Below are 243,793 nucleotides of genomic sequence, written 5' to 3' on the forward strand. Positions count from 1 at the left end.
AGGATCTGTAAGATAACATCTATATGGAAACCTCTGGAACAAGGTAATCTCTATTCTATAGACCTCATTTGCTAGAATATTTCTCCCCTTGCGTTTGTGGGACAATCCCTAGCAAATCTGGCCCTGTGATGTAAAGAGACAATAAAAATTATTTAATTGATATTTATTTTTATATTTAAAATATTTAATAACTCTTAGTTCTAGGCTCTACTTGGCTGCATAGAATGAGCACATCACAGTTTGACCATTTAACAATATAGTAACATTAGTGATATCCTTCTAACTCCATTCTAACTCCATTTCTGCCCACGAAAAAGCACAATTGGCATGTCTCTTGGATCTGTACATTTTCCTAGCTCACGTAGGTCATATCAGGTAGAATTATGTAACTGGATTCCTCCGTGCTATTTAATATGTTAAACTAATGTGGATTGGTTTAATTTTTCCCTCTGAAATATCAGTATGTAAATATACAGCTGTTTTTTTTTTTTTACCAGTGTTGAGTGCAGAAATAGGTTGCATTATAATGTTCTATTAGGTATTGTGTTGACATTGTAAGTAGTATATAATGTTCTATTAGGTATTGTGTTGACATTGTAAGTAGTATACCATGCCATACTTTGTATTGTTGTTTGAAGATTTTACTGCTGTAATTGCCTATTGCTCATGTTTGATCTATTCTTATTGTACACCGCCTTGCGTGAATATTTTCAAAAAGGTGATAAATAAATCCTACTAAAATAAAAAATAAAAAAATACTAAGAAATTAGAGTATGAATATTCTATCACTGGGTTTTTTGTCATTGTTATCATTTTATCCTTCATTTATTCTCTATTCTCTTTGGTTTACTTTTTATTTTCCTAATCATGTCATTGTTCATGCTCAATATTCATCATATATGTTATTATTGAATTGACATGGTTAATTGTCATTTACAGGACGGTAATTATTGTTATTGTTCTGATCATATTGGCTAATCCAGTCACTGTTTTATCTATGTGAAAATTCAATAAAAATTGTTTGAACTAAAAAAATTATGCCAGCAAGGACTCATGGAGTCCTTGAAACAGGGTGGTGATTATAGCGATGACTACATACATACCTCTTACAAGAAAAAGGTTGCAAATATAAAACAGAGGAATCATAACACCAAGGGAGGAACCACCGGAGACAAGCAGAGATGCCAAATTACCCAGTTCCAGGCTTGAAACCTTTTTGCAAGTCATGGTTTTGAACTTACATCCCAAAGCAATGTGGGATTTGGAATGTCTGATCTGTCCATTGAAATCAGTGCTGCAAGTCCCATAATGCAACAGGATGGAGTGGTCATAAATCCAGGAGTGCAACTAAATCTCCAACCTGGAACTGGGTATCTTGGCATCTCTGGACAAGATCCTGAGTGATCCAGAAAGCCCCAGCACAGAAACAGAGGCAGACTTCCCAGTTATATTAGTTTGAGGAGAGCAATTATTTCTGCTTTTGAAAAACACTAATGAATGAAACATTCATTTCTTTTACAAAGCATATTTTAGGAGTGTGCAACTCTAGTCTTCCAAGGCTGCAAGGAGAGGGATAGGAGTTTGAGGCTCTGCAAGTGCTACTAGCTCCAGTCATTCAGACTCTGCAGAAAGCCCAGACAAGCATTGCTTTGTAATTAACTAGAGAGGCTTTGGCAATGCTCCCACTGTTTTTATATGCAGGTTGTCTTTCCAGGCAGCTGTCTTGCCAAAGAGCTGCTGCAAAGCTGTGGAAATGCAAGGTTCTCCTTGAGAGGTCCTTAGAAACAGATTAGGATTCAGACCCTGTATTACTACTGCTGCTGCTAGAGGTGTCCCATCAACCTGCTTTTCTCTTCCCACTTTCAGATATGCTATGTTACCCAGTTTCAGGCTGGAGACTTTGTGGCCAGTCCTGGTTTTGAACTTACACCCCAAAGCAATATGGGATTTGTAGTGCCTGATCCTGTCCATTGAAATCAGTGCTGCAAGTGTGGTCAGAAATCCTGACTGTCCTGCATGGAACTGGGTAATTTGGCATCTCTTAATGTTCAACAATGTAATAGCATTATTGATGTTTATTCTGAAATTGTCTTTCGCTTCCCTTTTTCTTATAGCTCCTTGACCCCGAGCTTGGGTCTCTCAATTTTCCTTGCAGTTGAGTACTGGGCCAGGACCTAGAAACACATTGCAAAGGATATCTAATTATCCAATGCGTCACATCCCAGACCGGTGATGTCAAAAATTCACTGATACCCCAAAGGCTCTTCAAATCCTTATGGCTGCAAAAGATGAGCCTTCTTTACTATACCAAGGCAGGAAAATACTTATTTTGCCAGATTTATCAAAAACTATCACTATGAAAAACAAAGCTTTTCTTGCTCTTATACAAGATTTGAAAGACCTAGGAGACCACTTTGGCTTGATGTGTCCTGCAAGAATGAAAAGTACTTACAACAATCGTACCACCAACTACAATGATCTTGAAGTTCTCCGTGAATAGATCATCATTCCAACAAAAACAGGGTGAATACTTATATATAAATAATCTGGTTGTTATCTCCTTACATGACATGAGATTTTATATTCTCTCCCTTGCATCAAATGTGAGAACTACATTCATTTTCACGGTAACCAGTATGTGATATTCTTAATTTACAAATGACATCTTATTCAATTCCTTAGGCTGATGTTTATATGATACCTCTTATAGTACTTTACTATCTGAAGGGGTCTTTTATTAAAGTGCGGTAGCATTTTTAGTATGCGCTAATGATTAGCACGTGCTAAACACTAGAGATGCCCCATATATTTCTGTGGGAATCTCTAGTGTTTAGTGCATGCTAATCATTAGTGTGTACTATAAATGCTACTGCGGCTTAGTAAAAGACCCCTGAGTTATTTAAAATGTCTTCTGCGATACGTTTTAATCTATTTTTCTGCTGCATAATACACATTTTCTTTAATTCACATTTTCCCTCGTATATGGGTTGACAGGTGAAATTAACTTATATATATATATATATATTTTTTGGAGCACCAGAAATGGCACATGACACACACCAGAACTACCACTGGGCTCCTGTGGTACAGCCAATTTGCCTCGTGCCATTGCAGCAGTAGCCCTACCGCAGCCTTATAAAAGGGCCACTAAATCTTTAATAACATATCATTCATATAATAATTAATCCAATTATAATCACTGATTATGCAATAATACATATTAAGATGCAACTAGATTATAGTGGACCGAAAACGTATGGAGATCCATTAATGAATTGCTTCAAGATATGGATTTCACCCAGAAAACTGAAAACTTCATTACGAACTTCTTTACATGGCACAATAATATAGATCTTCCACCTTCTACTACTTGGGAAGCCTTCAAAACTTGTTTAAGACCTGAAATAAGCTTTGCTGCTTTGAAGAAAAAACAAGAATCTAAACATGTACTTCAATTAGAAAATAAAATTAAACATATGGAACAACTATATATCAAAACCAGACATTATGATCTTCTTATGTCTCTGATTCAACTTAAATATGAATAGAATAAAATATGCAGCTCACAAGCCAATCAAAATTTGGCTGTATATAAAACTGGACATTATGGGTAAAACGTATGTATGGTGCAAAAAAGATCAGCACTGAAAAAAATGCTATTCTATAAGCCACGCTTAAAGTTAGGAGTGGTTTTTAGAATAGCACTTATGTCTGGGAATCACTTAACTTTAGGTGCTGCTATTTGCACCAGCTGAAATGTACTGCAAATGGACATGCCCACGTTACACACATATCCCCATTATTCTATAACAATGTGTTAATTGTAGGAACACCCCCGTTATGCCCATGACCCTCCCATTTCCGCACTCCTTTTTTCATATCATGCATAAATTTTAGGCACTGATCCCGCTCCTAAATTTACATGTATAAATGCCAATTAAATCTAATTAGTGCCAATAATTGCTTGTTAAAAAGCCAATTATTGGTGCTAATTAGCTCATTATTCAATAATTGCACATGTATATTGGGCACATGACAAAATTTTCATTCACAATTTTTGGCAACTTTTATAGAATTAGGGGGTATACTTCTGCCAATAAAGCTGGCAGATTACTTGCCAGATACATAGCTATAAGACAACAAAGGCATCATATATCATCTATACAATTGGATCACAATCAGTTAGTTACTACTGATATAGATATTTCCAAAGTTTTTGTTACCTACTACCAATGCTTATTCAGTACTTCTTGCTCAAACCCAACAGATGCCATGAACAGCTTCTTAGAAAATTTTCCACATCTGACATTGTCTTCTGCACAAAAGGATTTTCTTGGTGCTACAATTAATTTAGAAGAAATAACCTCTTCCTTTAAATCTCTAGCCAATAACAAAGCATCTGGAGTTGATGGGTACAAGGCAGAATTTTACAGTATTTTCTCCCATTCTGCACTCCTTATATCACTTCCTATGGAAACATCCTACATGCAAAGTCAATTTGCCTAAACATAAGTTGTTATTTTACCTAAACCTGGAAGAGACATAACCAAAGTTTAAAATTTACGCCCTACATCTTTATTTAATTTAGACTGTAAAATTATGGCAAAAGTACTAGCTTCAGGACTAGAGATTATACTTGGCTCTTTAATTTACACCAATCAAGTTGGAATTAATGTCTGGAAGATTTATTGGAGACAACCTAGAACATTTCTTGACATTTTGAATTTTATGAATACCAACCTCTCTTCTTCCACTTTGTCTCTTTCTTTGGATGCAGAAAAAGCCTTTGACATGGTCAAATCACCTTATTTATTTAAAATTCTTGATAGGTTTGGATGTGGTTCTGATTTTGTTGAATGAGTACAAGTATTATATACTAAACCATGTTCTAGAATCCAGATAAATGGTGACTTTTCTGATAACGTCACTTTTGCTAACAGAACCCATCAGGGATGCCCATTGTCCCCTATCTTGTTCAAATTAGCTTTGGAACCCCTATTGATTGCCATTAGAAATGAATTTAATATATCTGGTATTGTTATTGATAGGTATGAATACAAACTGCTGGCACATGCTGATGACCTCATGAATTTTTTTACCAGATCCCCTGACGTCAATCACATCTCTCTTAAACCTCGTTAATTGCTTTTCTACATTCCATGGATAAATCCAAGCCATGCCTATGAATGTTCATAAAACACAGACAGATATGGGTTCTACTAATTTGTGTTGGTCTCTGTTATGCATTAATTATTTTGGCATACTCTTTCCTAGACAGTGGAGCCCTTTTACTAAGACTCGTATGCACCTACTCGCGTCCAATGTGCATCAAATTGGAACTACCGCCTAGCTACCACATGCCCCGGGTGGTAATTCCATTTTTGACATGCATCAAAAACACGTGGTAGAAAATATTTTCTATTTTCTACCACTTGGCACTTGCCCGGCGATAATTGGCAGTTTACGCTAAGTCAAGGAGTGGCGGTAAGGTCTCAGGTCGAAAATGGATGTGTGCTGGTTTTAATTTTGCCACGTCCATTTTCAGCCAGAGAGGTTTTGGTGGGTCCTCTTAAAGATTTGTTTAATATATCCTTGCAGACGGGAAATGTTCCGAGGGATTGGAGAACGGCGGAGGTGGTCCCTCTTCATAAAAGTGGTGATAGGGAAGAAGCTGTAAACTACAGGCCGGTAAGCCTCACTTCGGTTATTGGAAAAGTAATGGAAGCGATGCTGAAGGAAAGGATAGTGAATTTTCTGGAAGCCAATAAGTTGCAAGATCCGAGACAACATGGTTTTACCAAAGGGAAATCGTGCCAAACGAATCTCATTGAGTTCTTTGATTGGGTAACAGGAGAATTGAATCAGGGACGAGCTATGGACATAATCTACTTAGATTTCAGCAAAGCTTTTGACACGGTTCCCACAGGAGGCTCGTAAATAAACTGGAGGGGCTGAAGATAGGACCTGAAGTGGTAACTGGATTAGGAACTGGTTGACGGACAGACGCCAGAGGGTGGTGGTGAATGGAATTCGCTCGGAGGAAGGAAAGGTGAGTAGTGGAGTGCCTCAGGGATCGGTGCTGGGGCCGATTCTGTTCAATATATTTGTGAGTGACATTGCCGAAGGGTTAGAAGGTAAAGTTTGCCTATTTGCGGATGATACTAAGATCTGTAACAGAGTGGACACCCGGGAGGGAGTGGAAAACATGAAAAAGGATCTGAGGAAGCTAGAAGAATGTTCTAAGGTTTGGCAATTAAAATTCAATGCGAAGGGAGCGACTTCCGGTTGGGGAATGGAGTAGAGGCGGAAGGTGAAGCTACTCCGGGACACGAAGTGATCCGCACTCGAAATCAGCGTCCAAAAAGAAATTAAAACGCTAATCTGGAAGCGGGAAGGCGTCCTGCACAGACGAGAATCAAACAGCCGAGAACCGGGAGCCATGGCGGCGAAATTAGGGCGGAAAGAACCTAAAGACCGAGCGCGCCCCGGAGAAAACAAAATGGCGGATAAAGGAGCGCCAGACTCGCCCTCGCCTAGCTCACTTTGGGCCGCGGAGATCACTGAAGAAGTGAAGGCGGCAGTGGAGCAGACGATCGATCATAAAATGCAGTTGATCATAGATAAGTTGGATGGCATGGACGAGAGGCAAACCACGCTGATGACTGAATTGCACGAGGTGCAGCAGCGAGTGGGGCAAGCAGAGGAGGAGATCCGGAAAGTAGCAGAGGAGCACCCGAAAATGACCCGTAGGTTGGGAGAGCTAGAGTCGAGGTTGGAGGATCTCGAGAACCGCTCGAGGAGGAATAACTTGAGACTGGTGGGACTCCCAGAGAGTGCAGGGGAAAAAAATCTGGGTGCCTTTCTTGAAAAATGGCTACCGGGAGCATTGGAACAGCCAGGTCTTGAAGGAAAGCTAAGAATTGAACGGGCACACCGGCTGGGACCCCGACGTGACAACACGGAGAGACCACGGGTGACTATATTAAAGATCCTGAACTATGCTCACAAGATGGAGATTCTGCAGAGCCTGAGAGCAGGAAAGAAGTTGGATTACCAGGGAAAGAAAATTCTATGTTTCCAAGACTACTCACAGAAGGTATCTGCAGCCAGAAGGGACTTTGCCCCCATCTGCACAGCTTTATTTGAGCTCAAATATAAGTTTAGCCTCCTGTACCCAGCAAGACTGAAGGTGATAAATAATGGTCAAGCAGTCTTCTTTGACACAGTGAGGGAGGCTAAAGAATTCGTGGGTAAGCTGAAAGGAGTAGACGGCGGAGCACATGGAGAGAATAATGGGTGAAGTGCACTCTGAACTGCGGACCAGGACGAAAGGGCGACAGAGCGATGGGGGTTAAAGCCAGCAGAATATGGAGGAGACTTTGTGTTGATTGACAAACATGTAGAAGATGGCCCGTTGTTGCGAGCCAAAAAGGTTTCAGGTTGTGGATGAGCGCAGATTTTTCACTGGACAAGGACATCAGAGGGTCATAGCCCTCAGAACAATAAGAAAGTGTCCTAATCCTGGGGACACGGAAGCTCACTTGCCTTCGGGCATGTTGGGGGTAAAGTATTTTGGGGGGGGAGTGGGGGGGAGGGGACTAAGGGGAAGAGGGGAGGGAGGGCTAGGGCTCGAGGGGTAGGCCATAGAAAGGTTAATAAAGAGGGGCGAATGTGGATGTATGAGATGTGTGGAAGAGAGATGTGGATGTCTGATAATAGTGGTGGGCGACATGCGGACAAAGAACTGTACCCGGGAGGTGGAGGCTGGGACATCTCCGGGGTGTATATAAAGTGGAAGGCAGAAATGGAGTCACACATCAGTAAGCAGGGATGACAAACTTAAAGATAGTAACCTGGAATGTGGGGGGTATTCACTCTCCAATAAAGAGGCAAAAAATCTTGAAGGTCCTTAATGACCAGAAAACGACAATAGCTCTCCTGCAAGAAACGCACCTGACACACATAGAACATGAGAAGCTAAAGAGATGGTGGGTAGGTGAGGTCATAGATTCCCCGGCAGTAGGAGGGAAAGGAGGAGTGATAATACTGATTCGTAAGGGGCTGCATGTGAAAATACGGAAAATAGTAAAGGATAACAGAGGGCGGTATGTCCTGGTGGCCCTTGAGATAGAGAGGCAATCAATGCTGTTATGTAATATATATGCACCCAATAATTATGAGAAGGTGTTTTATAAGACGCTTTTGCGCAGAGTGCAGGACATGGGGGAAAGTCTTGTGGTGATGGGTGGCGATTTTAACGAGGTCCGAGACCCGCAACTAGACAGGTCTAGGCCGACGGAGAGGGAGCTGTCCAGGGGCCAGAGGGGGTTGGGGTTGCTAGAGGAGGCATTGGATGTGATAGATGTCTGGAGAACCTTGCACCCGTTGGAAAAAGATTACACGCACCTGTCCAGAGCTCACTCCACACTGTCCCGTATTGATTATATATGGATTACAAGGGAATTGTTAACACAAGTACATGGGGCGGCGATGGGACCAATAGTTGTGTCTGATCATGCCTGGGTTTCGATGGAGATGCGACTGGATAATAATGCGCAGAGAACCTTTTCTTGGCGTTTCCCGACATACCTCTATCGAGATAGGCAATTTCAGTTACAATTAAAGGCTAGATGGGAACAGTATCAAGGGGAAAATGAGGCTCACAGGCAGGATCCGGTGCTTTTTTGGGAAGCCGCGAAAGCGGTTCTCCGAGGTGAGACAATAGCATATAATAGTTTCCAAAGAAAGGTGCGGAAGCGAGAAATACTGAGATGGGAGAAGAGGGTAACAACCTGTATAATTATACTACAGCAAGAGGCTCTTACTGGATGCCCACCGGAAGGGTGGAAGGCCAGATTTTAGGACTCAGGCTGTAAAAATACCAGCTAGGTTTAAAAATCTATGACTGGCTGAGCAAGGACTTGCTTTTCCTGCAAGTTAATATGTGTTCTAGCTTGAGACCTACCCACTGGAATAGTGGTGGGCCAAGCTACATAGCTTTAAACAGCTGAAGAGCACTGACTAGGCCTCATTAGAATTTAGTGTGACATTCAAAAGCAGTGCAAAAGCCAAGATCAAGGAATTGATGGCTAAAATCCTAAGTCAGATCACAAGATGATATAAGACAGAGATGTCCATGTTTGGATGTTTGGATGTCCGTATCTAGGGAAGTGTTTACAAAAAGGGAGCTGTCCAAGAGAGGAGGGAGACTTTCCTGTGAGCAGGGTCTTGCTTAAGAAGCGAGCTAAAGACAAAACCATGTTAGCAAGATAGAAGCTACTCATTAGCATGAGCCAATCAGTGACAACCATGACATTAGCATAGATCCAATCAGGTATATCTACTGTCATATTATCCATATCCTGAAGGCACTTATAAAAATCAGGGTATTTCCTGGTTTGAGTTAGAGAGACAAGGGTTGGCACTCTCTCTCCAAGGGAAACCAATGTGTCCAACAAAATTGACAAATTTCCTAGTTGCTTTCCCTTGTAAAACCTCCAATTGGTAAAAGAAATTATAAAACATTAGCAAATAATTAACACCTGTTTGTAGCTTATTATATTCCTATAATTAATTGATTGTACATGCCTGTTGTCAATTTTGTTGGACACATTGGTTTCCCTTGGAGAATTCTAAAATAATAGCAACCTGAATTTCTTTAGTTCGGATTTACCAGTTAGTTATGTTATGCAAGGGTTAATCTCTAAACCCTATTGAGAAGCAAAAATGCTGGAACCCTATACAATAAAACTATAAATCTTTAAGAGGCAGGGAAGGAAGTTTGAAAGTTGTAGATAAGACGTGAAAAGAAAAATTAAAACAGTTAATTTATTCTTACGGAACACATCCCCAATAGAGAGCCAGGAAGTGAACATCAGCACTAGTTATTGTAAACATCGTCACAAATAAATAGTGTTTTAGATGGTATATAATATGGAACCTCTTATAGTAAATATCTGGAATAATTATGTAATTTTCAAAGAACACATACACATACAAATTAAAACTAAAAAGTGCATGCATTTCTAGTGAAAGCAATTTACCAGAAATCAAAAACAATCAGGTATTTAACATCTCATCACAAATCAAACAAACTTTGCTTAAATGAAATAATATACAATCCTGAAAAAAAACAAAAACACTCCTTTGAGATTTACTACCACTGCAGTTGATAGGCAATCTCTCAGAGTAACCTTAAAGCACTAATTTAAAACTAAAGAAATGATTCCTTAATAACTAGCTGGTTTAATTTATGCTATTTATCACAGGACACACAGCAACATATAGACATAAAATTAAAACAGTAACCTAATCCTGATAAGTAGAAAACTTAATGTAGTTCAAAACCTAGCATTGGAATTTTGCACGGTTGAGGAGTTGTTTAGGGTTCTCCGAGGTGAGACAATAGCATATAATAGTTTCCAAAGAAAGGTGCGGAAGCGAGAAATACTGAGATGGGAGAAGAGGGTAACAACCTTAAGGAGAGAATATGGCCAGGCACACACACCAGAAGCGCGAGCCCGGTTATTAGAGGCGCAGCAAACCTTAAATGAACTGCTGCAACAGACAGCGCAAAAATCCGCAATGTATTACAAATATCGATTGTATAAATTTGCTAATAAAGGAGGGAAATTTCTGGCTAGACTACTGAAAAGGCAGGAGGGGTCCAGAAAAGTGCTCACACTAGCTAATAGCCAAAAAGAGCTGAAACACACGGACAGGGCGATAGCTGAGATCTTTAGACACTTTTATGAACAACTGTATAAACTGCAATCAGAGGTGGTAACTCCGAGTGAAGCATATCTTGGCAGTGTGGACCTACCACAGTTGGAAACTGCAGACTTAAAGATCTTAAATGCAGAAATATCAGAGGATGAAGTAGATTGGGTAGTACAGCAGAGCTCCCTGGGGAAGGCACCTGGGCCGGATGGCCTTAATAACGAATTTTATAAATTACTTAGGCCTGGAATTGGACGACAATTAGCAGAGGTATTCAATGAGGTGATCAGGAGGGGACAGATGCCTGAACACATGAATAAGGCTAATATTACGGTAATACTGAAACCACATAAGCAGGCACACTTACCGGAATCTTACAGACCTATATCTTTGCTGAATTCGGAGACGAAATTTTTAGCTAAGATTCTGGCGAATAGACTGGCACGGTTTCTGCCGACATTGCTGGAAGAATCACAGGTGGGTTTCGTGCAAGGTCGAAAAGTGGTTAGGAATCTGAGACGAATACTTGGGGCACTGGAGCGAGTGAGGGACGCAGGCTTGCAAGCCATGTTAATAAGCTTTGACGCCGAAAAGGCCTTTGATAGAGTGGACTGGGGCTTTATGTTTGAGACCTTAAAGGCCTATGGCATAAAAGGCTTTTTTGGAAAAGCTGTAAAGACGTTATATACAAATCCTAAGGCGCGAATTAGTGTCAATGGGTTATTCTCCGACTGGTTTGATATAGGGAGGGGCACCCGGCAGGGATGCCCGCTCTCGCCGCTCCTATTTGTACTGACACTGGACCCGCTATTGCGGGAAATTAACAACAACGTAGAAATTAAAGGTGTTCGGATCCTAGATCAGGAATTTAAAACTGCAGCATTTGCAGACGATTTACTGGCACTGATAACGGAACCGCAGAAATCGTTGATCCGGTTGTTGGAAAGTATGAAGGAATACGGGGAATTTGCGGGCCTTAAACTGAATCTAGAGAAGTCAGAAGCCCTAGTTAGTGCTGGGGTAGACCCAGAGATATGGAGTCGGTCACAGATCCGCCAAGCACATACGGAATTTAAGTACTTGGGAGTGCAACTGTCAATGGACCCGGCACAAATATATAGAATTAATGTCCCTCGTTTAATTGGGGAAACTAAAATACAACTGACAGCTTGGGTTTCTCTGCCGCTGTCTTTTCTAGGTAGAATTCATTTATATCGCATGGTCATATTCCCGAAATGGCTGTACATGTTGCAAATCTTACCTGTCAGGCTGTTGGTCAGAGATTTGAAAACTCTGCAGAGGCACATAGCATGGTTCTGCTGGGCGGGGAAAAAATCGAAAATGAAGTGGAAATATGTGTTTGGGGCTCAGCGTGAGGGTGGGTTGGGCATGCCTGATTTAAAAGAGTATAACTGGGCTTGTATGGCCAGACATTTACGAGACTGGGTCATGCATTCGACAACATACACTGACATAGGATGGGAACAAGCTTTGTTTCGACCATGGTCTTTAAATTGCTTATTACACATTAGGAAAGTGAAGATACCAACTCCTTTCCAAGATAGTGTACTTTTACAACCTCTACGTTACGCCTGGAGGTTGCTGTTGGGTATCTGGGGGCAAGACCCGGAGGCCAGTGTGCTGCTAACGTTAGTGGGGAATGTAGATTTCCAGGCGGGCAGGGAGAACCGAATTTTTAAAGATATGGAACGACAGGGAGTGACACTATTGGAGAATTTTCTTCAGATGGATGGGTCGCTACTGCCCTATAGGGAATTTGAAAGGAGGTGTGCGGGAGGTCCACTGGCGAGATTGGCCTATTTACAATTGGAACACTATTTCAGAAGCTTGCCCAGATCTGCACTCACATTGGAGTTTGGGAAGAAAGTTCGGGATTTTCTGAAAGGGGGTGAAGTAGAACAGACATCAATCTCCTGGTTTCACAAGGCGCTGAGGGATTTAAAACCCCCCAAAGATGTCACAGAGGTAGTGGGGAGATGGGAGCAAGAGCTGGGAAGTTCCTTTGAAATAGAGAGGGTGATGACAGCACTAAAAGGGATGACAGGGGTAGTGCATAGTGCAGAACTGCAAGAATGTCATTTTAGAACAATACATAGAGCATACTTCTCGGGCAAGCAAGCATGGCATGCAGGGATAGTGGAGGCTGATAGATGCCGGAAGTGTGGAGTGGGCATGCCTTCTTTGGCACATGGCTTATGGCAGTGTCAGCGAATTCGGGGTTTCTGGACAGCTCTCGCCCGGTTTGTATCAAGGATCTTGGGGTTTAACCTACAGTTCACTTTTGAGCGAGTCATGTTTAGCTCGCCAAGAGTGTGGACACGGGGAACAAAAGAAGAGAAGCTATTCCTGAGTAAGTCTTGCATTCTGGGGAAGAAATGCATAATGAATCATTGGTTAATGGACATACCGCCCTCCTACTGGTACTGGAGGAACAAATTGCATGCGCTTATGTTGTGGGAGGCCAGAGGTGCTCGTTTCACCCCCAAAAGGAGGAAACATTTTATAAAAATTTGGACAGCATATTTGAATGTAATAGCGCCCAGAGTTAGAAGTCAGGTGTTGAATGAGTTGGAGTGAATGGGGATGACTGTGGAGATAGAGCGAAAGATGAGGTAGGAAGAAGTACTGGGGGGGGGGGGGGGGGGAGGGTGAAGAGGGAGGGAAGAGGATGGGGGATAATCCTGCGACAAATACCCCCGACAACTGATTATAGGGAAAATGTTTTAGTTTTTATGGGTGCTGATGTCGAAATAAAGTTGAATGGCTCATGTATGAGGCGGAGAGGCTAGATGAAGGGTTATAAGAAACAAGGCCCTGTGCGGCAGATCTTGCCATTAATCTACTGTCTCATGATGAAGAGTATTTCTGTTATCAATACCCTGAACAGTATACCCTATGGGTGGTAGCAATGTATGAAGTTGATGTCGTGCATAACTCGAGGGGGGAGGGGGGTGGGGAGAGGGGATGGGAAGAGGGATAAAGTTAAAAAGTTAATAAGCTGATTTGAATTATCACGTTGATATTTGGATGTACTTACTTTCAGTGTAAAATGCACATGTTTCGTTGTTCTCAATAAAAAAAAGATTTAAACATAAAATTCAATGCGAAGAAATGCAAAGTGATGCACTTAGGGAATAGAAATCCATGGGAGACGTATGTGTTAGGCGGGGAGAGTCTGATAGGTACGGGCGGAGATAGGGATCTTGGGGTGATAGTATCTGAGGATTTGAAGGCGACGAAACAGTGTGACAAGGCGGTGGCCGTAGCTAGAAGGTTGTTAGGCTGTATAGAGAGAGGTGTGACCAGCAGAAGAAAGGGGGTGTTCATGCCCCTGTATAAGTCGTTGGTGAGGCCCCACCTGGAGTATTGTGTTCAGTTTTGGAGGCCGTATCTTGTTAAGGATGTAAAAAGAATTGAAGCGGTGCAAAGAAAAGCTACGAGAATGGTATGGGATTTGCGTTACAAGACGTATGAGGAGAGACTTGCTGAACTAAACATGTATACTCTGGAGGAAAGGAGAAACAGGGTGATATGATACAGACGTTCAAATATTTGAAAGGTATTAATCCGCAAACGAACCTTTTCCGGAGATGGGAAGGTGGTAGAACGAGAGGACATGAAATGAGATTGAAGGGGGGCAGACTCAAGAAAAATGTCAGGAAGTATTTTTTCACGGAGAGAGTAGTGGATGCTTGGAATGCCCTCCTGCGGGAGGTGGTGGAAATGAAAACGGTAACGGAATTCAAACATGAGTGGGATAAGCATAAAGGAATCCTGTGCCGAAGGAATGGATCCTCAGGAGCTTAGTCAAGATCGGGAGGCGGGGCTGGTGGTTGGGAGGCGGGGATAGTGCTGGGCAGACTTATACGGTCTGTGCCAGAGTCGGTGGTGGGCAGCGGGACTGGTGGTTGGGAGGCGGGGATAGTGCTGGACAGACTTGTACGGTCTGTGCCAGAGCCGGTGGTTGGGAGGCAGGGCTGGTGGTTGGGAGGTGAGGATAGTGCTGGGCAGACTTATACGGTCTGTGCCCTGAAGAGCACAGGTACAAATCAAAGTAGGGTATACACAAAAAGCAGCAAATATGAGTTATCTTGTTGGGCAGACTGGATGGACCGTGCAGGTCTTTTTCTGCCGTCATCTACTATGTTACTATGTTATGTTACTATGTTACTATGTAAAAAAGGGCCCCATAGAGAGCAATTGATGAATAAGGATAACATCTTTTTAAAAAATAGGTACCTTACTTCAGAGATGGACCCAATTAACTCTCTCGTGGTGGGGTCAACTTGAAGCCATAAAAATGACTCTTATGCCTGTCATTAACTACTATATTAGTATACTTCCTATGTTAGCTCCTTCCTCTTTTTATAAAAATATAGATTTAAAAAATTGCTAAATATTTATAGAATGATAGCCCAGAATCGCACTGAAAACACTTAAAATTTCCAAAGAAGATGAGCAAGTTGGATTCTCAGATTTCTATACCTATCACCTTGCTCACCTTCTATGATGTGGAGCCCAATGGATTTCTAACAACAATGACCAAATCCATAGACCTGACAGGCTTCTAATAGAAAAGGTACTTTTACTTACCGTGTCTCTTAAACGTCTACCATATAATAGACTCTCAACCCTTCCCCCTGATAAGGAACCTGCAAGACCTATACTTACAGCTTTATATATATTACATAAGATTTTACCTTGTTCTTGCTGGCAATCTTTGACTGCACCCATTTGGTGTAATGCAAAGATACTGATAGACAATAAAAATCTATATTCACATTCTTGGTTCACAAAATTAAATCTATATTCACATTCTTGGTTCACAAAATTATCTACGGTGAAGCCCCAAGATACATGACAGACCTCATTGACATACCAATCAGAAACATATCCAAATCAACACGAACATATCTAAACCTGCACTACCCAAACTGCAAAGGACTTAAATACAAATCAACTTACGCATCCAGTTTTTCTTACATAAGCACACAACTGTGGAACGCATTACCAAAAGCCTTGAAAACAACATATGGCCACCTAAAATTCCGGAAATCACTAAACTAACCTGTTTGAAAAGGCGACTAACCTGTTCGAAAAGGCATATCCCGCAGACCCAACTTAAATGCCTGAACTCTGCAATACAACATAAGTAAAGTACGGAATGGACATACACAACTCTTCCGTTAGCTGTGCCACATGATCTTTGTCTTACCACAACATCACATTGTATTTGTTCTCACCGGAGTTGCGAACGCCTCTCTGGTACCATGTAAGCCACATTGAGCCTGCAAATAGGTGGGAAAAAGTGGGATACAAATGTAACAAATAAATAAAATTCTTGGTGTACGCATGGACTATGGTTGCTAAATCATGTCATAATTGAGAATTTTATAAACGAGTGCAATTACAACATAGCATTAAAAAAGGTTTCCCTAATAATATAAGAAACGTAAATTGATTTCAGATCTAGAAAAAGATTGTAACCTAGCTATTGTATGAGGCCATACTACCTCTTTTTTCTACAAGAAAATGAGAACTAAACTATTTCCCCTCAGCTCATCATTAAGAACAACTTGGGAAACAGACTCTAGTTGGAATGGGACTGAAGTAGAATAGCACACTTATTTTCACTCTTTCCACTAGCCTTACCCAAACATTATATTTTTTAAGCCACAGAGCACAATGGACTCCCCATAAAGGGCTAGATTTATATATGGTACCAAAAAAATCAGCGCCGAAAAAGCGCTATTCTATAAGCTGTGCTTAAAGTTGTGTGGTTTATTGAATAGCGCTTATGCCCAAGAATCGTGCCTAACTTTAGGCGCAGCTATTTGCACCAACTAAAACGTGGTGCAAATGTACACACCTACATTAGGTGCGTATCCCCATTATTCTATAACAATGCACATTAATTTTAAGAATACCCTGTTACACTCATGGCCCTTCCATTTCCGCGCCCCCTTTTTCAGATCACACATAAATTTTAGGTGCAGATCCCGTGGCTATATTTATGCACGTAAATGCCAATTAAATCTAATTATTGCCAATAATTGCTTGTTAAAAAGCCATCTCCCAATTACCCTTGTGTCAGGCATCTCCCCATCTCCCTATTCTCCTCTGTGTCCAGGAAGCATATCACCCATTTCCCTATTCTCCCTCATGTCCAGGTGGCATGTCCCCATCTCTCTATTTCCATACTGCCATCCAGCATGTCACCTATCTCTTTATTCCCACCCCCATTCAGCTTCTCCCGCCATCTAACATCTCCAATTAATTCCTCCCCTCCCCTAGCCCCTTGACTGTCACTTGGTTGAGTCAACTGCTCACTTCATTCATTCACAGCAACATTAGACCTAATCCATCCAGGTCAAGTTTGGTTGGGCTGTGCCAGGCTCAAGTTGCTCTGTTGCTGAGTACAGGTGGTGGTGCGCCACAACAGCAGTATGAACAGGCCTTGAATGAATTGACAGTGTGTGAGTCAGGTCAGATGACACTGTTGGATGAATGCTTGGGTATGTCTGCAACCTCTTGAGATGTAGTCTTGACTTATGTCAGATGCCATATCAAATTTAGAGTCCTATAGCAGAGAGAGTGAGTTGCAGAACCCAGAGAACAGCACTGACTGCTCCAAACTCCTTCCTCCTTCACTCTGCCACTCAGACACCAGCTGCCTCACATTTTGTTCCTTGCATGTGGATTTGGGGGGGCGGGGATAGGAGGGCATGAGGGGTAAGTGACTTGCCCAAGGCCACAAGGTGCCACTGTAGGGTTTGAACCTGGGCTGCTCTGACCATTAGGCTACTCCTCTGTTCCAGTAACCCTAATAAATATATAAATTTCACAAGTTGAAAGCCAGCCCTGCTACAATTCACAGAAGAAAGATGCAGAATTATTAAGGAATGAACATTATGTTGAAAAGATTTTTCCATTTAGTCATATATATCCACTGGGCAATGGTTCTCAGTCCAGTCCTTGGGGCACTTACAATGGTCACCAATAAACCAAATAAAAGTTAAAACATTTTATATATCTATATCTATCTATCTATCTATCTATCTATCTATCTATCTATCTATCTCTCTCACACACACAAGGAGTGACTCGGGCTGCACATACTGCAGCAGGACATGTTTATTCACTCCTACCCTAGCTGAGATAATATTTAACCATCTCTCTTTGACCTCATGTACAACTTTCTTTAAATCAGTCACCTTACTTTCTAACTCTTCTTACTCTCTTACCTATCTATATGTTACATCTTTGCTTTACCCCTATCAATTAAAATGTTCTATTACGTATTGTGTTGACATTGTAAGTAGTATACTATGCCATACTTTGTATTGTTATTTGAATATTTTTACTGCTGTAATTGCCTATTGCTCATGCTTGATCTATTCTTACTGTAGATCTCCTTGAGTGAATTCCTTCAAAAAGGCGGTAAATAAATCCTAATACATATATATATATATATATACAGTGCAATCCGCTTAAGTGCAAGGGTCTGGAACCAAAAGAAATGCATGCAATTAACCGGAGCATGCACTTAACTGTTGTGACACAAAAAAGAAGTTTGACATCTGATAAACATATGTACAGTACTGTTTATTATACGTACAGTGTATAATCTCCGTTAACTGACATTAGGCTAACTTGAAGTAATCAGTCATAGTCCTCTGTACACTCTTGTGTCTGTGAGTTCCATAGACTATGTCTGCCAGACGGTAAAAACTGTTGTAGCACTGACATCCAGTGGCCTACAGATAGGCCCGCACGGTGTTGAGACTCTCCAGCGCTCTTGCAAAAGTGACAGGAGGTTGTTGAATTTCGTCAGCATGTGCCTCACTGCTCATTTCATCATCTGTTTCATCATCAGCCGTTGCCTGTATGTAGGCGCATATCTGGACATCAGTGCTGTCGCCAGCTGTTTATAGATTGTAATCAACAGCTACATAGTGATGAAACTCCTCTTCAGTAACACCGGCTGGGATGTCAATAGCCTGTTCATCTGACATGTTTGCAACAGCTGCATCTGTTTCGTCCCTCTCCACATCCCTAACAAAGCTTGCCCGCTTGTAGCAGTTCACAATGGTTGCCTATGTAACATGATTCCAGGCTTCTTTCTGCATATGTAGGGAATCCAACAGTGAAAGATTACGAGCCAGTTCAACAGCACGTTTATCCTTGCCAGTCTGGTCATCCATAACGCTCATCAGACGACGTAGCTCAAGAGCCTGATAATGTTGTTTGAAATTGGCTATTATGCCCTGATCCAGAGGTTGGATCAGAGAGGTAGTGTTTGGTGGCAGGAAGACCACTTTGACATTAGACAGCCTGACATCATCATTGTGTGCAGCACAATTATCACAAAGCAACAAAATCTGACGTTTTTGTGCCCGCATTCTAGTGTCTAATTTCTTTAGCCACTGCTTCCAAATTTCCCCAGTCATCCATGAATTTGCGTTAGCCTCATATGACACAGGAAGTCGCTTAACATTCTTGAACCAACGGAGCTGTTTGCTCTTTCCAATGACGAGTGGTTCCAACTTCTCACTCCCATCCATATTGCAGCAAAGAAGGATTGTCAGTCGGTCCTTCGACGTTTTACTTCCTGTAGTTTCAGCTTGTTTGAATGCAAGTGTTCCATCAGGAATCGCTCGCCAGTAGAGTCCATTTTCGTCAGCATTGAAAATGTCACGAGATACAAACTTGTTCAAGATGGTAGGAAGAACTGAAACAACCCAATTTTCAGCACCAAAGTCATCAGCGTCTTGTTTTTCACCATGCTGTTTCTTGAATTTTATGTTGTTCCTCTCCTTCCATCTTTCCAACCATCCAACAGTGGCTTTGAATTCAGTTAGTCCAAGAAGCAGTGGACCACTGACAGGAAACTGTCTGCTCCTGACTTGAGAAAACCACCGAAGAAGAACATCTTCTACCTCCTCAGCTTTTCCCGCCCGTTTTCATTTCCGATGTAGATTTGTTTTGTTTTGCCAGTCTTCCAGAAGCTGGTCTTTCTGCTTCAAGATACGTGAAATTTGACTGGGATTAACACCATATTCTTTAGCAATAGATACTTGACTTTGTTTGTTTTCTAATTTTTTAAGAACTTCTATTCGTTCAGCCAGTGTTAAAGTCTTACAGTTGCGCGACGATGATGACTCCAGTGTACACTCTAACAACATTATTTTGCTTATTCTGCCTGTGGCAGTTAACCAACAAGATTTCAAATTTACCGCCCCTTTATCACACGCCAATTGGCTTCCATATTCCGTGCGTGCGCTTATGCGGAGTCTTTCCTGCAGAGGAGCGGTCTTAAACCATGCATATAAGCGAATCTTGCACTTATCAGTGGTGCGCTAAACCGAAGTTTGTCCCCATAGAAATTGATGGAGCCAAAAACGGGACCAAAGTACAAAATGCAGTTAAACAGAGCACGCGCTTATCCGACGTGCACGTAAATGGAGTGAACTGTATATATATATATATATATATATATACACACATACATACATGTGTGTCTGTCTCTCTCTATATATATATATATTTATATACACACACATATATACATATGTGTGTGTATGTGTGTATCTCTCTGTCTCTGTCTCTCTCTCTCTCTCTCTCTCTCTCTATATATATATATGTGTGTGTGTGTGTGTGTGTGTGTAAGAAATCAATAACAAAATAATTTTCTAGCTGTAATAGTTCTAACAGCTGTGCAGTGAAGGTACAGATTAACTGCAGAGTTGGTTGACCAATGGCATCACTCGTTCAGTCTGTTTATGAAGAATCTTGACTTCTTAGGGCTCTTAAGCCTTTTTTCTGGCACAGGAACAGAGCAATGCAACATCACCAGAAGCCAATCAGCAGTGACTGATATCACAAAGGCAATGGCTAAGGACAAGAACTTTCACAGAACTCAATGACATCACAAGGGCACTCACATAACTGCAGTCAATGCAGAATGCCTGAAACAGACATAACCACTGGTCGATGGATGAAATATAATTGCCAGCATGATAATATCTATCTTGGCACAAACCTTGTCAGAATACATAACAGAAACATTTATTTTCCCAGCTTATTCACTGAGAAGGGGAAGTCATAGCTATCTTAAGATTATCATCAATCTGTTTGTTATTTAGGAAACAGCTGAAGTCATGGGGGTTTTTTTCCCTGTATAGCTGGCTAGTCATGTGATTCCTGATGAAACCCTAATTTAATAGCTGAAAATTCATGATACACCAGATGATAACCAAAGTAAATTATTACTCAAACATAATAAGCAGCACATTTACCGTATTCCTAGTTTCAATAACATGTAAATATGTAAACCTGTGGGGGATGGGGTTTAAAGTATTTCTGATATACTAACCATGTTTGATACTCAGACATGAATCACAGGAAACAGCCTTCAACTACACAAAATATTACCTCTGACAGCAAACCAAAAAAACCTATCCTGAAGGCACAGCTTACCTATAAAGGAGGAAAAGACCTCAGTAGTCTGTGGCACACAAAACAATTGTCACCACCTGATAATATGTGACTGACTGCAATTGTTGCCAACCAGACTCCTATTTCATTAATTGGTCAAAAACCTCCCATTTCTTTTTATATTACTTGTTCACTAGTACTTTAATATCTATATGCAATATATATTGATCAGAACAATCTTGATACATTGCTAATAATATGAAAAACTTACAGTGGTGGAAATAAGTATTTGATCCCTTGCTGATTTTGTAAGTTTGCCCACTGACAAAGACATGAGCAGCCCATAATTGAAGGGTAGGTTATTGGTAACAGTGAGAGATAGCACATCACAAATTAAATCCGGAAAATCACATTGTGGAAAGTATATGAATTTATTTGCATTCTGCAGAGGGAAATAAGTATTTGATCCCCCACCAACCAGTAAGAGATCTGGCCCCTACAGACCAGGTAGATGCTCCAAATCAACTCGTTACCTGCATGACAGACAGCTGTCGGCAATGGTCACCTGTATGAAAGACACCTGTCCACAGACTCAGTGAATCAGTCAGACTCTAACCTCTACAAAATGGCCAAGAGCAAGGAGCTGTCTAAGGATGTCAGGGACAAGATCATACACCTGCACAAGGCTGGAATGGGCTACAAAACCATCAGTAAGACGCTGGGCGAGAAGGAGACAACTGTTGGTGCCATAGTAAGAAAATGGAAGAAGTACAAAATGACTGTCAATCGACAAAGATCTGGGGCTCCACGCAAAATCTCACCTCGTGGGGTATCCTTGATCATGAGGAAGGTTAGAAATCAGCCTACAACTACAAGGGGAGAACTTGTCAATGATCTCAAGGCAGCTGGGACCACTGTCACCACGAAAACCATTGGTAACACATTACGACATAACGGATTGCAATCCTGCAGTGCCCGCAAGGTCCCCCTGCTCCGGAAGGCACATGTGACGGCCCGTCTGAAGTTTGCCAGTGAACACCTGGATGATGCCGAGAGTGATTGGGAGAAGGTGCTGTGGTCAGATGAGACAAAAATTGAGCTCTTTGGCATGAACTCAACTCGCCGTGTTTGGAGGAAGAGAAATGCTGCCTATGACCCAAAAAACACCGTCCCCACTGTCAAGCATGGAGGTGGAAATGTTATGTTTTGGGGGGTGTTTCTCTGCTAAGGGCACAGGACTACTTCACCGCATCAATGGGAGAATGGATGGGGCCATGTACCGTACAATTCTGAGTGACAACCTCCTTCCCTCCGCCAGGGCCTTAAAAATGGGTCGTGGCTGGGTCTTCCAGCACGACAATGACCCAAAACATACAGCCAAGGCAACAAAGGAGTGGCTCAGGAAGAAGCACATTAGGGTCATGGAGTGGCCTAGCCAGTCACCAGACCTTAATCCCATTGAAAACTTATGGAGGGAGCTGAAGCTGCGAGTTGCCAAGCGACAGCCCAGAACTCTTAATGATTTAGAGATGATCTGCAAAGAGGAGTGGACCAAAATTCCTCCTGACATGTGTGCAAACCTCATCATCAACTACAGAAGACGTCTGACCGCTGTGCTTGCCAACAAGGGTTTTGCCACCAAGTATTAGGTCTTGTTTGCCAGAGGGATTAAATACTTATTTCCCTCTGCAGAATGGAAATAAATTCATATACTTTCCACAATGTGATTTTCCGGATTTAATTTGTGATGTGCTATCTCTCACTGTTACCAATAACCTACCCTTCAATTATGGGCTGCTCATGTCTTTGTCAGTGGGCAAACTTACAAAATCAGCAAGGGATCAAATACTTATTTCCACCACTGTATCTACAGACCATAGTCCACATATTGATGAACTGTTAATAATACAGAAAACGTATCAAAAGAAGAGAGAGTTTCTTTAGAAAATGTAAAGGCAAACACTAATAAAGTAATCAAAAAAGCTGATAGAGGAAGTGCTGTTATTATACAAGATATGGAGGGGCATTTTCAGCATTTATTTATTATTTATTAGGATTTATTTGCCTCCTTTTTGAAGGAATTCATTCAAGGCAGTGTACAGCAAGAATAAATCAAACGTAAGCAATAGACAATTACAGCAGTAAAAATATTCAAACAATACAAAGTATGCCATCAAATGCTACATTACAATGTCAACACAATATGTAAGATGGCGGAGCGAGGAGGCCACTACAGACCATGATACCGCACTACCTCCCAAGATATACTAACTCAGCCATTCATCTCTATTCGCCCCTTCATGTACTCCTGAACTGTTTTGGCATACCTGAGTTGTACATCTGATTTGTGCATCTGACCTCTGTTTGTATATCTGAGTGAACTTAATGTAAGCCACACAAAACTGAGTCCCTGTGTGTGGGGAATAAATCCAATAAAGTAAAGTAAAGTAAAAGTAAGTAATAAAACATTTTCATAGACAATCTGGAGTATAAGCAAAGATGGAACATATAGATAGATAAGATAGAGTAACAAGAGTAAGAAAATAAGGGGATTAATTTAAAGAAAGTTGCAAATTAGGTCAGAAAGGTGTGCTTGAACATTATCTTAGCTAGAGTAGGAGTGGGTAAACATATCCTGCTATAGTATGTGCAGCCAGTGTCATTTACTTCTTCCATTAAAGGACTGGTTGAATAGTCTAAGTCAAAGTTTGGACGTTTTGTGCTAAACATCTCAAATCTGAATAAGAAATATAGCATTTTCGAAACAGCAAAACGTCTACCTTTTTTTTTTTAATGGCTACTTGCAAGATATTTTCATGCTATGTGTGCTTATCTTTTTGGGCCATTTTCAGAAAAATAAAGCCCAAGTGAAAAACATAGAAAATCAAGCTATTGGAATGTAGGAGGAGCCAGCATTCTTAGTAGACTGGCCACATAGACATCCCAGGCGATCAATGGGGCACCCTAAGGGGCACTCCAGCGGACTTCATATAAAGCTCCCAGGTACTCATCTCACCATTATCCCCTTCTACTGTATGCTGAGACCCCCAAAATCCACCAAAAACCTGCTGTACCCAACTGAACACCACTACAACAGCCCTTATGGGAAAAGGGGTTACCTATATGTGGGTATAGTAGGTTTTTGGGAAGTGTGGGAGGGCTCATACTTTCTATCACAAGTGTAGCAGGTAGAGTGGGATATGGGCCTGGGTCCTCTCTACAGTGCACTTCATTGACCACTACAGTACTCCAGGGACCTGCTTGCTGCTCTAATAGACCTGGCTATAACATCTGAAGCTGTCATATAAGCTGGTAAGTAATATATTTTTTTTATTTTGCAAAACAAATATTTAAATTACAACCAATTTGTATGAATGAAAACATGCAAAGGAATTTTTAAAAATACAAAGAAATAATATAATTTAGGAATTAAAGCATTCCTACTTGAAAAGATTAGACCACACTGGAGGGAAAACAAGATCAATATACCAAAGGGAGTTGGTCTAAATACAAAGAATAACTAACAAAATATTATGAGTAGCCCCATCTGAAAAAACCTTATTAAGGTCCAGTAAAACTAAGGCTTCGATATTCCAACAGCATCAGCCCCCTTACCCTGAAAAAAAAGAAAAGAAGCTGTGAAGGATCATAAAACACATATTTAGTATTATCTAAGAAAACAATAGATTTACAGGGAAAATGTAGTTGAAACTTTACTCCCAAGGAAAGGACTTGGGGCAGTGACAGAAATCTTGCTCTCCTGGTCTGAGTTCATCTACAAACATTTTGATCTTCCCACCCATAAAGTCATATCCACCAACATGAAAGAATAGTCGAAGTAGGGCTTCTTTGTCTTGCATAAAAACAAAGAGACAATCAGAGTAGATATCTCAACGGGTTCTTCAACTGAGCTCTCCAATACAGCAGAAACATTAAGACTATCTGATGAAACATTCTCCAACTCACGTGCCACTCCTTGACATTTTACAGGAACAAAATATATCTTATGGAGAGGTAGATAAGCAGATTCAGAATATTTCAAGCAATCTTTGAGGAACTGATAAAACAAGTCCTTAGGAGGACCTGTTAAAATTTTAGGAAAGTTCAAAATGCTCACATTTAATTGGCAAGCATAATTATCAGAGTTTTCACATTTCCTCTGGAACATCAATCTATCCTGTTGAACAAATGACTGAGACTGCTTTAATTGATTCACTTGAGAAGAAACAACTTCAATCTTAACATTAGTTTGAGCTAGAGAACACCCCAACTTCGATATATTCTCCATGTTATTTTGCACTGAAGGACTTAAACCAGCACAAATCTTATATGTAGAATCTAGTGCGGCCCATATCACTTCCAAGGTTATATGAGCAGGTCCTTCCAACGGGGGTAGGGACAATGCCTCATTCTGCTGATTTGGTAGCTCCTTTGCTGCCTGAGACTTTCTGCGAAAGCAGAGAGTCAGATGCCACTGTTCTTCCCAATACAAGCTCCAGAGGCTGGGCTCTGCCCGCAGGCGTAAATGACAATTCTTCAGTTACGTCACTCCACTGTGCCTCAGCTCCTCTGCTGCTCAGCACAGGAGGTGGAACTGGACCAACTGGGCTAAGCAATATATGGCTCCCAAAGTCAGGGCTCTTCCTTATGCCCTGACCAGCCAGTTCGCCCATAGCAGCTGAGAGAAAGCTAGTAATCTCCATCTGGCAAAATGAACCCACAGCCTGAGAACCGGCATGAATTCACAGTTTCGTGGCCTTCCTCTTAGGCATCAAAGAAACAGGCGCAAGACAAAGGTAAAAGGAAAGTTTCCCAGAGCTGCCAGGAGAGAAATAGTGGCGCAACCTACTCGGCAGCCATCTTGTTTTCCCCTGGTAATATTTTTAATCACACCTTTGGGGGTGGGTGGGAATTAGTGGCCACTGGTGGAGTAAGGGAGGTCATCCCTGATTCCCTCCAGTTGTCATGTGGTCATTTAGGGCACCTTTATGTGCCTTATTCATTCTAAAAATAGGTTTAGACCAAAACATTGAAGTTTCAGCACTAGACATTTTTGTTTTGTTCCATTATGGCTGTAAAATGTCCAAGTGATAGGAATGCCCTAAGCTTGCCGCTGAAATACCCCCTTATGATTTGGATACACTGCAAACAAATTGCAAAATAGGTTTTGAAAATACCAATTTGGACACTTTATGACACTTTTTGGACATTTTTCTTGTTCAAAAATGAGCCCCAAAATGGATTTTATTCCAGAAATTCAAGGTCAGTTACAGGACACCTATACTTATAAAAACGTAATTTTTGACCCCACAAAAACATTAAAATGTCAAGGGTTGATATTCAGCTGGCAGCAACGGACATTTTATTAGCTGGCAGTGGCGTTATTTCCAGATATTCAATACCAGGTCATGTCCGGGCACTGGCATTGAATATCTGGGTTTATGCAGCTGGCTGCCTCTTATGCAAATAAAATATTCAGCATGTAACCACATAAAGATAGGATTGACTTTTATAGGGTCCGATTTAATTGCTACACTTAGGCGGAAAAGGCTGAATATCGGCACTTAACTGTAAAAGTGCCGACTCCACTCTCGGACCGCCCACAGAACAGCCGACTTTGAGTTTATCAGTCTGTGGTGATATTCAGTGGTACTAATCAGTTAAATGCCACTGAATATAGCCCTGAACAAACAATTTAATTGGCCAGGAGCCATTTCTGACCTGTTAAATCATCTTGAATATCATAAGAACATAAGCGTTGCCATACTGGGGCAGACTGAAGATTCATCAAGCCCAGTATCTTGTTTCCAACTGTGGCCAATCCAGGTCACGAGTACCTGGCAAGATCCCAAAAGAGTAAAACAGATTTTATGCTGCTTATCCTAGAAATAAGAAGTGGATTTTCTCAAGTCCATCTTAATAATGGCTTATGGACTTTTCTTTTAGGAAATTATAGAAATTTTTTATAAACTCTGCTAAGCTAACTGCTTTTACCATATTCTCTGGCAACGAATTTCAGAGTTTAAGTACTCATTGAATGAAGAAATATTTTCTCCTGTTTGTTTTAAATTTACTACTTAGTAGCTTCATTGCATGCCCCCTAGCCCTAGTACTTCTGTAAAGGGTAAACAAGCAATTCACTTCTACTTGATCCACTCCATTATGTATTTTGTAGATCTCTATCATATCTCCCCTCAGCCATCTCTTCTCCAAGCTGAAGAGCCCTATCTACTTTAGCCTTTCCTCATAGGGAAGTTGTCCCATCCCCTTTATCATTTTTGCCACCCTTCTCTGTACCTTTTCTAATACCGTTTTATCTTTTTTGAGATGAGGTGACCAGAATTGCACACAGTATTCAAGGTGCGGTCGCACCATGAAGCGAAACAAAGGTATTAAAACATTCTAATTTTTGTTTTCCATTCCCGTCCTAATTATTCCTCACATTCTGTTTGCTTTCTTAGCCGCTGCTGCACATTGAGCAGAGGGTTTCAATGTATCATCAACGATGACACCTAGATCTTTTTCCTGGGCGATGATTCCTAATGTGGAACCTTGCATCACATAGCTATTGTTTGGGTTTCTCTTTCCCGTATGCATCACTTTCCATAGTTAAAGGAGCCCCGGTGCACGGCAAATCCACACACTGAGGACATCACTGAACCTCTTTTACTGCAGCATAGTGAAAGGGCCCCTAAATGTCTTCTGCCATTTGGATGCCTAGTCTCCAGTTTCGTAAGATCTTCTTGCAATTTTTCATAATCTTCTTATGATTTAATAACTTTGTGTCATCAGCAAATTTAATTACCTCACTAATTATTCCCATCTCTAGATCATTTATAAATATGCTCTGTGGTTTCTTTCTTTCGTGTTCCCATTGGTTTTCTACTACTTTAAAATATTTTTTAAAATTCTAAAAAAGTCACTCTGGACATAGAACAAATCTACCATGCCAGTGCTAATTTCCAAAATTCATACAACAAGGACCATAGCTAGTACCCTAAGAACTGTACTAAGTCATAAAACACCAATATGTCTGTTAAGAAAACTGAACAAGCTGGCTTACTACAGATCACTACATCGAAAATCCATGCTAGCAGAATACATGGCTTTGGTCACACCCATAGACATGCTTACCCACAGAGAACAGATAGACTGATTTTGGGGGGACCCCAGAAGTGGCCGGGGGGGCAACGTATTCCTTTCCTCCTCCCACTACTGCTGCAGCAGTGTTAAAATCAGTAACTTTGCAGGTGGTGATGCTGAAGCCCCGCCGGCCAAAGAAATTCCCTGCCAAGCTGCTCCCCTCCTCCTTGCGCTGCTGCAGTAACCTGGAAGTCAGTGAGGTGCCTCCAGCTGCCAAGACTCCCTGACCATGCTCAATTCTTGTCCAAACTGAGCATGCGCAAGGAATCCTGGCACTTCCAGGTTAAAGCAGCAGTGTGAGGAGGAGGGGAGTGGCTCAACAGGGACCTTCTTTGGCTGGCAGGGTTTTGGTATCCCTGCCAGCCATTTAATGAGTACAGTACAGGTTTAGAGGGGGCCTGAGCCCCCTGTGTCTACCATCAATGTTGTTTAAAGTACTAGGTCAAAGTACTTATATATATATTTTAACATGTGTGCTTCTGTGTCACAAATCCAGCACAACTAAAAAGTGTTCAACAACTGCACTAGCAGAAAGTGGATTATTCAGTCTGATGGAAAAAAGTTCCTTCAAATCAGGCCAGGTCACAATATCGCTACGGTCTTCTGACTGGGTCTGCAGATTTTGGTCAAGGAATTCTCTAAAACACTTGACTTCCTTATAGCAAAGAATACTTTATCAATTTTATTGTCAATATCATCTGCATTAGAAGAAGTGCTGTTGAATTCATCACTTTCATCTTTATCTTCGATATCATCATCATCCTCTCCAATCACAAAGAAGGCTTTCATAAAATTGGAATCATAGTCTGTTGTTGTTGTTGTTGTTCTAACAATTTTTCATCTGATGGCAAACTCTGTTTGAATATCTTTGAGAACTGATGCAAGAATGTCAAATGTGTGGGAACCCTTCAGCCTTAAGGCCAGACAAGCAGACATCCTTTCCAAAGGCTCTCAATCCAGTGGACAGTCACCCAATTATGTAAAATTTTTCATGGGATGACCAGCAGTCTGTTGTGGTAGAGAAATATGTCTGTTCACGAAGAATTAGAACCAGCTTCAGCTCCATCTCCATCTCCACTTCAAAGTGACCCAACTCATCACTATTCTGTTTGGCTGGAGACCAGTAACCAGTAACCAGTGTTTGATAGGCTATATTCACTGAACAGCAAAATTTAGGATGAGATGAGATGATCCACTGTGACAAGGCTTGCAATAGGTTTGCTGTTTCATTTGGTTTACTGAAGAATTGTCATTTCCATCTCACTTCCGCTTTTACTTTTTACATTTAACTGCAAGCATCAGATGTAACTGAGTAAAAGTAGTGAAAATGGTGAAATTATTACTTTAGTAAAAGTGGAAGTAACAAATGTTTTCCTGTACTTCTTTACAAGTAAAAGTGACAATTTTTTTTTACTTAAGTATAGTAACTAATTACATTTACTTAGTTACTATTCAACACTGTCTACCACCTTCACTCTGTGTCCTCCCCTGTGTCTGGCATCTCCCCTCTCTGTCTTTGTCTCTATCCCTATGTTCCCCCCAAGTCATTCATCTCCATCTTTGTCGCTTCTCTGTCCAAAGTCTTCCTATCCCTCCATGTCTACCATCTCCCTTCTGTCCATAGCCCTACCCCCCTCACGTCCAGCATTTCCCCTCTGCATCCCTGTTCCCTATTCCCAATATATTGTCTGTGTCCCTGTCCCTATCCTCCCCTCATGTCAAGCATCTCCTCCATCCTCCATCTAGTTTCTCTTCCTTCCTATCCATCATCTCCCTTCTCTTTTTTCCTCCTCCATCCAGTGTCTTCCTAGCTATCCATGTCCAACAACTTCTCTCTGTATTCCTATCCCTATCCTCCCCATGTCCAATATTTTCACTCTGCATCCCTATCTCCCTGTGCTCAGTATTTCCCATCTGTGTCCCTGTCTGTATCCCCCCATGTCAAACATCTTCCCTGTGTCCCATCCCTATCCTCTCCCTGTGTTCAGCATCTTCCTGTGGTTCAGTGTCTGCCCTTTGCATTCTTATAACTCCATATCCAGGATCTCCCTTTTCTATTCTTGCCCCTCTCCAGTAGTCCAGCATCTCCCCATTCACCACTATCCCATCCCACTTTCTACACCCTCGCAACCAAACCATGTCCAGACAGCACCTCAGATTCAGTGGTTATGGCATCAGAACATATGAACAGCCATACTGGATCAGACCAATGGTCCATCTAGCCCAATATTCTGCTTCCAACAGTGGCCAATCCAGGTCACAAGTATCTGGCAGGAACCCAATTAGTAGCAACATTCCATGCTACCAATCCCGGGGCAAGCAGTGGATTCCCTCATGTCCATCTCAATAACAGATTACGGAATTTTCCTCTAGGAACTTGTCAAAACCTTTCTTAAACCCAGATATGCTAACCACTGTTACCATATCCTCCGGCAGTGAGTTCCAGAGCTTAACTATTCTTTGATTGAAAAAATATTTCTTCCTATTTGTTTTAAAAGTATTTCAATGTAATTTCATTGCATGTTCCTTGGTCTTTGTACTTTTTGAAAGAGTGAAAAATCATTTCACTTCTACCCATTCTACGCCACTCAAGATTTCGTAGACCTCAGTCATATCCCTCCTCACCCATCTCTTTTCCAAGCTGAAGAGCCCTAACCTCTTTAGCCTTTCCTAACCACTAGGCTATTCCTCTGTGTGGGAATAGCCTAGTGGTTAGTGCAGTGGACTTTGATCCTACTGAACTGGGTTTGATGCCTACTGCAGCTTCTTGTGAAAATGGGCAAGTCACTTAACCCTCCATTGCCCCAGGTACAAATAAGTACCTGTATATACTATATAAACCACTTTTAATGTGGTTGCAAAAACTACAGAAAGGCAGTATATCAAGTCCCATCCAAATAAGAGGAGTTCCATCCCCTTTCTCATTTTGATCGCTCTTCTTTGAACCCTTTCTAATTCCATTAAATCTTTTTTTAACAGAAACGGCGACCAGAACTGATTGCAATTCTCAAGGTAAGGTCGCACCACGGAGGCATTATAATATTCTTGTTCTCATTTTGCATCCTTTTCCTATTAATTCCTAGCATCCTGTTTGCTTTTTTTGGCTGCCGACACGCAGCATCTCCACAAAAAAACTGCAAGAGAGTTTGGTGCTTGTCCTGCCAATGCACATGCAGAGGCAGCTCCGCTGCATCCTGCCTCCTCCGATGTCAGGAACATCGCAGGGGGTGGAACATGGCAGATCACTTGCAGTGTTTTCTGCCAGTACTGCTGTCACAGGTGGTGACAGGCATAGGAGCCAACTCTGTGGGTGCTATAGGTGCTTGAGCACCCCTAATATTGAGAAAATTCCTTATATGTGTCCGGGGAGGGGTAATTTCCATTGGGCTTAGCACCACCAATAATTTTCAAAAGTTAGCTCCTATGGTGACAGGTGATGTCCCACTGAGGTTTTTGCAGTAGCAGCCATGGCAGAACTTATAAGTGCTGGTTTTCTGCCAACTAATGATCATTCCCAATTCCTTTCCTTCTCTTCCCTTACCGCTGTTATCCTCCCCCCCCCCCTTCCTATCTGCCGCCTCTTATCCTCATTGTCAAACTTACCCTTCGATTCCCTCAGGCTCATCTCCTCTCTCTGGCCCTTGCATCACAGACTCTTGGCTTGACCCCCCTCCCCCCACTTGCTCACCCTCTCTTCCTGAGAGATCCAGGTTAATTTTCTCAGATCCATGTGTATGAGATCATTAACTATGCTCTTGCTAACAGGCCTGCTTCCAAGGATTTGGTAAATTATAGACCAGGCACTTAAAAGACCCTGCAAGGATACATAAAGAGTAACTGGTATGTGTTATACATACAATACCATATCTTAAAATGTGACTGAAAAACAAGAACAGCTCTTTTCTTCCTGTCTTACTCAATTGTCCATTTTTTCTAGACACAATTACTTGCTCATGGACTATGTACTTCCTTTGCTTGTATTGCTTCTTTTGTGTTAGAAGAAATGTGTGTTCAGCACATTAACAGATTATTTTATAACAGCAATATTGAACCCTACCTGTCAAGGACAGTCTCTCAGTGGAATAGTTAATGCCAGATGAGAAGATCACATCCTTCTTCAGGCATTTCTAGCTCCTACAGTATGTATTTTATTGCACTCTAATAATGCTATTGTCATAAATACGAGATCTCACCTACAGTTCTGGATCTGTTCTAAGCACTGTATCCAGTGGCGTAGCCACAGGTGGGCCTGGGTGGGCCAGGGCCCATCCACTTAGGGCTGAGGCCCACCCAACAGCAGCACACGTTTAACGGTAGCTGGTGGAGATCCCAAGCTCTACCAGCTGAAGACTTGCCCCTGATGGTAATGAAAACGCTACTCTCCACAATACTGGCACCTATGCATGTTCAGTTTTCAGCGCATGCCTGCTGCAGACTGCCAAGGTGGAAAGAAGCATTTTTCTTCCAGCTGAGATGTCTTTTTTTGTGGTGGTGGGGGAGAACATTTGGTGCCCACCCACTTCTTGCCTAGGCCCACCCAAAATCTGTTGCCTGGCTATGCCCCTGACTGTATCTCCAAGCACTTATGCGCCAAGGTTTTGGAAACTTGGAATACTGGTGATTACGCTGCATTTAGGTGTGAGCATTTTTGCTTTCCATAGAGCTAGTGTAAGTCTTTATGCCTAACGTTGCATGCATAAATGCAGACTTATGCTAGTGTTCTATCATGTGAATTACATGCTTAATTACTGTTACAGAAGTCATGCATAACACACACACTTTAGGTGCCTAAATTGAGACAATCTGTTCAGAATTACCCCCTGTGAGGGGATTCTATATATGGCACCTAAACTATCAGTGCGGAAAACATTTTCACCTAAGGTTAGAGAGTTGTGCGTGTAAATTCTAATTATTGCCAATTAGTGCTCATTATTGCTTGTTAAGTGCTGTTATCAATGTTGATTGGCTTGTTAAGACAAGTAAGTTATGCATGTTTGTTACAGAATATGCTTGGATTTCAGCACAGATCACTAGGCACACTACATAGAATCCAGGGATATATGGCCAGACTTCCCGAACCCATCCTGGTGACTCTATATAGCCAACTGGATTTTAAGGATATCCACGAAGTGTACTGAAGATGAATATGCATAGACTGGGTCTCTAGTGCACACATACGTTACGGCTGCATACTTGCAAATTGTGCCTGTGAAGAAGTTTGTAGATACATAGCCTTCAAATATATACAGACTAGTTGGAAGCACAGCTCCTAAAATGTTGAAAAGTAATTTTAGGTTTTGACAAAGGTACAGCAGAGATGACACAAGAGAGAATTTGGCCACCCTTGTTTTTGAATGCTTTTACCCCTCCCCCATCCACTATACCATCTGCTTGATCACAAATTAAAGAAACTTAAGATGGGCACTGACCTCTTCATCAAACAATTACAGGGGTTTTAAAACATGCGTCCAAATGCCTCTCTTCTATTCAGCCAAGGATACAGTATATTGTAAATATATATACTTACGGTCAGGCAGTTCAAATTCAATTTAACTGCTATTCCGTTTAATCAGGCATGAAGGATTTAGGTAGGTTAACTTTAATTTTACCTGAGTGAAAACGCTCACAAGTCTTTGACAATGCACACTTATATACTCAGTCTGCTATGACAATTAAGCCTGTAGCATCCTGATTTACTTAGGGGCACTTTTACTAAGCTATGTTAGCTGCTAACATGGTTGAAAATGGTATTCTGCAGGCCATGCTCAGGCGTCCTGTGGTAACTGTCAAATCTGTGTGCACTAAAAATATTTTTATTTTTTTGGAGAAGGTATGTAGGGGGGAAAAGTGAGCATTCCTGCGCTAACCAATTAGTGCAGCTACATTAACACACTGATACCGCAAAAGCCCTGATCACCTATAAAATGGGGGGCAGTAAGTGCTCACATGGTAATATTTTTTAATGGTCGCATGCTAACAGCAACATAAGCACATGGCCATTAATACAAAAAATACATAAAAATACAAAAAGGTCGTTTTTACGGCTACAGAAAAAAATAACCATAGTGCATGAGAAAAACCCATGTAGGGAAGCGCCAAGGTCTTTTTAAATTTTTTTTTTTTGCAGCCTCTTGGGCTGATAGTGACTCAAGTAGCTATGAGGGTGATGTTTTCTGAAATCTAACTTACTTCCTTGTTCTCCGGTATGAGATACAACTTACATATACAAAGGGAAGTTGTAATGGTTGCATTTGGTTCAACCACAGGTGCAATTGTGTAAAAAAAAAAAGATGCGTGGTAACACTGCTTTACGTGTGGGCTAAGATACCCTTCACTGAAGCAACATGAGAAGAAACTTAATATGTTGTAGTGCAAGGGAGTGGATCTTGGTGGGCCAATAGGACCAAGTCCCAACTACAATTTTGCTTTCCACTGAATCAGCAACTAGGGAATCTTTGAGGTAGGTTTTATTTAGGATTTATTTATTTGGATTTTTGCTCACACCTTTTTCAGTAGTAGCTCAAGGTGAATTACATTCAGGTACACTGGGTATTTCTCTGCCTCTGGAGGGCTTACAATCTAATTTTGTACCTAAGGGTTGGGTGATTTGCCCAAGATCTCAAGGAGCAGCAGTGGGATTTAAACCAGCCACCTCTAGATGTCAAGACTGGTGCTCTAACCACTAGGCCACTCCCTCCCCCAAAAAAGTGTTCCACTGCCTGGCCTTTTATCTCAAAAACCTAGATTTTAAATGTGACTCTTCAAGCATGCACAAGCCTTGAACTCTGGTCTTCCTCAGCCCTGAGACAAAAGACACTGTAATGGACCTCCAGAAAGAAAAAGAAAACAATGTCTCCCTGTAATTACATTTTTATTGATGGAGCAGTCACAGAGCCTCAGGGCTAATGTCTCCAAATGGGTTAGTACTATGACAGTAATGAACCTCACTCCTAAACCTGGGTATATTGGGTATGGTTTCAGCCTCATGCTTACATGCTTCTGAAATCTGCACTTCCTCTTCAAGCACAGACTGCATACAGCATACACTGAACACGGAGTAACAGGCAGAAAGACAAGTGAACTAGCACTAGGCTTTAACTCTTGTTATCATTCATTTGTTCACCTCCGATGGTCCAGCAGGTTTAGCTCCCAAACACAGGATTAATGGTTTGGAGAGATGTTTTCAAAGGTGAGGTGCCTCTTTTCTCTCTCTCTCTCTCTCTTTTTCTTTATTTCAAGAGTCTACTTGAGGAGGAGGAATAGCTATAATATACAAATCTGAGTTTAACATCACAAACAATGCTGAATCCATAATGCCACAACTAGAAATCGCCTCCATAAGAATCAGTCACCCAAAATAGCAGGAACACCTTAACGCAGTCATATTTTACAGACCACCAAGCAACTGGCGAGACTGCCAAACACACTTCATGGACTTTATCTCGAACACCTGTATCTCTTCCTCTAACCTCATCATAATAGGAGATATTAACCTACACATGGAAGATCTCATCAAAACAAGCACCCAAGACTGCAAAGAGTTCTTACAACTATGGGATTTACAAGGACCAAATACGCAACCAACACAAAAAAAAGGACATACATTAACCAGGAGGAGTGGACTAGTGGTTAGAGTGGTGGACTTTGGTCCTGGGGAACTGAGGAACTGAGTTCGATTCCCACTTCAGGCACAGGCAGCTCCTTGTGACTCTGGGCAAGTCACTTAACCCTCCATTGCCCCATGTAAGCCGCATTGAACCTGCCATGAGTGGGAAAGCGCGGGGTACAAATGTAACAAAAAAAAATCATAACACACAAATTTGACCACGACGCAAACCTTAAATTAACATACACTAAATGGTCACCTATACTGTGGTCAGACCATTACAAAGCACATATTACCCTCCAATGGAGAATGAAAGACTCACCTAACAAACAATTACGAAAGACTTACACCACAAGAGGAAAACTCGATCCGGTTAAATTCTGGCAACAGATCTACAATGACGAATGGACAATAGAAACAGACACAATCCAATTCCTCTCAATATGGGATAACAGATGTAAATTAATACTAGATAACATTGCCCCAATCCAAACCAGAACCTCGCACAGAAAGAACTCAATACCAAGGTTCAACGAAGAACTGAAAAAACTCAAAACACAAGTCAGGAAACTAGAACATGCGTGGAACAAAAAGAAAGACGAGCCCACACTTAACGCTTGGAAGCAACTCCGAAGGAAATATAAATATACCATAAGACAAACCAAAAGACAATACTACAAAACTGAAATTGGACCAAATTACAAAGACACACACAAACTCTTCCAACTCGTGAATAAACTTCTGGACACCACTCCAGTCACCAACAACAGCAAAGACACACCAGGAGCTGATGACTTGGCGAAGTACTTCAAGGAGAAAATCATACAACTACGACTCAAAATACCTGCCAGCCCCATCGAATACACCATAATCCTAGACTGCCTAGACCCAGACCCTGGAATTTATCCAGTTGACAGGATCTGGACCGAATTCACAATTCTACCGGAAGTTCTCATCTCACAAACACTTAAAAGATTCGCCAAATCTCACTGCAAATTAGACATATGCCCAAACAACCTCATGAAGTCGGCCCCTCAACAATTTATAACGGACCTAACAAACCACGTGAACTTTATGCTACAAAATGGACTCTTCCCAAGAGAGAAAAGTAATATTTTACTCCCCCTTATACCCAAGGATGCAAAGAAAAATGCTAATGAACTAACGAACTATAGACCAGTAGCATCTATTCCCTTAATTACCAAAATAACAGAAGGCTTGGTAACCAATCAACTTACGGATTATGTAGACAAGTTCTCAATTTTACACGACTCCCAGTCAGGATTTCGCTCTAATCAAAGCACCGAAACCGTACTAGTCATGCTCATGACCAAACTCAAACAACTGATAGCAAACGGCAATAATATTCTACTGTTACAATTCGACATGTCAAGCGCATTTGACATGGTTGACCATGGAATTTTACTACACATCCTCGAATACTTCGGAATCGGAGGTAACATTCTCAATTGGTTCAAGGGGTTCCTAACCTCACGCTCATATCAAGTGACATCAAATTCGACCACATCAGCTACATGGACACCTGAATGCGGAGTTCCACAGGGATCCCCCCTCTCACCAACCATATTCAACCTAATGATGACACCCTTGGCCAAACTACTATCGAATCAGAACCTAAACCCATATATACAGTGGTGGAAATAAGTATTTGATCCCTTGCTGATTTTGTAAGTTTGCCCACTGACAAAGACATGAGCAGCCCATAATTGAAGGGTAGGTTATTGGTAACAGTGAGAGATAGCACATCACAAATTAAATCCGGAAAATCACATTGTGGAAAGTATATGAATTTATTTGCATTCTGCAGAGGGAAATAAGTATTTAATCCCTCTGGCAAACAAGACCTAATACTTGGTGGCAAAACCCTTGTTGGCAAGCACAGCGGTCAGACGTCTTCTGTAGTTGATGATGAGGTTTGCACACATGTCAGGAGGAATTTTGGTCCACTCCTCTTTGCAGATCATCTCTAAATCATTAAGAGTTCTGGGCTGTCGCTTGGCAACTCGCAGCTTCAGCTCCCTCCATAAGTTTTCAATGGGATTAAGGTCTGGTGACTGGCTAGGCCACTCCATGACCCTAATGTGCTTCTTCCTGAGCCACTCCTTTGTTGCCTTGGCTGTATGTTTTGGGTCATTGTCGTGCTGGAAGACCCAGCCACGACTCATTTTTAAGGCCCTGGCGGAGGGAAGGAGGTTGTCACTCAGAATTGTACGGTACATGGCCCCATCCATTCTCCCATTGATGCGGTGAAGTAGTCCTGTGCCCTTAGCAGAGAAACACCCCCAAAACATAACATTTCCACCTCCATGCTTGACAGTGGGGACGGTGTTCTTTGGGTCATAGGCAGCATTTCTCTTCCTCCAAACACGGCGAGTTGAGTTCATGCCAAAGAGCTCAATTTTTGTCTCATCTGACCACAGCACCTTCTCCCAATCACTCTCGGCATCATCCAGGTGTTCACTGGCAAACTTCAGACGGGCCGTCACATGTGCCTTCCGGAGCAGGGGGACCTTGCGGGCACTGCAGCATTGCAATCCGTTATGTCGTAATGTGTTACCAATGGTTTTCGTGGTGACAGTGGTCCCAGCTGCCTTGAGATCATTGACAAGTTCCCCCCTTGTAGTTGTAGGCTGATTTCTAACCTTCCTCATGATCAAGGATACCCCACGAGGTGAGATTTTGCGTGGAGCCCCAGATCTTTGTCGATTGACAGTCATTTTGTACTTCTTCCATTTTCTTACTATGGCACCAACAGTTGTCTCCTTCTCGCCCAGCGTCTTACTGATGGTTTTGTAGCCCATTCCAGCCTTGTGCAGGTGTATGATCTTGTCCCTGACATCCTTAGACAGCTCCTTGCTCTTGGCCATTTTGTAGAGGTTAGAGTCTGACTGATTCACTGAGTCTGTGGACAGGTGTCTTTCATACAGGTGACCATTGCCGACAGCTGTCTGTCATGCAGGTAACGAGTTGATTTGGAGCATCTACCTGGTCTGTAGGGGCCAGATCTCTTACTGGTTGGTGGGGGATCAAATACTTATTTCCCTCTGCAGAATGCAAATAAATTCATATACTTTCCACAATGTGATTTTCCGGATTTAATTTGTGATGTGCTATCTCTCACTGTTACCAATAACCTACCCTTCAATTATGGGCTGCTCATGTCTTTGTCAGTGGGCAAACTTACAAAATCAGCAAGGGATCAAATACTTATTTCCACCACTGTATATGCTGATGATGTAACGATCTTCATCCCATTCAAACAGGATCTAAGAGAAATCTCCAATGAAATCACGCAAAGCCTGCACATCATGAATTCCTTGGCAGATGCATTTCAGTTTAAACTTAATGCAGAGAAAACCCAATGTCTAGTACTCACCTCGCAATACAATAAGAATAAATTTACTACTATTAACATACCGAAACTAAATCTACCAGTTTTGGACACCCTAAAAATTCTTGGAGTCACCATTGATCGACACCTAACACTTGAGAATCATGCAAAAAACATAACTAAAAAGATGTTTCATTCAATGTGGAAACTAAAAAGAGTTAGAGCATTTTTTCCAAGGACTGTCTTCCGTAATCTGGTACAATCATTGGTACTCAGTCATCTGGACTACTGTAACTCACTCTACGCCGGTTGCAAAGAGCAAATACTTAAAAAACTCCAAACGGCCCAGAACACGGCAGCCAGACTAATATTCGGCTCATCAAAATACGAAAGCGCGAAACCCCTACGAGAAAAACTACACTGGCTTCCACTAAAAAAACGCATCACATTCAAACTCTGCACCCTAGTCCATAAAATAATCCATGGTAACGCCCCAGCCTACATGTCAAACCTAATAGAATTACCACCAAGGAACGCAAAAAAATCTTCTCGCACTTTCCTTAATCTTCATCCTCCCAAGTGTAAAGGTCTGAAATACAAATTGATGCACGTATCTACCTTTTCCTATACAAGCACGCAGCTCTGGAACGTGTTGCCATGGAACCTGAAAACGACTTATGAACTGACCAATTTCCGAAAACTACTGAAAACCTATCTCTTCAACAAGATATATCACAAAGATCAACATGTGTAACTGTATAATCTTTAAAACGTCCAGTATTGTCTTATAATGTCTGCTGCTTTAGTACTATTATGTATTTCACCACCATTTAACACATAACCCTCTGTAAACCAAATGTATATTCTCTTCTACTTCCAGTATCCATGATGAATTGTAAGCCACATTGAGCCTGCAAAGAGGTGGGATAATGTGGGATACAAATGCAATAAATAAATAAATACTTTAGAACAAAGAGCCTCAGACTGCAGTTTGTTTTCTCTTATTGCTTTATCTCCCAAGGTTCTGTCCTCTTCCCGCTTCTCTTCAACATTTTCTTGAGCCCACTAGCCACTCTTCTCCAAGACTGTAGCATTTGCTTCTTCTTTTACACTGATGACATTCTGCTTATTTATCCCACCACTTTCTATGCCCCTGATCTTGGTCTTTTGCACACTACTCTGAATGCCCTTTCTGATTTGCTCCTTAACCACAGGCTTATCCTTAATGCTAGTAAGAGCACTCTTTCTGGATTAAAGGTCCACACTTCACTTCTTCTATTCCTGTCTCGTTCTTTAACCGCCTTGTTACACCAGTCTCTTTCTTCTAATATATGGGAGTTATTTTCAACTCTCATCTTTCATTTGAACATCAGGTTTCTCGCGTGGTTAAGTTAGGTTTCTTCTGGTTATGTCGTCTGTGTTCAATACACAAACTCCTTGACTTTCCGGTAACGCATACTTTATTCCTTGCTTTCATTATATCCTGCCTATACTACTGCAATCCTGCATATGCCAGCATTACTCAGACTCATCAATGCCATCTCCGAGCCCTTCAGAACTCTTCTGCCTGTCTTCTACTACATGCTAAAAGTTATGATCATGTCTTTCCCCTGTTCCTCCAGTTACACTTGCTTCCTACCTTCTTCAGGTCCTAGTTCAAGATCTTTGTTCTCACCCACAAAGTTCTTCACTCTGGTTCTCCCCTTATTTTTGTCTGTCATTATTCCCTACACCTCAGCCCATTCCATAGATGGGCACCACCTAGTCCTACCCTCCCCCAGTTTGCCCACTATGAATCGACTAGGACCACTGCCTTCTTCTTTTTGGCCCCCAAACTTTGAAATGACCTCCCACTCTTCCCTGAGATCTGAACTTTCCCTCTCTAGCGCCATGGTCTTACTGTGACTTCACCCTGACCCCAGCATAATCCAGTCGTGGCTTCTTTCTGCACCTGTGCACGACCTCCTTCTGGGGCACACGCCACGGCTCAGATCTAGGCTGACATTGGGGAAGGGCATGCCTGAGTGTCATTGGGGCCTGAGCACTTTTAAAGAAGCTCAGCCCCACTTTTCAATGCCTTTGCAACATGTTAGCCTTGTTCCTGTTAGCCTCATTCCTGCCAATCCCTGCTCCTGGTTCCGGCCAAGCTGTGCTCCTAGTTACTGCCAAGCTGCACTCCCAGTTCCTGCCAAGCTGCGCTCCTGCTTCCTGCCAAGCCTTGCTTCTGGTTCCTGTCAAGCTGTGTTCCTGGTTCCTGATAAAACCAAACCTTGCTTCTGGTTCCTGTTTAAGCCCTGGTTCCTGCTAAAATCAAGCCTTGTTCCTGATTCCTGTCAAACTGAGCCTTGTTCCTGGTTCCTGCCTAAGCCTTGTGCCCACTGAAGTCCTGCTCCTGAGTTCCTGCCTGGCCTAGCCCCAGAATTCCAGCCATACCAGCTTCCTGCTTTCATCTCTCTGTGTAGGCCTTGGAGGTGATCTGTCTGCCACAGTTGGCCCTGCCATCATGGCCCAAGGGGTTCACTACCCTGAAACATGATACCTAGGTTTAAAGCTTCTCTCAAAGCTCATTTCTTTAGTCTGGCCTATGGCACCACCTCTAGACTAACAAGACCAGCACTGACTATGAGAGGAACAGTATTTCTTTTTAATTTTACTCTTGAAAAAACTTTTTTTGTGAAGCGCTGCGTACGACTGGTAATGCTATAGAAATGATTTGTAGTAGTAGTAGTAGTATGGTGTATGTTTTACATCTCTGTTATGCTTGCCCTCTTTCTTTTTATTTATGGGGGTTTTGCCCCCTTTTTTTATTAATGTAAAGGCAGTATATCAAGTAAAGAAATAAACATAAATATTTGGAAGATGGATGTGGGGGGCTGAATTGTTTCCAAGAGGCACACAACTGGATACCAGGGAGTTTGAAGCTTTGAGAAGGTGTTCAAGCTCATGTTTCAAATCTGTGCTAATCCCATGCTTTCCTGCAAACTCAGTAATGAAACACAGTAAAATCTTTCACTACTGCTCTTCTACGTCAGAATGAGGGCTGAAGCTACATATTAACCTCAATTATTTCCAAAGACAGTAACCAGTAACCAAAGGAGATGAATTTTACACTACTAGAGGAAAACAGGTTGAGTTTTTATGTCAGTGAGCAGTTAAAAAGTTGCAGTATTGGCATACATTCTGTCACATGGTAATATTACAAACTTTTTCCTTCACTTTCTATCTTATGTAAAATGGTACTTCCAATCCATGCCAATGTCTGTTTTGTTCTTTGAACTGTTACTATAATTATTTTATCAGGCTTTACACAAAACACCACCTGACTTGGAAAGTGGAAGGCTTTATGTTTAAATGTAGCTAATTATTATTGTGCCTGGAGAGGAAGCTGCTTTCACAGACTCAATACCTGGTGTGCTGGAACATTTCAACACCCTAGACCCCTTCCACTGTTCCTGAGGAAACAACATTGCATCACAGTGTTTGAGTTGTGCCATCTTGGTTTTGTTAAATTTAAGCATCTGTTCACAGCAAGATTTAAAAAAAAAAAAAAAATATTGGACAAGGCCTGCACCAGTACAGTTTTAAGACCCTATAGGCCCTGTTTACTAAGCCACGCTGGTGTTTCTAGCGTGCGCTAAATGCTAGTCACCCATATTCTATGGGTGACTTGGAGGGGCATTTTCGAATGGGGACGCCCATCTCTAATGGTGCCCATCTCTGAAGACGTCCCCGCGAAGGTGCGGGGCATCCTGTATTATCAAAACAAGATGGGCGTCCATCTTTTGTTTCAATAATATGGTCGGGGACGCCCAAATCTCAACATTTAGGTCCACCTTAGAGATGGTCGACCTAAATGTTGAGATGGTCAACCTTAGAGATGGGCGATCTCGGTTTTCGCCAATAATGGAAACTGAGGACGCCCATCTCAAAAACAACCAAATGTAAGCCATTTGGTCGTGTGAGGAGCCAGCATTCATAGTGCACTGATCCCCCTCACATGCCAGGACACCAACTGGGCACCCTAGGGGGCACTGCAGTGTACTTCACAAATTGCTCCCAGGTGCATACCTCCCTTACCTTGGGTGCTGAGCCCCCCAACCCCCCCCAAAACCCACTCCCCACAACTGTACAGCACTACCATAGCTCTAAGGGGTGAAGGTGGGCACCTACATGTGGGTACAGTGGGTTTCAGGTGGGTTTTGGAGGGCTCACATTTACCACCACAAGTGTAACAGGTAGGGGGGTTGGGCCTGGGTCCGCCTGCCTGAAGTACACTGCACCCACTACAACTGCTCCAGGGACCTGCAGACTGCTGTGATGGAGCTGGGTATGACATTTGTGGCTGACATAGAGGCTGGAAAAAATGTTTTTTAATGTTTTTTTGGGGGGTGGGAGGGGGTTGGTGACCACTGGGGGAGTAAGGGGAGGTCATTCCCGATTTCCTCCGGTGGTCATCTGGTCAGTTCGGGCACCTTTTCGAGGCATGGTCATGAAAAAAATTGGACCAAGTCGGCCAAATGCTCGTCAGGGACACCCTTCTTTTTTCCATTATCGGCCGAGGACGCCCATCTCTTAAGCTCGTCTCCGTCCCACCTTCGGTACACTGCCGACATGCTCCCGTGAACTTTGGTGGTCCCCGCGACGGAAAGCAGTTAAGGATGCCCAAATTCGGCTTTCGATTATGCCGATTTGGGCGACCCTGAAAGAAGGATGCCCATCTCCCGATTTGTGTTGGAAGATGGGCGTCCTTCTCTTTCGATTATGCCCCTGTTAGTGTTTAACGCGTGCTAATCATTAGCATGTGTAAAAAATGCTAACGCACCCTTAGCGCTGCTTAGTAAACAGGACCCTTACTGTTTTGTCCATGCTATATCAGTAATTTAAAAAAGGTATCATGTTCCCCAGGAAGCCACTGCAAAATCTTGTGCAAAATATGCTGTGGAACATTTGCCTCTGAAAGGCTACATTTAAGAATTCAGTAAAAGATCTACAGGACAGTTTGTGTGAAGCAGTCCCCCTCCCTCCCCCCCCCCCCCCCCCCCCCCCCCCCCCCCCCCCCCCCCCCCCCCCAGGGAAGTTCTCTCATTTTAAACTCAAGGGCAACTTAAAGCTTCAATTCGCCCAAATGCCTTTTGGTATGAGGAGGATGAATACTAGGAAATATTTGGGGTTTGCCAAATAGGAACTACTGTAAAGAAAAGAAAGGGACTTTCAGAAAAACAACTACAAAGCAAAAGCTTGGAAATATTTGTTATGACCTAACAAGAGATACTGGAATGAAGCACACTGGAGTTGCCACCTGAGAGACTTGGTTAGTCACTCAGGGATCCTTTTACTAAAGCTTAGCTTACAGACAGCTGAGGGGAGATATGATAGAGGTCTATAAAATACTGAATGAAGTGGATCAAGTAGACGTGAATCGCTTGATTACTCTCTCCAAAAATACTAGGACTAGGGGGCATGCAATGAAGCTACTAAGTAGTAAATTTAAAACAAACCAGAGAAAATATTTCTTCAATCAATGTGGGTTCTGGAACTCATTGACAGAGAATGTGGTAAACGCAGTTAGCTTAACGGGTTTTAAAAACAGGTTTGGCTAATTTCCTAAAAGAAAAGCCCATAATCCATTACTAAGATGGACTTGGGAAAATCACTGCTTATTTCTAGGATAAACAGCATAAAATCTGTTTTACGTTTCTTGGATCTTGCCAGGTATTTGTGACCTGGATTGGCCACTGTTGGAAACAGGATACTGGGTTTGATGGACCTTTGGCCTGTCCCAGTATGACAACGCTTATGCTCTTATGATTTTGGGATTTACACTTGCTACCTAGGTTGTCTAGATTTCAGAAAAAGTGCTCATAGTTGACCAACATTCTACTACAGGGATTAGGGGATGAAACCCCTCCCCTTGATACCCAAACTGGCAAGGGATACAGGTTGTGTGACAGCTGTAGGAAAAATAAAAATTTATTTGATTTGATTTATTTATCAAGCTTGTTATATTGCAAGGTGGCTGGCAAGGGCAGCTATGCGGTTTACAGCATTAAAAAGTTAGGAAGCTCTTTTATTAAATCAGATAAAATTTGTAGTTACCATGGTTTAATGCAAGACTATGCTGTGAGGTAACTGCAAATTTTACACAGCACCCAGAGGTAATCGGCGTGCGGAACCTGGTCACAGTTAACATGGGAGCACTTACCACCTCCTTTTAGCAGGCACTAAGTGCTCCTGCAGTAACTTTCATTAGCCAGTTAGCATGCAGTAACTGTAATGCGCTCAGGGCCACCAAGAGAGGCCAAAGGCTGGACCTCCAAGGAAGGCCCAGCGCCGGCCATAAAAACCTAGACGTGTCCTTCTCAGTCTGATATCACTGTTGTCCGTCTCTCCTCCCCTTCAACAGTCCTCCATCATTTCTGTGGGCTGCTGGCAATGTTAATAAGGAGAGCAAGCTGCCTCTGGCTGGCCCTGGAAGTATTCCCTCTGCTGTGTCCTGCCTCCTCTGACATAACTTCCTGTGTCCGCATAGGTAAGACACAGCAGAGGGAACACTTCCAGGGCCATCCAGAGGCAACTTGCTCTCCTTACTGACACTGCCAGCAGCCCGCAGAAACAATGGAGGACCACCGAAGGGGAGGAGGGAAGGATGACAGCGATACCAGTCCGCAGGGGGGGGGAGGGTAAAGGATGCCAGCCTGTGCAGTGAGGGAGATGCCAGTAAGCAGGCAAGGGGGAGAGGGACAGAGATGGCAGACCACAGAGGTGGGGGCAAGGGTGACAGCAGGGCCCTTAAGATTGTTTGCCCTAGGCCCAACTTTTTCTCTTGGTGGCCCTGAATGCACTAATGTTTGCAGCATATGTGGAAACAGGCAAACTACCACAAAAGCCAAAACAAACAGTGGATCCAAAAGAGTCCTCTCACAAGTGGTGTTTCCTTAAACAAGGTCTTTATTTCAAATCAATAAAAACAACCAGACACGAATCGTGTTTCAGCCGTAAAGGCCTGCGTCAGGGGTCTATTGATTTCCAATACAGAAAATGATCGTGTAGATCAAATTGACAAACAGTTAACATCCTGCTAACTGAACTAATCACATACAGGGTGCTGCTGCACAACCTTCCCTGTCAAACCGGGTATACCAAAATGGATAACCGAAAAACTACCACAAAACCCATTTACAGGATCAAAGAGTAGCTTCTTTCTGAGCATTGGCCATGCATGATGCCCTTTATTAGTAAATTGGTTAAGATAATCAATATGTTCTGGCACGTAAACATTTATATGTCCATTTTGACTCTTGGATGTTTTATTTCTAAAATAGATGTTTATGCCTCATGCAACCAACATGTCCATTTCTCTATGTATCTTAGAACATGTTTTACACTAGTAGATCCTGTTCTAAAATACTAGTGGAACTTGAGATGTCCAGATCTGGACCTCTAAATAAACAATTTGAGTGTCATTTCTAAAATGGTGCACATCATCACCAGTGGCATAACTAGGACTGAATGGGTCTGGGCAAAAAAATTGAGATGGACCCCCTATAACACCATTGTTCCCAAGGTAATGGGGACAAGGGGAGGAGAGGGAGGATACACATTTCCCAAATCTGACATATTACAATTAATAAATTCAGAATAAAATACTTTTCTTCTACTTTTGTTGACTTAGCATTGCTTTGGTTCTAGTATCTTTGTTCTGCTTTTCTTCAATGTCTCCTGTTCCTTTGATATTTCTTCTTTCAATGTCTAGCATTTATCTTTTCTGTGTGTCTCTATCCATCACGTCCAGTGTCACCCCCTCTGTATCCCTGTCCCTATCCTCCCCTCATGTTCAGTATCTCTTCTCTGTATCCCTATCCCTTGCCTTGTGTCCAGTATTGCCCCTCTGTGTCCCTGTCCCTATGTCTATGTTCTCTCTAGGGCTAGCATCTCTTCTGTGTCCCTATCCCTCTCATGTCCAGCTTCCCTTCATCCTGCACTCCCTGACCCTCCGTAGTCTGGCATCTCTCTGTCCCTCCCTTTGTGGGTTCAGCATCTGTCCCCCTCTCTCCCTCTGCTCCCTCCCCAGCACCACAGTCTAGCATCTGCAGCTTCTCTTCCCCTGTTCCTATGTTCCCTTTAGGGTCAGCACCTCTTCTGTGTCCCTGTCCCTCCCCATGTCCAGTTTCCCTTCTTTCTGTACCACCTGACCCCCTATGGTCTAAAGTTTCACTCTCCCCCCCTCTCTCTCTGTTCCCCACCCCCACTGCAGTCCAGCACCTGTCCCCGCTCTTCCCCCTCCCCTTTGCTCCAGATCTCTCCCTGCTCCACCCCCACCGACAGGTTTGGCATCTCTCCATCCCTGCTGCTCCTCGCCCATGCCCTAGTCCAGCATATTTCCCTTCCTGTCCCCCCTCTCCTCCCTCCCACAGCCATGAGGGTACAGCATTGCACCAGCTCTCTCCTGCCACCAATCCTCTGCATACAGCAAAGAGAGCTTTGAAACCTGCCTCTCTGACCAGTGGGGCCTTTCCTGTGCACATCCTTCCACAGGAAGTTTCATCAGAGAGGTGGAAAATGCTTAGGATAGGTCCCACTGGCCAGAGAAGCAGGTTTCAGTGCTCTCTCTGCCACATGTGGCGGACTGGCCACAGTGGAAAGCTAGTGCAATGTCAGACCAGAGTGCAGGCGGGGGAGGAGGTGTAACTTCAGGTAGCCCCTATTGGGCAGCCCTGAGCATTTTGCCAGTCATACTGTGAACTTAATGCTAGCTATGCTCCTGCTCATCACCAAACCCTATGAGCCTATGACTTCAGCATCCCTTAGAGTCCAGTATATCTACTCCTCTACCAGGCTGGTATAAGCACCCTTTTAAACTATATGATAGCTTTCCCTGCAGTGTTACACTGCAGAGGAGTATCTGGGGGCATTTCATACTGGATGACAGTACTTAAGAGATACATTTCTAGCATAAAAGTTTTCAAGAATTATAAAGAGAATACCCAAGGATTCAGGATGCTTCTGGCATGGGAATTTAGGAAAATCTGGGATAACCATAGAGGATCCTTTGCTGTCAAGGGAGTAAAGCAGTGATTCCCAACCAGTTCTGGGGGAACCTCAGCCAGTCAGATTTTCACGATGTCCACAATGAATATTCATGAGATTGATTTGCATGCACTACCTCCTTGATATGCAAATCTATCACAGGCATATTCCTAGTGGACAGATTTGTGAACCCCAGGAGTAAGGACTAAAGCCTGAGATAATCATAGAGGATCATTAGCACTGAGGAAAATGAAGCCTATACTGAAAACTGGGTAGGGAAGGTCTGCAGGATTGCAGTAGGAAAGGGACATAGATAGACAAGATAGATAGCGACAGCCAGGCCTGTTTCTTTGCTTACCTCTTTGTGAATCCTTGTAGAACTTAGACTCAATGGCCTAAATAATGTGTCTTGTTAATCAATACTTTTGCTATTCCAATTTTATTTTTATGGAGCACTATTTGTATATGCAGTATTGTGCTGGTGTAAGAAACGTGGGAAGATACAAGCGTTATAAAAAGTAAACATGATGTAGAACATCTGTAGGAGGCTTCATTTTGAAGGAAGTACAAAATTATTTGTGTGTGCAAAACACTTGGAAATTACCACTGTAGTTTATTTTTTTTTTTTTTATCTGTCCCTTAGAATGTATGGCTCAATTCAGATCCTAAATATAATTTCACCAAAAGAAACAAAAATTCCACTACATACAGCTGTTTCAAGTAAATATTGTTAGGAAAGCCTGTCTGGTTTTGAAGGGTGAAACTTGAGGCAGCCACAAAGAGGGATACAAGATCATCAACTGTAGTTGGAGTGTTGAAGAGCTGAACTGCCCCCTCCAATCTGTCTCAGATGGGTGTGTCCAATATTGTGAGTAGTTTTGATGAAATGAATGGGAACATTATTCACACTAAGGCAATAAATCCCCATAGGTGTCCAGCCTGAGTCATGGAAAGATAATTGGATGGCAGTGAGGATGGGCTTGTGGCTCTGGCTTAGATCCATGTTGACCCATGGAAAAACATTATCCTGTTTACTAAAGTTGACATTCACCAGACTACTCCATGAAGCTAAAACAAGACTGCCCTAAATTCTTATCCCAGAGTAGCCTGAGATTTGTAATCTTTTAATAGCTAAATAGCACATATCAAAAATGTCTAGGATTGAAGGTAATAAAACTTGACATGGTGTGAGATCTTCCAATGGAAGAAGTAATACATCAATGATTTTAGGAGCCCTTTTACAATGCCTTCGTAGAGCAACCGTGGCATTGTCACCCACCAAATTGGGAATACCGTCGGAGAGGTTTAATGTATTTCTATAGACTTACAGCAATTTTCTGGCTGGCTCACGTTGTTTGACAGACCAGTGACATCACTGGAATGCACGTGGTAGAAAGAGATTCACTACTGGACCCCAGCCCATGCTGTCTGAGCAGCAGGAAGTCAGCAGGGTGCTCAAGCTGCTGATGATGGCATTTCCACGCATGCTGAGTTCATAACTGAGCATGCAAGTGTCCGCATCAGAGGCTAGAGCACTCACCAGCTTTCTCACTGTTCAAGCAGCACAGGTGGGGACCTCAATGGTGAATTTCAACTGGCAGGGTTTGAGCATTCCCATCAGCAAAGGTATGATGCAGCAGCAGCAGTGGCTAGGGGGGGGGGGGGGGGGGAGAGAGAGAGAAAATGCTTGCCCCCCCAGTCCACCCTTGGGCCCCCCCCAAATCAAGTTTTGGCTATGCCCTTGATTTATATGTTCATCTTCCCTGACCTGAAGGGAACCAGAGAGGAAGATAACTGGGCAAACTGCAGGGCCCTTTTACTAAGTGGCAATAAGCCCACCACGGGCTCACCGCATGGCAATCCGGAAATACCACAGGCCCAACGCGGGCACTGGTGGTAGTTCCACCCCCTGCACGCGTCATTTCCGGCGCTAGCATAAATATTTGAAAAATATTTCCACATGGGGTTACCCGGCAGTAATTGCTGGCTGGTTACCACCAGGTTAGCACGAGCCCTTACCAAATAGGTGGCGGTGCTTCCCTCCCCCCATGGCATTGCAGTAAGTGCAATCTTACCACATGGCCATTTCTTTTTTTGGCCTTTTTACCCACTGCAGTAACAAGGGCCTCAGCACAGCAATAACAGCCGCCACCACTGGCGCAGGGTCCCTTTTACTGCAGCTTAGTCAAAGGGCCCCTGGGTGAACCAATCAGTCTTTAACCAGATATTGGGCTGCTGAATATCAGCCCCATAGCAAACCATAGAAGGTAAAGTTAGCTGGATTAAGTTATCTAGTTAACTTGAATTAGATACTCAGCAGACTTATTTGGTTATGTTGGTCTGCTGAATATATTTACCTAAGTTTATCTGGACAACTACTTGTGTGGCCTGATTTAACTGGATAGCTTTTAACTGCTTCCCTAGCACACCTATGTACTTATGTACCTCCAGCTCTACCCAGGCTTAACTAGATAAATTCTGTCCTGCCAACTTGTTGGTCAGTCTGCAGGGAAGAATTTTTAAGCTGAAAGATTTGTATGGCTCCTGAAGTTACTAGTAGGCTCATTTTCAAAAGAGAAAAATGTCCAAAAAGTGACATAAGTCTGCATTTGGACATTTTTCTCACAAAAACGTCAAAATCAGTATTTTCAAAAACTCTTTTTAGACGTTTTTCTCTGAAATCCTTCAGAAGTGCATCTAAATTTCAAGTGGGTGTGCCAGGGGCGTGTTTAAGGTGGGAGTTGGGCATTCCTAAGAATTAGATGTTTTTCAACCATAATGGAACAAAAACAAAAACTTCATCCAGGACTAAAATGTAGACGATTTGAGCTAGACCTATTTTTTAATTGCTGCAGTGGGAATTGAACCCACTACCCCAGGATCAAAGTCTGCTGCACTAACCACTAGGCTATTCCTCCATTCCACACAAAAAGGTGCCCTTACTCCCCCAGTGGTCACTAACCCCCCTCCCACCCCCAAAAATGTGATTAAAAATATTACTGCCAGCCTCTGATGTTATAACTCAGGTCCATTAGAATAGCATGCAGGTCCCTGGAGTACTCTAATAGTGGTGCAGTGCACTGCAGACAGGTGGACCCAGGCTTCTACCTCTCCCTACCTGTTACACTTGTGGAAGAAACTGTGAGTCCTCCAAAACCCACCAGAAACCCACTGTACCCACATATTAATGCTCCCTTCACCTGTAAGGGCTATGGTAGTGGTGTACAGTTGGGGAGGGTGGGGGGGGGGGGGGTGGAGAGCTCAGCAGACAAGGTAAGGGAGCAATGGTGAGATGTGTACCTGGGAGTATTTTATAAAGTCCACTGCAGTGCCCCCAAGGATGCCCTACTGCTTTCCTGGGATGTCACTTTTCCAGTATTCTACCTGATGCCAAGCTTTCTATTTTTTTTAATAACATCTGAGCCTAGGGTCTATTGTTTATCAGTAGATTTGGGCTTTGAATTCAGATCTATAGATGAAAAGGAGGTCTCATTACATATATCTAAATACCAGAGTGTTATTTTTCCATACTTCATAGCAAGAGTGTACATTCCCTAATTACCTGTCCCAATACAACTGAAGCTTTTATCTTCTCAGTGCATGTAAATGGTTTCATCCCTGTGTGGGTTTTCTGATGCTGTGTGAGGCTTTCTTTCCAACCAAAGCTTTTACCACACTCAGAACATCTAAATGGTTTTACTCCTGTGTGTATTCTCTGGTGCATTGTAAGGTTTACCTTGTCACCAAAGCTTTTAGCACACTCTATACATGCAAATGGTTTCTCTCCTGTGTGGACTCTGTGATGCACTTTGAGATTTACACTACAACAAAGCTTTTACCATACTTAGAAAATGTGAATGGTTTCACTCTATTATGAATTTTCTGTGTATTTTGTGCGTTTTGCATTTGGACGTTTTTTGTTCGAAAATGGCCCAAAAAATAATCATCCAAATCACAAAATGTTTTTCCAGACAGTATTTTCAAAAGGAAAGGATAGACATTTTTGTTGTTGTTGAAAATGACCTTTTCTGATCAGATTTTGGATGTTTTTGTAAAATGTCCAAATTCAGACAGACGTCATATTGAAAATGCCCCTCTAGGTCTCCTGATTCCCAGTCCACTGCTCTATCACCAGTCTTCTCTCTCTGATTTGGTCAGATTAGGTAAATTTATACTCACCAGTATTAGTTAACAATTGAGTGGCACTAGGGTTATATGATACTGCTTTCCAGTAACGCTTTCCCCCTATGTATTTAGCTGAGCCATCAGTGAACCAGGCATGTTTCTTGTCCTCTGGATAGAGTTCTTCATTTGCTACTCCCCATTTAACCGATGATTCCTCTTACAGGGATTCAGGATTAAGCCCTGTAATAAAAATGAATTTTAAAGATTGTTTTTCATCTCTGTCTTGACCGACCAGTGCACTCGCGGTCTGTATTGTTGATGAGAAGGATTTCTGTTTAAAAATGATTGTTTAACTTTGATTGTGTGAAAACAAGTTGGAATGCAGAAGATAAGACACAGCTCTAATTAATTTGGTATGTGAAGAGGGGGATGGTGCTTGTTTTTGGAGTTCAGCCTGGCCACCTGGACTTGGAAAACATGTGACCACGTTCCCACAGTACCTTAGCTCTGAACATGAGTTCTGAGCCTAATAAAAAGGGGAGTTTCTTTCAGTGAAATTGGGGGCTCATCTGTGGGTAGACGTACCACGCAGAGGACTTGTCCCTGGTCAAAGCTCCTTGCTCTCGCTGTGAACTGCCCCCCCAGCTGATGTTCAGAACCTGGATGATGTAAGGACCAGTGATGTTGTATGTATAGTGTATTATTGCTTCTTTTCCTGGTCTAAGAACTCTTAGCATTGCTTAGATGTAGAGACCAGTGATGTAATGATTGTTTATATAGCTAGCTAATCATTGTGTGTATTTAGCTAACCATTGTATATATCTTAATCATTGTAGATTTTAGCACCTCTAATAAAAGGTCTCATTTACCTAAGACAAATCCAAAAGAATCCACGGTAATTATTGAGTAGTCTGTGTCAGTGAGACAGGCTGTAAATCCATAGCAGTACATTTTGGCAATGAGGGTGGGATTCATACAAAGAATGACACCTTTTTAAGAGGAATGCAGGGGAGAGTTGAATTCCAAGGCTGGAATGAGGTACTATATGTTATTATAGCCACTGAGTGGTCATAATGGGAGGAATAGGATTCCGGTTTAAAGGAATCATTGCCTTTTGTTGTGGTTTGCTGCAGGCAAAAAGTTAAAACAGAAAGGGAGAAGGAATGGTTTCACATACTATCTTGTTGGGTAGACTGGATGGACCGTTTAGATCTTTATCTGCTGTCATTTACTATGTTACTATGTAACCGTATTGCTTTTCTGAAAATCCGTTAGAGCCGGGATAAACAGCATAGGAAAAGTACAGAATTGGAATGATGTGTGTGATTTACAGTTAAAATGAGATGCTTGCCAGAATACTTTACTAAATGAATAATTAAGCGTGCCGTTGTAAGAGTGACACAGTTGGAATGATGTGTGATTTACGCAGTTAAAATGATAACTGAGCTTGCCGTTGTAAGAGTGACGCATTATAAATATAAGAAAGGAGAGAAAATTAACAAAAAGAAAGTACATTGATATCATGATTTAAAATTATGTTTATACTCATTTGGAGTCATTAATTGCACATATAAAGGAAAGGGATGGGAGATAAATCTTATAAGATACAAGGACCGTCTCAGGCAGGGAAACTTTTAAACTTTTAGGCATAGGAATGTGTTAACTGCAAGCAGCACATAAGTAAAATGCTGGCACTGGCTAATCAGGAAAAAAAATATGACCTTGAGTGAAGGGAAAAGAGCAACAGGTTTTTTTTTTAAATAGGCTTTTGAGCAGACAACACAGATTGCTTTGGATCTAGAAGTAGAATTACGTGTCTCAGGGAATAAAAATTATGCTAATTAGAGCCTTTGGCAAAAACAAAGGAATCGGGTAACACTGGGGTTTTAGAGCCATAGGTTTTTTAGAACTAGAAAAGAAAATATAAAAAAATAAATCAGGGATTGGGGGAATTCCCTTGCTGCATGAAAAAGTGTCAGCCCTTCCAGAAACAGGACAAACTGGGCTAGAACCCCTGGAGCAGGTGGAGAGCCCAGTTAGGGGGCTAATGAGGAGCAGCAACATGCATGGCTTACAGATGGTTCTGTTAAGTATGCTGGAGAAAAGAGAATGTGGAAAGATATGCAAAGTTATATGCTGCCTATATGGTTTTGAAAACTGAGAATTTGGGATAATGCTATGTATATATCAACTCACAATCCGTGGCAAATGAATTAGCCACATGGCTACCTACGTGGTACAAAAATAACTGGAAAATTAATACCAATGATTTGTGGAGCAGAGAATTGTGGCAAGAGATGTAAAATACTAATGTTATTGTTTTTTATGTAGATACTCATTGCAAGGGTGATACTCTAGAACGTCTCTACAGTGCAGTGGCTGATGAATAAAGTAAAATCACACCCCTCGAGGTGGAAAACTGTTGAAGAGCCAGATAATTGCTCAGGTTTGGCGAAATGGGCGCACAAAAAATGTGAACATCTGGGAAGAAAGGCCATTTACAGGTGGGCAACAGATCGTGGTATTAGTTTAATTATGCCTTATGCCTGGAACAGACTTCCCGAGCCCATACGCCATGCGCCCTCCCTGCCCATTTTCAAGTCCTTACTCAAAGCCCATCTCTTCTCCCTTGCTTTTGGCGCCTAACCACCTTCCCCATTCATGATACCTACACTGACTACATAGTTTGTTACCTTTAGATTGTAAGCTCTCTTGAACAGGGACTGTCCTTCCCCATGTTTAAACTTGTACAGTGCTGCGTAACCCTGGCAGCGCTATAGAAATGCTAAGTAGTAGTAGTAGTAGTTATGGATGTTATTAAAACTGTTATTGTTGAATGTCTGGTCTGTTAATACCAGACTAGGTGATTTGTTCTCCACATGTCTAAGGGGTAATTAAAAAGGAGAAAATTATCTGAACAAATTTGGTAGATGGATTATATAGGACCTTTACCTAATTTACAAGGATGTAAATATGTGTGCACAGCAGTAGATAATTATTCTAGATATGTTATTGCACATCCTTGCAGGAAACACTATTAAAATTTTAGAATTGATAATGGTTCCCATTTTGAAGGCTAATTAGTATAACAATGTGCCTTAAGTCATAATATAACCTTGTCTTGATCCTCTGATCTGGGCAAGAATGGACTTATGTCCCAGCAAATAAGTTATAGAGAATAACTGATCTGTATATGCTTTATTCATAGATCCTGTTCTGTTTCTGTTGTGTTTCTGTTGGTGAGCCCTTAGGTTCCCTAAGGCCCCGCAAGGCCCCAGAGGACAGCCGAGCACCCCGAATCTTCACCCGCGGCGACCGCCGTTCACCGAGGGTTGAGCCCTCAGCTGCAGGCGGCCAGCAGGACTGCTGGAACCGCGGGGTGACGGCTGACCTGGCTGGTAGTCAGAACGCAGTCTTTAAGGGAGGACTAGCAGGGGCGGCTAGCACTCCGAGAGGGAACAGCACTGTCTCAGAATGAGGGCGAGCGGACGGCTAGCCCCCGCACAGTCTCTGGAGGATAGCTGGCAAGGGCGGCCAGCAAGTAGCACAGTCTCTGGAGGATAGCTGGCAAGGGCGGCCAGCACGTAGCACAGTCTATGGAAGAGGGCTAGCAGGACGGCTAGCAAGAGCACAAACTCTGAAGGAGAGGCTAGCAGGACGGCTAGCAAAAGCACAAACTCTGAAGGAGAGGCTAGCAGGACGGCTAGCCAAAAGTCACAGTCTCTGAAGGAGGGCTAGCAGGACGGCTAGCAGAAGGCACAGTCTCCGAGGGGGCTAGCAGGACGGCTAGCAGAAGGCACAACTCTGACGGAGAGGCTAGCAGGACGGCCATCAGAAAGTACAGTCTCTGTAGGAGGGCTAGCAGGACGGCTAGCAGAAGGAACAGTCTCCGAGGGGGCTAGCAGGACGGCTAGCAGAAGGCACACCTCTGACGGAGAGGCTAGCAGAAAGTACAGTCTCTGTAGGAGGTTAGCAAGTAAACACAGGGAAACCCACTGTGACGGCTTCAGTAACCAACGAACCGGAAGCAGTGAGTTTCCCTATTTCCAGGTTTAAATATCGCGCCGTCCCGCCCCCTCCCCGAGAGAGGAACCAACCAACCTGACCCCAGGAGGCAATGGGCCTCGGGATTGGTCGGCCCGCTCTCCAGGCGGGGCCTCGGGACCGGCGCACCAATCCCGGGAGCGATGGGCGGAGCCTGTGCGCTGGTCCGCCCTTGGAGGCGTCGATGCAGGCGCCGCCATCTTCGTTGGCGCAACGCCCCGTTCCCTGAGGTCGGCGCTCGCCCGAGCGGGTCGCCGGTCCCCGCGACCGCGTCGGTCTTCCCGGAGGTCCCCCTTCGCCACCCCGGGCGTCGCGGGGGTCGCTGAACCGCGCCCCCTCCACCTGGAGCACAGGTAGGACCGGGGAACGGGACAGATCCTTCTTCAGTGTAATCCTTCTTACGGTGTCTTTGGGTATGGTTATTACCCCCGGTGAACACTTATGACTCACAGCCGAGAGTCAGGTCAAGCTGATTGGGAGATGGAGGAATCAAAGTGAAATCCGACAACAAGATAATTACATATGTTCAGTTAACTAGATGTGTCCTGTGGCAACTGTCAACAACACTCAAATATGGAAAGAAGTCCTGTCACACGAATGATTGTTTAATATGACTAGCACAAGTCAGAGACAGACAATATAGCATCGATGACCCAAGAATGCGGACATTGTTGATATTTACACCATCAATGTGTTATTAGCAAATGTTTATATTCTTCTTGTGTGAACACTACACCTATGAAGACCTGTGTAAATATTGCAGTAACCTTAATTGCCTTAATTATAGAGTAAAATGAGCTTGGTATGATACATTGTTAGGAGCTTTTAGTATAAGTGTAGAGATAATAAAGACTATTGATGCTGAAACTTTAGACAAAACAAAATGTATTAGAACTGACATTAACCAGCTTATTATTTTGCAATATGATAAAGGTTTTTTTTTTAAATTATACTCAGTTTATTATACTCAGATAGTTTACAAGAAGAAATTAATATAGCATAATTTACTACTTGCATGGTGTAACATTTATTTGCCCTTATACAAAGGAATAAGGCTCAAGATGACTAACTCTGAACACTTGTGGAGGAGAATTTCACCGGTGGGTTCCTTCCACAATCTGATAAATTGTGGCAGATTGTAGGGCTATGCAAATATCCCTGGAGCAACCTGGTAAAGGTATATCCTCCCCCCCCCCCCCCCCCAGGAAAAAGCAAATTGATCCTGATTTTAGGGCCCCTTTTACTGCAGCTTTGTAAAATGGGCCTGCACTAGAGCAGAGTGAGTTTTTGCCCTGCGCAGAGTCCCCTTTTACTGCAGCAGATAAAAAGGTGGAAAAAAAGAAATGGCCGTACGGTAAGTTTGCACTTGCCATGCAGCCATTTCGGGGGGGGGGGGGGGGGGGGGAATCACTGCCACCATTGAGGTGGCAGTAAGGTCTCCCATGCTAACCCAGCAGTAACTGGTCAGCAATTACTGCTGGGTAACCCCCTGCACTGGTAATTTTAGAAATTCCTGCAGCGCTGGAAATGCCACACGCTGGGAGTGGAACTACCACCGGCATCCACGTTGGGCAGCAGCAACCCTTTAGTAAAAGAGCCTTTAGTTTTTAATCGATATAGTTAAAAAGGCATTAGCCCAATGAATTACTGCGTACCATTTCCTACCACGTGTTTGAATTTGTTCTATCTGGTACAGCAGCAGTCAAAGGAGGAGTGTACTTGTTCAATTCTCTATAATCTACAGTCATGCAACATCTCCCATCTGATTTTCTCACTGACCAGACTAGATTATTATATGGGGAAGTAACATATCTTAATACACAAGCTTCCAATAAATCTCAAATAGTATTCTGTATTTCATTCATGTCCCCCTTGTATTCTATATTGTCTCATCTGAATAACTTTGGTTACATCTGGCAACTGAACTGGAGGCATTTATAACTTACCCACTATTATGGGTCAAGCATGTATATGCAATGGCCTCCCAAATGAATATTGCACATCCCTTAAATTTAAAATCAACTCCTTTAAAATGTCAATGCCAAATATATATTCTTTGATAGATACAATTAAAACAGAATATTCCCTCATGGGCAATCTGCATAAGTAGTTTACTGCAAACTGCTGGTGTTACTTTTTCCCCAAACCACCTATGCCCTTTAAATTTCTGCAGATTCCCATATATTCAAACCTTTTCCTCATCTTCTACGATATTTGTACTGAGTCATTCTAACTGCAGCTCTTTCTGCCACCTGCTGATATATTTTCAGCTTTATCAAAAAGTAATTTATTCTGACATTGTAATAATATTATTTGGCTATTCAATTCATATTGCTGCTTTTCCAGTTTCCTAATTTGCTTAAGCTGTTCCTCTTTTCCCTCCCAGACTTTCTTGTAAGCTGTCAACAGAGTCCATCCTCAATGACAAACACATTCTAACTACTTCCCCTTTCCAATTAGGATTCTTTTTTAAATATTGAGACACATATTGGTTCCCCATTTCCTACAGAATCTTTCCAAACCTCACTCAACCCGCCATTTTCTGCCCATGGAATAATTTTTGTTTTAACGTCCACCCCCTTAGGAGGCATTTCAATGGTTTGTGGTTTTCCCCTTCTAAACATTGCATCTTATCTGTGGTGCCAAATGTTTCAGCCTGAAACGATGCCCATAAAAGAGGAAAGAGCATACAAAACTTTCCCAAAGATAAATGCAGTTTACTTGCATTTAGAACCAAGCCTTTAAAAGCAAATGTAATAAATTGCTAATATTAATAATATATCACCGCAACAAATGACAACATCCTGGTTCAGTCACTTCATTCAACTTAGGCTTGGAAAGTCCTTCTGACCAACAGACAAAGTCAGGAGTGATGTTATAGGAATTCTCCGACAGCTCGTCAACTCCATAAGAATATAAGCATTGCCAAACTGGAACAGACCAAAGTGTCCATCAAGCCTAGCATCCTGTTTCCAACAGTGGCCAATCCAGGTTACAAGTACATGGCAAGATCCCAAAACAGTAAAATACATTTTATGCTGCTTATCCATGAAATAAGCAGTGGATTTTCTGCAAATCCATCTTAATAATGGCTTATGGACTTTTCTTTTAGGAAGTTATCCAAACCTTCTTTGAACCCCACTAAGCTAACTGCTTTTACCACATTCTCTGGAAATGAATTCTACAGAGTTTAATTACACGTTGAGTGAAGAAATATTTTCTCCGATTTGTTTTAAATTTACTACTTTGTAGCTCCACTGCGTGCCCCCTAGTTCTAGTATTTTTGGAAAGAATAAACATGCGATTCACATCTACCTGTTCCACTCCACTCGCCTGGACCAGATGATATTCATCCCAACCATTTGGTCCAGGTGAGTTGCTACTCTTCAATTTGTCAAATTGCCCCATTACATCTTCCAGGTTTATTCTATTCTATAATTATGAAGCAGCATTGGCAGATGATGACTACTTTACCTGCATTTAAGAACTGTCAGCTAACAGTGGCTTTCAGCCGGGGGTGAAATTTCAAGAAAATTCTATGTCCATCAGACATTCATAGAGATGCTATAGTCTTGAATGAATTACCCAGGGGCCATACTGCCTGTATGTCATGCATTATATGTGATGTTACATTAAATGCAACTGAATTTAGGAATCCTGTTGATGGTAAAATCTATAAATTAAATTCTAGAATTCTAGTACCATTTGTAGGCACACAAGACGAAGGTAAAATGGAGAAACAGAGCAAGGCAGCCTAAGGGATCCGTTCCCTATGAAGCATTCTGCGAAACAGGAGCTCGCTGTCGGGCGTTACCCATTAGTCCAAACCGCATAACAGATAAGTGCCAAAGCATCATTAAAAAAGCAGATATATGCATGAAAAAAAGTTAAAATAACATATAGACAGGAGAGGTTTTTTGAGACTCGTGAGGATGCTCGCCAGTTAGTTTACATAAAGAAAATTCATTTTCAAAAGTAAACGCTGAGCAGCACGATACCTACTACAAAATATGTAGTTGAGATATCGAGCGTCTGAAGTCTTTTCCTCTCGTTAATTATAAAATTGGAGTTAGATAAGAAGACTTTTGTGTAAACAGTGAATTGTGATTGTAGATAATATGCAATTCTGCTCAGTGTGCAGTGGTGGCCAAAAAAGCAAACAGGATGCTAGGAATTATTAGGAAACTGATGGTGAATAAGACCGAAAATACTATAATGCAGGGGCGTAGCCAGACTTCGGTGGGAGGGGGGTCCAGAGCCCGAGGTGAGGGGGCACATTTTACCCCCCCCCCCCGGCGCCACTGCCCCCCGCCTGCCATTGCCGACCTCCCCATTGCCAACCCGCCGCCACTTTTCACAACCTCCCGCCCTCTCGACCCCCCCCCCCGAACCCTCCCCCGCCGTCACCTACCTTCGGTTTTGCTGGCGGGGACCCCAATCCCCGCCAGCCGACGTCCTCTTCGTCCTGCAGTCAAAAAAGTCTTCGTTCTGTTGCATGCTGATGTCCTGCACGTTGTACGTGCAGGATGTCAGACTCAGAGAACAGCAGACTCAGAGAACAGAATGACGTCAGCATGCAATAGAACGAAGACTTTTTTGACTGCAGGACGAAGAGGACGTCGGCTGGCGGGGATTGGGGTCCCCCGCCAGCAAAACCGAAGGTAGGCGACGGCGGGGGAGGGTTCGCAGGGGGGGGGGGGGTCCAGGAGGAAATCTACGGGGCCCAGGCCCCACGTAGCTATGCCACTGCTATAATGCCTCTGTATCGCTCCATGATGTGACCACACCTTGAGTATTGTGTCCAGTTCTGGTTGCCGTATCTCAAAAAAGATATAACGGAATTAGAAAACATTCAAAGAAGAGCAACCAAAATCAGAAAGGGGATGGAACTCCTCTTGTATAAGGAAAGGCTAAAGCGGTTAGGGGCTCTTCAGCTTGGAAAAGAGAAGGATGAGGGGAGATATGATTGAGGTCTACAAAATCCTGAGTGGTGTAGAACAAGTAAAAGTAAATCAATTTTTTACTCGTTCCAAAAGTACAAAGACTAGTGGACACTCAAAGAAGTTACATGGAAATACTTTTAAAACAAATAAGAGGAAATATTTTTTCACTCACTGAACAGTTAAGCTCTGGAACTCTTTGCCGGAGAATGTGGTAACAGCGGTTACCATATCTGGGTTTTAAAAAGGTTTGGACAAATTCCTGGAGGAAAAGTCCACAGTCTGCTATTCAGACAGACACGGGGAAGCAACTGCTTGCCCCAAGATTGGTAGCAAGGAATGTTGCTGCTAATTGGGTTTCTGCCAGGTACTTGTGACCTGGCTTGGCCACTGTTTGGAAACAGGATACTGGGCTAGATGGACCATTGGTCTGACACAGTATGGCTACTCTTATGTTCTTATGGATTCCACCGGGTAGAAGAGGTGGAAATAGGAGGATGCAGCTGTTACAAGCTGAACAAAGTTGAATTTTCCATTTTAAAATCACTTGAACCTATAGGAATAAACGGCAAGATTGAATGGCATCATTTTTTAAAAAACCTATTGGTTCTAATGGTGAACTTTTTCTGATTGGTGCTTCTGCAAATTGGCGTCTTGTTTAAAAAAATAGAGTTGTTATTTTGTATTTATTAGCCTGCAGATCGCTGAAGAAATATGTTAAACTGATTTGAACTTCTAGATTTAAAGTGTAGTTTTGTTTTTCTTTATTTTTTAAGAACTCCACAAATCCCTGATGCAGTAACAAAACGCTGACCATTGTTGGATGGTTGCAGTATCATAGAAAATGGAGTTGCTAGATTTGGGCAGAAGCATGAAAGTTTTTCTACAAGCATAGTACCTTTACATTTAAAAATACAAAAATGTTAAAAGTTCTAAAAATTGTTTTTGTGGGAGGTTTTTTTTTTTTTGCCAAAGATTGCACCAAAGTCGTATTTTGGCTGAATATAGTAAGTCTGGCTTACTGAGGCTTTTTCCTCCCTAGACTATAAGCTTTCTTTTTTATTTTGTAATAGTGGATTGGTGTTGATTTTGAAGTGGCCACTTTGTCAGTGGCGTGGGGATCATCAGAGTCCAGACCTCACGTGACTAGGCAGAGGAGAACATGTAACTTGTCACTGGAAAAAGAGATGGCTCAGAGTGTGGTTATAGTCAGTTGGTTGGTATATGAGGCAGATGCTACCATTGTTATGGGGGCTGGGAGAGGAAGGGGGGTTAGTTGGGGGAGAGGGGAGAAAATGGTTGAAATTACTTAGAAGGTTGACGGTGTTAAGTTACATACATACAATATAATTAGTTAGAACATTTATAGCATGTAATGTATGGTATATGGGCGGGAGTTTTAATAAAAACCGTTTACATATATACATATTAGGCTCCAAACCCAGCTTCAAAGGGCACAGTGACACACTGAGAAAACCGCATAGCTTGTGCGGACGGGTTCGACTGGTAGCCCCAGTCTGGGTCCTGCTATGCAAAACCAATCAGGTCACTGAAGGGGTTATCAGATAGACACATTGATGTGGGGGTTTGGTGAGGAAGGGGAGAGGGAGGGCTGCACATGTTGAACATGATTGGTTGATGAAGTTATTCAGTGAAATACATGGATGTATATTGTTGGAGTTTCAATAAAAACCGTTTAAACATAATATTTTCTACTCCACTTCCTTCGACTATATTTGATAGTGTAAACTGAGGTAATACCTCCCATATTCCAGGAGTTGATCTTACACACAGTAGCTGCCAACACCGCTGCCAACAAAGAGATCCAAAGAAAGTGCAAGCATGGAAAGGAAAACACCAGGGGCACCCAGCCTCGCCACCAGAAAGAATACGATTGGGAGTCCAGCATCCACACCTGTCAGCTAATCAACACTCCAAGAAAAGAAAATTAAGAAAATCTCTCTCTCCAACATGCACACCATCCAATCTACTTGTCTATCCCCCTCCCTGTAACAACCTTTCCCACCCCCAATCATGCTGCCACCCTCTCCTATCCTCCCTACAAACCCTCACCCCTCCCTTCCAACCTTCCCCCTCCCATCCCAACCAACCCCCAGTAATCACAAGAATCTCCACCACATGAACATACAGTTCAGTTTCAGAGACCACCTGAGTTGCAATGGGGTCCCACGCTCCCTCTCATCAAAGATTAATGGAACATCCCACTTGTAAAGAACATCCCAGTGTAGAACAAGGCAGAAATGCAAAATGCACAATAGCAAAAAAAAAAGTACAGAAGTAACAGCTCTGGGAGTATATATAAGAAGATCCCACACAGGTAACTGACCAGGAAAAAAACTTTTATTGGCACCAAAGTGGACCCGACACGGGACTGTGTTTCGACGGGACAACCCGCCTGCCTCAGGGATCATAGAAACATTTGCAGGTATAGGATATGGTACAAGCATATCATCCTGGAGTGAAAGACACATGTGAATGTGGACGAATGTAGCTCACAAAATGGTGCAGAGAATGGCAAAGCTTAAAAAGCCGTAGTAAACAATGAAGGCACCACAGGACACCGCAGTTAAAACCAACAAGAAGCACAATAAACATACAGAATAAGAACCTGCACCAAGCTCCCTTTCTCCAGCTGGAAGTAAGGAAAATGTTACCTGCCCTCAAGGGTGTATACATAGTGGCAAGAATAGGAGCAGGTCAAGTGGCAGCCACAGTTGGTGCTTGAAGATGATTAACATAGTCCTGTGCTGCCTCAAAAGTGTCATAAGCTTGCCACCAGCCATTAACAAAGATATTTAAAGTGGCCGGGTAAAGGAGCATAAACCGGATGTTTTTCTCATAGAGAGCTGCACACAATGGCGTAAATTTGCAAAGCTGCTCTTGGAGAGACATAGAATAGTCCTGAAAAATGTTTATGGGTTCCCTCTCGTATTGTAAAGTGTCCTGTTTCTATGTCCTTGAAGTATCTCCACTTTATGGATGTAGTTGTGGACATTCAGAATCACCACTCTTGACCTCTGCCTCCCATTCTATGGTAACCCAACACAATTAGCTCTCTCAAGGTACAACGGGCCCATACTATCAGATAGCGCAAATTCAGAAAAGAGCCAGTGCTCCAACACCATGGGCAGGGACCATTCTGCAATGCTTTCCTGCAATCCAATGAGCTGCAAATTGCTGGGGTGCGACATGTTCTCTAGGTTATCAATCTTATCAGACTACTACATAAGTACATAAGTACATAAGTAGTGCCATACTGGGAAAGACCAAAGGTCCATCTAGCCCAGCATCCTGTCACCGACAGTGGCCAATCCAGGTCAAGGGCACCTGGCACGCTCCCCAAACGTAAAAACATTCCAGACAAGTTATACCTAAAAATGCGGAATTTTTCCAAGTCCATTTAATAGCGGTCTATGGACTTGTCCTTTAGGAATCTATCTAACCCCTTTTTAAACTCCGTCAAGCTAACCGCCCGTACCACGTTCTCCGGCAACGAATTCCAGAGTCTAATTACACGTTGGGTGAAGAAAAATTTTCTCCGATTCGTTTTAAATTTACCACACTGTAGCTTCAACTCATGCCCTCTAGTCCTAGTATTTTTGGATAGCGTGAACAGTCGCTTCACATCCACCCGATCCATTCCACTCATTATTTTATACACTTCTATCATATCTCCCCTCAGCCGTCTCTTCTCCAAGCTGAAAAGCCCTAGCCTTCTCAGCCTCTCTTCATAGGAAAGTCGTCCCATCCCCACTATCATTTTCGTCGCCCTTCGCTGTACCTTTTCCAATTCTACTATATCTTTTTTGAGATACGGAGACCAGTACTGAACACAATACTCCAGGTGCGGTCGCATGGAGCGATACAACGCTCCATGTCCTAAGGCTATTCTTTAAGAGCTGAGATTACAGCTTCGGTGAAAGGGGTCACGTGTTCCAGAGACAGGTAGTAACGAAGTACTGTACTTCATTACAGTACTTAAGTACAATTGTCAGTACTTTTTACTTGTAACGGGTTACATTTTTTCCAGTACTTTTACTTGTACCTCATTACAAGTAAAAGCATTTTGTACTTAGTAACGAAGTACAAGTTAAGAAAAAATATATATTTTTAAGTATTCTTCCTTACCTCTGCTTCTCCCCCTCAGAGCTTGCAGCTGATTGGGCCTGAACTTACAGTCCCAAAAACAGCTGGCCTGGGACTGGAAGTTTGGGCCCAATCAGATGCAGCATCTGATGTCACATCACCTTCCAGGAAAACTGCGTAGGGCATGGGAACCTCCCAGCTAGCTACCAGGTGACAAACACTAGTTGCTTTCCCTTCTCTAGTCTATCATTCCAACCCTCGACTGACGGACCCACCAAACGCTGCTGGGTCTGTGTGGTGTGGAGTTTAAAGGCCCCCCCTTCAGTCTCAATCAGCTTAGAGCCCCCCCCTCGAAAAATCTTCCTCTGACTCCAAAGCCTAACAGGCTGAGAAGCAAGGACAGCTATGAAAAAAACAGCTAAAATAAAAAAAACAACGTGGAGCTGAGCTGGGAGGAGGAAGGTCTGACTGTGGAAAAAGAAAAGAAGGCTGAGAAGCAGGGAGAGCTGTAAAAAACAAACTAAACTAAAAAATAAAAAAAAAAAGTGCAGCTGAGCTGGAAGGAGGGAGGGCTGTGAAAAAATAAAGGCTGAACAAAAAAAATGTGGCAGCCCAGCTCAGAGCTGGGAGAAGGGTAGATCGGGGGACATGCTGGGAATGGAGGAAGATGAGAAGTGAAATTAGAAGAACACCCTGGGCAAGGAAGATGGGAATGGGAGATCAGGGTGAGACATTCTGGATACAGAGGAAGGTGGGAGGAGAGATTGGGGAGAAGGAAGGTGAGAATGGAGATTGGGGGAACATGCTAGATATGGTGGAAGCGGAGTTTGAGGGTATGCTGGACACAGAGGAATTGGGGAGGAGAGATTGGGGAACAGTCTGAGTATGGAGGGTAGAAAGGGAGATCGGGGGGGGGGGGGACATGGTGGAAGGTGAGATTGTGGGACGTACTTGGCATAGAGGAATGTGGGAGGGGAAATGGGGGGGTCATGCTGAGCATGGAGGAAGGTGGAAAGGGAGATTAGAGTGACATGCTGGGCACAGAGGAGTGAAGGTGGAAGGAAAGATCAGGGGGGTGATGCTAGAGAGCAGGGAAGGTGGAAAGAGTTATCGGGGAGATGCTGGTTAGGAAGCGCGGGGTACAAATGTAACAAAAAAAAAAGACAGGAAAGATGCATGGCATTCGATGGAAAAGATAGAGAAGAGAGGGGAGATGTTAGAAATGGGTGGGGAAAAGAGAAGGAGAGCCAGATAGAAGCAGTAAAAAGAGGAATCTGGAAGACTGGATGATGAGAAAGAGGGATAAAATTTGAGAGGCAAAAAAAATGTATTGGGGGAAGCTGAGCATGAACAAAATTAATGTCTGAGTGGAAGAAATTAAGAAGATAGGAAGAGAGGAACACATGGCAAATGGACAGGAGGTCATGGATAGCGAATAGATAAGAAGGAGCAGAGACTGGGACCACTATGCTTAGAAAAATAAAATTACCAGGCACAAAAGTAGAAAAATAATTTTATTTTCCATTTATTGATTGCAATGTGTCAGTTTTGGGAATTAACATCTGCTATCTGTATATTTTGCACTGTACACAAGGAAATGCAATCTTTTCTATTTCTCTGGTGTTGTGCTGCATAGAGTGTGGCTTCTTGAGCTTTCAAGCAAATTGGTTACATATTTCTACTCTTAGGGGCCCTTTTACTAAAGCTTAGCATGTGCTAATGGGAACTAGCATGTGTAAAGTGCCCTGTGGCCCATAGGTATAAAATAGGACGTGCAGCATTTAGCGCATGCTAATTCCATTAGCATTCGCAAAGCTTTAGTGAAAGGGCCCCTTAGTTTGTGATCACTTACCTGTATTTGTGTTTGAATACATAATTTGAACTAGTGCTTTTGGAGAGAATTAAAGTTTGTTTAAATGCTCTACGATGATGTATACATCTAGTCACTTCTTGAAAGCACTCATCAATTTATATTAACTTATCTGAGTATAACGCTGCACAAATAATGTTCTTGCTGCCATTGTTATAAACTGTGGTGCTTTCTAGAGACTGTGCATATTCCTTCACTGTGTAGGAATCTATAAAAGTCCAGTAGTAAGTATATTGTTGCTCTAGAGCCCAGTGTAATATTTATTTTATAAAACTGTCTTTTCATAGATGTTAGGGCTGTTATGGTGTGATAAGTTTCTTATATAGGTTTTGAGTGTCTTTTCAGGATCTTGTATTAATTTGCAAAGTGTCTGGGCCTTTCTGAAAACAAGCTGCTTTAAAGAAAAGACTTTCAATCCATTCTACAGTTTGTTTAGAGTTGCTGGACAGTTTAGTCCAAAAAGAGGTACTGTTGGGCCTTAACTCAGCAATTGATAAAACATCAAATAAGAAAGACTAAAATAATGATGTGTCTGACTTGTTCAATAACCTCAACAGACATCACACTTCATGGGGGCAGGGAAAGAGAAGAATGACAGATTGTTGACCAGCTTGTTAAAAGCTATTAAACTTGTAATTGTATTGTTTCTGTTCTATTGTACCCTCAGAGATCTAGACAGATCACAAGTTGATATGTACTGTCCTGTTTCTGCTATAGGTGAGCCCTTAGGTTCCCTGAGGCCCCGCAAGACCTCAGAGGACAGCCGCGCACCCCGAATCTTCACCCGCGACGACCGCCGTTCACCAAGGGTTGAGCCCCCAGCTGCAGGCAGCCAGCAAGACTGCTGGAACCGCGGGGTGACGGCCGGCCTGGCTGGTAGTCAGCAACTCAGTCTCTGAAGGGCAGCTAGCAAGGACGGCTAGCACTGAAGATGGACTCAGTCTCTGAAGGTGGCTAGCAAGGACGGCTAGCACTGAAAAGGAGCACAGTCTCTGAAGGTGGCTAGCAAGGACGGCTAGCACTGAAAGGGAGCACAGTCTCTGAAGGTGGCTAGCAAGGACGGCTAGCACTGAAGATGAACTCAGTCTCTGAAGGTGGCTAGCAAGGACGGCTAGCACTGAAGATGGACTCAGTCTCTGAAGGTGGCTAGCAAGGACGGCTAGCACTGAAGATGGACTCAGTCTCTGAAGGAGGCTAGCAAGGACGGCTAGCACTGTAGATGAACACAGTCTCTGAAGAGCAACACTCCGAGATCCACTGTGTCGGCTTCTGACATCTGAAACGGAAGCACTGGACCCTTCCCGTTCCGTAGTTTAAATCTCCCGCCAGTCCATCCCCTCCCTAGAAGAGGAACCAATCCCCTCGGCCCTGGCAGGCAATGAGCGCCTGGATTGGCCAGCCCACCTTGCAGGCGGAGTCTTCAGCTGTAATGCGCCAATCCGGCGCGAGTAGGCGGAGCTTGATCGCTGGTCTGCGCTGAGCCAGGGAGACGACGACGCCGGCGCCGCCATCTTGGCCGGCGTGCTCCCTTCTCCGAGGCCGGCGTTCGCTTCAGCGGTTCGCCGGCCTCGGGCCGACCCGCGGCAGCGCCGGCCCCGTCGGCGGCTCGTCTCCGCCGCCCTGGGCACCGCGAGCCCCGCCGACCATCGCTCCCCCCCGAGGGAGCACAGGTAAGGGCCCGGGACGGGACATGTACACATTCTCAATACAGTACTGCTGCTTGTAAACATACTAAATTCTGTGGTCCAATTTGTTAAGAATACTTTTTACTTTGTAGTAAAAAAAAGTCATTTTAAGGGCTGTACTTTATTATTTTTACTTGCGTATTTATTTTGAATAAGACTTTCTACTTTTACTTCACTACTTTTGAAGCCAATACTTTTAGTTTTTACTTAAGTACTTTTAAAAAGTAACAGGCCCATCACTGATAGAGACCCAGCATTTCAGCTCACATGTCCGCCTAGTTGTGTCCACAGAAAGCGTCTTCGAAACTGGACAGCTGCTCAGATAATTGCCCAAGTTTAGGCTCCAATGCCTGTCCAACAGTGGTGGTAAGTTGCTGCATTTGTTCTGTTGTAAACACGGGGCCCGTCGAAAGCATGGTATCCTACATCTTGTTGTCAGCTGACCGCGTTTTGTCTTTGTGCGCTGCCCTTTGCCAGACATCTCACCTCCCGGAATACTCAAATATTTGTCTATGTGTGCTCAGCCATGGGTAGGTGAAACAGAATTCCCCTGCAAGGATGAAAGTCAGTAGAAATTGTGTTGAAAGCACACGGGGTCCCCAGACAGGAAGAGACACATCTTGTTCCGCTCACTGCATCACATGACCTCTCCAGTTTTTGAATTTTATTATTTATTCTGGTATCTATAATGTTCACATATTTTGTATTTGATCATTATTATTTATTCTGGTATCTATTATATTTTAATTTAGATGTTCAAACGTTTGCATTTTTCAGTATGTGTCTACCCTTCAGCTTTTATTATGTGTTTTTTATTCATTTGGATTTATCTTTTATTTATTCAGATGCATTTATTGTAATTGTTTGACTGATGAATTATTATTTTTTTATCTTGCATTTCAAGTATTTAAGTATTTAGTTATTTTAATTGTGTGTTTTGTTGCTGTTTTATATTTATGTAAGGAATCTTTATGTATATTTAGAGCTTATCGACCCCTAACCCAGGCATCACTTTTGCTGAAACACGGCTGTATCGGGTCATCTTGCTTGAACCATTTTATGCTGGTTGGAATAAAGATTGCTTGATTCTGGAAGTAGACTGCATCTTCTCACTGCATTTTTCTTCAAATGTAAGTAAATCATATCTAAGCACATACTCTTCATAGCTGGTGGGGGGGGGGGGGGGGGGGGGGTTGAACAGAGGAAAAGGGGGAATTGTACCACAATCCATGACAGGCTGCCAGGGATCAGCTGGAAATGTCTGAGGAAAATTCTGATGGGTATTATCTGATTTTGCCAGACTCTCAGGTACTGAATCCTCTACAGATGTCAGGAACTCAAGGATAGTCTGGAATCGTGAGCCCTTGGGCTGCTGTCGAGGAGCGGCAGCAGCAGGCAAAACCCTCCAACCCGGACTGGATCAACAGGACTGGAGTAGAAGCGGTAGACAGGTGAGGCAGGAATAAGCAGAACCGGAATGGACTTGGCTTAGCAGGGACCAGAATCAGGAAACACAAGCAAGATTCAGGAACTAGCGTGACTGGAACAATACTTCACCTGCGCTTGACCGCCGTTCCCTAGGGGTTGAGCCCATAGGTGCAGGCAGCCGGCAGGACTTACTGGATGGAATGGATCAAGACAAACTTGACTAAACAGGATACAGGGTCTCAAACAGGCAGGAAACAAACACAAGCTTGGCTAGATCAGGGTTCAAGGTACAGGGTCTCAAACAGGCAAGAAACATACACAAGCTTGGCTAGAACAGGGTTCAAGGTACAGGTCTCAAACAGGCAGAAATACAAGGTTCACAACCAGAAGGGGAAGGAAGCCAAAAGCAAACAAGGAAGGAGCAATCAGGGCTGGATACAAGACAGGATTCAGGAGACTCAAACAGGCAAGAAACACAGACTAGGAACACTAACTAAGAGACAAGGCAGATGTGCTAACTGCACAAACACCAACCTGGACCTTTGGCGTAGCAAAGGCCAAGCAGAAAGCTTCCAGGTGGTTAATAAAGCTCATCAGCAGCTGAGGCTCAAGCTGCAGCAATCTCAAGGCAGCTAAGGGTGAGGCTAGCTGCCAAACTTCAAACCAAGTCTGGAGGGCTAGAATATCTGGACTGGACTGGAAAGAAAGTCTGGAATGTATAGGGAGACAGCAAGACAGTCTATGGCAGCCACCGGTTCTGGCCACCAGAGGGCGAGGCGAGCACAGCCAAGGAAAACAGTCACAATCGTGACAACAGAATAACATTTGTTCATTTAGAAGAGCAGCAAAATCTGGCACAGAGGGTCAAAATGTAGAAAACAAATTTAGGGGGTCTTTTACAAAGGTGCGCTAACATTTTTAGTGCACACTAAATGCTAGAGACGCCCACAGAGACCAGAGAAAGTATCAGAAAAGGAAGACATCAGATGATGAAGAGAAGGTGGAAGAATCCAGGGAGAAGGCGTGCAATAGAGAAGTTGTGGAGAAAGCTAGTAAGGGGAGGAGAAGGGCAAATGAAAACAGGGCTTCTTGCATCACTTACTTTGTGACCCATCATCTTCTATAGAAGGCTCCCTCCAGACCACTGTAACATAGGATCCTAAATCTGTAGCATCTCTAGATCTGGTTGTCCCAGGAATGCAAGATATAACTAGGAACTGAATTCAATTCCTCTGCATGGCACTGCACAATTCCATAAAACTGCTGACCTGGATATGCAACATTTTTAATTACTTTTATTAACTGGCTTTTATTGACTAGGAGTTCTGACAACAACATGAAGGAAGTCTTGCCAGTTCAGCTTCACAGGGTGAGACTTGTTTTTATAAAACAGATTAACCATGAGCTCCTGGGGGCTTCCTCCGGCACATCACTGAGTTTTCACCATAGGCAAAGAACAGGAAAAAGCATTACCAAATAAAGCCTTCACAAGAATAAGAGCAATCTGCATTATTACAAATACATCCCTTATTATCTGCTTCATTGTAAAAGCTAATGCAGAAATATTTTATTTAAACAGTAACTGTGAATCAAAAGCAAGCTGATTTTCCCAGTTATTCAGTATCCTGAAGACATTTCTAGTCTGCGTCAGATTTCTCATCAAAACTACTATATATGTCAGCTGAGAATACTCAAGCATCACAATTTTCCCAATATCAACTTATTTCAGCATCACCTACAAAACACCTGGGACATGTCAAAGGGCACTGTTTACTAAGGTGCACTAACGTTTTTAGCATGTGCACAAAATTAGCGCGCGCTGTGTAGGCACCCATAGGAATATTGTGGGCACCTACTCAGTTAAAGCATGCTAATGGTTAGCACAAGCAAAAAGCACTAACTCACCTCTAGCGCAGCTTAGTAAACTGGGCCCAAAATGTTTTAAGGCTCAGTGTGATAATGTACTGCACTATCCTTTTTTTGGTTGGTCATTTAAAATATATTACAGTCTACAAAGATTGGAGGAGTGGCCTAGTGGTTAGGGTGGTGGACTTTGGTCCTGAGGAACTGAGTTTGATTCCCGGCACAGGCAGCTCCTTGTGACTCTGGGCAAGTCACTTAACCCTCTATTGCCTGACGCATAGAGCCTGCCATGAGTGGGAAAGTGCGGGGTACAAATGTAACAAAAATAAAAAATACATCTTTTTCCAAGGCCAGTAGAGCTGTTACAGCTGTAGTACACAATGTTTGTCCTCCTTGTATGTAGATAGATATGCACAGATATATAGTTAGGGCATCTGATTTCAGGTTTTAAACTATAAACCCTGATGTAAAAACACAAACAAACAAAAAAAACCTAAAACAACTGTTTATTAGATAAACAGCATAAAGCTACAACTTCCCTTAGTACTCAGTATCTTGCCTTCCTCTGACATTATTTCCTGTTTCCGCGAGGGCGAGACACTGAGAGGGAATGAACTAACGAAGGAAGGCTGGAGGAGGCGAGCCTGGACCTTTCAACGCTGCCGCCAGCGCTTTGACTTCAGGTAAAAAATAATAAAATAAAAGATTTAAACACGTCGCGGGGCGCAGGAACAGAAAGCAGGGCTGTCGGGGAGCTAAGGATGGGAAGGTAGGGCTGGGGTTGGTACTGAAACTCAACGGGGGCTTAAAAGGGGGGCAGGTGGAGGCTGGGGCAGGTTATTGGACATGGAGGGGAGGATAAAGGAGAATCGCTGGATATGGATGGAAGGACAGGGGAGAGTGGGGAAATTGCTGGACATAGATGGGAGGGGAGGGCAGAGGAGAATCGCTGGACATGGAGGGCAGTGGAGAGAGGAGAAATGCTGAACATGGATGGAAGGGGAGAGGAAAAATGCTGGACATGGATGGAAAGAGGAAAGAGATGCATACTGACGAGATGAGGGAAAGGGAAAAGAGGAGAAAAACGGAACATGGATGAATAAAATAGGCAAAAGCTGGATCCACTCTATACCTCCTCCAATCAAGTCTGCGGAGGACCCAGCTTTTACCTATGGATGTAGGGTAAGAAATAAAGAAGAAAGGAGGAAAGCAAAGAAATAAATGGAAAGGAAGCCCTGGAAATGGAGTTAAGGGAACAGAAAGAGAGCAGCAGAATCAGAGACTTGGACCAATATGATCAGAAAAACAAAGTCACCATACAGCAAAGGTAGAAAAAAATCATTTTGTTTTAATTTTAGTGTTTGGAAGATGTCCAATTTGAGAATTTATATCTGCTGTCTTATTTTGCAGTGGGTATACTAGAGCTGTAACAGCTTATAGACATTTATAATGAAAAAAAATCCCGTTATTTTTTTCTCTTATACTGGTATAGTATTTTCAATGATACCGCTTATATGTGCCACAGCTGGTATAAGGGGTGTGGCTACCATAGGGGCAGAGCCATAGATGGTGACCCCGCCCATAATGAGTGTCGGTACCTTTTTTTCATACAAAAAAAGCACTGCCTAGAGGCAAGAAGTATCCTAGAGACTCCTTCAAGAAGGTTTAAGGAATGTAAATTTATGTCGTCAGGAACCAAGCTGTCAGGGCTAGAGAGTGAGAGTCTGGATGGAGGGACCCCTTGTTCTGTGTTATTAGGGTTGGAAAAGGATCTAATCTCAATGGTTCTTTGGACGATAACTCTAGAATAAGAGGGAACCAGATTTGACACGGCCAGCATGGAGGGATTAGAATCATGGTTCCCTGGTCTCGACGCAGTTTGAGAAGTTTTCCCTATGAGAGGTAATAGGGGAAAGGCATAAAGGTCTGTTCCCCAGTTGAGTAAGAAGGCATGTGGGGCTGCTTGGTTGAAAGCATATATCCTGGAACAAAAGCGGGGAAGCTTGCTGTTCCGAGAAGTGAACAGGTCTATGGCTAGGGTTCCCTAGTGTTGGGACTATTCAACTGAATACAGAAATGCTGAGGGACCATTCATGAGGCTGAAGTACTCTGCTCAGTTTGTTTGCTACAGCATTTTGTTTGCCACCTAGACAAACAGCCCTTATCAAGATGTTTCAAGAAGATGCCCAACTTCATATCTGTAGTGCTTGCCGACAGAGGTGGTAAGAACCCATCTAGTTGTCTGTGCATATAAGTATTACCTGATTGAGAATGTGGTCCTGGATGGTTTTGAGAGCATTCCAGACTGCTTACAATTCTAGAAGGTTAATATGATTCTTCCATGGAGCTCAAGAACCGTGTGTGTGGAGACCATTGAGGTGAGCACCCCAACCTACCAAAGAGGCATCTATAGTGAGGTGATGCGGAGGGGACTGAAACGGAAGACCTCGGGCGAGATTCTGGGCCACCACCTACTACTGTAGAGAGTTGCACAGCTGTGGAGTGACTCAAATATAGGCCAAGAGTAAGCCTGTGGCTTGGGACCACTGAGAGGAGAGCATCTACTGAGAAATGTGGAAGTGGAGATAAGCCAATGGTGTTACATGGACTGTTGAGGCCATGCTACTAGTAGGCAGAGCATCTGACGAACGATATGTGGGTGGATTTGAACATCTGAGTAATGAAAGATATAGTATGTTATTTACTCTTGGTAAAGGAAGGAAGGCTCAGCCCTCAGTTGTATCGAGGTGGGCCCCTATGAATTAGAAGGTCTGAACCGGTTGAAGATATGATTTGGGATAACTGATCACAAACCAGAGGAGTTCTAGGAGCCTGATGGTGGATAGAATGGAGGTGAATGTCGAATCCTGGGAGGATGTCTTCACTAACCAATCATCTAGGTAGGGAAAGACGTGTATGCCCCATTTGTAAAGCATTGCAGCTATCAGGCACTTTGTGAAGACTCGAGGAGCTGAAGCCAAGTCAAATAGTAAGATCTTGTATTGATAATGCAGAGTACCACAGTGGAAGCAGAAGAACTTTCTGTGGCCAGGGAGGATAGGTATCTGTATGCCTCCTTGGGATCTAGAGAGCAAAAAGAGTCACTGAGTTCTATCATGAGAAGTAGTGATCGAAGGGAAACTATGCAAAGTTTTTCTTTGAGTAAAAACTTGTTTAGATCGAGAATTGGTCATACCCCCCCCCCCCCCCCCCAACAATCTTTTGTGGTATGAGAAAGTATCTTGAATAGAACCCTCGACCCCTGTCGGGTGGAGGAACTAGTTGTATTGCATTCTACCGGAGGGCTGAGAGCTCCTCTCGAAGTAGTGTCATTTGGAGGCAGTTGAAATGAGACTCTCTTGGTGGATGATTGGAGGTGTTTTTTCTCAATACAGAGTGCAACTGTGCTGTATGGTGCGTATCACCCAAAGGTCAGAGGTTACGAGAGGCCACTTCTGTTGAAAGAGGGCACTGACCGGCCGCAGGGGAGCAGGGTTGCCAGATGGGCGGTTTTCCCGCCCAATTGGGCGGTTTTCCACAACCCGCCGCGGGAAATATTTGCCCGCGGCGGGTTGCGGTTTTTTGGGCTGCTTTTTGGGCTTCAGGGCGGTTTTTTGGGCGGCTTTTTCGGCCGCGGGGGGGCGGGGTTAGTGACGTGTTTGGGCGGGGTTAGTGACGTTTTGGGCGGGGTTAGTGACGTGGGAGGCGGGGCCGGTGACGGCGGAGGCGGGGTTGATGACAGCGGAGGCGGGGTGGGGTGTCAGGGGCGGGGTTTGAGTTTGGGCGGGTTTTGGGCGGGTTTTATGCCAGATTGGGTGGGAAAAAAATTTTCCACCTGGCAACACTGAGGGGAGGTGTGGGCAGAGGGCCTGGAGGGAGAACGATAGTGATGCTTCTTAGGCTGTAGGTCCCTCAATGCACACAGCACTGGCTTCTGCCAGTTACCTGTGACCTGGATTGGCCACTGTTGGAAACAGGATACTGGGGTAGATGGACCTTTGGGGTGACCCAATATGGCTATTATCTTTTTCACACTAGACTCTGCAGGCTTTACAGGTCCTTGCTTGCATATGTGGGCAGAGGCTACATTGCATATCCCAGTGCTCTGGACCCAAGCACTGAACACACCAGTTATCGGGGTCTGTGCCTGAAATAATCCTATTGCATTGAGAACACTTCTTAAAGCCACTCGATACCCTTGTTGACAAATGTCAGACGCTATGTCAAATGGTTTTATGGTCAAGGGAGCTCGAGTAGTCAACGTGAAATTGGTTGATATTTTCTGGGCAAAAGAAGGGCCCACAGGCCACAAAGGCAGAAAAATGAAAAATAATTGAAAACATGAATAAATTGAACAAATTAACACAAAAATATCACAAGAGAAGGCACCAAAAAGGTAAACGTTTGAAGCACTGAAAGATGAAAACAAGCAACTTCTCTGCTCTTCTGAAAACGATAGACTGCTCGTCCCATGTTAAACTCTGTGTGTGCGTGGGGGGGGGGTGGAGCACCTGTGCATGCACAGTGAGGACACTGTCTCACACACTTATGTGTGTGAACGTTTCATGTAATATGCCCAATGCAAAGTCGATACTATAGTTTTAAAGCTAACAATTGTCTCTTACTAAAACGACGACAAACATGCACAGCAGTGCAACTTTGTGCACACAGCTGGCTCTTACATACACAGGATGTGCGATGCTGCTGCAAAGGCTGAGGTCACAGAGGCCAGCTAGAGGCGGTTTGGAAAAATGTTTTTTAGCAACCAATTCATCGACACACAGGAATAAACAAACCAGCTCCCCCCTCCCTCCATTCCCCACCTTGAGCCGGAACCACAGCCGCAGCCTCACGTGGGAGATGCAGGTAGGCGGTACCAGAACCAACCAGCCACCCATTGACGAATTTTGAAGGCAAAGAAAGATAGCTACCGGATGGATCCCATTTCTAGCCAATCAATGCGTAATCACGCTGCAACGGCGTGGAGGAGGCAAAGGGACAAAAGATGGGGGTTGGGAACCTAGAAGGGTCTGGGTCTGTGGAAGCGTAAGCTTTCCCCCACCCAGTAAATCAAATAAAAAGTATATGATGCACACGCATATCTGAAATGATATACAATTTGTGCATTGCGCTTTCTTATTTTAAAGCGGCTTATCTTTTTCTTCTAAAAAGGATACAAAGGAAGTAAATAGAAAAAAAAGACGTTTTCTAATTAGCTGCACATAGACAAAGGTCCAAAGGTTGACCTGAATCCCACTCCCAGTCTGGCGAGACCATCCTCTTTCTGATTGCAGAACTGTCACGTGGTGTTGAAACTAATATAAGCCAGCAGCAGCAGCTTTTTTTTCTCAGATCATGGTTTCCGCTGCGCGTGCGCTTTTATTTTCTATAATAGTCTTCTGTCAGGGTTAAGAATAAAATCGTGAAATTAGGCACTTCGTTTAACGTTTTTTAAATTTTTAATTCAAGAACGGGAAATTTTGTATTATTTTTATTTTTTACATTTTTGTAAGTAAGGTAGCTATATTACTAGTAATAGCGATGTTTAAGGGTGATTAATTTAGTGTTTTTCGCTGTTTCCCCCTCTGTTGGAGTGTGCGCGGGCGCGCGCGCTGTCCGTTTTTTTCCGGCGACTTCGCCCGCGCGCGCCTTTTTTTTTATTTTAATTATTTAATTTCTAGCCGGATCCGGTTTATTGACGACGGCAAGTGTGTGTGGTGAGAGACGGGTTATACTGACTTTCATTGAATATTTGGTAAGTGAAATATTTTGAGATTATTTCAAAGCAGTTTAGCGCGTCGTGTTGTTAAGAAAAAAAAGCACGATACTTGCGGATATTCTCTGGTTTCGCTTCAGCGTTTTTCGTCTTGTGTATTTTTTTTTTTTTGGGGGGGGGGGGGGTTGTAAACAAATTCTTGTGTGTACATAGGATATGGTAATTAGTCTTGTCTATATAAAACTAAGCACTGGGCGCTAAGAATGTCGGCGCCTCTGCGATTTTTGTTTCCTTCCCACGTGGACCGTTCCTATTTATGGTCTAATTTTATCTTTAGGTAAGCTAGGTTTAATTGTAAAATGAATAAACTAAACGGCGAATTATTGATTATGCCTTGTGGTAGTTTGAAAAGTTGATTTTTATGTAGACTCTTCGTTTCTTTTATATGAAAAAAAAAGTGGTTGCTGTAACGAGTCATATCTGCTTTTTGCATATATACACACCACTCTTCATATAGAGGTGAGAGAAAATGGGTCACTTCTGTTGCATAAGTGTCAACACAAGCAAGATATAAACTGTTTTAATAATTTATTTCTTAATAGAAAATATTCAGAATTGATTCCTCCTTTCTACTTGTAGGAAGTAAGGGTAGCCGTAATTTGTTGCTCTTAATTTGCAGATAGACACGAGGATGGTTAGCTAAATGTATAAGAATATATTTGGCTGGAAGAAATAAGTACAGGACAGAATATTGCTTTACAGCAGTGACTGGCGGATGCTGATGATAGGCAGCTATCCAAGCGCAAGTCCGCTGTTTGTTAGTGAAAGCCTGGATAAATCAATGTATCTAAGGGCAATGCAAAGTTTAACTAATATCCGTTGACCCCAGCCCAGCCTCCAGTGAAAGCCCGGATAAATCAATCTAACTAAGGGCAATGCAATTATGCAAAGTTTAACTAATATCCGTTGACCCCAGCCCAGCCTCCAGTTTGACGATGTCTAGTCTGGGTCATCACACATTCCCGGCAAATCCATTCCAAACGATTGTTATGTTCTCCCTATACAGAGTATCTTAGCCACACAAATAAAGTGACTCCCGTGACGTCACTGACCCGCACCAATACCAAAGCATTAAACTGAAAAAGCTATCGCAATATGCGCGCATGTAGATTACCGTTTTAGTGCACACTATATACCATCAGGCAAGAGCCACCCCCCACCCCTTTTCAGTTTCTTTCTTTATTAGGATTTATCGCCTTTTTGAAGGAATTCACTCAAGGTGTACAGTAGATCAAACATGAGCAATAGGCAATTAGAGCAGTAAAAATATTAGAACAATACAAAGTATGGCATGGTATACTACTTGCAATGACAACACAATATGTACTAGAACATTATAATTGGTAGTGAAGGGTAAGGCAAAGTTGTAACATATAGATGAGTAAGAAAGTAGGAAGAATTAGAAAGTAAGGTGATTGATTTGAAGAAAGTTGCACATGAGGTCAGTGAGATGATTAAATATTCTCAGCTAGGGTAGGCGTGGATAAATATGTCCCGCTGCAGTATGTGCAGCCCGAGGCAATCCTTGTGTGTGTGCGAGACTAACAAGTTAGTTACTTCTTTCATTAAAGGCTTGGTTGAAGAGCCAAGCTTTCACCTGCTTCCTGAAGTAGAGGTAGTCTTGTGTTAAGCGGAGCCTTTCAGGCAATGCATTCCAGAGAGTGGGGGCTACTCCGGAGAAGTCTTGCTTGCGGCTATCACATCGTGTAATGTCTTTTGGAGAGGGTGTTAGTGAAAGTCCTTGGGAGGACCTTAGTGTTCTTGGCTGTATGTAGAGGATCATCCTATTCTTCAGATACTCTGGGCCATTTCTTTTCAGGGCTTTGAAGATGAGACATAGTTTTAAATTGTGCCCTGCATTGTACTGGTAGCCAATGAAGTTTTTGCAAAAATGGTGTGATGTGGTCACGTCGCTTGCAACCTCTAGAAAAGACTTCACTCTGAAATCTTAAACAGCAAAATGGAAGCATTTCTCTAGCTGGTGTTTCCGTTATCGTCTCCATCCTGACACTGCTCTATCTCGTGTCTTAGATTATCTTCTCCATCTTTCGAAATCAGGGTTATCATACTTGTCGATAAGACTTAATTTGTCAGCTCTCTGTGTTCCATGACCCGGTGGACGATTTGACCCTCATGCAACATCCTGTTTCAAAAAGATTCCTTAAAGGTTTCATGCACTTTTACCCTCCCATTGTTCCACCAACTATCCACCAACTCCAGCATGGGACCTTAATTTAGTGCTGAATGTGCTTATGACTTCTCCTTTCGAGCCACTTCACAACACGGAACTCAGATATCTTACTTGGAAAACACTGTTTTTAAGTAACTTTGACTTCAGCACGCCGTATTGGTGAGATCCAGGCTCTCGTCCACTATCCACCGTATACTCAGTTACTCCATGATAAGGCCGTGCTTCGCACTCACCCGAAGTTCTTGCCTAAGGTAGTCTCATCTTCTCACGTAAATCAAGTAATAGTACTTCCAACTTTTTATCCTCACATGATTCTGAGGATCATAAGAGGTTTCATACTCTGGACTGTCTGAGGGCTCTAACCATTTATCTGGATAGAACCAAGTCCAATAGACCTTCTCAATTATTTCTTTCACTTCGGTCTACTCTTCAACTGCAACCAGTGATGAAAGGAACTCTAGCTCGGTGGATTGCAAAGTGTATCACCGTATGTTACCAACTTACACAGCCATCTAATCCCTCAAATTCCTCATGTCACAGCTCATAATCTCAGGGCCATGGCGGCCACAAGGTCTCACTTGCAAAGAACTTCCTTACAAGACATTTGTAGAGCAGCTATGTGGTCAATGGTGCACACTTTTATGAAACATTATTGCATCGATACTTCATCTACTGATGCAGTTTTTGGTCATGCTGTCCTTCTATACTCTGAGGTGTCAACTATCACCTCCTCCTCACACAGGTACCAGTTATTTTTTCTAGAGACATATGTATGTTTCTTAATCTGTTACCTGTGTAGCTTGGGAGTCTTCATTTGTGTGGCTGCAAGATACTCTGTCCAGGGAGAAATAGAAGTTGCCTACGTGTAACGGTAGTTCTCCTTGGACAGATGATCTTGCAGCCACACAATCCTTCCCAACCCTCACTGGAGGAGTAGCGCAGTGGTTAGTGCAGTGGATTTTGATCCTGGGGAACTGAGTTCGATTCCCACTGCAGCTCCTTGTGACTCTGGGCAAGTCACTTAACCCTCCATTGCCCCTGGTACAAAATAAGTACCTGAATATATGTAAACCGCTTTGAACGTAGTTTCAAAAACCTCAGAAAGGCAGTATATCAAGTCCCATTTCCCCTTAAGTTGCCGATAGCTATTATATCAAACCGAAAAGGGGCAGTTCTTGCCTGATGGTATATAGTGTGGACTAGAGCGGGAATCTGCACGCGCGCACATTGCAGTAGCTTTTTAAGCTTAATGCTTTGGTATTGGTCCGGGTCAGTGACATCACGGGAGAGTCATTTCATTTGTGTGGTTGCAAGATCATCTGTCCATGGAGAACTACTGTTACAGGTAGGCAACTTTTATTTCTCGTATCTCGTTCCAAGGGATCTTTCGCATTTCCTGCGATGGTATTGAACCTGATAGAAAAGGACTGTCTCCCAAACATGTAAGACAACACAACCGATTAAAGCGGTGGTTGTCAACCGTTTTTTTTTTCTCTTGACATGCAAAATTAAAATTCACAGTACAGTCCATCCATTCTACCCAACATGATACTTATTATATGGTTTGTGATACTTCCTAAGTATATCTGGTCTTGATTTATTCTTGCCATTTTCAGGGCATATACCATAGAAGTCTGCTCAGCACTGTCTTTCTTCAAAAATTTCTGAAGTTAACGTCAAAGCCCCTGAACAGCCCCACTTCATCCCATCCAAATCTGTTCAGCCACGATCAGGGCACATCAAGTAGTAGTAGTATTTTAGAAGTCTGCCCAGCGCTGGCCTTTGTTCTCCAACTTCTGAAACTGAATCTGTCTAACCATGATCAGAGCACAGGCCATAGAAGTCTGCCCAGTACTGGCTTTTCTGTTACTTTTTTCATCTCCACCACCTCCCGCGGGAAGGCATTCCAGGTATCTACCACACTCACTGAAAAAAATACTTCCTGACATTATTCCTGAGTCTGCCCCCTTTCAACCTCGGTTCATGTCCTCTTGTTCTAGTGCCTTCCCCTCTGGAAAAGTTTTATTTGTGGATTAATACCTTTCAAATATTAGTATGTCTATTATGTATTGCCCCTGTTTCTCTCTTCCTCCAGGGTATATATGTTCAGGTCTGTAAGTCTCTCCTGCAGCACAAATTCCATACAATTTCTGTTGCTTTTCTCTAAACCGCTTCAGAGTCTTTTTACATCCTTAGCAACATACAGCCTCCAAAACAGAACACAATACTCTAAGTGGGGCCTCACCAACGATTTGAACAGGGGCATCAGCACCTCTTTTCTTCTGGTTATACCACTCTATGCAGTCTAGAATTCTTTTGGCAACAGCCACTGCCTTGTCACATTGTTTCATCACCTTCAGATCCTCGGACACCATCACCCCAAGCACCCTCTCCCCTCCTATCCGGTATATCTGTTTTGGATTTCTGCACCCCAAATACATCGCTCTGCACTTCTTGGCATTACATTTTAATTTCTAGACCCTTGATCATTTTAATGTTTGGAGATCCCTTCTCATGGTATCCACTCTATTGGCTAACTGCATCATCTGCAAAAAGGCAAACTTTTCCTTCTAGTCCTTCAACAACGTCTCTCACAAATATATTAAACAGAATCGGTCTCAGCACTGACATATGAGGCACTCCACTGCTCTTTTTTTTTTTTTTTTAACCCTTTTTTTAGGACAGGATTTTCCAAACGGGGTGAGTGGTGACCAGTAAGTGACTTTTTTTTTTTCCTTTCGTTGAGTAATGGTTAAATCATCGTTAATTCTATTTCTACATTGCATGTGTAGGAAAGCAGTAATAGGATATTGATTTAGATTTTGGAGAGCATTTGTTTTTCTGGTGGACTTTACAATTTTTTGGCCTAGCTGGATGAAAGGTCTAGATTGGATTAATTTGAAAACTACTGCAGATTCAGTGTGAGCTGTACTATCCTTAAACCTAAGTATGCTATAGTCAATATAGTATGATTTCTCAGTGTCAAGTCATGTGAAGGAAGGACTACAATGTAAGTTACAAATCCTGTGTACTGCTGTTTTTCACCTAATGCTTTTTAATTTTTTCTGTATCTACCTATCTTCCTGCAACCAAAATTCACACAAAATTCATATTCCTTAGCCTCAGCAGCAGATGAATCCAGGAGCTGGTGGTGGGTTGCATCCACCTACCAGCAGGTGGAGATAGCGCACACTGAAGAACACGCAGTGATCCTGGACGTCCAGCTCCTTGTCTCAGTATATCTCTATCTCCAGCAGGTGGTGGGCGGATTCCTTCCATCTCCTGGATTCTTGGGGGGGGGGGGGGGGGGGGCTCATGGGCTTTCTGCCAGTAGAGCTTGGGGGCGTCTGAGACATATTTGTTTTGCAGGTCCCTGTCCTACCCAGTTATCCCTCTGCTCTCTGTGAGCTCCCTTTCCTAGCTGCTTAAAAAAAAAAAAAAGAAAACTCACAACGGTGCAGCTTGCAGCTGGCAAAACAAACAAACAAAAAAGTAGACAAGCTGTCAGATTAAAGGAAGTCTCTAGCACTCGAGTTATGGGGGGGGGGGGGGGAGTTCCCTTCTGGGCTCCCTCTGAGAGCTACCGCCGCCTTTCCTGATTTCAGGCTGCTCCGGTGAGTAATTTATTTCTGTGCCTTTGAGCCCGGTGGTCCGAATCGTATGATGGCGGCGGAAGTGGTCAAACGATGTTCCTGTTGCAGCTCCCGGCACTCCGCAGTGGGTGTCTGTGTAGCTCGCTGTTCCGACGTGCTTTCCGGTATCGACGGTCAAAGGGAGTTTGAGGGGGACACTTCCTGTGCGGCGGAGAGTGCTCTTGGCAGTGTTATGGCAACTCCTGACCAGGTTAGTGAGCCCATGTCTTTTTCCTCTTAGGAACGTTCCTGCCATTTTTCTGTTTCAGGCGCAAGTGCTAGCATCGCGGGGGCAGCCTCTAGCCCTGTTGTGGAGTGTGCTAACATGTCCATGTCAGGCGCAGATTTTTCCCATGGATTTTATATTACTTACTCATCAAGCTTATTTATTGGATTTACTTCTAGTCCTCCTCCCTTCCCTCAATCAGTCTTAGAAGGCAGGGCTGTGCCTGCTAGTCAGCCTGAATTAGGACCTTCTCTTTTAGTAGAGGACCCAGCTGTGAAACGCAGGCGTCTAGCTGCCTTGCCAGACAAAGGGTCTATGGCACCTCATTCTCCCCCTTCATACTTATTTGCAGGGTCTAGGGTGTCTACACAACCTTCTAAAGCTGAAGAATTTGAAGATGGAGGTCTTTTACCAGGGGAACTAAATGATCCCTCTGCAGTTCAGATTTTTCACCGTGATGAGCTCCCTACTTTAATTTCTGAAGCTTTAGCAGCTCTGAATCTTGCTGATCCAGAGGAGCAATCTGCAACTTCTCTCAATGTTAAGATGGAAGCACGCGGAAGCCTTCTAAGGCTTTTCCCATGCACGAATCCATTCAAGAGTTAATCTCTGCTCAGTGGGCTGATCCTGAGAGTGCCTTGAAAGTTTCAAGGGCTATGGCGCGGCTCTATCCTGTGGCCGCTTCTACTCTAGACTCCTTCGCTTTGCTCAACGTAGACGCTTTAGTCGCTGCCGTCACTAAGAAAACCACGCTTCCGGTGAAAGGAGCAGTGGCGCTTAAGGACATGCAGGATAGACGTCTCGAGGTGTTCCTTTGAGGTCGCGGCATTGGCATTACAAGCTTCTATCTGCACCTCCTATGCAGCCAGAGCTTGTCTTCCCTAGGCCTCGTTTTCGTGATATCTGCCGGTATCGTCCGGGATGTAATACTTTCTTTCAGCGTCCGAGATACCAGCAGAAATCCTCCTTTTGCAATGACAAGCGAGTATCTGCATCTGGAGCCAGATCTCAGCCTTCAGGACGTCCTGCCCAATGATGTGATGTGGGTCCACTCTTCGAGGATTCCCATAGGAGGTTGTCTAACCCTCTTTTTCGAAGAGTGGGCCAAAATTACTTCGGACCTGTGGGTTTTAGATCTCATCAGAGGTGGCTACAGGCTAGAATTTGCTGTGCCTGTCAGACTTCTTTTTGGAATTTTGTGCTTCCTTGTCATCAAGCAGATGAAGCCATTACGTATGGGTTGTGTCCATCAACCAGCAGGGGGAGATAGAGAGCACTCAACTTTTCACAGTGCCTCATGGCCAGCCAGCTCCACTGCCTCTTCAGTATTCTCTATCTCCCCAAGCAGGGTGGCTGCAGCTTCTTCAAGCTCCATCAAAAATCTGCCTGGGGGTGGCTCCTGGCTTGCCAGTTGTTAGCCGGGGTGTTAGAGGCTATAGCAGCTTCACTTTGAAGGCACATAGATTAGCCCTTTCCCTGCCTTACCCATGCCCCCGTGGATGTGGAGATATTAGCTTGCTTTTCCCTGTCCTTTACCACTTAGTGGATGCAGGCACATTGATTTGCCTTTCCCTGCCTTTCCCACTCATCTGAGCCTCCGGAGTTCTTATTACCTCTGCTTTCCTCACAGCGTTAAAAAAAAAAAAAAAAATGGAACAGAGGTTTTCCTTTGATTCTTCTATGGGACCGGAGCTGTGATTCTTGGTCCGGTGAGGTAAGAGTGTTTTCTAACTCCTCCGGGGTGGGCCCGCGATCGGGGCGTTTTTGGCGCCAAAACGCCATTTTGAATTTTCCCGCTGTTTTCGGCGATGGCTGCAGAGAATGTAAAGTGCTGTTCCTGGTGTGGCAAGCGCAAATCAGCAGCGGGGCTCTGTAAATCATGCTGTACAGGTGTAAGAGCCGGCCCGAGCATGGCGAGCGATGATTGTTCCCGCCCAGAGCTGGCAGCGGACGCCATTTTGAATTTTCCGCATGGCGTGGCCTCCGTAGAGACGGAGAGCCCTGGGGGGGGGGGGGGGGGGGACCTCGAATTGAGGCTATTCAGGGAGCTGCTAGCCCCGGACGGGATCTGGGTGCCCAGGGTGAGTTTTTCTCCCCTGATTTTGTTGTTATTGCATAAAGCATACATGCTGAAAAGAGCTCTCCCTCAAGGGTCGACTGAGGCCCTTTCTATTGTACCCCCCCCCGGTGGATTCTGGCCTGGGACTGCCCGCTGAGGCTATTTTCCCTGATAATTGGCATAAAGAAAAGCGCAGAAGGGCTAATTCCCTTTCAGATTGTGGTGCACCTTCTTCCCCCCACCCCTGTGGTCGGGCTGTGAGGATTCGGAGAGTTCTGGCAGGCCTTCGTGGTCTGAGGAGCCAGAGTCAGGTGCAGAATTACCACAGGATCTGGATGATCCCTCCGCGGGGAGGATTTTCCACCGTGATGAGCTGCCAGCGCTTATTTCAGATGCCCTACAGGCCCTTTCTATTGAAGAGCCTGACAGTGGCACGGCCTCCTCTGTGAATCCTAGGATGGCTAGTACCAAAAAGCCTGCTCGAGCCTTTCCTTTGCATGTCTCCATCCAAGAGCTTATTTCCGCTCAGTGGGCTGACCCCGAGGGACCTTTGAAAGTTTCCAGGGCTATGGGGCAATTATACCCTCTGCGTGAGGAGCATTTGGCTCGCTTTGCAAGGCCTAAAGTAGATGCCCTAGTCACTGCGGTGACAAAGAGAACTAGCCTCCCTGTGGAAGGAGGAGTTGCCCTGAAGGATATACAAGACTGTAGGCTGGAAGCAGCACTTAAACGGTCCTTTGAAATTGCAGGTCTTACTGTTCGGGCGTCTGCATGCAGTCGTTATGCTGCTAGAGCCTGCCTGGCATGGTTGCAACAGGCAGCGGAACAGCCCGGAGATGGCGCGGAGCCCTTCTCGGATGTGGCTCCGCGGCTGGAGTCTGCCTTGTTCTTTTTGGCTGATGCCCTTTATGATATTGTCAGAGCTTCGGATAAACAAATGGCAGTAGCAGTGGCGGCTCGCTGTCTTATTTCGCTACGACATTGGGCAGCGGACATGGCCTCTAAGCAAAGGTTGGTGAAGTTGCCCTTTCAAGGTCTTCTCCTATTTGGTGAGGAGTTGGAAAAAAAATTGTTAAAGGCCTGGGAGATCCTAAACCCCAGCGCTTGCCCGAAGATAGGCCGAGGCCTTCCTCCAAGGGCCAGGTGGTCCACTCCTCTTATAGACCTCGCTTCCGTGAAGCTAGAAGGTATCGCCCAGGGCGTTCTGCTGGGTTCACTTCTCATGCCCGTTTTTCAGCAGAGGAGCTCCTTTCGCTCGGACAAGCGTTCTGCAGCCACCGGCTCTAGGCCTGGAGTTCAGGGACGACCCTCTCAATGATGGGTGCACCGGCCCCCTCCTCGCTTCCTGTCATCGGAGGACGTCTTTCTCTCTTTGCCGAGGAGTGAGCCAATATTTCCTCAGATCAGTGGGTTCTGGACCTGATCAGAGATGGCTACAGAATAGAATTCAACGCCCCAGTAAGAGACTTGTTTGTGGAGTCCCGATGTGGTTCTGCTGCCAAACGGGCGGCGGTAGAGGAGACTTTGCAAGGTCTGATTCAGTTAGGGGCCGTGTCCCCGGTACCGCCTGCTGAACACGGCTACGGCCGATACTCCATCTACTTTGTGGTGCCGCAAAAAGGTGGGTCTTTTCGCCCTATTCTGGACTTAAAACAATTAAGTCCCTGAGAGTGTGGCATTTCCACATGGAAACCCTGCGCTCCGTCATTGCTGCGGTACAGCCAGGAGAGTTTCTGAAAGAAGCGTACTTGCACATACAATTTGGCCCCTGCCCCAGGAGTTTGAGTTTGATGTGTTGGGAAAATATTTCCAGGTCCGGGCCTTGCTTTTTTGGCCATCTTCGGCGAGATGGGTGTCAGAGCTCCAGGCGCTGTCCTGTAGAGACCCATTTCTGCAATTCTCAGAGTCCGGGGTTACGGTTCAGACCGTGCCTTCCTTCATGCCTAAGGTGGTTTCAGCGTTTCACCTAAACCAGCCTATTTTCTTGCCCTCCTTTGATAAGGAGGAGTTTCCAGAATCTTTTGGGCAGGGCAGTTGCACCTGTTGTGCGCAGGACTCTGCTGCAGTATTTGCGAGTTACTATCTCTTTCAGGATCTATGATCATCTGTTTGTTTTGCTATCAGGTCATCGCAGAGGGTCTCCAGCGTCTAAAGCCACTATTGCCCGCTGGCTCAAAGAAACTATCTTTTCAGCTTATCTGCTTGCCGGCCGGTCTCCGCCTGTAGCCTTTAAGGCGCATTCTACCAGAGCGATTTCTTCCTCTTGGGCTGAAACTGGAGCACTCTCTCGTCAAGAGATATGCAGTGCAGCAACATGGGCTTCTAAGCTCTCTTTTGCCCGACATTACAGGCTGGATGTGGCTGCTAGGAGGGATGCGCGTTTTGGAGCACAAGTGCTAGCGCGTGGTGTGACCTGTACCCACCCTATATAGGGATTGCTTTGTTACATCCCATACGTAATGGCTTCATCTGCTTGATGACAAGGAAGGGAAAATTAGGTTCTTACCTTGGTAATTTTCTTTCCTTTAGTCATAGCAGATGAAGCCATGAGCCCTCCCTGTATGATAGTCTGTATGCTTTGAATCTGTTTCAGGTTCTGTTCTTGTTTCCTGAAGTTCCTTCCTTGGGAGAAAGTTGGAAAGCAGTCTTCAGGATTCATGTTCACTTATAGGAGGATGAGTCCATTCCCTCCAGTTTGTTTTGGGAGGATGAGTTTATTCCCTTCAGGAGGATGTGTTCATTCCCTCCTCTTGAGTTCATGCCCTTAAGGGGCCATCGTTCGCTGTGAGGAAAGTTCATGTTATTCCCATTGGTTTGCCATACTGCTTTGGAAGCTTCAAATACTGAAGAGGCAGTGGAGCTGGCTGGCCGTGAGGCACTGTGAAAAGTTGAGTGCTCTCTATCTCCCCCTGCTGGTTGATGGACACAACCCATACGTAATGGCTTCATCTGCTATGACTAAAGGAAAGAAAATTACCAAGGTAAGAACCTAATTTTCCCATCTCAGTTCAGGACAGTATAAGCAAAAGAAGACAACAAGAATATGTTCTGTTTCCTGTTTCTCTTGCTAGTTTTATCTAATGGACATTAGAAATGAGCTGGAAGGCCAACAATTTTAAAGTTTGCAGCTAATCAGATAATAAAGGGGACTAGGAAATGTTTTGGTGTTTTAATAGGCAAGCCATCTGTACTGCACTGATAAAAGGCAAGACTGGCTGTCTCCTTTCCCCACCATAAAATAACAAACATGGTTATCTAATACACTAAGCATATATGAAAGCGTGGTAATTTTTCTGTTTTTGACACTTCATACTTAGTTTTGTGGTAATATCATCAGTGGTATGCTAGGCTGAACTGAAGGGTCAAAGGCCCCCCTTTTTTATATAAAGTCTAGTGCTGATTTATCTGAGGGGTTAGGGATATACATTGTAGATCCATTTGGAGTCAATCCAGCTATTTGGTACATAGATCACAATGATATATGAAGTATTACTGAAGTACTGATTGTATTGGCAAAATTGACTAAGGGACTAAAACTTTAGAGCAAAAAGGAATTATTCTCTGACCTGCTAAATGCTCCATAGGAGTAAAATTAGAGCTCATTTTTGTTTTCAGGTCAGTGGGTGCAAAATAAACTGATACGTTTTAAAAAAACAAACCCCAAAACATTTTCTCAGCTATTGTCAGATTAGCTAGGTGCATTATGAATAATTTCCTTATTCATATCAGATGACCATGTTATGTCCTGCTACCAGCTAGAACCAGAGAAAAACAGCTCAAAGCTGACTGTTCTCCTCCAGGTTAGTGCTTCCTTTAGTTCCTCAGTTTTTCTGTGGCTCCAGCTCATGGTGCAGACTGGAAAGGATCCATAGAGTTGAATTGGTATAGTATGTTCAAGTAGTTTGAATAGGAGAAGGGTGATGGGTTGTGAGGAGCATGTTTAAAAACAACAGGAATGATTGTAGTGAAACGGGATGGATTGATGATGGGACACAAAAGGGAATGACTGTAGATATGAGAGAGAACATATAGTGAATATTATGAACAGTTACTGAGCTGATCTCAAAGAGCAACAGGATGATGAGCTTAAGAGAAGGTTCACTGAAATGAAGCTGGGGGAACTGGGGGTTGGGTATAAAGAAGCAAATGGAGCAGGAAGTAGAGAAATTTGCATTAGCACCTTAACTGCTATACAGATGACACCCAAATCCCAAGTAGTTTAGCTCGCTGCTTCCCAAGGCTGACAAACCCAGTGTCCAGAGGTTTGGTGAGGGACAGTGAGACCCACACATAGTGGAGTTGTCTGTGTGCAGTACTCTATGGTTAAACGCATGATTGGCATAGAAATCCTGTGGAACCAGGCATTTACCAGTTTATTAGCCGTTCCTTTCTATTAGAGGTCTGCATTGGGTCCTAGTTAGTACTAGAGCCCAGCAGGGGAAGGATATTTGGATTCTGGTTGGTGGGGAAGAAGTGCTTGTGCTGGAAGAAAAGATGTACTAACTTATACTGGAGGTCAACAAAACATTAGGAATTACAATATAAAGTCAGCAATTCACAATCTTGCAGCTGCATGGAAGGATGTGAAGTCACAACTTTAGCAAACTGCTAGAAAAAGTTATTGATTGAAGATTTTGAGGCAACTGATTTTCATCATATGCTCTGACAGGGAGGGGTGAGTTCAGAGTAGGAAACGGCTCAGCTGACAAGCTGGGCGGAGTCATATCTGAAGGCCTTCTCGGCGGCTCATGTAGTGGGAGTGGAAAATGTTCAGGTGGACTTCCTCAGTCGCACCACTGTGGATCCCGGGGAGTGGGCTGTCAGCGACAATGCGTTTCAGATAGTAGTGGATAATTGGGGGCTTCCGGTCATGGACCTCTTTGCCTCGGTGTCCAACGTGAAAGTCCCACAGTTTTTCAGCTGCCGAAAGGATCCAAAAGCACATTGTAGATACGCTTCTACAGCCATGGCTGTTGGATCTTCTGTATGCTTTTCCTCCATGGCCCCTGATAGGTCGTCTGCTTCAGAGGATGGAGTTGCATCTGGGTCGCATGATCTTGTTGGTGCCAGATTGGCCTCGCAGTCCCTTGTATGCTGGCATCTGCTCATCGAGCCTCCTCTCAAGCTTCCTGGAGATCCTGTCCTGCTGGTCCGGTGGTTCACCCAGACCCGGCTCGATTTTTGTCTTGTGGCTTGTCTCTTGAGCGGGCGCGGCTAGTTAAGAAAAGTTATTTGGTGAGTGTTGTCTCCACTATGATTCGCTTGAGACGTCTTTACACTTCTCTTATCTATATCAGGATGTGGAGACTGAAGTGTGGTGTGCCGACTTGGATATCTCTCCCTTTCGGGCTACAGTGGCTCAGATCCTAGAGTTTTTTTTGCAGTGGGGTTTGCTAAAGATCAAGTGATTTTATGGCTGTTCCCTTCCTTTCCTGCCAGCTGTGTCGTGCTTTCATGTGTCTATCTGGTTTTGCCAGTCCTAGGCTCTTCCAGCTCAGGAGCAGTGGCGTCTGAAGTGTCTGGATAGCAAGAGTTCTCATGCTTTACTTGACGATTACAGATGAGTTCCGTCAGACAGACAGTCTGTGTTGATTGGGGGGAGGTTGCAGGGGGTTAGCAGCTTCTAAACCTACTCTGTCAAGGTGGTTTAAGGAGATGATTCATTCTGCTTACCTCCTGGCAAGCAGGTCGGTCCCCAGCGGCGTGAGAGCTCCCTCTTCTAGGGGCCAGGCCGCTCGGAGATCTGTAGGGCAGCAACCTGGTCCTCTTTGCATTTCTTCTCTAAGCATTACCAGTTGGATATACAAAGTTGTCAGGATTCAGTTGGAGCGCAAGTTCTCACAGCAGGTTTGCTGGGGTCTGGCCATAAATTCTACTGCTTTACTTCACAATCTGGGCCAGTCCGGTGGGGCGCTAAGGAAGGAGAAATTAGGCCTTACCTGCTTTCCTTTAGTCCCTCCGGACCAGCTCAGAACCCTCCCATTCCTGTTTGCTGTTGTAGTTCCGACAAGTTTTGGTCTATCTTGCTAAGGAGAGTCCTATTGTTCGTCTACTGTTCTTTGATATTATTATAAAAAAGTCAAAATAAGAGCATTGGATTCCTGGCCAGGTTCCTGCAGTGCTGTTAGTGCCTTTCTGAGGGTGGGCACAATCAGTATATGGCACAGGCTCGGTGGTAGTCTGTTGCTGGTGGCTGCTCAGTTTCCCAGGTGCACAGAACGTGTCTGTCTTTCTCCTGCTTTGGTACAATATACTGGATCTTTCTATTCCTAGCGAGGGCTCTTGGCTCACTGTTCAGTCAGCATTCTCAGTCTCCACCTGCTGGAAGGCGTGCACAACCCATCAGTCACAATTTGGGCTGGTCCGGAAGGACTAAAGGAAAGCAAATTAGCAGGTAATACCTAATTTCTCCTTATTCGGGACAGTATGGACTGACTAAAGGAAAGGAACATTTTCAGGTATGACATAATCTCACTTTAACTTATTTTTCTGGCTGGCATCCCTCCCTGTCTTTGCATCCCTGGTTACATCCTACATTCCAAATACCTCTTTCAAAAGGTTTTTGATGGGGCATTCAGTTGGCTGCTTGTTCTGTTTCCTTCTAATGCCTTTCCCTTTTTTTCTTTTATTCTGGCTGTATCAATTTATGGAGTTCCTTTCTCTCTGATTCTAGACTGTAAGTTACCTTGTGTGTTCACTCTGTAGGAGGGATATCTTATTTATACTTGCTATACTGCCTTTACTAACATAGTTCAAAACGATGTACAAAAAAACATACAACACGTAGAAGCGGAACTACAATTAAGCACTGAAACATAAAATGTGTCCAGGGCCTGTGTGCGCAGGATTAAAGCAGCTCCTGTCAGGGTCTTAGGATGGGATAATGGGTCCCAAGAAGACTGTGTAACGCTGGGGTGGTTTGTGGTAGATATAATCTCTTGTCTTACTAGGATGTTCATCTGTGTTTTGAATGGCTTATGTAGAATTTGGTATGCAGATGCTACTGTGAAGACTTGCCTGAGCAGAATCCCTTGTTGGGGTAAACTTCTGCCAGGGCAGTAATCGGCACCCTCTTGGTCAAGGCAGTTGAGGATGCAGGACATAAGGTGTAACCACCTGGGGTAAGGGGTGTTGCCTCTGGTCCTGTTTTCTCAAGTTTAGTCCTTTCGAGGCAGCACGAAAGTCTATTGCGAGTGGTCCCATGAGCACAGAGGGGCCTAAAGATGATTGTCTGGAGAAATAGATTGATGGTTAACTAGATCGGGGGGGGGGGGGGGGGGGGGGGGGGGGGGGGGGGGAGGGGGAGGGGGAATCCAGATTTATTGGCTCAGGAAAATTGCATATAGTGGCATATAACAATCGGCTATCAAAGATGCAGCGAGTGAGCCCCATGCTTTATGCACCCTGTAGCTCCTGGGTAACATGACCTTGTTATGTTTCCCTCCAAAACAGGAAGATACCCTGCCTCAAAAGTGATATGCAGGCCCAACTTCATGACCCTGCATAGTTCGCATAAACCAACCTTGAACCTGTGACCTTCAGATTGAAAGCTAGCCAACTTCCAGAAAAAAACTATTTGGAAGTAAACTCTGCACCCGGAGAAATGCCACCATGTCAGTAAAGAGGTGACAGGATTACCATGGAGACCATAAGTACATAAGTATTGCCATACTGGGAAAGACCAAAGGTCCGTCAAGCCCAGCATCCTGTTTCCAACAGTGGCCAATCCAGGTCACAAATACCTGGCAAGATCCCCAAAAAGTACAAAACATTTTATAATGCTTATCCTAGAAATAGTGGATTTCCCCCAAGTCCATTTAATAACAGTCTATGAACTTTTCCCCTTTAGGAAGCCGGCCAAAACTTTTTAAAACTCTGCTAAGCTAACCGCCTTTACCACATTCTCTGGCAACAAATTCCAGAGTTTATTTACATGTTGATTGAAGAATTTTCTACGATTCGTTTTAAATTTACTACATTGTAGCTTCATCGCATGCTCCCTTCTCCTAGTATTTTTGGAAAGTGTTAACAGATGCTTCACGTCTACCCGTTCAACTCACTCATTATTTTATAGACCTCTATCATATCTCCCCTCAGCCGCCTTTTCTCCAAGCTGAAGAGCCCTAGCCGCTTTAGCCTTCCCTCCTAGGGAAGTCTTCCCATCCCGTTTATCATTTTCGTCGCCCTTCTCTGCACCTTTTCTAATTCCACTATATGTTTTTTGAGATGCGGCGACCAGAATTGAACACATTCTCCGAGGACAAGCAGGCTGCTTGTTCTCACGACTGGGTTGACGTCCACAGCAGCCCCCACCAACCGGAAAAACACTTCGCGGGCGGTCCCGCACGCCCATCACGCATGCACGGCCATCTTCCCGCCTGTGTGCAACCGTTCCCGCTCAGTTTTTTCCTTTCCGCGCTGGAGAGAGACGTGTTCACGTCCCTCTCTTAGTCAGCCCCGGAAACCGGATTGCGGCCTAGCCCGCGGGTTTTCTTCTTCAGTATACACGTTCGCGTTATTTTTTCTTTAAAAAAAAAAAAAGTCTTCCTCGTCGTTCCTAGTCGCAAGGGCGCGTCGTCGCGGCCTTCTGGCTGCACGGTTGTTTCTTTCTTTTTCGGGTGTGCTTTTCACCGCCACCATCGACGATTTTGACTTCGCCGACGTGATTTTTCCGTCGATGTCCTCGAAGGTCCCGAGCAGATTCAAAAAGTGTGGTTGGTGCGGCCGGCAGATCTCACAGACCGATACGCTCGGTGTCTCCAGTGCCTCGGCCCGGAGCATAATTCCAAGACGTGCACCTTGTGTCTCAGCTTAAGGAAGCGGACGCAGGTGGCGAGGCAACTTCTCCGGGACCGTCTTTTTGGCACTTATGCCGGCCCTTCGACGTCGACCTCGACGGCCAGGTCTTTGGTGCCGATACTGATGTCGATGGCGTCGGCGCCGACTATGGCATCGACACCAGGAGCACAGGTACCTTTGGCCCGCCGGCGATGGTGGTGGTGAGCGGCCGTGCGGGCAGTCTGCCCCAGCCAATCCCGCTGCTCAGGGCCATCGGGACCGAACCCTGTCAGATCCAATACCTCGAGGCCGGGCCGATGACTGGCATCGAAAGAAAGCCAAGAAGCACAGTCATCGGTCGCCCACGACGCACGGGACTGGCAGTTCCGGGACATCGAGAGACGACTCGACACCCAGGAAGCGGCAGTGCCAGGAGGAGCGTTCCTCCTCGGTTGAAGAGGTGTCGCTGCGCCAGTCCGCGGGTATCTCGGTACCGTCTCCTGGACCCGTGCAGCTTCCAGCACCGACACCCACACCGGACCCCCCCCCCCCCCGCCTTTCCCGACAGCGGGCCTCGACGAGTGCCTCCGAGCCATCCTTCCAGGGGATCCTGGAAGGGCTGATGTGCCAGGTTCTACCGGCACCGGGGGTGCTTGCGCCCCCGGCGCCGTTGATGGAGGCGCTGGTGGGCTCTGGCCCGATGCTGTCGACCGTCACTCAGGTGGAGTCGATGGAGGGAGCTTCGTCCCCGCCGACGCGGGAGTCCACCACTCGACGCCATCATCGAGGACGTGGTTCCTCGCAGTCGAGACTGGCCCGGTTGCGGTCTGAGCTGAGAGAGCTCATGTCCGACACCGAGGAGGAGGCCTCGTGGGGGGAGGAGGAGGACCCCAGATATTTCTCCTCAGAGGAGTCTGTGGGCCTTCCCTCTGACCCCACTCCTTCACTGGAGAGGAAGCTCTCGCCTCCTGAGAGCCTCTCCTTTGCCTCTTTTGTCAGGGATATGTCTATCAGCATTCCCTTCCCCGTGGTTACTGTGGATGAGCCGAGGGCGGAGATGCTCGAAGTCCTCGACTATCCATCACCACCTAGAGAGTCTTCTAAGGTGCCGTTGCACAATGTCCTTAAGAAGACACTGCTTCGGAACTGGTTGAAGCCACTATCTAATCCCACCATCACCAAGAAAGCAGAGTCCCAATACAGAATCCACTCAGACCCAGAGTTGATGCAGCCTCAATTGCCTCATGACTCGGCGGTCGTGTACTCTGCTCTCAAGAGAGCATGGAGTTCGAGGGATACCGCCTCGGCGCCCCCTGGGCGGGAGTCTCGCACTCTGGACTTGTTTGGGAGGAAGGCCTACCAATCTTCCATGCTCGTGACCCGCATCCATATGCGGAATAATGTGCGGCAACTGGCGGACCTGGTTGACAAGCTCCCTCCGGAGCAGTCCAGGCCATTTCAGGAGGTGGTCAGGCAGCTGAAGGCGTGCAGAAAGTTTCTGTCCAGGGGTATCTATGACACCTGTGATGTGGCATCTCGAGCTGCGGCCCAAGGTATAGTGATGCGCAGACTATCCTTGCTGCGTGCCTCTGACCTGGACAACCGTACCCAGCAGCGACTGGCAGATGTCCCTTGCCGGGGGGATAACATTTTCAGCAAGAAGGTCGAGCAGTTGGTAGACCAACTGCATCAGCGGGAAACCGCTCTCGACAAGCTCTCCCACCGGGCGCCTTTAGCATCCACCTCACCAGGTGGATGCTTTTCCCGGGCCCGGCAGGCTGCACCCTACGCCTACAGCAAGCGTAGGTACACCCAGCCAGCCCGAAGGCCACAGGGACAGTCCCAGCGCGCTCGTTCCCCTCAACAGCGTGCGCCTAAGCAGCCCCCTGCGCCTCCACAGCAAAAGCAGGGGACGGGCTTTTGACTGGATTTATGGGAACATAGCCGCCATCAAAGTATCCGTGCCGGATGGCCTGCTGGTCGGAGGGAGGTTGAAAGTTTTTCACCAAAGGTAGCCTCTTATAACCTTCGACCAGTGGGTTCTCCAAATAGTGCTGTGCGGATACACCCTGAATTTGGTCTCCACCAAATTGCCCACTGGGAGCCCAATCCTTCAGCTCCCATCACAAGCAGGTACTTGCAGAGGAACTCTCCGTCCTTCTCAGCGCCAATGCGGTTGAGCCTGTGCCACCCGGGCAGGAAGGGCAGGGATTCTATTCCAGGTACTTCCTTGTGGAAAAGAAAACAGGGTGGATGCGCCCCATCCTAGACCTGAGAGGCCTGAACAAGTATCTGGTGCGAGAAAAGTTCAGGATGCTTTCCTTGGGCACCCTTCTTCCCATGATTCAGAAAGACAATTGGCTTTGTTCCCTGGATTTAAAGGACGCTTATACTCTCATCCCGATACTGCCAACCCACAGACAGTATCTCCGATTCCATCTGGGAACACGTCACTTTCAGTATTGTGTGCTACCCTTTGGGCTCGCCTCTGCACCACGGGTGTTCACGAAGTGTCTCTTGGTGGTTGCGGCGTACCTGCGCAAGCTGGGGGTGCACATGTTCCCGTATCTCGACGATTGGCTGGTGAAGAGCACCTCCGAGGCAGGAGCTCTTCGGTCCATGCAGTGTACTATTCACCTTCTGGTGCTGCTGGGGTTTGTGATAAATTACCCGAAGTCCCATCTCCAGCCAGTTCAATCTCTGGAATTCATAGGAGCTCTGCTGAATTCACAGACGGCTGAGGCCTATCTTCCCGAGGCGAGGGCGCAGAATCTCCTGTCCCTCGCTTCTCAGACCAGAGCGTCTCAGCAGATCACAGCTCGGCAGATGTTGAGACTCCTGGGCCATATGGCCTCCACGGTCCATGTGACTCCCATGGCTCGTCTTCACATGAGATCTGCTCAATGGATCCTAGCTTCCCAGTGATGCCAAGCCACCGGGAATCTAGAAGATGTCATCCACCTGTCTATCAGTTGCCGCGCTTCGCTGCACTGGTGGACAAATCGGACCAATTTGACCCTGGGACGTCCATTCCAAATTCCGCAGCCCACGAAGGTGCTGACGACGGATGCATCTCGCCTGGGGTGGGGAGCTCATGTCGATGGGCTCCACACCCAGGGGGTGTGGTCCCTCCAGGAAAAAGATCTTCCGATCAACCTCCTGGAGCTCCGAGCGATCTGGAACGCACTGAAGGCTTTCAGGGATCGGCTGTCCTACCAAATCATCCAAATTCGGACAATCAGGTTGCAGTGTATTACATCAACAAGCAGGGGGGCACCGGATCTCGCCCTCTGTGTCAGGAAGCCGTCAGGATGTGGCGTTGGGCCTGCCAGTTTGGCATGCTTCTCCAAGCTACATACCTGCCAGGCGTAAACAGTCTGGCCGACAGGCTGAGCAGAGTCATGCAACCGCACGAGTGGTTGCTCCATTCCAGAGTGGTACGCAAGATCTTCCGAGAGTGGGGCACCCCCTCGGTGGACCTTTTCGCCTCTCAGACCAATCACAAGCTGCCTCTGTTCTGTTCCAGACTACAGGCACACGGCAGACTGGCGTCGATGCCTTTCTCCTTCATTGGGGGAACGGCCTCCTGTATGCTTATCTTCCCTTACCTTTGGTGGGGAAGACCTTACTGAAGCTCAAGCATGACCACGGCTCCATGATTCTGATAGCATCTTTTTGGCCCCGCCAGATCTGGTTCCCTCTTTTGGAGTTGTCCTCCGAAGAAACTTGGAGATTGGAGTGTTTTCCGACTCTCATTTCGCAGAACGAAGGAGCGCTTCTGCACCCCAACCTTCAGTCTCTGGCTCTCACGGCCTGGATGTTGAGGGCGTAGACTTTGCTTCGTTGGGTCTGTCTGAGGGAGTCTCCCGTGTCTGTCTTGCTTCTCGAAAGGATTCCACTAAAAAGAGTTATTTTTTCAAGTGGAGAAGGTTTGTCGTTTGGTGTGAGAGCAAGGCCCTAGAACCTCGTTCTTGTCCTGCACAGAACCTGCTTGAATACCTTCTGCACTTATCAGAGTCTGGTCTCAAGACCAACTCAGTAAGGAATCACCTTGTGCAATTAGTGCTTACCATTATCGTGTGGAGGGTAAAGCCATCTCTGGAGAGCCTTTAGTCGTTCGATTCATGAGAGGCTTGCTTTTGTCGAAGCCCCCTGTCAAGCCTCCTGCAGTGTCATGGGATCTCAACGTCGTCCTCACCCAGCTGATGAAACCTCCTTTTGAGCCACTGAATTCATGCCATCTGAAGTACTTGACCTGGAAGGTCATTTTCTTGGTGGCAGTTACTTCAACTCGTAGAGTCAGTGAGCTTCAAGCCCTGGTAGCTCATGCTCCGTATACTAAATTTCATCATAACAGAGTAGTACTCCGCACCCACCCTAAGTTCCTGCCAAAGGTGGTGTCGGAGTTCCATCTTAACCTGTCAATTGTCTTGCCAACATTCTTTCCCAGACCGCATACCCGCCCTGCTGAGCGTCAGTTGCACACATTAGACTGCAAGCGAGCGTTGGCCTTCTATCTGGAGCGGACACAGCCCCACAGACAGTCCGCCCAATTGTTTATTTCTTTCGACCCCAATAGGAAGGGGGTCGCTGTCGGGAAACGCACCATCTCCAATTGGCTAGCAGATTGCATTTCCTTCACTTACGCCCAGGCTGGGCTGACTCTTGAGGGTCGTGTCACGGCTCGTAGTGTTAGAGCCATGGCAGCGTCAGTGGCCCACTTGAAGTCTGCCACTATTGAAGAGATTTGCAAGGCTGCGACGTGGTCTTCCAGACATTTACATCTCATTACTGCCTCTAGCAGGATACCCGACGCAACAGTCGGTTTGGGCAGTCGGTGCTGCAGAATCTGTTTGGGGTTTGAATCCAACTCCACCCTCCAGGACCCGATTTTTTTCTGTTCAGGCTGCACTCAGTTAGTTGATCTTCGTAGGTCAATTTCTGTTATGCCCTTGCCGTTGCGAGGTTCAATTGACCTGGGTTCTTGTTTTGAGTGAGCCTGAGAGCTAGGGATACCCCAGTCGTGAGAACAAGCAGCCTGCTTGTCCTCGAAGAAAGTGAATGATACATACCTGTAGCAGGTGTTCTCCGAGGACAGCAGGCTGATTGTTCTCACCTACCCTCCCTCCTCCCCTTTGGAGTTGCGTTTTTCCTCATTCCTTTCCTTGTCATTCAACTGAGCGGGAACGGTCGCACACGGGCGGGAAGACGGCCGCGCATGCGCGGTGGGAGTGCCCTGCGTGCGGGACCGCCCGCAAAGTTTTTGTTCCGGTTGGTGGGGGCTGCCGTGGACGTCAACCCAGTCGTGAGAACAATCAGCCTGCTGTCCTCGGAGAACACTTGCTACAGGTATGTATCATTCGCTATATTCAAGGTGCGGTCGCTCCATGGAGCAATACAAAGGCATTATAACTTCCTCATTTTTGTTTTCCATTCCTTTCTTAATACCTAACATTCTATTTGCTGTCTTAGCCACAGCAGCACACTGAGCAGAAGGTTTCAACGCATCATCAACGACGACACCTAGATCCCTTTCTTGGTCCGTGACTCCTAACATGGAACCTTGCATGACGTAGCTATAAATTTGGGTTCCTCTTTCCCACATGTATTACTTTGCACTTGCTCACATTAAACGTCATCTGCCATTTAGATGCCCAGCCTTCCAGTCTCGTAAGGTCCTCTTGTAATTTTTCACAATCCTCCCGCGATTTAACGACTTTGAATAACTTTGTCATCAGCAAATTTAATTACCTCACTAGTTACTCCCATCTCTAGGTCATTTATAAATATGTTAAAAAGCAGCGGTCCCAGCACAGAGCCCTGGGGAACCCCACTAACTACCCTTCTCCATTGAGAATACTGACCATTTAATCCTACTCTCTTTTATATCTTTTAACCAGTTTTTAATCCACAATAGAACACTACCTCCTATCCCATGACTCTCCAATTTCCTCTGGAGTCTTTCATGAGGTACTTTGTCAAATGCCTTCTGAAAATCCAGATACACAATATCAACCTGCTTCCGGCTCACCTTTATCCACATGTTTGTGCACCCCTTCAAAGAAATGTAGTAGATTGGTGAGGCAAGATTTCCCTTCACTAAATCCATGTTGACTTTTAGGCTCATTTTCAAAGCACTTAGCCTTCCAATGTTCCATAGAAACCTATGGAACTTTGGAAGGCTAAGTGCTTTGAAAATATGCCTCCATTTGTCTCATTAATCCATGCTTTTGAATATGCTCTGTAATTTTGTTCTTAATAGTCTCTACCATTTTGCCCAGCACCAACGTCAGACTCACCGGTCTATAACTTCCCAGATCTCCTCTGGAACCTTTTTTTAAAACTCTGCATTACATTGGCCAACCTCCAATCTTCTGGTACCACGCTCGATTTTAAGGATAAATTACATATTTGTAACAATAGCTCTGGAAGCACTGAGGCTAGTGCACTTCTCCCAAGAGAAACCTGGGAGAAGTGCACTAGCCTCAGAAATTAACTCAAAATGTAACACTTCTCCCAGAAACATGGAGTCAACAGCACTAAGCCTGACTTTAAGCTAAACAGCATCTGTACTGCCACTCTACTACTACTAGCATTTATATAGCGCTACCAGACACACGCAGCGCTGAACACTTGACATAGACAGTCGCTGCTCAAAGAGCTTATAATCTAGGTAAAACAGACAAGACATTACAGGCAAGGGAATTATAGGGTAGAGAGGAACAGGGAGGGGAGGAGAGCAAATGAGTAGCGGTTAGGAGCCAAAGGCAGTAGTGAAAAGGTGAGCTTTCAGCATAGGTTTAAAAACGGGTAAAGAAGGAGTTACACGTGTGGGTTCGGCAAGACAGTTCCAGGCATAAGGTGCCGCAAGACAAAAGGAACGAAGTCTGGAGTTAGCGGTGGAGGAGAAGGGGGACAACAAGAGAGATTTGTTCAGAGAGCGGAGTTCACGGGGAGGAATGTAGGGAGAGATGACAGAGGAGAGGTAATGAGGGGTCATAGAGTGGATGCATTTAAAGGTCAGCAAGAGGCGTTTGAACTGTATACGAAAGCGGACAGGGAGCTAATGAAGTGACTTGAGGAGTGGGCTAGTGTGGGCATAACGATTCTGGCGGAAAATAAGTCGAGCTGCTGAATTCTGGACAGATTGGAGAGGTGGAAGACCAGTGAGAAGTAAATTGCAATAGTCTAGGCGAGAAGTAACAAGGGTGTGAATAAGGGTTTTGGTGGCGTGTTCAGAAGGAAGGGGTGAATTTTGCTAATGTTGAAGATAAAAAAAGCGGCAGGTTTTAGCGATTTTGTTGAATATGAGCAGAGAAGGAGAGAGGAGTCGAAGATGACACCAAGGTTATGAGCCGAGGAGACAGGGAGGATATGAGAGCCACTCTCCGAGAAAGGTAAGAGTGACAAACCTCTACAGTAGGACCTTCCCTAATCCTGATCCATTTCTCCCTTTTATGTTGCATACACACCATAAACAACGAGAAGGTTACCAAGCAAATCTAAATCAAGACAGAAATATTCCTAGTGCTCAACTGCAAGAGGGTGCGCTCACTGTCCTCAACAATATACTCACAGTATAATCATTACCTGCCAAACTTCAGTCATTAAGCTTAGGGAAGCCACAGACCAGTCTCACTGTCCCGCTGGACCTCTGACCCCATTGCTGCTGACAGGAAAGGATCTGCGAGTCCCTCAGGCCTCAAAGGTACTAAATCTGGACAAAAAAAAAGGAGGGGGGAGGGAGAAAATCTATCCCTGCTCCCCAGCCACAGCTTCAGAATGGCCAACACTCACAACCGCCAGTATCGCAGTCAAACTGGACTCTTCACGGAGTGCCATTACCTCAACCTCACAGAGCGGTAGAAAAGATGGCGCCTGAAGGCGCACATGCCGTGCCAAAGGAAACTCCACTGCATCCACCAGAATGGGGCCAAAGGAAACTCCACTGCATCCACCAGAATGGGCTGGGAGAACCTATGCTCCCTGGTTTCAGGCTGTCCTGCGGCATCCAGTGGTGCAAAGGTCAGTGGGCCTCCAAGGGAAAAGTAGGAACAAATGCCCAATGCCATTCCCCGGTTCCCACACCGGGAGCCGCACTGATGAGACCCCGCTGGCACTGCCATTATAAAAATACTCACCCCCCCCCCCCCCAATGGGAATTTGCTACTCGAGGCAAATTTGATCCCCTCACACCACAACCGGGACTATAAACCAGAATAAGCCTGCTGTGCTAATGTGAGCAGGCTGTGAGATGCCACCACAGGTGGGAATATAAGCTGGCATGAGCTCACTGCACTAATGTGAGCAAGTTACATGATGCTTTTTTTTTTTTTTTTTTTTTTGAATAAGAGGCAGGCAAGAGAGCTGGAGCAAATCTCAGGAGGGGACTGGGCAGAGAAAGGGAGGGACCTGGAGCCACCAGATGTACACCTAGACCCTAAGCCTGGGCCACCTGAACCTCAAAAGCTCTACCGGACCTCGGAAACCAGGCCAGGAGCTAAGCAATCCAGAGCTGCATGGTTACCACCATCCACCTGCTAGACAGAGAGAATACAGAGGTTAGGTGGCTGCACATGACCATATAGAGGTTCTCTCTCTCTACCTGCTAGCAGAGGGGCATAAACCACAAGTCTCTGGATTGATCTGTGGGACGCTATGGAACGTGGCATCAAATCTGATGCAACATCACCTTGATGCTGCATGGGTGCACTCGATGTCTTATGTCAATGCAGGTTCCATGAATCTCTAGCCATGCTCGATGTGGGTGCCGAAGTTGATGCTGAACCAAAAAGATTCTGCAGACTTTAATAGGCATCTTCTGCATATGCTGACAGAGGTTACAGTGAATATCTCAGTGGTCCGGACCTAAGCACTGAACATACCAGTTATGGGGGTCTTCACCTGAAATATAGTCCTATTGCACCAAGTACACTTTTTAAAGCCACTTGGCACACTGGTGACATGGAGGAAAAAACAGCAGACGCAAGGTCAAAAGGCTCAATGAGGGAGCTTGAGTATCGCGTACTCAAGAAAGGTAGATGGTTCCAGGGTAGACAGCAGGCCTCAGAGGATGTTATGAAAAATTTAACCCAAAAAGGGAAGGCACCAAAAAGACAAAAAATTTACGTGCCGAGGAAAGATCAAAAATACAAACTCTGCTCCACAGAAAATGAAAGACTGTCCGTCCCACGCTCACACGTCAGGCAGGAAGGTATGCATGCATGCACGGTGGGGCACTGCCCCAAAGATTTAAATTGGTAGTACACTTTGGCAGTATCCACATGCTCTGTTGGATGACATCACCCCCATTTGTGAGAATTTCATGCCTGCTTGTCCTTGGATAATTTAATTTTTTTTTTATCTAACCTGAAGCCCAAGGTTACATTTTTTTTAAGCTGTACTAAATTAAGTCATACAAAGTAGTTAATCTAAGCAGAAACCTGAATACAGTTGCCAAGTGAACAAGCAGCTTTTTAATTCTGCTTCATGGAATTCTTAATTGCAATGAATACCTAGTCTCTCTATGCCTTCAAGACTTCTTGGAATTTGAAAAGCTTAAAAACCCCCCCCCCCCCAAAAAAACTGTCAGTACTCTATTTTGTTTTGGATCTTCACATTCTAATTTGTACAGCTAGAACTGTAAAGCTTAAGCAAACACATTTTAAAATAAATATTCTCTGTTAGCAGCGTTTCCTAAACTGCGCCATAGCAGACTCAGAGGGGTGCCGCGGGGCAGATGGAATGTTCACAGCTAAGCGTCAGGGTATTGTTTAAATATGTTGAAATTAAGCAAAGTTAAGTTCCAGGAAACCTACATACTCTGTGGCAAGCTACCGAGCTGAGCTGTGACTGGTCACGGAGCCTGTCTGGCTCCTAAAAGGCCTATCTTGATTGGGAAGCAAGCAGTGAGGCTCTGTTTCTAAATCAGGATCACCCTTTTAGGCACCAGACAGGCTCTGTGACCAATCAAAGCTGAGCTGTGATCAGTAGCTTGACCCATGCATGTGCGGCAGCAAAACAGCGGTCCTCCATTGGTGAGAGAGAGAGAGTACGCAGCTGGCAGAGAGAAAGAGAAACAAAATTAAGCACAATCAATCCTGACCCTGTAAGAATGGCAAGTTAAAAAATCGTAAAACTGGTGGCACAGGTGCACGTCTTGCTACAGATGCCTCACCCTCGGGTTTGGGACTATGTCCAAGTCCTGGTGTTTGTGGTGGCTACCCTAGAAGTGGTGCCGTGGGCGAGGGCTCACATGCGTCCTGTGCAGTTGTTCTGAGCAGATGGTCTTCAACGTCTCTGGACTATGAACACCGTCTACCCTGGACGGATGCGGCCAGGGGCAGCATGTCTTGTTGGATCTGCCCGACCACGTTGTGGAAGGGCAATGCCGTTAGCCTCCCTGAATTGGGTGGTGGTCACGACGGATGCCAGTCTGGCAGGTTGGGGAGCTCATTGTCTACACAGAGTGACTCAGGGGACTTGGAACCCTCTCGAGGCGGCTTGGTCCATAAATCATTTGGAGTTGAGAGCGGTGGTGAATGCCTTGGCCAATTTTCAGGATCTCCTGCAAGGGAGACTTGTTTGGGTGTTGTCGGACAATTCGATGACGGTAGCTTATATCAGTTGGCAAGAAGGGACTCTCAGCGTGTCTCTAGTGGTAGAGGCATCTCATCTCATGGAGTGGGCGGAGATTCATGTTCAGCGGCTCACATTGCGGGCCAGTCCACTGTCCAGGCGGATTTTCTCAGTTGAACTCTGTTGGATGCGGCGGAGTGGACACTTTCGGCGGCGGCATTGATTGATTTCTCGTCGTTGGGGAACTCCGGTGATGGACTTCATGGCCACGGTTCAGAATGCCAAGGTGCCCAGATTCTTTTCCCAGAAAAGACAGCCCAAGTCTGCAGGAATCAATGCCTTACTGCAGCCATGGCCAAAGCAGGGTCTACTCTGTGTTTCCTCCTTGGCCTCTGATAGGAAGAGTTCTTCATCGCATTGGTCGTCATTACGGGCTTGTGGTCCTGGTGGCTCCAGACTGGGCCTGAAGACCGTGGTACGCAGACCTTGTTCGCTTATTGCACGACGCTCTACTGCGACTTCCAGTAACTCCGGATCTACTGTGCCAGGGCCCTGTTCATATGGAAAATCCCTCCCGCTTTGGTCTTACGGCCTGGCCTGTCTATTGAAAGGAACCGATTGAGAAATAAAGGGTTTTCGGAACCTTTGATTTACCACGCTTCTACAAGCATGGAAACGGTCTACTTCGTACGCTTATGCCCAGATATGGAAAATCTTTTCTTCGTGGTGTGAGCAGAAGTCCTGTTCTCCCTTTCTGGCTTCCATTTCAGTGATACTGGATTTCCTCCAGGAAGGCCTTTCTAAGGGTCTCGTGTATAACTCTCTGCAAGTACAAATAGCAGCTCTAGCTTGCTTTCGAGGTTGAGTAGCCGGATTCTCCTTAGCAGCTCACCTGTACGTGGCTCGTTTTTTACGAGGAGTCATTCATCTATGTCTGCCTCTTCGGCGGCCTTGTCCTTCTTGGCGGCTAAACTTGGTGCTCAGTGTATTGCAGGCACCTCCCTTGAGCCTTTACAAAAGGCAACAAATAAGGACCTTAAGCGTAAGGCTGTCTTTTTGGTGGCGATATACTCAGCTTGGCGCATTTCTGAACTGCAGGCCTTGTGTTGTAGAGGTCCCTTTTTGCAGTTTTCAGATTCAGGGGTCTCTATTCGGACGGTTCCTTTCTTTCTTCCAAGGTAGTTTCAGAATTCCATCTCAATCAGACTCTCTCCCATCGTTTAGGAAAGAGGATTTTCCAGGGGAGTTTGCATCCCTTCGGCTATTGGATGTCCGAAGGGTGCTTCTGCGTTACCTTCAGGTCACCAATGAATTTTGGCGATTGGACCACCTCTTTGTCCTTTCGGGGCTGTGGAAAGGTGAGGCGGCCTCCAAAGCCTCTATAGTGCGTCAGCGTATCTGTCACAAGGACGAGAGCACCTTTTGGCTCTACGAGCTCATCTTCATGTGGATGAAATTTGTCGAGCTGCTACTTGGGCATCTCAGCATACTTTTGTTAAACACTTTCGCTTGGATGTCACCTTCACGAAAGATGCATGTTTCAGGGCTCAGGTCGTGGCGCGGGGGATGTCGGCTTCCTGTCTTTCTTAGGGTAGGCTTTGGTAGGCAGATTGTCAGATATGAAAAATAAAGATATAAAAAGGAGAAACTCTGCTTTGGCAGACATTGTTGCAGCTTCGGTTCCATAGTTAGTTTTCTAGTTGGTTCTCTTTTATTATAGTGAGAATGGGTTTTACGTTAGTTATTGAGTTGATTGACCTAATTCTACTGCTTTCGAAAGACATATACTAACTGATAGAGGGGTTTGGCCATCTGCTTTACTCCTAAGAGTTCTATTATCTCTATCTCCACCTGCTGGTAGATGGACACAACCCATCAGAAACTGGATTCATCTGCTGTTGCTAAAGGAAAGAAAATTATCAGGTAAGACCTAATTTTACCTTCCTATCCATCAGAGGTTCCTTCGTTTTGCAGTTTTAGGCAATCATTATCAGTTTCATGCTCTTCCCTTTTGGCTTGGCAACGGCTCTTGGACGTTTACCAAAGTTATGGTGGTAGTGGTGCCTGCTCTTTGCGAAGAGGGGATATGCCTCAGTTTAACTGTTGTGACCACCAATGCCAGTCTTCATGGCTGGGGAACACTCTGTCAGGGTCAGTTGACACAGAACCTCTGGTCGAGAGGAAACTCGCAGGGCGATCCGTCTGGCACTATCTGCTTTCTGAGTCTCGTTGAAGGAAAATCAGTAAGAGTTCTGTCCGACAGTGTGACGGCAGTGACCTACCTCAGTCGACAAGGGGAAATGAGGAGTCGCCAGTTGGAGCAGGTGCCAACTCTTCTTATGAGCTGGGTGGATCCTTTCAGGTCCTTCAGTGGTGCATGTAGTGAGGATGTCGAATAGTCATGCAGACTTCCTCAGTCGTTAGACGATGGACCTGGGAGAATGGACGCTTGGTTGTGAGGTGTACGACAGCATTTTTAGCCGCTGGGGGGCTCCGAGCTTATGGCAGTGCAAGTCAATGTGAATGCAGGTTTTCAGTCGCAGAAAAGATCAGACCGCAGAGGGTATCAATGCTGTTCTTCAGCCTTGGCCATCAGGTCTTCTTTCCGACGTGGCTGCTGATCGGACGAGTCATTTAGAGAATTGAAGCGCACAGAAGCCGGTAGCTCTGGATTGCCCTCGGAGGCCGTGGTATGCTGCTCTGATGTGTTTGTGGTAGGACAGCCGTTGAAACTCCCATGTTCAGACCGTCTCCTGACTCAGGGCCTGGTTGCTCTTTCAGATCTGGCTCAGTTTGTCTTATAGCATGGATCTTGAGAGGGTCGGAGACAGAAGCTGATTGGCACGATGGTTCGCTCTCATCTGCCTACTTTGCTGGCTTATATTAGGACTTGGAGGATTTTTGAGGCCTGGTGTTTGGATCATGAAGTAGGGGCCTTATATTCTTCAGTCCCTCAGATTCTGGATTTTTTGCAAGACAGTATTGAGAAAGACTTGGCCCTTGCATTCCTTGAGGTCCAGATTGCCTCGACCTGTTTTCCTATTTAAAAAAATGTCTCTGGCGAGTCATCTGGATCTTGTACATTTTCTCCGCGGGGGTCGTGCTTCTTTGATCTTGTGTTATGATCTGTTTCCTGGTTGGGGATCTCAATTTGGGCCTCAACCCTTGTTCGTCCTCCCTTTGAACTTTTGGTGTAGTGTTCCCTCAAAGACCTTATTCTGAAGGCGGTATTTTTGGTCGCTGTTTCTTCAGCACGGTGTGTGTCAGAATTGCAGTCTTTGTCTTGTAAGCCTCCCCTTTTTTTTTTTTTTTTAATGGTTATGCAACAGTGTGTAGTGCATTACCTGGTACCGTCTTTCTTGCCTAAGGTTCTGTCTTTCACTTGAACCACTCTGTGCATTTGCCTATCTTGGAGTCCTCTTCTGGTTCAGAGGAACAGCGTCTACAGAAGCTGGATATTAAGAGGGTGCTCGAGCAATATTTGATTCGCACAAAGGAGTTTTGGCACTCAGACCGTCTGTCCTTGTCAGTGGCTGTCACAATGGATTGGCGGCCTCTAAGGCTATCATTTCCAGTAAAGTCGCTCAGGGAGTGAGAGCGCATTTGATTAGTGGTAAAGTCTCTTTGTGGGCTGAATGCTCTCTGGTCCCTCCTCTGGAGATTTGTAAGGCGGTGACTTGGTCGTCTTTGCATTCCTTTTCATGACATTACCGGCTCGATGTTCAGACCCATCAAGATGCCGTTTTTAGTGGCAGAATTCTTATGGAGGGGTTGCTTAGATCCCTCCCTTGAAGGTACTGCTCTGTTACTTCCTATCAGTCCTTTGCTTTTGCTGGGCTGGTCCGGAGGGACGCGAAGGAAGGAGAAATTAGGTCATAACTGTTAATTTGCTTTCCTTTAGACCCTCTGGACTGGCCCAGCTCCCTCCCATTTCTCTGTAAGCTTATCTTCAGGAGCTGCTTTGTTCGTTGCACATTTGATGGTTCTTTTCACAGGGGGGGGGAGGGGGGGAGGCTGTATAGTATTTATATACATATCTTGCTTCAAGCAACAACAGCCATGAGTCTTTACTGTTTAGGACCCATTCTGTCACTTGTTTATTTCTGGCTGTTTGTGGTTCACTGGTGGCACAGATGTACACGTTTTGTTTCTTTTCTCTTACTCATGCTTAGTTATGATAATACTGAGGCTGATTGGGGTTGAGTAGAGCTCTTATTGGCTCTCTTGGAAATCTGAGTTCTTAGTCTCCACATATTGGTAGACGTGCATAACCATAAGTTCTTTGCGGGGCCGGGCCGGAGGGACTAAAGGAAAGAGAATTAGCAGGTAAGACCATATTTCTTTTTACACTAAAGTGTTTTGCTCTGTTTGAAGGCTAGAAGCCAAGTTAGTGGAACATAATCTGCTAGTTCAGGGTAGAGTGCTGCATGGGAATGACAGAACCCGCAGGTGTGGAAGAAGTTCCACGGGATTTCTGCGGGCATGGAAGAAGTTGCCATGGGATTCCCGTGGGAGTGTAGTCAGAATCTATGGTGACTCCAGAATGAAGCTTGGAATGCACCGAGAGAGGCAATTGGAACACCAGAATGAGGCTTTGCATGTATGGAGAGTAACAACTGGAGCACCAGAATGAGGTTTGGAATGCCCAGTAAGGAAGCCGGAACACCAGACTGAGGTTTAGAACACTAATTGTTGAATAGTGATATTGTAAAAAAAAAAAAAAAAAAAAGCCACGGGAGGCTGTTGGGGTTGGGAGGAGAAAGATAGCTGTAAGTAAATAAATAGCATCAACTCCTTCGGGTATGGGTGGGGATAGAGGAAATTTAATGTGGAGATGGAAAGGGTCTTAGTGGGTATGGGTGGGTAAAGGTTAGATTCCATTAGGCATAGTGAAATTTCTGTCCCCGTGTAGCTCTCTTTCATGGTACAGGTTGATTGCAAGCCCTACCTGTTGACTTAAGTGTAAGCATTCCAACTTGGTTAGTGATTTTGGTGTGCCAGAGGTAAATTTAACACTTTAACTGCCATGGTAATGTCTGTGATTTTGCATAAAATAATTTGCTTTCATTTTTACATAGCTTTGTTTTTGGAGTACTTAAGCTGAGTTTACTCCTGCCAAAATTTTGCTTGACTGCGGAGTGCAGAATTTGTGCAGAATTCAACATTTCCCCACAGAATCTGCAGGGCTGTGGTAAAGGACAGACCCAAGCATGCCCGACTGTCCGCCTGCTGCTGCCTAGCCTATCTGTGCGTTCCCTGGTGGGCTAATGGCTTCTTTGGTTCTTTCCTGCCCCGCTGCTGCTCTTTTGCTGCTGCTGTGCTTTTTCAAAATGGCCACCAATGCTGCTGCCGCCTCTCTCTTGCTGGTGCCGTGCTGTTTCATAATTACCACCTAGACTTCAAGTGCAATCTTGTGAGACTACTGCTTGAAGTCTCGGTGACCATTTTGAAAAAGCACAGCACCAGCAAGAGAACGGCGGCAGCGGGACAGGAAAGAGTGGGGTTCTTTCCTGCCCTGAGAGGTACTCCCACTGCAACTCCTACTCATCCTACCTCAGGTGAGTGCGGGGGTATTGGAAGGGAGCAGCTATTTTAAAAAAAAATTTGTGGATGGAAGAGGGCTGCAAAATAATTTGAAAGTTTTGTGAGCAGAATTTGCAAACTTTGTGTGCAGAATTATTTTTTGGTGTAGAAGTATGAGCACATTTAACCATAATGTAAATTGTAAACCGCATTTTTAATGGTTACTTAACCAGTAGACATGCATTTTAAGTACAGATAGAAAAATTTATGTAAATATAAAGATCTTCTAGTTGGTGTAGTAACATTTAGAATATGTTGGTTTATTGGTGAAGAGTGCTGAGTGGGTTTCTTTGAATCCCTAAGGAGTGGAGGAGTGGCCTAGTGGTTAGGGTGGTGGACTTTGGTCCTGGGGAACTGAGCAACTGAGTTCGATTCCCACTTCAGGCACAGGCAGCTCCTTGTGACTATGGGCAAGTCACTTAACCCTCCATTGCCCCATGTAAGCCGCATTGAGCCTGCCATGAGTGGGAAAGCACGGGGTACAAATGTAACAGATATAAAATAAGTGGTGCAAAATTCGGTCACCAGGGTGTTGATGGGTTGTAACCATTATGTACATATCTCTCCTATATTAAAGGAATTCCACTGGCTTCCTATTGAGTGCAGAATAAGGTTTAAAACCCTTTGCATGGTTTTTAAAGTACTAACTGGTCAAGTATCTGCAATTGTTGCTGCTAAGCATCATATTTATGAACCAGCACGGGCATTGACATTAGCTAATAAATTTCTGCAGGAAGTCCCAACACATGTGAGAGAGTTCAGAAGAATTTGGTTTTTATTTTTACAAGCATATGAAGGGTTGGAATAAGTCTATGTAGTAACAAGAGGCTAATATGTTAAATGAGAAAAATATTAAGGTCTAATAATTGCTGAGTTATTTAAGTAAGTTTTTATTTTATTTAGCTGCTGTTTGTCTTGTATTTGTTTTACTTATGTATGTGACATTGTTATCCACCTAGAACATTTGCGATAGTGGAATATACATTTTTAAAATAAATGCACTAGTCTGCTTCTTTCTTCTGTTCTCTCTAAATTGTATTTTTTTTTTTCTTTACAGGATGAAGAACTTGGGTGCTATATGTTCTACACAATGGGATTTAGTTCAACTTGTTTGATTCTCCAAAGCCAAAGGAACTTTAGAAAACATAATCTTATACGTAGTGGATAGCAATAACTGAGAATCTTACTACATAACATAGTTTACAGTATTTATTTTAATAATTTATTCAATACTATTTTCATACCTCATTGTTTACATATCAGGTTTTTTTTTAAAGCTTCAAATCACTTAAAAAAAATGGAATCAACTACAGCTTTGAGTTTGAGTTTAATGAGTACAGTCAGCAGTCAGGGCTCTGGTCCCATGGTAGATTATTGGATGCTTATAGTTGGGTTCATCATTGCATTTGTCCTGGCATTTTCTGTTGGTGCCAATGATGTAGCAAACTCCTTTGGAACAGCAGTGGGATCTGGTGTAGTGACGCTGCGGCAAGCGTGTATCCTGGCAACTATTTTTGAAACTGTGGGCTCTGTTCTGCTGGGGGCCAAAGTGAGTGAGACCATTCGGAAAGGTTTGATTGACGTGGACATGTATAACTCATCCCAAGCGCTGTTAATGGCAGGATCCATTAGTGCCATGTTTGGTGAGTAATATTCTCATCGTTATATCCTTCTCTCCCCTTCACAGATTTGTTATATCCTTCCCTCCCCTTCACAGATTTGTCTAACTACCACCCGTGAGACTGGTTTCAATTACCTGGGTCCCAAACTTTGGAACAACCTCCTTGACATCCACAATCAACCTTTCCTGACTTTTAAATGAGCCCTGAAGACCTATTTGTTTTCCTTGTCCTTCCCCTCTTTATAATGTTTACTTCCTCAGCAATTCTCCAGACCGTTCAAGACGCTGGGTTATGCACTCCTACCAGCAGAGGGAGACTGAGAACACTAAAACTTCTTATACAAGTAGCCTGTGCAGACCTTCTACTAACCAGTATTTTCTCAGTCTCAGCAGAGGGTAGATGTGTGCAGCATGTGCAGTGTACTCGGTCTGGTAGGCCCGTTTGGGGTTTCTAGGTTGGGTTGTAAATGTTAGAGAACCCACACTTGGATCTCTATTACAGGGTGTAAGTCCTAAGGGGCTTCTTATTCCCTGTGGGGTGTCACACCCAGGTGGCCGGGTCCCTCCCCCTGTGCTCTTCTGGAGGACTGCTTGACCTCTGCTACAGACCTCGTTCTGTACCCTTGAGGCGTTTAGGCATCAGCAACGAGGTTTAAAAAAATAAATGTTTTTAAAAGGCAGCTATTTTGGCCGTTCTTGTGGCAGTGCAGAGATAAAACGTCTTCAAGGGCGGTTTTGCCTATTAGTTTGTCAGAACACAAAGCAACTGTTTGTTTTTATTGTGTTCGCGGCCATTATGTCTAAGCCGGCGAGGTGTCGGTTTTGCGCGCAGCGCGGCATTAAAGTGAAAGGTGGCCAATGTAAATTTTGTGGGGAGCCTACATTGTCAGCGCTCTTGCCCCCCGTGCTTTTCCCTGAGTTGGCGAAGGTATTGGATGGCGATTTGACCGCACATTCTGGGCCGGCAATGGCGGGGCCGGTTTTGGCGGGAAACACGGCCATTTTGGCTACGCGTCCCGGGTTGGCTGTTTTTGGCGGGAAGCGTGGCCTATTCCGTACCGGCGCCAGGTGACACGTGTGTGGTGGGAAGTGCGCCTAGTTTAGCCGTGGATCACGCGATGGACCTGCCGCCTCGGGAGCGAGGGGGGTCCGTCACGGAAACTGCGGAAAGTGTTGTTGGGGCTTCAGCAGCGTTGGGGGGGGGGGGGTCTGGTTCCCCCGAGTTTGTTTGGGCTCTGTATAATGCCTGGAGAGCTGGCCCCTCTCAGGCTGTTTGTTCTCTAGAGGCTGCTAGCTCAGTGGGAGTTAAGCGCCCATGGGTGGATATTTTGGAGCCTATGGAGATACTTTCTCTGCCTGGGTTGGACGTTTGGAGTGACCCAGGAGAGGAGGATCTCTTAGATGTGTCTGGGGATCAGGATGGGCTGAGGCCTGGGGAAGATTCTTCAGTGGTTCGCATTTTTTATAAGGAGGAGTTGTTGGAGCTCATTGATCAGGTGATCTCTACTTTGAAGTTTGCTCCGGTGGCCAAGCCCTCTGCGGAGGGACCCCAGGTAGATCCCTTGGTTAAGGGGATTCGGAGAGCCTCCCGTTCCTTTCCCATGAATTCAGACATTAGGGACATGGTTTTTCAGGAATGGTCTGTGCTGGAGGCTGCTTGTAAGGTGTCTAGGGCTATGGCGCGGCTGTATCCGTTGCCTCCGGAAGATTTGGCCCTGCTGAAACCACCTACTGTGGATGCGGTGGTTATGGCGGTTACTAAGGCTACGGCCATTCCGGTGGATGGCGGTACAGCCTTACGGGATCCTCAGGATAGGAAGCTAGAGTCCTTTCTGAAGTGCAGCTTTGATTTGTCGGCTTTGGCCTTGCAAGCCTCGGTGTGTGGGGGCTTGGTAGCCAGAGCTTGTTTCCGTTGGGCGGAGAAGCTCTTGGATGAGCCTGCGTTAGATAGGACTGGTTTGGTTCTGGACCTGGCCAAATTGGAGATGGGGTCTTCGTTTTTGGCAGACACCCTTTATGATTTGCTAAGGGCGGCTAAGAATATGGCTCTGGCGGTGACGGCTCGCAGGGCTCTTCGGCTTAGGGGCTGGGTGGCAGATGCGGCCTCTAAAGCAAAGTTGTATTCTCTACCTTTCAAAGGTTCTATGTTTGGAGAGGACTGGGATAAACTGATGAGTGATCTTGGGGATACCAAGATCTCGCGGTTGTCGGAGTTACGGCCTAAGGCGGCTAGTCGAGGTGGTTCGGCTAGAGGTCAGTTTAAGGACGCGAGGCGGTACAGGCCGGGCAGATTTGTGTCTCCTAAAAGCCGTATTTTCCAGCGGATGCAGTCCTTTCGAGGGGGTCGTTGAGGAGGTCGGGACTCCTCCGGAGGTGCCAGAAATGGTAATAAGTCCTCCTTATGAAGGTGTGCGGGTCCAGCCTCTGGTGAAGGTCGGGGTGCGACTTCGTCTGTTTTATCAGGGGTGGACCCAAATTACTTCAGATCAGTGGGTGCTGGAGGTCATTCGCGACGGTTATGCATTCGAGCACCTGCTGCCGGATCTGTTTCTTCCCTCTCCTTGTCACTCTCGAGTCAAAGGCTATTCAAGAGACTGGGTCACTTAATCCAGTTGGGAGCTGTGGTACCCGTTCTTCGGCATGAGCTGGGAATGGATGGTTGTTCCATTTACTTTGTGGTGCCGAAGGAGGACCAGTTTTGACCCATTTTAGATCTCAAGAGGGTCAATGGGGCGCTCAAGGTGCCATCCTTCCGCATGGAGACTCTGCGCTCGGTCATAGTGGCTGTTCGTCAGGGAGAATTTCTCACGTCACTGGATCTCACGGAAGCTTATGTGCACGTGCCGATTCGAGAGACCCATCAGCGTTTCCTTTGTTTTGCTGTTTTAGGGAGGCACTTTCAGTTCTGTGCTCTGCCTTTTGGTCTGGCAACGGCTCCACACACCTTTTCTAAGATAATGGTGGTGGTAGCAGCGGCTTTGCGGAGGCAGGGAATTCTGGTGCATCCGTATCTGGACGACTGGTTGATCCGGGCGAAGTCTCAGGCTCACAGTGTGGCGGCAACTGCTCAGGTGGTCGCGTTTCTGGAATCGCTCGGATGGGTAGTGCATGTAGTCAAAAGTCAGTTGATCCCATCGCAGAGTCTGGAGTACTTGGGAATGCGGTTCGACACGGCAGTGGGTCGTGTTTTTCTGCTGGATTCTCGGATAGCCTCTCTTCAGCAGCAGGTCCGGCTGTTAATGTCCATTCAGAGTCCGACTGTTTGAATGTACCTTCGGGTTCTGGGCCTCATGGCAGCGACAATAGAGGTAGTACCATGGCCAGGGCGCATATGCGTCAGCTTCAGGCGGCTCTGTTGTCCCGGTGGTCTCCTCAGGTACACAGTTTGGAGTTGCGGTTGCCATTGAGGGGGCTCCTCGGCGCAGTCTCCAGTGGTGGCTGTGCTCGGCCCATCTGAAAAAGGGTATGCCATTGGAACCTCCTCAGTTGGTGATTCTGGTAGCGGATGCCAGTCTGCTGGACTGGGGAGCTCAGTGTCTCGGTCAGTCCGCGCAGGGGCGGTGGTTGAAGGAGGAAGCTTAGTGGTCTATCAACCGGTTGGAGACGAGGGCGATTCGGCTAGCTCTGTTGGCGTTTCGCTCAAGTGTGGTCGGAAAGGCGGTAAGAGTCATGCCCGACAATGCGCCAGCGGTAGCGTATGGCAACCAGCAGGGCGGTACAAAGAGTCCACGGTTGGCAATCGAGACGGCTCTGCTCATGAGTTGGGCGGAAAGGCATCTAGTGCAGATTTCGGCGGCGCACGTAGCCGGGGTGGACAGCGTGAACGTGGATTTTCTAAGCAGACACTTCCTTGTCATCAAGCAGATGAAGCCATTACGTATGGGTTGTGTCCATCAACCAGCAGGGGGAGATACAGAGCACTCAACTTTTCACAGTACCTCACGGCTAGCCAGCTCCACTGCCTCTTCAGTATTCTCTATCTCCCCAAGCAGGGTGGCTGCAGCTTCTTCGAGCTCCATCAAAAATCTGCCTGGGGGTGGCTCCTGGCTTGCCAGTTGTTAGCTGGGGTGTTAGAGGCTATAGCAGCTTCACTTTGAAGGCACATAGGTTAGCCCTTTCCCTGCCTTACCCATGCCCCCGTGGATGTGGACATATTAGCTTGCTTTTCCCTATCCTTTCCCACTCAGTGGATGCAGGCACATTAGTTCGCCTTTCCCTGCCTTTCCCACTCATCTGAGCCTCCGGAGTTCTTATTACCTCTGCTTTCCTCACAGTGTTAAAAAAATTTGAACAGAGGTTTTCCTTTGATTTCTTCTATGGGACCGGAGCTGTGATACTCGGTCCGGTGAGGTAAGAGTGTTTTCTAACTTCTCTGGGGTGGGCCCGCGATCGGGGCGTTTTTGGTGTGAAACCGCCATTTTGAATTTTCCCGCCGTTTTCGGTGATGGCTGCAGAGAACGTAAAGTGCAAATCAGCAGCGGGGCTCTGTAAATCGTGCTGTACAGGTGTAAGAGCCGGCCCGAGCATGGCGAGCGATGATTCTTCCTGCTCAGAGCTGGCAGCGGACGCCATTTTGAATTCTTTGCATGGCGCGGCCTCCGTAGAGACGGAGAGCCCTGTGCCCGGGGGGGGGGACCTCGAATTGAGGCTATTCAGGGAGCGGCTAGCCCCGGACGGGATCTGGGTGCCCAGGGCGAGTTTTTCTCCCCTGATTTTGTGGTGTTATTGCATAAAGCATACATGCTGAAAAGAGCTCTCCCTCAAGGGTCGTCTGAGGCCCCTTCTATTGTTCCCCCCCCCCCCCCCCCCCGGTGGATTCTGGCCTGGGACTGCCCGCTGAGGCTATTTTCCCTGATAATTGGCATAAAGAAAAGCGTAGAAGGGCTAATTCCCCTTCAGATTGTGGTGCCCTTTCAAGGCCTTCTCCTATTTGGTGAGGAGTTGGAAAAAAAATTGTTAAAGGCCTGGGAGATCCTAAACCCCAGCGCTTGCCCGAAGATAGGCCGAGGTCTTCCTCCAAGGGCCAGGCGGTCCACTCCTCTTATAGACCTCACTTCCGTGGAGCTAGAAGGTACCGCCCGGGGCGTTCTGCTGGGTTCACTGCTCGTGCCCGTTTTTCAGCAGAGGAACTCCTTTCGCTCGGACAAGCGTTCCGCAGCCACCGGCTCTAGGCCTGGAGTTCAGGGGCGACCCTCTCAATGATGGTGCGCCGGCCCCCTCCTCGCTTCCTGTCATCGGAGGACGTTTTTCCCTCTTTGCCGAGGAGTGGGCCAGTATTTCCTTAGATCAGTGGGTTCTGGACCTGATCAGAGATGGCTACAGAATAGAATTCAGCGCCCCAGTAAGAGACGTGTTTGTGGAGTCCCGATGCGGTTCTGCCGCCAAACGGAGGAGACTTTGCAAGGTCTGATTCAGTTAGGGGCCGTGTCCCCGGTACCTCCCGCCGAACACGGCTATGGCCGATACTCCATCTACTTTGTGGTGCCACGAAAAGGTGGGTCTTTTTGCCCTATTCTGGACTTAAAAGAATTAAACAAGTCCCTGAGAGTGTGGCATTTCCACATGGAAACCCTGTGCTCCATCATTGCTGCGGTACAGCCAGGAGAGTTTCTCACGTTTCTAGACCTGAAAGAAGCTTACTTGCACATACCAATTTGGCCCCCGCACCAGAAGTTTGAGGTTTGCGGTGTTGGGAAAACATTTCCAGTTCCGGGCCTTGTCTTTTGGCCTCGCCACAGCTCCCCGAACCTTTTCGAAGGTAATGGTGGTAGTAGCTGCTTTGCTCAGGCGAGAAGGTATCAGGGTTCACCCGTACCTAGACGACTGGCTCATCAGAGCAGACTCTGTAACAGAGAGCTATCAAGCTACAGCCAGAGTGGTCTCAGTACTTCAATCTCTAGGCTGGGTCGTCAATATGGCCAAAAGTCACCTGACCTCCTCGCAATCTCTAGAATATTTGGGGGCCAGGTTCGACACACTCGGGCTATGTATACCTACCTGAGCTAAGGCGGTGCAAGCTTCAGAATCAGGTCCGTCTGCTCCTGAGGATGCCTCGCCTGCCCGCGAGCTTGAGACATTGTCCAGCTGCTGGGATCGATGACAGCCACATTGGAGGTGGTGCCCTGGGCGAGAGCGCACCTGAGACCTCTTCAGTATTCCCTATTTCAAAGATGGTCTCCAGTTTCTCAGGATTATCAATGCAGACTTTCTTGGCTCCCTGCGGCCCGACTCAGCATGGAGTGGTGGCTCTCGGACAGCATGCTGCGGCGAGGAATGCCGCTGGCGCTCCCCGATTGGTGTCTAATAGTGACAGATGCCAGCCTGAAGGGCTGGGGCGCACATTGCAAGGGGAAGCATGCCCAGGGTCTATGGACACCCGAGGAGTCGGTGTGGTCCATCAACCGTCTGGAGTTGAAAGCGGTGTTTCAGGCGCTTCTGGCCTTTCAAGTGACCCTGGAAGGATTGGCTGTCAGAGTGATGTCGGACAACACGACAGCAGTGGCCTACATAAATCGACAAGGCGGCACTCAGTGCAGAGCGCATGCCGAACAGATTGGCCACTGGGCCGAGCTGCATCTTCAGTTTCTGTCGGCAGCTCACCTTGCAGGTCAGAGCAATGTGCAAGCCGATTATCTAAGCAGGCATCAGATCGATCCAGCAGAATGGAACTAGTAGACGAAGTATTCCTGCAGATATGTGCCAAATGGGGCAAGCCCATGATGGATCTTATGGCGACAAGTTCAAATGCCAAAGTCCCGTGCTTCTTCAGCAGATGGAGAGATCCTCGCTCGGCAGGGTTGGATGCCTTGACTCAGCCCTGGCTTCCGGGCCTACTATATGTGTTTCCTCCGTGGCCTTTGATAGGGCGCCTGCTCCTGCGGATTCGGCTGCACCCAGGAGAAGTGGTCCTCATCGCCCTGGATTGGCCCAGGAGGCCTTGGTATGCGGACCTCTGACAGATGCTAGTGGAGGCTCCCCTTCCTTTACCTCTGGTACCGAACCTGTTGTCACAGGGCCCGGTAGCCATGGAGGACGCCTGCCGCTTTGGTCTTATGGCATGGCGATTGAGAGGGCGCAATTGAGGGACAAAGGCTATTCAAACACAGTCATTTCCACTCTCCTGCAGGTCCGCAAGCGTTCCACTTCCGTGGCTTATGCCAGGATTTGGCGCCAGTTTGAGTGTTGGTGTGCTTCAAAAGCGATCACACCCATGCGGGCTCCTGTCTCGCCGATTTCTGGACTTTTTGCAGGATGGTGTACAAATAGGCTTGGCCTATAATTCCCTGCGGGTGCAAGTGGCAGCGTTGGCCTCCCTTCGTGGTAAGGTTGAAGGCGTGTCTTTAGCTGCTTATCCAGATGTGGCACGGTTTCGTAGTGGGGTGCTTTGGCTCCGGCTTTCCGTGCGAGCACCCTGTCCAGCTTGGAACCTGGGGCTAGTTTTGAAGGCCCTGCAGGCTTCTCCTTTTGAGCCGCTTCTGCGAGCATCGGAGAAAGATTTGACACTAAAGGCCGTTTTTCTTGTGGCCATTACTTCGGCGAGACGGGTGTCAGAGCTCCAGGCACTGTCCTGTAGAGACCCATTTCTGCAATTCTCAGAGTCTGGGGTCACGGTTCGGACCGTGCCTTCCTTCATGCCTAAGGTGGTTTCAGCATTTCACCTAAACCAGCCTATTTTCTTGCCCTCCTTTGATAAGGAGGAGTTTCCAGAATCTTTTGGGCAGTTGCACCTGTTGGATGTGCGCAGGACTCTGCTGCAGTATTTGCGAGTTACTATCTCTTTCAGGATCTATGGTCATCTGTTTGTTTTTGCTATCAGGTCCTCGCAGAGGGTCTCCAGCGTCTAAAGCCACTATTGCCCGCTGGCTCAAAGAAACTATCTTTTCAGCTTATCTGCTTGCCGGCCTCCAGGAGGTTGCGTGTATCCCCTCCAGTTATACAATAAGGAGGACGAGTTTATTCACTCCAGGAGGATGTGTTCATTCCCTCCTTTTGAGTTCCATGCCCTTGTTAAGGGGCCATTGTTCGCTGTGAGGAAAGTTCATGTTATTCCCATTGCAGTTTGCCATACTGCTTTGGAAGCTTCAAATACTGAAGAGGCAGTGGAGCTGGCTGGCCGTGAGGCACTGTGAAAAGTTGAGTGCTCTCTATCTCCCCCTGCTGGTTGATGGACACAACCCATACGTAATGGCTTCATCTGCTATGACTAAAGGAAAGAAAATTACCAAGGTAAGAACCTAATTTTCCCATGTTGGAACCCGGAGAATGGTCTCTGCACCGGTCGGTGTTCAACTAGATAGTTCTAAAGTGGGGAATGCCAGTAGTGGATCTCATGGCGTCTACACAGAATGCTCAGGTTCCTCGGTATTTCAGTCTGCGTCGGGATCCGCGAGCGGAAGGGATCGATGCGTTGGTCCTTCTGTGACCTCAGCGGGTATTGCGGTACGTGTTTCCCCCGTGGCCCTTGATAGGTAGAGTCCTACAGAGGATAGAATGTCATGCGGGTCCAGTGTTGTTGGTGGCTCCGAATTGGCCGCGGTTCAGGGATCTGATGCGCTTGTTAGAAGGTGAGCTTCTGCGGCTGGGGGGCTCGGTGCTGTTGTCAGGGTCCAATTGTCATGCCGGATTCGGATCGGTTCTCTCTTACGGTGTGGCCCTTGAGAGGGAACGGTTGAGAAGGAAATGGTTTTCCCCTCAGGTGATTCAGACGATGCTGCAGTCTCGCAAACGTTCAACGTCTTTGGCCTATGTGCGTGTGTGGCGCATATTTGAAGATTGGTGTGGGGACCGGGTGTGTGTCCCTTCGACAGCTTCTGTGTCGTGCATTTTAGATTTCTTGCAGGATGGTTTTGAGAAGGGCCTTTCATTGTCATCTTTGAAGGTGCAGCTGGCTGCTTTGGTGTGTTTTCGGGGTAAGTTGCAGGGCAGGTCGGTTGCATCTTCCCCGGATGTGGTCCGTTTTTTGAGGGGGGTGAAGTTGCTTCGTTGTCCTTAGCGGCCGGTAGTTCCTCAGTGGGATCTTAATGTCGTTCTTGACTCTTTGGCGGGTTCTCCTTTTGAGCCCTTGGAGTCTTGTTCGATAAACGACCTTACTATGAAGGTGGTCTTTTTGATAGCTATATCGTCGGCTCGCCGGATTTCGGAACTTCAGGCTCTTTCATGTAGGCCTCCGTTTCTGTGGTTTTCTAAGGAAAAGGTTTCGCTGCGTCCAGTGCCTTCGTTTTTGCCTAAGGTGGTATTCTCCTTTCATGTCAATCTTTCGTTGCCGGTCTTGGGGTACCGGACGGGGGATGCTTCTCAGCGTCTTTTGGCGAAATTGGATGTGCGCAGAGTGTTGAAGGTTTACTTGTGCAGGTCGGAGGAATTCAGGTCTTCGGACAGGTTTTTGCCCTTCATGGGAGGGCCAAGAAGGGAGCAGCTGCTTCAAAGGCATCTATAGCTCGGTGGTTGAAGGATGCCATCTCTTTGGCTTACATATTGCATGGCCATATGGTGCCAGTGGGGCTCAAGGCACATTCCACTAGGGGGATAGCGGCTTCGCAGGTCCCACCCTTAGATGTGTTTACTGCTTTGGTACGTCCCAAGCGTCTTGAACGGTCTGGAGGATTGCTGAGGAAGATGAAATTAGGCCTGGAGGAGTGGCCTAGTGGTTAGGGTGGTGGACTTTGGTCCTGGAGAACTGAGGAACTGAGTTCGATTCCCAGCACAGGCAGCTCCTTGTGACTCTGGGCAAGTCACTTAACCCTCCATTGCCCCATGTAAGCCGCATTGAGCCTGCCATGAGTGGGAAAGCGCGGGGTACAAATATAACAAAAATAAATAAAATAAATCCTCCAGACCGTTCAAGAGCCCACCCAGTGTATCGGACAGTTCAGTATGATGATTTCTTTAGACTTCAGTTGCTGATATTTCTAATAGCTTCTGTGATTTGGGTCCTGGAGTTTTACTAAGGGCAGTTTGTGGTACCGTTTGTGCCCGGGTCCTGGAGTTTTACTAAGGGCAGTTTGTGATACCGTTTGTGCCCATCTGCAGTTGAATTCCCCCGTCTTAAGGGGAGGAGATATTGAGTGTGGATTCAGTGGTTTTGTTTAGGTGGAGGTGTTTTGTTCCTCTGCTTTGTTACTGTTTTTACTGGTTAGTAGAAGGTCTGCACAGGCTACTTGTATAAGACGTTTTAGTGTTCTCAGTCTCCCTCTGCTGGTAGGAGTGCATAACCCAAGCGTCTTGAACGGTCTGGAGGATCTAGAGGGAAATAAAATTAGCAGGTAAGGCTTAATTTCACCTTCTCTACTATTATCTGCTGAGGGGGGGGGGAATACAACCCACTAATTGGGAAAGGAAATTAGGTATGACTAAATGTTACCATTTGAGTTGTCTTTGTTATATGCAAAACATAGTATAAATGGATTTAAAATGCTCTCTCCCCCCTGTTGTAGGTTCAGCTGTATGGCAGCTAGTTGCTTCATTTTTGAAGCTTCCCATTTCTGGTACTCATTGTATTGTGGGAGCCACTATTGGCTTCTCTCTGGTGGCCAAAGGACAAGAAGGAGTCAGGTGGATAGAGTTGCTTAAAATTGGTAAGTTAAGTCTTAAATTTTTTTTTAATGTTTTCAGTTTTGCTCAATTATACAAATCTGAATCCACTCTGTGCTGGTAATTTTCTTTTTCTTCTTTACCAGTGTTGTCCTGGTTTATCTCTCCTCTTCTTTCGGGTATCATGTCTGCTCTTCTGTTCTTCCTTGTCCGCATGTTCATTCTACGCAAGGTAAGAAAAATTTCTTTCCAAGTATTGCTAATTTGTGTCTAGTTTTCTGGAGGAGTGACGGGTCTGAAGGAGCAGCGCTCTAGCCCATTTCTGCTTTGGTGCTAAGGCTAGATCATATAATTTAGATACATAAAGGGTAGGTGGTGATCTGAAAAGTGGGTGTGAAGCTTCAATAACTTTTAAAACAGAAAAAATGACTGGTCAAAATGACTGGATAAGACCAATCACCTATGCATACCTACATAAGAAGGAATTCTGTAGAGCTTGCTTAAGATCATTGGTCCTTGTCACATGCTTTCTTGAATTCAGGTACAGTCCACCATCTCTGCCGAGAGACAGTTTCAAAACTCCCTCACCATTTCTTTAAAGGAATATTTCCTTAGGTTACTCCTGAATCTTTCCCCTTTCACCTTTATCCTGTGACCCTCTTCATTCCAGTGTTTCCTTTCAGTAAGCCTATTTTCTATACATTCATACCATGGAAGTATTTAGAGGTCTATCTCATATCTCACAACTCTCGCTTATTCCAAAGTATCTATATTTAGGTAAGTCCTAATATGTGATAAGACCACTAATCGTTTTGGTTGCTGCTCTCTGGACCAACTTCCTGTCATGTGTTCACTTAAGTGTTTTTTTTTTTTTTTTTTTTACTTTAATATGTTAACCATCTGACATGGGTTGTTCAGCATGCCAGACTTAAAACATTAGACTGTTTAATCTATTTTCTTAGCGTCAGCTTATGCTGTTCTGATCCAGCGGGTGTTATCCCTTCCCACCAGCAGATGGGGGTGGAGAAAACTGAATTCAACCAATGACATCACCAGTTATAATCTGTGGTGCTGTCTGTAACAATCCAGTATTTTTCTCTACCTTCTGGCAGATGGCAGGTTGTGCTGTGGTTCTTTGTCTCTGGCCTAGTTCCCTGCTCTGCTGGCTGCGGCTACACAGCATGGTCAGGTTTGACAGTCGGTTCCAGGTCATAGTCTCAGGACCAAACCTGGTTGAGCTTAGCTCCCAGTCACACTCCTTAGTGCCTCTGGGCAAGTCTTTGGCTTGGTCCCAAGGGATCTCACCTGTAGGGTGCAGGTCCCCATGCTTCCCTCCCCTTCCCCCCACCATTTTTGCCTGTTCACCGTTTTTGGATGTGTCCCCCACAGGCTCCCTCTGCAGCTCCCAGGTGCTTAAATTTCCCCCCAGATTGCCCTGTGCAGCCTTTCCTTCTGTTTTGGCGAATAAGGAGCAGCAAAAAAGCCTATTCCTTAGCACCTGCAGCAGATGAATCTAGAAACTGGTGGGTTGTATCCATCTACCAGCAGGTGGTGAGAAAGATAGACAAACTGAAGGCAGTGATACAAGATGCAAAAAACAAATGGGGCTCACACTTTCCACAAAAATATAACACAAAAGGAAGTGGAAAAGAAACCAAATTCAAGAGATCAGTCCAAACACCAGGATAAGATGCTCCAAACACAACTTTATTTGGACCCTGCACGGTCTGTGTTTCGGCTTTAAAAAGCCTTCATCAGGGGTCAATCGATGAGTGCTCAATTTTATACCGACTGACTATGGAGCGTAAGAACAAATATCTCTTGATCAGGGGTGGTATACTATCTCACACCAACAGATTCAAATTGAAAAAAAAAATGTTTGAATCTGTTGGTGTGAGATAGTATACCTCCCCTGATCAAGAGATATTTGTTCATAAGCTCCATCGTCAGTCGGTAAAAAATTGAGCACTCATCGATTGACCCTGATGAAGGCTTTTTAAAGCAGAGACACGGACCATGTAGGGTCCAAATAAAGTTGTGTTTGGACTGATCTCTTGAATTTGGTTTCTTTTCCACTTTCTTTTGTGTACTGATACAAGATGACCAGCTCCTATCAATTAGAATTTCTCTTGTCTCCAGCAGGTGTTCTCTTCAGCTACTGGATTCAAAGTTGCTGGGGGTTGTCCTGGACTAGGTGGCTAGTTGACACAGGGGGAGGTCGGCTAAGGGAGCCATCTTTGGGGGCATACCTGGTGATCTGGGTCCCTGCCTCACCCCAATATACCCATTTCTCCCAGTTTGTAGCTTGGCTGTCTGTGGCTGCTGTAAATTTCCTTCCTCAAAATGGGTGGAGGGCGGGGGAACTCGGCCGCTTAGAAAAAAAGGTCTACAGGATGGCAGAACTGTTTGTTTCTGAGCGACAGCCTTCGGTCAGGGAGCCTGGATTTGAGTGCTGATAGGCTTCTTGCTGGGAGGTTGCGCTGTTTTCTTTGAGTGCCAGCGTGCGCTCAAGATTTCCGGGCAGCCCACTTTCGTGGAGATAGCTGCGGAAATGAAATGGCGTTTAGTGAGCTGAGACTGGCAGGAGGATGTCTTTTTCTCCTCTCCTGATGGCACGGTTTGCTGCACAAAGTCGCATGGTGCGCATGCCACTTTGTATAAAGCCTCTGATGCGGTTTCGGCCCTGGTTCTGCTGTTGGCTGAGTTAGCGTGGGCAGCTGTTCCTCCTCAGGATTCTGATGTGGCTGCTTTAGCAGGTGTGTCTAGTGCTGCTTGGAGTGGCTGCAGGGACTGGAAGCTCGGGAGAGTTTTTCTCTACTAAGTTTTGTACTTTTTATGCACCATGTCTATGTGCTGAAACGGGCTCTCCCTCAACCACTCCACTCCAGGCTGCCGTTCTGGGGGGCCTAGGTCAACTCTCTTTATCTCGGGTGGACAATCCCGCCCTAAAGTGGAGGCGGCTGGCCTCCTTGTTGGTAGGGTTGTTTCTCCCCGTGACTGCTGCCCCTTCCCTGGCGGCCCCCTCTGAGGGTTTGTTGCGGCATTCTAAGCTGGAGGACGTGGAGGGAGGGTGAACTTCTCCAGGAAGAGCTGGATGACCTTTTCATAGAGATGAACTGCCGTCCCTTATTACTAGTGCCTTGGCTTCTTTAAAATATTGCTGATCCCGAGGCATATGAGTCTGCTTAGGTTACTCCAAAGATGGTGAGTACTCTGAGACCGTCTAAAGCATTCCTGGTGCATGAGGCCATCCAAGAACTGACTTCAGCTCAGTGATCAGATCCGGATGGGGGCCTTGTGGCAAAAGCCATGGCGCAGCTTGTGGGCACAGACTGGGTGGAGCAGTTTTCTCTCCTTAAGGTGAATTCCCTGGTGACAGCAGTCACCAAGAAGACTACTCTTCCTGTGGAGGGTGGAGTGGCATTGAAGGACTTGCAGGATAGACAGCTGGAGGCTTCTTTGAAGCAGTCCTTTTAGGGCTCAATTTGTACCTCTTACACTGCTAAAAGTGTGTCTTAGGTGGCTTTGCCTCAGATGGAGGTAGAGCTCAAATATTTGGTGGATGTCTTGTATGATTTGGTTCGAGCTTCTACCAAGCAGATGGCGCTGGCAGTTACTTGTTTATTGTGGCTCACTCATTGGTTGGCGGATATGGCTTCCAAACAGTGTCTTAATAGATTACTCTTTCGGGGTAAATTGTTCTTTGGAGAAGACTGAGAATATTTTGAAGGATTTGGGGATTGCAAATCCCAATGACCAGACAAGCCCGCTCCTCATGCAGATTTGTTGAGGCCTCTATTTTGGGAAGCATGTCAGTACAATCCAGGCTAGACTTCGGCAGCGTACCACTGCCCAAGATTCCAGCAATGCTCTTCCTTTCAAAATAAGAGTGCTTTGGGAGCATTGCCCAGCAGGAGGCTGGTGCTCGCGCCTCGCAATGATGGGGGCACCAGTCCACTCCTTGGTGCAACAGATAAGGGGTCGGCTGACCTACTGGGAGTGGACCAAGATTACAAGCTTGAATTCTACTTTCACATCACAGATTCTTGGAATCTTGGTGTGCCATGGCATCCAAACGAGCAGTGATGATGTTGCAGGCCCTCCTGGAGTTGGGGGCAGTCATTTCAGTGCTCCCTCGCAAGCTTTGCACGGGTTGGTATTCCATCTGTTTTGTGGTGGCCAGGAAAAAGGGGCTCCTTTCATCCCATTCTCTAACTCAGGAAGGTGAACCAATTTCTGAAGGTTGAGCCGGGACAGGGACAGTCTCGCGTGGTGGCTCCGGTCAGCCAATTTGCAGACGGGTGTTTCTCTGGCGTCTCCCTCTCGAAGTGACTTGGCCAACAAATCGTCTGGAGTTGCGAGCAGTCGTGAATGCTTCGGAGTTTTCAGGACCTTCTGCAGGGGCAGGCGGTTCGTGTATTCTTGAACACCACCACGACGGTGGCCTCCATCAATCGGCATGGGGGCACTCGCAGTCTTCCCTTGGCAGAGGAAGTGTCTCGTCTTCTAGTATGGGCGGAAGCGTATGTTGAGTCTGTCAGCACACATTGCAGGTCAAGACAATGTTCAAGCAGATTTTCTCAGCCGGACTCTTTTGGATGCAGTGGAATGAACGCTGTCTGACTCAGCTTTTCGGCTGATCTGTCAACGTTGGGGAAGACCAGTAATGGATCTCATGGCCATGGCTTGCAATGCCAAAGTTCCCCAGTTCTTCAGCCGCAAACGGCAGCCAGGATCCTCAGGATTGGATGCTGTTCTCCAGCCATGGCCGGAACAGCTACTGTATGTTTTTCCTCCGTGGCCTCTGGTAGGGAGAGTTCTTTGCCGCATCGTGGGCTGGTCATTCTAGTGGCCCCAGACTGGCCCCGATGGCCGTGGTATGTGGATCTCTTTCGTGCACTCTGAGCCACCATTTTGACTTCCGGTGACTCCCGATCTGCTGCATCAAGGGCCAGTTCAGATGAAAAATCCCTCCCGCTTTGGTCTTATGGCGGCCTGGCTATTGAGAGGCAGCAGTTGAGGAAGAAGGGATTTTCAGGACCAATCATTGCCACTCTTTTGGGGGCACGGAAGCAGTCTACTTCAGCAGCGTACGCGCGAGTGTGGAAAGCTTTCTCGGTGTGGTGTGCTTTGCGTGCTGAATCACCTTTTCGGGCGGACATTCCGGTTATTCTGGAGTTTCTTCAGCATGGTCTTCAAAAGGGATTGGCATATAATTCCCTTCGCGTGCAGGTGGCTGCGCTAGCTTTTAGGGGCAAACTGGATGGTTCCTCTTCCTCTTTAGCAGCTCACTCTGATGTGGTACGTTTCCTACACTGGGCTCTTCGACTTCGGCCTCCTCTGCAGCAGCCGTGCCTGGCGTGGCGTTTGAATGTGGTACTGCGAGCCCTCCAAGCCCCACCATTTGAGCCGTTGAATAAGGTTTCTGAGAGGAATCTAACACTTAAGACAGTGGTTTTTTGTGGCCATTGCTTCGGCTAGGAGGATTTCTGAAATTCAGGCTGCGGGCACCATTTTGGATCCGCCGCCTGAGGCATGATTTTCGGCGGCAGACTGTGAGTGCAGGAGGGTGCCCGGGGTCTCTGCCGAGTTGCCTAGGGAGGCTCGTGTTTCTTCGGGTTTGGGGGCAGATGGTCAGGGTGAGTTATTCTCCCCTGAATTTTTGTTGTTACACAGGGCGTCTCTTTTAAAGAGAGCCCTGCCTGAGTCCTCTGAAATTTTTCTCCCTGGGGATTCTTCTGGAGCGGAGGCTCTGGGTTCTGCTAGCCATCTGTTGTCTTCGGCCTCTGTGCTCACTTTGGATTCAAGCGCAGGCGGGTGTCTGCCTTTTCTGATGGCTCTTCTATCCCACCTCGTTCTCCTCCCCATTCCTTTTTGGGGGAGGTGTGAGGATCTGGAGGAGTCTTCTATTTTGCTGCAGGAGTTGGATGATCCTAAGGTGGTTTGTATTTTCCAAAGGGATAAGCTCCCATCTTTAATTGCTGATGCCTTGCAGTCTCTCAGTATTGAGGATTTGGAGGTGAATTTTGCTTCTTCGGTTAATCCTAAGATGGCTAGTACTAGGAAGCAGTCTCTGGCTTTCCCGGTCCATAACGCCATTCAAGAGCTTATTTCGGCTCAGTGGTCTGAGCCTGATGGCACTTTGAAAGTTGCCAGGGTTTACCTGGTTCCAGAGGCTCATTTGGCTCTTTTTGGGTTGCCTAAGGTGGACTCGCTAGTAACGGCTGTTACTAAAAAGACTATTCTCCCTGTGGAGGGAGGAGTCGCCTTGAAGGGCATGCAAGAGAGGTGTCTGGAGTTCTCCTTGAAATGCTCTTTTGAGGTTTTAGCTTTGGCTCTTCGGGCTGCTGTTTGTAGTTCTTACGCAGCCCGAGCTTCGCTTTCTTGGTTTCATAAGGCCGTCGAGCAACCTTCGGGAGGGTTCAGTTCCTCTTTCTGAGGTGGCCCCTTGAATGAAGTCGGCTTTGGCCTTCTTGACTGATGCTCTTTGATTTGGTTAGAGCATCGGCTAAGCAGATGTCTTTGGCGGTGTCGTCTCTGTGGCTTCTTTGGCTCCGTCATTGGGTGGCTGACATGGCCTCGAAGCAACGTCTGGTGAGGTTGCCTTTTCGGGGTTCTCTTTTGTTTGGGGAAGATTGTTAAAGATCTTGGGGATTCTAGATCTCGGCGTCTTCCGGAGGACAGGCCTAGGCTGTCTTCCAAGACCAATTCCTTCAGCGCTTCCTCCTCTGCTAGGCCTCGCTTTTGTGAGACCCGTAGATACCGTCCTGGACAGTCTTCTGGTATTCCATAACGCTCCTGTTTCCAGCACAGAAATTCATTTCGTTCTGATAAACATTCTTCAGCGGCAAGGAGTCCAGGGACGTGCAGCACAGTGATGGGGCGCAGGTCCACTCCTCGGTTCCATCTGTAGGAGGGCGTTTGTCTCTTTTTGTAGAGGAGTGGGCCAAAATTACGTCAGATCAATGGGTTCTCGATCTGATCAGAGCCAGGTACCAGTCGGAGTTTGTTTCTCCGGTCGGAGATGCTTTTGTGGAGTCCCGCTGTGGCACTGCCGCCAAGCGGGCAGCAGTCAGACACGTTGCAGTGTCTGTTGGATCTTGGGGCAGTAGTTCCCGTCCCCCCCCCCCCCCCCCCCCCCCCCGACGAGTGCTTCTGCGGTTGCTATTCGATTTTATTTTGTGGTGCCCTGCAAGGGCGGGTCTTTCAGACCGATTCTCAACTTGCGCATAGTCAACGAGGCCCTCAGGTCTGACATTTTCGTATGGAAACCTTTGAGTTCGGTCATTGCAGCAGTGCAGTCAGGAGAGTTCCTCACCTCGCTCGACCTCAAGGAAACGTATTTGCATATCCCCATTTGGCCTCCGCATCAGTGGTTTCTGCGTTTTGCAGTGTTAGGCCAGCATTTCCAGTTTCGCGCCTTGCCCTTTGGTCTGGCCACAGCACCTCTCAGTTGTTACAAGGTCGTGGTGGTGGTGGCCGCTTTCCTCCGAATAGGAATGAACTCTGACACTTTCTATTTTGATGATTGGCTCATCCGGGCGGATTTGGTGACAGAGAGCCGTCTCGCGACAGCCAGAGCTATTGCTCTTCTTCAGATTCTGGGCTGGGTGGTCAATTTCTCCAAAAGTCATCAGACCCCCTCGCAGTCTCTGGAGTATTTGGGGGTGCGTTTCGACACGGCGTTGGGCATGGTCTTTCTTTCCGACAACTGGCATCTCAAGCTTCAAAATCAGGTTCGGCTTCTCTTGTGGACGTTGCGGCCTCGTGCTTGGGATTATGTTCAGCTTCTAGGATTGATGACTGCCACCCTGTAAGTGGTTCCCTGGGCAAGGGTGCATATGCGGCCCTTGCAGCGTTCCCTGCTGTCTCGGTGGTCCCCGATCTTGCTGGAGTATCAGCGCAGACTGCTGTGGCTCCCTTCGACAGGTTGTGCCGGGAGATGCCACTAGTTCTCTCGTCATGGCGGTTAGTATTTACGGATGCCAGTTTAGTGGATTGGGGGGCTCACTGTCTCGGTCACCTTGCTCAGGGTCTGTGGTCCTCCACAGAAGCGACATGGTCCGTCAATCGCTTGGAACTGAGAGCGTTTTTTCTAGCTCTTCTTACCTTCTGCTGGATTCTGGAGGGTCAAGCTGTCTGGGTTCTTTCGGACAACACGACGGCGGTGGCTTACATCAACTGGCAGGGGGGTACGCAGTGTAGAGCTCTAGCGTCGGAGGCGGCCTAGATTCTCGACTGGACCGAGCGCCGCTTGTTTCTGTTGTCGGCGGCTCATATTGCCGGTCAAGACAACGTTCAGGCGGATTTCCTCAGCTGGCATCAAGTCGACCCGGCGGAATGGGAACTGGCAGACGAGGTTTTTCTTCAGATTTGTGCCAAGTGGGGTACTCCACGGTTAGATCTCATGGCGTCAGGAGCAAACGCCAAGGTTGATTTTTTTCGGCAGGGCTGGATGCCCTCTCTCAACCGTGGCCTCTAAAGGGCTACCCTTTTGCAGGCTAGTAAGTGGTGTGCAACGGGGTCTGTTTCGCCGATGCTTGCTTCAGTCTTGCAGTTGTTAGCATTTCTTCAGGACGGCTTACAGAAGGGTCTTGTTTACAATTCCCTTCGGGTTCAGGTGGCGGCGTTGGCTTGTTTCTGTGGCAGAGTAGCAGGTTTTTCTCTGGCTGCTCATCCGGATGTTGGCCGGTTTGTGGGGGGGGGGGGGGGGGGGTGTCTTTACATCTTCGCCCTCCTTTGCGGTCGCCGTGTCCATCTTGGAATCTAGGGATTGTTCTGAAAGCGCTGCAGAAACCTCCTTTCGAACTTCTCAAGCGCACTTCGGAGAAGGATTTGACTCTTAAAACGTTTTTTTTTTTTTTTGTTTGTTTTTTTGGTGGCTATGGCTTCAGCACGTAGAGTGTCGGAGCTTCAGGCTCTTTCCTGTCTGGATCCTTTTCTGCGGTTCTCCGATTCAGGTATTACAGTACGTACTGTGCTTTCTTTCTTGGCCAAGGTTGTTTCAGCCTTCCATATCAGCCAGTTTTTCTTCCTCCTTTTCGTCAGGAAGATTTTCCGGAATCCTTTGGACAGTTGCATCTTTAGGGCTCTCTTTCAATACTTGCAGGTGTTGAATGATTTCAGGACTTCTGATCATCTTTTCATTCTATTGGCAGGACCGCGGCGCGGTTGTGCGGCGTCTAAAGCAACCTTAATTCGCTGGTTTAAGGAAATCATCTTTTCTGCTTACCTTTTGGCTGGTAGCTCTCCGGAGGTGTTTAGGCGCATTCCACGTGCGCGGTGGCTTCTTCGTTGGCTGAAACGGGTGTCTTTTCTCTTCAAGAGATCTGTCGTGCAGCCACCTGCGCTTCTCACCTTTCCTTTGTTTGCCATTATCGGCTCAATGTTGCAGCGCAACAGGATGCACATTTTGGGGCACAGGTTCTTTCTCGTGGCAGCCCCACCCGGGTTAGGGAGTGCTTTGATACATCCGATCAGTTCCTGGATTCATCTGCTGTTGATGATAAGGAAGGAAAAATTATGACTAACCTGATAATTTTCTTTCCTTTAGTCACAGCAGATGAATCCAGAATCCCTCCCTGTCTGCCTTTGTTTGATTCAAATGCTTTGATTCTTGCACAGATTTTGATGAATTTTATATTTGAGGTTATTTGCAGGAAGTTGAGTAAGTCCCTCCTTCGCTTATGTTCTTGCTCCAGTTCAGGGAGCGGTTGTTTTCTGTGAGGAAAGTTAATGTTGTATTGTGTTTCTTCTGCGTTCTGCTTTGGAAGTTTCGTATACTGAGGATGCGAGGAGCTGGACGTCCAGGGTCACTGCATTTTTTCAGTGTTCTCTATCTCCACCTGCTGGTAGGCGGATACAACCCATTAGTTCCTGGATTCATCTGCTGTGACTAAAGGAAAGAAAATTATCAGGTTAGTCATTTTTCCATCTGTTACAAGGGCGGGTGTCTCCAGTGGCCCTGAAGGCGCATTCTACTTGGGCACAGGCGGCTTCTTGGGCGGAGGCGTCGGCCTTATCTCTGGAAGAGATTTGTCAGGCGGCTGCTTAGGCGTCCAGTCATACTTTTGTGAAGCATTACGGGCTTAGGCGTGTCTGCTCGGGAGGTTGCGAGTTTTGGGGCGGGAGTGTTGGCACGGGGAGCGTCGGCTTCCCACCCTACTTAAGGAATGCTTTGGGTACATCCCACTAGTTCCTGGATTAATCTGCTGCAAGTGACAAGGAAGGTAAAATTGTTTTACCTGATTTTCTTTCCTTTAACGCAGCAGATAAATCCAGGATCCCTCCTTAGTTCAGCCGACGTTTTTTTCATTTTCCACGCAGTGTGGCTATTTTTTCCTTCCGGGTTCTGTTTTTGCAGAGTTCAGACAGATATGGGAACACGGAAAGGATTCCGATTTCTGGATCAAGTTGCAGTTATTTCAAAGTTCTTATTTGGTTCTCTGTTTTTCATAGTGAGGATGGTTTCTGGTTGTTGTTGGTTTCATATTTTTGGCCTTGGCAAATGCTTATGAATGACATACTAACTGAGGAAGGAGCTGGCTGTCTGACATCACTGCCTTTAGTTTGTTTATCTCTATCTCCACCTGCTAGTAGGCGGATTTAACCACTAGTTCCTGGATTCATCTGCTGCGTTAAAGGAAAGAAAATTATCAGGTTAAACATAATTTTACTATTTTTTTTCTTTGTGCTACTTTAAAGGCACCTTTTCATATTTTGATATATTGAACTTGACTCGTGGAAGTTTTATATAGATAGTAGGTCCTACATAAATGGTTCTGGTTTTCTTGTAGGTGGATCCTGTTCCTAATGGATTGCGAGCTTTACCAGTTTTTTATGCCTGCACAATTGGAATCAACCTATTTTCCATCATGTTCACTGGTGCACCTTGTAAGTACATTTTAAAACATTTTAAACTTTTTTTATTTTTATTTTTTTTAGTTAATTGACTGAACCTCCATTAAATGCATGATTTTACCCCTTTTTACCTTACAGGCTGAAATCTTCTAGATGCTCCTTGCCTGTGCCGCTTACAGAAGGCTGCAGGCTAGTGTGTGCTGAGAATTCTAACTTAGATAGTTAACCGACAAGAGGCCTGCGCAAAAACTAAAATCTATACAGACCTTTCCTCTTCATTTCTACAGGAAAAATATATTTTTTTTCCATCCCATGATGATCCACTGGAATTGAGCATCGTGACCATTCAAGAGTCCCTTTTTTTTTTTTTTTTTTTTTGTCTTCCTTACCCCACCCCCCCGCTACCAACTGAGCTTTGACAAATTGTCCTTTTTTTAACTTTTCTTTGCCTTCAAAGACCTCCAATACAATCCCAAACATTAAACTGATAGGGTGAGCTAATTGTTTTGGAAAGTTGAATTTTGTGGTGGTTGGGGCAGGCAGCACACATTCAGATGTATGTGGTTTCTTCCTCCCCAACACACACACATTTAGAAGTGTAAGGAATGTTCTGGTTTATCAGCTGCGTTCAAGTGCCACTGCTGTAAGGATTTGGATATTTGCAGTAAGGAGGCTTTATGACAGGGGACAGCATGAGCCTATCTAGATCATTCTGTGGGCTGAAGCCAGTGGGCAGAGCTTGCCGCCATATTGTGTGACCCCCCCCCCCCCCCCACAAAAAAAAAAACATTCAAAGATGCTATAGAAAACAGTAGCAAAGTTGTGAAATTTTACTGCCTATGTGTGTGGTTTTCTTTTCTTTTCTTTTTTTTTTTGACAGCTTTTTGTTTGTTTGAAAGCTTCCCATATGTAACCCGGGGGGGGGGGGGGGGGGGGGGGGTTGCGCCACGGTCCCGCAACAGGTGCAGGCACTCCGGATCAGCAGACTTGCTTTTGGAGCTGTTGGGAGTCCCCACAACTTGGCCCCTACAAAAATGGAGCCTCACATGGATCCAAAAACAACTTGGCCGCTCCGGAGTACCCACACCATGGAGGGAGCACGGCTTCCCCCCCCCCCCCCCCCCCCCCAACCCAAATAGGTTTAACAAAAGCCACACATTTAGACAGTCATAAACCTCACAAGTTCGCTATTTTCAGTAGCATCTGCTAATGTTTTGAGGTCACACAATATGGTGGCTGCGCAGGGAAGATGACATCAACTTTTTGACCTCATGCGATCTCCTGTCATAAAACCTCCTTGGTTTGTAGGTCACTGGCAACCTCTCACTGGAATAAGAGTGAGGTTCGTTTCCATTTCCTGTTATGGTATATGTAAAACTAACAACAAAAAAGAAGGATGGAGAGAACATGAGACGATGTGCAATTCCAGACGGCCTTTATTTAAATGACCCGCAGTCAGTGTTTTGGGCTAAAAAATCTTGAATCAGGAGTCTAACCCCCCCCCCCCCCCCCCCCCCCCCCCCCCCAAAATGATTAAGATAAAGCAGCTTTAAACCACATTTTTTTGTTGAAGGAAAAGCTAACAGCAAGTAATTACATCTTCTAGAGACTGACCTAGATTTTTAAGTCACCAACTGAGATCCACCTTCAGGCCAGTACCCTCCAAAAACTAGTGCCTTTAAAAATCACCCAAGTCCTTACGGGCAACCAATGCAGCGTTTCCAACAAAGGTATGATCCAACCATGTTTTCAAAAGATAAGGCTAGTGGCTGAATTCTGAATCATTTTGAATTCTAGTAAGTTGCTTGGAGGACAAACCCAAATTTGAGTTTCCATAATGTAAAAGTGATAGAATAGTTGTACAATGATCTTGGTGATCTTCTTAAAAAGTAAAATCTTAGCAAGTGTAGCTGTTTTAACTTGAAATAGGCTCTTTTAATTAAACCATTAATGTTGATTTTATAAGAAATAGTCTACAATCTGACCAACAGGAAATAAAAAGAAAAAAATATATATCTGTACAGGACAACATGAGCTCACAAGATTTCAACAAAAGTTGACAGAGGGCGTTCATATAAAAAGAGCTTTGGGGAACACCACAAGGAGATAAAATACGCATAAAAAATTTGACTATTAAACAAATTAATTGAAAAATGAAAATATAGAAAAACTGTAGGTGGGTAAAATATGAACTCCTAAATGAAAAACCTTACAACTGATGAAAGTTAAAAATAATAATAATAAAAAATAAATAAAAAGACTGAGGAAAAAGGATGCAAATAACCATAAATAAATTTAAAACCAAAGACTAGGCAAAATAAACTAAAATAGATCACAATATAAACCAAGATAAACTACTTACAATAAATGAATAATACTCATAGGAACATAAAGACTGACTGACTGGTCATAGCTTCAAACGTTGTTTAAAAAGTTCAGCAAAACCAGTTTATGTATGTAACAAAACAAGATGTAAGGAGCTGTAGCCTCAATGCCACGCCTAAAGTGTACCATGCACCAAATGTGTTAATCAAGGAGTGGCCTAGTGGTTAGGGTGGTGGACTTTGGTCCTGGGGAGCTGAGGAACTGAGTTTGATTCCCAGCACAGGCAGCTCCTTGTGACTCTGGGCAAGTCACTTAACCCTCCATTGCCTGCCGCATTGAGCCTGCCATGAGTGGGAAAGCGCGGGGTACAAATGTAATAAAACAAACAAAACATTTATTAATTGTAGTTTTATTTTGGTATATATTGTGATCTTATTTTAGTTTATTTTGCCTAGTCCTTGGTTTTAATTTATCTATTTATGGTTTGATTATTTGCATCCCTTTTTCTCAAGTCTTTTTTTAGCTTTCATCAGTTGTATGGTTTTTCGTTAAGGAGTTCATATTTTTAACCCATCTGCAATTTTTCTATTCATTTATTTAATTACATAATCACATTTTTTATATACGCTTTATATACTTTCATCAAATATTGATTTATTCTTAATGTATTTGTTTTTTTGTGAACAGTAGTTTTTTTTGTGTGTTTTTTAGACTCCTGGTGAAGGCTTTTTAGCCAAACTGCAGTGACAGTGTCGGGTCATTTTAAATAAAGGCTGTTTGAAATTGTACATTATGTAGTGTGTTTTCTCTCCACCCTTCTTTTGTTGCTGTTCAATTTTTATGATTTTTGCTTCCCTTTTTCTGGTATATGTAAAACTAACAACTACACAAAGACTCCAGTATTTTTTCTTTATCACAAAAACATTTTATTATATTGCAATGCCCGCTAACCTCACTAGCACTGCTACCTACTATTAAAACCTCACACATTCACTCCTCCACTCACCTTGCACACCTGTATTTAATTTAAATACAAAACAGTTGATTTTACATCTTAAACTACATACTTATACTGTTTCGTATTGTGCATATGTTTTTGCCATGCTTATACATTATATCATACTCAAATAATCAAAACTCAGTCCTGCCAGCAAAATAGTCCTTTTCCTACAAACGCCACGCCTTCCGCATGGACGCAGTAAAAATGTTTCCACATAAATGCTGGATGACTGTTCTTCATGGACAAACTCTGTATGTCCGTTAAACCTCCATTGGCTGTTCAAATACACCATCTCCAGTCATTAATATGCATCACAATACAGGTGCTGTGTGCTCGGTGACTAACTCAACAGTCCACCATGTCTGTTTCATGTTATGCCGGCTCCTCAATGCAGGACTGCATTTCACAAATCTTCCTCAGGAGGAACCACCATCAAAATTGTTCTACACCTCCAGTGGCTGCATGCCGGATTGAAACTCCCTTAGGGCTGAGCACACAGCACCTGTATTGTGATGCATATTAATGACTGGAGGTGGCGTATTTGAACAGCCAATGGAGGTTTAACGGACATACAGAGTTTGTCCATGAAGAACAGTCATCCAGCATTTATGTGGAAACATTTTTACTGCGTCCATACGGAAGGCGTGGCGTTTGTAGGAAAAGGACTATTTTGCTGGCAGGACTGAGTTTTGATTTTGAGTATGATATAATGTATAAGCATGGCAAAACGTATGCACAATACGAAACAGTATAAGTATGTAGCTTAAGATGTAAAATCAACTGTTTTGTATTTAAATTAAATGCAGGTGAGCGGAGGAGTGAAATGTGTGAGGTTTTAATAGTAGGTAGCAGTGCTAGTGAGGTTAGCGGGCATTGCAATACAAAAAAATGTTTTTGTGATAAAGAAAAAATACTGGAGTCTTTGTGTAGTTGATATTAAAAGTGACTCTGGAATTAAGAGTTATCCCCTGATTAGTAATTTTGATATGTAAAACTAACCCATTTAGACCCATTAACACCTAGAAGGGCAGCTTGTGTAAAGTTGTTTGTGTTCACATTTTTTAGTTTTCCAAATGTTTGTTCAGTTGGCCCCCCCCAAACTTTAATCATGAGTTATAGCTGTAAACTCCACCTTAAATCTGAGGATTTTTGAGCAGGGGGAGTTTATTGGGTCACAATAAGGACTCAATAAAGCGGTGAATTTTCTAAAAAAAAACAAAAACCTTTAGGTGTTCTTTTCTCATAAATTAAAGGTTTTCATTCTCCTTTTCTACCTACAAAAAATGTATCCAATGATGCATCCCTTCTAGAGCTGCCCAGAGTGAAGGCTGACTGACCTTACAGGGTTGCCATAGTAGCAGCTCTCTTCTCTCCCTCTCCTAACAGATTAAGTTTCCTTTGGTGTACCTGACTCCTCTTGCCTCATTGGAAATGACTTAAAATGAGTTTGGGGGTTTGACCTCTTCTGCTTATTATCTAGTAAACACCCACCTGCTATAAAAATATCTAGGTTTATGGGTTCACAGATGAAAGGTTCTATGATATTTTTGTTAATATTCTGGTTCTGTGATGTTTAAGAAAAAGCCATGAACTGGGTAGCATATTACTACTACTAATCATTTGTATAGCGCTACTAGACATACACAGCGCTGTAGCATATGCTTATTGGAAATTTATCGTGTTTAAAATGTTGCTAGACAGCCCTATCAGCCCTTGCCAGAAGCACTGAAAATTTACATCCCAGTAATGAAATGCATACTTTTTTTTTAATTTTTAAAATATTTTTTAAATTTCTTATCTAAGAGGCTCGCTTGTCAAAACTGTGAAACATGCTCTTGTGAGCTGTTCATGTAATCACCAGGTAAGAGAGGCACAGTATCCTGTGCCCTTACCTTGATGTATTCCTTTCTGTATTTACCCCTGCAATATGCTGGGAATGTTAGTATTCCCTGACTAGCATTGCTAATGCAAAAATGTGTTTAAGACCATTTTGTATAGCTATAGATGGATATCTTCTATTAGATATCTTGTCTATTAGATATATCTTGTCTATTAGATTGTAAGCTCTTTGAGCAGGGACTGTCTCTCTTTGTTAAATTGTACAGCGCTGCGTAACCCTAGTAGCGCTCTAGAAATGTTAAGTAGTAGTAGTAGATATAATATATAGATATATACACTTAAACTAGATAATTTAACTTACGTTAAGTTTTTTTTTTTTTTTTTTGGCCTGTCAGTGGTCTATAATGCAGCACTTCCTGTTCCAGTTTCATCACCCGTGATAGATTATATGGATGTAAATTGAGTAGAGAGAAGTAGGTAGGAGAGAACATAGTATTAAGCATTGGTAGAAAAAAATATAGCTGAAGAACTAGAGATGTACAGCTATGGGAAAAACTATTCTCCGAGGACAAGCAGGCTGCTTGTTCTCACGACTGGGTGACGTCCGCGGCAGCCCCCACCAACCGGAAGAAGCTTCGCGGGCGGTCCGCACGCAGGGCACGCCCACCGCGCATGCGCGGCCGTCTTCCCGCCCGTGCGCGACCGTTCCCGCCAGTCTTTTCTTTTCCGCGCTGGAGAGAGTCGTGCGTCACCGCTCTCTCTTAGTCAGCCCCGGAAAACCGTCGCGTTGTCCGCAAATCTTTGCTAATTTTCTGTTTTTTGTTGCCGCGCGCCTTCAAAACTTTTTTCCTTTCTTTAAAAAAAAAAAAAAAAAAGAAAACGCGCTGAATTTTTCCCTCGTTTTCTAGCGGGGGCGTCGCGTGCGGTCGATTTATTTTTTGAGGTGTGATTTACCGCCACCATCGACGACTTTAACTTCGCCGACGCGATTTTTCCGTCGATGTCCTCGAAGGTCCCGAGTGGATTTAAGAAGTGTGGTCGGTGCGGCCGGCCTATCTCGCAGACAGACACCCACGCTTGGTGCCTCCAGTGCCTCGGGCCGGAGCACAATATCAAGTCGTGTTCTTTGTGTCTTGGTCTCCGGAAACGGACTCAGGTTGCGAGGCAAGTTCTTCGGGACCGTCTTTTTGGAACTTGCGCCGGCCCCTCGACCTCGACGGCATCGGTATTGACGGCCGGTTCTTCGGTACCGGTATCTATGTCCGCGAAATCGGCATCGATGGCATCGACCCCAGGAGTACAGGTCCCGTTGGCCCGCCGGTCCTCCGGTGACGGTAGGGGTGAGAGGCCACGTGGGCAATCGGCCCCGGTCACTCCCTCTGCTCATGGCCCTCGGGACCGAACCCTGTCCGACCCGGCTCCTCGAGATAGAGGGGGATCGACCTCCTCCTCCTCCGTTCCACCTGGCGCTGATGACGGGCACCGCAAAAAACAGAAGAAGCACCGTCATCGGTCCCCATCGGTGCGCCCGGCCCTCGGTGCCGGAGAGGAGTAGACGCCGAAGCGTCCACGTCGAGAGGAAAGGTCCCCCTCGGTAGTGGAGGTACCGACGCGTCAGGGTCCCAGCACTTCAGTGCAGTCTCCTGGACCCGAGCAGCTTCCGGCACCGACGCCTCTACCGGCCCCCCCCCCCCCCCCCCCCTCCGTCTTCCCTGACAGCGGGCCTGGACGAGTGCCTCCGAGCCATCCTTCCGGGGATCCTGGAAGGGCTGATGCGCCAGGCTGTGCCGGCGCCGGGGGTGCTTGCGCCCTCGGCGCCGTTGACTGTGGCACCGGCGAGCTCTAGCCCGGTGCCGAGGCCTTCGACACCGCTGCCGCTTGCGGCGCCGGTCTCGACCGCCACGCAGGTGGAGTCCCCATCGATGGAGGGAGCTTCGTCCCCGCCGGCGCAGGAGTCCACCGCTCGACGACACAGAGGCCTCGGTGCCTCGACGTCGAGCCGGGCCCGGTTGAGGACTCAGCTGCATGAGCTTATGTCCGAAACCGAGGAAGAGGCCTCATGGGGGGAAGAGGAGGACCCCAGATATTTCTCCTCAGAGGAGTGTGTGGGCCTTCCTTCTGACCCCACGCCTTCACCAGAGAGGAAGCTCTCGCCTCCTGAGAGCCTCTCCTTTGTCAGGGACATGTCTATTTGCATTCCCTTCCCCGTGGTCTCTGTGGATGAGCCGAGGGCTGAGATGCTCGAGGTCCTCGACTATCCATCACCATCTAGAGAGTCCTCCACGGTGCCGTTGCACAATGTCCTTAAGGAGACACTGCTTCGGAACTGGATGCGACCGTTATCTAATCCCACCATCCCCAAGAAAGCAGAGTTCCAGTACAGAATTCACTCGGACCCAGAGTTAATGTGGCCCCAATTGCCTCATGACTCGGCGGTCGTGGATTCTGCTCTCAAGAGGGAACGGAGTTCGAGGGATACCGCCTCGGCGCCCCCGGGGCGGGAGTCTCGCACTCTGGACTCGTTTGGGAGGAAGGCCTACCAATCTTCCATGCTCGTGACCCACATCCAATCTTAACAGCTCTACACGAGCATCCACATGCGGAACAATGTGAAGCAACTGGCGGACCTGGTTGATAAGCTCCCGCCGGAGCAGTCCAGGCCTTTTCAGGAGGTGGTCAGGCAGCTGAAGGTGTGCAGAAAGTTCCTGTCCAGGGGTATCTATGACACCTGTGACGTGGCATCTCGTGCTGCGGCCCAGGGTATAGTGATGCGCAGGCTCTCATGGCTGCGTGCCTCTGACCTGGACAACCGCACCCAGCAGAGACTGGCCGACGTCCCTTGCCGGGGGGATAATATTTTTGGTGAGAAGGTCGAGCAGCTGGTGGACCAACTGCATCAGCGGGAAACCGGGCGCCTTCAGCATCCACCTCAGCAGGTGGACGTTTTTCCCGGGCCCGGCAGGCTGTGCCCTATTCTTTTGCCAAGCGTAGGTACACCCAGCCGGCCCGAAGGCCTCGTCAGGCACAGGGACAGCCCCAGCGCGTTCGTTCTCATCAACAGCGTGTGCCTAAGCAGCCCCCTGCGCCTCTACAGCAAAAGCCGGGGACGGGCTTTTGACTGGATCCACGGGAACATAGCCGCCCTCAAAGTGTCCGTACCGGACGATCTGCCGGTCAGAGGGAGGTTAAAATTTTTTCACCAAAGGTGGCCTCTCATAACCTCCGACCAGTGGGTTCTCCAAATAGTGCGGTGCGGATACGCCCTGAATTTGGCCTCCCTGCCACCAAATTGTCCTTCGGGAGCTCAATCCTTCAGCTCCCATCACAAGCAGGTACTTGCAGAGGAACTCTCCGCCCTTCTCAGCGCCAATGCGGTCGAGCCCGTACCACCCGGGCAGGAAGGGCAGGGATTCTATTCCAGGTACTTCCTTGTGGAAAAGAAAACGGGGGATGCGTCCCATCCTAGACCTGAGAGGCCTGAACAAATTCCTGGTCAAAGAAAAGTTCAGGATGCTTTCCTTGGGCACCCTTCTGCCAATGATTCAGAAAAACGATTGGCTATGTTCCCTGGATTTAAAGGACGCATACACTCGCATCCCGATACTGCCAGCTCACAGACAGTATCTCAGATTCCGCCTGGGCGCACGGCACTTTCAGTATTGTGTGCTGCCCTTTGGGCTCGCCTCTGCCCCATGAGTGTTTACAAAGTGCCTCGTGGTGGTAGCGGCGTATCTACGCAAGCTGGGAGTGCACGTGTTCCCATATCTCGACGATTGGCTGGTCAAGAACACCTCGGAGGCGGGAGCCCTCCGGTCTATGCAGTGCACTATTCAACTTCTGGAGCTGCTGGGGTTTGTGATAAATTACCCAAAGTCCCATCTCCAGCCAACACAGTCTCTGGAATTCATAGGAGCTCTGCTGAATACCCAGACGGCTCGGGCCTTCCTTCCCGAAGCGAGGGCCAACAACCTCCTGTCCCTGGCTTCGCAGACCAGAGCGTCTCAGCAGGTCACAGCTCGGCAGATGTTGAGACTTCTGGGTCATATGGCCTCCACAGTCCATGTGACTCCCATGGCTGTTCTTCACATGAGATCTGCTCAATGGACCCTAGCTTCCCAGTGGTTTCAAGCCACCGGCAATCTAGAAGATGTCATCCGCCTCTCCACCTGTTGCCGCACTTCACTGCTCTGGTGGACCATTCGGACCAATTTGACCCTGGGACGTCCATTCCAAATTCCGCAGCCCACGAAAGTGCTGACAACGGATGCATCTCGCCTGGGGTGGGGAGCTCATGTCGATGGGCTTCACACCCAGGGACTGTGGTCCCTCCAGGAAAAGGATCTTCAGATCAACCTCCTGGAGCTCCGAGCGATCTGGAACGCACTGAAGGCTTTCAGAGATCGGCTGTCCTGTCAAATTATCCAAATTCGGACAGACAATCAGGTTGCAATGTATTACGTCAACAAGCAGGGGGGCACCGGATCTCGCCCCCTGTGTCAGGAAGCCGTCGGGATGTGGCGTTGGGCTTGCCAGTTCGGCATGCTCCTCCAAGCCACGTACCTGGCAGGCGTAAACAACAGTCTGGCCGACAGACTGAGCAGAGTCATGCAACCGCACGAGTGGTCGCTCCATTCCAGAGTGGTACGCAAGATCTTCCGAGAGTGGGGCACCCCCTCGGTGGACCTTTTCGCCTCTCAGACCAACCACAAGCTGCCTCTGTTCTGTTCCAGACTTCAGACACACGGCAGGCTAGCGTCGGATGCCTTTCTCCTTCATTGGGGGACCGGCCTCCTGTATGCTTATCCTCCCATACCTTTGGTGGGGAAGACCTTACTGAAGCTCAAGCAAGACCACGGCACCATGATTCAGATCGCGCCCTTTTGGCCCCGTCAGATCTGGTTCCCTCTTCTTCTGGAGTTGTCCTCAGAAGAACCGTGGAGATTGGAGTGTTTTCCGACTCTCATTTCGCAGAACGACGGAGCGTTGCTGCACCCCAACCTTCAGTCCTGGCTCTCACGGCCTGGATGTTGAGGGCGTAGATTTCGCTGCATTGGGTCTGTCTGAGGGTGTCTCCCGTGTCTTGCCTCTAGGAAGGATTCCACTAAAAAGAGTTACTTTTTCAAGTGGAGGAGGTTTGTCGTTTGGTGTGAGAGGCCCTAGAACCTCGTTCTTGCCCTGCACAGAACCTGCTTGAATACCTTCTGCACTTATCAGAGTCTGGCCTCAAGACCAACTCAGTAAGGAATCACCTTAGTGCGATTAGTGCTTACCATTATCGTGTGGAAGGTAAAGCCATCTCTGGAGAGCCTTTAGTCGTTCGATTCATGAGAAGCTTGCTTTTGTCAAAGCCCCCTATCAAGCCTCCTGCAGTGTCATGGGATCTCAACGTCGTCCTCACCCAGCTGATGAAACCTCCTTTTGAGCCACTGAATACCTGCCATCTGAAGTACTTGACCTGGAAGGTCATTTTCTTGGTGGCAGTTACTTTAGCTCGTAGGGTCAGTGAGCTTCAAGCCCTGGTGGCTCATGCTCCATATACCAAATTTCATCACAACAGAGTAGTGCTCCGCACCCACCCAAAGTTCCTGCCGAAGGTGGTGTCGGAGTTCCATCTTAACCAGTCAATTGTCTTGCCAACATTCTTCCCCAGGCCGCATACCCGCCCTGCTGAGCGTCAGTTGCACACATTGGACTGCAAGAGAGCATTGGCCTTCTACTTGGAGCAGACACAGCCCCACAGACAGTCCGCCCAATTGTTTGTTTCTTTCGACCCTAACAGGCTAGGGGTCGCTGTCGGGAAACGCAATCTCCAATTGGCTAGCAGATTGCATTTCCTTCACTTACGCCCAGGCTGGGCTGGCTCTTGAGGGTCATGTCACAGCTCATAGTGTTAGAGCCATGGCAGCGTCAGTGGCCCACTTGAAGTCAGCCACTATTGAAGAGATCTGCAAGGCTGCGACGTGGTCATCTGTCCACACATTCACACCACATTACTGCCTCCAGCAGGATACCCGATGCGACAGTCGGTTCGGGCAGTCGGTGCTGCAGAATCTGTTTGGGGTGTAAATCCAACTCCACCCTCCAGGACCCGCATTTATTCTGGTCAGGCTGCACTCTGTTAGTTGTTCTTCGTAGGTCAATTTTCTGTTGTATCCTCGCCGTTGCGAGGTTCAATTGACCTAGGTTCTTGTTTTGAGTGAGCCTGAGAGCTAGGGATACCCCAGTCGTGAGAACAAGCAGCCTGCTTGTTCTCGGAGAAAGTGAATGATACATACCTGTAGCAGGTGTTCTCCGAGGACAGCAGGCTGATTGTTCTCACCTACCCTCCCTCCTCCCCTTTGGAGTTGCGTTTTCATCATTTTTGCTTGTCATTCAACTGGCGGGAATGGTCGCGCACGGGCGAGAAGACGGCCGCGCATGCGCGGTGGGCGTGCCCTGCGTGCGGACCGCCCGCGAAGCTTCTTCTGGTTGGTGGGGGCTGCTGCGGACGTCACCCAGTCGTGAGAACAATCAGCCTGCTGTCCTCGGAGAACACCTGCTACAGGTATGTATCATTCACTTTATGGCCATCTGAAGATCAGCCCTTGAATGTAGGGGAGACCATGTTATGCTCTGGATAGTGAGTATATATCCGTTTTAAATCGTATGAAATACAATGTGTAGGCTGTATGTAAGAAAAGGAGAAAAATACATGGTGGTAGCAGGGTTCCTAGTATATAACTAGGCAGAAAAACAAGCTAGAATTCAGAGGGTGAGGACTGGAAGTTCAAGTAGAAGTTTAATTGGGGAATGAAAAGAACACAGGGGACTTGGAGGTGATGTGAAATGGGTAAGTCATAGAATGTGTGTTCTTTTAAACGGTTATCTTGATATATGGATTAGAAATGTAATGCAGATTGTGGGCAGTAGAGGCTAATGAAAAGAGGGTTTGTATGTGTTTATGGAGGCGGGCCCTGAGTTAGCTAGTGAGACTGAGCTCACCTAAAACCTAGTAATAACCATAGTCCAGGTGCTTCATTGGATTTCATTGTATGTGGGGCTGTTGCCCTAGGAATTTCAGATTTGCTGTTTTATTTCCTAGTGCTGGGCTTTGACAAAATTCCTCTGTGGGGTATTATCCTTATTTCGGTGGGATGTGCTGTTCTATGTGCCATTATCGTCTGGTTTATCGTGTGCCCTCGGATGAAAAAAAAGATTGACCGTAAGTAATGTCTTTTAGATTCTTACTTTGACACCTAGTGCTATAAGGTTTTAAATAAGGTGTACTGCATAGCGTGAACACTTGTAAAAGGTGTTTCTCTAATGCTGAATAGCTGACATGATTCGTTTAATGGTGTGAAAGTTTTAAGTATTAATGTGGAGGAGAGACGAGGGAGAGTGGATTGGAGTAGGGAGACATGGAGAAGACAGAAGATGGGATGAGAAAGAAAAGACACATTTAAATGCCTTGCTAGATTTTATAGATGTTCAAATATTGAAATGAACAAAGATCAAAAACACCCTTCCAAATAATTAAGTATATCCAAACTATAAAGTTAATGAATGGGATTTTTAGAGTAGAGGCTTGTTAATGTTTAACAAATGATTTCACAAGAAAACTGCCAGCTGCACCTTCAGTCACAGATCCAAATGAAAATATCCAGTAATTCAATTTTAAAAATATTGTGTATCCATAAAACAAAACATCCCATCTTGAAAAAGTAAGAAGCACAATCACGTTTCGAGCACTGGCTCTGCTTCAGGGTGCCATTCATTGGAAATACATAAAGCTGATTTCTCTTCAATGATTCCAGTGGCTTCTTAGCATAGTATGGGCACAAACCATGGTATGCAGATCTGTGTCATCTGTTGGATGATCTGCTTCCTTTGCCAGAGGTCTCACCTTGCTCAAACAGAGTCCAGTAGAAATGGAGGATTCATATCTCTTCTGGCTTATGGTTTGGCCTTTGAGAGGTGGTGATTATCAAGGAAAAGTTTTTTGCCTGTAGTTTTCCTAAGTTTCAAATTGAGACTGCAGTTCAGAATACTGCTGCACATTTATTAGCCAAGGTCTTGTGACTGTTTCTAGTTTTGAGAGATCTACATTGGCTGCCAATTGAGTTTCAAGTGCAGTTTAAACTCTTGTGTCTGGTGTTCTGTGCCTTAATGTTGGGAAGGTCCACAGGCAACCATATCAACAACGCTTCAAGTGGAATCAGATGGGTCTTTATCTGTAGGGCCCAAACTTTGGAATGATATCCCCACTAACCTAAAATGGATCCTTTGTTTTTCCTTTGAAAGCACCATGCTTTTCAAATATTTTTTTTAAAGATGCTGCTTGTTCTTGAAGGGGATGAAATTGATCTATGTGTTGGGTGTGGATTTCCTTAAGGAATTTAGTGTATAAATAACTTTAATTTTAATTGTCACCTTTTCTAATTGTCCTCCCAAAGGATTGTTCTGGCTCTTGATGTTATCTGCTTTGAACTGCAAAGTGCAATTAGGGGATGTAAGACCAGATGTCATGTTAAATAGTTTTCTGTAGCGTCTCTCCAGACTGACACAGATAAATACCAGAAGATGGAGACTGAGAATTTTTTTTAAGGTGTTTTGGTGTATGTGACTTAATTTTCCCCCTTAGTGCTACTAGACTAGTCAGTCTGCTGGTCAGAGACAGGGGCCTGTGAGGATCTCCGTAGGGTGTCTGGATGTGGGATGTTCCTTCAGGCCACTTATCTGGTGGGCAAAAACAGCCTGGCCGTGCAGGGTTATGCAACCGCACGAGTGGTCCCTCATTAATTGATTTGATTTGCTTACTTTATTTTTGTCTTTTAGATTGTAAGCTCTTTGAGCAGGGACTGTCTTTCTTCTGTGTTTGTGCAGCGCTGCGTACGCCTTGTAGCGCTATAAAAATGCTAAATAGTAGTAGTTAGTAGTAGATCTTCTGAAATGTGGGGCACCCCTTTGGTGGATCTCTTTGTGATTCAGGTAAGTGGCAAAGACCCTCAGTTCTGGTCCAGACTTCAGGCTCACAACAGACTAGCATCAGATGTCTTCCTCCTGCATTGAGGGTCAGGTCTTATTTATGTGTATTCTCCCATTCCTTGTAATCAAGCAGATGCAGCCATTACAGATGGGTTGTGTCCAATAACCAGCAGAGGGAGATAGAGAGCACACTTTTTTCAGTGCCTCATACCAGCTTGCTCCACTGCCTCTCTTCAGTATTCTCTGTCTCCCCTAGCAGAGTGGCTACAGCTTCTTCGAGCTCCATCTAAAATCTGCCTGGAGGTTGCTCCTGTGCTTTTGGCAGTTGTTAGCAGGGGTGTTGGAGGCTATAGCAGCTTCACTTTAAAGGCACATAGGTTCGCCCTTTCCCTGCCTTACCCATACCTCTGTGGATGTGGACACATTGCTTAGCTTTCCCTGTCCTTCCCCACCAACAGTGGATGCAGGCACATAGGTTTGCCCTTTCCCTGCCTTTCCCACTCACCTGAGCCTCCGGAGTTCTATTTACCTCTGCTTTCCTCACAGCGTAAAAAAAAAAAAGTGCTTAGACGCTGGAACAGAGGTTTTTCCTTGCCTTTTTCTGTGGGACCGGAGCTGTGGTACTCGGTCCAGTGAGGTAAGAGTGTTTTCTGACTCCTCCGGGGTGGGCCCGCGATCGGGGCGATTTTGGCGCGAACCGCCATTTTGAATTTTACCGCCGTTTTCGGCGATGGCTGCGGAGACAGTAAAGCGCTGTTCCAAGTGTGGCAAGTGCAGATCAGCAGCGGAGCTCTGTAAATCGTGCTGTACAGACGTTAGAGCCGGCCCGAGCATGGCGAGCGACGATTGTTCGCGCTCTGAGCTGGCAGCTGGCGCCATTTTGAATTTACCACATGGCGCGACCTCCGCTGAGACGGAGAGTCCTGAGCCCGGGGGGAGGCCTCGGAGTGAGGCTGATATGGGAGCTACTAGCCCCGGCAGAGATCCGGGTGCCCAGGGTGAGTTTTTCTCCCCTGATTTTGTCTTATTAATGCATAAAGCATACATGCTTAAAAGAGCTCTCCCACAAAGCCCGACATGGGCCTCTTCTAATGCCCCCCCCCCCCCCCCCCCCCCCCCCCCCCGGTGGATTCTAGCCTGGGTATGCCCTCTGAGGCGTTATTCCCTGATAATTGGCAGAATATGAAGCGCAGAAGGGCTCATTCCCCTTCAGAGAGTGCTGCACCTCCATTTTCCCCCCCGTGGTTGGGCTGCAAGGATTTGGAGGACTCTGGCAGGCCTTCATGGTCTGAGGAGCCAGAGTCTGGTGCAGAAGTGACTCAGGATCTGGACGATCCCTCCGCGGTGAGGATTTTCCACCGTGATGAGCTGCCAGCGCTTATTTCTGATGCCCTGCAGGCTCTCTCTATTGAGGACCCTGCCAGTGGCACAGCCTCCTCTGAATCCTAGGATGGCTAGTACCAAAAAGCCTGCTGGAGCCTTTCCTTTGCATGACTCCATCCAAGAGCTTATTTCGTCTCAATGGGCTGACCCCGAGGGACCTTTGAAAGTTTCCAGGGCTATGGGGCAATTATACCCTCTGAGTGAGGAGCATATGGCTCGCTTTGCTATGCCTAAAGTGGATGCCCTAGTCACAGCTGTGACAAAGAGAACTACCCTCCCTGTTGAAGGAGGTGTTGCCCTGAAGGATATTCAAGACCGTAGACTGGAATCAGCACTTAAACGGTCATTTGAAATTGCAGGTCTCACTATTCGGGCGTCTGCATGCAGTTGTTATGCTGCTAGAGCCTGCCTGGCTTGGTTGCAACAGGCAGTGGAACAGCCCGGTGATGGAGCAGAGCCCTTTTCAGATGTGGCTCCGCGGATGGAGTCGGCCTTGTCCTTTCTTGCTGACGCCCTTTATGATATTGTCAGAGCTTCGGTTAAACACATGGCAGTAGCAGTGGCGGCTCGCCGTCTTCTTTGGCTATGGTATTGGGTGGCGGACATGGCCTCTAAGCAAAGGTTGGTGAAGTTGCCCTTTCAAGGCCTTCTCCTGTTTGGTGAGGAGTTGGAGAAAATTGTGAAGGGCCTGGGTGAGGCTAAACCCCAGCGCTTGCTCGAAGATAGGCCTCGGCCTTCCTCTAAGGGTGCAGCGGTCCACTCCTCTTACAGACTTCTCGTGTCCGTTTTCAGCAGAGGAACTCCTTTCGCTCGGACAAACGTTCCACAGCCACTGGCTCAAGGCCTGGAGTTCAGGGGCGACCCTCTCAGTGATGGTGCGCCGGCCCTCTCCTCGAGTCCTGTCATCGGAGGACGTCTTTCCCTCTTTGCCGAGGAGTGGGCCAACATTTCTTCAGATCAGTGGGTCTTGGACCTGATCAGAGACAGTTACAGAATAGAATTTGACGCCCCTGTAAGAGACGTGTTTGTGGAGTCCCGATGCGGTTCTGCCGCCAAACGGGCGGCGGTAGAGGAGACTTTACAAGGTCTGATTCAGATAGGGGCCATGTCCCCGGTACCTCCCGCCGAACACGGCTGCAGCCGCTACTCCATCTACTTTGTGGTGCCGCGAAAAGGAGGGTCTTTTCGCCCTATTCTGGACTTAAAAGAATTAAGTCCCTGAGAGTGCGGCATTTTCACATGGAAACCCTGCGCTCCGTCATTGCGGCGGTACAGCCAGGAGAGTTTCTCACGTCTCTGGACCTGAAAGAAGCTTATTTGCACATTCCAGTTTGGCCCCCGCACCAGAAGTTTCTGAGGTTTGCGGTGATGGGAAAGTATTTCCAGTTCCGGGCCTTGCCTTTTGGCCTCGCCACAGCTCCCCGCACCTTTTCGAAGGTTATGGTGGTAGTAGCTGCCTTTCTAAGGCAAGAGGGTATTCGGGTTCACCCGTACTTGGACGACTGGCTCATTCGAGCAAACTCTGCTGCAGAGAGTCAGCATGTAACAGCCAGAGTGGTCTCAGTACTTCAATCTCTGGGCTGGGTCGTCAATTTGGCCAAAAGTCACCTGACCCCCTCGCAGTCTCTAGACTATTTGGGGGCCAGGTTCGACACAGCCTCGGGGTATGTGTACCTACCCGAGCAAAGGCGGTGCAAGCTTCAGAATCAGGTCCGTCTGCTCCTGAGGATGCCCCGCCCGCGAGCTTGGGACATTGTCCAGCTGCTGGGATCGATGACGGCCACCATGGAACTGGTGCCCTGGGCGAGAGCGCACCTGAGACCTCTACAGTATGCTCTACTCCAAAGATGGTCTCCAGTATCTCAGGATTACCAAAGCAAACTTTCTTGGCTCCCTGCGGCCCGACTCAGCATGGAGTGGTGGCTCTCAGACAGCATGCTGCGGCGAGGAATGCCGCTGGCGCTCCCCGATTGGTGCCTAGTGGTGACAGATGCCAGTCTGAAAGGCTGGGGTGCACATTGCAAGGGGAAGCATGCCCAGGGTCTATGGACACCCGAGGAGTCGGAGTGGTCCATCAACCGCCTGGAGTTGAAAGCGGTGTTTCAGGTGTTTCTGGTCTTTCAAGTGACCCTGGAAGGATTGGCTGTCAGAGTGATGTCGGACAACACGACAGCAGTGGCCTACATAAATCGACAAGGTGGCACTCAGTGCAGAGCTCTAGCCGCGCAAGCCGAACAAATTTGCCACTGGGCCGAGCTGCATCTACAGTTTCTGTCGGCAGCTCACATTGCAGGTCAGAGCAACGTGCAAGCCGATTATCTAAGCAGGCATCAGATCGATCCAGCGGAGTGGGAACTAGCAGACGAAGTGTTCCTGCAGATATGTGCCAAGTGGGGCAAGTCTGTGATGGATCTAATGGCGACAAGCACCTATGCCAAAGTCCCATGCTTCTTCAGCAGATGGGAGAGATCCTTGCGCGGCGGGGTTGGATGCCTTGGCTCAACCCTGGCCTCCGGGCCTACTGTATGTGTTCCCTCCGTGGCCCTTGATAGGGCGAATGCTCCTGCGGATTCGGCTGCATCCAGGAGAAGTGGTTCTCGTCGCCCCGGATTGGTCCAGGAGGCCTTGGTATGCGGACCTCCGACAGATGCTCGTAGAGGATCCCCTTCAGTTACCTCTGGTTCCCAACCTGTTGTCACAGGGTCCGGTGACCATGGAGGACGCCGGCCGATTTGGTCTTATGGCCTGGCGATTGAGAGGGCGCAATTGAGAGGCAGAGGCTATTCCAATAAAGTAATTACCACTCTCCTGCAAGCCCGCAAGCGTTCCACTTCCGTGGCTTATGCCAGGATTTGGCGCCAGTTTGAAGTCTGGTGTGCTTCCAGAGAGATCACACCCCTGCGGGCTCCTGTCTCACCGATTCTGGACTTTTTGCAGGATGGTGTACAAAAAGGCTTGGCCTATAATTCCCTGCGGGTGCAAGTGGCAGCGTTGGCCTCCCTGCGTGGCAAGGTTGAAGGCGTGTCTTTAGCTGCTCTTCCGGATGTGGCACGGTTTCTTAGAGGGGTGCTTCGGCTCCGTCCTCCCGTGCGTGCACCCTGTCCAGCTTGGAACCTGAGGCTAGTTTTGAAGGCCCTGCAGGCTTCTCCTTTTGAGCCGCTTCTGCGAGCATCGGAGAAAGACTTGACACTAAAGGCCGTTTTTCTTGTGGCCATTACTTCGGCGAGACGGGTGTCAGAGCTCCAGGCGCTGTCCTGTAGAGACCCTTTTCTGCAGTTTTCAGAGTCCGGGGTCACGGTTCGTACCGTGCCTTCCTTCTTGCCTAAGGTGGTTTCAGCGTTTCACCTAAACCAACCTATTTTCTTGCCCTCCTTTGTCGAGGAGGAGTTTCCAGAATCTTTTGGGCAATTGCACCTGTTGGACGTGCGCAGGACTCTGCTGCAGTATCTGCGAATTACTAAGTCTTTCAGGACATCTGATCATCTGTTTGTTTTGCTATCGGGTCCTCGCAGAGGGTCTCCAGCGTCTAAAGCCACTATTGCCCGCTGGCTTAAAGAATCTATCTTTTCAGCTTATTTGCTTGCCGGCCGGCCTCCGCCTGATGCCTTTAAGGCGCATTCCACTAGAGGAATTTCCTCTTCTTGGGCTGAAACTGGAGCACTCTCTCTTCAAGAGACTTGTAGTGCAGCAACATGGGCTTCTAAGCTCTCTTTTGCCCGACATTACAGGCTGGATGTGGCTGCCAGGAGGGACACACATTTTGGAGCGCAAGTGCTGGCGCATGGTGTGGCTTGTTCCCACCCTATCTAGGGATTGCTTTGATACATCCCATCTGTAATGGCTGCATCTGCTTGATGACAAGGAAGGGAAAATTAGGTTCTTACCGTGATAATTTTATTTCCTTTAGTCATAGCAGATGCAGCCATGATCCCTCCCTGTCTGATGCTATCTGCTGTAAATCTATTTCGGGTTCTGTTCGTGTTTCCTGGAGATTCCGTCCTTGGGAGAAAGTCGGAAAACAGTCTTCAGGATTCTTGTTCAATTAAAGGAGGATGACTTAATTCCCTCCATTTTCATGTTTTGGAGGATGAGTTTATTCCCTCCAGTTATGTCTCAGTGGAGGATGAGTTTATTCCTTCCGGGAGGATGAGTTTATTCCCTCCATTCTGAGTTAATGCCCTTTGTAGGGCCATCGTTCGCTGTGAGGAAAGCTCATGTTATTCCCATTGCGGTTTGCCATACTGTTTTGGAAGCTTCAAATACTGAAGAGAGGCAGTGGAGCAAGCTGGTATGAGGCACTGAAAAAAGTGTGCTCTCTATCTCCCTCTGCTGGTTGATGGACACAACCCATCTGTAATGGCTGCATCTGCTATGACTAAAGGAAAGAAAATTATCACGGTAAGAACCTAATTTTCCCTTCCTCTTGTGGGGAAGACTTGAAACTCAAGCAAGACCATGATCTTGATCACGCCTTACTGGCCATGGCAGAGCTGGTTCCCTCCTCTTCTGGAGTTATCCTCCGAAGATCCATGGAGATTGGAGTGTTTTCTAACCTTCATCATGCAGAATGAGGGATGTCTCTGGCCCTCACAGCCTGGATGTTGAGAGCCTAGAATTTGCTTCCTTAGGTATCTCCCAGGTCTTGCTGGCTTCCAGGAAAGATTCCACTAAGAGGTGGTGGTCTTTCAGATGGAGGAGGTTTGCTGTCTGGTGTGAGGGCAAGGCCCTAGATCCTGTTTCCCGTCCTACATGGACCAAGCTTGAATACCTTCTGCACCTCTCAAGTCTGGTCTCAAGACCAACTCCGTATAGAGGGTGAGCCCATCTCGGGACAGCCTCAAATTTGCTTCATGAGTTTTTTTTTTGCTTTTGTCAGAGCACCTTGTTAAACCTCTGCCTTTGTCATGGGACCTCAACATTTGTTCTCACACAGCTGATGAAAGCTCCTTTTTGAGCCACTGAATTCCTGACATCTGAAGTACCTGACTGAAAGGTCATTTTCTTGGTGGCAGTTCAGCTCCTAGGGTCAGTGAGCTGCAGGCTGTAGTATTGAATGCACCTTAAATGAGTTTTATCGTAACAGAGTAGTCCCCTGCATTCACCCTAAGTTCCTGCAAAGGTTCTGTTAGAATTCCATCTGAAGCAGTCGATTGTTGGTTGCCAACATTCTTTCCCTGACCTCTTGCCCGTCCTGACAAGAGCCCCTTGCATACCTTGGACTGCAAGAGAGCATTGGCCTATTATGTGGAGCAGACAAGGCCCCATAGACAGTCTGCCCAATATTTTTTTCTTTTGATCCCAACAGGATGTGGGAAACACACAATCTCTCTAATTGGCTAGCAGATTGCATTTTTTTCACTTATGCCCAGGCTGGGCTGACATTGGAGAGTCGTGTCAGAGCCATGGCTGTGTTTGTAGCCCACTTGTGGTTAGCCTCCATTGAAGCAGCTTTGCAAATTTTGATGCGGTCTTCAGTCCACAGATTTCGCATCTCATTACTGCCCTGGAGCAGGATACCCGATGCGACAATCAGTTCGGGCAGGCAGTGTTACAGAATCTGTTTGGGGTCTAGAATCCAACTCCACCTACCCTCCCCCCCCCCTCCCCAGGCCTGTTTTATTCTGTTCCAGGCTGCTCTCGCTCAGTTGTATATAGTTTCAGTTTAATCTGAGTTATGTCCTCACAGATGCGAGGCCCAATTGACCAAAGTTTTGTTTTCGGTGAGCCTGAATGCTATGGATACCCCATTTATGAGAATTAATGGCCACCGTGTCCTCAAAGAAAGTGAAGGTACTTACCTTTAGCAGGTATTCTCTGAGGATAAGTACATAAGTAGTGCCATACTGGGAAAGACCAAAGGTCCATCTAGCCCAGCATCCTGTCACCGACAGTGGCCAATCCAGGTCAAGGGCACCTGGCACGCTCCCCAAACGTAAAAACATTCCAGACAAGTTATACCTAAAAATGCGGAATTTTTCCAAGTCCATTTAATAGCGGTCTATGGACTTGTCCTTTAGGAATCTATCTAACCCCTTTTTAAACTCCGTCAAGCTAACCGCCCGTACCACGTTCTCCGGCAACGAATTCCAGAGTCTAATTACACGTTGGGTGAAGAAAAATTTTCTCCGATTCGTTTTAAATTTACCACACTGTAGCTTCAACTCATGCCCTCTAGTCCTAGTATTTTTGGATAGCGTGAACAGTCGCTTCACATCCACCCGATCCATTCCACTCATTATTTTATACACTTCTATCATATCTCCCCTCAGCCGTCTCTTCTCCAAGCTGAAAAGCCCTAGCCTTCTCAGCCTCTCTTCATAGGAAAGTCGTCCCATCCCCACTATCATTTTCGTCGCCCTTCGCTGTACCTTTTCCAATTCTACTATATCTTTTTTGAGATACGGAGACCAGTACTGAACACAATACTCCAGGTGCGGTCGCACCATGGAGCGATACAACGGCATTATAACATCCGCACACCTGGACTCCATACCCTTCCTAATAACACCCAACATTCTATTCGCTTTCCTAGCCGCAGCAGCACACTGAGCAGAAGGTTTCAGCGTATCATCGACGACGACACCCAGATCCCTTTCTTGATCCGTAACTCCTAACGCGGAACCTTGCAAGACGTAGCTATAATTCGGGTTCCTCTTACCCACATGCATCACTTTGCACTTGTCAACATTGAACTTCATCTGCCACTTGCACGCCCATTCTCCCAGTCTCGCAAGGTCCTCCTGTAATCGTTCACATTCCTCCTGCGACTTGACGACCCTGAATAATTTTGTGTCATCAGCGAATTTAATTACCTCACTAGTTATTCCCATCTCTAGGTCATTTATAAATACATTAAAAAGCAACGGACCCAGCACAGACCCCTGCGGGACCCCACTAACTACCCTCCTCCACTGAGAATACTGGCCACGCAATCCTACTCTCTGCTTCCTATCTTTCAACCAGTTCTTAATCCATAATAATACCCTACCTCCGATTCCATGGCTCTGCAATTTCTTCAGGAGTCTTTCGTGCGGCACTTTGTCAAACGCCTTCTGAAAATCCAGATATACAATATCAACCGGCTCCCCATTGTCCACATGTTTGCTTACCCCCTCAAAAAAATGCATTAGATTGGTGAGGCAAGACTTCCCTTCACTAAATCCGTGCTGACTTTGTCTCATCAGTCCATGTTTTTGTATATGCTCTGCAATTTTATTCTTAATAATAGCCTCCACCATCTTGCCCGGCACCGACGTCAGACTCACCGGTCTATAATTTCCCGGATCTCCTCTGGAACCCTTCTTAAAAATCGGAGTAACATTGGCTACCCTCCAGTCTTCCGGTACTACACTCGATTTTAGGGACAGATTGCATATTTCTAACAGTAGCTCCGCAAGTTCATTTTTTAGTTCTATTAATACTCTGGGATGAATACCATCAGGTCCCGGTGATTTACTACTCTTCAGCTTGCTGAACTGACCCATTACATCCTCCAAGGTTACAGAGAATTTGTTTAGTTTCTCCGACTCCCCCGCTTCAAATATTCTTTCCGGCACCGGTGTCCCCCCCAAATCCTCCTCGGTGAAGACCGAAGCAAAGAATTCATTTAATTTCTCCGCTACGGCTTTGTCCTCCTTGATTGCCCCTTTAACACCATTTTCGTCCAGCGGCCCAACCGACTCTTTGGCCGGTTTCCTGCTTTTAATGTATCTAAAAAATTTTTTACTATGTATTTTTGATCAGACCTTATATTCTCACAAACCCTCACACCTCCCCTAGGAGTTGTCTCCTATTTTTCTTTTCTTTTCTTCTTTTTTTTTTTTTTAATGCTGTAGTATTTAACTGTAGTAACCGTGCCCTCGTGGTGGAGCATGTCTCGCGCTCCACAAAACTCTGTAAAGTTTATAAGCTCTGGACTGGGTTACGCAGCTCCGCATTACCCACTTGTGAGAATATAAGGCCTGCTGTCCTTGGAGAATATCTGCTTCTGGGAAATATCTTCGTTTAATAGCACTTCTGCCAGAAGAATAAGCGAACTTCAAGCCCTAGTGGCAGATCCTCCTTTAAACAGGTTCTATCAAGACAGGGTTGTTCTCTGAACCCACCCCAAATTCCTCTAAAAGTGGTATCTAGGTTCCACTTAACTTCCTTTCTTCCATAAGCCACACTCTCGTCCTGAAGAAGCAGCACTGCATAACTTAGACTGCAAGTGTGCTCTAGCGTACTATCTGGAGCGTACAAAACCTCCTAGGAAGTTCTCCCAGCTTGTATCCTTCAACCCTAACAGATTAGAGATTCCCATCTCCAAACATACTGTCTCGACTTGGCTGGTTGATTCTCTCTTACACGTATGCTCAGGCCAGGCTGACCCTTCATAGCCGTGTCACCGCTTACAATGTAAGAGCCATGGCGGCTTCAGTAGCCCATTTCTGCTCTGCCTCCATTTGCAAGGCTGCAACATGGTCTTCTGTCCACTACTGTCTGGAGCAGCATTCGAGGCGAGATAACTGCTTTGAACAAGCAGTCCTGCAAAATCTTTTTATTAGTTGAATGTCAATTCCGCCCTCTGACACCCTTTTTTTTTCTGCCAGGCTTATTTTCTCCTTAGTTCCCAAGTTTGTATTTGTGAGCCTGGTAGCTAGTGAGTCCCATATGTGAGAATATCATGCTTGCTTGTCCTCTGAGAAAGCAAAGTTACCTGTAGCAGGTGTTTTCAGAGAGCAGCAGGCATATGTTCACATCCCACCTGCCTCCTGCTACAGTTGTCTTAGTATTATACTGCTGGTCCAGCGCTTAAGCATCAGACGGGAAGGTATTCGCAGTGGGGGCATTTCCTCAGTTTTAAAAGTGGCAGTGTCTGCACTGGGCTCCATGGATGACATCTCCCACTTGAGAGAATAGATGCTTGCTTTCCTCGGAGAACACTTACGTTACATGGGTCTTCTAGTACCGCAATGAACTATTTCTTGGGGTATTTTTGCCATCGTTCTAGGTAGAGACAAAACTGTAGAAGATACAAAACTAAAAATAGTTGGAAACATGTTAACAGACTAATAAGAAATGCGGTTTACTGTATTCTGTACATTGATACTGCTATTAAGTTTTGTTTCTAATGGAAAATAATAAAATAAATATGAAAAAAAAGAAGTCAGCAGAGTTCTATCTAAATAGAAAATATTAACATAAAAACATTGATAAAAGAACCCTGTCAAAACGGCAACAATAGTGTATCTAGAACAGTGTTTTTCAACCAGTGTGTCGCAGGAGTTTTCTGTCACTCCTGTCCCATCCTCACCCAGTGAGCTGGCTTTATAAGATTTCTTCTGTAGTGGTTGGCGGCAGTGGACAGCAATTGAAAGCCTGTTCGTACCAACCCCCGAATCTTCTCTTTCTGTGGTGTAACTTCCTGGTTCTGTATAGGCGGGAAGCATCGGAGAAAAGGTGAGGGGGAAAAACACAGGCTAAATTTCCCGGTTTGTGTACCCAGATACCATGAGGAAGTTAATGGACTCTTCATACTAAATCTACTTTAACTTGGCCATACGTTGTTAACTAATTCAATTACAGTGAGTCTTTGAGTTAGATGTTTGTGTTCCTGTGGCAGTTTGCTAGTTCTCGTCACAATTTTTACCGGATTATTACATAGTGAAAATTATATGACATTCAGATTGGTCCATTTGGTATGATCTCATTACTTTGTCATTATGGAGGTAGTTCTAGAAGTGTGTGCCTGGTGGGAGCCTATTATAAAGGAATTTGAGCCTATGAACCTACAGATAGGGTGCAGTGAAGGGATGTGATCACCATCAGTACTGTAATGGGTGGGTGGTGGGTATTCACTTTAAAATTGTTGGTTTTGAATGTATGTTATTTGCAGCTAATTTTGTTATCTTTGAGTGTATTGTTGCCCTTTTACCAACTTGTCTTCAATAAAAAAAAAAAAAAAATAAAAAAAAAAATATATATATATATTCAACTATTAAGATAGCACAATGATTAAAAATTGAATTTTTGAACTTAAACACAATCTTAATACTCATTTGTTAAATGATTTTAAAATATCCTTAAAAAACTGATGGTGTGCCTTGACAATCTTTGTGCCTTGTCAGTGTGCCATGAGATGAAAAAGGTTGAAAATCACTTATCTAGAAAGACAACACAACTTACTACTTACCACACTTATTGAATTTAAAAGGTTTTAAGGGCTTTACAAAAGGACTGATAATTATTAAGCAAACGAATCTCTAAAGGAGACTAATTCCACAATGCTGCCATTTGATAATGAAGGGAATAGTCAAGTAGCTTCCTAACTAGTCTGACCAAAAAAAACTTCAAAATCTGGCTACAAGTTCTATTACTAGTGGAACTGTTGTGCAAAAAAGTAATCAAGTCACATAAATATGATCTTAAGTGATAATGTAGAATTTAAACTGAGCTCTGCATAGACTCCACAGGAAGCCAGTGCAATTTTACCAGCAGCAGACCTATAGACTGAGAAAATCAATTGTGCTGCCATATTCTGAATAAGCTGCAAATGCTTAATAAGCATCATTGTACAGCCGTTAAAAATGATATTACAATAATCTAGACTGGATAAAGTTTGCTTAAACTAATAATCTGAACTTAGCTGGTTCAAAATAGTTTCCTTTTTCCGCGAAGGCAGGACTAAGGGCGCAAACTCCTCAGAAGCAAGCAGGGAAAGGCAGTTGGAGACGGGCAGCAGGGTCTTAAATAATGCGGCGCTTCGAGGGAGGTAATTGAAACTGGCGGGAGGGGAGGGTGGGGGCGAAGGACATCGCTAGACATGGATGGGGAGAGGAGGGAGGAGAATTGCTGGGCATGGATGGGCAGAGGGGGGCAGGGGAGAGAACTGCTGGGCATGGATGGACAGAGGGGGCAGGGGAGAGAATTGCTGGGCATGGATGGGTAGGGGGGGCAGGGGAGAGAAGAGAATTGCTGGGCATGGATGGATAGAGAGGGGCAGCGGGGAGAGGAGAGTTTCAGGACATGGATGGAGGGGAGAGAGCAAGAGACATTCTGGACATGGATGGAGGGGAGGGAAGGGAGAGAGAAGAAATGCTAGACATGGAGGGAAGATAGAGGAAGGAGATTAGATGAGGGAAGAGGAAGTGAGGAGAGAAACTGCACATGGATGGAGAAAATAGGCAGAAGCTGGATTCACTGTACAGTCAAGTCTGCGGAGGACCAGAAATGAAGAAGAAAGGAGGAAAGAAAAGAAATGTAAAGGAAGCCCTGGAAACGGAGTCAAGGGAACAGATAGAGAGCAGCAGAATCAGATACTGGGCCAGCATGATCAGAGAAAAAGTCACCAGACAAAGGTAGAAAAAAATAATTTTATTTTCATTATAGTGTTTGGAATGTGTTCACTTTGAGAATCAGGTGCTCAACATTAAAAGTTTATTTACTTATTTATGGCATTTTATCCCATATTCAACATGAATTAGATTGGAACCTGGGATCGTTTAATTTTTTTTTCCTGGAGAGAGTAATGCATTGCGCCCCCCCCCCCCCCCCTTCCCCAGCTATAGCCAGCTCTGCAATTTGGGGGGGGGGGGCGCAGTGGTGGATGGGGGGGCACCGAGGTGGACCGGGGAGAGAGCCTGTTTGTTAAAAATGTACCAGCACACCACTGCTTTAGGCATACCCTTGGACCCCCTCCCCAAGATAGAGATCTCCTCCAGAGGAGCTCTCCTATTTTGGCTTTCATAGGGAAATGACGGCTGCCATTCCATTTCAGTTGGATGTGGAGGACAAGCTCAGGGCTGAGTTAAGTCCTGGAATATGATTCTTTTCTGCAGGAAACTATGACAGTCCAGGTTCACAGTGTCCTGTGGGGTGTGCAGATCAGGAACTGGGAGACCTCTTCTCTGTGTGCAGGTAGTACCTGAGAAGGCAGACTCCACATACAGAGTACAGAAGGCTTCCAGATTCAAAAAGACTTACCCCGCCATTCCATTTAAGTCTAATTCGCTCTCAAAATGACCAGAGCTGCTGCACTCATGCCTTGACTCCCCTAGGTAGACAAGACCTAATTCTGGGCTCCTTTTGGTGGAAAGTTTTGGGTGGTTTAGTTTGGTTTTTTTTTTTTTTCCTTCAAATCTCCATTATTATTTTCAGCACACAGACCTACAAACTGCACACAGGCCTGTACTTGCAGTCCTTGATGTCCATTGTACCGTTTGCGGATTCTCTCACAACAGAGCAGTCCACAGAGCTTCGCCAGTTATCCAGTAAACAGAAGTATAGAAAATATCTAGCTAGGAGCACTGTTGATTTCTCTGTGGCATCCCGGCTTTAGGTGTAGGAATGTCAACTCTTGGCTATGTGTTTCTGACCTAGAACCTGCAGCTTGGGAGAGGTTGGTGGACATCCCTTGCCATGGAGACAAATCTTATTTTTTAGGACAAGGTGGAAGAGGTGGTGGATCTCATTAAAAACATGCTGATACCATCAAGTTCTGACTCACCTGCCCCCTTCTGTGTCTTCTACATCGTGGCGATATTCTGGAGGCTTTAGAAGAGGTTCCTATTACTCTCAAAGGCGCAAGAATACCTCGGCAACAGGCCCAGTGCTCCCGTCCTTGGCAGAAGCAGGCTTCCAGTTAAAGCCACCGACAGGCTTTGACAGGCTCAGAGTATAACCACAATAAGTGTGTTGGTCTGGAATGACCTTGTAGTGGGAGGGAGGCTGAAATTTTTCCAGGAAACGTGGTCACTTGTGGCAACACAAATCTCCAAATTGCCCCATCGCGTGATTCCTCAGCGCTTAGCCAAGGAAATGCTTGCAGAGGAACTCTCCTTCCTTCTCAAGGCCAATCCAGTTGAACCTGTTCCATGATTCTATTCAAGGACTTCCAGGGGGGGGGGGGGGGGGGGGGGAGGGAAGAGAGAGATTTTGTCCTATTCCTAGACCTAAGAGCCCTGAACAGATTTTTGGTCAAGAGAAAAAATTCAGGATGATTTTCCTGGGCACCCTTCTCATAATTCGGAAAAATGATTGGCTATGCTCTCTGGGTTTAAAGGATGCTTACACCCATATCCAGATATATCCCAGTCAGAGTAGGAAGCATATCTTCCAGTATCACATCTTACCGTTTGGCCCCTTCCCCCCCCCCCCCTCCCCCCCCAAGAATTTTTTTGTCTTGCTGTAGTCGCAGCATCACTACACGGACTAGAGGTGCATGTGTTTCCCTACCTGGACGATTGGTTGGTGAGGAGCATGTCAAAGGAGGGTGTTCTGGAATCCATGCAGAGAACTATTCCGGTTTTAGAGCTATTAGGGTTCCATTATAAATGACCCAGAGTTCTATCTGCTCCTGGTACAACAATTGGAGTATATAGGAATCCTGCTAGACATGGTACAGACTCGGGCCTGCCTGCAGGCAGATGCCCTCATTGCCATCACCACTCAGGTTCAGAAGTAGCCAACAGGTCACAGCTTGGCAGATGTTGAGATTGATGGGCCACATTGCCTCCACTGTGCATGTCACTCCCATGGCTCACCTCCATTTGCGAAGCATCTAGTGGACCCTTACTTCCCAGTGGCGTAAAGCCACAGGGAACCTTGCAGATGTCATCTCCATTATCCAAGAGTTGGTCCAGTCACTTCTCTGGTGGATTATTCAGGTCAGTTTGGTCCTGGGACTCCCATTCCAGATTACTCAGCAGGTGCTGACAACAGATGAACATAATAGCCATACTGGGTCAAACCAATGATCCATCTAGCTCAGCTTCCAACAGTGGCTATTCCAGGTCACAAGTACCTGGCAGAAAATAAGAACATCCACTCTGTTGTGGGGAGCCCATGTAGGTCTTTGTTCCACTTAGGAGACCGAACTTCACGTCGGCCTCCTAGAGCTATAGGTGATATGGAATGCTCTGAAGGTTTTCAGAGAGTGGCTGCTGAACCCTTGTGTCAAGAAGCTGTGAGGATGTGGCACTGGACCACCAGACACAGCATGGTGCTCTGAGCTACATACCTGGCAGAAAAGCAGAACAGTCTGGCAGACTGAGCAGAATGATGCAACCACACAAGTGGTACAACATGAGTTGCCCAAAAGATCTTCCAAGAGTGGGGCACCCCGTTGGTGGATCTTTTTGCCTCTTATCTCAGTAAGGTCCCTCTGTTTTGCTGCAGACTGAGGTCACACAACAGACTAGCGTCTGATGCATTTCTCCTCAATTTGGGGGGGGGGGGGGGGGGTGTCTCCTGTATGCATAACATCCAATTCCTGTAGTCAGGAAGACTTTGCTGAAACTCACGGGAACCGGGGGACCATGATCCTTATTACACCTTACCGTCCAAGACAGATATAGTTCTCTGGAGTTGTCCTGCGAAGAACTGAGGAGACTGGATTGTTTCACGAGACCTACCATGCAAAATGAGGGGCTCCTCCACATCCCAATCTCAAGTCCCTGGCCCTCATTCCCTGGATGTTGAGAGCATAGCATTTGAGGGTGTCTCCAGAGTCCTGTTGGACAGATTTTGCTAAAGGTGTTATACTTTTAAGTGGAGGAGGTTTGCCATCTGTGCTGAGGGCAGGGCCCTAGACCATCTCGCCCTATACAAAACTTCTTGAATACTTCCTGAACCTTTTGAGTCTGGTTTGAAGACCCACTCTGTAAGGGTTCACCTCTGTGCTTCTCACCATGTAGGGGGTAAGCCCAGCTTTGTATAGCTTCTAGTTGTTTGCTGTTGACAAAGCCCTCCATCAATACTGCCTTACTGTGCCATAGGACCTCAATGTCATCCTCCCCCAGCTGATGAAAGCTCCTTTTGAGCTGCTAGATTCCTGTTGTCTGAATTACCTGACCTGGAAGGTCTTGTTTTTGGTGGTGGTAACTTCAGCTTGAAGAGTCGGTGAGCTTTTGGCCCTAGTAGCAAATCCACATGACACAAGATATCATAAGAATAGTTCTTCGCATGCACCCAAGTTCCTTCCTAAGGTAGTGTCTGAGTTCCATTTTACTCAGTCGTCCTGCCAACTTTCTTTCCAAAACCTCATGCCTGTCCTGGCAAAAGCGTACTGTACACCTTGGACTTTTTATCTGAATGGGACTAAAGCCCATACAGTCCACCCAGCTTTTATTTCTTTTGATCAAAACAGGAAATGCGCATTAATTTGGCTAGCAGACTCTATCTCTAAACTTATTCCCATGCTGGGCTGACTGTATGGAGGGTCATGCCACAGTTCACAATGCTAGAGCCATGGCTACATCAACCCACTTGATCAGCCTGTATTGAGGAGATTTGCTGCAACATAGTCTTCAATCTACACATTCACATCTCATTACTGCCTTGAGCAGCATACCCAGAGTGACAGCTAATTTGGTCAGTCAGTCCTGCAGAATTTGGTGTCTAGAATCCAACCACTATCTTAGGCCTATTTTTCTTCTTTTCTAGGCGGCACCTTCACAACAAGATTGTATGTGGTTTCAGGTTAATTGGTTCTGGTTGGCCTTGCCATTGCAAGCCGTCATCCCTTAGTTGTTTTTCAGTGAGCCTGGTAGCTAGGGATTCCCATATGTAAGAAATGTCTGTCTTAGCCTCAGTGAGAGTGAAGTTACGCCTGCAGCAGATGATGTTCGAGGACAGTAGGACACACATTCTCACTTCTCCCACCTCCCCTAGGAATTTCTTTTTAAAGCTTTGTTGTACTGCTGGCCATGCGTGCTCACACAGGCCAGAAAGGCACTCGCACATGTACAGAGAGAAGCTGCCAGAAACTTCTTAAAGCTATAAAGTACTGGGGCGCGTCCGCAGTGGACCTTGTCAAACGTCAACTCGTACATGAAAATGCATGTCTTGCTTTCCTTGGAGAACTGCTACAAGTGAGTTAACCTTGCTTTATACAGTAGTAGGTCACAAGATAAGTACCATTGATGGTTTGGCCAAAAAAAACTGCATGTAAAATATTTGATCTGTCTTGTTTTTGATATAAAATGCAACTCTTGTGACAATTTCACATGTTTAAAATGTTAGCTGTCCAAACCGTGGCATTTTTATCTATATCCTGAAATCAAATTCTATAAGTATCTAATCATTGTCCCTTAATGATTGTCCTGGTTTCTTGAACAGTTCTGCTTGTTGAAACAGATGCTGCCTTTTTTCCTTTCGACCTGTATGTTTTGTGTGTTAGAATGAATAATCATACAAGTTGGTAACATAATGGTTGTCCCAAGTGTAAGTTCTGTTTTTCTTCCACCTACTCCTCTCTTCTATGACATTAAGGGTTTATTTTTAACTCTCAACAGAAGAAATCAAGAGTAGTCCTTCCGAGAGTCCTTTGATGGAGAAGAACAGGGATATGCACCGTCCAATTCTAAAACAAGACCCAGAGAGTGTTAAGCTACCACTTGGTAATGGGATCTGTGCTGAAAACAAGAACACAACTACAAATACAGTGACTGCTGCAATACCACAAAGAGCAGCTGTGGAGGAGAGAACAGTTTCCTTTAATCTAGGAGACTGTGAAGAAGGGCATGAGAGGGAGCTGAAGGAAACAAATGTTGACAATGTAATTAGTGGTGAGTTGAAGTAAGATTATTGACCTAATTTTGTGGGGAAAGACTGACAAAACTTTTGGTGATCTAGTTTAATGATTCTTGTTCAGTTAACTCAGTTAAGCTCCTTTCCGGTTGAAGAATTAGTTGTGACATTTGAACACTGTGACTCCCTTCTTGAGAATCTTTTCCCTTTCCTTTCATTGATAGCTCAAAGTGAGTTACATTCAGGTGTACTAGCAAAACCTGTAGGAGGTATTTTACTGTTCCCTGAGGCTTACAATCTGTACCTGAGGCAGTGAAGGTTAAAACATAGTAAATGACGGCAGAAAAAGACCTGCATGGTCCATCCAGTCTGCCCAACAAGACAAACTCATATGTGCTACTTTTTGTGTATACCCTACTTTGATTTGTACCTGTCCTCTTCAGGGCACAGACCGTATAAGTCTGCCCAGCACTATCCCCGCCACCGGCTCTGCCACCCAATCTCGGCTAAGCTCCTTAGGATCCATTCCTTCTGAACAGGATTCCTTTATGTGTATCCCACGCGTGTTTGAATTCTGGGGTTTGATGCATAAAGAGGCACATTAGCCACTGATTTGAACAGCTTCTATTGTGAGCGTTCGGCAAAAATTGCCCATGTAATGCAGTAGTCATTGAGCATGCAAATTAATACTGCATTTAAAATGTGGCAGTGATCCACAGCTCATTGCAGAATGTCCCCCCTTTTGTCAGTACATGAGTGGCGATTGGCTCACACACTGACAGGAAGGGTAACATTTAAAAAAAAAAAAAAAGCCACTGGCTTTTGCATCATGTCTCTGCCTAGAGCCGCTGCAGTCCCCCATCCCCAGACTTATTTAAAATATAGACAGATAGATCCCTGGTGTCTAGTGGAATTCCAGACTTAACCAAAAAAAAAAAAAAAAATTCCTTGATGTTCTTTATTTGGCAGACCTTGCTCAGTGCATCCCTGGATGCATCATAAGATCAGGTGTGATGTTGCCAGAGATGGGAGCAATTGGGCATCACACCTGCATCTTTTTAAGATATGCTCTTGGGGGGGGGGGGGGAGGCCCTGGGGGAAGGGTCAGGAGTGGTGTTGTGACTAGACAAGAGGTTATTTTAATTAAGTTGGGCATAGAGAGATCGGGTTGGCAAGGTAGGGGGTACCACTAGACACCAAGAATATTCTTGGGGGGGGGGGGGGGGGTTGGAGAATGGGTGATCAGAAGATAAGAGGGAGATACTTATTAGCTGTTCTGCCCTAATGTAGAGAACAAGCTAATTCTTCACACTGCCTCGGACCTGGTGGTAATTTTCTTGCATTGTGCTCCTAAAACGTGTCTACATTGGGGTGGAATAGCAGATGTACATTTAAATGAATGGCAAAGAGGCTGTGCACTGGTGCCTAATGCAAGGTTTTGCTCAAGTACAATCATTTTTTATATTGGGTGGCTATTAAATTGCTTGTTCCTTCCTCTCCATATCATTCCTGACGAATGGGTATGTGACCTCTGACCAGCAGATGGGAGACTAAGAACTACTGGGTGATGTCATAATATAAATGTCTGTGCAGCCCACCTGCCAGTATTTCTGTCTCTTCAGCAGAGGGAAGGTGAATACCTGTGCAGCCCTCATGAAGACTAGCTTGGTTTTGGTGTGCCCTTGTGGCCCCTTATGGTTTGTTTTGGTTTTTTGTTTTGTTTTAACAGACATGCCCTAAGGCAAAGACCTGCCGGAGGAGTGTTCATTTCCAGATTTGCCTGCTTACGGGTGTTCAGGTTCCCTGAGATCCAGACATCTTTTTTTTTTTTTGTTGTTTTAGAATAGGTATATACCTGGATTCTCAAGCGCCAGGACCTATCTCCTACACCATTGCCTAAGTGCAGGTTCTGGAAGGAACCTGGGGTCCCTTCTGTGCATAGATGGTATTGTATATTCTCCGAGGACAAGCAGGCTGCTTGTTCTCACTGATGGGTGACGTCCACGGCAGCCCCTCCAATCGGAATCTTCACTAGCAAAAGCCTTTGCTAGTCCTCGCGCGCCGATGCGCACCGCGCATGCGCGGCCGTCTTCCTGCCCGAAACCGGCTCGTGCCGGCCAGTCTTCTTTTGTCCGCGCTCGGTACGGTCGTGTTACGCCGTTCGCGCCCCTTAAGTCGACCTCGCGCGTCTATTTTTGACTTTCGCTAACTAAAAAAAAGAGAGGATTTCGGGAAAGGACCTTTTCGGTCTTTTTCCTTTTCCGCTATTTCCAGTTTTTGCCCCGGTAAGTTTTCTTTCGTCTTCGGGGTAGGCCCTTTCCAGGCCTCGGGTCGAATTTTTTTCTTCCCCTCTTTTTGGTGCCTACCGCAATTACGAGTTTTGATCTCGCCGGCGTGATTTTTCCGCCCATGTCATCGAAGTCTCCCAGCGGCTTCAAGAAGTGCACCCAGTGTGCCCGGGTAATCTCGCTCACTGACAGGCACGCGTCGTGTCTTCATTTTCTGGGGGCTGGGCACCGCCCGCAGGCCTGTAGTCTGTGCGCCCTTTTACAAAAGCGGACTCAGGTAGCGAGATTGGCCCAGTGGAACGTTTTGTTCTCGGGCTCTTCGTCGGCATCGGCACCGGGAGTATCGAGTGCATCGACGTCGCCAGCGTCTAGACCTCCGTCCTCGGCCGCGACTGCATCCAGTGTATCGAGGCATCGGGGCTGACACATCGGAGGGCTGCGTCAGTGGTACCGGGACCTCCACTTCTGCTGATGTCGTCGGACGGTGGTGCTTCGACTGGAGTGCAGGTGAGGGCTGTCCATTCCCCTGCTGGTGGCGGTGAGCCTTTGGGTGGGTCTCCCCCTACTGAGGGCTCCTGCGGTACAGCCCCCCCCTCCCCCGAGACCGACCCTCTTCGGCCTCGGCCCCGAGGAAGCGACGGCTGGATTCTACGTCCTCTTCGTCGGTGCCGGGAAGCTCCGGTGACATGCTTCGTCCCAAGAAGTCGAAGAAGCATCGACACCGGTCCCCTTCCCATATCGGTACCGAGAGCTCTGGGTTGCCGAGGGAGTCGGCACCCAGTAGGCATCGGCACCGAGAGGACCGCTCACCCTCTGTTCAAGAGGTGTCGATGCGCTCCACTATGGACAGCCCGGAACAGCCTCCACGCCCGGAACAGACTCTGACATCGACACCTGCATCGGCTTCCACGTCTTTCTCCACAGCCGCTCTGCACGAGAGTCTCCGGGCCGTTCTCCCAGAGATTCTGGGAGAGCTGTTGCGCCCTTCTCCTCCGGTACCGGGGGTGCTTGCGCCTCTGGTACTGTCGAGTGAGGCGCCGGCTGGCCCCTTGCCCGGGGTGAGGTCTCCGACATCGGTGCCGCGTGCGGTACCGACTGCGGTCGCCTCCCAGGAAGGCTCCCCGACGACGTCAGCGGAGGGAGCTTCGCCGGTGCGGGCGAGGGAGTCTACCTCTCGACGCTCCCACCGTGGCCGTGGTTCCACGGAGTCGAGCCGGGCACGGCTTCAGACACAGGTCCGTGAACTTGTGTCTGATACCGAAGGTGAGGCCTCGTGGGAGGAGGAGGAGGACATCAGGTATTTCTCTGACGAGGAGTCTGATGGCCTTCCTTCTGATCCCACTCCCTCCCCTGAAAGGCAGCTTTCTCCTCCCGAGAGTCTGTCTTTTGCGGCCTTTGTCCGGGAGATGTCTACGGCCATCCCCTTCCCGGTGGTTGTGGAGGACGAGCCCAGGGCTGAAATGTTTGAGCTCCTGGACTATCCTTCTCCACCTAAGGAAGCGTCCACAGTACCCATGCATCATGTCCTCAAAAAGACATTGCTGGCGAACTGGACCAAGCCACTAAGTAATCCCCACATTCCCAAAAAGATCGAGTCCCAGTACCGGATCCATGGGGACCCAGAGCTGATGCGCACTCAGTTGCCTCACGACTCTGGAGTTGTGGATTTGGCCCTAAAGAAGGCTAAGAGTTCTAGGGAACATGCTTCGGCGCCCCCGGGCAAGGACTCTAGAACCTTAGACTCCTTTGGGAGGAAGGCCTACCATTCTTCTATGCTCGTGGCCAAAATCCAGTCTTACCAGCTCTACACGAGCATACACATGCGGAACAATGTGCGGCAGTTGGCGGGCTTGGTGGACAAGCTCCCCCCTGAGCAAGCCAAGCCTTTTCAGGAGGTGGTCAGGCAGCTGAAGGCATGCAGAAAATTCCTGGCCAGAGGGGTGTATGACACCTTCGATGTTGCGTCCAGGGCCGCTGCTCAAGGTTTGGTGATGCGCAGACTCTCATGGCTGCGTGCCTCCGACCTGGAGAATAGGATCCAGCAGCGGATTGCGGACTCACCTTGCCGTGCGGATAACATTTTTGGAGAGAAAGTCGAGCAGGTGGTAGAGCAGCTCCTCCAGCGGGATACCGCTTTCGACAAGTTCTCCCGCCGGCAGCCTTCAGCTTCTACCTCTACAGGTAGACGACTTTTGGGGGGAACTAAGACTGTTCCCTACTCTTCTGGTAAGGGTAGGTACAATCCTCCTTTTTGACAGCCTGCGGCCCAGGCTAAGCTCCAGCGCGCTCGCTCTCGTCAGCAGAGTGCGCCTCAGCAAGGCCCCTCGGCTCCCCAGCAAAAGCAAGGGACGAGCTTTTGACTGGCTCCAGCAGAGCATAGCCGACATCCAAGTGTCAGTGCCGGGCGACCTGCCAGTCGGAGGGAGGTTGAAAGTTTTTCACCAAAGGTGGCCTCTCATAACCTCCGATCAGTGGGTTCTTCAAATAGTCCGGCAAGGATACACCCTCAATTTGGCCTCCAAACCTCCAAATTGTCCACCGGGAGCTCAGTCTTACAGCTTCCAACACAAGCAGGTACTTGCAGAGGAACTCTCCGCCCTTCTCAGCGCCAATGCGGTCGAGCCCGTGCCATCCGGGCAGGAAGGGCTGGGATTCTATTCCAGGTACTTCCTTGTGGAAAAGAAAACGGGGGATGCGTCCCATCCTAGACCTAAGGGCCCTGAACAAATATCTGGTCAAGGAAAAGTTCAGGATGCTTTCCCTGGGCACCCTTCTTCCCATGATTCAGGAAAACGATTGGCTATGCTCTCTGGACTTGAAGGACGCCTACATGCACATCCCGATACTGCCAGCTCACAGACAGTATCTGCGATTTCAGCTGGGCACACGTCACTTCCAGTACTGTGTGCTACCCTTTGGGCTCGCCTCTGCGCCCAGAGTGTTAACGAAGTGCTTGACTGTGGTAGCAGCGGCACTTCGCAGACTGGGAGTGCATGTGTTCCCTTATCTCGACGATTGGCTGGTGAAGAACACATCCGAGGCAGGAGCTCTACAGTCCATGCAGATGACTATTTTGCCTCCTGGAGCTATTGAGGTTTGTGATAAATTATCCAAAGTCCCATCTTCTCCCAGTGCAGAAACTCGAATTCATAGGAGCTCTGCTGGATTCTCGGACGGCTCGTGCCTATCTCCCAGAGGCGAGAGCCAACAACTTGTCCCTCGTCTCGCGGGTGCGAGCGTCCCAGCAGATCACAGCTCGGCAGATGTTGAGATTGCTGGGCCACATGGCCTCCACAGTTCATGTGACTCCCATGGCCCGCCTTCACATGAGATCTGCTCAATGGACCCTAGCTTCCCAGTGGTTTCAGGCTGCTGGGGATCTAGAAGACGTGATCCACCTGTCCACGAGTTTTCTCAAATCCCTGTATTGGTGGACGATTTGGTCCAATTTGACTCTGGGACGTCCTTTCCAAATTCCTCAGCCACAAAAAGTGCTGACTTCGGATGCGTCTCTCCTGGGGTGGGGAGCTCATGTTGATGGGCTTCCCACCCAAGAAAGCTGGTCCCTCCAGGAACGCGATCTGCAGATCAATCTTCTGGAGTTGCGAGCGGTCTGGAACGCTCTGAAGGCTTTCAGAGATCGGCTGTCCCACCAAATTATCCAAATTCAGACAGACAACCAGGTTGCCATGTATTACATCAACAAACAGGGGGGCACCGGATCTCGCCCCCTGTGTCAGGAAGCCGTCCGCATGTGGCTCTGGGCTCGCCGTCACGGCATGGTGCTCCAAGCCACATACCTGGCAGGCGTAAACAACAGTCTGGCCGACAGGTTGAGCAGGATCATGCAACCTCACGAGTGGTCGCTCAACTCCCGAATGGTGCGACAGCTCTTCCAAGCGTGGGGCACCCCCTTGGTAGATCTCTTCGCATCTCGAGCCAACCACAAGGTCCCTCAGTTCTGTTCCAGGCTTCAGGCCCACGGCAGACTGGCATCGGATGCCTTCCTCCTGGACTGGGGGGAAGGTCTACTGTATGCTTATCCTCCCATATCTCTGGTCGGGAAGACTTTGTTGAAACTCAAGCAAGACCGAGGCACCATGATTCTGATTGCTCCCTTTTGGCCGCGTCAGATCTGGTTCCCTCTTCTTCTAGAGTTATCCTCCGAAGAACCGTGGAGATTGGAGTGTTTTCCGACCCTCATCACACAGAACGAAGGGGCGCTTCTGCATCCCAGCCTCCGGTCCCTGGCTCTCACGGCCTGGATGTTGAGAGCGTAGACTTTGCCTCTTTGGGTCTGTCAGAGGGCGTCTCCCGTGTCTTGCTTGCTTTCATAAAAAGATTCCACTAAGAGGAGTTACTTCTTTTTATGGAGGAGGTTTGCCATCTGGTGTGACATTAAGGCCTTAGATCCTCGCTCCTGTCCTACACAGACCCTGCTTGAATACCTTCTGCACTTGTCTGAGTCTGGTCTGAAGACCAACTCTGTAAGGGTTCACCTTAGTACAATCAGTGCATACCATTACCGTGTGGAAGGTAAGCCGATCTCAGGACAGCCTTTAGTTCGCTTCATGAGAGGTTTGCTTTTGTCAAAGCCCCCCGTCAAACCTCCTACAGTGTCATGGGATCTCAATGTCGTTCTCACCCAGCTGATGAAACCTCCTTTTGAGCCACTGGACTCCTGCCATCTGAAGTACTTGACCTGGAAGGTCATTTTCTTGGTGGCAGTTACTTCAGCTCGTAGAGTCAGTGAGCTTCAGGCCCTGGTAGCCCAGGCCCCTTACACCAAATTTTATCACAACAGAGTGGTCCTCCGCACTCACCCTAAGTTCTTGCCAAAGGTTGTGTCGGAGTTCCATCTGAACCAGTCAATTGTCTTGCCAACATTCTTTCCCCGTCCTCATTCCTGCCCTACTGAATGTCAGCTGCACACATTGGACTGCAAGAGAGCATTGGCCTTCTATCTGGAGCGGACACAGCCCAACAGACAGTCCGCCCAATTGTTTGTTTCTTTTGATCCCAACAGGAGGGGAGTGGCTGTGGGGAAACGCACCATATCCAATTGGCTAGCAGATTGCATTTCCTTCACTTACGCCCAGGCTGGGCTGGCTCTTGAGGGTCATGTCACGGCTCATAATGTTAGAGCCATGGCAGCGTCGGTAGCCCACTTGAAGTCAGCCACTATTGAAGAGATTTGCAAAGCTGCGACGTGGTCATCTGTCCACACATTCACATCTCATTACTGCCTGCAGCAGGATACCCGAAGCGACAGTCGGTTCGGGCAGTCAGTGCTTCAGAATCTGTTCGGGGTTTAGAATCCAACTCCACCCCCCTAGGCCCATGTTTATTCTGTTCCAGGCTGCACTCTCAGTTAGTTGGATAAATTGTTAGGTCAATCTCAGTTATGTCCTCGCCGTTGCGAGGCCCAATTGACCATGGTTGTTGTTTTGAGTGAGCCTGGGGGCTAGGGTTACCCCATCAGTGAGAACAAGCAGCCTGCTTGTCCTCGGAGAAAGCGAATGCTACATACCTGTAGAAGGTATTCTCCGAGGACAGCAGGCTGATTGTTCTCACGACTGGGTGACGTCCGCGGCAGCCCCCACCAACCGGAAAGAAGCTTCGCGGGACGGTCGGCACGCAGGGCACGCCCACCGCGCATGCGCGGCCGTCTTCCCGCCCGTGCGCGACCGCTCCCGCCAGTTCCTTTTTTTCCGCGTCTGGAGAGGGTTGTGCTTTGCTGCTCTCTCTGTTTCAGCCGCCGGAATTTCGATCGCGTTTACGCGGATCGTCGCTTTTCTTTTTCTCTCTTGTTTTTGGTTACCGCCGGTTTCCTTTTCAAAAAAAAAAAAAAACCTGAGCGTGTGGAGCACGCGCTCCCCTTTTCCCTCGCTTCCAGCGGGGACGCCGCGTTGCGGCCTAGTGGCCGCTCGGTCGTTTCTTTTTTCGAGGTGTGATTCCAGCCACCATTGACGACTTTGACTTCGCCGATGCGATTTTTCCGTCGATGTCCTCGAAGGTCCCGAGTGGATTTAAAAAGTGTGGTCGCTGCGGCCGGCCGATCTCGCAGACCGACACCCACGCTTGGTGCCTCCAGTGCCTCGGGCCGGAGCACAATATCAAGTCGTGTTCCCTGTGTCTCGGTCTCCGGAAACGGACTCAGGTTGCGAGGCAAGTTCTGCGGGACCGTCTTTTTGGAACTTGCGCCGGCCCCTCGACGTCGACCTCGACGGCATCGGTATCGACGCCCGGTCCTTCGGTACCGGTATCGATGCCCGAGACATCGGCACTGATGGCATCGACCCCAGGAGAACAGGTCCCGTCGGCCCCCGGTCCTCCGGTGAGAGTGGAGGTGAGAGGCCGCGTGGGCAGTCGGCCCCGGGACCGAACCCTGTCTGACCCGGTACCTCGAGACCGAGGGGGATCGACCTCCTCCATGCCTTCCGGCGCCGGTGACGGCATCGCAAGAAGGATAAGAAGCGTCGTCACCGGTCGCCCTCGGTGCATCCGGATATCGGAGAGGAGGCGACGCCGAAGCGTACTCGTCGAGTGGAGAGGTCCCCGTCGGTCGTGGGAGGTACCGACGCGTCGGGGTTCCGGCACCTCGGTGCCGTCTCCTGGCCCCCATCAGCTTCTGACGCCGACACCCCTACCGGCCCCACCGCCTTTCCCGGCAGCGGCCTGGACGAGTTCCTCAGAGCCATCCTTCCGGGGATCCTGGAAGGGCTGATGGCGCCAGGCTGTGCTGGCGCCGGGGGTGCTTGCGCCCTCGGCGCCGATGTCTGTGGCGCCGGCGAGCTCTAGCCCGGCGCCGGGGGCCGTCGACACCCGCCGCCGCTTGCGGCGCCGGTCTCGACCCGCCACGCAGGTGGAGTCGACGTCGATGGAGGGAGCTCCGTCCCCGCCGGCGCGGGAGTCCACCGCTCGACGACACCGAGACCCTGGTGCCTCGACGTCGAGCCGGGCCCGGTTCAGGACTCAGCTACATGAGCTTATGTCCGATACCGAGGATGAGGACTCGTGGGGGGAAGAGGAGGACACTAGATATTTCTCCTCAGAGGAGTCTACGGGCCTTCCCTCGGACCCCACGCCTTCACCGGAGAGGAAGCTCTCACCTCCCGAGAGTCTCTCCTTTGCTTCCTTTGTGCGGGATATGTCTATTAGCATTCCCTTCCCCGTGGTCTCTGTGGAAGAGCCGAGGGCCGAGATGCTCGAGGTCCTCGACTTTCCATCACTACCTAGAGAGCCCTCCACGGTGCCGCTGCACAATGTCCTCAAAGAGACACTGCTTCGGAACTGGGTGCGACCGTTAACTAACCCCACCATTCCCAAGAAAGCAGAGTCCCAATACAGGATCCACTCCGACCCAGAGTTAATGCGGCCCCAATTGCCCCATGACTCAGCGGTCGTGGATTCTGCTCTCAAGAGGGCACGGAGTTCGAGGGGATACCGCCTCGGCGCCCCCGGGGCGGGAGTCTCGCACTCTGGACTCGTTTGGGAGGAAGGCCTACCAATCCTCCATGCTCGTGACCCGCATCCAGTCATACCTGCTCTATATGAGCATTCACATGCGGACCTATGTGCAACAACTGGCGGACCTGGTCGAGAAGCTCCCGCCGGAGCAGTCCAGGCCTTATCAGGAGGTGGTCAGGCAGCTGAAGGCGTGCAGAAAGTTCCTGTCCAGGGGTATCTATGACACCTGTGACGTGGCATCTCGTGCTGCGGCCCAAGGTATAGTGATGCGCAGGCTCTCATGGCTGCGTGCCTCTGACCTGGACAACCGCACCCAGCAGAGACTGGCCGACGTCCCTTGCCGGGGGGATAACATTTTCGATGAGAAGGTCGAGCAGATGGTGGACCAACTGCATCAGCGGGAAACCGCCCTCGACAAACTCTCCCACCGGGCGCCTTCAGCATCCACCTCCACAGGTGGACGTTTTTCCCGGGCCCGGCAGGCTGCACCCTATTCTTTTGCAAAGCGTAGGTACAACCAGCCGGCCCGAAGGCCTCGTCAGGCACAGGGACAGCCCCAGCGCGCTCGTTCCCGTCAACAGCGTGCGCCTAAGCAGCCCCTGCACCTCCACAGCAAAAGCCAGGGACGGGCTTTTGACTGGATCCACGGGAACATAGCCGCCCTCAAAGTGTCCGTACCGGACGATCTGCCGGTCGGGGGGAGGTTAAAATTTTTTCACCAAAGGTGGCCTCTCATAACCTCCGACCAGTGGGTTCTCCAAATAGTGCGGTGCGGATACGCCCTGAATTTGGCCTCCCTGCCTCCAAATTGTCCTCCGGGAGCTCAATCCTTCAGCTCCATCACAAGCAGGTACTTGCAGAGGAACTCTCCGCCCTTCTCAGCGCCAATGCGGTCGAGCCCGTACCACCCGGGCAGGAAGGGCAGGGATTCTATTCCAGGTACTTCCTTGTGGAAAAGAAAACAGGGGGGATGCGTCCCATCCTAGACCTGAGAGGCCTGAACAAATTCCTGGTCAAAGAAAAGTTCTGCCAATGATTCAGAAAAACGATTGGCTATGTTCCCTGGATTTAAAGGATGCATATACTCACATCCCGATACTGCCAGCTCACAGACAGTATCTCAGATTCCGCCTGGGCGCACGGCACTTTCAGTATTGTGTGCTGCCCTTTGGGCTCGACTCCGCCCCACGAGTGTTTACAAAGTGCCTCGTGGTGGTGGCGGCGTACCTACGCAGGCTGGGAGTGCACGTGTTCCCATATCTCGACGATTGGCTGGTCAAGAACACCTCGGAGGCAGGAGCCCTCCGGTCCATGCAGTGCACTATTCAACTCCTGGAGCTGCTGGGGTTTGTGATAAATTACCCAAAGTCCCATCTCCAGCCAACCCAGTCTCTGGAATTCATAGGAGCTCTGCTGAATACCCAGACGGCTCAGGCCTTCCTTCCCGAAGCGAGGGCCAACAACCTCCTGTCTCTCGCTTCGCAGGCCAGAGCGTCTCAGCAGGTCACAGCTCGGCAGATGTTGAGACTCCTGGGTCATATGGCCTCTACAGTTCATGTGACTCCCATGGCTCGTCTTCACATGAGATCTGCTCAATGGACCCTAGCTTCCCAGTGGTTCCAAGCCACCGGGAATCTAGAAGATGTCATCCGCCTCTCCACCAGTTGCCGCACTTCACTGCTCTGGTGGACCATCCGGACCAATTTGACTCTGGGACGTCCATTCCAAATTCCGCAGCCCACGAAGGTGCTGACGACGGATGCATCTCGCCTGGGTTGGGGAGCTCATGTCGATGGGCTTCACACCCAGGGTCTGTGGTCCCTCCAGGAAAAGGATCTGCAGATCAACCTCCTGGAGCTCCGAGCGATCTGGAACGCGCTGAAGGCTTTCAGAGATCGGCTGTCCTGCCAAATTATCCAAATTCGGACAGACAATCAGGTTGCAATGTATTACGTCAACAAGCAGGGGGCACCGGATCTCGCCCCCTGTGTCAGGAAGCCGTCGGGCTGTGGCGCTGGGCGTGCCAGTTTGGCATGCTCCTCCAAGCCACATACCTGGCAGGCGTAAACAACAGTCTGGCCGACAGACTGAGCAGAGTCATGCAACCGCACGAGTGGTCGCATCCATTCCAGAGTGGTACGCAAGATCTTCCGAGAGTGGGGCACCCCCTCGGTGGACCTTTTCGCCTCTCAGACCAACCACAAGCTGCCTCTGTTCTGTTCCAGACTTCAGACACACGGCAGGCTAGCGTCGGACGCCTTTCTCCTCCATTGGGGGACCGGCCTCCTGTATGCTTATCCTCCCATACCTTTGGTGGGGAAGACCTTACTGAAGCTCAAGCACGACCGCGGCACCATGATTCTGATAGCGCCCTTTTGGCCCCGTCAGATCTGGTTCCCTCTTCTTCTGGAGTTGTCCTCAGAAGAACCGTGGAGATTGGAGTGTTTTCCGACTCTCATTTCGCAGAACGACGGAGCGTTACTGCACCCCAACCTTCAGTCTCTGGCTCTCACGGCCTGGATGTTGAGGGCGTAGACTTCGCTGCGTTGGGTCTGTCGGAGGGTGTCTCCCGAGTCCTGCTTGCCTCTAGGAAGGATTCCACTAAAAAGAGTTACTTTTTCAAGTGGAGGAGGTTTGTCGTTTGGTGTGAGAGGCCCTAGAACCTCGTTCTTGCCCTGCACAGAACCTGCTTGAATACCTTCTACACTTATCAGAGTCTGGCCTCAAGACCAACTCAGTAAGGAATCACCTTAGTGCGATTAGTGCTTACCATTATCGTGTGGAAGGTAAAGCCATCTCTGGAGAGCCTTTAGTCGTTTGATTCATGAGAGGCTTGCTTTTGTCAAAGCCCCCTATCAAGCCTCCTACAGTGTCATGGGATCTCAACGTCGTCCTCACCCAGTTGATGAAACCTCCTTTTGAGCCACTGAATACCTGCCATCTGAAGTACTTGACCTGGAAGGTCATTTTCTTGGTGGCAGTTACTTCAGCTCGTAGGGTCAGTGAGCTTCAAGCCCTAGTAGCTCATGCTCCATATACCAAATTTCATCACAACAGAGTAGTGCTCCGCACCCACCCAAAGTTCCTGCCGAAGGTGGTGTCGGAGTTCCATCTTAACCAGTCAATTGTCTTGCCAACATTCTTCCCCAGGCCGCATACCCGCCCTGCTGAACGTCAGTTGCACACATTGGACTGCAAGAGAGCATTGGCCTTCTACTTGGAGCGGACACAGCCCCACAGACAGTCCGCCCAATTGTTTGTTTCTTTCGACCCTAACAGGCTAGGGGTCGCTGTCGGGAAACGCACCATCTCCAATTGGCTAGCAGATTGCATTTCCTTCACTTACGCCCAGGCTGGGCTGGCTCTTGAGGGTCATGTCACGGCTCATAGTGTTAGAGCCATGGCAGCGTCAGTGGCCCACCTGAAGTCAGCCACTATTGAAGAAATTTGCAAAGCTGCGATGTGGTCATCTGTCCACACATTCACATCTCATTACTGCCTCCAGCAGGATACCCGACGCGACAGTCGGTTCGGGCAGTCGGTGCTGCAGAATCTGTTTGGGGTGTAAATCCAACTCCACCCTCCAGGACCCGAATTTATTCTGGTCAGGCTGCACTCTCAGTTAGTTGTTCTTCGTAGGTCAATTTCTGTTATACCCTCGCCGTTGCGAGGTTCAATTGACCTGGGTTCTTGTTTTGAGTGAGCCTGAGAGCTAGGGATACCCCAGTCGTGAGAACAAGCAGCCTGCTTGTCCTCGGAGAAAGTGAATGATACATACCTGTAGCAGGTGTTCTCCGAGGACAGCAGGCTGATTGTTCTCACCTACCCTCCCTCCTCCCCTTTGGAGTTGTGTGTTTCATCTTTTGCTAGTCATTCAACTGGCGGGAGCGGTCGCGCACGGGCGGGAAGACGGCCGCGCATGCGCGGTGGGCGTGCCCTGCGTGCCGACCGTCCCGCGAAGCTTCTTTCCGGTTGGTGGGGGCTGCCGCGGACGTCACCCAGTCGTGAGAACAATCAGCCTGCTGTCCTCGGAGAACACCTGCTACAGGTATGTATCATTCACTTTCTCCGAGGACAGCAGGCTGATTGTTCTCACAAACCCGCCCGCCTCCCCTTTGGAGTTGTGTCTTCCCTTCTCTTTGTCTTGCTACATATGAGACTTTCGGGCAGGAAGACGGCCGCGCATGCGCGGTGCGCAGCGGCGCGCGAGGACTAGCTAAGGCTTTTGATAGTGAAGATTCCGACTGGAGGGGCTGCCGTGGACGTCACCCATCAGTGAGAACAATCAGCCTGCTGTCCTCGGAGAATACCTTCTACAGGTATGTAGCATTCGCTTTGAGGTACATTCCTTAACTTCTCCAGACCATTCTTGACGAGTGGATATTATGCACTCCTACCAGCAGAGGGAGACTGAGAATTATTGAGCAATGCTTCTGTATAAGGGACTGTGCAACCCTGACCTGCTTACTACAGGTTGGATGTTCAGGCCAGCCGGGATGCTTCCTTTGGGGCTTCTTTCTTGCTCCGGGGATTTTCCCACCCTCGGCAAGTACTGCTTTAGTACTTTCCAGTCGTCGGGAATGGTCTGCAGAGGACGATAAGGAAGGAGAAATTAGATCTTTCCTGCTAATTTGCTTTCCTTGGTCTTTCCAGACCATTCTGAACCCTGCCCGGGAACAGTGACAAGGGGGCTAAGATCTAATTCCTCCTTTGAGATTCAGCATTTGACTGCCTTGTGTCATAAGACTTGGGCTAAATGGGAAGGATCTGGGTCCCATTAAAGGATAAGACCTGACGGGACGCCTTTAAATACTTGCAAATATGACTTTTGGCAGTGTTCTTCCCCACTCCATCCCCGCCCCTTTTTGTTTTGCCTTTTTTCTTTTGTTAAGCTGGGGCAGTGGGATAAAACTGAAAAATCTGTGAGGTTAATGATGCTATGCTACCCTTTTAAATAACCAGTGTGAGTTGAAGATTATATTCTCCAAAGCCAAGCTGGCCATATCACAATGTGGATGATGTCATCCACATTGCCTGGTGCGGAGCATAAAAAAAGCTAATATTGCTTTTAAGAGCACACGCAGCGTCCCCGCTATGCATATGCAAGTGCCTTCCCTCCTTCCACAAGAGCACAGGGCCACCAGTCTCTTCTCATCCATTGTGAGGAGAGGATGTGCTTTCCGCAGCTCATCACCTTCTGGTGCGTGAAAATTTTTCAGAGTGAATAGTGCCTTCCTTAGATTTTGTTTTCTCCTGTTTTTCTTTTTTTCTCCTTATTTTTCGCTTCCCTTATTGGTTTAGGTATTTTTTTTTTCCTCATTTATCTTCTTGCGCTCTTTAGGCTCTTTTAAGGCTGAGCTCTGGTTGTGACTCATTTGTCTTATTTTTATTTATTTTTTGGGTGCTTTGCCCCTTTTTCTGGCACCTTCGAGCTGTTTGATTTCGCCACGGCTGTTTTCCCTTCCAGGTCATCGAAGGTCCCCAGTGGCTTTGAGTGCTGAACCCAGTGCAATAGGACCATCTCTGGCAAAGAACCTTATTCCTGATGTCTTCCATGTTTGGGACCTGAACATACCCCTTCCAACTGTGTTCTGTCTTTGTATGAAGAAAAGAATCCAGCTGGCCAGAGAGGCTCAGCAAGATAAACCTTTTAGAGCCCAGTCCAAATCCTCGGCATCAGCATCAATGTCGGTGTTGGCATTGATGTTGAGAGTTACACCAGCATCTGGTGCGTCAGTCCGTATGGCTGCTAGGCCTGTCTCAGACACTGGCAGTGGTTGTGCATCAATGCTGACTGCTGGCCTTGGCCTGGATTGATTGCTGTCATGGACAGGATGCTGGGCTCGATGGACCCTTGGTCTTTTCCCAGTGTGGCATTACTTATGTACTTGTGCTGTGCAAGGCCCCCAGGACCGGTTAGCATTGGACCTGACCCCAAGGTGATGTGAGGATTCGACAACGTGCTCTTAGGCACTGAGGAGCATCTGTGACTGGCGTTGGGCGAAGGCCAAGAAGCATCAGCATAGATCCCAATTCGCCCATGGTGCTGGGAACTCAAGGGAACCCCCAAGTCCCAAGAAGTGTTGGCACCAAGATGACCACTCCCCCACCATACAGTAGATAGTAATTCGCAGGTCTCCATGCAGCCAGGGCCCAGCACTCGATGCCCTAAACTTCCCTGATGGCCTCTCTCGATGAGTGCATCCAGGTCGTGCTCCATGAGCACGTAGCAAGGCTTTTAAGACGGAGTGCATCAGCGTCTGGAGTGATTGTGTCTGCCGTGCCTCTTGCTACTGCCCCATCAGGCCCTCTGACTGCAGTGAGGTCTGTGGTACTAGTGCTGCGTATACCTCTGTTGTCGACAGCCACCCATGCTGGCACCCCTTCGATGTCGGTGGAGGAAGCTTTGCCGGAGTCAAGGGTAGAGCAGACACCTTGATGCCCCTCTTGAGGACATGGTTCACTGTATCGAGGCAGGCTCTGTCTCGGCCCTCCCATCAGGAGTTATTTCTTCACCAGCAACATTGAGGCGCACTCATGGGGGGGTCTGGGGATCCTCAATACTTCTCAGAGGAAGAGTCCTATGATAGCCCATCTGACTCTCCCCTCCTGAGGAAAGAAGAAAATCTCCACCTGAGAGCCTTTCCTTTCCATCTTTTGTTAGAGAAATGGTGGCTGCCATTCCAGTTTTGTTTAGAGATGGAGGTCAAGCCTAGGGCTGAGATGTTTGAGGTCCTGGACTACGATTCCTCTCATAGAGAGGCTGTGAAGGCCCCGCTTCACAAGATCCTGTGGGATGTTCAGGTGAAGAACTGGGAGTGTTTTGCATTGAGTGTCACATGTATGATTGTCTCCCAGTTGGTGAGATGTCATATGTGTGTGTTCCCGATGCAAAGAGCTCCTAGCTCTCAGGGAACGTGTCTGTTCTCTTGAGGCTAGAGTAGCAGACTTGGTGGAGCTGAGGGAGACAGAGAGGTACATAGAGGAGACCTACAGGGATGTTGTAGAGAAGTCCCACCTCCAGTCTGGTAGCCCTTGTGCTACCTTGGAGGAGGGAGGTCTCCTAGAAGGAGAGCATCACCCTGGTGAAGTAGGAAGTACTCCTGTAGCCAGGACCTGCCCACCAGGGGATGTTACTATCTTCTCGCACCGAGGATATGTCTCCAGGTGCTGCCCGGGAGGGAAAGGTTAGGACAGCTGTTGTAGTTGGTGATTCGATCATTAGGCATATAGATAGCTGGGTGGCTGGTGGACGTGAGGATCGCCTGGTGACTTGCCTGCCTGGTGCAAAGGTGGCGGACCTCACGCGTCACCTAGATAGGATTTTAGATAGTGCTGGGGAGGAGTCGGCTGTCTTGGTACATGTGGGTACCAATGACATAGGAAAATGTGGGAGAGAGGTTCTGGAAGCCAAATTTAGGCTCAAGTAGAAAGCTCAAATCCAGATCCTCTAGGGTAGCATTTTCTGTTCCACGCGCAGGGCCCAAGAGACAGGCAGAGCGCCGGAGTCTCAATGCGTGGATGAAACGATGGTACAGGGAGGAGGGTTTTAGATTTGTTAGGAACTGGGCAACATTCTGGGGAAGGGGGAGCCTATTCCGAAAGAATGGGATCCACCTTAACCAGGGTGGGACCAGGCTGCTGGCATCGGCATTTAAAAAGGAGATAGAGCAGCTTTTAAACTAGAAATGTGGGGAAGGCCGACAGTTGCTCAAAAGCACATGGTTCGGGATAAGGTATCTTTCAAAGATATCACCAAAACAGGGAAGATAGGGTATCCTGATAGTGAGGTTGCAAAAGAGGACCGCAGTAGATCAGGTGTCCCTAAATAAAAATCAGACAAAACATTGCAAATTAGTACTGTCAAGTACTAAGCATGATGTAAATAGGAGCAACAAACACAGTATGAAATGTCTATATGTGAATGCCAGGAGCCTAAGAAATAAGATGGGAGAGTTAGAATATATTGCACTAAATGAAAAATTAGATATAAGGCATCTCTGAGACCTGGTGGAAGGAGACTAACCAGTGGGACACTGTCATACTGGGATTCAAATTATATCGTAGTGATAGGGTGGATCGTGATAGGGTGGATCGAATTGGTGGAGGGGTAGCATTGTATATTAACGAGAGCCTTGAATTCAATAGATTGAAAATTCTGCAGGAAACAAAACACTTCTTGAAATCAATGTGGATTGAAATTCCATGTGTAAAGGGGAAAAGGATAATAGGAGTATACTACTGTCTGCCTGGCCAGGATGAACAGACGGATGCAGAAATGTTAAAGGAAATTAGGGACGCAAACGAACTGGGCAACACAATAATTAATGGGTGATTTCAATTACCCTGATATTGACTGAGTAAATGTAACATCGGGACATGCTAGGGAGGTAAAATTCCTCGATGAAATCAAGGACAGCTTTATGGAGCAGCTGGTACAGGAACAGACAAGAGAAGGAAAAATTCTAGACCTAGTCCTTAGTGGAGCGCATGACCTGGTGCGGGAGGTAATGGTGCTGGGGCCGCTTGATAACAGTGATCATAATTTGATTGGATTTGATATTAGCTTTGAAGTAAGTATACATAGGAAATCAAATACGTTAGCATTTAACTTTAAAAAGGGAGACTATGATAAAATGAGAAGACCGGTGAAAAGAAAACTTAGAGGAGCGACTGCGAGGGTCAAAAATTTACATCAAGTGTGGATGCTATTCAAAAACACCATCCTGGAAGCCCAGGCCAAATATATTCCGCGTATTAAAAGAGGAGGACGGAAGACCAAACGACAGCTGGCGTGATTAAATAGTGAGGTGAAGGAAGCTATTAGAGCTAAAAGAAAATCCTTCAGAAAATGGAAGAAGGAACCGACTGAAAATAATAAGAAACAGCATAAGGAATGTCAAATCAAAGCGCTGATAAGAAACGCTAAGAGGGACTTCGAAAAAAAGATTGTGTTGGAGGCAAAAACATATAGTAAAAAATTTTTTTAGGTATATTAAAAGCAGGAAGCCGGCAAAAGAATCAGTAGGACCGCTAGATGACTGAGTAAAAGGGGCAATCAGGGAAGACAAAGCCGTAGCGGAGAGATTAAATGAATTCTTTGCTACATTCTTCACCAAGGAAGATTTGGGTGGGATACTGGTGCCAGAAATGGTATTCGAAGCTGACGAGTCGGAGAAACTTAATGAATTCTCTGTAAACCTGAAGGATGTAATGGGGCAATTTTGACAAATTGAAGAGTAGTAAATCTCCTGCACCGGATGGTATTCATCCCAGAGTACTGATAGAAACGAAACATGAGCTTGCGGAGCTATTGTTAGAAATATATAATTCATCCTTAACATCGAGCGTGGTACCGGAAGATTGGAGGCACGGGCTTTTCTCCCTGTGCCAAGGCAAGACATTCTTGCTGCTCAGGTCCTTGTCAGCCAGCAGGTCACAGCTTTGAAGATGTTGATGTGATTAGGCCATATAGCCCCCGCAGTCCATGTCATGCTCATGGTATGTCTTCACATGAGAACTGTCCAGTGGACCCTAACTTTCCAGTGGTATCTAGCAGATGTCATCCAAGTGACACCACAGTTGGTTCAGTCTCTGCTTTGGTGGACAGTTTGGGCCAATTTGACTGGGACTTCATTCCAAGTTTATCAGCCTCAGAAGGTGCTGACGGATGTGTCCCACTTGGGCTGGGGAACTCGTGGGCTTCACCCCCAAGATGCTTGGTCAGCCCAGGAGATGGATTTCCACATCAACTTTCTGGAGCTCTCAGAAGGTGCTGACGGATGTGTCCCACTTGGGCTGGGGAGCTCGTGGGCTTCACCCCCAAGATGCTTGGTCAGCCCAGGAGATGGATTTCCACATCAACTTTCTGGAGCTCTGGGCAATCTGGAATGCTCTAAAGGCTTTCAGAGATCAGCTGTTCAACCAAATGATGTATCACATTGCAACTTGATTTGTTTGAGCACATACAAGCATGGGGGCACTGGATCATGTCCACTGTCGAGAGGCTTTCCAGATGTGGCACTGGGCAAGTCCACCATGGAATTCTCCTCAAAGCCACTTAACCTACCTGGCAGGCCAATTCAACAACCTGGCTGACAGACTGAGCAGGGTCATGCAACCACTTGACACAAAGTCCCTTAAGTACTGCTCCAGGCCCACAACAGGCTAGCGTTGGATGCCTTCCTCCGTTATTGGGGGACTGATCCTCTACAGTGGTGGAAATAAGTATTTGATCCCTTGCTGATTTTGTAAGTTTGCCCACTGACAAAGACATGAGCAGCCCATAATTGAAGGGTAGGTTATTGGTAACAGTGAGAGATAGCACATCACAAATTAAATCCGGAAAATCACATTGTGGAAAGTATATGAATTTATTTGCATTCTGCAGAGGGAAATAAGTATTTGATCCCCCACCAACCAGTAAGAGATCTGGCCCCTACAGACCAGGTAGATGCTCCAAATCAACTCGTTACCTGCATGACAGACAGCTGTCGGCAATGGTCACCTGTATGAAAGACACCTGTCCACAGACTCAGTGAATCAGTCAGACTCTAACCTCTACAAAATGGCCAAGAGCAAGGAGCTGTCTAAGGATGTCAGGGACAAGATCATACACCTGCACAAGGCTGGAATGGGCTACAAAACCATCAGTAAGACGCTGGGCGAGAAGGAGACAACTGTTGGTGCCATAGTAAGAAAATGGAAGAAGTACAAAATGACTGTCAATCGACAAAGATCTGGGGCTCCACGCAAAATCTCACCTCGTGGGGTATCCTTGATCATGAGGAAGGTTAGAAATCAGCCTACAACTACAAGGGGGGAACTTGTCAATGATCTCAAGGCAGCTGGGACCACTGTCACCACGAAAACCATTGGTAACACATTACGACATAACGGATTGCAATCCTGCAGTGCCCGCAAGGTCCCCCTGCTCCGGAAGGCACATGTGACGGCCCGTCTGAAGTTTGCCAGTGAACACCTGGATGATGCCGAGAGTGATTGGGAGAAGGTGCTGTGGTCAGATGAGACAAAAATTGAGCTCTTTGGCATGAACTCAACTCGCCGTGTTTGGAGGAAGAGAAATGCTGCCTATGACCCAAAGAACACCGTCCCCACTGTCAAGCATGGAGGTGGAAATGTTATGTTTTGGGGGTGTTTCTCTGCTAAGGGCACAGGACTACTTCACCGCATCAATGGGAGAATGGATGGGGCCATGTACCGTACAATTCTGAGTGACAACCTCCTTCCCTCCGCCAGGGCCTTAAAAATGGGTCGTGGCTGGGTCTTCCAGCACGACAATGACCCAAAACATACAGCCAAGGCAACAAAGGAGTGGCTCGGGAAGAAGCACATTAGGGTCATGGAGTGGCCTAGCCAGTCACCAGACCTTAATCCCATTGAAAACTTATGGAGGGAGCTGAAGCTGCGAGTTGCCAAGCGACAGCCCAGAACTCTTAATGATTTAGAGATGATCTGCAAAGAGGAGTGGACCAAAATTCCTCCTGACATGTGTGCAAACCTCATCATCAACTACAGAAGACGTCTGACCGCTGTGCTTGCCAACAAGGGTTTTGCCACCAAGTATTAGGTCTTGTTTGCCAGAGGGATTAAATACTTATTTCCCTCTGCAGAATGCAAATAAATTCATATACTTTCCACAATGTGATTTTCCGGATTTAATTTGTGATGTGCTATCTCTCACTGTTACCAATAACCTACCCTTCAATTATGGGCTGCTCATGTCTTTGTCAGTGGGCAAACTTACAAAATCAGCAAGGGATCAAATACTTATTTCCACCACTGTATATGTGTATCTCCCATCTCTTTTGGGGAAGACTTTGCTGAAACTCGAGCACGGTCAAGGGATCATGATCCTGACCACTTTGTACTGACCCAAGCAGACCTGGTTCTCCCTTCTTCCGGAATTGTCCTCCAAAGAGCCTTGGAGATTGGAGTGTTTTATGATCCTTGCCACACAGACCAAGGGTTCTGTTCTACATCCCAGCCTCCAGTCTCTGACCTTCACAGCCTGGATGTTGAGAGCTTAGAATTTTCTTCCTTACATCTTCCTGAGGGTGTCTCCATGGTCTTGTTAGCTTCCAAGAAAGAGTCCATTAAGAGGTGTTACTCCTTCAAATGGAGGGGGTTTGCTTGTCTGGTGTGAGGACAAGGCCCTAGATCCCCTTTCTTTCCCTACACAGACCCTGCTTGGAATACCTTCTAGACATCTGAGTTTGGTCTCAAGACCAATTCTATAAGGGTTTACCTTAGTGAAATTAGTGCTTATCGTGTAGAGGGTAAGCCCATCTCTGAACAGCCTCTAGTTGTTTGTTTCATGAGAGGTTTGCTTTTGACAACCCCCCCCCCCCCTTTCAAACCTCTGCCTGTGTCATGGGACCTTAACGTTATCCTCACCCAGCTGATGAAAACTCCTTTTGAGCCACTCGGTTTTTGTCATCTGACATACTTGATCTGGAAGGTGTTGTTTTTGGTGACTGTTACTTGAGACATGATAGAACATTGAGGGCATCCTTGAATACTTGTGTAAAAATACAGGCTTTTTATCAGCTTTGTAGAGTTAGATTTTAAGTTATGGAACATAGGTAAGAGCATGTGAATAGTCAAACTGGGTCAGACCAATGGTCCATCTAGCCCAGTATCTTGCTTCTAGCAGTGGCCAGTCCAGGTCACAAGTACTAACCAGAAACCCAACTAGTAGCACTATTCTATGCTACCAATCCCAGAGCAAGCAGTGGCTTCCCCCATGTACATCTCAATAACAGACTATGGACGTTACTTCCAAGAATTTGTCCAAACCTTTTTTTAAACCCAGATACTCTAACCGCAGTTATCACATCCTCTGGCAAGGAGTTCCAGGGCTTAACTATTCTTTTGAGTGAAAAAATTTCTTTCTATTTGTTTCAAAAGTATTTCCATGCAATTTCATCGAGTTTCCCCTGGTCTTTGTACTTTCTGAATGAGTGAAAAATCGATTCTCCGAGGACAAGCAGGCTGCTTGTTCTCACTGATGGGTGACGTCCACGGCAGCCCCTCCAATCGGAAACTTCTCTAGCAAAGTCCTTTGCTAGTCCTCGCGTGCCCGCGCGCACCGCGCATGCGCGGCCGTCTTCCCGCCCGAAACCGGCTCGAGCCGGCCAGTCTTCTTTTGTCCGCACTCGGTACGGTCGTGTTTCGCCGTGTCGAGCCCCGGAAAGTCGACCTCGCGCGTCCAAAGTTATTTTTGACGTGTTTTTTCTTTGGAAAAGTCTTTTAAAGTGTCGGGAAGTGCTCCGGTTTTCGTGTTACCCTTCCCGTACTTCCAGTTTTTTGCCCCGATAAGTTTTCTTTCGTCGTCGGGGTATGCCTCTTTCGGCCTCGGTCGAGATTTTCTCCCTTTAAATCTTTTGGTGCTCTTTTTCCGTCATTTCGGACTTTGATTTCGCCGGCGTGATTTTTCCGCCCATGACATCGAAGCCTTCCAGCGGCTTCAAGAAGTGCACCCAGTGCGCCCGGGTTATCTCGCTCACTGATCGACACTCGTCGTGTCTTCAGTGTCTGGGGGCCGAGCACCGCCCTCAGAACTGTAGTCTGTGTTCCCTGCTTCAAAGGCGGACTCAGGTAGCGAGATTAGCCCAGTGGAACGTGTTGTTCTCGGGCTCTTCGTCGGCATCGGCACCGGGATCTTCGAGTGCATCGACGTCGTCAGCGTCCAGACCATCTTCCTCGGCCGCCCCTGCATCGAGTGCATCGAGGCATCGGGCCTCTGCATCGGCGCCGAGACATCGGATAGCTGCATCGACGTCGGTGGTACCGGGACCTCGTCTGCTGATGTCGTCGGACGGTGGTGCATCGTCAGGAGTTCAGGTGAGGGCTGTCCATTCCCCTGCTGGTGGCGGTGAGCCTTCGGGTGGGTCTCCTCCTACCCTGAGGGCTCCTGCGGTACAGCCCCCCCGAGACCGACCTCCTTCGGCCTCGGCCCCGAGGAAGCGACGGCTGGATTCTACGTCCTCCTCGTCGGTGCCGGGGAGCTCCGGTGACATGCTTCGGAAGAAATCGAAGAAGCATCGACACCGGTCGCCTCCCCGCGTCGGCACCGAGAGCTCTGGGTCGCCGAGGGAGTCGGCACCCAGCAGGCATCGGCACCGAGAGGACCGCTCACCCTCTGTTCAGGAGGTGTCGATGTGCTCCACTCTGGACAGCCCGGAACAGCCTCCTCGCCCGGAACAGGTTCTGACGTCGACGCCTGCATCGACCTCTTTGCCTTTCTCTGCAGCCGCTCTGAACGAGAGCCTCTGGGCCGTTCTCCCAGAGATTCTGGGAGAGCTGTTGCGCCCTACCCCTCCGGTACCGGCGGTGCTTGCGCCTCCGGTACCGTCGAGCGTGGCGCCGGCTGGCCCATCGCCCGGGGTGAGGTCCCCGACGTCGGTACCGCGTGCGGTGCCGACTGCGGCCACCTCCCAGGAGGGCTCCCCGACTACGTCGGCGGAGGGAGCTTCGCCGATGCGGGCGAGGGAGTCTACCTCTCGACGCCCCCATCGTGGACGTGGCTCCACCGAGTCGAGCCGGGCGAGGTTGCAGACACAGGTTCGTGAACTTGTGTCTGACACCGAGGGTGAGGCCTCGTGGGAGGAAGAGGAAGACCCCAGATATTTCTCTGACGAGGAGTCTGAGGGTCTTCCTTCTGATCCCACTCCCTCTCCTGAAAGACAGCTTTCTCCTCCTGAGAGTCTGTCTTTCGCTTCCTTTGTCCGGGAGATGTCTACGGCCATCCCCTTCCCGGTGGTTGTGGAGGACGAGCCCAGGGCTGAAATGTTTGAGCTCCTGGACTATCCTTCTCCACCTAAGGAAGCGTCCACTGTTCCCTTGCACCATGTCCTCAAAAAGACATTGCTTGCGAACTGGACAAAACCTCTAACTAATCCCCACATCCCCAAGAAGATCGAGTCCCAGTACCGGATCCATGGGGACCCAGATCTGATGCGCACCCAGTTGCCTCATGATTCTGGAGTTGTGGATCTGGCCCTAAAGAAGGCTAAGAGTTCTAGGGAGCATGCTTCGGTGCCCCCGGGCAAAGACTCTAGAACCTTAGACTCCTTTGGGAGGAAGGCCTACCATTCCTCTATGCTCGTGGCCAAAATCCAGTCTTACCAGCTCTACACGAGCATACACATGCGGAACAATGTGCGGCAGTTGGCGGGCTTGGTTGATGCTCTCCCCCCCCCCGAGCAGGCCAAGCCTTTTCAGGAGGTGGTCAGGCAGCTGAAGGCGTGCAGAAAATTCCTGGCCAGAGGGGTGTATGACACCTTTGATGTTGCGTCCAGGGCCGCTGCTCAAGGTGTGGTGATGCGCAGGCTCTCATGGCTGCGTGCCGCCGACCTGGAGAATAGACTCCAGCAGCGGATTGCGGACTCGCCTTGCCGTGCGGACAACATTTTTGGAGAGAAAGTCGAACAGGTGGTAGAGTCTCTCCACCAGCGGGACACCGCATTCGACAAGTTTTCCCGCCGGCAGCCTTCAGCATCTACCTCTACAGGTAGAAGATTTTTCGGGGGAAGGAAGACTGTTCCCTACTCTTCTGGTAAGCGTAGGTACAATCCTCCTTCTCGACAGCCTGCGGCCCAGGCTAATCCCCAGCGCGCTCGCTCGCTCTCGTCAGCAGCGTGCGCCTCAGCCAGGCCCCTCGGCTCCCCAGCAAAAGCAAGGGGCGAGCTTTTGACTGGCTCCAGCAGAGCATAGCCGGCATCCAAGTGTCGGTGCCGGGCGACCTACCAGTCGGGGGGAGGTTGAAAGTTTTTCACCAAAGGTGGCCTCTCATAACCTCCGACCAGTGGGTTCTTCAAATAGTCCGGCAGGGATACACCCTCAATTTGGCCTGAAAACCTCCAAATTGCCCACCGGGAGCTCAGTCTTACAGCTTCCAGCACAAGCAGGTACTTGCAGAGGAACTCTCTGCCCTTCTCAGCGCCAATGCGGTCGAGCCCGTGCCATCCGGGCAAGAAGGGCTGGGATTCTATTCCAGGTACTTCCTTGTGGAAAAGAAAACAGGGGGGATGCGTCCCATCCTAGACCTAAGGGCCCTGAACAAATATCTCGTAAAAGAAAAGTTCAGGATGCTTTCCCTGGGCACCCTTCTCCCCATGATTCAGCAAAACGATTGGCTATGCTCTCTGGACTTGAAGGATGCCTACACACACATCCCGATACTGCCAGCTCACAGGCAGTATCTACGATTTCAGCTGGGCACACGTCACTTCCAGTACTGTGTGCTGCCCTTTGGGCTCGCCTCTGCGCCCAGGGTGTTCACAAAGTGCCTGGCTGTGGTAGCAGCGGCACTTCGCAGGCTGGGGGTGCACGTGTTCCCATATCTCGACGATTGGCTGGTGAAGAACACATCCGAGGCAGGAGCCCTGCAGTCCATGCAGATGACTATTCGCCTCCTGGAGCTACTGGGGTTTGTGATAAATTATCCAAAGTCCCATCTTCTCCCAGTGCAGAAACTCGAATTCATAGGAGCTCTGCTGGATTCTCGGACGGCTCGCGCCTATCTCCCAGAGACGAGGGCCAGCAACTTGTTGTCCCTCGTCTCGCGGGTGCGAGCGTCCCAGCAGATCACAGCTCGGCAGATGTTGAGATTGCTGGGCCACATGGCCTCCACAGTTCATGTGACTCCCATGGCCCGTCTTCACATGAGATCTGCTCAATGGACCCTAGCCTCCCAGTGGTATCAGGCTGCTGGGGGTCTAGAAGACGTGATCCACCTGTCCACGAGTTTTCTCGAATCCCTGTATTGGTGGACAATCTGGTCCAATTTGACTCTGGGACGTCCTTTCCAAATTCCTCAGCCACAAAAAGTGCTGACAACAGATGCGTCTCTCCTGGGATGGGGGGGAGCTCATGTCGATGGGCTTCACACCCAAGGAAGCTGGTCCCTCCAGGAACGCGGTCTACAGATCAATCTCCTGGAGTTGCGAGCGATCTGGAACGCTCTGAAGGCTTTCAGAGATCGGCTGTCCCATCAAATTATCTAAATTCAGACAGACAACCAGGTTGCCATGTACTATGTCAACAAGCAGGGGGGCACCGGATCTCGCCCCCTGTGTCAGGAAGCCGTCAGCATGTGGCTCTGGGCTCACCGTCTCGGCATGGTGCTCCAAGCCACATATCTGGCAGGCGTAAACAACAGTCTGGCCGACAGACTGAGCCGGATTATGCAACCTCACGAGTGGTCGCTCAACTCCAGAGTGGTGCGCCAGATCTTCCAAGCGTGGGGCACCCCCTTGGTGGATCTCTTCGCATCTCGAGTGAACCACAAAGTCCCTCAGTTCTGTTCCAGGCTTCAGGCCCCCGGCAGACTGGCATCGGATGCCTTCCTCCTGGATTGGGGGGAGGGCCTGCTGTATGCTTATCCTCCCATTCCTCTGGTGGGGAAGACTTTGTTGAAACTCAAGCAAGACCGAGGCACCATGATTCTGATTGCTCCTTTTTGGCCGCGTCAGATCTGGTTCCCTCTTCTTCTGGAGTTATCCTCCGAAGAACCGTGGAGATTGGAGTGTTTTCCGACCCTCATCACGCAGGACGAAGGGGCTCTTCTGCATCCCAGCCTCCGGTCCCTGGCTCTCACGGCCTGGATGTTGAGAGCGTAGACTTTGCCTCTTTGGGTCTGTCAGAGGGTGTCTCCCGCGTCTTGCTTGCTTCCAGGAAAGATTCCACTAAGAGGAGTTACTTCTTTCTGTGGAGGAGGTTTGCCGTCTGGTGTGACAGCAAGGCCCTAGATCCTCGCTCTTGTCCTACACAGACCCTGCTTGAATACCTTCTGCACTTGTCTGAGTCCGGTCTCAAGACCAACTCTGTAAGGGTTCACCTTAGTGCAATCAGTGCATACCATTACCGTGTGGAAGGTAAGCCGATCTCAGGACAGCCTTTAGTTGTTCGCTTCATGAGAGGTTTGCTTTTGTCAAAGCCCCCTGTCAAGCCTCCTACAGTGTCATGGGATCTCAATGTCGTTCTCACCCAGCTGATGAAACCTCCTTTTGAGCCACTGAATTCCTGCCATCTGAAGTACTTGACCTGGAAGGTCATTTTCTTGGTGGCAGTTACTTCAGCTCGTAGAGTCAGTGAGCTTCAGGCCCTGGTAGCCCAGGCCCCTTACATCAAATTTCATCATAACAGAGTAGTCCTCCGCACTCACCCTAAGTTCTTGCCAAAGGTCGTGTCGGAGTTCCATCTGAACCAGTCAATTGTCTTGCCAACATTCTTTCCCCGTCCTCATTCCTGCCCTGCTGAACGTCAGCTGCACACATTGGCCTGCAAGAGAGCATTGGCCTTCTATCTGGAGCGGACACAGCCCCACAGACAGTCCGCCCAATTGTTTGTTTCTTTTGATCCCAATAGGAGGGGAGTGGCTGTAGGGAAACGCACCATATCCAATTGGCTAGCAGATTGCATTTCCTTCACTTACGCCCAGGCGGGGCTGGCTCTTGAGGGCCATGTCACGGCTCATAATGTTAGAGCCATGGCTGCGTCGGTAGCCCACTTGAAGTCAGCCTCCATTGAAGAAATTTGCAAAGCTGCGACGTGGTCATCTGTCCACACATTCACATCTCATTACTGCCTGCAGCAGGATACCCGACGCGACAGTCGGTTCGGGCAGTCAGTTCTTCAGAACCTGTTTGGGCTTTAGGATCCAACTCCACCCCCCCGAGGGCCCTGTTTGTTCTGTTCCAGGCTGCACTCTCAGTTAGTTGGTAAATTTTTTAGGTCAATCTCAGTTACGTCCTCGCCGTTGCGAGGCCCAATTGACCATGGTTGTTGTTTTGAGTGAGCCTGGGGGCTAGGGATACCCCATCAGTGAGAACAAGCAGCCTGCTTGTCCTCGGAGAAAGCGAATGCTACATACCTGTAGAAGGTATTCTCCGAGGACAGCAGGCTGATTGTTCTCACAAACCCGCCCGCCTCCCCGTTGGAGTTGTGTCTTCCCTTGAAGTGTATTGTCTTGCTACATACTGGACTGGCCGGCTCGAGCCGGTTTCGGGCGGGAAGACGGCCGCGCATGCGCGGTGCGCGCGAGGACTAGCAAAGGACTTTGCTAGAGAAGTTTCCGATTGGAGGGGCTGCCGTGGACGTCACCCATCAGTGAGAAGAATCAGCCTGCTGTCCTCGGAGAATACCTTCTACAGGTATGTAGCATTCGCTTTTGCCTCCACCCGCTCTACACTACTCAGGATTTTGTAGTCTTCCGTTATATCTTCCTCTCTCTCCTCCCCCCCCCCCCAAGCTGTCTCTTCCAAGCTGAAGCGCCCTAACCTCTTTATGCTTTCCTCATATGGGAGCAGTTCCATCCCCTCTATTATTTTGGTTACTCTTTTTGAACCTTTTCTAATTCCGCTATATCTTTTTTGAGATACTGCAAACAGAATTGAACCCAGTACTCAAGATGTGGATGCTGAAGTCAGATCAGATGGTGACTGATAGGGTGACAAGTGCCCTTTAACATGCCCAGAAAGGCTTCTGTTTCTTTCTGGGCTCTTGTAAAGCACATCTGTGGGGCATCAGGTGTTGATGACACATGTGTGGCTGTCTTGTCTGACTTGTCCACAGAGAGCTAAGGATACTAGTACAAACATATACCTTGTTTCTAGCTTATAAACTGAGGGAAGAGTACAGATGGGGGGACCTGTGTGAGTTGTCAAGATAAATTACTTTTGACTAAACTGCCCATCAAAAATATGTTTTTGTTGCCCAATTCAAATGGTTATGTGATGTGAATTTGATTAAAAAAAAAATAACCAGACTGATTACTTTTTAATTCTAATCCATAAGGCAATGTTGGTATATCTGATTTGTCTCAAAATCTTGTTGATTTCCTTTCATTGCAGGGAGAATGCAGTTGCCTATTGGAAACCATGTTCAGTTTAATCAAACTGTGAGTAACCAAATAAATTCCAGTGGTCAGTATCAGTATCACACTGTGCATAAGGATTCTGGGCTATATAAAGAGCTCCTACATAAGCTTCATCTTGCTAAAGTGGGGGACTGCATGGGAGATTCTGGTGAAAAACCTCTCAGGCGCAACAACAGCTACACATCCTATACCATGGCCATCTGTGGCATGCCCCTGGATTCCTTCCGGCCCAAAGATGGTGAACCAAAGGGAGAAGAAATGGAAAAGCTCACTTGGCAGGGTGCAGACAATAAGAAAAGGACCCGTATGGATAGCTACACCAGTTACTGCAATGCTGTGGCAGACACCCACCCATCAGCAGAAGACTTGGACATCTCTGGTATGAAGAGTGACTTGGAAAGTGGTGAGAGGAAGAGCAGCAATAGCTCTCTGGAGGAATGGCATGACCAGGATAAACCAGAAGTGTCGCACCTCTTTCAATTCTTGCAAATCCTTACTGCCTGCTTTGGCTCCTTTGCCCATGGTGGTAATGATGTCAGGTTAGTAATAAATGGATCTGTGCTGAAAAACGTTATTGGCTTTAATTTTTAATGTTAAAAACATAGATAAAACTGATGTTCAAAAATATAACCTGAGAGGTAAAGTGAAGCATAAATATGCTGCAGCCTAGAAGTAACTAGTCAACCAGTATACTACAGTTTGGCTTTATTACAAAAAAAAAAAATACTAATGATTGGTGTTAGTCATCTTGCCATTCTTCAGTGGGTTTTAACTTTGTGTAGTTGGTCCATGTCAGTTTTGCTTAGGTCTTTAAGTTGACTACAGAAGAAGTGATAGGCTAACTGTTTAGGGTCTGAGAACAGAAAATGAGGTAAGCCTTCACTAGCTTACCAACTAGTGGGGGTGTAGCCACTCATATTTACAAACAATTCCAATTTATACCTTTTAGAGACATATAGGTTTGCATGTATAACTATGGAGACATTAATTTAAACTTTCTGTATGTATTCATGTTTACTAACTTATGTACTCGGCAGCATGCATCATACAGCTATGATCATTTGTTGTTTCATTTCTGATGTATTTTCTTTTTAAATTTGATAGTAATGCCATTGGACCTCTGGTTGCTCTGTACTTGGTTTATCAGACTGGAGATGTTGCTTCGAAGGTTGCCACTCCGATTTGGCTGCTTCTATATGGAGGTGTTGGAATCTGCATTGGTCTGTGGGTCTGGGGAAGGAGAGTCATTCAGACTATGGGTAAAGATCTAACCCCTATCACACCTTCTAGGTAAGATTCTTAAAATGCCTGTTTTATGCATAAGCCTTTTTTCCCTATTGTTTTAATGTCTTCAAATAGTGGTTGGTTCTTGATTTCTTTGGGAAGCTGTCATGTAGGTGCTGCCACCAGATGCCAAGTAAACTGCTTCTGCTTCATACTTTTGTTCTGCGAGGAAGAAAGGAATAAGTTTAAAATTCAAACTGCTTTGAATAGGTCTAAGGAATTGTTCAGTACTGTGAGACAATTGGTGCAGGGGCATGTGCATGATAATGCTAGTGGACGCCCTGATGCCATTGCTTTTGCTAATTTATTTAGTACAGGAAAGTTGGATACGTTGGAAAATTAGTATAATGCCTGTTTTGAGTGATGGGGACGGAGGTTTGGACCAAGTTTTGATTGGTTACTGAACAGGAGGTGTGTCAGCATTATATCCTCATTGACCCCCTACAAAATATTTTGTAGATCTATGTTCCACAGTGGTTATTAGGGCTCTAGCTTCAATAGTGGCTCCGACCATGTCTTTGATTGTGAATGAATCTCTTTATCCTTGGGTAAGGTTCCTGATAAGTGTAAAATTTCTGTGGTGAAATCTCTTTTAAATAAGATGCTTTGGTGTTGTAATTCTAGGTCGATTTCTGTTCTGCTGTTTTGAAGGTAGTTGAGAAAGTGGTTCACTTAGTTTGTGGAGGTTTCAGAACTGGACATGGTGTTGATGTTATTGTCTGTGCATGTGATGAGGCAGGGGATAGACAAAGGTCTGACATTTGCCTTGCTTTGTTAGATGTCATTGGCATTTGACACAGTTGCTGTAGATTTGCTGTTAAGCATAAAAAAAATGGGGGTTGGTGGAGTGGTGTGGAATTGATTTTTCTTTCTTTTTTTCCCACATCTTTTTAGATAAAAGGGGATCCCTTCCATAAATTATATTAAATATCATAATTTGAATTGTATTTGCGCCTCAATAGTTAACCAGTGAAGTTCAGCTCTGAACTAACTACTTGTGTGACTGCAGAGATTCTACTTGTCAGTGGAGAAGGTGGATTTGCTTACCTATAATATAGAAGGCAGGATCATGCAACCAAACAAGCCCTCTCATTGGCCCCTCTTTTGAAATACATGCCAGCTCAGTTACAAACTGAAAGACATAAGTTGTTCTGAACTTTTCCAGCGTACTTGATGAGTGCGCCCACATGCTGTCATTCTTTGGAGCACATTTATAGACACTCTTGGAGGAAGTCTATTTCTGCATCCGTCTGTTCATCCTGGCCAGGCGGACGGTAATACACTCCTATCACTGTCCTTTTCCCCTTTACACATGGAATTTCAATCCACAGTGATTCCAAGAAGTATTTTGTTTCCTGCAGAGTTTGGTTGCATCATGGAGTGATACAGGGGCATTATAACGTTCTCATTTTTGTTTTCCATATTTTTCCTAATCCTAACATTTTATTTGCTTTCTTAGCTGCTGCTTCACACTGAGCAGAGGGTTTCAACGTATCATAAATGACACCTAGATCCTTTTTCTGGGTGGTTACTCCTAACATAGAACTTTGTATCACTTAGCTATAATTTGGATTTCTCTTTCCCACATGCATCACTTTGCACGTGCTCACATTAAATGTCATCTGCTATTGGGATGCCCAGTCTCATATGGTCATCTTGCAATTTTTCATAATCCTCTTGCAATTTAACAACTTTGAATAACTTTATCAGTAAATTTAATTACTTTATTAGCTATTCCCATCTCTAGATCATTTATAAATGTTAAAGATAACAGTCCCAGCACACCACTGGGGACACCCCGCTATCTACTCTCTCCATTGAGAATACTGACCATTTAACCCTACTGTTTTCTCTCTCTTAAACAGTTTTTAATTCACAGTAGGACATTGCCTCTTATCTCAGACTTTCTAATTTCCTCAAGAGTCTTTCATGAGGTACTTTGTCAATTGGAAGTAGAGTATCTGAACCATCTGTATAGGGAGTGATGCTGCCTGGAACTCTTCAGTATTTCGCAAATTCCAGAAGATGGTGCAACAAGTTTTTAGGTTTGTGGTTGGGCTGGCTCACCAGAAATGCAGTCCATAGTGTGCATCTTTGAGGTACAGCTTTCTTCAGGCTGTAGCTTCTAGGGACCTTCCATTGGTTGAGCAACTCAGGGCAGGTTTATTTGTTTTTTTCCCCTTTTAAAAAACTAAGAGAAGTTTTTTGAGACAGTGTTTATCTCTGGGGGATTCTCTAATTAGGCTGGGGGGGATATTTTCTCATTTTCAGTGGAGGAGCCTAGTGGTTGGAGCATCAGGCTTCATATTCAGGGGTTCAAATCCCACTGCTGTTTCTTGTAATCTTGGGTAAGTCACTTTACCCTCCATTGCCTCGGGTACAAAATTAGAAAGTGAGCCCTCTAAGTACCTAGAGTACCTGAATGTAGGTCACCTTTTGAGCTACTACTGAAATACGTGAGCAAAAAATCCAAATAAAAATATTTGAGGTGCTGGCATTGGAGGGAGGAGGTTGTTAGTTTGCTCCATGATCTGATTTTTCTGAGTTTCAAGCTTATTGGCGTTTGATACACCACACATCACTATAACATCTGAGTCATTTACTAAAGCAATATAGTATAAAATAAATTCTCCGAGGACAAGCAGGCTGCTTGTTCTCACTGATGGGTGACGTCCACGGCAGCCCCTCCAATCGGAAACTTCACTAGCAAAGGCCTTTGCTAGTCCTCGCACGCCCATGCGCACCACGCATGCGCGGCCGTCTTCCCGCCCGAACCGGCTCGTGTTCGTCAGTCTTCTTTCGTCCGCGCTCGGGACGGTCATGTTTTGTGCCATTTCGTGCTCCTCAAAGTTGACCCTCGCGTGTCTTCGCGATTTCGCAAAAAAAAAAAAAAAGACCTCGGTCTTGTCCCTTCCCGTGTGTCCAGTTTGTTTCCCCGACATAAGTTTCCTTTCGCTTTCGGGGTAGGCCTTTTTTGGGGCCTCGGTACGGGTTTTTCTCTCTCCCTTATTTTTGGTGCCCTTCGTCGCCATCACGAATTTTGATTTCACCGGCTTGATTTTTCCGCCCATGTCATCGAAGTCTCCCAGCGGCTTCAAGAAGTGCACCCAGTGCGCCCGGGTAATCTCGCTCACTGATAGGCACGCGTCGTGTCTTCAGTGTCTGGGGGCTGGGCACCGCTCGCAGGCCTGTAGTCTTTGTGTTCTTTTACAGAAGAGGACTCAGGTTGCGAGATTGGCCCAGTGGAACGTGTTGTTCTCGGGCTCTTCGTCGACAACAGCACCAGAGTCATCGAGTGCATCGACGTCAACAGCATCAAGACCTTCGACCTCGGCATCGACTGCATCGTCGGTACCGAGACATCGGAAGGTTGCGTCGGTGGTACCGGGACCTCCGCTGTTGTTGATGTCGTCGGACGGTGGTGCTTCGACTAGAGTGCAGGTGAGGGCTGTCCATTCCCCTGCTGGTGGCGGTGAGCCTTCGGGTGGGTCTCCTCCTACTCTGAGGGCTCCTGCGATACAGCCCCCCCCCCCCCCCCCCCGAGACTGACCACCTTCAGCCTCGGCCCCGAGGAAGAGACGACTGGATTCTACGTCCTCCTCGTCGGTACCGGGAAACTCTGGTGACATGCTTCGTTTGAAGAAATCAAAGAAGCATCGACACCGGTCGCCTTCCCGCATCGGTACCGAGAGCTCTGGGTCACCGAGGGAGTCGGCACCCAGTAGGCATCGGCACTGGCAGGACCGCTCACCCTCTGTTCAGGAGGTGTCGATGCGCTCCACCTTGGACAGCCCGGAACAGACTCTGACCTCGACGCCTGCATCGGCTTCCATGTCTTTCTCCACAGCCACTCTGCACGAGAGTCTCCGGGCCGTTCTCCCGGAGATCCTGGGAGAGCTGTTGCGCCCTACCCCTCCGGTACCGAGGGTGCTTGCGCCACCGGTACCGTCGAGTGAGGTGCCGGCTGGCCCCTTGCCCGGGGTGAGGTCTCCGACATCGACAGCGGCCACCTCCCAGGAAGGCTCCCCGTCAGCGGAGGGAGCTTCACCGGTGCTGGCGAGGGAGTCTACCTCTCGACGATCCCACCGTGGCCGTGCTTCCACGGAGTCGAGTCGGGCACGGCTTCAGACACAGGTTCATGAACTTGTGTCTGATATCGATGGTGAGGCCTCGTGGGAGGAGGAGGAGGACGACATCAGATATTTCTCTGACGAGGAGTCTGATGGCCTTCCTTCTGATCCCACTCCCTCCCCTGAGAGGCAGCTTTCTCCTCCCGAGAGTCTGTCTTTTGCGGCCTTTGTCCGGGAGATGTCTACGGCCATCCCCTTCCCGGTGGTCGTGGAGGATGAGCCCAGAGCTGAAATGTTTGAGCTCTTGGACTATCCTTCTCCACCTAAGGAAGCGTCCACAGTACCCATGCATCATGTCCTAAAAAAGACATTGCTGGCGAACTGGACCAAGCCTTTAACTAATCCCCACATTCCCAAGAAGATCGAGTCCCAGTACCGGATCCATGGGGACCCAGAGCTGATGCGCACTCAGTTGCCTCACGACTCTGGTGTGGTGGATCTGGCCCTAAAGAAGGCTAAGAGTTCTAGGGAGCATGCTTCGGTGCCCCCTGGCAAGGACTCTAGAACCTTAGACTCCTTTGGGAGGAAGGCCTACCATTCTTCTATGCTCGTGGCCAAAATTCAGTCTTACCAGCTCTACACGAGCATCCATATGCGGAACAATGTGCAGCAGCTGGCGGGCTTGGTGGACAAGCTCCCTCCTGAGCAAGCCAAGCCATTTCAGGAGGTGGTCAGGCAGCTGAAGGCATGCAGAAAATTCCTGGCCAGAGGGGTATATGATACCTTTGATGTTGCGTCCAGGGCCGCTGCTCAAGGTGTGGTGATGCGCAGACTCTCATGGCTGCGTGCCTCCGACCTGGAGAATAGGATCCAGCAGCGGATTGCGGACTCCCCTTGCCGAGCGGACAACATTTTTGGAGAGAGAGTCGAACAGATGGTAGAGCAGCTCCACCAGCGGGATACCGCTTTCGACAAGTTCTCCCGCCGGCAGCCTTCAGCATCTACCTCCTCAGGTAGACGTTTTGATGGGGGAAGGAAGACTGTTCCCTACTCTTCTGGTAAGCGTAGGTACAATCCTCCTTCTCGACAGCCTGCGGCCCAGGCTAAGCCCCAGCGCGCTCGCTCTCGTCAGCAGCGTGCGCCTCAGCAAGGCCCCACAGCTCCCAAGCAAAAGCAGGGGGCGATCTTTTGACTGGCTCCAGCAGAGCATAGCCGACATCTACGTATCCGTGCCGGGCGATCTGCCGGTCGGGGGGAGGTTGAAAGTTTTTCACCAAAGGTGGCCTCTCATAACCTCTGACCGTTGGGTTCTTCAAATAGTCCGGCAAGGATACACCCTCAATTTGGCCTCGAAACCTCCAAATGGCCCACCGGGAGCTCAATCCTACAGCTTCCAGCACAAGCAGGTACTTGCAGAGGAACTCTCCGCCCTTCTCAGCACCAATGCGGTCGAGCCCGTGCCATCCGGGCAAGAAAGGCTGGGATTCTATTCCAGGTACTTCCTTGTGGAAAAGAAAACGGGGGATGCGTCCCATCCTAGACCTAAGGGCCCTGAACAAATATCTGGTCAAGGAAAAGTTCAGGATGCTTTCCCTGGGCACCCTTCTTCCCATGATTCAGGAAAACGACTGGCTATGCTCTCTGGACTTGAAGGACGCCTACACGCACATCCTGATACTGCCAGGTCACAGGCAGTATCTGCGATTTCAGCTGGGCACACGTCACTTCCAGTACTGTGTGCTATTCTTTGGGCTCGATTCTGCATCCAGAGTGTTCACGAAGTGCCTGTCTGTAGTAGCAGCGGTGCTTCGCAGGCTGGGAGTGCACGTGTTCCCCTATCTCGACGATTGGCTGGTGAAGAACACATCCGAGGCAGGAGCTCTGCAGTCCATGCAGATGACTATTCGCCTCCTGGAGCTGCTGGGGTTTGTGATAAATTATCCAAAGTCCCATCTTCTCCCAGTACAGAGACTCGAATTCATAGGAGCTCTGCTGGATTCTTGGACGGCTCGTGTCTATCTCCCAGAGATGAGAGCCAACAACTTGTTGTCCCTCGTCTCTCGGGTGCCAGCGTCCCAGCAGATCACAGCTCAGCAGATGTTGAGATTGCTGGGCCACATGGCCTCCACAGTTCATGTGACTCCCATGGCCCGCCTGCACATGCGATCTGCTCAATGGACCCTAGCTTCCCAGTGGTTTCAGGCTGCTGGGGATCTAGAAGACGTGATCCACCTGTCTACGAGTTTTCTCAAATCTCTGTATTGGTGGACGATTTGGTCCAATTTGACTCTGGGACGTCCTTTCCAAATTCCTCAGCCACAAAAAGTGCTGACTACGGATGCGTCTCTCCTGGGGTGGGGAGCTCATGTCGATGGGCTTCACACCCAGGGAAGCTGGTCCCTCCAGAAACACGATCTGCAGATCAATCTCCTGGAGTTACGAGCGGTCTGGAACGCTCTGAAGGCTTTCAGAGATCGGCTGTCCCACCAAATTATCCAAATTCAGACAGACAACCAGGTTGCCATGTATTACATCAACAAGCAGGGGGGCACCGGATCTCGCCCCCTGTGTCAGGAAGCCGTCAGCATGTGGCTGTGCGCTCGTCGTCACGGCATGTTGCTCCAAGCCACATATCTGGCAGGCGTAAACAGTCTGGCCGACAGGTTGAGCAGGATTATGCAACCTCACGAGTGGTTACTCAACTCCAGAGTAGTGCGCCAGATCTTCCAGGTGTGGGGCACCCCCTTGGTAGATCTCTTTGCATCTCGAGCCAACCACAAAGTCCCTCAGTTCTGTTCCAGACTTCAGGCCCACGGCAGACTGGCATCGGATGCCTTCCTCCTGCACTGGGGGGAAGGTCTGCTGTATGCTTATCCTCCCATACCTCTGGTGGGAAAGACTTTGTTGAAACTCAAGCAAGACCGAGGCACCATGATTCTGATTGCTCAGTTTTGGCCGCGTCAGATCTGGTTCCCTCTTCTGGAGTTGTTCTCCGAAGAACCGTGGAGATTGGTGTGTTTTCCGACCCTCATCACACAGGACGAAGGGGCGCTTCTGCATCCCAACCTCCAGTCTCTGGCTCTCATGGCCTGGATGTTGAGAGCGTAGACTTTGCCTCTTTGGGTCTGTCAGAGGGTGTCTCCCGTATCTTGCTTGCTTCCAGGAAAGATTCCACTAAGAGGAGTTACTTCTTTTTATGGAGGAGGTTTGCCATCTGGTGTGACAGCAAGGCCCTAGATCCTCGCTCTTGTCCTACACAGACCCTGCTTGACTACCTTCTGCACTTGTCTGAGTCTGGTCTCAAGACCAACTCTGTAAGGGTTCACCTTAGCGCAATCAGTGCATACCATAGTTCGCTTCATGAGAGGTTAGCTTTTGTCAAAGCCCCCCGTCAAACCTCCTACAGTGTCATGGGATCGCAATGTCGTTCTCACCCAGCTGATGAAACCTCCTTTTGAGCCACTGAACTCCTGCCATCTGAAGTACTTGACCTGGAAGGTCATTTTCTTGGTGGCAGTTACTTCAGCTCGTAGAGTCAGTGAGCTTCAGGCCCTGGTAGCCCAGACCCCTTACACCAAATTTCATCATAATAGAGTAGTCCTCCGCACTCACCCTAAGTTCTTGCTGAAGGTAGTGTCGGAGTTCCATCTGAACCAGTCAATTGTCTTGCCAACATTTTTCCCCCGTTCTCATTCCTGCCCTGCTGAACGTCAGCTGCACATATTGGACTGCAAAAGCGCATTGGCCTTCTATCTGGAGCGGACACAGCCCAACAGACAGTCCGCCCAATTGTTTGTTTCTTTTGATCCCAACAGGAGGGGAGTGGCTGTGGGGAAACGCACCATATCCAGTTGGCTAGCAGATTGCATTTCCTTCACTTATGCCCAGGCTGAGCTGGCTCTTGAAGGTCATGTCACGGCTCACAATGTCAGAGCCATGGGTGCGTCAGTGGCCCACTTGAAGTCAGCCACTATTGAAGAGATCTGCAAAGCTGCGACGTGGTCATCTGTCCACACATTCACATCTCATTACTGCCTGCAGCAGGATACACGACGCGACAGTCAGTTCGGGCAGTCAGTGCTTCAGAATCTGTTTGGGGTTTAGAATCCAACTCCACCCCCCTAGGCCCATTTTTATTCTGTTCCAGGCTACACTCTCAGTTAGTTGGATAAGTTGTTAGGTCAATCTCAGTTATGTCCTCGCCGTTGCGAGGCCCAATTGACCATGTTTGTTGTTTTGAGTGAGCCTGGGGGCTAGGGATACCCCATCAGTGAGAACAAGCAGCCTGCTTGTCCTCGGAGAAAGCGAATGCTACATACCTGTAGAAGGTATTCTCCGAGGACAGCAGGCTGATTGTTCTCACAAACCCGCCCGCCTCCCCTTTGGAGTTGTGTCTTCCCTTGTCTTTGTCTTGCTACATATGGGACTGACGAACACGAGCCGGTTCGGGCGGGAAGACGGCCGCGCATGCGCGGTGCGCATGGGCGCGCGAGGACTAGCAAAGGCCTTTGCTAGTGAAGTTTCCAATTGGAGGGGCTGCCGTGGACGTCACCCATCAGTGAGAACAATCAGCCTGCTGTCCTCGGAGAATACCTTCTACAGGTATGTAGCATTCGCTTTATGCTAGTAAAAGCTTACTCGGAGATGCAAAGAAAAAGTAGTTACAAATACATAAACCATAATTGTTGGTGGGAGCAGTGGCTATTTTAGTGCCAGACAGCCAAAATCCAATGTGGCCTGATGAGGGAAGCTTGCCTCTGGAGTTAGGAGCTGCAAATATACTCTCCTTTTAGAGTCAGGGTGCTGGAGGGGGGTTCTTGGAGGCCCTACAGGGACCTGGAGACCCAGTTGTTACAGGCCATAACCTGTTTTCATCAGGCCTTTGATCATGCTAGGTGGTGATCCCCCAGGGAAGGTGGAAGGGACTGTGGAGTCCCAGGGACTCAGCATGGATGTTTTTGAGGGCTTGAGTGCCAGGTGGGGACTCAATGTCCATGCTCCCACTTGAGTCTGCAGCTGAGGATATGCTAAATGTTGATGAGGAACGCTCCATTCTAGATGCCTCTTAAGGTCAGAATTGTCTTCTGAAGTCATAACTGATGGTGAGACTATTTCACAAGGAGTTTTCTTCACTCAGCATTTCAAATCTCTACTCCAGCGGGGGAATTGCAAATGGATGGAAACCCCATATACAGTCATAAATATAGAAAACTAGTGGAACCATGCCCGTTTCCTCAACAAAGAAACGGGCCCTAGGAAGGCTGTTATGTAAGCTTTTTTTTTTTTTCCTCTCTTCCCTGCTCTCCCATCCATGTCCCATAATTCTCCCCTTCCCTTGATTTGTACCTAAACGTTCTCTGGCTGGCTGGAGCTGGCTTCTTCCGTTCCGTTCGTAACATCCCTCATGACGTCAGCTCGCCTCCAGCGTTCCTGTCCCTCTCACTGTTCCCCCCCCTCTGACGTCATTACGTCTTAACATGAGGGCGAGACATTGAGTCGGAATGGAACGCCAGAGGCTGGCTGACGTCAGGAGATGTTATGAGCCCAGGCAACTAGACATGGAACGTTGGAGGTGCAAATTATTATATAGGATGATGTAGCTTTCGAACCCTCAGTGTGACAATAGCCAAGCTGACCAAAAACAAATCTTGGCAAGGGTTCAAGACTGCACCATTTTCTTTATGGATGATGTCACCCAGACGATTCAGATTCTGTGCCTCCCATCTGCTGGTAGGTAGCCATAATCTATCTGTGTGGACTGGTGAGACAAGGCTCGAGGAAATTATCAGGTAAGAACAAAATTTCAACATAACTGAAAGATGAGATTCCTGATGATATGTGGTAATAGCCTGAAGCCTTTCCTGCATTTAAAACCCAAATTTCAAGGTTTTAATCTGATATTCAGACTTGGTTATCCACTAATGCACTATTCTTGGCTGTTGCTGCTTATGGAATAAAATGTTCATCATATATAAGCAAATAATATTTTTTCTTTTTGTTTTGACCAACTTCTTTTATATTCACAGTGGCTTCAGTATTGAGCTAGCATCTGCTTTGACTGTGGTAATTGCTTCCAATGTTGGCCTCCCTATCAGCACAACACACTGTAAAGTAAGTGAGATTCCTTATGTTTCTATCGAGAGAGCATACAACACAGTGGCTCTCAGCGACTTTAATGGGAGGATTAAAGGAGCATGACAGTGATCCAGTAGTAAATTTGGAAGATAATTTTTTTATAACTTACTGGATCTCTGTGTACAGGATACTGCATTCTAAGAATCTCAGAGATTCTAGTTGCAGTTTGAGTAGAATAAAACATAACATTTGGAATGATTACAGAGCTGTCACTAAATCTGAGCTTTAATGTTGAGCCACTGTATAATGCTTTGTATGGTTAAGGCATGTATTGTAGCAATAACAGGTAACATACTGCTAAAGAAAGTTTGTCTTGGCCATTAAAGCTACAGGGTGGGAAAGAAAACTGGAATCTTAAGTGAGTTTTTTAGCAGCTGGAAATATCCATAGTAGATCCCAATAGACTGTATTAAACTCAGTTGTTATCAATGTGCTCTGTTCTCCCTAAGGGAGGTGGAATGGCTGTACTATTTGAAAGCCTTATCTACTAAACTGCTTGACAGAAGAGGGTACTAATCTATTGAGCAAAAGTGGGAGGTAGATGAGAAAGTATGGGGACAGCAAAAAGGTGCTCATTTATCTAGTCATTTCTAGTGGTAGGCTTGTGTGGTACAAAAACGTTTTGCGTTTGTTTGTTTTTTAGGTTGGGTCCGTGGTCTCAGTTGGCTGGCTTCGCTCCAAGAAAGCTGTTGACTGGCGTCTGTTTAGGAATATCTTCCTGGCGTGGTTTGTCACTGTGCCCATCTCGGGGCTGATCAGTGCAGGCATCATGGCGCTTTTCAAATATGTAATCTTGAAAGCTGCAATGAATTGAAATCTGTTTTTATTCTCTGGGACTTGCATCCAGATCTCCCACAGTAGTAACTGTTACTGAGGTTTTATCTAGTCTTTAAAGATCTTGAAGAGGTGAGAGAGGCTAAACTACAGTAATCTTCTGCTGTAAAACTGCTTTTGTGCTAAAAACTGCTGTCTCCAGATGTTGCTGTGTAGAATTGCCAGATCTCCATGGTATGCTCAGTGTTAATGTTCTTGTTCCTTTCAGAAATGTGAATCTTTGTACATATTTCATTTTTTTTTTTACATCAAAGGCAAAAATTCATTCCATTCAATGTTATCGATTTTTGTATTAATATGACTTGTTTTAATTTGGAGATAGTTATTTCCAAACTAGCAGTGCATGTGATTTAAGCACAGATTGTACCATTCAAATCAACAGAAATTAGCCCTTATTATATGGCAAAAACTTCCATCTGCCCAGTAGAGAAAAAAAAAACATTTAGCAGAGCTCGGTAATTAGTTGACTTGTTTAGGATGTTTTTTACTAGACTGTTGAAATCCTTTGGACCTCCCAATGTTACTGGGCATGTAGGGCAAGCGTGCTGGCACCTTTTTTTGCATGGTACATTTGGGGACTGGTTGCCAGCACTGGTGATTTACATACAGAAGGAAGCAGACTAGAATTCTGTCCAACTTTGTATCCATTTCCATATGACCTTGTTACTGGTGGAACAAAATAAATCACTAAACCAATAAAAACTGTGGTTTGTTTAAAGGTAAATGCTGATCACAGAAACATATAGATGTTAGGTTTGAGGGAGGGATCAAAAGCATTCAGTGGAGATGAGCATTCTGAAAAACAAGAAAAAAAAAAGACTTTTTAGAATAGGTTATTGTGAAAATACCACAAGTTTGGTTCTGTAACCTGTTTAGTAAAGGGATGCATTCATCACATTAGTACTATAACGTTTTTTTTTTTTGATCTGGTAGTTTGCTGCTGCTGCATTGGACCTCTCAGTTCAGTCAGAACCAGGACTGGGATCCTTACACCATGAGCTTTCGTTACAGCCACTTAGGAGATTTTTCTTCTCCCAAAAGTACCTACTCTGGCAGTGAACCCTAAATCCTGTCATTAAGCAGCACAAACTGCTAGGGTTGTGGTACCCACCTAAGAGTCAATGGGCTGAGTGGTAGTTGCCACATGTGTAAGCTACCGTGAGTGTTGGCCCTGAAGTCCGTTGTTAGCCAAAGGAAGATGTCCCCGAGAACACCGAGGGACAGAGGTCCTAGGGATGGCAGCAGACCTGATTTTGGCAGGAACTTTTATCAACTTGTATGCAATCTGTGTCAAGTCTGGGGCCTCAGAGCCCCAGATAATTATGCTGCCAATGCAGGCAGAAATTGCATTAATGAGTGGGAGGCCTCATGTATGGGGGGGAGAGCTGCCCATGTACAAAGCCTTTTGCTGAGGAAGGCAGGTAAGCATGATTTTGTTGGGTTTTGGAGTGGCTCCCAAGAGTCAGACTAGGATCAGATTTGGAAGATGATAGGCCTGAGGTAGAGACTTGCACAGGAACGGGGTCCATGGGGACGGAAGCAGTTCCCTGGGGGTTCCCGTAGAAGTGTAAGCTGTATCTGTACCAGCCTCTCACCTACTGAGTACAAGCTTTTTGAGTGCTGTCTCATTGCTTTAACAGCACAGATGCAGGAGGTGGTAGAGAGACAAATGGTGACAGACTTCAAAAAGGTGTAGGATGAACACAGGCTCTCTAATTAGAAAATGAAAGTTATTAAAAAAAAAAAAAAAACCCTAAACTTAAATGACTGTATGTGTGTGGTTGTGTGCTGTGAAGAAGCAGAAGAATTTGGGCTGGTACTGGGCAGACTTGTATGGTGTCTGTATCATATATGGCATTCTGGTTTAAGATGAGCTGGATAGGGCTTAGACAGCAATTTCAGTGGCTGGAACACGAGGTTGATGCTGGGCAGACTTTTTTATGGTCTGTGTCCCACAAATGAGAAGACGAATAGGCTAGAGTGGGCTTTGATGGCAACTCCAGCAGTTAGTACATAAAGATAGGGCCTTGTGGACTTCTATGGTCTATGTCCCAGAAATGCCAAAGAAAGACCATAATCGAGTATGTAATATCGCATTCATTGTTGTTTTAATTATAAATTGATGTGGCTATTGGGCAGAATGGATGAACCATTCAGGTCTTATCTGCTGTCACTTACTATGTTACTATTAATCCTCTCTGCTCCTGGGCTAATGTGCAGACCTCAGCTCTGACACAGACATGAGAATCCAATGTTGGTGACATCTCAGCACAGTGCTAGTGAATCAGAGACAAGTCTTACATGTGCGCACCAGAGTGTTTCAACTTCTGTTCCTTCCTTGCCTGCGGTGCTGCAGCTTGAACCCAGAGAGAGACCGAGAGCACCTACCGGAATTTTTTTACGTACCATTAAATTCTCCGAGGACAAGCAGGCTGCTTGTTCTCACGACTGGGTGACGTCCACGGCAGCCCCCACCAACCGGAAAAAAGCTTCGCGGGACGGTCGGCACGCAGGGCACGCCCACCGCGCATGCGCGGCCGTCTTCCCGCCCGTGCGCGACCGCTCCCGCCAGTTCCTTTTTTTCCGCGTCTGGAGAGAGTCGTGCTTCGAACCGCTCTCTCTTTTTCAGCCGCCGGATTTTCGATCGCGTTTACGCGATCGCGCTATTTCTTAGTTTTTCGGTCTAGTTACCGCCCGGCTTCTTTTTAAAAAAAAAAAAAAGAAACCCTGCGCGTGTGGAGCACGCGCTCCCTTTTTCCCTCGCTTCCAGCGGGGACGCCGCGTTGCGGCCTAGTAGCCGCTCGGTCGTTTTCTTTTTCGTGGTGTGATTTCAGCCACCATTGACGACTTTGACTTCGCCGACGCGATTTTTCCGTCGATGTCCTCGAAGGTCCCGAGTGGATTTAAAAAGTGTGGTCGCTGCGGCCGGCCGATCTCGCAGACCGACACCCACGCTTGGTGCCTCCAGTGCCTCGGGCCGGAGCACAATATCAAGTCGTGTTCTCTGTGTCTCAGTCTCCGGAAACGGACTCAGGTTGCGAGGCAAGTTCTGCGGGACCGTCTTTTTGGAACTTGCGCCGGCCCCTCGACGTCGACCTCGAAGGCATCGGTATCGACGCCCGGCCCTTCGGTACCGGTATCGATGCCCGAGACATCGGCACCGATGGCAGCGACCCCAGGAGAACAGGTCCCGTCGGCCCGCCGGTCCTCCGGTGAGAGTGGGGGTGAGAGGCCGCGTGGGCAGTCGGCCCCGGTCACTCCCTCAGCTCGTGGGCCACGGGACCGAACCCTGTCTGACCCGGTACCTCGAGACCGAGGGGGATCGACCTCCTCCTCCTCCTCCATGCCCTCCGGCGCCGGTGACGGGCATCGCAAGAAAGATAAGAAGCGTCGCCCTCGGCGCATCCGGATATCGGAGAGGAGGCGACGCCGAAGCGTCATCGTCGGGAGGAGAGGTCTCCGTCGGTTGTGGAGGTACCGACGCATCGGGGTTCCGGCACCTCGGTGCCGTCTCCTGGCTCCCAGCAGCTTCTGGCGCCGACACCCCTACCGACCCCACCGCCTTTCCCGGCAGCGGGCCTGGACGAGTGCCTCAGAGCCATCCTTCCGGGGATCCTGGAAGGGCTGATGCGCCAGGCTGTGCCGGCGCCGGGGGTGCTTGCGCCCTCGGCGCCGATGACTGTGGCGCCGGCGAGCTCTAGCCCGGCGCCGGGGCCGTCGACACCGCCGCCGCTTGCGGTGCCGGTCTCGACCGCCACGCAAGTGGAGTCGACGTCGATGGAGGGAGCTCCGTCCCCGCCGGCGCGGGAGTCCACCGCTCGACGACACCGAGACCCTGGTGCCTCGACGTCGAGCCGGGCCCGGTTCAGGACTCAGCTACATGAGCTTATGTCCGACACCGAGGATGAGGACTCGTGGGGGGAAGAGGAGGACCCTAGATATTTCTCCTCAGAGGAGTCTACGGGCCTTCCCTCGGACCCCACGCCTTCACCGGAGAGGAAGCTCTCACCTCCTGAGAGTCTCTCCTTTGCCTCCTTTGTGCGGGATATGTCTATCAGCATTCCCTTTCCCGTGGTCTCTGTGGAAGAGCCGAGGGCCGAGATGCTCGAGGTCCTCGACTATCCATCACCACCTAGAGAGTCCTCCACGGTACCGCTGCACAATGTCCTCAAGGAGACACTGCTTCGGAACTGGGTGCGACCTTTAACTAACCCCACCATTCCCAAGAAAGCAGAGTCCCAGTACAGGATCCACTCTGACCCAGAGTTAATGTGGCCCCAATTGCCCCATGACTCGGCGGTCGTGGATTCTGCTCTCAAGAGGGCACGGAGTTCGAGGGATACCGCCTCGGCGCCCCCGGGGCGGGAGTCTCGCACTCTGGACTCATTTGGGAGGAAGGCCTACCAATCCTCCATGCTCGTGACCCGCATCCAATCATATCTGCTCTATATGAGCATTCACATGCGGACCTATGTGCAACAACTGGCGGACCTGGTCGAGAAGCTCCCGCCGGAGCAGTCCAGGCCTTATCAGGAGGTGGTCAGGCAGCTGAAGGCGTGCAGAAAGTTCCTGTCCAGGGGTATCTATGACACCTGTGACGTGGCATCTCGTGCTGCGGCCCAAGGTATAGTGATGCGCAGGCTCTCATGGCTGCGTGCCTCTGACCTGGACAACCGCACCCAGCAGAGACTGGCCGACGTCCCTTGCCGGGGGGATAACATTTTTGGTGAGAAGGTCGAGCAGATGGTGGACCAACTGCATCAGCGGGAAACCGCTCTCGACAAGCTCTCCCACCGGGCGCCTTCAGCATCCACCTCCACAGGTGGACGTTTTTCCCGGGCCCGGCAGGCTGCACCCTATTCTTTTGCGAAGCGTAGGTACAACCAGCCGGCCCGAAGGCCTCGTCAGGGACAGCCCCAGCGCGCTCGTTCTCGTCAACAGCGTGCGCCTAAGCAGCCCCCGGTGCCTCCACAGCAGAAGCCGGGGACGGGCTTTTGACTGGATCCACGGGAACATAGCCGCCCTACAAGTGTCCGTACCGGACGATCTGCCGGTCGGAGGGAGGTTAAAATTTTTTCACCAAAGGTGGCCTCTCATAACCTCCGACCAGTGGGTTCTCCAAATAGTGCGGTGCGGATACGCCCTGAATTTGGCCTCCCTGCCTCCAAATTGTCCCCCGGGAGCTCAGTCTTTCAGCTCCCATCACAAGCAGGTACTTGCAGAGGAACTCTCCGCCCTTCTCAGCGCCAATGCGGTCGAGCCCGTACCACCCAGGCAGGAAGGGCAGGGATTCTATTCCAGGTACTTCCTTGTGGAAAAGAAAACAGGGGGGATGCGTCCCATCCTAGACCTGAGAGGCCTGAACAAATTCCTGGTCAAAGAAAAGTTCAGGATGCTTTCCTTGGGCACCCTTCTGCCAATGATTCAGAAAAACGATTGGCTATGTTCCCTGGATTTAAAGGACGCATATACTCACATACCGATACTGCCAGCTCACAGACAGTATCTCAGATTCCGCCTGGGCGCACGGCACTTTCAGTATTGTGTGCTGCCCTTTGGGCTCGCCTCTGCCCCACGAGTGTTTACCAAGTGCCTCGTGGTGGTAGCGGCCTACCTACGCAAGCTGGGAGTGCACGTGTTCCCATATCTCGACGATTGGCTGGTCAAGAACACCTCGGAGGCAGGAGCCCTCCGGTCCATGCAGTGCACTATTCAACTTCTGGAGCTGCTGGGGTTTGTGATAAATTACCCAAAGTCCCATCTCCAGCCATCCCAGTCTCTGGAATTCATAGGAGCGCTGCTGAATACCCAGACGGCTCAGGCCTACCTTCCCGAAGCGCGGGCCACCAATCTCCTGGCCCTGGCTTCGCAGACCAGAGCGTCTCAGCAGGTCACAGCTCGGCAGATGTTGAGACTTCTGGGTCATATGGCCTCCACAGTTCATGCGACTCCCATGGCTCGTCTTCACATGAGATCTGCTCAATGGACCCTAGCTTCCCAGTGGTTCCAAGCCACCGGGAATTTAGAAGATGTCATCCGACTCTCCACCAGTTGCCGCACTTCACTGCTCTGGTGGACCATCCGGACCAATTTGACCCTGGGACGTCCATTCCAAATTCCGCAGCCCTCGAAAGTGCTGACGACGGATGCATCTCGCCTGGGGTGGGGAGCTCATGTCGATGGGCTTCACACCCAGGGTCTGTGGTCCCTCCAGGAAAAGGATCTACAGATCAACCTCCTGGAGCTCCGAGCGATCTGGAACGCACTGAAGGCTTTCAGAGATCGGCTGTCCTACCAAATTATCCAAATTCGGACAGACAATCAGGTTGCAATGTATTACGTCACCGTCGGGATGTGGCGTTGGGCGTGCCGGTTCGGCATGCTTCTCCAAGCCACGTACCTGGCAGGCGTAAACAACAGTCTGGCCGACAGACTGAGCAGAGTCATGCAACCGCACGAGTGGTCGCTCCATTCCAGAGTGGTACGCAAGATCTTCCGAGAGTGGGGCACCCCCTCGGTGGATCTTTTCGCCTCTCAGACCAACCACAAGCTGCCTCTGTTCTGTTCCAGACTTCAGACACACGGCAGGCTAGCGTCAGATGCCTTTCTCCTTCATTGGGGGACCGGCCTCCTGTATGCTTATCCTCCCATACCTTTGGTGGGGAAGACCTTACTGAAGCTCAAGCAGGACCGCGGCACCATGATTCTGATAGCGCCCTTTTGGCCCCGTCAGATCTGGTTCCCTCTTCTTCTGGAGTTGTCCTCAGAAGAACCGTGGAGATTGGAGTGTTTTCCGACTCTCATTTCGCAGAACGACGGAGCGTTGCTGCACCCCAACCTTCAATCCCTGGCTCTCACGGCCTGGATGTTGAGGGCGTAGACTTCGCTGCGTTGGGTCTGTCTGAGGGTGTCTCCCGGGTCTTGCTTGCCTCTAGGAAGGATTCCACTAAAAAGAGTTACTTTTTCAAGTGGAGGAGGTTTGTCGTTTGGTGTGAGAGCAAGGCCCTAGAACCTCGTTCTTGCCCTGCACAGAACCTGCTTGAATACCTTCTGCACTTATCAGAGTCTGGCCTCAAGACCAACTCAGTAAGGAATCACCTTAGTGCTATTAGTGCTTACCATTATCGTGTGGAAGGTAAAGCCATCTCTGGAGTGCCTTTAGTCGTTCGATTCATGAGAGGCTTGCTTTTGTCAAAGCCCCCTATCAAGCCTCCTACAGTGTCATGGGATCTCAACGTCGTCCTCACCCAGCTGATGAAACCTCCTTTTGAGCCACTGAATTCCTGCCATCTGAAGTACTTGACCTGGAAGGTCATTTTCTTGGTGGCAGTTACTTCAGCTCGTAGGGTCAGTGAGCTTCAAGCCCTGGTAGCTCATGCTCCGTATACCAAATTTCATCACAACAGAGTAGTGCTCCGCACCCACCCAAAGTTCCTGCCGAAGGTGGTGTCGGAGTTCCATCTTAACCAGTCAATTGTCTTGCCAACATTCTTCCCCAGGCCGCATACCCGCCCTGCTGAACGTCAGTTGCACACATTGGACTGCAAGAGAGCATTGGCCTTCTACTTGGAGCGGACACAGCCCCACAGACAGTCCGCCCAATTGTTTGTTTCTTTCGACCCTAACAGGCTAGGGGTCGCTGTCGGGAAACGCACCATCTCCAATTGGCTAGCAGATTGCATTTCCTTCACTTACGCCCAGGCTGGGCTGGCTCTTGAGGGTCATGTCACGGCTCATAGTGTCAGAGCCATGGCAGCGTCAGTGGCCCACTTGAAGTCAGCCACTATTGAAGAGATTTGCAAGGCTGCGACGTGGTCATCTGTCCACACATTCACATCACATTACTGCCTCCAGCAGGATAACCGACGCGACAGTCGGTTCGGGCAGTCGGTGCTGCAGAATCTGTTTGGGGTGTAAATCCAACTCCACCCTCCAGGACCCGAATTTATTCTGGTCAGGCTGCACTCTCAGTTAGTTGTTCTTCGTAGGTCAATTTTCTGTTGTTCCCTCGCCGTTGCGAGGTTCAATTGACCTGGGTTCTTGTTTTGAGTGAGCCTGAGAGCTAGGGATACCCCAGTCGTGAGAACAAGCAGCCTGCTTGTCCTCGGAGAAAGTGAATGATACATACCTGTAGCAGGTGTTCTCCGAGGACAGCAGGCTGATTGTTCTCACCTACCCTCCCTCCTCCCCTTTGGAGTTGTGTGTTTCATCTTTTGCTAGTCATTCAACTGGCGGGAGCGGTCGCGCACGGGCGGGAAGACGGCCGCGCATGCGCGGTGGGCGTGCCCTGCGTGCCGACCGTCCCGCGAAGCTTTTTTCCGGTTGGTGGGGGCTGCTGCAGACGTCACCCAGTCGTGAGAACAATCAGCCTGCTGTCCTCGGAGAACACCTGCTACAGGTATGTATCATTCACTTTCTTGTGGGACTGGGTACGGAAAGATTAAATTCTTGTGGGGATGGGCACAATGCTATCATGAAACCTCCCCTCCCCAGAAATTATTCAGTTCAAGTCCACTACAATTAGTAGTTCCAATTCTCATAACAAAGGAGAATAAAGGAAAAATATTAAGAAAAGATTCAGTACGTTCAAATTCCTCTATTACTCTGTAACCCATAGATGCAATAAAATGAAAAGATATACAATAAAATAAAGTGATGTGTGAAATATAATGTACAATATAAAAACATATAGACCACCAAGCTATTAAAATTGTTTTAAAATATATACCACAACTCTGACTCAAGAAGACTCAGACTCTGTCATCCATAATTGTCTGACAACACACAGAAAAAAAAGTAAAAATAAAAGTCACAATTAATACCTTATACACCAACATACCAGCCCTACGGAAAATGCAGACCATCAACAATATGAAGCTAGCAAGGGATCATAATATCACAATTCTCATGTAGAGCCACAAAACACCCTTTTAGAGGTATGACACACTACCTCTAAAAGGGTGTTTTGGCTCTACACCCTTTTTGTTGTTTGGTGCCACCTTAGTAAGGCCAACACACAATCTCTCCACTGCAAAACACTATACACAAACTTGTGCAAAAACACACTCATAACCTTAACAAACCATAAACAGCACTAATTCCAAAGACAGGATGAGCTACAACCTTATGTGTGGCGTGGAAAGGCAACTAATTACATCGGGCTCTAAAACACCAGTGCACAACCTAGTGAAAAAAAAAAAAGGGGCTGCAAACTATACGCTAGCAGAATACTGCACCTTCCTTAATCACACCTGAAAAACACATGAAGGCAAAATACTGAATGTTACCTCAAGAAGTCAGACTCAGCATGCAGCAATACTACAAAAATTGAAACTTCCATGAAAAATATCACAGATGCACATTTCCAAAAACTGACATATTCCAGTTAATCCTGAATAAAATAGTTTTTCTACCTTTGTTGTCTGGTGACTTTGTTTTTCTGATCATGCTGGCTCCGTATCCGATTGTGCTGCTATCTGTCCTCTTAACTCCGTTTCCAGGGCTTCCTTTCCATTTATTTCTTCACTTTCTGCCTTTCTTCTTCATTTCTTGCCCTACATCTGTAAGTAAAAGCTGGGTCCTCTGCAGACTTGACTGTCCAGTGGATCCAGCTTCTGCCTATTTTCTATATCCATGTGCACTTTTTCTCTTCTCTTCCTTTTCCCTCACCTCATCTCCTTCCTCACTCTTCCCTCGCCTCTATCCATGTCCAGCATTTCTTCTCTGTCCTCCATCCCCCATGTCCAGTGACCCTCCTGTCATCCATCTATGTCCAGCAACCCCCGTCCCCTCTGCCCTCCACCTATGTTCAGAAACCCCCTCCCCTCCATCCACCCATGTCCAGTGATGTGACTCCTCGTTCCCCTGCTCCCCCTCCCTCCAGCCATCTGAGCCCCCCCCGCCAAACGTCCCTCTTCTGCCACCTGACCCGCCAGCACCTCAACTGAGCCAGCATTTTTAAAAAAATCTACAAGAGGCGGTGCCTCGTGTCTGAGTAAAAGAAGAAAAATCACTTTGTCCGTTGGCCGGCCTTCCCTCATATCCCGCCATTGCGGAAGTTACATCAGAGGGCGGGACATGAGGGAAGGCCAGCCGACGGACGAAGCGATTTTTCTTCTTTTACTCAGACGCAAGGCACCGCCGCTTGTAGATTTTTTTAAAATGCTGGGTGCGGTGCTGGCGGGTTGGGTGGCAGAAGAGGGTCGTTTGGTGGGCGGGGGGGGGGCTCAGGTGGCTGGAGGTAGGGGGAGTAGGGGAACGAGGAGAGTCGCGGTGCTGGACGTGGGTGGTCGGAGAGGCGAAGCACAGTTGAGGCGCGCCGGCCGGGGCCCTATGCGGCCGCCTCTGCCTAAGACTGGCCCTGCTTGTGTTTAGGTGTCAGGAGGAACTTATGCTTTGCTAAAATCTTTCTTCTACTATGCTGGACAATCCTCTCACAACAAAAGCCAGGGGAACCATAGAAGAGATACAGCAGTAGGGATCTTGAACGATGAAAGTGAGGGTCCCAGCTAAAGCTTTCTGAATTTAATGTCACACAGTACTTTGGAAGTATAGCACTGTGAGAGCAACTTGTCAAAGGGCCAGAGGCTAGTGTTGTGCATGTCAAGAGCTCTGCCTGCAGTAAGCAGTTCACCATTGGGAGGGGGGAGGAGGAAAAGGCCAATGGATAAAAGGACCTGGGTGCAGAGTAGGCACTAAAACCCATTCTGAAACATCTTGCTATGTGTTACTGCGCTAGCAAAAAGCTCTAATCGCCCACTGCAACCCTGATAGATGGTTTTGTATCAAACACTGATTGAGCTGTTTCTGTGAGGGTGTTTTGATAAGCATCATTTGCAACTTAGCTCAATAATTTTTCCTAGAAATAATAATAAAAAAAAAAAACTAAATCAGGGTGCACCATATAAAATGCTACATTGTCCTGTCCCTTTAGAATGCCTTGTTGCCCAACTGATCTTGCAGCCTTTTTTTTTTTTTTGCACTCAAGCTCTGTATGCCAAATTGTGATGCTATATGGAAAACCCTGAATTGGTGCAAGCACTATGCTTTGGGCCTAAAAGTATTTCAGACATCCAAAGGCTGGTGTGGAAATTAGCGCTACCTTTAAGTAGCGATTGAAGAATTTATAATTCACTGGAATCCATGGCTGAGACAAGTGTCAGAACTTAACAGGGTGGCTGTACTGTAGTTTTTGGGTATTTTAACAACCATTCAACACTCAGTAGAACTGTGCTTATGGGAATATTTAATCTGCCCATCACCTGCAATCCTGCAATTAACCCTATTGAAAATGGACCTGAATCAGATGAAGGTGAGATCCTTTTTTTATTTCTTTGGGTTAGCAGTTTCTTTTGCATCTTTGGGCTTCCAGCTGAACCAGTTTCTCTTTTAGGTAAGATGCCAGGAGCTGTCATTCACATCTATTTATGCATTTAGCTCACCCCTTTTTGCCCAAGGCATGTATTTTCCCTGTCCCTAGTGGACTCAATCTAAGTTTGTACCTAAGACAATGGAACATTAAGTGATTTACCCAGGGTCAAAAACAGCCACTGCGACGCTGCTGCTCTAGCCATTAGGCTACTCTTCCATGCCACCTAATGTTATTTTATAAAGACCGTTCCCTTCCTCCCCCTCCCCCCCCACAACTGAGGTATTTATTCATGGAACTGTAGAGAAGTGCCACAGCGCTGGCCATTCCTTGCTTGTTCTAAACATACATAATACATAGTAACTAGATGACGGCAGAAAAAGACCTGCATGGTCCGTCCAGTCTGCCCAAGAAGATAAATTCATATGTGCTACTTTTTATTTGTACCTGTGCACAGACCGTATAAGTCTGCCTAGCACTATCCCCACCTCCCAACCAGCCCTGCCTCCCACCACCAGCTCTGGCACAGACCGTATAAATGGTATGAAATGTTAATAGATGTCAAGAACAATGTAGAACATTGGTCTGTATGCTTTTGGTACAGCTCCCAATAGCACAGGAAACCAGTGTCACTAAACACAGATTTAAAATCTGAACAAGAGTTTAGTGCTCTGCTGCATTCAAGCAGCAACATTAAATGAATTCTAGTACCTTTATAAGTAGAAAATATTTTCACCAGGGAGTAAATGTGGATATTTAAAAAAAAAAAAAAATCATTTTATTGAGAAGGTAAAAGTAAAACTGAGAACCTGGAGGTGATAAGGTTTATAAGTTTATATACTTCACCGCAGCCTAGGAATCAACTGCAGTATCATGAACCACCTCATGCTGGTGGTCCCCTAAGTGACTCTTAATCTGACTACAAGGACCCTGCCACAGACACCAGATGGCAGCAAAGAAAACACAATGTGAATTGTCAGAGGTAGGTACCCTGAAAGAGAACCAGTGTTAAGCAAACAGCCCAAAGAGGATAAGGGAAAGCCCTTTTAGCATTTTTATTAGTAGTGAAAAGTTGTGTGATGATGCATAAAATTATTCATTATGTAAGACAATGAGGTCCCAAGGTACTCCCAGGCTAAGATGTGTTAGGTTTGGGGGCACATAATTCCAAAATTGTAGGCAGTCTGCACACATTTTTCTTCCTGAGCCTAAAGTTTTCCTTTTGCTACTTTGGACCTTCAGCTCAATCCAAAGCAGGACTGGGATCTAGTTCAGAGAGTCTTTCTTCACAACCGTCATGGAATTTCTTCCCCTATTTTATATTCTAGTCACTACACCAGCAGTCCTAGCCATTGGAACTCTAAAATCATGAGCCCTGAAACAAGCAACTGTCACCCTTGAAAAGATATAAACACCTCCCTTCCCCCTTCCCCCCCCCCCCCCCACCCCCCCCCCACACACACTCTCTAGCAGATCAGAGAAGCCACTGAACTGGGTACAGTTAACTTATTAACCTTCGTACAACAGTATATCAGTAAGTTTACATCAAGTAGATTTCGGACCAAACTCTTTGAAATTTGCATAACATCCCCACAGTATAATTTGTTAACCTGCTTCAGCCCCCTCCCCACCCCCAGCTTCTAACTTTGTTATATTGTCAGATTAGCATTTTCCAGTGGTTCTGCCATTCAATTGGTTTAGTGCATGAAAAGCAGTTTCTTGTTCTTGCACCAGGTGCTGGATGGAGATTAAGTATTTACCCATTACAGTTGCTGCTTGTGACGAGAGAGACCTAGTGACGCCACTCAAGTCTTTTTTAACAGTCTACCCAGACTTCCTGTGTTACATCCATAGCACCATTCAGCAGCTTTTTTTGTAGTCACCAACCCATTCTTGCCCTTCATTTAACTGCCATTGGGGGATAAACTGCAGCCTTCAGCACAAGATGATCTTCTGGCCCAAGATCTGTCCTCCTTCACAAGCTGGATAACACAGGCCCTCGGAACAGCTGTTGCCATCCAGTTACAATATTGCAGGATCATTTATGCTGCCACCTCTGGGGAAGAGGCCTGTGCACATTGCAGGACAGGTTCTGAGGAGAAACAGCATTGCAATGAGTTCAAGCAAATGGCTCTTATAAAATTACTCTGCAGCAGAAGCCAGGATGATAATCCTGCCCAATCGATGCAATACCCTACTCCTGAGGGAATACTGTGCAAAACGTTTGAAAATTCTGCACTGTTTATTTAGAGTGATTTCACACAGAATTTCCCCATCATAAGGCCTGAAATTCCCTCCCACCTTTTTCCTCCTCAGTTCCATATCTCTCTCCCAGCAAGATCCCTAATTCTATCTGCCCCAAAAATTTTCTCTCTAATGCAGTATCACCATTTCTCCCTCTCCCACTCACTTTTCTCCACCGCTCCCCAGCTACCACTGTACCTCTCCCCCACCCACCCCATGGCACGCTGTCAAGCTTTATCTCCCCCCACCGCCACATCCTTAAGCTTGTTATGCCCCCACCACAATCTCAGCTTTATCTGCTGTCTCTCGAATCGGCATAGCACTTTCACCTTTTGTTGTCCCCCCAATCCCAATAAGTAATGCCATACTGGGAAAAGGCCAAAGGTCCATCGAGCCCAGCATCCTGGCCCCGATAGTGGCCAATCCAGGTCAAGGGAACCTGGCAAGCTACCCAAACGTACAAACATTTTAAACATCTTATTCCCAAAATTGTGGATTTTTCCCAAGTCCATTTAGTAGTGGTATATGGACTTGTCCTTTAGGAAACCGTCCAACCCCTTTTTAAACTCTGCCAAGCTAACCGCCTTCACTACATTCTCTGGCAACGAATTCCAGAGTTTAATTACACGTTGGGTGAAGAAACATTTTCTCCTATTTTTTTTAAAATTTACTACACTCTCACCTTGCTCTGTCCCCCTCCCTCCCCATGGCACACAATTTGCCACCTCCCCTCCTTCGCCATGGCACACAATTTGTTCTGTTGCCTTCCCCCCCCCCCCATAGCACACGCACCTTGCTCTGCTGCTCCTCCTCCTATCATCCCTTGGCACATTCAACGAGAATTAGCAGCTTACTTTCTCTCCCTCGGTGACTGCGTGGTGAGGAGGAAGTGAACTGCTACACATTGGGTCACTTCCTCCTCCTCTGCCAGCCCTAGACCTGACTGTTTAAATGAAACACAGAGCTGTTCAAAGACTCTCACAGCTGGGTCTAGGGCCAGCAGAGGAAGAAGAAATGACCCAATGTGCAGCGGTTCACTTCCTCCCCCTCTTGCAGTGCAATCGCAGTGGAGAGATCTTCACATCAAATTCAGAACTCTGTGTGTTCTGTGGGGGTGGGGAATTCTGCACAAATTCTACACTGTGAAGTTGCACAGAAATCCCCCAGGTATAACACACTATTTGTACTGCTCACTGCTATAGTCTAGAGACATTTCTTGTTCACTGGTTACCAAATAGTGCAGCCAACCATAGCAGAAGTGAGCAAAAGACACTGCAGGTAATTCACGTGTATCCTATTCAGTCTCTTCTATCTCCCCAAACAGGCCCTTTTATAAGTACAGTAAGTCCTGAGTAAAATCTATGTCACAGCACACACAGTCCTGCACTATTGCTTATTTACTTTTTTTTTTCCATTAAGTTTGTTCACAGTGTCCGAGGGCTGTAGTCTGCCAGCACATAGGCAGAACACGAGAGCTTCAACAGTGGTTTTGTCCAGTAACGCAAACTGTAATTTAAAAGTAGATGGCTTACAAAGAAAGCCAGTGAACAGAGGGACTTTACACTGCAAACACTTTGTTCATGTAACTCTGGGGGCAGTCATAGCCCAAAGTGACTAACAGCAGCACATCACTTAGGCCATTCCCCAAGTCAGACTCAGATGTTGTATTTCCCTTACAGCAGTGCCACCTCACTGGCACAATCAGAATAAGGCACATACTAGCTGCTGTGTGGTGGAATGTGTAGCTAGCAGAGTCATGCTGTGAAATGCTCCAGGTTACCAAGCTCAGACCATACTGTTACAAAAAGATAATCACCAAGACTTAGTGGAACTTTAAGTTGAAAGCTGAAAGGAAAGTGCTTTGTAAGGATTTAATTATTTTCTGTAGTCTCTTTGTTTGGGATAATCTTGACTGAGGCAGCTATAATAAATAAAAGGGAAGGTATTAAAAGTGCAGTGTTCATCCTTCTTGGTCCTGGAGTGCGCTAGCAGAAATTAGATTGTACCTGCTAATTTACTTTTCTTGAGCTCTCCAGACCATTCCTGATGAGTGGGTAATATGCACTCCTACCAGCAGAGGGAGACAGAGAACTACTGAATAGTGACCTTACAAAGCAGCTGTGCAACCCCCCACCTACTCAATATTTTGAATAGCAAAGCCAAGAGATGAACAATCATAACATGAACACAATAGGAACAGGTAAGGAACCTCCAAACACAGGGAGCACCCATACAGAATGGCCATTAGCACCAAAGACCAACACAACAAACCTGAATATAAGCAGAGACCAGACTCAGTAGAGTCCCAGAACCACCTGATCCCAATGCAACACTACTCACCAGGGTGAGGTTGGGAATGATCTACAGAGACTCAAGGAAAGTAAATTAGCAGGTAATATCTAATTTCTCCTTCCCTATCGTCTACTCCAGACCATTCCCGACGAGTGGGAAATATCCAAGCAGTACTTAACGAGGGTGGGAAAGTCTTCTAGCTAACATCAACGCCCCAAAAGAAGCATCTTGATGTACCTGGACATCCAGCCAATGTCTCACAAAGGAATGCAGAGACGACCAAGTCGAAGCCCTGCAAATATCCTGCAGTGGAATAAGAGAATGCTCTGCCCAAGAAGAAGCCTGCGCCCCTGTGGAATGTGACCTCAACGCTGGCAGCACTGGCTTACCAGCTAGCATGTACATGGATGCAATTGCCTCCTTAATCCAGTGGGCAATCATGGCCTTTGATGCTGCCTCCCCTTTATGTAGCCCTCCAAAACAGAAAAACAAGCAATCCATCTTGAGGAACTTCTCTGTCTGAGCAATATAGCACCGCAGAACCCTACGGACATCAAGAATTCCCACGGAGACTCCTCTCTAGGAAAGGAGAGGCTAAAGGGGCTAGGGTTCTTCAGTGTGCAGAAAAGTTGGCTGAGGGGAGATATGATAGAGGTCTACAAAATAATGAGTGGAGTGGAATGGGTAGACGTGAATCGTTTGTTTAAGCTTTCCAAAAATACTAGGACTAGGGGGCATGCAATGAAGCTAGAAAGTGGTAAATTTAAAACAAATTGGAGAAAATATTTCTTCACTAAACATGTAATTAAACTCTGGAATTCGTTGCCAGAGAATATAGTAAAATTGGTTAGCTTAGCAGGGTTTAAAAAAGGTTTGGATGGTTTCCAAAAGGAAAAGTCCATTGACCATTATTAAAATGGACTTGGGGAATATCCACTGCTTATTTCTAGAATAAGCAGCATAAAATGTATTGTATTGTACTGTTCTGAGGATCTTGCCAGGCACTTGTGACCTGGATTGGCCACTGTTGGAAACAGAATGCTAGGCTTGATGGACCTTTAGTCTGCCCCAGTATGGCAAAACTTATGTACCTATGTAAAACACGACACGTCCGAATGAAGAGCAAGGGACTGCCCTTGAACCAGTCCCCGAAAACACAACGCTGCCAGATGCACGCGACGGGAAGAAAGAGACAGCCTTTTCTCCAAGTCACAATGAAAGAAGTCCAAGATATTGCCCATAGAAGCCTGAGGGGAATTGATTTTACGCTCCTCGAACCACGCCTCAAAAACTCACCAAATGTGGATATGCACCAAGGACATGGAATGCTTCCTAGAACTCAACAGTGTGTAAATGACACAAGGCGAATAGCCCATCTTCAGCAACCGCACCCTCTCAACAGCCGTGCCATAGGCAAGAATTGAGCCATATCCGGCATCTGCACAGGACCCTGAAGAAGACCATCCTCTACTGGAAAACAAAGAGGCATTCTCATGCACAAGAGCATAAGATCTGCATACCGCTGACGCCTCGGCCAATCCGAGGCCACCAGCACCACACATCTCCCATGAAACTGGACATGCTGAAGAATGCGCCTGATGAGTGGCCATGGAAGAAACATGTACAGAAGCCCCTCCACCACTGGCTCTCTCCCCTCAAATGAAGAACTGAGTGGCCTTGGCATTGCCGGCCGTGGCCATGAGGTCCAAGACTGACTGGCCCCAACGCTGAGCAATGAAGTGAAAGGTGGAGAAAGCCAGAGACCACTCATCTGGATCAAGGAGATGACGACTGAGGAAATCTGCCTCCAGATTGTGGACCCTAGCCACATGCTTAACAGCAACTGCAAATGCTGCTCCTCCAATCCATCACAGCAATCATCTCCTGTGCTAACAGAGGACTCTTGGTCTCCCCTGCCGATTGGTATAAGCCACTGCCATGGTGTTGTCCAACAACATTGGGATCTCTCTTCCGTGCACCAGCTCCTGAAATTCCAACAGTGCCAGCAGAGTGGCCCGCATCTCTAGCCAATTGATGGACCATCGGGATTCCTCCACCGACCAATGCCCCTGCACCATTCGACCAAGACAACAGGCACCCCAGCCCAACAAACTGGCACCTGTTGTACTAGAATCCAATCTAGAGAATCCAGGGGCATACCCCGGCTCAGATGATGGAAGTCAAGCCACCACTGAAGACTGTGATGAACTGGGCGTCGGAAGGAAAGGCGGCAAGAGAGAGGGTCCAACTGCGGAGACCATCACGCTAACAGAACCACATGAAGAGGACAAATGTGAGCCTGCACCCATGGAACCACTTCTATGATGGCTGCCATGGATCCCAAGGCCTTCAGAATCTCCCATGCGGAAGGGCTCCCGGCCCCGAGACTGGATTTTCTGAATCCTGAGATCTGGAAGAAACACTTCCAACCTGAGTGTTGAAGCACACTCCCAAGTACTCCAGAGACTGACTAGGAACAAGAGAGCTCTTGCCCAAATTCACTACCCAGCCCGAGCTGGTCCACTTTGGCCATCATCGCCTGACTCTCCTCCACCAACTTGGCCCGAATCAACCAGTCATCCAGGTAAGGGTGAACCAGCACTCCATATCCTGCTGGAAGGAGACCGTCACCGTCACCACCACCACCTTGGAGAACGTCCAAGGAGCAATAGCCAGCCCAAAAGGCAACACTCGGAACTGGTAATGGCCCCTAAGAACCACAAAGTGGAGATAGCACTGATGATCCAGGAGAATCAGAATGTATAGGTATGCCTCCAATAGATCCAGGGACGTGAGGAATTCTCCCTTATTCACTGCAGTGATGACCGACAGCAAAGTTTCCATCTGAAAAGGCAAAACACACAAGGCCTATTTCATTTGTTTTAGGTCCAAAATTGGAAACAACCCTCCTTCATGGGCACCAAAAAGTAAACAGAATACCTCCCAGAGACTCTCTCGCCCAGAGGAACTGGAACCACTGCACACAACGCCAGAAGCTTGTCCGAAGTCTGACAAACCCACCTCTACCTTGACTGAGGACTTGCAGGGAGACACAAGGAAGGCGTCCAGAAGAGGGCGACGGAATTCCAGAGCATAACTGTACCTGATGATGTCGATGACCCACTGGTCCAAAGTCACCTGGGCTCACCTCTAGTAAAACTGCTGCAACCTGCTGCCAGTGGGACAAACCGGAAAATGGGCCCCCAAATCCTCATTGTGAGTGTCTGAAAGGCCAGAACCCCTTTGAGCACCGTCTCGCTCCCCCTTCCTCAACAACTCCCTTGAAAGGACTGACCTCTTCCAAAAATGACTCAGCTGAGGACCACCTCCCTTGCCCGGTCTATATTTCCACATCTCCAGAAGCACCCCATACTGGCCGCCCAGGAAGCCACCAGCGACCTGCCCTCAAAGTCACCCAATCTCTTGACCAACTTCTCCAACTCTTCTCCAAAGAGGAGCTTACCCTTAAAAGGAAGTTGACTCAGCTGAACCTTGGAAGACAAGTCCGCTGACCAGTTCCGAAGCCACAAGAAACGCTGCTCAGCTACCTCCTTTGCCCAGAGCAAATCATACAAGGTATCTGCCAAAAAGGCAGTACCAATCTCCAAATTAATGACCTTTGAAGACTCGAAAGAGTCTACCGACAGAGAATCCAACAAGCCCTTGGCCCACCTAAAGAAAGCTGGAACCTGCAAGAACAGGATCAAAACCTTGAAGGAGTGCTTCAAAAGCACCTCCATCCTGTGAGCCTATGGATCCTTAAGTGCTGTGCCCCCTTCCACAGGGATAGCCATCTTGTTAGTGACAGCTGTAACCAGCGCATCCACCTTAGGCAGCCGAAAAGATTTAAGTTCGCCTATGGAAGCTGGTAGAGATGTGCCATTGCTGCCCAATCCGCAATGGTGAGTCTGGCGTCTGCCACTTGGCCTCCACCAGCTCATGCAGTCCTCATATTAGGGAAAAGTCTGCAGAGACTTACGCACCCCTTTCAAGAGCACATCGCCCTTCCTAGGAGCTGGCAGCTGATCCTCTGAGAACTTAAGTACCCGAAGCACCTCAGAGACGAGATAAGTAACTCCTGCTGCCCGAAAATGCAGACCACAGAAAGGTCCTTGCCCAGGGGGAATCACAGAGGTCTCCTTCAGGGGATCCAACTCCCATAGCTCGTCTGTCCAAACCTACCTTCAATGGGTCTGACCCCAAGGAAAGGACCTCCTCCAAGTCCTCCTACAAGGACACCCAAGGCCACCTGGCCTGTAGAACCACAGCTAAGCCCCCAACCGAGGGTTCAAGGGATGTGTGGAAGGACCACTGGAGGACTCTCCCACCAAGTCTGGTGCAACAACAAAACAAATTTGGGGGAAAAAGGCGTAGAGCCCACAGAAGCATCATGCCAGGACATCCAAGGTCTCAGAACCTGAAGTTAAAATGGAGATGGTTCCTGCCAAAACCATGGGAGAAGTCACGCATGCTCCTGGACCCAACTCACTGACTGCAGCCTCCCTCGAAGCCTGCTGCGACTTCTCCATCATCGATGGCCCTGGAGACCCCTGCTCTGGAGCCGTTTCCTCGCACACGCAGCAAAGGCTGCTTGTCACATGGCACGCCACACACCACTGCACCTTTATGAAGGCGCAGTCATGCTCACTGCTCCTGACAGACCTTCACGAAACTGCCCCTCCCGGGTCCACGGTAGATACCGGAACCCACTGCCTTCAGGCTCTGCACTGCTTGAGCCAGATTTCTTTTTTTTTTTTTTTTTTTAATGACAAACATCACCTGACACTTCCTTATTACAGCTGCCTAAAGGAACTCCTCCCAGGCCATGCGGGGGAGGAGGCCAAGGCATGAACACCCATGGGAGGGGGGGGGGACCCGGCAACTGGAGTGTGCACCCCCAAGGATGCAGGAGCAAAGTCTGAGACCCTGTGCTTCTTCAAGTAGCCTTCAGAATCTCTCCTTTTTTGTGTGTGTCACTTAAAAGTCTGTAGAATACCCTGTTCAAATTCTTTCTTTTTTGTTAAACAGGGTCAAAAAGGCGCATCCAAAAACCAGACCACCGAGAGTTGCACGTACCAACCTCTCTCTGCTGGAGACTGAGAAATACTGAGGAGGTGGGGGGGGGGGGGGGGGGTTGCACAGCTCCTCTGTAGAAGTTCTCAGTCTCCTTCTGCTGGTAGGCGTGCATATTACCCACTCGTCCAGAGTAGAAAATAAGGAATGCTGCACTGGTCAGATGTTTTCTTATGGGGGATAAAAATTCAAATTGCCATATTGTGGATATTGCTTATGAAAAATTATTATTATTATTTTGCAACCCATTTTGCATGTACCCAGGAAAAGATGGGAAAGGAAGGAAATAAATGAATGAAATTAATTGTTAAACCAGAAGTAGTCCCTCCTTACCTGTTATAAGTACTTGTAGATGACTTTCTCTTCTACAGTCTGTACCTCCATGGTGACAGGACATTTGTAGAAAAAGCTAAGCAGTGTCTCTGTGTAGCCAAGCAGGAAATAGAACTTGTGTGGTGCCAGCTTCTGCACAAGTACTGCGCAGATGATGATGCGATTGGCACGGCGCTTGATCACAATTTCATTGGCTAGGCAACCATGGAAGGTACCAAAGATAAACTTTCGGATAAAGACATCCTCCACTGTCCGCTCTGATGCGCCATCTTCACCATCCAGGTTACCTGCAAGAAATGAGAGCTGAGAAGAATGCCTGGATTGAAAGCAGCCAGGATAGGGAGTAAAGTGTCATGGGAGTGCTGCTCAGGGCAGGAAGCACAGCAACTCAGGAATGAGATGTGGGGGGCACTGGGGAAGTGGGAAGCATTCAGGGAAGGAAAAAAAAAGGTGATTCACCAGCACTGAGGGGGAAGGGCAGGAAATGGGAAAACAGGTAGGGTGAATCCCTTCTAATAATTCAGCCACAAACAAACAAAAATTACAATTCTGCTCCCTCACTGTAGTTGTGTTTTTCCTAAGGAAATTTAGGGGCCTATTTACTAAGTTTTCTTAGTTGTTTATTGTAGCAAATAATGTACACTAACAGTTAATACAACACCTTAGTTATTAACATGTGGTAACTGCTGCATCTTACAATTAATGTGGAGGTAGTTGGTGCACATTAATTGTTAAACTGACAGACAATATGGTAGAGTTAACCCCACCTCAATAGGTGTAGTTAACTACACTGTTACCTGAAGTGCAATTAATGCATAACAAAGATCTTTGTTGTACATTTAACTGTATTGGAAGATGCAGGAAACATCCTCAAACCTTAATGTAGAAGTTTTGCAGTTACAATGTGGTAACTGCAAACCCTTAACACAGTTCAGTAAATAGGCCCTTAGTGGGCTGTATTTTTAAAAATGTTTTTAAAAGCTCCTTACCACTTAGTGATGCCCACCATTATCAATCTATATAATCTGTGAGAACAAGTAGATATAGCTGAGGATTATTTCATAAATGCAACAAGCATGGTTTAAAAAACTGCAATGGCTGAAGCTATATAATGGAAAGTTTAAAATCTTGCAAGGAATTTTTCACCAAAACCACCCCCTCCTGGCCACTTATCTTATTTATACTACAAAAACTTATTGCAAACACTCTCCTTTCAATTATATATTTTCAGATAAATTATTCATATTATGGACACAAAACTTAGCAGGCTTACTAATATTAGAGGCAGGTCTCTGGCTAGAGCAGAAGCTAATGATGATGAAAACAAACCTTTTCTGGAGATGGGAAGGCGGTAGAACGAGAGAGCATGAAATGAGATTGAAGGGGGCAGACTCAAGAAGAATGTCAGGAAGTATTTTTTCACGGAGAGGGTGGTGGATGCTTGGAATGCCCTCCCGCGGGAGGTGGTGGAGATGAAAACGGTAACGGAATTCAAACATGCGTGGGATAAACATAAAGGAATCCTGTGCAGAAGGAAGGGATCCTCAGGAGCTTAGCCTAGAATGGGTGGCAGAGCTGGTGGTTGGGAGGCGGGGCTAGTGCTGGGCAGACTTATTCGGTCTGTGCCGGGGCTGGTGGTTAGGAGGCGGGACCTAGTGCTGGGCAGACTTATACGGTCTGTGCCAGGGCTGGTGGTTGGGAGGCAGGACTAGTGCTGGGCAGACTTATACGGTCTGTGCCAGGGCTGATGGTTGGGCGGCAGGGTTAGTGCTGGGCAGACTTATACGGTCTGTGCCAGAGCTGGTGGTGGGAGGCAGGACTGGTAGTTGGGAGGCGAGGATAGTGCTGGGCAGACTTATACAGTCTGTGCCAGAGCTGGTGGTGGAAGGCGGGGATAGGACTGGCCAGACTTATACGGTCTGTGCCCTGAAGAGGACAGTACAAATAAAAAAAGTAGCATATATGAATTTATCTTCTTGGGCAGACTGGATGGACCGTGCAGGTCTTTTTCTGCCGTCATCTACTATGACTATGATTGAAGAAACAATCAGAAAAGTTCCTGTTTGTAATATTAGGGTGCCTGGGGATGTGGATAGATCCCTACGTTGTGGGCACCCATTTTTGGAGTTCTGTTTATTCATTATATTGAGGCATTGAAATTTCAGGCAATTTTCACTATAGTAACTACAAGTCACTGAGAACCTGCCTCCCTTTTTTAACACACATCATGCACACAGATGTGCTCAGAATTTTTTCCCATAGACACAAATTGGGAAAAAGCGTAGAGGACCAGTATGTTACTTACCATTTTTTAAAATTCCATTAATATGGCCATCTCGGCTTCAACAGGATGGTACAACTTCCTGGTAAGTGAGCAGTATGCCATCCTCTACCATTCTAGTGGTCAGAGAGTATCAGTTTCACCCAATCTAAATGCGAAGACTCAGGATACTAAATAACACCACAGCACAGCACCAGCAGCCATTTGGTATCCAGAGACCACAATTATTCCATCCTCCTATTTGGGCCCCTGTTTGCCAACTGCACTTCCGGAATCAGCCGCATTATTCCACTCAACCATGTACATTTGTTTCTTTAAATCCAAAGATAATAAAATAAATGTGTGAGAGTTGCTTCTGCTCTACAGTAGAGGTCTGCACCTTGCAACATTTCATTTTGGAACGTTTCCTGTGTTGTTTACAGGAATGTTCCTTTCGTTCTTTTTTGTTGTTGTTAAAAGAATATTTTTAAGAGCACAAATTCCTATGAAAGAGTACATCCACTTTCAAAAAGTGTGCACACTCTTCTGGAACAATGTGCACTTTTAACAACACAAATAATAACAGAAAAAGATTTGGAAAATGTTAATTGAGGTTTCCCATATAGAGTCAAATGAATGAACACCCCTAGTCCATAGTAAATTATTCAGTACTATGGGTGGCATCTTAGTGTACAAGTGCTATTATATCCAGCTTTTGGAGAGTTCTCTCAGCTCAACCCTGTTCACAGCAGCATGAATACACAATGCGAGATGCCACATACAGCTCACACTTATAGCATGGTGCTGACATGAATATACTCAATGGGTACTGACTTGTGTGCAGGGACAGCCAGCCTTTCTTGTGAGCAATGTCGTGGGGAGGGTGAGCTTGCTCATATGTCACAGGTTTGTTTCCTTTCCCAACTCGCACCCGAGCAGCTCTGTTCTATAAAAAACACAGGAAAGAAAGGTTAGCATCAGCAATACCGAGAATCCTTGACAACTGAAGAAAATGCAATCACTTATCTAACAGTGAATACAATCATTATGATTTATTTTACTGTCTCATTTATACTTCATACTTAATGAGATACAGTGGGGGAAATAAGTATTTGATCCCTTGCTGATTTTGTAAGTTTGCCCACTGACAAAGACATGAGCAGCCCATAATTGAAGGGTAGGTTATTGGTAACAGTGAGAGATAGCACATCACAAATTAAATCCGGAAAATCACATTGTGGAAAGTATATGAATTTATTTGCATTCTGCAGAGGGAAATAAGTATTTAATCCCTCTGGCAAACAAGACCTAATACTTGGTGGCAAAACCCTTGTTGGCAAGCACAGCGGTCAGACGTCTTCTGTAGTTGATGATGAGGTTTGCACACATGTCAGGAGGAATTTTGGTCCACTCCTCTTTGCAGATCATCTCTAAATCATTAAGAGTTCTGGGCTGTCGCTTGGCAACTCGCAGCTTCAGCTCCCTCCATAAGTTTTCAATGGGATTAAGGTCTGGTGACTGGCTAGGCCACTCCATGACCCTAATGTGCTTCTTCCTGAGTCACTCCTTTGTTGCCTTGGCTGTATGTTTTGGGTCATTGTCGTGCTGGAAGACCCAGCCACGACCCATTTTTAAGGCCCTGGCGGAGGGAAGGAGGTTGTCACTCAGAATTGTACGGTACATGGCCCCATCCATTCTCCCATTGATGCGGTGAAGTAGTCCTGTGCCCTTAGCAGAGAAACACCCCCAAAACATAACATTTCCACCTCCATGCTTGACAGTGGGGACGGTGTTCTTTGGGTCATAGGCAGCATTTCTCTTCCTCCAAACACGGCGAGTTGAGTTCATGCCAAAGAGCTCAATTTTTGTCTCATCTGACCACAGCACCTTCTCCCAATCACTCTCGGCATCATCCAGGTGTTCACTGGCAAACTTCAGACGGGCCGTCACATGTGCCTTCCGGAGCAGGGGGACCTTGCGGGCACTGCAGGATTGCAATCCGTTATGTCGTAATGTGTTACCAATGGTTTTCGTGGTGACAGTGGTCCCAGCTGCCTTGAGATCATTGACAAGTTCCCCCCTTGTAGTTGTAGGCTGATTTCTAACCTTCCTCATGATCAAGGATACCCCACGAGGTGAGATTTTGCGTGGAGCCCCAGATCTTTGTCGATTGACAGTCATTTTGTACTTCTTCCATTTTCTTACTATGGCACCAACAGTTGTCTCCTTCTCGCCCAGCGTCTTACTGATGGTTTTGTAGCCCATTCCAGCCTTGTGCAGGTGTATGATCTTGTCCCTGACATCCTTAGACAGCTCCTTGCTCTTGGCCATTTTGTAGAGGTTAGAGTCTGACTGATTCACTGAGTCTGTGGACAGGTGTCTTTCATACAGGTGACCATTGCCGACAGCTGTCTGTCATGCAGGTAACGAGTTGATTTGGAGCATCTACCTGGTCTGTAGGGGCCAGATCTCTTACTGGTTGGTGGGGGATCAAATACTTATTTCCCTCTGCAGAATGCAAATAAATTCATATACTTTCCACAATGTGATTTTCCGGATTTAATTTGTGATGTGCTATCTCTCACTGTTACCAATAACCTACCCTTCAATTATGGGCTGCTCATGTCTTTGTCAGTGGGCAAACTTACAAAATCAGCAAGGGATCAAATACTTATTTCCCCCACTGTAATACATATAAAGTTTGACAGTTCTTATTCTTACAAAACCTCTGTAAAATGAATTCACTCTGTAGTTCCTCATGGTTTATCTCCTCTCTCCCTACATCCTTCCCGGTGAAAAAGTTATCTGGAAGATTTCTTATTTATGCCCATTCTCTCCGTTGCTAACTTCGGATTCCACTCTTTCATCCTTGTGGGATCATTTTTACAGAATAAGACTTCCTGAATTGATGCATCGCGCTCCCTCTCTGGCCAAATTCAAATCCAGACTAAAATGTCACCTTTTTGAAGTTGCTTTTACATCTTGACTGCTTTCCTGTAACATATTCTCCTAGACTCTCTTGTTTGTCATGTATGTTTGCTTCTAGTAGTCTGTGGAGCAAAGACTGTCTCAATGCATACACCTAGAAGCACTTTAAAAATAATCAGTAACAGTATATGATGGCAAATCATGGCCCATTTAGTCTGCGCAATAAAACAGCCAGAGCTGTACATGCCACTCTTGCAGGTTACACTTTATCATGATCAAATACTACCTCACAAACAGGGAGGTCACACAATCAGAGAACAGTTTTACAATTTTGATGCAGCATAGTCACACTCATTGTCAAAACTTGATTAAATCAGCAATCCATCAATGTTGCAAACTGACATTTTACTCACCTTAAGGTGTCTCCTCTTCCCTTTTTGACATACACTCGTAGCTTATGACCTGTCTCTGCTACACTCGGGTCACAGTAGTAGTAATGTGTAAAACTGTCATGTAGGCATCACACTAATACATGTAAAGTAAAATACAGCATTCACATCTGGCAAGCAGATCTTTATCCAGGCATCACACTGATACAAAGCGTGATTACAGCATGGACAGCTGAACAGCCCGTTTTCATCAGATCCTTATACAAGCCACCCCCCAGTTTTTGGCAGACTAGGAGTTTTCTTCCGGGATCTGCCTGTACTTTGCAAAATCAATCTTTCTCCTCAATCTTCACAGCTTCTCTGTCCCCGGTGTTGTGAAGCATCACCAAAACATGCTAACACTATCAGAGTTTACTGAAGGGATGGTGTTAGCAAAGGAATGTGCTGTTAGTTTTATGCCACACATATTGCTTAGCACAGAGATCACCAAATTCCATTTTGGTTTCTTCAGACCACAGAACCTTTTCCCATATGAACACTATTCCTTAAGTATTTGCGAGCACTATGCAGTAGAGTATAAAAGTTGCCCACCTCAGCTGGAGAAGACCTGTCTGTAGCACTTCCACTGCTAGCAACCCATTGTAAGTTTTCCGTTTGGAGGAGGGGGGATGAGATGCCAAATCTACAGAGAGGGTGGAAGATACCAGAATTGCCAAGGGAGGGGAGTGGAAGGAGAGATGCTGGTCCCAGGGTAAAGGGCAGGAGAGACAAGGAGAGATGCTGGCTCAAGGCTGAAGGGTGTAGGATGAAGGGAAGAGAGAAGGGAGAAGCTGATTGTGGGGAGGGATAGGGCCACAAAGAAGAGATGCTGGATATTGAGGGAGCATAGGGACAAGGCCACAGAGGGCATATGCTGAACATGGGGGGAGGACAGGGACAGAGAGGAGAGATGCTGGAAATGGGGGATGGATAGGGATTAGGAACACAGAGGGGAGATACTATTACTACTTATTTCTATAGCACTACTAGACATACGCAGTGCTGTACAGTTGAACATGTAAGAGACAGTCCCTGCTTGACAAGAGCTTACAATCTCATCGGGACAAACATGACAAATAAGGGATAAGAAAATTACTTAAGGTGGGAATGATACAACAGACGTGAGTACTGAACAAGTGAACAGGGGTTAAGAGTTAAAAGCAGCTTCAAAAAGGTGGGCTTTTAGCCTACATTTGAAGACTGCCAGAGATGGAACTTGAAGTACTGACTCAGGAAGTATGGTGCAGCAAGAGTCTGGAGTTGGCAGTGGAGGAGACCAGTACAGATAAGAGAGATTGACCCAATGAATGGAGTTCACAGGGAGGAGTGTAGGGAGAGATAAGAGTGCAGAGGTACTGAGGAGCTGCAGAGTGAATTACTATTTGCCCTGTGTATGTTTGACATACTGCAAAATCCCTATTAAAACAGTTAAATAGAACAGGCTCCAATGTAGAATAATCTGTATAATATCATCTGCGGGATTACCTTGAAACAAATGGATGAAGTCTGAATGTTTCGACTCTTAGCAAAAACCCACGAGATGTTCTGTAAAACCTAAAAAAGAATTCACCCCAACAAGCAAATATGAAAATGGAATGGTTAAACAGCAGTATTTCCATCCCCCTCAATATGCAGATTCATAAGCATCGTGTATTTAAAATTAAGATTTAAGACGTCCTGTAGTCATAAAATTATAAACTGTGCATTGATTCAGAGTACCAATGAATGCTGAAGTATAGACCTATTTAAGTAATTACTCTCAAGATGTTCTGCATTTTGTTAAAAGACATTTAGAACTTTTACAAAACAGCAAGAGAGGGTGAAGGTTAACACTCTCTCACATGTAGACAGCAGGTAAGAACCATATCTGTGCAAAAAACTCATAGGGCTTTAGCACAGGAAAGAAAGAACGCGCCATAGATGGCTGCAAATCATATTTAAATGTAGTCAAACGGACATTAATGAGATCATCTGCTATGCCTCCTCAATGCTCAGAGAACAGTGTACAAACAAAACCTCGCTCTTACTGCTAGAAAAATGCCAGCTCGGAGCTGACATTGGGGTATGGTTTGAAGAGAGGATTTCTTGTGATTTTCTTTTTAAAATCTGCCGGTTTTCATTTTGCAAACCTCTAAGTGCTGGTACTGAAATCAAATATGTGCAAGTTTGTGCAAACCCGAAAGTGAAAGCACACAGTGGCACCTGTTTTCTGCATTAAAAATTATAAGCTTTTCAAGTGGGGAAAAAATGTGAAAAGCTTATATTTAAAGGCGCAGAATGGTGTTGATGTGTGCTTCACTTCAGGATTTTCCTGGCTCATGCACACAAGAACAGTGCTTACCACGACACTCTTGTGCACATGCACATTCCTCCCCCTTACTTTTGGTCTCACAGTGTGCATATAATTTGAATGCCATTAGCTTTGAGCTTTGGAGGGCTATTTTTCTGCACTGTTCCTGCAGTATGGGACGGGTGCTGTTCGCTATAGTGCTAGAGCTTTGAGAACTGGAACCAATGTGCGGCAGACCTGTATCACAGAAGCTCAACTTGTCTTGGCACACTGTTATAGGCCAGTGGGTTAGACAACTAAATGTGAGACAGATGGAAAGATCAGAGATCCTGTGTATTGCTAAGCAGGAGACCTGGCTGTAAAGTATTAGGATTTATTAACCATCTTTATGAAAAGATCCATGCAATGCGGTGTACAACAATACATCTAGGGTATAAATCTAGGATGATTTAATTGTAGTATTACTTTCCAGTAGTGAAAAGTACGTACATCAGTTTAAGAGCACATATACATGATGTTCACATGTCTGTGGGGTGGGGGGGGGGGGGTCTACAGAACACTGCCCCTCTCTCAAGAAAAGTCCCTCTGATAGCCTGGGCCATCTTAAGAGCATGAGACCTGCCCTGGGAGGAAGTGAGCTGGGAGGGGCAGAGCCCATAACTAGGAGTATAGAAGATGGAGCCAGCCTGACGATAAGGAGGTCCAGCGAGAGAAGATTTGAATCCCCAGCATATGACGTGGAAGGCCTTGAGCAGTGGCAACAGCAGCAGCAACACTTAAGTGTTGAAGAAGCTTGTGGAGCTGCAACAGAGCTCGCAGGCCCAAGTAGGCATAGCTGCCTAGGCACCCAGCTTGTCAGCAACTCCTCCGATTTCTGTCTTAAAGAAAATGGTGCCGGATGATCCAGACTGTTTCATGACCAACTTCAAGAGGATCGCCCACTTTGCTGGTTGGCTAGAGGCATCATGGACAGCTTATCTGGGGAATTTATTAACATGTAACAGCCAGATGGCATTCCAGGATGTGCTGGGATGGCCACCTATGCAGAGGTGAAAGCAGCCATCCTGGAGAGGGGGCGGGCTACACACCAGAGGCCTATTGGCAGTGGTTCCAGAAGGGTTCCCTGCAAGTCAAAGAAAACCCCTGGAGTTTATTTTACCAACTCAAGGAGGTCGCCTGGAGGTGGCTGCAACCAGAAGGAAAAGACAGGCTTGGAAATATCAAGAGTCGTCCTCCTGCACCAGCTCCTGGAAGTTCTACCATTGCTTATGAAGCAGTGGGTATGGCAGCACCCCAAACAGACCCTACCTGAGGCCATAAATATATCCTGGTAATTCTGGATTATGCTACTCGCTATCCAGAGGCTATTGCATTACACTACATGAAAATCATCACCATGGCTAACGCGCTGTGGGAGCTCTTCTCCCAGATGATGATTCCGGCAGAGATATTGATGGACCAAGGTACTACCTTCATGTTCTGGGTGATGAAGCAAGTGTGTCTTACTCAAGGTGAAGACTTTATGGACCTCAGTGAATCACCCACAGACGGCCTGGCGGGAATTTTCAATAAGACTTTGAAACAGATCCGAGGAAGTTTGTGGCTGAAGATGGGGAAAACTGGGATTCCCTACTCCCATACATGCTGTTTGCCATCCAAGAGGTGCCCCAGAGTTCAACAGGATTCTCTGTTTGAACTATGATATGGGAGAAGGCCCACTCGGTGACCAGCTCTCTGAGTCGCAGAGGGCCGACTTGCAGCAGTTGATATGTCAGAATGGAGATATGTTTTCCAAAGGGCTAGGCTGGACCCACCTTGCAACTCTTGATATTATCACCGAATCAGGACTGGTAGTCTGGCAGCGTCCCTATCAAATCCCAGAAGCCTGGCAGCAAACGGAGGCGAAGAAGGTCGCGGAAATGTTAAAATTGGGAGTTATCGAAGAGTCCCTAAGTAATTGGGCATCCTCCATTATATTGGTACCCAAACCAGATGGAAGCATCCGGTTTTGTATTGATTTTCGAAAAGTGAATTCTACATCTAAACTAGAGGCCTATTCAGTGCCAAGGGTGGATGAACTCACTGAGCAACTGAAAAGGCCCAATTCATTTCAACCCTGGACCTGACCAATTGATATTGGCAGGTACCTCTTACCCCCGTCGCAAAAGAAAAGACAGCCTTTTCAACACCCCAGGATCTGTTCCAATTTACAGTGCTCCCATTCAGCCTTCATGGAGCCACAACTACCTTCCAATGCCTTGCGGATTGCCTATGTAGACCCCATGGTGGATATGCGGCTGCCTACCTAGATGACATCGTCATCTTATCCAAGTAGAAGCAGTACTGGATAGTCTACAGACTGCTGGGTTAACAGCGAACCCCAAAAAGTGTTTCTTGAGAAGATAAGTCCAGTATCTGAGGTACTAGGTCAAGAAAGGACAAGTGAGACCACAGATCTGGAAGGTAGAAGCGATCACTTGGGTGCCGATACCCCAAATGAGGAAGCAAGTATGAGCTTTCCTTGGGATCATGGGTTATTACTGCCAGTTCATCCCCGGATTTGCTGAGAAAGCAGAACCGCTAACCTACTTCCTGCAGAAGTCGTCCCCCGAGAAGATACACTGGACTGAAGAATTGGATGTGGCCTTCCAAACTCCGAAGAAGGCTATCTGTTCAGAACCGGTGTTGGTCAGCCCGGATTTTAATCAACCCTTTATCACAGAGACTGATGTCTCAGAGGTTAGGCTGGGAGCTGTTCTAGCCCAGGAAGTGAATGGGGAAGACCCCCTCGTGGCATACATTAGCTTGAAACTGTTCCCAAGAGAAAAGAACTATGCAGTGAATGAGGAGGCGGCTCTCGCGGTCAAGTGGGCACTGGAGATGTTCCAGTAGTATCTGCTAGGCCAAACCTTCCTGCTGGTTACTGACCATTAGCCCCTACAGTGGATTGCTCGATATAAGGAGTCCAATGCATGTGTAACGTGAGCTTCCAACCTTTTAGCTATTGGGCTGAGAGCATGCTAATGCAGACTTTTTGTCCCAGGAGGTGGACCTTGAAATGGCAGGCGCTCAACCAGGTATGGTTAAGCTGATGGGGAGGGTATGTGAGGGGGTCTACAGAACTGTGCTCCTTTCCCTTAAGAAAAATCCCTTCAATAGCCTGGGCCACTTTAAGAACAGTCCCTCCAACAGCCTGGAGCACGAGACCAGTCAGTGCTTTGAAAATAGGCCTCCTAGTATCTCTAGTATATGAACGTTTATCTCATTCAAATTCACTTAGAAAGCACCTGAAAACCTGACAGGCTTTCGGATCACCAGGGCAAGTTTAAAAACCCTTATTTTACAATTCTAATAACATAAGCGGTAAGCAAGCATTACATTTTGCGCTTGTTAAACGGAGATGGGAGTTAATGAGATGAGAAATACACGCCTCAGGCTGGAAAGCTTTAAACACGGGCACTGGTATAAGAGGAAACGATACAGATTCCTAAACAAACCATAGCCAAAAAAACGAGTATTCTCAATGTGTAGGAATCAGGATCCCCCTGCCGGCGTCTCTGGATTTCTTCACCTACCTGCTGCAGCCGCACTCTCCTACCACACCAGAAGGTCGCCATCTTTGGAATATCCCACTAACGCTTCCGGGTTTCGGGGAAGAAGTGAGAGCGCATCGGCGGAGCAAGTTTAACATTTCATATTTGGAAGGCCCCTGGTTAAGTAATCACAAATTTTAAAAGGAGATATTTAACCAAGTATTTTTGGTTTTCTAGAAGTCGTGCATTTCTTCTAGTATTGTTACGTTTAGTCGTCCTACCTCCTCCCCCCACCAACTTGTGCGGTGGTTCGGCTCCCAAACCTAAGGAAAAAGCGAGGACGGAGGACTGAACCAATTCGTTTCGGGTGGGGCAAACGTATGTAATACGTTTCCAAAGAGGTTAGAAAAAACAGGAGACGAAGTGACGTCAAACCATTGAAACCCAATTAGGTTTGTCTATGTTTCCCAAGGAGGTTTAATAGATAGGAGATGAACTGACGTCAGAACGCTGAAAACAATTAGGTCAATCTAAGTTTCCCCTTCCCAGCGCAGCTGTCATCCCCGTTCACTCAAAACAAAGCAAGCAAAGCTATGAGCTGCTGCATTCGCCTTGTCGTTCTTTCGTTCTTTATTGTTGGTGGTATTTTTATTTAATCTCATTTATATTTTCAGACATGCCAGTTTGTACAGCATACAGATGTACACAGAGGAAGTATAATAACGGAATAACTTTTCATAGGTAGAGAGTAGTAATCTCTCTATATAAAAGGCAACACCAACGTTCTATGAAGCCTCCAGCCGGAAGTGTGAAGGGGGCGAGATATCCGGTTTCCCTATGAGTGTCTGCCCTGCCCTCTCTGTAACGCAGTCAGTGAAGGAAAACAGCAGAGCACGAAATCAAATCGCTGGCTCTGTAACAGTGAAGGACTCAGAGGGGGGAGGGGAGAGAGGCCAGAGGGCAGGGACACACACACTCCCACATGCACACAGAAGAAAACATTGCTAGCCCCCGTTTCATTTGCATCAGAAACGGGGCTTTTTTAGTAGTTTGTTATAAATCTTAATCAGTGGTCAGTTGGAGGGACAGGTTGTGGGGACACCCTAGCACGTGTTATATTCGTGCTGAGATTTTTTTTCTCGGCAATGGGCAGTGCTTTTTTTGTGCTGGTATGCACCAGTACAGCGTACCAGCACCTTTTTTGTGAGGTCCGGTGGTGTGCTGGAGCCGTCTCTAGAGCCGGTTGGCCTTCAGGGCGAGCCGGCTCTCCTCCCTCCCTCTTGAAGAAGGAAACCACCCAGGTTGTCCAGTGGATTCTTCGGGGCAGGCAGGAAAGATCCCCAGTCTTGCCTGCCCGCTGCCGGATCGCTCTTTAAAAATGGCCACCGAGACTTCTGCTGAAGTCTTGGAGGCCGCCCTTGTAAGTCTTGGTGGCCATTTTTAAGAGCGATGCAGTAGCGCCGCGGGAGAGTCAGCGCAGGTAGCGGGCAGGAAAGACTGGGGATCTTTCCTGCCTGCCCCAAAGAATCCACTGGACAACCTGGGTGGCTAGAGGAGGGGGGGCAGGGGAGCGAGGAGAATCGCTGGGTAGGGGCTGCAGGGAAGGCAGGGGAGTGAGGAGAATCGCTGGGTAGGGGGGGCAGGGGAGAGACGAGATTCGCTGGGTGGGGGGCTGGAGGGGTGGCAGGGGAGAGGAGAGTCACTGGACATGGGTGGCTGGAGAGGGGGGCAGGGGAGAGAAGAGAGTCGGTGGACATGGGTAGATGGAGGGGAGGGCAGGGGAGAGCAGAGTTGCTGGACATGGGTGGATAGAGGAGAGGGCAGGGGGAGAGGAGGGTTGCTGGACATGGGTGGATGGAGGGGAGGGCAGGGGAGAGGAGGGCTGCTGGACATGGGTGGATGGAGGAGAGGGAAGGGAGAGAGAAGAAATGATGGACATGGGTGGATGGAGGGGAGGGAATAGTGAGGAAGGAGATGAGATGAGGGAAAAGGAAGCGAGGAGAAAAACTGCACATGGATGAAGAAAATAGGTAGCTGGATCCACTGGACAGTCAAATCTGCAGAGGACCCAGCTTTTACTTACGGATGTAGGGCAAGAAATGAAGAAGAAAGGCGGAAAGTAAAGAAATAAATGGAAAGGAAGCCCTGGAAAAGGAGTTAAGAGGACAGATAGCAGCAGAATCAGGTACTGGGCCAGCATGATCAGAAAAACAAAGTCACCAGATAACAAATGTTTGTGCAGCGCTGCATACGCCTTGTAGCGCTATAGAAATGCTAAATAGTAACAAAGGTAGAAAAAATCATTTTATTTTCATTTTAGTGTCTGGAATATGTCCAATTTGAGAATTTACATCTGCTGTCTTATTTTGCACTGGGTATACTGGAGCTGTAAAGCTTACAGAAATTATTTATAATGGAAAAAAAAATCACATTATTTTTTTCTCCTATACTAGTATAATATTTTCAATGATGTCTGTTTATATGCGCCATGGCTGGTATAAGGGGTGTGGCTAATGTGGGTGTGGCTATAATAGGGGTGGGATCATGTGGTGACCCCCACCCACAATGAGTACCGGCACCTTCTTTTCGACAAAAAAGCACTGGTAATGGGCCACTAAAACAGACATCATGTTATGAGAATCAAGTGCTCAACATTCAGATTATTTATTTATTTATGATATTCATATTCCACCTTTAACATGTATTAGGTTGAAACCAGGGAGCATTTGAAAGCTTTTTTTTTTTTTTCCTGTGCCTTGATCAAAAGAGAAAGATGGTTTGTGGGAACTCTCTCCTGTTTTGAAGAATGCAGTGATATATAATAAAAATGCACTTAATA

The 243,793-nt window shown here is 46.9% G+C and overlaps 2 protein-coding genes across 4 annotated transcripts; one reads left to right on the top strand and one right to left on the bottom strand.

Moving 5' to 3' along the window:
* Positions 1-76,739: 76,739 nt before the first annotated feature.
* SLC20A1 (solute carrier family 20 member 1) lies at positions 76,740-208,644 on the top strand. 2 transcript variants are annotated; one of them, XM_030201711.1, is made up of 11 exons: positions 76,740-76,763; positions 112,248-112,833; positions 123,245-123,385; positions 123,488-123,573; positions 134,138-134,234; positions 146,447-146,566; positions 165,987-166,259; positions 195,857-196,421; positions 196,987-197,172; positions 207,263-207,347; positions 208,015-208,644. In XM_030201711.1, the coding sequence occupies exons 2-11, from the start codon at positions 112,488-112,490 to the stop codon at positions 208,183-208,185; spliced, it is 2,070 nt and encodes a 689-aa protein (XP_030057571.1). In that variant the 5' UTR covers positions 76,740-76,763; positions 112,248-112,487; the 3' UTR covers positions 208,186-208,644. The 2 variants fall into 2 exon arrangements, with proteins under 2 accessions (XP_030057571.1, XP_030057570.1); XM_030201710.1 differs by lacking the exon at positions 76,740-76,763 and adding an exon at positions 77,712-78,122.
* A 95-nt stretch (positions 208,645-208,739) lies between these two features.
* Positions 208,740-241,486, bottom strand: MRPS24 (mitochondrial ribosomal protein S24). 2 transcript variants are annotated; one of them, XM_030201712.1, is made up of 6 exons: positions 241,236-241,486; positions 240,997-241,130; positions 236,617-236,685; positions 232,610-232,721; positions 229,516-229,802; positions 221,025-221,665 (listed from the first exon to the last, which is right to left on the bottom strand). In XM_030201712.1, the coding sequence occupies exons 2-5, from the start codon at positions 241,036-241,038 to the stop codon at positions 229,519-229,521; spliced, it is 507 nt and encodes a 168-aa protein (XP_030057572.1). In that variant the 5' UTR covers positions 241,039-241,130; positions 241,236-241,486; the 3' UTR covers positions 221,025-221,665; positions 229,516-229,518. The 2 variants fall into 2 exon arrangements, with proteins under 2 accessions (XP_030057573.1, XP_030057572.1); XM_030201713.1 differs by lacking the exons at positions 221,025-221,665; positions 241,236-241,486 and adding an exon at positions 208,740-209,000 and having other exon boundaries at positions 240,997-241,162.
* Between the last annotated feature and the right edge of the window lie 2,307 nt (positions 241,487-243,793).

The sequence above is a fragment of the Microcaecilia unicolor genome, chromosome 4 (assembly GCF_901765095.1).
Source record: "Microcaecilia unicolor chromosome 4, aMicUni1.1, whole genome shotgun sequence".
Lineage (NCBI taxonomy): Eukaryota > Metazoa > Chordata > Amphibia > Gymnophiona > Siphonopidae > Microcaecilia > Microcaecilia unicolor.

Bases quoted from the DNA above. Each gene is read 5' to 3' on its own strand.
- MRPS24 (XM_030201713.1), bottom strand. From the start codon at position 241,038: ATGGCGACCTTCTGGTGTGGTAGGAGAGTGCGGCTGCAGCAG. The intron at 236,686-240,996 runs GTAGGTGAAGAA...ATTCTTTTTTAG, and splicing joins GGAGAGTGCGGCTGCAGCAG to GTTTTACAGAACATCTCGTG. The intron at 229,803-232,609 runs GTCAGTACCCAT...CATTTCTTGCAG, and splicing joins CTGGCTGTCCCTGCACACAA to GTAACCTGGATGGTGAAGAT.
- SLC20A1 (XM_030201711.1), top strand. From the start codon at position 112,488: ATGGAATCAACTACAGCTTTGAGTTTGAGTTTAATGAGTACAGTCAGC. The intron at 112,834-123,244 runs GTGAGTAATATT...CCCCTGTTGTAG, and splicing joins ATCCATTAGTGCCATGTTTG to GTTCAGCTGTATGGCAGCTA. The intron at 197,173-207,262 runs GTAAGATTCTTA...TTATATTCACAG, and splicing joins ACCCCTATCACACCTTCTAG to TGGCTTCAGTATTGAGCTAG.